Source organism: Vipera berus (genome assembly GCF_964194415.1).
Source record: "Vipera berus genome assembly, chromosome: 2".
In the NCBI taxonomy this organism is placed as follows: Eukaryota; Metazoa; Chordata; class Lepidosauria; order Squamata; family Viperidae; genus Vipera; species Vipera berus.
In genome coordinates this window covers 229,782,492-230,005,864 of record NC_138203.1, presented here as the reverse complement: position 1 = coordinate 230,005,864, position 223,373 = coordinate 229,782,492, and the positions used below count along the sequence as shown (strand labels likewise).

The following is a 223,373-nucleotide window of genomic DNA, read 5'->3' as shown; positions in this document are numbered from 1 at the left end:
TCTGCCACACATGATTCTTAAACTAGAGTGGTTCTTTGATTATGTTTGATCCTTTGCCATTGGCCATCCTGCTTGGAACTAAAGGCAATCTGAATCTATCAGCATCCGGAGAGCCGCAGGCTTCCCATCCATGCGCTTAGTGCCTTCTGGGCCGTGAAATGGAAATCAGGACCAGACCATCCATTCTGCAAGAGACTACTTCCATCACTGGGCACCTGATCATTTCCATTTCTTCCTGTTTCATTATAAAAATGTGTGACTGTGTTGGTAGTCCCCTCCTTTTCTCCATCCCCCTTCCCCCTATTTTATGTCACGTATTTTAGATTGGTTAGTTCTGGGTTGCAGGTCTATCTTGGTTTATTGATGATATGTTAGCTACTCTGAGTGTCTCTTCAGACTGGAATAAGCATGCTTCAAATAAAAAATGGACAGCAGTTAGGAAATCCAGGCAGGGCATATATGTCAGTGGCTATGAGCAATGACCAAGAATTCCACCATTTCTTTTCTTACAGCAGACAACCAGATGACCACAGCCCCATCTCATCTTCGCTCCTTGGTAGCTGGACCACAAGGATATCTTCCCCTAGTTATTCTCTCCAGACAAGATTCCAGAGAATTAGCCTTTCCAAAAAACCTTGTAATGTCCATTGTCCACAAGCATTCCCAAAGTAAGCACAACCATTTGGCTAATTAATATTTAAAACAATTATTGATTTAGGACACTGTTTTTGGCCCTTAATCAATATTCCTAATATATCAGTGGTGTCTGATGAGTACCACTAGCTTTTCAGAAGATCAGATTCTCACTGAGGTGCCTTTTAGCACAGACTGTGTTGGCAGGGAATTTTGGGAGTTGCAGACTTAAAACATGTAGTAGATTTAAAATTGTGGAAACCTGACTCAGAGACAGACCTCATCTTGTTTACGAACTACATGAGGATTGGAACTAGGATCTTGTGCAAGTAAAACAAGAAGGCAGTTTATATATGTGCACATCAAAAAGCAAAGGATAATAGAGCCAACATAAAACCAAGGTTGTAAAGAATTACCATGTTATATTGGAAAGATATAGAAAAATATTGCATTATGACAAAATGAGTACAGTGTAGGCAATAGGCGTGTTTGCCTGAGGGACAATATCACAGATGGGTTACTCTTTTCCTCAAGTTTCTTCTTTCTGCCCAGATATTCCTTGAGAACAGCTCTCATTGATAGCCTTACTAGCAAAGATAAGAGTTGGTTTGGAATTGGGCAGTGCCTAAATCGAATTAAATAAAGAATACAGAATGAAATAAATCAAATAAAGGAACCAACAGGTCTGGGACCCTGTGTTCTTCAACACTTTCATTAGGTGGCTCAAATAAAGAGGTGGAGGGATGTTTATCCAATTGCAGAAGTTGTTAAATTGGGAGGAACAGTAAATACATTAAAAGACCAAAACAAAATGCAAAATAAATGGATAGGTTAGAGAAGTGGCTTGAAAATATCATCATGATAGGAACAAATGCAAAGTTTTTCACTTAGGAAATGGAAACCAAATGTGTGAGTATTCTGCTAGGGCAGAGGTCTTCAAACATGGCCCTTTTATGACTTGCGGACTTCAACTCCCAGAATTCCTCAGCCAGGCATGCTGACTGAGGAATTCTGGGAGTTGAAGTCCACAAGTCATAAAAGGGCCAAGTTTGAAGACCCCTGTGCCAGGGGAATCCTTGCTAGGCAATCTCCCTGACTTCTCTTAACCTCACTTTCATTCCAAGGGACGGAGACACCAAGAGGAAATCCACACCACAGGCCCTTTTTTAGAGACAAAAACAAGGGCAATCAGAATGGAAGAGACATGAAGAGTGGAAAAAACAAAGACACAAGGTACAATCCATATTTGTTGTTCTTAGCTGCGAAGTTGTGTCCGACTCATCGCAACCCTATGGACAACGTTCCTCCAGGCCTTCCTGTCCTCTACCATCTTCTGGAGTCCATTTAAGCTCACGCCTACTGCTTCAGTGACTCCATCCAGCCACCTCATTCTCTGTCGTCCCCTTCTTCTATTGCCCTCAATCTTTCCAGGCATTAGGCTCTTCTCCAGTGAGTCTTTCCTTCTCATTAGGTGGCCAAAGTATTTGAGTTTTAACTTCAGGATCTGGCCTTCTAAAGAGCAGTCAGGGTTGATCTCCTCTAGGACTAACCAGTTTGATCGCCTTGCAGTCTAAGGGACTCGCAGGAGTCTTCTCCAGCACCATAGTTCAAAGGCCTCAATTCTTTGGCGCTCAGCCTTTTTTATGGTCCACCTTTCACTGCCATACATTGCAACTGGGAAGACCATAGCCTTGACTATACGCACTTTTGTTGACAGGGTGATGTCTCTGCTTTTCAGTGTGCTGTCTAGATTTGCCATGGCTTTCCTCCCCAGGAGCAAGCGTGTTTTAATTTCTTGGCTACAGTCCCCATCTGCAGTGATCTTGGAGCCCAGGAAAATAAAATCTGTCACTACCTCCATTTCTTCCCCATCTATTTGCCAGGAATTGAGAGGGCCGGATGCCATGATCTTGGTTTTCTTAATGTTAAGTTTCAACCCAAGTTTTGCACTCTCCTTCTTCACCCGCAGCAAGAGGCTCTTTAGTTCTTCTTCACTTTCTGACATTAGAGTGGTATCATCTGCATATCTTAGGTTGTTGATATTTCTTCTGGCAATCTTAACTCCAACTTTTGATTCCGCTAACCCTGCCTTTCTCATGATGTGCTCTGCATATAAGTTAAATAGGCAGGGCGACAGTATACAGCCTTGCCGGACTCCTTTCCCAATTTTGAACCAATCAGTGGTTCTGTGTCCAGTTCTCACTGTTGCTTCTTGGCCCACATATAGGTTTCTCAAGAGACAAATAAGATGGTCTGGTATGCCCATCTCTTTAAGAACTTGCCACAGTTTGTTATGATCCACACAATCAAAGGCTTTAGCATAGTCAATGAAGCAGAAGTAGATGTTTTTCTGGAACTCCCTAGCTTTCTCCATGATCCAACGTATGTTGGCAATTTGATCTCTAGTTCCTCTGCCTCTTCGAAATGCTGCCTGTACTTCTGGTAGTTCTTGGTCCACATACTGCTGGAGTCTAGCTTGTAGGATTTTAAGCATAACTTTACTAGCATGAGAAATGAGTGCAATGGTGCGGTAGTTTGAACATTCTTTGGCACTGCCTTTCTTTGGAATTGGAATGTAAACTGAACTTTTCCAATCCTGTGGCCACTGTTGAGTTTTCCAACTTTGCTGGCAAATTGAGTGTAACACTTTTACTGCATCGTCTTTTAAGATTTTGAATAGCTCAGCTGGAATACTGTCACCTCCACTAGCTTTGTTGTTGCTCAGCTTTCCTAAGGCCCACTTCACTTCACATTCTAGGATGTCTGGCTCGAGGTCAGTGACCACCTCACTGTGATTATCAGGGACATTAAGCTCATTCTTGTATAGTTCTTCTGTGTAATTTTGCCACCTCTTCTTAATCTCTTCTGCCTCTGTTAGGTCCCTGCCATTTTGGTCCTTTATCATGCCCATTTTTGCATGAAACGTTCCCTTCATCTCTCCAATTTTCTTTTTTTTTTTTATTAAAGAGTTTTACAAAAACAAAATTTTACAATATATCCCCAAATCCCTCCCACCCCAAACCCACCCACTTTCCCCCCCCACTTCCCAGAGCTAAATACAGGATTATAGTTACAATAATCATATTCTAAATAAAAATTATGCATAATATACAATTAACCAAATTCATAATGTGCTTTAACTCCCCTTTGACATAACTACAAACAAAGTACCAATAACAATATCCCACTAAAATCTACTCATAAGCTAAATGGAACTTTTTAGTCCCATATTTGTTCTGAATATAATTTATCCATCTCCTCCAAACTGAAATATATCTTTCCTGTGAATGATCTTTCAAATAAGCAGAAATCTTAGACATTTCTGCAAGATTCGAAACTTTAAACACCCATTCTTCTATAGTGGACAAACTATCCTTCTTCCAATATTGTCCCACCAGTAACCGTGCTGCTGTTATCATATTCAACATCAAATTAGTTTCTTTAACATCACAACTTAAATCATTAGAGGAGTTAAGACAAGAAAATATACCGTATATACTTGAGTATAAGCCGACTCGAGTATAAGCCGAGACCCCCAATTTCACCCCCAAAAACTGGGAAAAGTTGTTGACTCGAGTATAAGCCGATCTGCCGCTCTGCAAGCCTCTGCCGCGAGCAGAGGCTCGATCCGCCATTTTGCAAGCCTGAATACACAGGAATACCCTGTGTGGCCGCGGCTCTTGGGGAAGCCCTGGCTGTCCGCTTCCTCGCTCCACGCTGCCATTGGGGGCCCGTGCGTTCCCCGGGCAAATCGCGGCGCCCAGCAGGCGAGGAAACACGCCCGCTCCAGTCGCCCCCCCTTCCCTCAGGAGACGCGAAGCAAGTGACCGCCCAGAGCTTACCGAGGACTTGCGCGCGGCCGAGGCTTCGGTGCTTCCAGGATCGCGCGCACCTCTCCCAAGCCGCCGCCGTCCGGAGACCTGCCAAAGTTTGGGGAGGTGCGCGCGCACCTCCCCAAACCTCGGCAGGTCTCCGTTCCTCCGCGCAGACCTGCCGACGTTTGGGGAGGTTTGGGCGCCTCCCCAAACCTCCCCAGGTCTCCGTTCCTCCTGCCGACGTTTGGGGAGGTTTGGGCACCTCCCCAAACCTCCCCAGGTCTCCGTTCCTCCGCGCAGACCTGCCGATGTTTGGGGAGGTTTGGGCGCCTCCCCAAACCTCCCCAAACGTCGGCAGGTCTCCGTTCCTCCTGCCGACGTTTGGGGAGGTTTGGGCACCTCCCCAAACCTCCCCAGGTCTCCGTTCCTCCGCACAGACCTGCCGACGTTTGGGGAGGTTTGGGCGCCTCCCCAAACCTCCCCAAACGTCGGCAGGTCTCCGTTCCTCCTGCCGACGTTTGGGGAGGTTTGGGCGCCTCCCCAAACCTCCCCAGGTCTCCGTTCCTCCGCGCAGACCTGCCGACGTTTGGGGAGGTTTGGGCGCCTCCCCAAACCTCCCCAGGTCTCCGTTCCTCTGCGCAGACCTGCCGACGTTTGGGGAGGTTTGGGCGCTTCCCCAAACCTCCCCAGGTCTCCGTTCCTCCGCGCAGACCTGCCGACGTTTGGGGAGGTTTGGGCGCCTCCCCAAACCTCCCCAGGTCTCCGTTCCTCCTGCCGACGTTTGGGGAGGTTTGGGCGCCTCCCCAAACCTCCCCAGGTCTCCGTTCCTCCGCGCAGACCTGCCGACGTTTGGGGAGGTTTGGGCGCCTCCCCAAACCTCCCCAGGTCTCCGTTCCTCCTGCCGACGTTTGGGGAGGTTTGGGCACCTCCCCAAACCTCCCCAGGTCTCCGTTCCTCCGCGCAGACCTGCCGACGTTTGGGGAGGTTTGGGCGCCTCCCCAAACCTCCCCAGGTCTCCGTTCCTCCTGCCGACGTTTGGGGAGGTTTGGGCGCCTCCCCAAACCTCCCCAGGTCTCCGTTCCTCCTGCCGACGTTTGGGGAGGTTTGGGCACCTCCCCAAACCTCCCCAGGTCTCCGTTCCTCCACGCAGACCTGCCGACGTTTGGGGAGGTTTGGGCGCCTCCCCAAACCTCCCCAGGTCTCCGTTCCTCCGCGCAGACCTGCCGACGTTTGGGGAGGTTTGGGCGCCTCCCCAAACCTCCCCAGGTCTCCGTTCCTCCGCGCAGACCTGCCGACGTTTGGGGAGGTTTGGGCGCCTCCCCAAACCTCCCCAGGTCTCCGTTCCTCCGCGCAGACCTGCCGACGTTTGGGGAGGTTTGGGCGCCTCCCCAAACCTCCCCAGGTCTCCGTTCCTCCGCGCAGACCTGCCGATGTTTGGGGAGGTTTGGGCGCCTCCCCAAACCTCCCCAGGTCTCCGTTCCTCCTGCCGACGTTTGGGGAGGTTTGGGCACCTCCCCAAACCTCCCCAGGTCTCCGTTCCTCCGCACAGACCTGCCGACGTTTGGGGAGGCGCCCAAACCTCCCCAAACGTCGGCAGGTCTGCGCGGAGGAACGGAGACCTGGGGAGGTTTGGGGAGGCGCCCAAACCTCCCCAAACGTCGGCAGGTCTGCTTGGAGGAACGGAGACCTGGGGAGGTTTGGGGAGGTGCCCAAACCTCCCCAAACGTCGGCAGGTCTGCGCGGAGGAACGGAGACCTGGGGAGGTTTGGGGAGGTGCCCAAACCTCCCCAAACGTCGGCAGGAGGAACGGAGACCTGGGGAGGTTTGGGGAGGCGCCCAAACCTCCCCAAACGTCGGCAGGTCTGCACGGAGGAACGGAGACCTGGGGAGGTTTGGGGAGGCGCCCAAACCTCCCCAAACGTCGGCAGGAGGAACGGAGACCTGCCGACGTTTGGGGAGGTTTGGGGAGGCGCCCAAAGCTCCCCAAACGTCGGCAGGTCTGCGCGGAGGAACGGAGACCTGGGGAGGTTTGGGGAGGTGCCGAAACCTCCCCAAACGTCGGCAGGAGGAACGGAGACCTGGGGAGGTTTGGGGAGGCGCCCAAACCTCCCCAAACGTCGGCAGGTCTGCGCGGAGGAACGGAGACCTGGGGAGGTTTGGGGAGGCGCCCAAACCTCCCCAAACGTCGGCAGGTCTGTGCGGAGGAACGGAGACCTGGGGAGGTTTGGGGAGGTGCCCAAACCTCCCCAAACGTCGGCAGGAGGAACGGAGACCTGGGGAGGTTTGGGGAGGCGCCCAAACCTCCCCAAACGTCGGCAGGTCTGCGCGGAGGAACAGAGACCTGGGGAGGTTTGGGGAGGCGCCCAAGCCTCCCCAAACGTTGGCAGGAGGAACGGAGACCTGCCGACGTTTGGGGAGGTTTGGGGAGGCGCCCAAACCTCCCCAAACGTCGGCAGGTCTGCGCGGAGGAACGGAGACCTGGGGAGGTTTGGGGAGGTGCCCAAACCTCCCCAAACATCGGCAGGAGGAACGGAGACCTGGGGAGGTTTGGGGAGGCGCCCAAACCTCCCCAAACGTCGGCAGGTCTGCGCGGAGGAACGGAGACCTGGGGAGGTTTGGGGAGGCGCCCAAACCTCCCCAAACGTTGGCAGGAGGAACGGAGACCTGCCGAGGTTTGGGGAGGCGCCCAAACCTCCCCAAACGTCGGCAGGTCTCCGTTCCTCCGCGCCCTGCCTGCCTGCTTCTTTCCGCTGCGGAAAGAAGCAGGCAGGCAGGGCGCGGAGGAACGGAGACCTGCCGTTTGGGGAGGTTTGGGGAGGTGCGCGCGCACCTCCCCAAACCTCCCCAAACTTCGGCAGGTCTCGGACGGCGTTGGCTTGGGAGAGGTGCGCACGATCCCGGAAGCACCAAAGCCTCGGCCGCGCACAAGTCCTCGGTAAGTTTTTTTGTTGACTGGAGTATAAGCCGAAGTGGAATTTTTCAGCCCAAAAAGTGTGCTGAAAAATTCGGCTTATACTCAAGTATATACGGTAAGTTACTCCTGGTTTCAATATACCCAATTGAAAGCTAGGTGGAAGTTAGATCAAAAGGTTGGCATCACAATTACAGATCAAAATTTAGTAAAACAAATTAGAGATTTAAATTGTGCACATATAAAGAGGATATATAATGCTTTAATTGAATTGGATTCGGAAACGGAATTGGTTAAAGACTGTATGATAAAGTGGGCACAAAATATTCAGGAACCAATCTCGTTGGACACCTGGGAGATAATTTGGGTCAGAAATGTTAAATTTACTCAGGCTCAAAACTTAAGAGAAAATTTTTATAAAATGTTTTATAGATGGCATCTGGATCCCAAGAAGTTGTCCAACATGTATCCTAATTTACAGTCTAAATGTTGGAGATGTGGTAGTTCAGAAGCTACCTATTTTCACATGTGGTGGACTTGTAGAAACATAAAAGCTTTTTGGATCAAAATTTGGTGGAACATTCAAAAGATTTTTAAGAGAAAGATAAAGTTTTCTCCGCAATTATTTTTATTGGGTATTGTTGTAGATTGTGATGTTAAAGAAACTAATTTGATGTTGAATATGATCTCTCCAATTTTCTTGAAAAGATCTCTGGTCCTCCCTATTCTATTGTTTTCTTCTATTTCTTTGCACTGTTCATTTAAGAAGTCATTCTTATCTCTTCTAGCTATTCTCTGGAATTCTGCATTCAATTGGGCGTATCTTTCTTTTTCTCCCTTGCCTTTCACTTCCCTCCTTTCCTCAGCTATTTGCAAAGCTTCCTCAGACAGCCATTTTGCTTTCTTGCATTTCTTTTTCTTTGGGATGGTTTTAGTTGCTACTTCTTGTACAATGTTGCGAACCTCTGTCCATAGTTCTTCAGCACCCTGTCTTTCAGATCTAATTCCTTAAATCTATTTGTCACCTCTACTGTATATTCAACAGGGATATGATTTAATTCATACCTGAGTGGCCTAGTGCTTTTTCCTACTTTCTTCAGTTTAAGCCTAAACTTTGCAATGAGAAGCTCATGGTCTGAGCCACAGTGAGCTCCTGGTCTTGTTTTTACTGACTGCATAGAGCTTCTCCATCTTTGGCTGCAGAGCATATAGTCAATCTGATTTCTGTGTTGACCGTCTGGTGATGTCCATACAATCCATATAGATGTGGTCTAATGAAAATATGCTAATATGGTTGGGACCCAGGAGATACTTTTGTTCAGATGTAGCTTATTTCAATGCTTCCAAAGTCATAATCCCAAACGTACAGAGTTACAATATGCTCCTCTCCTTTGCTTCAGGCAAACTTACTGTTGAATTGCACACCCAGAAATATTATTTTTGGGAGAGTGCAGCTGCTGCAGAATAGGATCTACTTCCCAAACAGACCGGATACCCTGCTTTGAGGGAGGAAAAGAAGAAACAAGCGGCACCATTCAGAGAGAGTCCTGCCACAGAGTCTATTGTGCACTGACTTAAAATGGATTGTAGTAACAATGAGCACAAAGAAAAGCTTTGATGGAGGGCTTATCTGATATACTCTGATATTACTGGTCTGATGAAGAGACGGTGGCTTCAGTGAAAGAAAATATCAGCATTTTTTATCTCCTTCTGGGTCAGTGTAGGAGAGCCAAAACTGGATTTTATGAACATAATGGGTGCTTGGAGGGAAAAGGAGAGAAGGAATCCTTGGGAAAGGATATCTCTTTTTTTGCATAATTTTTTATATAACTAACAGTCTAAAATAAACTTAAAAAATTGAAAGCAAGTAAAAATGGTAAAATTATTATTTTTATGAGTTTATATCAGATAATTAATTCAAATAATTGCCAGATATATAACTCAAATAATCGTTTGAAGAAGGAAACTGGTGATTAAGGAAAATTAAATTAAAAATTAAATGCCAAGGGATTGGATCATGCAGCACTACAGTTGTTACCCAACATATAAAAAGCCATCTAAGTTACTCTTTTCCCTTCTCTTGCCTTGCAAATGTCTTTCCTCTTGCATTTGTCTTTGTTTTCCACTAATATTGATAGTGAGCAAATGAAAGTGCTGATCTTTAAAATATTTACATCTCACTTCTCCGCTTTCATTTCTGCAACAACTTGCACAAAAATTCAGAGACCCACATAAGAAATAAAACCAATAATATGCAAATAGCAGGAAAACCTATCAGGAATACTTTGGCCACCTGATGAGAAGGAAGGACTCACTGGAGAGGAGCCTAATGCTGGGAAAAATTGAGGGCAAGAGGAGAAGGGGATGACAGAGAATGAGGTGGCTGGATGGAGTCACTGAAGCAGTAGGCGTGAGCTTAAATGGACTCCAGAAGATGGTAGAGGACAGGAAGGCCTGGAGGAACGTTGTCCATGGGGTCGCGATGGGTCGGACACAACTTTGCAGCTAACAACAACAAGCAGGAAAAACAAATTAACATAAGTAAGAATATAATATAGCAGCTATAAAAACTACCATGCAATAATAAAATAGTGCTTTGTATCTTTTTTTCTCTCTCTCCTTCTCTCATTTTACCTTGGCATTGTGTTCCATGTTAGGATGTCTGCAGAACATGAAGGGAATCTAATGTGGGGGGTCCGCTGACAGATATGTTGGGAAAGGGAGAAAAAAAAACGGAGCCAGTACTGGCTGGCTGGCTGGTCCTGCAATCCCTGTTTCCAGCCTTGTTTGGAAAGGGACATTCAGGAGAATCTGGGGATGAGATGTCATTCAGCTTGAAGTTGAACAGATGGTGCTTTGAGGTGATATTTTGGCTGTGCAAGTACCCGGCCTTACTTAATAGAAAAGGAGGGGGTGGAAAGAGAAAGGCAGATATTTGTTTCTTCAGCCTATTATCCTTATACACTTTTCCCAGGCTGCCTTTTTATAACCTCAAAAAAATCCCTTCAAGGAAGGAAAGAGGGAATGCTGGGGTCCTTCGACTGACAATGCTCAAAGAAGTTTCCATCTGGAAGAATCCAGAGAGTCAAAGAATGGAAAATGTGTAACTGGCATTGACTGAATATGCCTCCTGTTTGGCAATGTGGTGGCATAAGCTGCAATTCTTTGCATGCTGTTTGATTCTTCCATTTTACTCTGTCTGTATATTTTAAAATAAAGCAAGAATTAAAGGATAGCAGATGTGAGAAGAGGGGGGGATTTTGTAAATGTGTTAATATTAATGCATTCAGTACACTGAATTAGCATATTAGCATATGTTAATGTTCGGATCCCAGCCTTTCCATTCTGTTTCTTACCATCTTAAGTTTCACATTTTTCCCTGGTCAGTCAAATATTTGCTGGACATTATTGGCATTTATTTCTCGGAGGCTCTTTGGGGATTTTCCTTTCCTCTTGAGTGTTTTGAAAATGATTCTTTGTACTTTTGCAACTCTCAGGTTCCCTGGGATCTCTATAACCCTCCTGTTGTGCTGCTATTCTGGCTTGCATAAGCAATAACACTCTGAGAACTGATTTGGTCTTAGAAAGTATATGGTATTATTTTTATAGCATCAACAGGGGAGCTATCTGGAATGTGTGTTTATATTTTAAAGGGAGGAGGAAGTTGTTATTCAACATATAAAGAATTGTTTTAAGATCTGTTACTTCTGTTGCAATGGCAGTACGAATATTCTGTTCTTTTCTAGTTATTAATACTAAGAGTATAGATCTCAAACTCAGCAGCCCCAGTTTTCCAACATTATGTATGTGAAAAGCCATCATTCATAGAATGGGGCTGCAAGGTTATATTGGTAATAGGTCCAAGGTCACATGAAAATATTGACCTGGCAATTTGACACAGAGATCTGCCAAGGAGACTATATGAGTGTAAATATTTTTATGTGTAAACTTTCCATAAATTCTAGAAACCCTTTCCTACATGCAATGCTCTTTCGACTAAGGCATGAGCGAAGAAGGCTGATGTTTCTCTAAAATCTAATTATGTTACTAGAAAACCCAGTTTATAGTAGAAATGAGCTTCATTCTTCTGAAAGGTCTGAAGCTTGCTTTCATCTTCCTACACTTTTTTCCTCCTATTGATTTTTAATTTTCATTTTTCTAAAATCTCAGTGCCTTTCCTACTGTTCCCTTTTGGCTTTCATTTTTTTTTAACAAGAGGCTCAGTTAAGCAGAGTGGCGTGCTGAAGCTGGCTCAGAGTGGGTCACAAGAGCCATTTGTTAAATTCTCTGGAATTTTGCAAGCAGATTGAGAGCAGAGCTGAGCCACTGCAGTACACCTAGCAGGCTGATCAGGTTTTCTGCAGTTGGTGGCACAGTGATGGCAATGGGGTCAGCAGAGCCAGGTTTTAAAAAAAATTACCAGAACATGGTTAAGTACTGTCTAGTAGGTATACTGGTTCCCAGTATCTATATGAATCAGTGCTCACTATCTTCATGGTATTAATACCTCATAGATCTTCTAGGGACATTTCAATAACTCTTTGGTCCATCCATCCACTTATATCCATTATCTCCCCTTTCTTCAACTGCCTTCTGTCTTGCCAATCTTTGTCCCTCGTCCTCTTGTTTGAATCTTCAAAGTCTCAACGGTTATGGACTGTTATGAATCACTTCCCCCCCACCCCACCCCGATTTGTATTCATTGTAAAAACTTTCTTGTAAGGAAGACAAGTATTCTGGCAAAATGATTACCCATACTCTGTTTCATACTCTGGCTGATTTTTACAGTCCAAAGCCTTGCTGAAGTCAAAACTCTTTTGTTCTCTCCATTTTCTATTCATGTTGACTGTTTGACCTTGTGTCCTGCAACCTTCTGAAGCCCGCCTTTTGTTTCAGTGTTTCTTGACCCATGGATAGTTTTCTCCTCCTCCCCTCCTCCTCCCTCCCTCCTCCTTCTTGTAAGATCATGAGCCAAATTCTGCTTGTGTAAAGAAGTTACTGGCTTCAGTCCTTTGTCCTATTTCTTGGATCTCTTTTTTTGAGTACATGTATTTACCGTAAGTGCATCTCTCTCTGTGGGTCTGTATACACACATGCATATTGATTCATACACAGTCTTGTTCTCTATTTGTTATTGTCAGGTTACGTTCCACTCCTCCTACAGCTTTAAACAGATCAATGGACACTTCATCCGTGACTGATGCCTTTCTATTTACCAGCTGGTCAGAATGTCAGTCATATAATCCTTTCTAGGAGATTCAGTTTCTGATTACATTATCTTCAATCTCTCACTGCAAATGTTTCTATCATTCTATAATTCTATTTTTAAAGTTTTTGGTATAATTTTTAAACATTTTTAACAACTTTATTTTCCAGAATCTTCCGTGAATATTTTTATTATTTTTATTTAAGTTATAACCTTTTCTCTGATCTTCTTAAAATGATCATGAGACCCATAGAGTGAGATTTATTATAGGGTCCACCTGCATAAGATTACTTCATACAGGTTCTAAGGCTCACTCTACATTAGTTTTTAGATCTGTTTAACAATAGTATTCAAGAGAAAGAGGAGAGGTAAATCTAATCTTTTATGCCAATAGGATTTTGCTTGTTGATATAATCTAGCTGTCTATAACTGGTGTCTGCTTCTCATTGTTTTAGTGCTCCACTAATTTAGTGCTCCATTAATTTAATCTTCCACCTGCTAACAAGCCAATCATTCTTGGTAGCTTCTTCTGGAATTGTTTATTCTTTAAAATGTAAAGGTAAAGGTTCCCCCGCACATGCATGCTAGTCGTTTCTAACTCTAGGGGCCAGTGCTCATCTCCGTTTCAAAGCCGAAGAGCCAGCGCTTGTCCGAGGATGTCTCGGTGGTCATGTGGCCGGCATGACTAGACGCCAAAGGCGCACGGAACGCTGTTACCTTCCCACCGTAGTGGTCCCTATTTTTCTACTTGCATTTTTACGTGCTTTTGAACTGCTAGGTTGGCAGAAGCTGGGACAAGTAACAGGCGCTCACTCTGTTACGCAGCACTCGGGATTCGACCCGCCAAACTGCCGACCTTCTGATTGACAAGCTCAGTGTCTAGAATGAATAATGCTGTGCTAGTACATATATATTAATAAAATATGCATCTGCCTTTATGTGTTTGCTCATACATGTAGATATACCTTGTAAGATGAGGAAAACATATCCCCAATGTTTCTTACAATTGCAGTTCCTGTTTTAATGTGAATAATAAACAAATTAAAGAAAAAGATACACTTTCAAAAGAATAACTCCATAGTTCTTTAGAAATAGGCTACTATATTCCTTAAAAGGAGTTCTACCTTTCTGTACACTAAGCAGCATATTACAGGTTTGTTTGTATTTTAACAATAATCATTAACAGTTTTTATATTAATTCTGAAAAAAATCATTGTACCAAACCAAGGTCAAAATTTTCAGTCAGAAAAGGTAAGCATTACTATCTAAGATTCAGACTGCTGAAGCCATTAGAAATAATATAGGCTAACTTTTATATACAGATAAAAAAGAAGTATATCTGATACTTTATAAAATTCTTTAAAAAGGAAGGGAGGGAAGGAGGGAGGGAGGAAGAAAAAAGTTCAAAGTCAACATTATGCAAATGTTGAATCATATAACCATTACAAATAAATATAAACATAAACCAAATAACCACTCATTTTGAGGATACTGTATCCAGAAGTCAGCAGTTCATAAATCATCTTTATTACAGTCTTAATCTAAATGCACTATTTTGCCATATAAAAATTATATTGCAAGCCTAGAGTAGACTTAACTCATTTTTTTAAAACAAACAAACCCACACCCCACCCCACCCCACCCCAAATCCAACTTCAGTGGCATACATTGCTTCCACTCTGGCCACAGGTTTCCTCAAAAAACCATTAATAGTGACCACCACCCCCTCTCTCTCTGTGGTGTGCATGAGTGTGTGTTTACACCTTTAGGTAAATTTTGACCCTGGTGACTGCCTGGACTAATCTCTGCAGTTTTCTTGGCAAAGTTTGTAGAAGTGGTTTGCCACTGCGTCCTTCCTAGAGCTGAGAGTGAGTGCCTGGCCCAAAGATACCCAGCTTGCTTTGTGCCTAAGATTGGACTAGAACTCACAGTCTCCCAATCTCTAGCCTGATGTCTTAAGTAAGGCTTCTGAACAGCCGAAGGCTTGTTGCCTTCTTGGATACAGTAAATGTAATCTCTTCTGTTCAGTTATAAATTGTATGAGGACCCAGATTGTTGGGGGCCATATGCTGGCTCTGTAAGAGAGTTCTAAAGCACTGTAAAGCACCGTGGAGTGGTATATACATATAAGTGCTACTGCTATCTTTAAAAAAGCTGGTTGAAGAACTCTGGCTGCCCCACTCAGTTCCGTGAAAAGTCCTAAATTTTATGACTTTTCCCCACTGACAGCTAAGCATGGTATCAACCTGACCTGGCAACCTCTTGTCTTCTGCCCTATCCCCATAATGTTGCATTCAGATTCTTCCACCCTACTATACACGAGGAACCCTAAGGTGTCCTGTTTTCCCTGTATTCATATGCCATTCAAGGACAGTCTCAAAATGGACAAAAATCTGCCTGGCTTTTCTTCTATTATCTTGGATGAAAATCAGATGACTGCAGTGACTTGAAACAGAGCCATTAGAAGAATAAGGATCAGCAATAGGCACCACAATTTCACCTGAATTATTTTCTGATGAGTCAGAAGATGGGTGGAAAGCATTTCCACTCAACACATTTGGAAAAGTCCCGAGAAGGTTGGCATGCATAGTTGGCTTTTACCAACCTGCATTTTTGCTTGTTTTTAAAGAGAAAGTTTTCTTTTCCTAATCAACAAAGAATATTTAGTTGCACAAATAAGCTTGGGGGCGGGGGGGGGGAATCTATTCAGAATCAGCGTCAGCTAGCTTTAATCCAATGCAGTACAAGAAGAAAATGAAAACAATGTATTCTATTCTGTAGAAAATAATGTACACATGCTAAATTGGATCGACAATATTGAGAATGAATTAAGAGAAATAAAAAGAGAGTTAAAAATCTTAACTGATGAAAACTGCTAAGCTTGTAAACCGCCCTGAGTCTTCGGAGAAGGGCGGGATATAAATGGAATTAAAATAAATAAAATAAATAAATAAAACTATAGTTTCCATCAAAAGGGGATCATGTGACACCCCCCCCCCCCCGGGATGGTGCAAATGTCATAAATATGAGTCAGTTGCCAAGGTTCTGAATTTTAATCATGTGACCATGGGGATGTTGCAGTGGTTGTGAAAAGTGTGAAAAGTGGTCATAAATCAATTTTTTTTCATTGCCATTGTAACTTTGAAGGGTCAATATAAATGAACTGTTGTAAACCGAGGACTACTTATATACATTTAACCAATACGGGAAGACTGAATTGAAATTTGATTTTAATGACAACAGGCGGGATGGTGGAAAACTTTTTTCTTAAAAGTTCCTAATGTAATACAAATAAACACTATATCCCAACCTTTTCTCCATCTCCTGTCTATTCGTTGATTGATAGCTTCTAATGCACTTTCTCTGCAGCCTACTACTTCATGAGCAGGTGAAACAGCCATCCAAAAGAAGGTTCTTAGATCATTCTTTTTCCATGAAAAACTGAATACTTGGGGAACTTACTTTTCTCCCATCCAACTGGATTCATTTTCCAATTCTAGCTAGCTCAGGATCCAGGGTCATCCAGAACAATGACAATAATAAAACTGAACCAACCATCTTATGACGTCTTCAGGAAAAGGTATCCCTTGTTTTGTCCTAGGTAGAACAGCCAAGTTAAATGACTAAGTTGGTCTTCTTTATCCCACTACCCCAGATGTGGGGAATTTAATGCCCAGAATTCCTGGCAAGCATGTATTTTGACCTTGCTGATTGGGAATCCGATTTGCAGTACATTGGACAAGCACCAGTTTGGCAAAGGGTAGGTTAAATTCTCTGCTACTTCCTGGAAGTCTCTGATGCAACACAGACCTAGCTGTTAGATTAGGGTACTTTCCATGATCACTATTTGCCTCTTTGGCTGCAGATGTTTCTGAACAGTTCCCACAATTGCTTCATCTGTATGCATAGGGTGGTAGAAGCTCATAAATGTATTACTACGTCTGACTATAGAGCAAAATTTTATCTTCTGTTAGAAGGAAATTGAAAGAACATTTTCAATGGTATCACCAAATCAGTGTTTCTCAAATTTAAGATGCATTGAGTTCAAGTCTCAGAATTCCCCAGAGCCTTGCATTTTCCCTTGCTGGCTGGGAAATTCTGAGAGTCGAAGTCCACACATTTTAAAATTGCCAATGTTGAGAAATAGTGACCCAAATAACAAAACTTTGCCCCTCTCTCTCTCTCTCTCTCTGTCTCTCTCTCTCTGTCTCTCTCTCTCTGTCTCTCTCTCTCTCTCTCCCCTCTCCCCTCTTTTCCTCTCCCTCTCCCCTCTCCCCTCTTTCCTTTCCCTTCTCTCTGTGTTTAAATATGACTAACAAAGGTAGTTTCAGAGATTAATTTTTTTACCTCTCAATTAGATGAGATAGAGCACATTCTCAATGGTAAGGCCACAGAACAGTTGCTAAGCTGTTGTTGGCTAGATTGTTAACCAGGCCAGATATCTTGCTTTGTATGTATTTCAAACTAGACCTTTTCATGTTTTTACTGTTTTTAAGGTTTTAAAATGTTTTTAAGGTTTTAATATAAATTTTGAATTGTGAGCCGCCTAGAGTTGTTTGCTGAGATGGGTGGCTGTAGAAAACAAACAAATAAATAAAATAAGCATATTTATTTCATATAGAAAGTCCCATGTTCAATCTTCAGCTTCTCCAGGTAGATCAGGAAATATTCCTGCCTGCCCATGACCTGTGTAGGCTAACAAATGGACAATAAATTGAGTCTATTTAGTAGCCTATGTGGTTGTGTAGAGAGGTCATGTTAGTCTACAGTATTTAGAAATCAAGAGTTTGGTCACATCGCTTCCAAAAAGGCATAAATGTTCATATATATTCACCTCCCACCAAATGGCAAAAATCTACCCATCCCAAATCGTGTATGAGAAATGTAACCCAAAGGTGTTTGCAATCTGCCTCACCTGCATTGTCAAACATTTTTCACACACCCTTAAAAAAGGAAGCATTCTGATGGCAGAACAAAAGGATTCACATAAGCCAGATGAATTGGTTCATTACCTACCACCCTGAAGGCCTTAACACAATTGGAAGTTCTTCGAGGCAATCCTTGCTTAGATGACTTTAGCTTAAACAGGATTGATCTGTATTCATAAAGTGGATTCTCCTTTTATTCTGATGCTCTGAACCTGAGGAGCCCTACATACTTAGCCTGCTGGTTTCATAAGCCAAGAATGCTTTGGCACACACCATTCCCAGTTGTGTCACTTTGCTGCTGACAAGTTATTGTTTTCCTGAATAAACCAGAAAGAATGAACAGAGAAGGTTTGGCCATACATATATAAAGGAATTAAGTCAACAAAGAGAAGAAAGAGGAAAAGTTGCTTCTTTTCTATGCACCCGGATCTCTATTCTATCATGAGCCAAAAGAGAGTTCATATGCCAGTTGGACAAAAGGTAGAAAAGACCATGCAAAATCCATAATAATAAAACCCAGACAAAGGTGGTATTGATTTGGTACATTTGCAGAAGATTCTCAGCAATTATCCACAACTTTTTTTAAAGAGGTAAAAGTGACATACATAAGTCCCCAAGTCCTCATGACAAAGTAAGCCTGAGAATTATTGAGAAATCCGAAAGCTTTAGCTGGAGGATCCTGGATCATTCCCAGTTTTAATCTCACATACTGGTTATAACACCACACTGTCTTTTATCAGCAGTTGTTAGAGCTTTGACAGCCAGGATTCCAAAAAAGAAAGGAAATAATAATTAAATAAAGGTCAGGTTTTAGCTTTTCTGAAATGAATCAATAGAACAATAATAGAATAAATTCTAAGACTACAGATATTACTTATCACTCTGTACTTTTATAATTTTCAATTAAGAAGTCCAAGGATTTTGTTTCCCATTCTGTCTTAAAGAAGTTGACCAACCTGGCAATTGCATCTAACATGGACCCCAGCAATAATCATCATCTTTCACTGTTTGAGGACATCATGCTAACTCAGGGAGTATAGACAGGCTCTCTGGCCCTGCCTATTTCCACAACACTTGCTGTATAAGGAATCCATCTTGTTTTGCCAATGGTACATCCACCCTGGTTCAGAAATGTAATCCAGAATGATATAAATTTACTGAACCAATTGTCCTAAGAACACAGGCTCAAGCTAGGAAACATAACAAGAAGAACAATTGTGAGCTGAAGAGAGGGACCCAAATGCATTCTACAAAGTGTTTTTCTTTTCTGAAAACTTTTGCAAATGTTCTTTCTCTGAAATAAAGTACTGAAAATTAGGATTGGAACAAATCAAGAGGGCAAAGAACCTGAAGATAAAACAATAAATTTAATGGACAACCTGGCTGAAGGTGGACTAGGCTTCTTAAGAGAGTTAAAGATTAGGTATGAAGTGGCAAGTTTTAATATGGGAGAGCATGCCAAGAACAGTTAGAATATTTTTCTCAGAGCTTTGTCCTCTAAAATTTCTAGATTTGTGATGTCCCCTGAGTGTCTTCACTACTACAGACCTTGTCATAGATAGATTTTCTCTCCATCAATCAGTGTTTTCTTAGACTTGTCAATTGCTGAATACAGAAATCAGCAGCAAGCTAGTCTCTCCTCCATTTGCCTTCATTCCTACCTGCAATCCTTTCTGTAGCAAGCTAAAAGCAAGAATAACTGCCCTGTGCAGAGGGAGTAGCAGAATTGTCCCTGGGCCTAAAAGAAGATTTGAGGAGAAGGAGTCACAAGGCACAATGACAACTGGACTTTGGCAAAGAGGGCTGAAGAGTCAGAAGATGAGATGCAATGACTCAGCTCTATGGAAACCTGATTGCTACACAGCTGCAGTGGAAACATTACAATACTACCTTCGCAGTGCTTCCCTGGAGCAGCAGCTGAGTCACAAATTAATTGGATTAGCTGCTGAAGTGCCTTAAAAGACAAATGGCATCATGGGAACAAGGTGTATAGATCAATGTAACCCCTATTTGTAGAAGACCCTGATTCGTACAAATGGTAGCTCACCTTACAGAATTGGTTCCAACCTACTCCTTCAAAGAAAAAGATGTTGAATTTGCTGATCTGTGGCTGAATAAAGATTAATTTGATTTGCCTCAAGTCTTATTTTTTTAAAAAAATCCCTATACGTATATCCCAAATTAGGATCAGAGTTGATCTAGCATCATTTACTTTCATGTACATGTTCTACATCACCAGTGGAGACTCTAGGCCTGGGGTCTTCAAACTTGTCCCTTTTATGACTTGTGGACTTCAACTCCCAGAATTCCTCTGAAGTCCACAAGTCATAAAAGGGACAAGTTTGAAGACCCCCTTCTCTAGGCAGCATTCTGTTTTTCAGTTAAGATTTCAGATTATGATATGGAAATTAATATTTTATGGTAGCACATTTAGTAATTGTGTTTGAAACTGTACTGAAAATTCAACAGAATTATAATATAAAAAGGGAAGATTTTTTTTTAAAAAATAGCTAAAATAAAAATGGAGGTTGGATAATTCAGCTGCCTTCCTGACAGATTGGGATGGGGGTAAGAAAAAAGAATGTGGGGAAAACAGGAAAATTAGAGATGAGAGTTAGTAACATCTGAATCTCCCATAATCATTTCATGAACGAAGCAGGACAATTAAATGATTAAAAGAAATCAGTCATATCTAGAAGTACTGGGAAATGATGGTAGCCCAAAAGGTGAAGTATGTTTCTCATGTAATCCAGTAAATGTACTGATATATATCACATATTCTCATCTAAGCACCATGTTTAATACATGAGGATTAACTACTTAAGCTCAAAAGAAAGGGTAGAAGATTAGAACACACGATTGGGGAAGAAGCTGTGATATTACAGGGAGAGAGATCAGCCACTTTCAAATCAGTGAAAAAGAAAGGAATAAATAAGTATAATGAGACAGAAGAAGAGAAAATAATTGGTAGGTTAATTTACATTGTTTTTCCATGGTTCTGCAGAATTACTCGAAGAAAATTGTAGGGCTCTTGCACTTAGAAACTGTACCAGTTTCTAACACGTTTGACTACAAAGGTGAATGCCAAATGCTAGTGTACTGGCATAATTGGTGCTGCCTCAGTAGGAATGTTCTATTCTGCCTTGGTATGAAGGCTTGTGAGTGGTGCTCTTCTTGCCACGTGTGAAGACAGGGACTGATGGAGGCTTTAGCCAATTTTCAAGTTGCTTGACAGGTTGCCTAGTATGGTACAGCTCCATGGCAGTCACTCCTCCTCACTCAGGCTATGTCTGTTCACATGTCTAGCACTCTTCCATAAGTGCAGGGTCAATTAGGAGACCATCTCATCAGGAACGCTTCCTCCTATTTCATCCTGTGTGCCTCCTCTGCCTCACTCACATGTCAGCCAAGCTATTTTTAGACCTCTTCCAAAATCTAAAGTCCTCAGTTTGTGATCAGAAATAGTCCAAGGGACATTCCAAGCCATGGGAGAGGGGTTGGTTGCGAGGAGCATCTAACTGTACTTATGGCCTGTCGCTTGGACCATATGGAGAAACAGGTAAAACTTTTGTCCATTTTGCCTCAGTTCCACCATATCCCAGAGTAATAAGTGCTACATGGTATGGCAGTTTTGGCAACAACCCATGAGGGAGGCATATTGGCACTGGTGCAAGCAAAATGGATCCTTGCCCCACCCCAAGTTTATAAAACCTATAAAATCTTCAGCTACTAGAAATCTCTTGTCAATAAAGCAGCCCAAAACCTGCAATGCATTCATTTTAGGCATGGCTGATGACACTCCAGCTATTTTTCCCCCATTTTAAATGGAATTGTATGGAGCAGAGAAATGGCTGCTTCTCCAGAGACTGCTGGTCCCTTTTTTACAAAAACATAGGTCTATTGACTTTCTCAGAGGACTAGTTAAAAAAAAAAGGTTTAAAAAAGAGGTCAAGTGCTTGTCTATACAATTGTATGCAAGGGACTAGATCAGTGTGGACTTAAGTCCTGACTGGAAATTCTGGGAAATGAAGTTCGCACACCTTAAAATTTTAAAATTAAAAGTTGTCATACATTTGCCTCTGCAAAGACCAACCATCTGGCTCTTCCAGCACCCAAGCCCAGATGGGGACTTTCCAGTAACTAAAAGGAAGGGACATGCCCACAGCAACCTCTAATTGTCAACTGAATCCAGGTAGTTCCCAGCCCGTTTCAACAGTGTCAGCAACCACGGAAGAGGCATCCAATTGGAGAGAAAAGATTTCTGTCTGGAGGAAAAGCAAAATGCTGCTTAAAAATTGAATGTATAGCGCATGAGTGGGCATGCACATGTCTGCTGCAAACAGAAGTTAACTTTCCCCGATAGCTTTTTCCTAAATGTAATGAATCTTAGTGAGGGGTTCTTGGTTTTTTTTTTTTGGCAAAAATTGTATATTTCAAATTAGAAATACCCTTTAGTGACTAGTTACTAATTAACCTCCTGAGCAAAACAAAAGCAGCTGCATGAAAATAAATAAAGGCAAATAAATGAGAACATTTCACATGGCTGCTTTAAAAATAAACTTCCCTTTAAATAGCTCCCATTTGGAAAGAAGTATAACATTTATTCCTAGGCATTTTTCATTTGTTTTGTATATTCCCTCCACTCTGTGCTTTCAATTGGAGTGGGCAGGCTTCTCTCTGCTGTGATGATCAAAATACACTGACAGCTTATTTGGGGAAAGGATGGATAAAATTACATGTTCCCACAGGAGGCTATTAATAAAACCTTAGTTCTGGTTCCTATGACAGATAAAAATGGCTATTTAATACAAGTAGTCCTCAACTTACGACCACAATTGAACCCAAAATTTCTGTTGTTAAGTGAAACAGTTGGTAAGTGAATTTTGCCCCATTTTAGGAACTTTCTTGCCAGAGTTGTTAAGTGAATCACTGCAGCGATTAAGTTAGAAACACGGTTGTTAAGTGAATGTGGCTTCCCCATTGACTTTGCTTGTCAGAAGGTCGCAACAGGTGATCTCATGAGCCGGGACACTGCAACTGTCCTAAATATAGTTGCTTAGCGTCTGAATTTTGATGAAATGACAATGGGGATGCTGCAATGGTCGTAAGTGTGAAAAATGTCACTTTTCCCAGTGCCGTTGTAACTTTGAATGGTCACTAAATGAACTGTTGTAAGCCGAGGACTACCTGTGTGTAAGAAATTGGTAAAGATGTACATTGTACCTCTCCTTTGCTCATATGGAGTGACAATCAAGTGAAGAGAAAGTGACACGAAAGGCAAAGAGAGGCAGAAGAGAGAAAAGTCAGAAGCAGCTACATGCCTTGGAAATGCTCATTTGTATATCACAAAAGAAAAGCCAATGTATTGTAAAATGAGGACATCAGAGAATACACAGACACCCTAAACTAGCAGTTGCTGATTGTAACATATAAATAAGCATTCGGGTATAATTCTTACAGCTCATCTCGTAGCCGTGGCCGGGTGATCTGTGCAATTGCTCAGTCTGCCATCCAGAGCTGAAATGGAATTTCAAGGCTCTTTCCGCTTCATATGCTTTTCTTTTACCTTTCAAGGGGGCTTGGATTGGACAGCCTTCAAACAGAGGACAGCTCTTGGTAGGTTAGGGCACCTAGAACTATAGTTCTAGGACCATGCCTGAGCAAAGTTAGTGGCACCAGAGATTATATCATTGGTGGTGTCCAATAGGTTATATTATCTTCTCCGGCACATAGGAACAGCATGGAGTTTTTATGTAGGGATGTTTTAATGTCTTATATATCACTGCAGCCCAAGAAGTGAATTCATTGTTCCCTGTTAATTATTAGAGGTGCTATTGCAAAATACCAGAAAATTTAACTTTATTTGAATCAGCAATATTTAACGCTATAAAATATACCACAACATCAAAATCTCTCTCCAACTTCAGTAGCATACATTGCTTCCACTCTGGCCACAGGTTTCCTCAAAAAAACATTAATAGTGATCTCTCTCAATCTCTCTCTCTCTCTCCACATTCAAATTTGGTCTTTATTTGTTAGCGTCATAACAGATAGATCCTAATAGATTATCTTCAACTTTACAAATATCTAGGTAGAAATGCTGAATAATGTTTGACGTTTAACAGTAGAATTATTTTTCTTAAAAGTTACTTATACATTTCTATATATTGCCAGTTTTTTGTTTCCCTTTTCCCTTTGTTTGCCTTTCCTTCTCTCCTCTGCTTTGTTCTGTTTGCCATTCCCAATGACCTGTTGATGCTCCATGTGTTTCAATAAAAAGCTGCTCCCCATCCAATGTACACCCACAAACAGATTTCTGGGAATCCACAGACAATGAAATCAATGCTAATAATTAAAAGGATAAGTTCATGATGAATCATTTCCTGTAGCCTGTAACTATATTAAAATAACTATATTTTTGTTCCTAATTTTTTTTAATACAAAAATTGGCATTATAGCTCAGCACCATTCAGTTCTCTCAGGTTAACAGTTTTGAATTTAAGCAGATTTTAAAAACAAGTTGCAAGCTTGGGAGGAGAAGGATCCTGCTTAGTTAAGAGTAAAATCTGTTTATCTTAACAAGGCTTATCTCTGAGTAAAAATGCATAAAATTAGACTGTGAGTCATTTTTATTGATTGACTGATTATATCCTAGTAAGTCATTTTCTTCTAGTGATCATATAGATAGATTTTCTCTATGACGCTCAGTGCTTTTTTTCTAAAAAAAAAAAAAAGGTGCCGGAACCCTCATCTTGGCAGGCGCAGGAGGCGGGGGGGGGGCGCTGCTGCGGTCACTGGTGCGAGGAGTATTGGTGGCAGGCTGCCCCCCAGGGCTGGAGCTGGCATGGCTGGTGCTGTGGGAGCAGCGGGGCTGCGCAGGGCGGGCGGCGGAGGTAGTGCGGGCCAGGCGATGCAGGGTGGCCACTTAGGCACACAGGGTGAGGCGATGGTGGCACAGGTCCAGCACCAGGTAGGCCACCAGCCTGGCTGACACAGGTGAGCTCAAGGAAGGAGTGCACATGGACTCTGCAGAACCCACCTCCCACTCCTTGTCCTCTCTTACTTACCTAGTTGAGAAGGTGTAGTTGGGCAGCAGGGAGGGGTGCAAAGTTCCTGCCAACTCGCCTTTGCTGCAGACAACTTGCTGGTGCAACGTTTGCTGGCCAGGACTTTTGGCACACTCAGCAGCAATTCCTATTGGCTTTCAAAAGCCAATAGGCTTTTGAAAGCCAATAGAGGAAGTAGCATAACTTGTGCAAAAGCTTTTTTTGTGTGTGTGTGCAAAAAAGGGTGCCGGAATGCCATTCTGAATGTTCTATGAGAAAAAAAGCCCTGCTTTTATGTTTTAATCTTATGATTTTAAAAATATTGTAAGTTGCCCCAAACTTCGCCATGTGGATTGCATACAAATATTATATAATCGGTAAATAAAGGTAGAACATATGTTAAATATACATCAAATGATAATATGCTTCCCTACAAAGTCAATTCTTGCTCAATGACAGACCAAGGAGTTAACTCGGAAAGGCAAGAGGAAAATCTAGAAGAGGTCTGTGCAACTTGTAGAAGGGAAAGGCCCACACTGATAAATTAAAAATCTTTGTGGTCTGCAAAGGAATGCTGGTGGGCTAATCAATGATTTGGTGACTAGAGAAGCATCTACAGTGTTGGAATTCATGGTCATGGTAAGCCATGGAGGCACTAGGCAACATGACTTTCAGGGCAGTGGTGGTGATTTTATTACTTTTTTTTTAAAAAAAAGTCTGTGCTCTGTCCAAGGGTGCTTGGTAGGCTGCATGTACAGGTCTGGTCTAGAATTTATTTTGGAGCATTCAACTATCTAGAGCAGGCATGTCAAATGCATTTTGTTTGAGGCAACTTCTTATAAAAGAATTGCCATTAATTTGTTTTAATAAAATAATTTAAATCAATTTTTCACTTGATTTCAAATTAAATGAATTATATTTGTTGACAATGAGATTTTTTTTAGTACGATTGCCAAATGCAATAAACTGGTTTTAGGTATATGTGTGCACTAATTATTTCAACACCAATACATTTTAACAACATATTCTATTTGTAAATGAATGCAAATGCAAATTATACAATTTTTTGTGCAAAAATAAAACAAAATAACAGATTTAAGAGCTGTTATCATTAGTTATCCTTAGATAAAAAATAATTCCATCATCCAAAACTTTGCTATACTGTATTTAATGAACAGATGCTTTGGGATTAAAAAAAAAAGACAGACTACATTTGATTGTGTATCACCATGGCATTAAAACAAAATTCGAACAGTGTATGAAAAATAAAGGTTTCCTAAACGTCTGCTGGCTATATCTATACATTTTCCTTGATAGCACTCTATTGCCTTCTTTTTAGCCTTTTTTTCAACTTCCCAGCTTAAAAAAGGCAAGGCACCGGGAGCTGAAAGTTACAGAGACTGTTTAAGCAGGTTGCTAAGTAACCTGTTCACACTCAGCCCTTCTTACCCTCCCACTTTTAAATTAGCCTGTACGGATCACATTTCCTTCGATTTGAGCCATCTGAAGGCCTGTCGCTGTGATACATTCTGCTGCTCTGCAACCTGGCTGCCTGAGGAGAATTTGACTCTCCGGAACAGTTTCCTTCAGGGTTTTGTGTGTGTGTGTGTGTGTGTGTGTGTGTGTGTGTGTGTGTGCAAAAACAGGTGCCGGAATGTCGTTCTGAGCATTCTATGGGGAAAAAAGCCCTGGATATATCACATATAATTGAAGATTGTAATTAGTTGTGTGTGCACGTTCAGCAAGTGTGATGTATTTGTGCTGGCATTTCTAGGCCTCTTTCCAACCACATCCAGAAAAATTTGTAACAAACATTGGAATTCTTAGGGCCATGTTTGGTATTTCCCAGCAATCTGTTACTGGAAGGAAAAAGCAATCCCTGCTGCGTTACTCATCCCAGAGAAGCATCTGCATGTATGCAGGTATCCTTAGGGTGCCATAGTTATGAATGAGAAATATTGGTTGCACAGTTGGCATTTCTGGATGTAATATAGACATTTTGGACTTATTTTTGATTCTTTGCATGTTTGATATTTTTAAAAAGGCATATGCTACTGACTACGCTTATGCACATATGAAACATCTTTTGCTAGGATACATGACCACTGCTTTTCCAGAATGTGAAAAGTGAAAGATTATGACTAAACAAAATTTTAATGTACAGATAATACCACCAGAAATTATTTTAGCCTTTTTAATAAATGTTGTTATTGATATTAAGCTCACCACGGAAAACATCATATATTGTTATGTATATACTAGGTTAATTATTTAAAGACTGAAGTGCAACATAACTAGATTCTAAATAATCTATTTTTCAAAACACACAACAGTCCAAACAGTAAAAGTAAAGTCCAAATTAAGAATATTTCATTCTTAAGAATTGTTTAATTTAAAGTGGTTTAGTTGTAATAGATGGTTAGATTGAAAATAGTTTTCAAGAGTATGTACAAAAGATACTATTTTTTTTCTAGCATCAGCTAAATTAGACATATTACATTGAGAAAAATGTTTCTCATTTCTTTCCTGTTACCTTTATTGATTTCATTGCAGAGATGTTAACATAGGAAATAGATTATTTTGTTATCTAATTTTACCTTCCAAATGACAAGGAGATAAAAAATGTGAGGTTCTTTCCTGTTGGCTTTTTTGAATTAGCTGTTTTAGATTCTAAAAGTTTAGTTCCTAAAGAAGTAACTCTGTAAATAATTTTACTGTCCTCTTCAAGTGCAGGCTCTTTTATGACTCAAGGACTTCAACTCCCAGAATTCCTGAGCCAGCATGGCTCAGCTTGGAAACCTCTCCCTTTCCCCTCAGCATGGCTGGCTCAGGATTTCTGGGAGTTGAAGTCCACGAGTCATAAAAAAGGGCCAAGATTGCGTAGCCCTGCAATAGACTTTCAGAGGGAGCTTTTTTTTGCAAAAAAAAAAGGTGCCGGAATGCCGTTCTGAGTGTTCTATGAGAAAAAAAGCCCTGATGACGCTCCATCCCTTACCTGTTCTTTGAAATCTCCCAATAGGGTACTCATCACCACCATGACTCCATCCACTTTGGTGCTGGTCATCCTCTCCTCTTTCCCTCTACTTTCCCCAGCTTTAGAGCTTTAGAAACAATTCATTCACATTGTGAGTCTATAGAAAGGTAATATAATGAAAAGGTATCAAAACTGCAAAGCAAAAGTTGCAAAATGTTTATAAGACATATGGACCTTATTAATTGTATTTAACTTGTATTTCTTATCTGTTCCTTAGCTGTATGAGCAGAAACACCAAAATGTTATGCAGTGACACATTTCTGTATTTTAAAACTGGATGAAGTTGATATTCCTCTCCAGGGGTGTCAAACTGCCGACTTGTGGGCTGGACACATCACAAGGAAACCGCGCCACCCCATTGCCAGCAATGGGGGAAAAGCTCCGATATGTCGCGCAATGTCACGTGACGTCGCGAGTTTGACATGTCTGCAAGTCTAGACTTTTTGTCATGAGAAAGAGTATATAAAACAAAGAGGAGACAAGATTAAAACAGCTCTGCATTTTAGAGATTTTCTTAAAATGCTTCCTTGTCAGCTTGGTCTATATATGATTAATAGGAATGGACAGAATTGGACCAATTAAGTTTAGTGTGGATGAGAACAGCAATCAATAGCTCTAGGAAAGATTCAGTAGGGTCTGAATTTAAACTGTTGCTTGGATCCAGACTTACTGAAGAGAGGAAGATGAAAAATGCTACATTTCCAAATAATTAGTGTCTAAATATTCAAGCCATGTTTCTAAGCATTTAGAATTTTGCTGCATGGCACAGAGTGAGGTGACATTTGCAGTGATACTAATCCTGTGCCAAGCAAATGGATTTTTGTGCAAAGAGAGGAGAGGTCTATAGGAAATCACAATACTTTCTACTAAAGACGAGGGAGCCATGCTACTGCCTTTCCATGTACTCAAGTCTCTGAAAAGATTCTTCATCAAAATCAGAAAGGTTTGATCTACTGCACGAAAGGGAGTTGGAAGTCAATGCCTTTTCTTTCTTTTTTCCCTTCTTCTCCTCACTGTTCCCTTTCCCCTCCCCATTTTTCCTACTATTTTCTTTCGTATTTATTTGGTGTTATAATATAAACTAATAAATCTGTTATACAAAAAATCAGAAAAATTTGGGACCCACTTGCTCCATTTGGGGACAATGATTACCTGTTGTATTATTTTTCAGAATCTGGACCCATGCTGGCTGGGGAATTCTGGGAGTTAAAGTCCACCCATCTAAAAGTTGCTGAAGGTGGCAAACAGTGGTCTAGACCCAGAAACAAAACTCTTTACTGAAAATTCTTTAATGTTTGTGTCAACAGTAGCAGCACTTTCCCCTTCAGACAATGTTCAAAAAGTCAAAATAGCTATAGCACCTTATCAAAAGTTAGAATTCCTAACCCTTTTGTTTTTTCCCCATCAGTTTTGTCCATTCTTTGGGAATATGGAATGTGTGCTTGCTGGTTTCACATGCCAGGAGTTGCCATCCTACTCCTTTGCAGTAATTTCCATGCCACATTTTAAATGTTGGGAATCTCAATGTTGTTACAGCACAGGACTGAATTCATATTTCCCTACACTACAATCATTTCTTTGTTTTTGGTTTGGTGGTGCAATCCATGGGGGCAGTGGTGGGGTTCAGCCGGTTCACACCACTTGGGCAGAACTGGTAGCTAATTCACCCTGCTGATTCTAAAGTGAAGGTCATTAAAATGGCCCCTAGGCCCAAATCAAAAGGAGAGCTACAAGCATTCTTGGGCCTCCTAAACCTCTACCACACATTTCTGCCTCATAAGGCCACACTAGCAGAGCCCCTCCACAGGCGTCTAGATAAGAAAGCTCCATGGAAATGGACTAACTTACATGAAAAAAGTTTCCAGGACTTAAAAGCACTATTGTCAGAAAAGTCCACTGTAACTCACTACAAAGAGTCTAAACCAGTATGTCTTGTATGTGATGCATCTCCCTATGGGGTGGGGGCAGTTTTAAGCCACATAGAAAAAAATGGAACACAGGTTCCTATAGCATTTTACTCAAGGACATTGTCCTCTGCTGAGCGCAACTATGCTCAGATTGACAAAGAGGCCCTAGCCATTGTTGCTGGAATTAAAAAAATCCATGACTATTTATATGGCAGGGACTTCACGGTCTTTACAGACCACAAACCTCTGTTGGGACTTTTCACAACAGACAAACAACCCCCCCATACTTTCTCCAAGAATGCTGAGATGGTCTATTTTTCTATCTGCATACACTTTTAAATTGATTCACAAACCGGGCAAAAAAATGGGCCATGCTGATGACCTCAGCAGACTACCACTGCCACTAATGGAACCAGATTCGGCTCCGGCTGCTAGAATACTGTCCATACAGGACATACCTGAATTTCCCCTCCATGCAGGGGACATTGCTGCTGAAACTGCCACAGATAAAATATTTAGTAGAGTATACATGGGTATACATGGGTATACATGGGCTGGTTGGATAAAAGCCCAGGTTCTGAATTTCAAAACTATTTTGTCAGAAGGCATGAGTTATCTGCCCACAAGGGGTGCATTTTATGGGGAAATAGAGTCATAATTCCCACTTCCCTAAGGGACAGGGTCTTACAGTCATTACATAATGGCCATCCAGGCATTGTCAGAAAGAAAGCTTTAGCTAGAAGCTACCTTTGGTTGCCTGGCCTTGATAAGGACATTGAGGCACAAGTCCATGGTTGTTATACATGCCAGCAGTCTAGGCCTGAAATGCCACAGGCTCCAATTCACAGGTGGGAGGAAACGCACACTCCATGGTCTAGGATTCACATAGACTATGGTGGGCCCTTTCAGGGACAGCTCTTCCTTATAGTAGTGGATAGCCACTCCAAATGGCTGGAAGTAATTCCAGTTCCTAACATGACTACTGCTAGGACCATCCAGGTGCTGAGAAAACTCTTTGCCACACATGGGTTGCCAGATGTCTTAGTTTCAGACAATGGGGCCCAATTCACTGCTGCTGAATTTCAGGCCTTCCTTAGAGCTAATCTCATCAGACGTGCAACGTCTGTGCCTTTTCATCCATCTTCTAATGGTCAAGCTGAACGCATGGTGAGGACAATGAAGGAATCACTCAAGCACATTGTCACAGGTGACTGGCATCACAGATTGGCAGATTTTCTACTCTGCCAGCATTCCACGACCTGCACTGCTACAGGCAAAAGTCCTGCAGAACTATGTTGGGGGAGGTGTTTGATCACTAAACTGGACAGGTTGCATCCAGATAGTGTGGCAGCAGAAGCCTCTCGACCAAAACCCCTGAGGGGACTGCACATGGGTGATTGGGTTTGGGCCAGGAACTATGGTCATGGGAATCTGTGGGTTCCTGATCAAATTACCAAAGCATCCGGACCCCTGTCTTAGCAAGATGTCCAAAACTTGATGACCAAAAAAAAAAAGGAAAAAAGTGATGAAGTACAGGTAGTCCTCGATTTACAACAGTTTGCTTAGTGGTCACTTCTATCCAAAGGAGCAGAATGTTAATTGCACAGCTGCCACTGCCATATTGACTTTTTTTGGTTTCTTACATGGACACCGCTGAATGCTAGTATGACTTAGAATAAGGCTTTTCAACCAATGGTACAGGTACCACCTGTGGTACATTGGCACCTGGCAGGTGGTATGCAACCATCCTAGAAAAGTGGTAGCGGGGGAGGAGAATGAGCTGAACCGGTGGCAGCTCTGCACAAGCCTGAGCAAGATATGGCTTGAGCTGTAGGGCTGTCAGGGCTCAGTGGAAGCACCAGGATCAGCGCCAGGCTCCAGCTGTAGCTCAGCACTGATCCTGGCACTTCTGCTGAGCACAGAAGAAGCACCGACCAGCTGGACTGTTGCAGCATCTCCAGGGTCTTGTGACTTACATTCAGATGCTTGGCAACTGGTTCATATTTATGACGGTCACAGTGTCCCAGGGTCATGTGAAGTGACCAAAACCTGCTGCAACCACCCAGCAGATGGGGGGAATAAAAACTAAACACCCCACCCCACCCCCGCTGCCAATCCTCAACAGAAATGCTCACAACAGTGAAAACCTTGGACAGGAGGAAGAGCGCCACCAGGCAGGCAGGTGTCTTGATCAGCTGTGGCTTGGGTGGCACTTTTTTCAGTGCCATTGTAACTTCAAACAGTCACTAAGCAAACTGTTGTAAATCGAGGACTACCTGTACTTCAACACTTTTTTCCTTTTTTTGTCATCAAGTTTTTGACACTTTGCTAGGTGACTGGTGGTACTCAGATTTTGCCATATCCCAAAAGTGGTACAATGGGTGAAAAGGTTGAAAAGCCCTGACTTAGATAGATGTTCTAAAGGTGTGCATAGTTCATTGGTTATAGTTTATAATTTATTTCTGTTTATAGACCTTGACTAAGCTACTAAATTTTCTTTCTAAGCTAAACTCATAAGCATTCTACAGAGGAACATAACATTACTGAGAAAGAAAGGACTGCCCAGCTAAGAGCAAAAATTGCTTATTAAGATGAAGACCAAGTCACAGGCGGTTCACACAATGCACTTAAAGTCTGTCAGAACTGAAAAGCAAAGAAATAAAAGCAAACAAAGATGGTTTGATTGATTTTAATTTACACTACACAAATACCTCAAATTTCATCTCATTAAAAAGAAGTTTAGAAGACATGGTTAGTAAAGTCTGTGAACCCAGTTTGGTTCCAGCTTTATTATTATTTATGTACAGTAACAGTCCAAATTGCATAATAAATCAAATAATACACCAACAATATTGCCTAACCCCGTTAACAAAAATTATGTTCATATACTAACATATAAAAAAAATAACCAAAGCTTACTAATCATATACAGTACACCACCCTCTGAAGATGGAATTCTTGATTGTCCTGCCTCAACACCCAGAGGAAAAAAGTCAAGTTTTTAAACCTTTCTTGAAGAGTGACAGGTGGCCGATAGCTTTATTAGCATGCATATCTTCTTCACTCTCTCTCTCTTTTTTATGCTGTTCCCTGGAACAAAATCTCTAGATGGATGTATTCTGTATTATCAGAATTCTTTTTTTCCAAACACAAGGAAGACATTGTGGAAGGCTTTATTATAGGTACACTCACAGTAGACAAAAAAAAATGTGGTTTGTCATCCAGATGGTTTTGAATGCAGACAATGTTTTGTTTGTCTTCACAACTGGACACTGGCACTATGTGTGTGCGTGTTGTTCGCTTTTAATAAAGAAAGATGTCAGCAAGCTGGAAAAGCAATACTGACACTGCATACTTTTAGGTAAACATGTTATCTAACCTATCAAAGCATTAAAAAAACAGCATGCCTTTGGTAAAGACATTTCCAGGTTAAAAAAAAAGCAACATTTCAATATACTGCATTTATTGGATAGTAATATTGACTTTCCCAGTATGAGCCTTCTGCATCAGACTCCAGTTCATTTTGATGCAGCAGTAATCAGCCTGATGGAACAAAGAAAAATCCATCTTCGCATCAAAAACAATGCTGTCTATATTTAGAGAAGTGTATTTATCAATTTCTTTATGACAGATGTATTTTTTTTTTATTGAAAAGTTTTAACATACAATTTTTCCCTTAAAAATCCCCCCTCCCCCTCCCTTCTCCCTCCCCCCCTACCTCTCCCCCCTCCCCCCTCCCCCCCCCGACTTCCCAGAGCTAAATACAAGGTATATATATAAAAAAAACAATCATAAACAACCATATACTAACAACCATAAACTCTAAAATCTATCACTCTCTAGCTTATATAGGATAAAACAAACCTTAGTAATATTAAATATATATAAAAAAAACTAGGATAGAAAAAGAAAAAAAGAAAGAAGACTTATTCAAATACTACATGAAACTTCTTAACCCTATACTTATTCTAGATAAACTCAATCCATTTTCTCCCTTCCATAATATAGCGTTCTTGCAAGTAATCTTTCAAATAGGCCGAAATCTTCGCCATTTCAACCAGGTCGGAAACCTTTAAAGTCCACTCTTCTATGGTCGGCAGTTCCTCTTTCTTCCAGTACTGACTTATCAAAAGTCTTGCTGCCGTAATTAAATTCAACATCAACTTAGTGTCCACAACTGTAGCATCTGTAATTATTCCCAACAAAACAAAACAAAAAAAAAGTTGCGGACAAAACTTTAACCTCCGTTTAAAAATCTTCTATATGTTCCACCAGACTTTTATCCAAAAAGCCTTAACCTTTTTACAAGTCCACCATATATGAAAATATATTGCGTCTTCATCACCGCACCTCCAACATTTAGGCTAATAATTCAGATACATACTTAGCTTTTTAAGATCTAAATGCCATCCATAAAACATTTTGTAAAAATTCTCTCTTAGATTTCAAGCTTGTGTAAATTTTACATTCCTCACCCAAATCTTTTCCCACCTCCCACTGCTTGGCTATAAGTACGTTGTGAAAGTTCCATAGACTTCTGCTGATCTTGTTCTTTTATCTTTTTTGATCGTTTTAAAGCAGCACGCGTCACCCTCTGTTCTCTGGGATCATCCAAAGAAGTTGTAACTTGATCTCCTCCAGCACCATTCTCCTCTATCTGTCCATCTTCAGCCTCTTGATGTTCTCCTTCTCCAGATCCCTTTGCAGCTTCCAGAAGTGTTAATGGGGTTGCTTTTAAAACATTGTTGTAAAAATCACGCGCTTGCATCACAGTAACCAGACGGTACCTTTTACCTTCATGCATCACCATCAACCCAGCTGGGATCTCCCATCTGAACCTTATATCTCGTTGCTTGAGCTCTTGCACAAGAAATGTAAAATCCTTCCTTCTCCTTAAAATCTTTGGAGGAATTTCTTTTAGAACCAGAACTTCTTGATCAGCAATCACAACTTTAGTATCATAGGCAGCTTGTATAACTTCATCTCTAATTTCCCTTTTTGCAAAATAAACCACCACATCTCTAGGCAACTTTCTCTGTCTAGCAATCCATGAGTTCACACGAAACACTTTATCCATGCCTCCTTTTATTTCAGATGCTGGCTGATTCAATACCACTTCGAGAGCCTCAGAAACCAGCTGCTTTAGATCTTCCTTAATATTCTCCTTTAAACCTCTGATTCTAATGGCAAACTGCATCTGGAAATATTGAGCAAGACTCAATTCTCTATCCATTTTGTCTCTTAAATCTTCACTCTCCAATACTTTTGCTTCTAATATGGCATTCTTTTGAGTCAAATCTTCCACTTTTTCCTCCAAATCTTCCACACATTCAGCCACTTTATACACTGAAAACAAAATGTCTACCTTCATCACACTGAACTTCTGTTCCATCCTCTCCTCCATTCTCTCCTCCAACTTCTCCAATTTCTCCTCCATCTGTGCAAATTTATCACCCATTGATTCCAAAATTACCTGAGTATGTTTTTCAAGAGCATCTTGTAAATCCTTTGATGTCAATACATCAGGAGGATGCAATGCCTGCAATGATGATTGTTGCACCGGAGAAGTTCCAGCACTCCGAAGAGTTTTAGGGGGAGGTTTAGCCGCCATCTTTTACTTTCAATTGTGACGCACTTTCACTTTAAGTTTAAAAAGTCCGTCAAGCTCGAGAGTAAAATAAAATAATCCTCTTCACCTTTTCCTCTTGTACCGCTCTGCCTGCTCTTTTTATTCCATAGTCCTTCCTTCAGGCAGGGGTGGTCGCAGACGCCTGGCTCTGCTCCAGGAAATCAGGAGCAGAGGCGCTGGCCAGCTGGGAGCGACCCAGGCTACGGGGGTGTTCGATCCTTCAGCCGCCCAAGCTGCAAGCTCAGGCGGCCCCGGAGAACTCGACCCCTACCTGGGGCCTCACCCCCTCCTCTTCTCCCGAGGAGGGGGCTTCAAATTCGCCCGAACAGCTGATCGGCGCTGTTTCGGGCGAAAATCACTCAGCTGAGCCGCGGGCAGCCCGGGAAGGCTGTCTCCGGCGCCGCGCAGCCACCGGAAGTCCTTTATGACAGATGTATTATGTTTAAGCACCTCTCATTCTCTCTCTCTCTCTCTCTCTCTCTCTCTCTCTCTGTGTGTGTGTGTGTGTGTGTGTATGTGCTGGTATGTAATCAACTAGAGAAAATATTTTATACTCTGCAACAAGATTTACTTTTGAAGATCTTTCACTTCTGTTGCTTCTCCCCTCCTTCCAATCCTCTTGGATCTCATTTCTTGCTACAACATTCAAATCTGTCCCAAATGTGAAGGGCAAACACATCCCAAACTGTAGATGTGTTTGCTCTTCAAACAAAAATTTAAATCCCAAGTTATATATACAGTTAGCTGCCCAGGAAGCTCTTGGTTCTGTCAGAGATTTGGGCTGATATTGAACATAAAGCTTGGCTCACTAGCTTGTAATCATAGTGGTGCTAAGATGGTTCTGAAAGGCTGACTTGTAGCTGATAAGCAAACAAGCTATGGTTTAAAGATTTATTGCTTATTTCCTACTTCACTTCTAAATATGTATAGTTTCACTGTGCAATTTTCTTATATTTGCTAATTATAAAATTTCACTGCTAAAATATTTCTCAAGATACTCTGGCAAGCCTAGGATTCCTGACTGAAATGTGATAATTGAGTTTTAAGTGACTGCCAAAAAAATTGTAAAACCTCAGTAATTTCTGGTATGAAGAAAGTTTATTGATTTCAGGGCCTGGTAGACTTAACTGTCTTTCAGGGGCATAATATAGGATTCAAGATTTGCCCATTGAAGAAGACAAAACAGATACTTAGGTGACACAAACTGAATTAATTCATAGCCTTAAGAAGTATTTATGATTCACAGCATTTTTTATACATTAGAATTATAACATTTTATTTTAAAAATCCCATCATGGGAACTTCCAGAGAACAAATGGAAGACTGAAAATGGCTCCACAAAAAGTGGAGCCGACAACTATGATGGAATGAAGAGCCACTGAAGGGACCAGCTGTTTGTAATTCCTCTCCAGACAACGAGAGGACTTGAGATTGCCCACAAGTGCTCCATACATCTGCTCCTCTTGAGGAAGTAGTCTCCAGTGGGTTTAGAGCTCTAGGAGACTAGGGAATAGCCAACTTGCTCAAACCATAGTCAGCCCCTTTGAAGGACACTTAAGTTTGCACACTTCCTTTTAAAATCACTTTTGGAAATAATTCTTGCCAACAGCTCTTGAGTTATTAGGAACCTTTGGATTGACAAGTTTTACAGCACTGGATGAGTTTCCTTCGTTCAATCTTTAGTGAAAGAAGCCTTAACTACAAGTTTAAAAACTTTTTTAAAAAACTAATGAACAACAAAAGGGTGATTAAACCTTTCATTTTAGAAATGGTCTAAGGATTCAAATAAATTTGAAATAAGGTTTTGGAATTAATTATAAAGAATCCCCTCCATGGAAAAATGTTTTAGTTTTGATTTTTTAAAAAAGCATAGTAAGATAAGACTTTAAAAAATGGACACTAGGGGGAAGCAAAAGGAACTAAAGATTATAATTAAAGGAGAAGAACACTCAGATATGATCTGCAATTACAGAATGAAGCAAAATATTTTAACATTGGACATATTGAAGGATATTTTTGAATAATGGACCCAGAAGTTAATTGTAAGAGTGTCTGCCTCTATAGGTAGAATGTGTCTAAAACATGTTATGGAAATGAAACAAATTCTAACTGATGAGATTGAGACTGAATTGAAAGTGGATTTTAAAATGATAGGCTACAAGAGTAACACAGAAATAGATATTATACTGGACATAAAAAAGAAACTGACTGATGTCTTAATAATTAAAAGGAATATATAAGTAACAAATCAAGAGAATGACCTGGATAATTTTCCTATATTGGACTTACAAAAGAGGTTTGTTAAAGGTTTGAAGAATTTTGTGAGAAGGGACAAAGAAAAAGTGAGAATAAATCAAAATAAATAAATCTCATTTGATATTTACACTTTTTTCCCAAGAATTAATTCATACCATCAATATTATTTATACAATTTAAAATCAGCAGACATTTATCATTCAGATCTTTCCTTAATATGCCGGACTTTTGTGTGCAACTACCCCTAAGGTACATTGTTTTATGAATGTAAATTTCACCATTGGTTATTTTTTTAAAAATACTGAATCTTTGGAATTCTCTATTAACTTTTAGTGATAGCCTCATCACGATAGATTCTCGATAAATTTTGAGAATTTGGTAAATACTTTTAAATTTAAACAGCCCTTCATGTTTTTTTTCCAATTTATGGTGTTTTTGCTGGTGTAACAAGTGAAATATATGGCATGAAACTAGGGCATGTTTTTCAAACTCAGCAACTTTAAGATGTGGATACTTCAATACCCATAATTCCCAATCAATACTGCCCTAGGGCATGAAAATGGCTTTCAGAATACATGTGAAGTCCTGTATGTGTTGAATTCTACTAGCTTAACATGAATGTTTAGTCAGAAACAGACTCTACTAAATGTAGAAGTTGCTTTTATACAATTCTGCATAACTCTTTATATTGAAGTGTTGAGATTCAGATACAGACTGAACTCTACCTAAAATTGCATAACTGATGAATAAGCCCACAATATAAGAACACATTTTTGTGTTCAGATAGTGCTCTAACAGTGACACTGCAGCATTTGTTCTTTTACATTAGGAAGCTGAAACTATAGACATATTTTCTACCTTGACAATATTCTAGAAATGGGGCATAAATGCATAAAGCCTGCATTATGTTTGCAGAATATGAGCCTGAACAGATTTTCTTGCTAAACCACCACTCTTGATAGTTGGAGAAAAATCTCTCACTTTTCTTTTTAGTTAGGAACAAGATACAGTAGTATGCAAGTCTGAAATTTTCACCACAAAACTTTTGACATAATTCATGACTGCAATCCAGCCTGTCAGAGGATAACATAACCATTGATTGTTTACTGAGTATACAAGTGATACATATACAAGTGCCGTGACCAGGGGGGCTTTTGCCCAGGTTCGCCTGGTGCGCCAGTTGCGACCCTACCTGGACCGAGATGCCCTACGCACAGTCACTCATGCGCTCGTGACCTCCCATTTAGACTACTGCAACGCTCTCTACATGGGGCTGCCCTTGAGGACCACTCGGAGGCTTCAACTGGTGCAGAATGCGGCCGCACAAGTTGTGATGGGGGCTTCCCGATATTCCCATGTAACACCTCTACTCCGCGAGCTGCATTGGCTTCCGGTTGCCCTCCGGGTGAGATTCAAGGTGCTGGTGATGACCTATAAAGCCCTGAATGGCTTGGGTCCAGGATATTTGAGGGAACACCTGCTGCCAGCATCAAGTTCCTTTTGTCCAGTGCGCTCACACAGGGAGGGTCTCCTCAGGGTGCCGCCGGTAAAAGACTGCCGGCGGATAACACCCAGGGGGAGGACCTTCTCTGTGGGTGCGCCTGCCCTCTGGAACCAGCTGCCCGTGGAGCTTAGGACTGCCCCTGACCTTCGTTCATTCCGCCGGGACCTGAAGACTTGGCTCTTTGAGCTCTCCGGCCCAGGCTGAGAATTTTTAACTGGGGTTTTTATTTTAAGGGATAATTTAATCTTTTTAAATTGTTTTTAACTTTTGTATTTTGTATTGCTGATTTTAAATACCCTGTAAACCGCCCTGAGTCCTTCGGGAAAGGGCAGTATATAAATCTAATAAAATAATAAAAATAATAAATAATAATTTTCCTTTTGTTTTCAGCCCTGTGATTTAATAGTGACAGCTGTTTTTTACACAGATTTAGAAACCCTAATATGTGGCAGCCCCTGAGATATTGGAACACTGCTATCATGTCACCCGCCACAAAGAAGAGGGAGCCAAGCTATTCTCCAAAGCACCTGAAAGCAGGACAAGAAGCAATGGATGGAAACTAGTCAAGGAGAGAAGCAACCAAGAACTAAGGAGAAATTTCCTGACAGTTAGAACAACTAACCAGTGGAACAACCTGCCTCCAGAAGTGGTGAATGCTCCAACACTGGAAGTTTTTAAGAAGAGACTGGACAGCGATTTGTCCGAAATGGCATAGGGTTTCCTGCCTGTGCAGGGGGCTGGACTAGATGACCTCCAAGGTCCCTTCCATCATCATCATCTTATTATTATTATTATTATTATTATTATTATTATTATTATTATTATTATTATTATTATTTCAGACTGCATTAGGAAAATACTATATCCCCAACCAAATTTGTATCACCTGAATTGTATCATGAATCAATGCAGTGATGATTTAATGTTAACAATCCAGAAAACAATTTTAAAAATCTATGCCAGAGAAATAATTTTAAATCAGAATGTTATGTTTTCTTTCTATAATTCTTGTCAAATTTAAATATTATATGAATTAAGTTTTCTTAACTTAATTTTGTTTACTGTTTATGATGATTGGTTGGCCATTCTCGTCTTCTCTTTCTTTTTGCATTTTATCGAATTACAATCTTCTCTAGGGAGCTGAAGTGGCCAAAGTATGATAAGTTATGCCTGGTCATTTGTGTCTCGAGTGAGAACTTTGGGTTGATTTGTTCAATGATCTATTTGTTTATTTGCTTGGCTGTCCATAATATTCTCGGGAAACATCTCAAACAAATTTTGCTTTTAAGAAGCCTCTTTGAGAATTTCATTAATTCATTTACTCATACAATCAGGGCTTTTTTGTCATAGAATGCTCAGAACGGAGTTCTGGCACCTTTTTTGGATGGAGCCTTGTAGGGTCGGCAAGGTGGGTTGTATGACATGTGTAAGTTCCGGCACCTTTTTCTTTTACAAAAAAAGCACTGCATATATCTCCTCTAACCTTTATGCTGTTTTGAATTCTACATCATTGCTCTTAGTTCTTCTCCTATATCATTAATGCCGCATGGCCAAGAAGTCTAGTGCAATACCAGTGTGCCTACAAACACCTTCCTTAGTATCAACCAAGTTTTATTCCCCACCTTATTTTAAGATTCTTTCAGAATCTTAATCAGAAGCTAGCCTGTTAAAAAACAAAGTACTGGTCTCAAGCATATTTATAGTCTTGATTTGTATCTTGTATGCATTCTTAGAATCCATGTATCTGAATTCCTTGTGGGTTACAGCGGTCTCTCCTAAGTGAACAGGAGAAATTACAGAATAATTGGGAAATCCTAGTGGAGACGCAGTTTAGTTCTTTTCACAGTTGTTATGTAACATGTACTAGTTTTTGAAAAAGTTCTTAGTGCTAGGATTATTGCCTTTTTATTTCTATTTTTTTTCAATTATGTCCCATCTTTTCAGTCCTAGGATATTCAAGATAGCGAAATAGTACAATATATCTGTGTTTATGCTTTGAAACTCAGGTTAGAAATGCAAAAGGAAAAGCTAATAATTATTACTAATCCAGTTCAAAAAGCCTTGTTTTTGTTGTTTGGATAGGAAAAAATTGGACCCTTTAAAAAAAAAAGACAGAAATACATGTTGCACAGTTCAGGAACAACGTGTGAAAAAGAGGTTTTGGAAATTGGCATGGTCTTTAACTGTCAACTTTAGTGCTTGGACTTCATGCCAAAGCAAGCAATGCCTGTGGTAGTGAGGCACTAAAATTGCAAGGACTCGAACCAATGTTATGAACTGGATTGGCATCAGTCTGGACAGTATTTTCAGCTCAGGCATAACGTGAATCTTGCAGGGTTTGTGGGTTTGGGTGTTGGTTTTTTTGTTTGCTTTAACTAGGTTTTGGTGCCATTAATTCACTAGAGAAAGTTTTTACGGAGTTGTAAGCAGGGGTTTGTAATTAAGCTTGTAATCAGGGGTTATCACCAGAGCTACCAGGAAACAGAAAATCCTTGAACTCATCTTTGAGTCATGATTAAATATAAAGAGTTAAAGCCTAATTCTTTTCTAAGCCTTGTTATTGGAAGAGTACCAAAACATCATTCTTGCAGAACTTTCCTACTTGGTGAGAGATCTTTGACTGTTCAATCAATTCCAGGGTACAAAGAGTGACATAAACCCTAGCCCCAGAGCAAAGGCACTCTCACTTTTTGACCTAGCTTTTAGTTGTTGCAGTGTGTGTGTGTGTGTGTGTGTGTGTGTGTGTGTGTGTGTGTGCACGTGTGCGGGGGGGGGGGTACATACAGTATAGAAACAGCTGTTAGAACTATTAAGAGCAAATGAAGCCAGTATTTTCCATGTAAGAAATTATACTGAGACAGAAGCAGTAAAATATATCTCGTATTTTAATTAGTTGGGTTTTTTTTCCTGTAGGCTTCCCTGTTATTCTCCACTTTAATTTAAATCTCCATGTTACTTGCTGGGTGAAAATTGCAAATGGAAATAAGGTCTACACAATATGCCTATTATTTTATTTTCCAAATAGAAAATTGCATTTGAGATTTAAATTACTGGATATATCTTGCACGCATTTCATCTCTAAACTAATTACATCCAGCATATCACTACATTTGAAATATTAATCTAAACTCCCATGTGAGAGACTGGAAAATTCAGTCTGTCCTGTGTAAATGATTTAAATAGAAAATCTTAAGCTGATTTCTGGTTGTCAATCCACCTTGCTGCTGGTTGTCCTCTCTTACCTTTCCTTCCAACTTTTCAAGCATTGGAAATCTCTATGGAGTTCTGTCTTTGCATAATATGTCCAAAGTGGATAATTTGAGTCTGGTCATTTGTGCCACGTGGGAGACCCTATATCATTTCAAAGAAATGGCTGTCCAATCTCTTCTTAAATACTCTCAGTGGTGGAGCACTCACAACTTCTGAAGGCAAGCCATTCCACTGATTAAATGTTCTGTGAGTAAATTCCTCCTTATTTCCAGGTTGGTTCTCACCTTAATAGAATAACCGGATAACAGAGTTGGAAGGGACCTTGGAAGTCTTCAAACCAACCCACTGCTCAGGCAGGAGACCATATACCATTTCAGACAAATGGTTGTCCAATCTCTCCTTAAAAATGTCCAGTGTTGGAGCACCCACAACTTCTGGAGGCAAGTCATTCCACTAATTAATTGTTCTAACTGTCAGGAAAATTCTCCTTAGTTGTAGGTTGATTCTCTCCTTGATTAGTTTACATCCATTGCTTCATGTCCTGCCTCGCTTTGGAGAATAGCTTGACTCCTTCTTCTTTGTGGCAACCCCTTAGATATTGGAACACTGCTATCATGTCAACCCTAGTTCTTCTCATTAAACTAGACATTCCCAATTCCTGCAACCGGTCTTCATATATTTTAGCCTCCAGACCCTAATCATCTTTGCTGCTCTTTGCACTCTTTCTAGAGTCTCAACCTCTTTCTTATATCATGGTGTCCAAAATAGGATGCAGTATTCCAAGTGTGGTCTTACCAAGGCATTATAAATTGGTATTAACACTTCATATGATATTGATTCTATCTGTCTGTTAATGCAGCCTAGAACTGAATTGGCTTTTTGGCAGCTGCAGCACACTACTGGTTCATATTTAAGTGATTGTCCACTAGTACTCTTAAGATCCTTCCCATAGTTACTACTATTGAGCCAGGTACCACCTATACTGTACCTGTGCATTTGGTTTTTCTTGCCTAAATGTAGAACCTTACTTTTCTCACCATTGAATTTCATTTTGTTAAATAGCGCCCAGTGTTCAAGTCTGTCAAGATCTTTCTTTATCTTAAGGTATTGACCTAGCATGGGGGCCATACCTACAAATCCAAACAAGAGATGAAAAAGATGTGAAAACAATGGGACTCTATAAAGAACAGACAGAATTCGACCTTATATTGTTAAAAACAGATGAAAAGCTGATTAAAAAAACTGTATAGATTTCTGCTCAGTTTAAAGATGGAAGAAGAACAAGTCAAAGAAAATGATAACATGGGCAAAAAACTTTGGACATTCTATAGAGCTTGAAGAATGGGAAAAACTATGGAATAGAAATATTAGATTAACTAAAGCTGTATCATATAAAGACAATTTGTATAAAATGTTTTATAGATGGCACATGACACCAGTGAGATTAGCAAAAATGTTTAAAAATACTTCAAATGTTTGTTGGAAATGTAATCAAAGACCAGGTACTTATTATCATATTTGGTGGACATGTCCTAAAGCTAAAAGGTTTTGGCTTAAGATACATTTATGGTTGGAGAAGATGATTAAAAAACAAATAGAATTTAGACCAGAATTGTTTTTGTTAGGAATGATAGGTCCCAAGTATGATAAGGAGAGCGGATATTTAATGTTATATGTACTAACAGCAGCGAGAATTGTATTTGCCCAATATTGGAAAAATGAAAACTTACCAACAGAAGAAGTATTAATTAAGAAAATATTTGATTGTGCAGAAATGGATAGACTAACCTTAGAGATTAAAGAGAAAGAGCATTCAGTTTACTATAAAACCTGGAATAAATTTTATCAATGGCTAGAAAAACGAATTAGAGAAAAAGGAATGTGATATGTAATTTTGACTTTAGCTTAGCAAGAAAAATACTATGAAAACTTAACATTGTTTATCATAATTTACTATACTTACTACTGCTATCAGTCATTAGTTTTATTATACTCATTTATATATATCTACCCAGACAATATGCTGTTTGCCAAATATTGAATGTTATTGGGGGAAAACCCAACCCTAACCCTCATCCCAACCTCCCTTGTACCCCAACCCTAATCCCCACCCCACCATTCCTTTCCTAACCCTATAAAACCAATAAAAAGATCTTTCTTTATCTTAAGCCTATCTTCTGGAGTGTTGGCTATTCCTGCCAGCTTGGTGTCATCTGCAAATGTTATGAGTTCCTCATCTATTCCATCATCCAAATCATTGATGAAGACATTGAAGAGTACTGGGCCTAAGACAGAGCCTTGGGGTACCCCACTGCATACTTTCCTCCATGAAGATGCAGTTCCATTGAGGACTACACATTGAGTGTGGTTTGTCAGCCAGTTATGAACCCATCTGCTGATTCTCTCCTTGATTAGTTTCCATCCATTGCTTCTTGTCCTGTCAAGGATGGTTAAAGGAACTGGGTATGTTTAATCTGGAGAAGAAAGGATTGAGAAGAGATATGGGGTTAAGGGTAAGAACTGCCAAGTTGTTTCATGAAATAGTATGTTCCTCTTCACAGGAGGACTTCAATTAGAGTCCAGATGCACATCTGTCAGAGATGCTATAGTGGGTCTTACACAAAGCAGTGGTTTGGATAAAAGACTTCTGAGATATTTTCCAGGACTTGTGATTCTTGATGAGTGAATGGTCTTTCTTTGTATAAAACAGATTCCTGTATCTCTAAATTTAAAGCTAGCATGTTTCTAATAGTGCTTCATTTTTATGAGTTTTATAAATTAAAAGAAGATATAAAGAATGAAAGGACATGACTACATCCGTAAAAAAGCTCATTTAAAGGATCCCTCCCTTTAATTTCATTTCCAATTGTTTTTCCCCATAAATTATGAGAAAAATGAATTCTACTTTTACTAAAATTAAGCTTTAAATCAGGGGTGTTCAACTTTAGCAATTTTACAACTTGTAGACTTCAACTTGCAGAATTCCCAAGCAAGCCATGCTGCAGGGCTGGCTGGGGAATTCTGGGAGTTGAAGTCCACAGGTCTGAAAGTTGCCAAGGTTGGACATCCCTGGTCTAAATTATCAGTTTCAGTCAAATGAAATAAGATATTTTCACAAAGCTTCTTCTAAGTCTTTCTAAAAGAGGCAACACACATAAACACATACCCACGTTACTTCATTAGAGAGAAAATGCTTCCTGTTTCCACAGCAGGTAAAATGGTTTGACAGAAATCCAGGAGTCTTGCTCAGCATGCTTCCCAATTTTATTTTATAAAACAGTGCACCACAACTAACAAGCTGAGTGAAACATCCCTTCTTGTTAGAAATTATATGTTCTCAGAACCTATGAGTGGGCTTTTATTTCCTGGTAGTTTTCCCTCCAGACAATTACTCCTCCTCAATGACATCTTTCAAAATATGTTCTCTGCAGGGCTGAAATATTAACTTTGTTAGTTACAGAATGAACATGTACAAAGCTTTGTAATGACAGCTATCTGATCGTTTCATATAAGCGGTGTGTTTTGCTTCTGCATTTAACAATTTGCACTTCTTTGGGTTCACTCACTGGCTTTTAGGTAACAGCTGCAATGACATTAGAAAGTTTCCGTGACATGAGTTGTCTCTCAGGATCAGCCCAGTTTGTCCATTGAACTTTCGATTAACATTCCTCTGAGCTTAATGAGCTTAGAAGCAGATGGAGCTATAGAGTATAGAGATCCTTACTGAATAATTCAAATGTAAACATTCATGACCTCATCATCAAACATATGTCCCCTTTTAAATCAACCCAAGCTTTATTCAGCAAGTACAGTCAAGGTGAGGAAATAAAAGTGTTTCTGCATGGCAGTTTTGCTATTATATTGAGGGGCCTGAAAATGTAAGAGCTTTGCATTCACAAATGTATTCATATTTATATGTAGAATAGGACTTATACAGAAATGATTCATACCAAGTCAGCCAAATGGTGAGTAATTTCATTGGTATTTTGTGTAACTAAGATCGAAATAACTTATCTTCACTTAAATGTCTGAGTCTTGGTGGAGCAGTGGGCTAATGCCTCGGTAAGTAACACCAGCTGCCTGCAATTATTGCAGGTTCGCATCCCACCAGGCTCAAGGTTGACTCAGCCTTCCATCCTTCCGAGGTAGGTAAAATGAGGACCCAGATTGTTGGGGGCAATAAGCTGACTTTGTAATAATGCCACTTGGGGTGTGTGTGAAAGCCCTAACAAGCAGGCATATACATAGAATGAAGGCTACTGCTAAGCTTGTAAGCCGCCCTGAGTCTTCGGAGAAGGGCGGGATATAAATGTAATTTAAAAAAAATTATTTAAATATTTGCAAATATTTGATAGGCTTTAGCGATGCTTCTGAAAGTTATTATAACTGTAGGTAGCCCACAGAGAATTTCTTTACACTGGGCCTCTCCACATTGGTTTTTAAAATAGATTAACCAAATTATGTTCCTTGTGATTCAAGTGGTTATAAGCAGTTATTTCGATCTTTTATGCCAAGAAATAAAGCCAAAACAATGAGCCTCTTAGTTTAATGTGGCAGTTGATTCAGTTATATAAGAAATGGCAATCAAGGTGCAGATGGACTGAGCCAATGAATTAGTTTAGGATAAGTATATCCTAAGGTTTTTTTTTCCAAGCTAAAGGTTGCATTTGGCTTTTGAATAACGTAACAGAGGCTGTGTGCCAAGAAGTCAGCAAGGCTAGGACAAAGAAATAGATGGGGTCATGGCAGCAATTCAAGTTTCATTAAAAATGAAATGGAATTAATTAAATATAGTTAATATGATTTTCCCTATATATTTAATAATTTTCCCTTTTGTCCAAAGTACCTGCATGAGAAATTGGGTCAAAAACCCATCAGGTTGATGGCAATAACCATGCAGTCCAAGTTTACACCCTTTTCTCATATTAAAAGCTACAGTTCAGCAAACAGAAGAGCCAAGAAGAAATCATTTGAGCTCTGGCAGATCCTCTCAATCAGATAGTTAAAAAAATATTCTTCTTTCATTATCTATATTAACCTTATAGCTGTACTCAGACATTTTAGCAAGAGATTTTTCCCCAAGTGATGGAATACCCTCATTTTAGTAATGGCCCTCACTTATGGAATAGCATATCCTCCAAAATAACTCAGCCTCATTCAGTTGGTTTTTCAAAGGGCTGTTTTTTATTTCATTTTACTGGATTTTTCATTTTGATTTGTATATTTTAGGTTAATTGGAAGTTAGGGATTTTATTGAGAGAATTTGAGGATGAGTATGATATTTTTAAAATTCATGAAATTGCATCTTACTTACTTTGGCCATGTCATTTGGGGGAATTCACTGGAAAAAGCAATTATGTTGGACGAGTTAGCGATAAAAGGAAACCAGGCTGTCAAAGAACATGGTGGTTGGACACTATCAAAGCTGACACCAGCCAAAGCATAGAAAAACTCAAAGAAATAGTGCAAGATGTGGAGAGGCCTGGCCCATAGAATCGCCAAGAGTTGGACTCAGCTGAATGGATAACCTTATCATCAGGATATTTTTATGTTTGCATTTTATCATTGTGAATTGATATGTCTGAATGACAAGCTTTCAGGAATTCCCTAGCATTTTGGTATTTAGCATTGTCAAGGATACTCATAGTTTCCCAGTTGAAACTGTAGTGGGGTCTGTCCATGTATTATGAGCATAAGGAGTTTTCATTGTGTTTTCAGACTGGCTAATTGATGCTCATGAATCTGCTGTGCTAGCCTTCTGTCTATCTTAGATAATATCTGTCACAGTCCTTACTCTGTATGTTATAGATTACTGTTTTTTTTCTTCTTGGGCTACTGTGTCTTTTGGTTTATCAAGCAGCTATCAATCAGCTAGTTTCTCAATCAGCCATCAATAAAATCAATCAGTCATCAATAGATACATAGACAAAACCAAACACACACCCCATACTGGCAGGTAAATAAACAGGAAGCAAACCCCACAATCACTAGCACTTATGATGTTGCCTAGTTGCATAATTAAACATCGGCAAGTGACTAACCAGGCTCAGAGACCATCAAGGAACCCACAGTTCAATCTTAATATTCTTTTCTATATAAACAATCTGGTACTTGTTTATTATTGCCACTTGGCACTCCAAGTTTCACAAACAGTGAAAATCACAAAAATCAATCAAAGGCTTGACTTTGTCATCATAGTCATAAAGAGGAGCTGAACAGAAAGATAGATAATGCTTAAACAGGATTAATTTTCACATGATTTGATTTGAGTTTGTTTATTTCTTTAATGTATGCCCAAATTCATTCCCTGGGCTCCGAAGGGCTACAGAGGCCATTCTTAAATGTGAATAGCTCTGTTCAGTGTGAACTTGAAAGTTTATACAATGAAAAAAGTAGGGATTTGAAGAGAAGACGACAAATGAACTGTGACACTGCACTCTAAAAACAAATGAAACCCTAATATAACACAAGGAACGGCCCCTTAAATCCTTTCAAAGGGCTTCAGTTCTGGCAATTGCCTGCTTACAGGTTGTTTGTTAAGGAAAGCAAGAGGGTGACAGTTTTTCTGAGGCATCACATTGAAGACTGATGGCTCTTTGAAACAAAGCTCCCTACACAGCAGCCAATTCTCTGGCAAAAGCGCGTTTCAATTTGTTTCCTGTGGGTAAAGTATATTTATTAGGCCATGCAACTCTTCAAAAGGGTCCTTGGTCAGTTGTTCAAAAGAAGTGCTGCTTCAAGCAGCCTTGGTGGAGCAGTGGGCTAATGCCTCCCTAAGTAACACCAGCTGCCTGCAATTAGTGCAGGTTTGAGTCCCACCAGGCTCAAGGTTGACTCAGCCTTCCATCCTTCCGAGGTAGGTAAAATGAGGACCCAGATTGTTGGGGGCAATAAGCTGACTTTGTAATAATGCCACTTGGGGTGTGTGTGAAAGCCCTAACAAGCAGGCATATACACAGCTGGCCCTGTTCAAGGACGCCCGACGCAGGAGGCAGTCAATCAGGAGTAAACAGAGGAAGGCAATGGGGCACCTCGGAAGGAGGCAGAGAGAAGCCACGCCCTGAACTGTTTAAAAGGGGAATGTGTGGGAGGGCTGGTTTGCTGAAGGCAACCGTTTGAATAGCTCCTGTTTCATGGTTCGTGTTTGCTCTCTTTGCTCTGTTTGCTGTTTTATGTTAATAAATTTGGCAGGCTTAGTTCCAGCCTCTTGCCTTCTTGTAAAGGGGTTGTCCCTGCCTTTTCTGCAGGGCCGGTAGCAGGCTGGTACAGAACAGCTGGATATTCTTCATAACACAGGATACCAGAGAGAGGACATTAGTTCCATAAGAAATGTTTCTTTTAGTTTTGTTCTATGTTCATATGCTTGTACTTTTGCTCATCTGAAAGTGCAGGCAAAGCTTTTTATGCTTATTATCTCACAATGCCAGTCTTTAAGAAACTCCACTGATTTCTTCCTTTTGTTTTTTAGCCCTGCCCCTGGGCTAGCAGGAAATGAGCCCAACAAATTTCTGTCACTTTTGTGCCATTGAGCTTGCTTCTTTTTCCATAAGAGTTCATGAATCCTAAGTATTTTGAGGCACATTATCTTCCAGTCTTAAAACATCTCGGTAGCTTTATTAATAACTACGTTTTCACATCAGACCACAAGAATATAGGAAGGACCAAGTGGGCTCAGACGTAAAATCCATCTGGTCCAGTGTTTCTCAACCTTAGCAACATTAGGATAAATGGGTTTCAACTCCAAGAATTTCCCAGCCACCCATGCTGGCTGTTGATTTCTTTTTTATACTTTCTAATCCAGCCTACAGTCATAGTGGATTGGGTAGTCTTTCTTCTAGATAGTAATTAAATTTGACCCTGTTTAGGTTTTTGTGATATAATAATAATAATAATAATAATAATAATAATAATAATAATAATAATAATAATAATAATAATAATAATAATAATAATAAGTACCGTAGTAGTAGTAGTAGTAGTAGTTGAAAGGTACCTAGTCCGACCCTCTGCTCAGGCAGGAAACCCTATACCATTTCAGACAAATGGCTGTCCAGTCTCTTCTTAAAAACTTCCAGTGTTGGAGCATTCACCGCTTCTGGAGGCAGGTTGTTCCCCTGGTTAATTGTTTTAACTGTCAGGAAGTTTCTCCTTAGTTCTAGGTTGCTTCTCTCCTTGATTAGTTTCCATCCATTGCTTCTTGTCCTGCCTTTAGGCACTTTGGAAAATAGCTTGACTCCCTCTCCTTTGTGGCAGCCCCTGAGATATTGGAACACTGCTACCATGTCACCCGTAGTCCTTCTCTTCATTAAACTAGACATACCCAATTCCAGCAACCATTCCTTATATGTTTTAGCCTCCAGTCCCCTAATCATCTTTGTTGCTCTTCTCTGTACTCTTTCTAGAGTCTCAACATATTTTTTGCATCGTGGTGACCAAAACTGATGAAGTATTCAAAGTGTGGCTTTACCAAGGCATTGTAAAGTGATATTAATACTTCATGTGATCTTGATTCTATCCCTCTGTTAATGCAGCCTAGCACTATGTTGGCTTTTTTGGCAGCTGCAGCACACTGCTGGCTCATAATTAAGTGATTGTCCACTAGGACTCCAAGATCCCTCTCACAGTTACTGATATTGAGCAAGGTACCCCTTATACCATACCTGTATATTTGATTTTTCTTGCCTAAATGTAGAACCTTACTTTTTTCACCATTGAATTTCATTTTGTTAGATAGCATCCAGTGTTTGAGTCTGTCCATATCCTCCTGTATCTTAAGCCTATCTTCTGGACTGTTGGCTATTCCTGCCAGCTTGGTGTCGTCTGCAAATTTCATGAGTTCCCCATCTATCCCTTCATCCAAATCGTTGATGAAGATGTTGAAGAGCACTGGGCCCAGAACAGAACCCTGGGGCACCCCACTACACACTTTCCTCCATGTAGATGCGGTTGGAGAATATGGCACTTGCCCATCAATAAAATAAAAATCCTCTAATTTTCAATGTGCAGGGAGAGATGGGGGAATTGACAGTTAGCCACAGAGCCATGGTGGTGCGGTGGTTAGAATGTAGTACTGCATGCTAATCCTGCCAACTGCCAGAAGTTCAATTCTAACCTTCTCAAGATTGACTTAACCTTCCATCCTTCCAAGGTCATTAAAATGAGGACCCAGATTGTTGGGGGCAATACACTGGCTCTGTAAACTGCTTCGAAAGGGCTGTAAAGCACTAGGAAGTAATATATAAGGCTAAGTGCTATTGTTATCTAAGTGCTGCTAAGACCCTTCAAGTGCTGCTAGCTGAACCCAAACAAGCAAACAATCAGTTTGGCTGCCCGAAGTTGAGAAGTTATCTGAGACACCATCAACAGATTGGTGTATATGTTCTATGTGGAAGATGACTAAGTAGATACTGAGAAACATGGCCTTCTTGATCTACACACCATCCTAAATCATTTTGTGCCATTCATCAAACTAGTAATACTGAAAAAACAACACTACATTAGAGTCCCAGTAATGTAAGCCCCAGTATTTGCATATAATAATGATACTCACTCCTGTTTATTTTGTGAAGCTTTCCCAATGTCTTTGTTTTTTTATTTGTTTACTGGACCTATGGCCACACTACTGATCTTACTGCCTGCCTTGCAGAAGGCTAAGCACTTGGCACGATTCTCTCTCGAGTTTATTGATCATAAAATATATTGCCCCTCCATTTCATTCTCAAGATAAGGTAGAATATGTGTTCCTTTTCTTTCCTATATCATTGTTCCTTAAATTCTCTCATGGGCTTTTTGAAAACCCCTTTATTCCACTAAAAAGAACTTGAAAAGTAATTATTTTTTCCAAGTGGCTATTCTGTTCTAGCTCTGTTTTCTATCTTTCTCATTTTATATTGTTTCTATCCCATACTTTTTTGGATACAACCTCAAAGTGACCTCACTACAGAACATCAGTTAAAAGTACAATAAAAGAGCAGATAGCAAAATAGTAAAACACGAAAGCAGTATGAAAAACGTAAGTACAAGAGCAAATAAATCCATGTAAAGCTTAACTGAAAACTGCTTGCTTAATAAAACTCTCTTGATGCTCATTTGAACCCAGACAATGTGAGACAGCCAATAGTATCTTTTTGTATAAGTCACTTTCTAATCTACAAGCCTGAACTTTCATTATATTTGTGGCTGATTCAGATAGTAAAAAAACTTCACTAAATAACAATAACAAAATAATGGGGAAAAATTCAAAATACAGGGACTTGCAGATCAAAATTGAAAACGTATGGAGAATGAAATCCACTGTTATGCCAATCATGACTAGAGCCCTTGGAGCCATACCTAAAGGACACCCTTGATGATTGGAAAATTTGAATTTATTGTACAAAAGTGTACAAAAAATACCTCTTGGAACTGTCTATATCCTTAGACACTAAATTATTCTTAAGTCCTTGATTAGGACTTGAATTATTAAGCTTTCATCAGTCTTAGACCATGAATCCAGCCACAGATTAATCATCATCATCATCAAATAAATGTGGACTCTACAAAGCAGCCAAAGAAACAATGGACCACCTAGTTAGCTGTTGCAAAAAGATCGCACAAACTGACTACAGACAACATGATAAAGTGGTATTAATGGTACACTGGAAGATCTGGCAAGACATACCATTTTCCTGCAAGGAAGAACTGCTGGGACTACATCATAGGCAAAGTAATAGAAACCGAAAAAGCCAAAGTGCTCTGGGACTTTGGAATTCAAACAAACAAGCACCTGCCACATAACAGCCCAGAACTAACAACTGTTTATAAGAAATACAAAAAAAAATCTAGATAATGAATATTTTAGTACTTGGAGATAGCAGAAGAGAAGAGGAAAAAAAAAGGTGCCGGAACTCACACACATCATGCAACCCACCTTGCCTACCCTACAAGATTCCATCCAAAAAAGGTGCCGGAACTCCGTTCTGGGTGTTCTATGACAAAAAAAGCCCTGACTATGACAAAAGAAAGCAAAGATAGTACCAATAGATATCTGGACCACCACTGGAACACCATCAGCATTGACAAATTCACCATCAGTCAATTGCGAAAAGCAGCTTTACTTGGAACAGCTGACATCCTGCAACAACACCTCCAACAACATCAAACAACAACATTTACCTGTCTCAAATCTTTAGGAAGACTCGATAGGTGGATGAAAATGTCAAATCCAGTCTAAATATCTGGCTGTGTGACCAACCAAAATAATAATACCCCTACCATAAGCAAGGGGAAGCAATGGATTTACTTTCTATCTATTTACTACAGTCCTTGATGTCATAACCCAAACAGTTTTGGAGCCTTCTAAATCTCAGAACTAGCTGTTTAGTACTGTAATAAGTTGCATCAGGTAAGAGACTTGGAAAAAGGGGATGTTTCCTCTTGATAATATATAATCTTGTACTCCCGAAAGGCTAACTTGGATATATGAGGGAGTTTTCATGAATAAATTCCCTTTGAAAAACTGAAAATGGAAATTCTTCAAGCATTGAAGATGGATCAAATATCAGCATGCTGAGCTATCAAAATGTTGGAGGAGAATGAACAAAGTACCAACGTTGTTTTCCATGTGGTGAAAGCCTAAACACCTAGAAACCATTGGGAGCTTCTCACTCTGAACATAGAAAACTTTAGGCTGCAAGATGACCATTGCTTAGTGTTACTCTGAATAACAGTAAGGTAGTCTGAATAAGGTATTCTAAGTTACCTTATCCTTGTCTAGACTGTAACTTCATCTCAGCGGTATCTATTCTATCTAACAGCTTTTCATTAAGACCTTAAAGGTAAAGGTAAAGGTTCCCCCGCACATGCGTGCTAGTCGTTTCCGACTCTAGGGGCCGGTGCTCATCTCCGTTTCAAAGCCGAAGAGCCAGCGCTTGTCCGAGGACATCTCCGTGGTCATGTGGCCAGCATGACTAGACGCCAAAGGCGCACGGAACGCTGTTACCTTCCCACCGGAGTGGTCCCTATTTTTCTACTTGCATTTTTACGTGCTTTCGAACTGCTAGGTGGGCAGAAGCTGGGACGAGTAACAGGCGCTCACTCTGTTACGCGGCACTCGGGATTTGACCCGCCAAACTGCCGACCTTCTGATCGACAAGCTCAGCGTCCCAACCCACTGAGCCACCGCGTCCCTTATTAAGACCTTAGGCATGGGCTTTTAAAGCATCTGTTTATTTGGATTTGGGAATTTAGGAAATGAATCTATGACTTTCTGCAGACAAAGCACTTGCTTGACTACTCAGATATGGTCCTCCCCCCTCCCCCATGAAATTGATGCTATGATCAAACTTGCCTAAGCAACCAGAAGGAAATCTCTGTTGCCATAGGAACTTTACATATATATATGTAAAGCATTCAACATTTTGTTTATCACAATCTTTCTGGGTTGTAACACATTCTTCCTCTACAATTATTTATACAAGTAATAAACCTATTTTTTTAAAAAAAAGGATGTATTATTCTCTATAGTAATTAAAGTCTAAATGTAAGGGTTGGGGATGGGATTAATTTTGATTTTTAGTAACTTTAGCTGGACACTTAAAAGATGAATGAGAAAAAAAAATGCCCTGGTTGCTAAAACTCCTTGCGTCACAAGGAAATAAACATCCCAGATGCTTTTCTTAGGGTATACACAAAATAGGTTTTGAAGCTCTGAGGAACCCTCATAAACATCTATATTTGGCTTGAGAAAAGATTCAAGCATTTCTAAGCTAATTGATTTATAAAACAGAGTGGAGGAAAAGTTTGCACATCAAAGTTTCTTTCAACTCATTTTCCCAAAACATTTACTTGGAGTTTGATGATATAAAGGTAGAAACTTGGTATAAGGGTATGAATTTTTTTTAATAATAGAATTGGAAGGGACTTTGGAGATTCTAGTCTAACCCCCTGCTCAGGCAGGAAACCCTAGACCATTTCAGAAAAATGGCTGTCCAAGCTCTTAAAAATGTTCAGTGTTGAAGCATTCACAACTTTTGGAGGCAGGTTGTTCCACTGATTAATTGTTCTAACTGTCAGGAAATTTCTCCTTAGTTCTAGGTTGCTTCTCTCTTTGATTAGTTTCCATCCATTGCTTCTTGTCTTGCCTTCAGGTGCTTTGGAGAATAGCTTGACTCCCTCTTCTTTGAGGCAGCTCCTGAGATATTGGAACACTGCTATCACGTCACCCCTCATCCTTCTCTTCATTAAACTAGACATACACAATACCAGCAACCGTTCCTTATATGTTTTAGCCTCCAGTCCCCTAATCATCTTTCTTGCTCTTCTCTGTATTCTTTCTGGAGTCTCAACATCATTTTATTATTATTTATTATTTTTAACAAAACACCCTTTTCCAGGGCATTCATTTCAACAATATCTTCTCTATGATGCTTGTATTCAGGTAAAACAGCTATTTATCCAGTCACCTTTCCTACATCAGGAACCAATCTGGGTTAGTCACCAGGACCAGAGGTTTAGTCTTCTGAGCTTTCAGACTAAGGGAACTCTCACACACATTCTGGTGAGAGAGAGGTTCCCTGAGGATGGACTCCAACACAAGTCTGAAAGCTTGGAAGACTAAATCTCTGGTCCTGGTGACTGGCTCAAAACCTGCAACATTATCCTGGGATGTGTATATTTGCCCTCATTCATTTCTGACTTCAGTTCAGTAAAGAGAATCTGATTCCAAGTGTGCCATGATGATGAACAGAATGGCATATGTTGCTCTTCTTGCTCTCTCCAAAGTCTCATGATTTCACCATCCACCCATACGGCTGTGACTGAGGCAACTGAGGGCGGTCCAATTACAAACCTCCTTTGATTTCTCATCCAATGACAGGCTGAGCCATCCAGTGCTTCCTTAGATTTCTTTCTCCTCATGAAGATGCTTTATGCAAACACACACCAAAGGGCATTAATTTCCTCCTCCTTTTTTGCAGACAACCATCCATTATAAACAGAATGTTGTAGGTTATGAAATAAATGCAGGCTAAGTTAAAGATCTCTCACCTTGAATTATCTATTCTGCACTTACAGTAGGTACAGCCGTAGATACAAATCATCCTAATTTTGGAATCATCCTATGTACTTTTTCTGGTACATGAATTTTATATCCTGTCACCTATCTCTTAAATAATTAAATGTGTTGGCATGCTACACACTGACATTTAAACTTGATTGGTTCCCTCTAGATCCCAGGGTAATATTTTCCAAAGACTTTTTTTTCCTGTTTCAGGAAATTTTATTCTGATATATAGAATCACGAGTCCAAAAACCATGTTAATGAAATCAGAATTCTTTTACGAATGCCTGATAATGCCATTATAATATTTAACAGTAAACTCATAAAACTCAAAGATGACTTTCAGACTACATGCAGGTTGTATATATTGACTGAATACAGTGACAGCTGTTTGTGAAAAGTCAGGAATTACTTCTGCCAAAAGCTATAAGCCCTGTTTCCACAAAAGGGTACAATGGTTTGTCAGTCCAAGGCTCCACTCTGGGAAAGGAGGGGAAATAGAATTCTTAAATAAAACTCAGCAAAAAGGAGTTAACAATTGTAGCAGCAGGTTTTCCATTCAATCTGCCATGAGAAGAAATTAATTCAAAGCCAGACAAAGGAGGAATTTATTTTACTTGCTTCTATATTTAGCACAATGAGTGGGGATAAAGGCAGAGGTAGCCTACCTTTCTGTCAACTGGCCCCGAGTGTGAGGGGAGCCTTGTGAATCTGACATCCGCACCTCATGCCCCCCCCGCCCCGCAACATAAAAGTCACATCTTCAGATACTAACTCAGATAATGAGAGTTTGTGTCCTTCACAAAAGCAATCACTGGAATGGAACATGATCCAAAGTCACCCTTGCTAAATCATCCATTGAATAGCCAACATTTCTTTTTCAAAACTAGAATAATCTAAATTAGCCACTTTCAATCTTCATCTGAGAAAACTGTTTGTTTATTTGATTGATCTGCTGAACGAGAATTGCACCGATCCCTATGTAGGAAGCATTTGTATAACATTGGGGAGGTATATTGACTCATAAACTATACCTTTGAGGGAGACCTTGGAAACTGGAAGTCCTGGGAAGCTGATTTTCTTTGGTTTCTGCATTTAAATTTATTGGGAGGAATGAGCTGTAATTTTGCAGAAGAAAGTAAGAAAGGCAAAGCCAGTACAGTGCCTTGAAGATACTGATGATCAGAAATGGATATTGGATGAACTGGGGCAAAACACGCTGTGCATTTTTAAATACTGTATCATGGCCATTAAGCAAAAGAATTCTTTGTCAGATTATGTCCACATGGACATCATAACCTTTTACCCGACCTGCATTGGAAATCAAAATTAAAAAATAGACTTTAACTTTGGGAGTTAGTTCCCTACAGGAAGTAAGCTTATTGTTGCATTGCACCACATACAGTTCATTTGAGATATACTGACCTATCTTGAGGCCTTTGATCCCTAGTGTAGACTGCACAATAATCAATAATAGGGCCTCTGGTGAAAGAATGAGATATCTAAAGTTTTATGATTCATCCTTCAGACTAAATTAATTTTAACAGGAATATTATTGCCTTTCAATTATTTTTAGCCTCTTACATAAGAGGCTTCCTAGTTCTTGTACAAAACAGAAATATGTCCATTGAGCTTCTGAATCCAAGGCTCAAAACAAGCACTGCCAAACAAACACATTAAAAATAATATGTGTGCAAGAAAGAAGGGTTATAGAACTGCAATCAGGCACAATTCAGCTTTTAGTCTGGTATCTCAGCCAACTTTTTGAAGGTATCCAATTGCAAAAGGCTACTATTGAAAATTTGGGTAATTTTTCAAGAAGATAACGAAAGGTATATTTTTGGAGTGAAAATAAGAAAAAGATGCAATGATACCTATTTGCCTGGAAGTCAATGCCACTGAATTCAATTGAGCACATTATTCATTCTACCAAATTGATTCCTCTTTTTTCCTCTCTCCTCAGATGATCATTGGTGGGATGATCTTTGGAGTGGACCTGGGGACCCATAGGAGAAAATGAAGAGGAGGAGACAAGGGGGAAGTCTCATTGTGAATAGCAATGTACTTTGAATCATTGTTTTCAATAGTTTTCATATGCACAGTTAAAGGAAAGATTTAATAAAGACAAGACGGTAAGTGGAATTGAAAAAAATTCAGATGCTCGGCAACTGGTTCATATTTACTGTATATTTATGACCCTTGCTGTGTCCCAAGGTCATGTGACCACCTTTTGCAACCTTCTGACAAGCTAAGTCAGTGGGGAAGCCAAGTTCAGGTTAATAACTTATCAAATGCAGTGATTCACTTAACAACTGTGACAAAAAGGCCATTAAATGGGGCAAAACTCACTTAACAAGTGTCTCACTTAACAACAGATTTTAGGCTTAATTGTGGTTGTAAGTCGAGGACTACCTGTAGCCTGCATGTTATTCCTGTCTTTTAAGTGATTTTTCAATGCCAGCAATAATTGCCCTGCTCATGTTATAGCTGCAACCATTAGCTTCACAGCCACATAAATCCCTAATTCTGGAGTGTTTAGCAGTCAGAGCCTGCTAAATGGGATTGTTTATGAGAAGACAACAGGAGGGAAATGACAAAAGGAGCATGTGTGAACCCAACCTGTCTTTGTGGCGTTTCAGAACATCAGGTAGATGTTTTCCTCATACAACTTTCCACTAAATAGCGTAACTTTGTCTTTTGGAGTGAGAAGGAAGTTGGGAACCAAGGCCACAAAGAGCAGCCTCAGAATTATCTGGCTGGTGGCTTCTGGGAGAAGAATAAATTAAAAGCTATATCTAGCTATGGCTATATTACTCAGAAGAAATTTACATTTTCTTTTCTGTGTGGTGCTAAGCCTAATTCATGTCTCTGAGATTTATTTTCTTTTACTTTTCTTTAAATTTGTGTTGTTTTTATATGTAAATAAATCTCTTCAATAAGACATTTGTTTTTAACAAAAAGGAAAAATTCCAAATTGCCTCTCAAATTCAAGTGGGTGGAAAAATACGAACTGGTGTCACCTAAGTTGTTATGCGTGTATATGAAAGTAGCAATCCATAGAGTAAAGAAAATTGCGTTTTATATTTGAATGAATTAGAAAAACCAGAGATGAGAAATTTTAAACACTCTGCTAGAGAGAAGTTTCCTTGAAGATGGGCTCTAGCACGAGTCTGAAAAGCTCGGAAGACAAAATCTCTGGGCCCAGTGACTGACCCAGATTGGATCCTAGAAATTTAAACATGTGCAGAGGCCTGTAGAAAAAAAAAGCGGGTGTTATATGATCTGTTGTAAGGAGTAAACTGATTGAAAGAGACCAGTCTTGCTTAGTATTATGTTTCTGTTCACATTGTTCTTTGGAAACGAGCCTTAGTTCTGTCAGGAGAAATGTGGAAGGGACTTTGGAGGTCTTCTAGTCCAGCCCCCTGCTCAAGCTGCAGTAGGCATTTTTATTTTTATTTTTAAAATCATATTTTTATTATTTTTATATATAACTCAAGGCAATGAACATACCCAGTTCTCCTTCCTCTTCCTATTTTCCACACAAGAACAATCCTGTGAGGTGGGTTTGGCTGATTAAGACTGGACTAGAACTCACAGTCACCCGATTTCTAGCCTGGTGCCTTCCACACTAGACCTAATTGGTCTGTTGGATATGTAAGAAGTCTGTGGGTTAGAACAAGGAGATAGAATCAAGAATTGAATGAGTGGTGAATGAAAATGTACTGAGTACAAAAATAAGCATTCAGTATGAAAGAAGTATAAAAGGTGATTTATTCTTATAGAGCAGGGGTGTCAAACTCAATTTCATTGAGGGCCGCATCAGCATTGCGGTTGCCCTCAGGGGGCTGGGTGGGTGTGGCCTGGGTGGGCGTGGCCTACTAGGTGGGCATGGCTAAAGTGCGTATGGCCTACTGGGTGGGCGTGGCCAGCTCTACATCGTTCGCATCAAGGGTGCCTATGGGGGCCTGGGCAGGAGTGGGGCAGATCTGAGGATCTCTGGCAGAAGGAGGGTCTCTGGGCCGGGGCCAAGGCAGTGGGGGCCGTTCCCTCACTGTTTCCAGGATGGCTTCGTGGGCCGCATGAAACCACTTCACGGGCCGGATCTGGCCCCCGGGCCTTGTGTTTGACATGTCTGTTATAGAGATAATAATGTGAACTGAATGGCAAAACAACACGAAGGAAGAGAGAACAGGTTGAGAGTAAAGGAAAGATTCTTCTTGCATGGAGTTGCAGACTTAGGGAAAGAGAGGGACGTGGCAAATTTAAAGGACAAAAGGGAATGCATGACTCTATGTAGGTATGTGGTAGAAACAAAGACGATTGATAAGGAGAGAAAAGTAAGCAAAGGCTGAGTGAATGGCGTTAGCATAACCTTATTTAAGCTCCATCTCAGAATAACAGAACAGCAGAGTTGGAAGCAACCTTAGAGGTCTTCTGGTCCAGGGCTTTTCAACCTTTTCACCAATTGTACCACTTTTAGGATATGGCAATATTCGAGTACCACCTAGCAAGGTGTCAAAAACTTGATGACCAAAAAACAACAACACACCACCCTGTCCAAAGTTGCAATTGCACTGAAATGACTCATGGCCATTTTTCACACTTATGACCTTTGCAGCCTGCCTAGGGTCCTGTGATTTATATTTGGATGCTTGGCAACTGATTCATATTTATGATGGTCACAGTGTCTCAGGGTCATGTGATCCCCTTTTGCAAACCTTTGACAAGCAAAGTCAACGGCAGGGCTGCTGGTGGCCAAGTGCTAAGGCGGGACTTCCGTTCGTCCGTCCCTCCCTCCTTCCCTGCCTCCCTCTTTCTCATGCCCACCCCCCCTTTTTTTCTCTTTTCCATATATTCATCAAACAAGGAAAAGCCTCCAGAGACAGAAAAGACAAGCTGCTGAGTGAACTAGCTTAAAAAGGTACATTCCCCTTTAAGAATTAGCTACTGGTTAGAAAGGAAAGTTAAGGAGTGCAGCGGCACTTAAGGAAGAAAACAAAATGTAGTAAGTATTGGCTGCCTGCTAAGGCAGCCTCCCCAAATGGCTCCATTCATAAGTAAAGGAATGCTACAGGCAAAATCCATTCAGGAGAAAAATACTTCAAAATCCCTTGCAGCACAACTTACAGCTAACAATAGCAGAGCAATAGAAGCTAACTGGAGACATCAGCCATCAGCCAAATAGAAACTGCCAAACACTCCTTAAGAACACAAAGCCCACATTGCACAAATCCCAGAACTTCAAAGTCACAAAAGCACATAAGAATCCTTCCACTCTCCCTCCCTCCCTCCCTCTCCCTCTGTCTCACCTCCAGCTGATGCTGCCTTTCTTCATTGCTACCTTTCTTCATTCCTCATGGAGGGCAACCCCTCCCCTGCTGCATTTCTTGCCTGTTTGTTGCTGCCAGTACAGATGGCTGCCACAGAAGTTGTAGATTGGCTCTTGGCCGGCCTGCCTGATCTCCTCTCCTCTCCTCTCCCCCCCACCCTCCTCCTTCTTATTTCCCTTGGTGCAGCTAGAGCTGACTCCACCTCCCAAGGCTGCTTCTTCTTTTCTCTCCCCCTCTCCTGCCCAAACTGGCTCCTTTTATAGCCTCTCCTGTCTCTGTCCCCCCTCCTCCTTTCTCATGGAGGAGGGTGAGCCAGAAGTGAGCCTGGGGCCTTTGCCTCGCCCCAGCCACTCTGCAGCCCCAGAGGACTCTCTCACAGTAAGCCCTTGCCTGCGCTGGCTCTTTCCCTCCCCCACTACACTTGGCTAGGCAGGGCTGCGTACCACCTGCCACGTGTTAAAATACCACAAGTGGTACGCATACCACCAGTTGAAAAGCCCTGTTCTAGTCTACACCCCCCCCCCTCAAGTAGGAAACCCTATACAATTTCAGACAAATGGTTCCACTGATTAATTGTTCTGTCAGGAAATTTCTCTTTACTTCTAGATTGATTCTCTCCTTGATTAATTTTCAACCACTGCTTCTTGTTCTGCTTTCAGGTGCTTTGGAAAATAAGTTGATCCCCTCTTCTTTTTGGCAGCCCCTTAGATATTAGAACACTGCTATCATGTCACCCCTCGTCCTTCTCTTCATTAAACTAGATATAACCAATTCCTGCAACCATTGATTATATATTTTAGCCTCCAATCCCCTAATCATCTGTTGCTCTTCTCTGCACTTTTTCTCAACATCTTTTTTAGATCGTGGCGACCAAAACTGGATGCAATATTCCAAGTGTGGTCTTACCAAGACTTTATACTGTTATATATCTCCTTTTCTTTTTATCTTTCCTTTCTTTCTTTCTTTCTCTTTCTTTCTTATCTCCTGCCTTTAATTCTTTGCCTTACTGTTTCTTACTCTTTTTCTGCACTCTGCAGCAGGTTCTTTAACCCATAAAAGAATAGTGCGATGGGTATGTAGACATGTAGACACAAGAAAACCTCAAAAAATGTTTGAAAGTTCTCCTTTTGTCAAAACAGAAGCATAAAGCATATTATATGTTATTATTACATGCAAGATGTTATCCAAGCACTGATTTTGTGGGCAGATTTTTTCCTATTCGGAACATTAATGTTAAAAAGGATTGTTCATATGGGAAGGCATTCTTCCTAACTATCAAAAACATTGCAGATGATATCTGGAAAAAGTTTCCTTCTCCATCTCCATCCTCAGAACCCAAACCTGCCATACATGGGAGATCACAGACTATTCCAGGAGGATCTGATAAGTTTTCAGCACCTTGCTTGTTTATTTTTTCATACTATGTGCAGGTATGAAAGTACAGATGAAATGAATGAAAAAAATGAATGAATGAAGAGAATCCAGAGAAGCTGCAGGTGTTTAAAAATATTTAGTTGCGGAGAAAGGTTCTGCAGAGAAAATGTATAAACAAGATTCTGCCCAGCAAACTCCCTGGAGGACAGCCAGCAATTGCTTGCATGGAAACTACGCTCAGCAGTCATAGAGGCCTCCAGAAAGGGGGAAAAACAACCCCCTTCCTTCCTCTCCCTTTCTTACTCTGTTCCCATACGGTAACTCTGATGTGCCTACTGGTTGTAATGGACCACAACTACAATACACACCCAGTACGATCATAGTTGGAGCTGCAATCGGAACATGTTGAGGGACCAGGTCAGAGAAGATTTCTTCTTTCTCTTTGGAGTGTGCATTGCCCTTCGCCTCCAGACAGACACACCTCCTCGTTTTAATATCTTGCCAGGGCTGGTTCCAGCTCCTTCTGTGCATCCTTCATCTCCCAGCATCCCCTGTGCTCCTGTTCCTTCCTAGCTTTTAGCCACAGAAGGATGTGGGCTGCAGCTCCAATGGAGGACGTGCACAACATTTGGCTTCAGCTTGAAGCAAAGCTCTCTCTCTCTCTCACACACACACACACACACACCCTCGACTTACAGAAAGGCAAAGGGGGGAAGGGAGAGCGGGGACGCACTCTTAACAACTGAGAAGGGGGAACCGACTTGGCTCTCTTGGTTCCCTTGCGACGCGGGGCGGATCTAACAAGAGCCACCACCTCCGAGGCCTTCTCATTGGTTGCTCAGAGATTCCCGTACCTCCCGATCGGTCTGTTAAATGGGGCGCCGTTAGAAAAACAAGCCTAGTTTCGGAAAGCGTGGAGGTGAAAAGCGCTGGCCGGCAGGCTAACCTTTGGAAGGGGTTCAACGGGCCACAGGGAGGCGCGCTATTTACGCGACTGGATTCTTCCTTCCCCGGTACTTCACCGACGGCGCCCCCGCTCTTGCCTGGAGGACGGCGGACGTCGCGCGGAGCTCCGCGGGGAAGAGGCACGACTGAAAGGCCGGAGCTAGACGCAGAGGCGCTGGGGAGGCGGGAGCCTGGCCACGGAGGGTGGAGGAGGAAGGCTCCATGATTGGCAAGGACGGCAGAGTTCAGCCGCTGCTTTGCCAGCCCCCGGCCTCCAGCCACCTCCGCCGGCTCTGAAAAATGGCTGGCTCCTCTCCTCCGCGTAAGTAACTGTCGGCGGGGCTGGGGTGGCGCATCTCCTCCCGCCCTTTTGCCGGGCCGCAGGTGAGCGCCTCCATTGTGTGGCCGGACAGCACCTGAACCTGCCGGGCCGGGGCGAGCTGGCCGCAGTGCCCTCCGGTCAACAACTCTTTGGGGGGCGGCGGCGGCTGCGGATCACTCCCGGCGCGCCACTCGGCCGACGCCCGCTCCTCTTTCTCTTTTGCTGCGGGGACGCGGCAGCGCAGCCTCTCGCCTCCGTTGCTGCGGTTGCCGCCTCCCCACTTGCGTGGCTGGCGCTTTATCTAAGGCACGAGATTTCGGAAGGAGAAAAAGGCGCCCCGAACCGGACGGGGCAAAAGATCGCAATTCTTAAGCCCCCGGTTCTGAGCCTTAAACGTTGAGCTTTGGGGCTTGCGTGAGCAAAAGCCGAAGGTGCCCAGTTCGGGCTTTTCTTAGCCATATCCGCCTTCCCGGCTTTCCATCACAATATGGCTTTCCGGCGAGGAGCTGCAGTATGACTGAAGTGGGCAAAAGGGGCGGGGGAGGCGGCCGCCCAGGGTGGCTGGAAGCGGGCCGAGCAGGACCGAGCGCGTGAGCATCGGGGGGCTTTCAGGCGGGGGGGGGGTGCTCTGCGGGAGGGAGGCCGCCGGGGGCGGGAAAACAGGCCGGGGGAACCGGGTTTCCCTGCCTAAAGGACTGGGAGGAAAGGGAGACTTGAGGGATAGCCGGAGAGGGGCGGGGACGCGTTGGAAAGACCCTCGAGAGGCTGGGCTTCTCTGGGGTGAGCCTCGGCGGCCGGTGCCTGGGATTTTTTTTTATTTTTATTTTTGGGTGGGGGGGGAAGGCTCTGAACTAGCCTTAGAAAGGCGGGGCGACCTGCATTTGAGTCGGACAATTCATCCTGGGGGTGGAACTGCAGTCGCTCGGTTTCTCTTGTAGACGCTCGCCGTTCCCTAAGAGGCTGCCTCGCTCTCGGGCTCTCCAACGCTCGCGGAGACCCAGCCGCCGAAGGGCTTGGGTTTTAGCTCTCCGTTCCCCGCGGGGCGGGGCGGGGCGGTTGGAGAGGAGAGGCGGAGAGGGCTTTAGGAGGCAGACGGGACCGGGCAAGAATTCCGTTCCCCGGGGTGGGTTAGCGGGAGGAGCGGGCAGAAGCTCCCGGGCAGGTGACTGCCGCCGCCGCCGCCGCCTTCTTGGCCAGGTGAGTCGGGCAGCAACGTCAGATCCGAGCGCCTTTTCGCTTTTGTTTTGCCTCGCAGCTGCCTGGGCTGAGTTTCCGCCCGAGGATGCACCGTGATGACTGCCACAAAGCGGGGACGGCATCTCGGGAGGCGCGAGCGGCACCATCTTTTCCAGCGGCCGCCGAAAGCTCGCTTGTAATGGAAACTGGGGGCGATGCCAGCGCAGCCCCTTCGCGGAGGGAAGGCAGCGGCGAGTTACCAACTGCTGGTGTAGCAGAAGCCGCCGGCTTCCCAGCGGCCGCCGCTCGCCCACCGGCTCCTGCGGGGGGAAAGGACATGAATATGGATGATGGGCCAGGCAGCGCTAGTCGAGGAGGCGGCGGCGTGGCTCCTGCTGCAGTGCCGAAAGGAGGCAGAGCCGCGGCCCCCGCCCCCTTTCCCCGTGTGCCTTACGCCAAAGATCCCAAAACAGCCCACCAGCGCTTTCTGCGGAGGAGTGTGGTGGATTCCGATCAGGAGGAGCCCCCCTTTGAGCCCGCCGAGCCGGAGCAGCGGCAGCCGCCGCCGCCGAAGAAGGTCCTCTTCCTCTCCAAAACCAGGCGGATAATCGCGGAGAGGGTGAAAGCGGGACAGAGGCCCGTAGTGGTGGAAGAGACGCGGCCGGCAGAGGAGCCGGCCGGCCAGGTGAAGGGGGTGGCCGCCGAGAGGCTCCCGGCAGGTGACCAGGCGAAGGAAGAAGAAGGCGGCGGCAAGGAGGATGCTGGGAAAAAAGAGGTGCCCGAATCTTCCAAAGATCAGAGCAAGTCCAAGAAAGAGGAGGCCGAAGAAGAGGAGGAGGAGGCCGATATGAAAGCGGTGGCCACCTCCCCCGACGGCAGGTTTCTAAAGTTTGATATTGAACTTGGCAGAGGATCTTTCAAAACGGTCTATAAGGGGCTCGACACGGAAACGTGGGTCGAGGTTGCTTGGTGCGAACTTCAGGTAAGCCTTGGTCAAGTGTCTTGTCTGGGCTTAAATGCCGAAGGCGCTGGGGACAAAGTGCATATGTCATCTATGAAAGCTTTGCTGGAACAATCTCCACAGTTTATCCTCCCGGAGCTAACTATAGCTCAGTGTTTTCATTGGTCCCATCCTTCCTCTCTCCCCCCCCCTATGCGTAGATAAACTCCCCCTAGGATTAACCCCTTGTGTTCTGGGCTTTAGAAAGGGCGAGCTACTTGTCTGGGCTACGAATACATAGAATCCTTATTCTGTGTTTGATATCAGCAAATTTTAGGAGGTCTGCCAAATCATAGGGTCTTTGAATAGGCCTTGTTTTATGCTGCCGTTCTGTAGCATTCTGAACTCAACTCTACTAAATTTAGCAGGGCAGCACAGAAAAGTAATTATTTCAGAGAAGTGACACCATTTGCAATGTCATACTGAGATATCTACAATATATGCTACTACAACTCTTGGATCTGTTTATTTGTAACCTTCAGTTGGGAGAAATGGAAGTTTGAGGTAACAATCCCAACTAAAAAGAACAATGTTTGCTAGCACCTTTTTGTCTGTGGCGCAATAAAGGTAGCTATTTTGGAACCAAGGTTGAAATTGGAAATCTCTTAACGGCAGTGGCAATGAGCTAAGGCTGAGGGATCAACTCTGGTGTTTGCTGGTGAGTTGGGCTGGCTGGGGGGCACCAGCAGTCAATGGGTGAGCTCTCTCCCCTTGTAGGGAAGGGCCCTCGGGGACATGCCAGGATGGGGAGTAGGGTATAGTTTTACCTATAGTTCCCTTTGTTCCCCTCACTCCAGCAAAGTTGCAGACAGTTCTGCAGGGCAACTGAGAAGGGAGAGGAGTGATTTTTGATGTTCCCTGCCAGCTTCCCACAAATAATATCAATTTGGAAGCCAGCAGGAAATCAGAAGTCTGTTAACACTGCTCTTTTGCCCACCCATGGCCATTCCATTACTCACCCTCTCCAAGCAAAGTGGCAGGCAGTTCTGCAGGTCAGCCAGGTAGGACAAATGATTTCCAATGGTCCTTGCCAGCTTCCAACAAGCAAAGTTAGTGGGGAAGCCAGTAGGAAATCAGAAATTGCTCCTGATCCCACTGCTTATCTGCTTCCCATGGTCATTTTGTTGCTCCGTTTAGATGAAATATTTCTGAAAGAATGACCCAACAGATCATGGGTTGCCTAGTATTTTCAAAGTGATAAATCCTATTCTTTATACCAGGGGTCTTCAAACTTGGCCCTTTTATGACTTGTGGACTTCAACTCCCAGAATTCCTCAGCCAGGCATGCTGGTTGAGGAATTCTGGGAGTTGAAGTCCACCAGACATAAAAGGGCCACGTTTGAAGACCCTTGCTTTATACAGTAGCAGGCTGTATTACTTTAATTGTAGAATGTGCTACATATAGGATGACAGGCTTGTACATGCTTATTCAGAAGTCCTATGGAGGTGAGTAAGATTACATATTTAAGTGAAAATAATGGAATAATAATGGGGAAAAAATCATTGGTTTGTTTAGACTTGAATGAATTCAGCTTTAAAATAGCCTGAATGAATGAAGAAAATTGAATGTTGATGTTTCTGGAACTAATCATGTATATAAAGGGACTGGTTTATCATTTCTGTTTTAGACATAAGAGTGCCACTTTCTCTTGTTAAAAGCTTCTTTACTTAGTTAGAAAAAGGAATGACTCCTTGTTAAACTTCTACAGAAATGCTGGCTGATGTTTTATTTGCTGAAGTCACAAAGCTGTGGCTAATGCTTATGTTAAATTATATGAAAACATGACCAGGTGATTACTTAAGCATCATTTTTCTTTTTGAAACTCTGATGTGTTAATCTAGACAATATTTTCTTTAGCACGATGAGAATTTGATATACTTTGGTGGCAATATTGCTTGCCAGCTCTGTTTTTCTGTCCCATCTACCTATAATTACGAACTGGTCCCAAGATTACCATGAAAACAGCCTGGATTAATCACATTTCCAAGAGACAGTAAAAGCATCCTTGGGGGGATTGTCTCACAACTGCTGTTTCTTCCAACACAATATGCATCCTTCCTGCCTGATAAATTCCTACCTAAGTAGTAATTGCAAATAAATTTCCTGTCCTTATAGATAATTATTCTTTTTGTGTACTTTTTGTAATTAGAACACTTGAAAAGACCAACTTCAAAACTAATTTGGCTGGCCCCAAAGCTACAAAGCTCAGCCCTTGCATCAGCTGATTTAGAGACGAAGTTTTTGTCTCTAAAGCATCTCCTTTGGAAATCAGATCATGGCCATGCTGTAGATTATCCTTATAATTTTCTGACCCTGTTTGGATGTAATAATAAAACATAGTTTAGTAGTATGAGGAATAACTTGGATAAATTGTGCACCCTGTTGTACTTCACCCTCTTCAACATATCGAGTGAAAAGATTCAGATGCATTTTGTTGATGATAAGGTTAGTATTAGTGCTGGATATCTCATAAACTGCAGTATGAAGATGGGAAGATGGATGAAAAGGAAACATGTGACTTTCCAATTTATTTGGGCTTGTTCTTATATAATTTTGGTTTATATAATTTCTGTAGTTTTTATTGACTATTAGCCATCAAATTGTTTTTGACTCCTAATGACCACATAGATATCTCCATGGGCAATCTATCTCCAATCTGTTCTTTTAGCTCTCCCAGTGATGCATTCATCACTGCTATGAGTCTGCTCACCTTGCTGTTAGTCATCCTCTTCTCTTTCCTTCTACCTTTCCAGGCATTAAAGACCTTTTCAGACAGCCAGAATTTTGTCTAATGTGACTGGCTCTCTATAGTTAGAGCCAGTGAAATATTGCATGTTTATGCAAGCATGTGGGCATATATATATCTATTCACATAAAAGAATGATATAGTTCAATAAACTCAGTAATAATTCCATAGTCGTAGGCTATTGAGTAACATTATTGCAGCACTGAACAATTGAATGTATTTGTCAGTTCCTCTAGCAAGCTGAAATGGGTTCTACCCCTGTAGAAATTATTGCAAAAGAAAGTACCTTTATTTGAAAAAGAAGCAGCCAGTAGATTCTTGACAAGTGATACTTGACAGGACTGCTTGGCCTAGATTACCAGTATTTGTGCTCAAAAACTGAGTCTACCCTTCCCTTAGCCCTCAAGCTAGACTCTGGAAGTACCTGGAAACAATGAAAGTCATTTTTATCCTTAAAAGTGAAGTTTCCAACTTCATTTTAACATACCAGAGAATATTACAAGAGTCACAGGGCCCATCTCTCTACCATCATAAAATATGGGACCCATTTTTCTCTCTGCAGATAACTCAGAAGGACTCTCCATGGTCTTATACATTAGAGGAGGCTTGCAAAACTTAGAGAAGGGCCTCACCGATTAATTAAAAATAATCACGGGGCCAGAAAGGGATACTTGGGATGATAGCTGTTCTGCAGCTAGCAGAACAGTGGCTGTGCTGGAGGAGACTCAGCGGTGAGGCTGGGAGGACTTCAGCAGTATGTCTTTTGGAGTGGAGGTGAATTTATTGTCTTGATAAAACTGCGGAGGATCGTAGAAGTCTGCTTGGCAGACCGCTTGTTGTGCAGACCTGCATTAGAAGCAGGTGGTTGTCAGGAAGTGACTTATGACTAGACACTGACCTCTTACCAATTTCATTGGTAAACTTTTGTTTGTCTTAGGAATACATGGAGCTAACAATATGATACTTTCCTGTGGGTAAGATTTGACTAAGGGAAGAAGATATAATTTTATTGACTTCATCATTGAATTTTGATATCTATGTTGAGTAGGGATAGTGTGTAATAAGCTTCAAATGTGTTGTTATGAATAATCTTTGTATGCATGTAGTCACATTATAATTTTACTGACTTGTACGAAATAGATATTCCCCCCAAAATGTAATGTGTGAAGTTGTGTTTAGATTTCTGTTGCCTAATGAAATATAATTGGTAAAACAATATTGCTACAGTAAATTTGTGTTCTGATTTGAATATATTATGTCTCAATATAGGTTCAGTATTTAGTGTAAAATAAGCAAATATCTAGCAGCTTATATTTAGATTTTGTGTATAGCTAAGATATTAAAAGGGGATGCGGTGGCTCAGTGGGTTAGGACGCTGAGCTTGTTGATCAGAAGATCGGCAGTTTGGTGGGTCGAATCCCGAGTGCCATGTAGCAGAGTGAGCACCTGTTACTCGTCCCAGCTTCTGCCAACCTAGCAGTTCGAAAGCACGTAAAAATGCAAGTAGAAAAATAGGGACCACTACGGTGGGAAGGTAACAGCGTTCCATCATGCCTGCCACATGACCACAGAGACGTCCTTGGACAAACTTTGGCTCTTTGGCTTTGAAACGGAGATGAGCACCGGCCCCTAGAGTTGGAAATGACTAGCACGCATGTGCGGGGGAACCTTTACCTTAAGATATTAAAAATTAAGGGAATGTTCAAGAATATGATTGTAAAAAGAACTATATTCCTTTTCTCTAACTATTCTTTCTTCAGAATAGAACATTTTCACACGCATCTTACATGACTTTTGATGTTTTGGAGAATATTATCTGTTGATAATGTTTGTTAAAAAAATACAAAGCCAATTGCCTTTCATTATAGAGATGTTTGATTGAAGATACTGAAGTTATTTAAGAACAAAGATTTTACCTTATGAAACTATTTATGTGGTTACTGTAAAATGTTATTTTTATAATATACAAAAACTCTTTGAAAGCAAGGTATAATACGTTATTTACCCATTTATCTATTTCATTGTGATTTAATGTATTAACATAATTTCTCTGTCAGTACCTGCTTCTTTTGAGTTCAGGTGATTTTATCTAGCCATAAACATTTCAACCACTCTTTTTAAAAATTATCTTATTTTTTTAGATTGTCATGTCTTCTCCTGATCTTACCTTTGCATTATACAATATGTCCAAGATATTTAACCTTTAGCTTTATTAGTAATACTTCCAGTGATCAATCTGGCTTTACTTCACCAAAAATTGAATGATTTGATTGTGTACTCATTACAATATAAGTAATACTTTCTGAAAATAAGATCCTGTGGTCTTTGGGAAGATACAGTATATTAGGGCTGATAACTTGATCAGAATAATATATTTATCTTTAGGGGGGGGGAAATCTACCATGTCAAACCTTCCTGTTTGCAGGAATGAAATCCTTTGGTGTCCTTCGTGTTTTGAATTTGGAAAGCAAAAAATGTAGCATTGGATAATCACAGTGTAATCTTCTTGTTAGTCCATCAGCTCTGGAGTTAGCTTAATACTGTGGGTGGAGTGAAACAGGAGAGAAATGTGTCCCCCTCCCCCCAAATTAGCACTACTATATCCAGGTTGCAACAAATCAAGATAATCACTAGTTGGTGGGGAGGAAAGCTTTCTGTATCCTTTTGTTTTTAACAACCAGTCATCTGGATGTTTGTAGCCCAAATATGGGTAACCTGAGGAAAAGACTTCCACTCACATTTCCCTTGAATAGTAACATTGTTCTGCCGCTCTTGTAAATACTGCAGGGACACCAGAGAAATCCAAACAGTTATACTTAATGGCATTGCAAAGGGCTAATGTTGAGTAGCAGCAGATATTTAGGACAGGAGGCAAGTAGTCATTGGGCTGGAACACTGATGTCCATATTTAGGAATAAATCAAGCAAAGCATAATGTGGTGCATCTGTTTCTGTCATAAGAAATTGGAACTGTGAGGGATAGTAAGGTCTCAGGTGGTGAGCTTAAAGTGAAATCTTTTAATAAAATAGACATGTCCTGAATACAATCAAAGGATTAGATTGATAAAGAATATAGAGGGATCTTTTTTTTGAAACATGAAATTAAACTCTTTGTAATATTATTTTTGTTGTAAGACGGAAATGACAAATGCATTCCCCAGAGTTTAGGGATCAAATGTTCCCAGCTTTTGAAAGCATAATGTTAATGAAGATGAAAATATTTCAGGTCTGTACCCTATTAATCTACTGTGGCTATTGATCTTCTGCTTTGCTTTATATGTCAGTTTTCCATTCTTCAGGGAGGTTTCTTCATAATATGAAATTTAAATATCCGTATACATTATTGTTTTTCTTTTTAAAAAAATTAAGTACTTGATTCTGTCAAGCTACAGCGATACAATTTTTTTTGTTTTAAAATTTATATTTATAATTTTGCGGATATTACAATAAGGTTAGTTCACTTTTGTTACCTTTGCAATCAAAAGGAAGGAAGCTTTGTTCACTTATAGTGCATTTATTGTACAGAAAGCCCTCTCTCTTCCATTCCTTTGAATTTCCAGGTTAAACTGGAAGGAGCCTCAGCCTGGAATCCTGGAGACCCACTGCCAATCAAAATAATGCAATACTGAGCTAGATAGAACAGTGACCTGATGCAGTGTAAGGTAGCTTCTTTCATCCTATAGAATGGTAAACAACAAATTTGAGCAATTCTGTTTTGCCATTATGGGTGCTATCTATTAACCATCGCAGTCATTTCCATATAGATTTCATGGGATGCCATTATTTTGCACCAATTTTACATTTTACACCAACTTTTGGAAAGTTTTTAAAGACAGCAGCAAGAAGAGTATGCTGAGATTGTCAAGTTAAGGTGCTGACATAGGAATCAGGCTTTCTGATAATGGAAATACTAGTTTTGTACTATCTGTAAAGAAAACAGCTATGGATTTCTTCCTTATGATGCAGCCAGATTGGGTATTATTTTGCAACACAAATTAACATTAGTTCCATCAGTATTCATTATGACATAATTATTGATGCAATCATAATATGTATATGGATATACATATATGTATATAAGTCTCCCCCCCATACCCCAACAACATATGAAAGGTTGTGAGAAGCTAATGAAAGTGCATGGCTATAGATAAGGCTATGTATCAAGAAGCTGCACCAAAATTACAATTCTTTATCTAGAGATAAAAGTAGGTGTATCCAAGGTTCCTATAGCAGTTTCAGCAGTTTTATCGTTGCTTTGTTTTATTTGTACTATCTTTATTTCTATAAGTAACTCAAGGTGGCAAACATACTTAATACTCCTCCTTCCTCATATCTTACCCATGATAGCACAACAGCCTTGTGAGGTAGATTGGGCTGAGAGAGAATGATTGGCCCAAGGTCACCCAACCGTCTTTCCTGCCTAAGGCGGGACTCACAGTTTCCTGCTTTCTAGCCTGATGCCTTAACCGCTAGATCAAACTGGCTCTCTGTTTGCCAAAGATTTATAGAAGAGAGATTAAAACATGGTAAACACGTATTTTTACATTGCAAATCAGAGGTGTTCCTCAATAAAACAATACAGGCATCTCATGCACGTTGCAGAACTGCTCTGAGTTCCAGAGAATATGAGCTTTGAAATATAAAGCTATGTCTATAAATGCATTTTCTCATCAGAGCTGTATTGATTTTACCGCAAAACAATTTAATTAAATTAACTTTAATTGAGTTAAAATGCAAATGGAAAAATTTAAGGGGAGATATGAAGTTGAGAATTGTGGTCTAGATGATATATTTATATATTTTAATGTATTGGCCCTTGCTCAAGGAAAGGATGCCATTTTGGTTTTGCTTTAGGAACAAAAATGTCTTAGGTCAGCACAACTGTGGATTAATACGATAATACATCAAGTGCTTGAATCATTGAAGTAAAATGTTTCTGTCCTAAATGAATAATAGGAAGCCTTAGAAGGAAATACAGAAGTTGCAATTGAATATAAAACATTTTCAAAGGATTCTGTGAGGGTAATGAGAACAGTCTCAGTAGTATAATCCCTGGTTTTGGTTCAACGAATGATTCTTTGTGCAACATTTTTTGCTATGCATAATTTAAATTAGTTTCTTTAGGCAAGGTTTAAAAGTAATTAAAGAAGTAACTTTTATCAAAGACAACTATTTCTGTAAAAGATTTAGGATAAGAGTGAATAGGTTTTAGAAAACAAATGGAGAAAGTCAAAATGTCAGCATTTTCATAATAGGAAAGATATTAAAAAATAATCAGCTTGATAGAGCAGATAGTTAAACAAACATAACCTGCTAATTGGAATGGTTCCCTTTTGAATCACAGCAGAACATGATATAGAATAGCTTCTGTTTTCTGATTTTTAAATTTATTTGCTTAGTAAAAAGCGGTACCTGCTTTTATAGTAATTACTGGCAATTAATTAACATGAATGAACCTTTATTATCAAAGTACAACATGTATACATTGAGATTGGCTGAGCCTCCCTTCATGCCCACCACCACCACAACTCACAGTGACAACAAACCCAATTACCTAATTACTGTTAGTAGTTGCAGTGCTATTTTTTTTAAAAAAGAGCAGGACATAAAGCAGCAGTTTTTCTAGAGGAGAATAATACTTTTGAACACTGTAAATCAGGGGTGTCAAACTGCCAGCCTGCAGGCTGGACGCATCACGAGGAAACTGCACCCACCCCATTGCCGGCAACGGGGAAAAAGTTCCGATACGTCGTGCAGCATCACATGACGTCACGAGTTTGACATGTCTGCTGTAAATTGACTTTGCTTATACAGGTAGTCCTCAACTTACCACAGTTCATTTGGTGACTGTTGAAAGTTACAACATCATTGAAAAAAATGACTTATGACCATTTTTCACACTTACGACCGTTGCAGCATCCCCATGGTCCCATGATCAAAATTCAGATGCTTGGTAATTTATGATGGTTGTGGTGTCCAGGGATCATGTGGTGACCTTTTGTGACCTGACAAGCAAAGTCAATGGGTAATCCAGACTCACTAAACAGCATTGTTATTAACAATTGCAATGATTCACTTAACAAATGTGGCAAGAAAGGTTGTAAAATTGGGCAAAACTCAGTTAACAAATGTCTCATATGTGGTCATATGTTGAGGTCTACCTGCACTAACTGTGCAGTCACAGTTTAATTAATGTGTAATTAGAACTATTTCTTCCTGTCTCCCTGAATTTATCTAAAAATACTTTAAAATATGTCTATTTTTCTGTAAATATTCTTTATTATTTGATTCTGAAGTTTATTTTTCATTGCTTCTTGAGTCTGTCAAGTATCTTTAATTTTCTTTTCTGTTGATTAATATCACAAAAGAATCTGCTTAATTTCTCAAGTTGACTGGATTTGATTATTGTAACTATTGTGATTTGGCTTATGATTTCTCATTTTGAATTCTTGTTTTCTAATTCATTTTTACTGCTACTCATTCTGGCTAATTGTTTCCATTTCTGATATGTCTTATTTCTCTTTCTTCCTTTCCTGCATTTTACTTATTTTTATATCTTAATAGTATTTTACTTCTTGTCACATCTGAAATCTTCTTATTTTCATTTTTTCCTTTACTTCTGTTGATATTCTCTCAGGATTTAGAGTATCCTTAAGATTTGTTTTATGCAAGATTTATGTACTTATAAAATTGCTTTCATGCTATGTCTGTCTTTAGACTTTAAATAACCTACAAGCCTCAAAAAACAAATATGTAATTAAACAATGTTGAAAGCCAATTATAATAATAGAAGCCATGATCCTATATGTCACTAAGTCAGAAATACATCCCATGCACAGGAACTTCTAAAGGCTCCTAAAAAAAGTGTTGAAAACATTTAAAACCTTATTAAACGTTAAAATTGAGAGTGCTCTCTTAGTAGGAGGAGAAAGCTTGCCTCCAAATCATTTTTCATTACACATATGGGGAGTGGGGTCTTTCAGCAAGTGCTCTGTAGTGACATGTCTTGCACAGACAGACTCTTTTTGGAGAAAGCCTCAAATATTAGCCAGTCTTCAAATCATGGAGGGCTTTAAAGCATCTTGAATTGCACCTGGAAACATTAGCAACCAATGCAGCTCCATGGGTTATCATGATTAACATATGGACCACTACATTTTAACTTTGTGGCTTTCAAGGACAGTCCTATGTAGGGCATATTCTAATAGTTTACCTGTGAGATGATGAGCTAATGACAGATTGCTGCCGTACCTTCTGCTGTGGCTGACAGGCGATAAAGTCCTTCTTGGCCATGGCTTTCTGCCAAGTAGTTTCATATAGATACTAGATCAGTGATGGCAAAACTTTTAGAGACCGAGTGCCCAAAAACCACCCTGCTCTGCTCTGCCCACCCACCCCCGCCCTCACCCTGCCCGCCCTCAGGGCCATCCACGGCCTGCCGCAGATCGCCCAGGTGGCCCTGCAGAGCCATAGTGGCCATGCCCTCTGCCTGCGCCCCACAGCATCATCTGCTGCCCAGCTGCCATGTGCTTGGCTGCGCTGCTCTGCGTGGGCCGCACCTGGGGGTGACTCTTCTCTGGCAGGGGCTGCTGGTGAGGAGGGGGCTGTGGGGCGAGGCAGGGCTGGGGCAACAGCATGTGTGCCCATAGCAAGGGCTCCAAGTGCCGCCTCTGGCACTTATGCCATAGGTTCACCACCACTGTACTAGATAAAATGAGGGAGAGGTTGGAGTGGACTTGATTATCTCCTCTCCCATGCAATCAACTGTAACCATCCACTTCAGAAGGAAGCAAACCAGTGAACTGTATCCAATTCTCAACCATCACAGATTATCTGGAATGATACCATGGTTGATGGTATTGAAGGCCACTGAGAAATCTTAGAGGGATTGGTAGGTTACATAGTTAACAAAAGTGATTGTGGACATACAGTAAGTGCTACATAGAATTTGTGACAAGCTGGCTGAAAAACAAAACTCTTATTTATCTGAACTAGAATCAAATCAGATCAACTCTAATTCTGGCCCGAAGTGTATTTAATGTGTTAATAAGAACTTTCATTTTAATGTATTACTTGTAGACAATAAACTATCAGAAGATTATGTGGAAAACATTATGAAGAACATTAAATCCAAAATCTTGTCACATCAGCTAATTACATGGTCTCTTGTGGACAGTCTTGATTGTTAGAGCAGTTTAGTGAAAGAAATTAAAATCTAGTGTCTAGACAAACACAAGATAAAGAGGTAGGTATTTTATTTGGCAAATACTCAAAAGAAAAGTAGGAAATGAGAAGAACATCCAGGAAGTAAGGGAATTTATAAGGCCCAGAGATAGGCAGAGAAAAATAAGTCATGAGTCTGGATAGGAATATTTAGGAATAATCTCAGTAATAACTTTCATATATTACTTTTTGACATATAGTTTATTAAAAAGATGTATGTTAACCTAAGCAGATGATAGCTAGGATGCTTTTTCTGCACAGGGAAAACACCTATCCTTATCCTGTGTTAAGTCTCTGTGCTACATAGAATGGAGTTAGGTGGCTCTTACTCCTGAGGAAGCCTGCATAGGTTTAGTTTAGTAAGAAAGGAAGTGTGCATGTCATCCAGGAGTATTGTTGGTATGTGTGTTAAGATTCCAGTATTTTTTTCAAATTCCTGCATTGGCTTTGTAATCATTAGTTTCTCCCAAACAAAAGGGAAGTTGTAGAAATGAAGAGAGTTAGCACAGGCATCGAATAGAAGGATATATACTACATACAGATTTTAAAAGCTTACACTTATAAAATAATAAATAACTTTTATTTTTAATATATGCCTCTTTTGTGCAATGACCTTTAGATGGCAATATCCATGATTTCATTTCATAAGGTATCAATCTTCTGGGAGATTGATAGTCCTGTCAAAAAAAATAAAAGATTGATATATACCTCTACAAATCCATACCACCCACCAAAATGTATACCTCAATGGGCAGGAAAAGAAACCTGAACTGGAGAACTCCCTGTACCGTTGTGCCTTTTGCTTTGTTTCCTTTTTTTTTCTTCTGATACTTATTTCTTCATGTTTATTTTATTTATTTGTTTATTAAATTTATATGCCATCCATCACAGTAGCAAGTAACTCTGGGTGGCTTACGTTTATCTCAAGTTTCCCCAAATTGTCTGCGTGTAAAGTTTTGTACTGAGAGAAAAATTACATATGCTCCTGGACTGTGTGCTGACAATGAGATGGAGGTGACATTCAGCGGACATGCACTGAAAAAAAGCATTAATGAAATGCCGTGGCAAGCAGGATGCGAAGATGAGTCCTATGTTTGTGAAGTTTGGTATTTCCACCAGATTAATTGGCTGCCATCCCAGAAGGTTAGGTTGGCAGTGCACTCCCATAGTGAGTCATTATTTAGTAAAAATGTTGTTTAGGCAAGAAAGCATAAATGCGTAATTTTAATGAGATGCCCTTAATTTATCTGACCTATCTCCAATCCATTAAACTTGTAGCGTTTTTTTTAAAAAAACTTTTCCTTCTGAAATGTTATTCCATATTTTCATTATTTAGCTATCTTGAGTAGTGCACAAGCACTGCGGTATTTTATGTTTTATATAAATAAAATAATCACTACTTTTTTATAAATATAAAACAGTCATCAGTTTTGTAGCTTAAGTCGTCATTCTGTGAGTCCAGGCCTCCTTTGACCTGTGTAAGCTCTGTTTTCATTCTTTGCAAATATCAGATTCAATAATTGGATTCTGTTTGTGCAAGCTTGTGCCCAAGTGCTGTTTTCTATAATTGTGTTTACACTACTCTGCTGTCTCATCATTGTGAAACCCGTAATGACCCAGTTCTAAAATAAATCCACGTTTACTACTAATATTCTCTAGAATAGAGCTATCTGTATTCAATAGAATGTTTGGAAATATTTTGAGAGAATGTTTAGTAGAATGTTGCCAAAGTATTAGAATTAGATGTATCCCTTTATTTTTTTATTTGCCACAAGTTAGAGTGGGATATTGAGCTTCAGTTGATTTATTGAGATGTCTTGTGAATGGTAGTGTAGGCACTTATAGAACAAAGATGTGAATTTCTGAACTTAGTAAAATAGGTTACATGTGGGCGCTTGAAATGTCAAAAAGAGAATGTAGTTCATTGTGCTTTTTTATTTAGAATGTGAAAATACTCTACTTGGCTGTTGCTTACAGAGAGTAGGATTTATTGTGGATACTATGTTCATTGAACTTTACCAAATAGAATTCTTATATAGATTAGTCTTGATTGTCTTCCATAAAGTTGTGTAGTAAAAAAAAGAAAAGATACTCCTTTTTTCGTTCTTTGCGGTTATCAGGAAAGTGGTGAAGGAAAAAGCTAGGCTACTTAAATGTGATATGAGAGAAACACTACCACAGTTCCATTCTATCCTCAAGCTGTTTTCTTTCCAACAAGTTAGCCAGGAATCATATTTTCATTTGCTGCATTGTCTACTTACTCATTTTTTGTAGATGGTTTTTGGAATAACACATAAAATTGAATGCTGCCCTCATCTACAAGGTACTCATTATGTACTAGAAGCTAAGAGGTTAAACAAAGGTAATAATGAAAGGTTGAATCTGGGTCGGTCACAGGGACCAGAGATTTACTCATCCTAGCTTTCGGATGCTTGCTGGAGCCCATCTTCAGGAAACGTCTCTCTACGGAATATATGCTTTAGGTTATTCTGTGAGCAGTGTTTATGTGGTGCCTTCCCATTGTCTGATTGGTGTGCTGATGGGTGGCAATTGGCTGTTGTTTCCTTGCGCTGATAAGCCCTTGGCTCCTAAGTACCACATAAACATGACTTGCAGAATAGCCCAAAGCACATACTGATGATGGGTTCCAGCACGATCCAAAAGCTTGGAAGACTAAATTTCTGGTCCCAGTGACCGACCCAGATTTGACTTTGCATCATTATCCTGGAACATGTAAATTTGTCTTCATTCGTGACGAGTAATAATCTTCTGAAATAATATCCACCAGTATGACCTTACAAGGTTGCAACAGGATATAAGTGGGGCCAATAGAAACGATTAACAACAATACTGTAACAAAATGTCTGACTAAAGTTCTTAATTCCTACAAGGCAGTTTCGATGAATTTCTGAATTCCAAAACCATCAGAAGATAGATAGCAACTTAGCAGTACTCTAAAAGTATAGAGTATACTACTCTAAAAGAAAAAAAATTCTTTTAAAAGGGAATTGGAAAATATTAAATAGTAGCTGACAGTTTTCCAAGTTTTATATGGAATATTTTGTCTATTTTCAAAACCAGCTATATTTGAATCATAACAATTTGCTCAGATCAGAAAGTGCCTGGTCACTCAAAATGTGCCTTGTATGCCCAGGTTATACCTCTGCTTTGCTAGCTGCACTGGTTGCCAATTTATTTCTGCATTGCATTTCTTAGCAAAATTGCAAACCAGAGATTCTATATATTGCAGAATACTTCTGCTGAAATACCACCAAGACAGTTGAATTAAGCTTGTAATCCTTCATGAAGGAAGAGAGTTGCAGCCCTGCATATGTAGTTCAACAAAGCAATAGTTGAAAAAGTGACTAAGGTAATAGCTTAGTTAGTGAAGAGAGAGCTGTAATACTCCTACATGCTACTTTTTTTTGTTTGCAGTGTTCAACTTGACATGACACTGAAGAGTTAACATTGTCCTTGCACTTGTGAAATGGCTTGGGGTTTTATTTTGTTTTTTTGCATCTGCTCACTGGGCTTTCTGGGATGCCAGGAAGACTGGTTAGCTGATTGGCAAACTTGGCCCCTCCTAGGAAGACTCCTTATCACTAGCTGCAGTAAAGTAATTGGCTGGACAGACCACATTGGCTGTTTGAATTTTTCTGACCAGTGCTCGGAACAACAATCATTGACTTGCTGTTATGTGATGATGTTGACAATTGGACCTCATTGTCTCATCTCTCTGTGAAGAACCCTCTCTCAGTACATTTTATATTTAAGAATGCATATTAAACTAGCCAAGCTTCAAACCATACTCAAGACTGTACATGACCCCTACTTTTGTTCACAGGACCTTCCAAGGTTATAAAGCTCCATTAGTAAAGATGGGGAAAAAAGATCATTCAAGATCTCAAATGCTAAGAAAGTGAATAAAGCCTATATCACCCCAAAAAGAATTCTCATGGTAGAAAGTTTTATGAGTTCTGTTAGTGGCAGAGAGTCCATTATGCCACTCAACTCCTCTCAGTATTTCCCACATACAAAAACAAAGTTGCAATAGTATAAAACTAAAATCAGCAGAATCCCTTAAGCAAATCTGCACAGGATTTTGAAAAAGAACAAAGTACTTCAAGCCACCTGATTCAGTTTCCTGCTTCAAAACAGGTTCCTGCTTCAATTAATCTGTTCCTAATCTGATAGATTATTTAGCTGTCTGAAGTTTGTCTTGAAAGTTTTGTGCAGCCTGAATGACATCGGAATGATTTCTCAAATTTGTAGAATGTTACTCTGATTACCTTGACCTCCAGTAAATTTATCCTGTGCTTGAAGTCAATTAAACATCCCTTGGCTATACAAGCATTGAAGAGGACTCATAGCCCTAAAAATGCCATTGATGGTCCTTGAGATGGGAATAATTTCTGATAAGCTTGTGCCTGCACTGTTTGAAGGACTATTTCAGTAGTGGAGCCTATGGAATTGTGCCTTATCTCTATCACTATTTATTTTGAAAGTTAGGTAGCAGCTTCTGTGAATGAACCCAGACCCATTGTATCTTATCCATGGTTGAGATTGTTACTCCCTGTTAGTGCAAAGCAGTATTACTAAATCTAATCATTTTTAGCCTGTAACTAATTCTTTTGATTTATGTTTATTCATATCTGATAGGAAAGACATACCTGCTATACTGTATTCCCAGATACTGGGGACTGCACAATGTGACTGGAAAAGTGGAGACTTCGCTCATGGTTGATGCAGAAGCATAGATAACTGGACTATTTGACTGATGTTTCATTTACTCTTTTGAAAGGAAGGATATGTAACAAGATCACATATCTAAGGTTATATGTGTACTATTTGTTTGCAATGGGCCACTATGAAAACCAGAAGAATTTTTCTGAATTTTCTGGGACTAATGCCGGAAAAAAGAAAAGGACAGCATATAGGGAGTAGTGAGCCAAGTATTTGTGTTTTAAAAAGTTTGGATAAGACAGGACAATTGGTACATGTATACACACTTGAAAGAGATGCTAATATGCTAATCAGACCAATTATTGGAGAGAGTATAGAAAGAAGGTTGGGGTCCATATACTGGAAATATTGAATGATTCAGATGAATCTTTAGAAACCCAGATTCCCCATGAAGGAAAGTCTATGTCATTTTGAAAATATTTGTAGAAGTGGCACTGTTTATATGGACCCACTTGGTAAGCAGCTGGTTGATGTCTTGAAACATCTGGAAGTCCCAGGATACCTTAAAACATCTGAAAATGAAATTAAGTAATTGTGAAGTACATCTTGGAGTTTTGAGGCATAGCCGTATAATACTCAAGCACCAAGGCATCTGTGATGAAAAGGGGACAGCTTACAGTAGGTTGAATGGCTGCTTTCTTGCTATTCAGTCTTGGTATCGTCACTGCTGTGTGAGGCACAGTGGAGAAAGTGTAACTTCTGGGCTGCTGCTGCTGCTGCATCTACTGTTGCTTTGTCTAATTGTTTGAATCAAGGAGTTTTGTTTTTCTTTCTTCAAGTCTTGGTATGAAAGGAACAGAAGCAATGAGATAGGCTCTTGTTACCTCCTACATGGTGTTGAAGTGAGAGGGAACATACTAAAAACTCTCACTGTGTCCAGGAGAAATGATGGATTTTCTGGGCCTTTAGAAACTGTGGTTATCTCTGTAAGAATGAAGGGAAAAAATAAATGGAGGAGGGCATTAAAAGTCAAGAGTAGAGGTAGCTAGGAGCTTCTGCAGTGGTTGAAAGAAGAACTAGTTATTCTCTGCCATAGCATAGAAAAACTCAAAATAGTGCAAGATTGGAAGATGTGGAGAGATCTGGCCCATAGAAACTCCAAGAGTCGGAGACAACTGAATGGATAACATCATCATCACCACCATCTTGGAGCTCAAAAGAAAAGAAAGAAAATTCTTTCAGTGGTGGCGCAGTGGTTAGAATGCAGTATTGCAGGCTAATTCTGCTGAATGCCAGAGGTTCGATTCTCACCTGATTTCAAGGTTGACTACATCCTTCCGAGGTTGGTAAAATGAGGACCCAGATTGTTGGGGGCAATATGCTGACTCTGTAAAGTGCTTAGAGAGGGCTGAAAAAGCACTGTGAAGTGGTATATATGTCTAAATGCTATTGCTATTGCTCCTACCATTTGGAATAATGAGTGGAACAAATCAGCTAAGGTTCATTTCTAGTCCCAGTATGAAAAAAGATCCATTTTGGTCCTATGATTTTTGTGTATTTATTAATGTAAGTTGCAAAGACCATTTTATGCAGCCATATTTTTATTGCATTTACTCAAAGACATATTTTAATGTTAGTGGAGCCGGCAACTGATACACTAATTAATATCTTTTAGTTTAGAACATTTTTGAAGCATTTATGGCCTTTTATGAAGTGTTAAGATAAGTTGCAATGTTCACGTTTTATCAAACACAGAAAGCAAAACATAAATCCTTTCTATTTTATTGTATTTGATTTTGTAATGTAGCAATGGGTTTTGGAGTTTATGATAGTTGCCCGAAAGGAATAGTTGCTTTGCAGTTCCTAAATTCTATCACTGACATGTTTAGCATACCTGTCATATATCTCTAGATATTATATGCTTTCCTGAAAAATCTTTTTTTTCTTTTTTCAATTTGGGACTGTGTGTCACATATCACGCAACATTTAAAAGCTCTTTGTTGCAATTTATTATATCAAGTTAACCCATTCTTTCCACAGACAAAATATCTAGTGTGTTTCTGAAACAGAGGCACATTTAATATGTGAACATTCATATATAATTTAAACAGGGAAACCATGCCATATCTATTCCTGAACATTTATTTTGACTCTGAATGTTTGAAGCTGATGGCAGTAAGTTGCTATGAAACTTATTTTTCCAAATTTTCACTCACTGAAATCTGTATTAATTTTTTTAAATTTTTGAAAAGCTTAGAAAAATAAGATTTCAGTCCCTATGTTTTCCAATTTATAACAAAAGGAGAGAATTTTTGCTTTTAGCAAATTTGAAGTGTCCTAGTCCTAGCCCATCATCGCTCCCATCAATAAACTGTTGCATTTGACTATCTTTCTCAAGTACTTTAGAAACTATTTAAATCAAGTACTCGGTGTTCTCTTACATAATATTACTGCTCTGAGTTTATTTACTATCCAATTTTCCTCCTAGCTTAATGCACATGCTCAAATCCATCTTTATTAGTCATAGTTCCAAAGTTTTACTGCACCCGTTTATGTAGTGTGAGTAATCTGATTGGCACCTGCCTTGTTTTGTGACTATTTGCAGTTACTACTGTCCTAAAAAAGTAACTTTGTGGCTACTCATTACATTTATGACCTTTGCAGATGTGAAAAGCAAGGAAGCTGAAGTAAGATCACAGTTTCACTCAGCAACCACTTCACTTAACATTCCAGGTGCCAGTCCCAGTTGTGGTCACTAAATGAGGAACATTTCTTCAATAAAATATTGTTATGTAATTGAATGAATTGAATGGAATTTTTGAATTAGACATAAATACGCTGATACTGTTTAACTATACTACAAGTTCTCATTAGAGCCTATGACAAATCTTGATAGTGTCAAAATGTTAGCATGAGCATGATATCATTATCTAAATGTTACATTTATATAATTTTCTTACAGTGTCCAACTGAAACATATAACTCATAGCATTTCCATAATGATGTCACTCATATCATTATCTCTTACTCTATCCCTGATGAATGGCTGCAATCTGCATTTTCTGAATGTAATCATGGAGTGGATGTGAGCTAACATATCATGGCTCAAACCAAACCAAACTAAACTAGACAGATGTAGTAATGGAAACTAATCTGTGATGGGAGATTCAGTAATGGTAATTACTGCAGTGATACAAGCTAAAGGACCAAGTTTGTGGTCTAGGATTAGATATTGCTTTTGGCCTTTGTTCAGCTTTAATTGGTTCTTCTGCTTTATTTTTATAGAGTTACCTGGTTGTAGTGGTACATATTTTGGAGTTTTTTATAACTGCAATGAGTTATGGGTAGGACTGTCCATTAAAAGTGTTTGGAAACTGTTTTGTTAAAACTGTAAATGCCCAGATCTCTAAATACTCTGCAAATTATATTATACCAACTGCATTGATTTCTAATTCATTTGTATTCATGCAAAGTGCTGGTATTTAAATATAAAAGGCTTAAAGCTAAATCATTTAAGATACCTATAAGGACACTTCTCTCATTAACCTGTCCTTAGATTACAGCCACCATTGAAGGGCCTGTTTTTGTTACCATAAATTAGGAAGTTTGGATGAGAACTTCCATCAATTAGGAAGTTTTGGATGAGAAGTTTGGATGAGAACCTAATTACATCATTTCATTTCCAATAACATTTTTATGTTTGATAAAATGCTTCATTTTTTTTAGTATTTGAGAGTACAACAGAATAACAGAGTTGGAAGGGACCTTGGAGGTATTCTAGTCCAACCCGCTGCTCAAGTAGGAAACCCTATACCATTTCAGACAAATAGTTATCCACTCCCTTCTTAAAATGTTCCAGTGTTGGAGCATTCACAACTTCTGGAGGCAAGTCATTCCACTGATTAATTGTTCTAACTGGGAAATTTTTCCTTAGTTCTAGGTTGGTTTTCTCCTTAATTAGTTTTCATCCATGGCTTCTTGTTATGCCTTCAGTTGCTTGGCAGAATAGGATGACTTCCTCTTCATACCCAATTCTTGCAACCATTCTTTGTATATAAACACTACATTTTTATTTTATTTTTTTATTTTAATTCCATTTATATCCCGCCCTTCTCCGAAGACTCAGGGCGGCTTACAAGCTTAGCAGTAGCCTTCATTCTATGTATATGCCTGCTTATTAGGGCTTTCACACACACCCCAAGCAGCATTATTACAAAGTCAGCTTAATTACCCCCAACAATCTGGGTCCTCATTTTACCTACCTCGGAAGGATGGAAGGCTGAGTCAACCTTGAGCCTGGTGGGACTCGAACCTGCACTAATTGCAGGCAGCTGGTATTACTTAAGGAGGCATTAGCCCACTGCTCCACCAAGGCTCTACATGTACAACCAAACTAATATAACTGGTCTAACTTACATATTTTGGCTTATATTGAAGCACAATAAACAGAGTTTATGAAGACATATATGAATTACCTTTTGTAGTGGGCATATTTGAAATTGCTCCCTTTACATATAAGAAGACTTTAATTATTAGAGAGACATACATAGACACATCCATGACCTTTAAAATATATGTGTATTATAGTGTACTCCTGAAGCAGAAAATAAAGCATTTATTATGAAGCTTTTAAAACTAAACACTTTCATATCTTTATGGGGTTCTTAATGTTGAACATCTTTTGAAGGACATGTTTTTACCAAAATTGAACTATTAATATTCATGGTAGATTTGATATTGTTATTACAAATATTGAAGTATCATATCCTAATTATAAAATTCTATCAATTTTTACCAGCATCACCCCTTTCCTCTCGGACATTGTTCACAATGACAATACAGACTAAAATAGTTTAATAGATCTATAGATAAAATTATGTGAAACTTTTCATTATGGAACATAATTAATCAGTGAGAATAATTTATCTAATGTTGCTGCTACTGCACCCAACTTTCTTTTAACAACTAATATAGAATCTTCTAAATTAAAGCTCTGACTTTATATGTCAAAACTAATGGTTTCCATTAAATGAATATGAAGCTTTTGTAGAAGCATGACAAGTTATGCATTCACAATATGCAGCCAATGTTTACAATGCTAAATCTTTCCATTAAAGATTAAAATCTGTCATATTTAGAACAGTAATTTTCCTAATCCCTATTGGTAACCTTGCAGAACAAGAGCAAAACATTGTTTCAGCAGTCCTGTCACTGAAGATCAGACTTGTTCTTTAGGGATTGTTCAAATTTAAGACTAGTACAGCTGCTAGTTAGTAGATAGCTTTAGTTCTGGATGTGCTTTTAATGTAGTTCAAAATGATTGAACCTATTTATACTAAATAGTAATAAATAAAAGAAATAACTACAATGTGTGCAAAGTGTTGGACCATCACTACTTGGAAAATAAATCAATTAAAAATATCCAGAATTGGAATAAGTATTTGCTGGGCAGATGGCAGGCTATCCAAATAGTTTTGAGTATCTTTAAAGGTAAAGGTTCCCCCGCACATGCATGCTAGTCGTTTCCAACTCTAGGGGCTGGTGCTCATCTCCGTTTCAAAGCCGAAGAGCCAGCGCTTGTCCGAGGACGTCTCCGTGGTCATGTGGCCGGCATGACGAGATGCCAAAGGCGCACGGAACGCTGTTACCTTCCCACCGTAGTGGTCCCTATTTTTCTACTTGCATTTTTACGTGCTTTCAAACTGCTAGGTTGGCAGAAGCTGGGAGGAGTAACAGGCGCTCACTCTGTTACGCAGCACTCGGGATTCGACCCGCCAAACTGCCAACCTTCTGATCGACAAGCTCAGCATCCTAACCCACTGAGCCACCGCATCCCTATTATCTTTAGGAGCACGTATGAAATGAAATCTCTGATCTTATAACTTAACAGTTCAGTGTTTACTTTTCTAAACTATTACCTCTAAGCCCAATTTAGAGGCATGATTCTTGGTTTGCAGTGATACAACTTTGTTTCATACATGAATATAACTTTTTTCATAAGTTTCTTGCCTGGAAATTTTAAAGCTCTTGAAGACTTGTTTGTGATTTGAGTTCTCCTAAAGTCACAAGAAATTAAAATTAAAAGACGCTTGCTCCTGGGGAGGAAAGCAATGGCAAATCAAGACAGCACACTAAAAAGCAGAGACATCACCCTGTCAACAAAATTGCATATAGTCAAGGTTATGGTCTTCCCAGTTGCAATGTATGGCAGTGAAAGTTGGACCATAAGAAAAGCTGAGCGCCAAAAAATTGAGGCCTTTGGACTATGGTGCTGGAGAAGACTCCTGCGAGTCCCTTGGACTGCAAGGCGATCAAACCGAGCAGTCCTGACTGCTCTTTAGAAGGCCAGATCCTGAAGCTAAAACTCAAATACTTTGGCCACCTAATGAGAAGGAAGGACTCACTGGAGAAGAGCCTAATGCTGGGAAAGATTGAGGGCAATAGAAGAAGGGGACGACAGAGAATGAGGTGGCTGGATGGAGTCACTGAAGCAGTAGGCGTGAGCTTAAATGGACTGCAGAAGATGGTAGAGGACAGGAAGGCCTGGAGGAACGTTGTCCATGGGGTCGTGAAGGGTCAGACATGACTTCGCAGCTAACAACAACAACAACAACAAAAGTCACAGTATCTGATCTCATTTTCCTTTCTGAAATATAGGTGTGTTCTAATCCAAGCTATTGTTTTATTGGAAGATAAAATAATGTATATTATATACATAATAGATCACAGCTACTCTTAGTTGATAATATAGAGGTCTTAGCATAAATCTTCCATTGGAATGAATGAAATTATATCATAGACCTATTCCAAATGTTACACTACCCCTCCCAAATATTTGAGTGCTAGAGTGTATCTCTTGTCTCATGTTACTTTCCATTTTAAAGAATATTTCATAAAATGCCAGTTCCAAATAAAAGTTTTCATAGTATATTTGACTGTCAAGAGAGGACAAACTTAGATCATTGAACATGAATGTTTCTTTAACCAAAAATGGGCTTTTGTGCCTCTTGCATAATCAAATAATGTTTATGATAATATTTAACAGATATATAAATCATGGCTGCACAAGTTGCACAGCTCTTCACATAACTTACAACATCCTTTTTCATACCTGGCCACCAAAATTGCTTTCTGAACTGATGTAAAGTTTTAGAAACCCAAAGTGGCCAGCCTGTTTGGCAATGTGGCTGCGCTGAAGTGCCTGCAGGAGCCTCCTACCTCTCAAACATTAGATCAGTGGGTGACCTGGAAAACTGTTTGGAACAATGCAAAAAAAAAAAAAGCTTTAGTGAAATCCTCAAAAATTTACGAAGAGCAGGCAGACAAGAAACGGTCTCCTCAGAAGCTGTTTCATGTGGGGGAGAAAGTCTATCTCTCTACAAAGTTTTTAAGACTCAAATTGCCTAGTAAAAAAAATAGGACCAAAATTCCTCGGTTCCTTCCCCATACTTCGAATTATAAACCCCGTTACAGTAGAATTAAAACTCCCTTGTCTGTTGGGAAAAGTCCACCCTGTTTTCCACTGCAGTTTACTAAAACCTGTCAGGGAGTCCTCCTTAAGATCTGTTCCCAAAAAAGCACCTGGTCCCCTTTTGGTAGAGGGAGAGACCCATTATGAAATAAAAGAAATTCTTGATTCTAGGTTGTACAAGGGAAAATTACAGTATTTAGTACAGTGGAAGGGATACCCACTGTCAGAAGCTACTTGGGTAAAAAGTACTGATGTCAAGGCAAATAGGCTAATAGTAGATTTTTTGATAAGCACCCTTATAAGCCTTGGGGAGATTCTAATTCTAACTTTTCTTCATCTGCAGGATTTGTTCTCTCTCTAGGGGATCCGACTGCAACAAACCTGGCTGAAGCCATTTTTTCTTCATTTTCGGTTGCCACAGTACTGGGAAGGGGGAATGAGTGGTTTTAAGGTTAGACTAAACAATAATTTGTCCTGTGGGAACCAAGGTCATTGCTGCCTGAGCTTTGGCAGTCTGAGCCTTCCGTTAGAAAGCCCGCCAAAGTATTCTATTGGGGAACTTGGATAAATATAGTGCTAGGGTGGGAAGTTCAACTTTGTAACATTGTAACATTTGGGAGGGAACTTCAGACTTGGTTTCACTTTTGACTGTGCCGATACTTTGTAGCCAATAAACATGTTCTTTAAGGAAGCCTCTTGCTTTGGAGTTCTGCTTTTAGTGGTCTCATGTATTGGAACCATGACAAGGTTCCTGGCGGGCAATCAGCTCCACTTCTCTAAAATAATTTCTCTGTAGAATAATTTGCTGTCAGCATCAGTTTTTATTTTCTGTGTATCCATGGGAGCAGATAATAGACTTAAGACGAATAAGAGAGTGTTTAGCATTTCCCTTTTTGGTGTACAACAATCTCATAAAGGCATTGTGATGGCATGAAAGGTCTGTTGCAGACATTATGGCCAAACAGGTTACATCAACTGATGTAGGATAGTGCATGCAGGGATGCTACTTTCTCTCACTTCCTATCTGCTAACTCGGAATTGAGGAGTGAACAAGAAATAACAGACTTCTGTTCAGTCAAGAATCTTGGAAAAGGATATATCTGATTGTATGTAAATTTTAAATTAATGTAGATATACTTAGTGAATCTACATTAAAGTAAATATCTGTTTAAAACTCTCACTTTTTTTTCTTTTTTAGTATTACCAGTAATATGGATAGGATCACTATTTTGCAACTTTGCTGAAAGACATAGTATAAAAAGACCTTATATGACAAGTTTATTTTACAGTCGGTCCATGCCAGCTTTATTATTCTACAATGTGTTCTGAAACATTCTACTTTCTATCTTGTCTTGAGTTCTAGTTGTAATTAAAAAAAATGAGATTGTTCATAAAAAGCCATAATGCCATCATTCAGCTAAAAGCAAAGCGAGAGGTCAGTAATCAGAATCTTATGCAATTGTTTAAAACAAAATGGTGCTGAGAGAGGAAGTGTTTAGTATTTTTTCCCCATGATATTTCCCTAATGAATGTCAGGTGATATTTTTCAATTGCCCATATTTCACCATCAGGACAAAAAAGGGGCAATTCCACCCAAAATCTGCATCAATTTTCAAGCAGCTCTATAGCAATAGCAACAGACTTATATATCACTTCACAGTGCTTTACAGCCCTCTCTAAGCAGTTTACAGTGTCAGCATATTACCCCCAACAATCTGGGTCCTCATTTTACTGACCTTGGAAGGATGGAAGGCTGAGTCAACCTTGAGCTGCTCAGAATCAAACTCCTGGAGTGAGCAGTGAGTTAGCCTGTAGTACTGCATTCTGACCACTGCGCCACCACAGCTGTATAAGAGTCTTTTATTAGAATGGTAGGTTAAAGGCTAAACTGATTTACTTTCGGCTCAATTACAGTATAACTGAAATCATCTCTAATGATAAACGTATGGTTTCCTTTCTCTTCTAGAGGGTGCTTTTGCTCTTATGCCTTTAAGGTCCTTTAAGGCAGTGGCCCCCAGGGACTGGTTCCATGGAGAAAGGTTTTTCCGTGGACCGGAAGGGGCGTGGTTTTGCATGCTGCCTGCATCCTGTGAATGGGGCTTCACTTGTCTGCGTGGCCCAGTTTCTGGCATGCTGCAGACCGCTGCTGGTCCACGGATCAGGGGTTGGGGACCCCTGCTTTAAGGAAAGTGCTACCTTGAAGGTTTTGCGGCGCTGCCTTCCCATTCAGTACCTCCTAACCAAAATAAAGAGGGATGAAACTGGTGACATTTTTAATCAGTTTCCTCCCCTTCTTTAGTACCACAGAAAATGTCACTAAAAGCTCCAATAGGTTGTTTTCTTTATGTCTTTTCTATGGAGAGATGGTGGGATGTTTTTGTATGTGTGCTCTAAGAGTAGGTTAGTACTGCATCAGTAGAACTGAACTGTCAAAAACTGCTTGTGACAGTTCAAGGCAGGAAAACAGTGATGGTCTGGCCCAAAGTTACATCAGGTAAATTGCATTAAAAGTAAGAGTTAATTCATTTCCTCTGTCAGCACTATTTCCTTGATCTAATTAGCAGCTTCATTTGACAGACCTTGAGATTTTGATCACAAACCTGTATCACATTTAGTTGTGCCTACAGCCAGTGCTAACACCTTTGCAATATTACTTCCAATGTCTGAACTAAGCATTGTGGAAAATCCTCCCCTGGTCTTTAGGGTGTGCATTTATTCCTCTCACAAAAAAGAAGCTAAAGTCTTTTAGCCATTCATTACTTGAATACTTTTTCAATGTGAAAGTTTTGATGTCCCCTACTTGTTGTTTCACTGTTATCATGTTTCTGATATTCCTGTCAGATTCATCCAACTAGAATCTAGATTATTAGTTATTTACTTGCTGTTTCTGCTCTTTCAAGAAATCAGGGAGAAACTAATTGGTTTTTCATGCACTTTGTTTTAACTTTTGAGAAAGTTGTTTTATATTCAAATGTAGTAATATTTTTTAAAAAATGGTTACAATTGTTACTACTTCATGCATTATGTAATTATATTATTCATGTGTCTCAGAGTAAGCAGTGTGCCTGAAGCATACAAAGTATATTTTTATTTGGGAAAAAGTTCTTTCTTAAATCTGAATTTATGGATGATATTCTCAGTGTTAAATCTGGAGCAGACAATAACATTATTGTGATGACTGGAACTGTCAAATTAGAAAATACAGTTGCACCACATGAGGAACCTAATCCTACAGAAACAATTCCTTGCTATGATTCATGTAAATGGGATGCCATATTTTTTAAAATTTAATCATTTTCATTATATTATACAAATAAAATATTTGATAGTGACCAACTCTAAAATATGAAGGCAATAACTGTTTGCTAGTATATTGTTGTCAGCATATCTTAAATGAAGAACCCCACTGCATAACTAAACTATGAAGTGCAGACAAATACTGCACAGCGAGTCCTCGATTTATGACCACAATTGAGCCCACAATTTCTGTTGCTAAGCGAGACAGTTGTTAAGTGAGTTTTGCCCCACTTTACAACCTTTCTTGCCACAGTTATGTGAATCACTGCAGTTAATAGCACGTTTGTTAAGTGAATCTGGCTCCTCCATTGACTTTGCTTGTCAGAACGTCACAAAAGTTGATCACCTGACCCCGGGACACTGCAGCCGTCATAAATATGAGTCGGGTGCCAAGTGTGTGAATTTTGATCACGTGGCCATGGGGATACTGCAGTGGTCATAAGTATGAAAAACGGTCACAAGTCACCTTTTCCAGTACCATTGTAACTTCGAATGGTCACTAAATGAACTGTTATAAGTCGGGGACTACCTGTAGCTATTTTGTTTCCTCCATTTAGTGGTTACAATTTTCATGGCAGTACTGTAGCTTCAACTATATTTTAAATATGCACTGAGAATATACTACTTACAACTGAATGGAGCAAGGTGAATGTACTGTACTTTTCAAACCTCCAAATTGTTCCCATATTACTTAGGAAAGATTTCATTAGCATGTTCATCTATTTTACATATTATGCAGTATTAATTTATTTTGTACTGCTGAGGTTTTTGAAGGAACTATCCCAGTCTCAGCTATCCAAAGCAAAAATACATTTTATTTTTATGACTATTATATTTGTACATTGACTAACAATGAAGCTCTCTCTATGTAGATCTAAATATCTATATATATCACATAAATACACACACACATATACACATACACATGCATACGTTAATATCAAACAGATCTGGGTATATAATTTTTATTTTATATTTTAATTTAACTGTTAAACATTACTGTAATGTAAACCAGGGCTTTTCAACCAGTGGTACGGGTACCACCTGTGATACATTGGCACCTGGCAGGTGGTACGCGACCATCCTAGAAAAGTGGTAGTGGGGGAGGAGAATTAGCTGAACCGGTGGCAGCACCACACAAGCCTGAGCGAGAGATGGCTGGAGCTGCAGAGCTGTCAGGGCTCAGCGGAAGCGCCAGGATCAGCACCAGGCTCCAGCTGGAGTCGGCGCTGATCCTGGCGCTTCTGCTGAGCTCAGAAGAAGCGCCGATCAGCTGGAATGTTGCAGCATATTTATGACGGTCACAGTGTCCCAGGGTCATGTGAAGTGACCAAAACCTGCTGCAATCACCCAGAAGATGGGGGGAATAAAAACCAAACACCCCCCACCCCACCCCCGCTACCAATCCTCAACAGAAATGCTCACAACAATGAAAACCTCAGACAGGAGGAAGAGTGCCACCGGGCGGGCAAGCAGGTGTCTTGCTCAGCTGTGGCTTGGGGGGCACTTTTTTTCAGTGTCATTGTAACTTTGAACAGTCACTAAACGAACTGTTGTAAGTCAAGGACCACCTGTACTTCATCACTTTTTTCCTCTTTGGGGTCGGGGTCATCAAGTTTTTGACACCTTGCTAGGTCACTGGTGGTACTCGGATGTTGCCATATCCTAAAAGTGGTAGAATGGGTGAAAAAGTTGAAAAGCCCTGAAGGAAACATATGAGGAAATGTTGCAAAACATTAAAAATCAGATGATTTATAATTAACAATGTTTTATGGAAGTTAAACCAATTTATCATTATTCCTTCCTGTGGCTCTACTCATGCAATAGGTCTTCCCCTTCCTCTCTTCCATTCTGCATCCTCTGTACAAATCTGATCCAATCGATCTTCCAGTTTTTTGAAACAGGTTTTGCAGTTGGCCATGGTGAGTTGTCACACAAGTGAGTTGGCTGTGTCAAGTTGGCCCCGGTGACATGGCCATGGCGAGTAGGCCATGTCGGATTGCCCTAGACCTCTTCTGTGGATTCTTTGGTGTTCTCTGAGCTTGTTTGCTTTCTTGAGGACATTCCATCACCAGCTAGGTAACATCGTCATTCATTCATGAAGGTATTACCTAGCTGGGTAATGAAATTTCAACAAGAAAACAACCAAGTTCAGAGAGCACCAAGGAGACCAAAGTTAAACCCTGAGCTACAAATATTCTCTTCTTTTGAGAGGGAATCCTTTCTGCCAACAGGCCGTGTTCATTTATTTCCGATGATTTTGTGTCAGTATAAAAGCACCTCCAAATCTTTGTGATTCCCCAATATTGCTACTTGTTTTACAGGATTAACACTGCACTGGAAAGCTGAGCTTCGTTATTTCAGTCTCAATTAAGATGTATTTGAAATCATAGTAAAAGTAATCCTTCCTTTGAAATGTTGAACTTTTCTTTACCCTGTGGATGATGTCTTGCCCCATTTTTCAGAACTCTTACCTCACCCTGCTGCCAGATTGCTAAGTTTTAGGATTTTCAGACAGAAGGAGACTCCAGTGCTTTTGCATCTTTCTTTTTTTCCAAAGGAACCCCTGGAACTGTTTGGGAGAGGAGTACAGTAGAGTAGACTAATGTACCTAGAATCATTGGGTTAGAAGGAATCTTGGAGGTCTTCTAGTCTCTGACCATCCCAAACAAATGGTCATCTGACCTTTGGTGGAAAACCTCCAGTGATGGAGCCGCACAATTCCAGAAGTCAGGCTGTTCCAAGGGTTAATAGCGTTTTTGATTGGGAAATTTCTTCTTATTTTGAGTGTGGATCTCTGTCTTTTCTTACTCGGGAAGCTATGGAATATAAACAGACATCCTGTTTTCTGTGGCAGCTCTTTATACTGTAAATTTGAAGACAGCTATTATAATCTCCCCTTAGCTTTCTCTTCTTTAGGCTATATAAAGCCTAAATAAAGCCAATTCCTTTGACTATTCTTTATAGGAGTTATCTCCAAGCTCTTCTTTATCTTTACTCTGTTCTCTGCACTTTACTTCAATAACATTCTTATGTTACTGAACTTGACACAGTATCCCAGTGTGGTCTGACCAGTGCAGCATAGAGGATGCTCAGATCCTTCTTACAAGAACAGGCAGTCCTTAACTGATGACTCCAAATTTCCGTTGGTAAGCCCAAAATTTTGTTGCTAAGCAAGACAGTTGTTAAGAGAGTTTTGACCCATTTTATGATTTTTCTTGCCATAGTTGTTAAGTGAATTGCTGCAATTGTTAAGCTAGTAACATAGTAGTTAATTCAATCTGGCTTCCCCATCAACTTTCTTTGTCAGAAGGTTGCAAGAGTCAATCACATGACTCCAGGATATAAATACATGCCAGTTGCCAAGCATCCAAATTTTGATCATCTCACCATGGGCATGCTGCAACACTCATGTGAAACCGGTCATAAGTCACTTTTTAAAGTGCCATTTTAACTTTGAATTGCCACTAAACAAATGATTGTAAGTCAAAGACTACCTGTACTATTGCTGAGCCATGTCCCACCTACCTCCGTGGTGGCGCAGTGGTTAGAATGCAGTACTGCAGGCTAATTCTGCTGACTGCCGATTGTCAGCAGATCAGCGGTTTGATTCTCACTGGCTCAAGGTTGACTCATCCTTACCGTCAACTCTCCAGTAGGCATTTCCAGAAAAAGAAACTGCTGGGACATGATTTTACCAAGGATATAATACTTTACTGAAATCTTACATTGGCACAGAAGAAAGCGAAACCAACTCTGGTTCTGCTGCTCAAAAACTTGTTTAGTTAAACGATAGACTCCCTTACCCCCACTGACCAGGTGTCCACATTGTCCAATAGTAATATTTCTTCTTGTTATGAAACAGTCCACTTCTCCTTCGAGAGCTGGCCTTGGGCTCTCGGTTGCCTAGACACCATTCCTCCCACCCGTGCATTTCATTGTCAAGTTATGAGCAGAAGAGATTCTAGGTGAAAAGATTAATCAGTCTTGACACTTCCATCCTTCCGAGGTCAGTAAAATGAGGACTCAGATAGTTGGGGGCCATATGCTGACTCTGTAAACCGCTTAGAGAGGGCTGTAAAGCACTGTGAAGGAGTGTATAAGTCTAAGGGCTATTGCTATTGCTACCTTGTACTTATGTACTCCTCTTTTTTCTGCATTCTGTTGGATAAAGTCCAGTGTTTAATTTTCAAGATCTTTCTTCACTTTGAGCCTGTCTTCTGATATGTTAGCAATCCTCCCATCCTCCCAGCTTGTAGTGTTGAAATTTGAGTCTATAATAATGGTGATGAGTATTTGCAATTTTAGATTCACAGTTTAGGACTGGTGAAAGCTTAATAATTTAAGTCTTAAGCAAGAATCTAAGAATTATTTATGTTACATCTATTATTTATTACTATTTTAAATTTATCGGCTGCCCAGGTCCAGGGACTCTGGGCAGTGTACAGAACTAGTGAAAACATAGAAACCACTAAAAACATTGACCACCCAGAATAAAATAATCTAACAGGATGCAAAAATAACAAAACAAAACAGGAGCCATTGAGCAAATAATAAACATCAGCCCCAAGCCTAGGACCAAAGTCAAATTTTCAAAACTCTCAAAACTTTTCAGATCCCAGGATAAAGGGCACCATCCTTATCTCTGGAGGTGTTCTTCCAGAAGGTGGGGGCTGCAACAGAGAAGGCATGCTTCCTAGGTCCTAAAAGATGGCAGTATTTAACGGAGAGGATTTGGAATACACCCACTCTGCTGGAATGTACTGGTTGGACAGAAACAGTTGGAGATGAGCAGTCTCTCTGTTATTTGTTACCTATGCCATACAGGCTTAATAGCCAATAACCAGCACTTGAATTGCACTCAGAAGCCAACTGGCAACCAGTGAAGCTTGGCTTGTAGTATTGATACATGGGCACACCAAGAGATGCCCATTACTGTTCACTCTGCTGAATTTTGAACCAGCTGCAGCTTCCAAGTGGCTTTAAAGGTCAGCCTCATGTAGAGCCCATTGCAATAATCCAAGTGTGAGGTGACTAGGGCAATAGTGACTGTTTACAGGTCCTCCTCATCATGAAACTAGCACACAGGATGAACCTATGCAAGATCCCTCTGGCCACAGCTGCTATCTGCTCTTTGAGCAATAGCTACAATCCAGAAGTCTTGTCTGGGGAAGTGCAACCCCATCCAAGACCAAAGATAGTATCATCACCAACCCAGGAGTCCAAAAAGCCACAGCCACTCCATCTTGTTAGGATCGAGCAGAAGTCTGTTATTCCTCATCTGAGAAGAGCCTCCAAACACTGGGGCCAATATATTGACAGTTTCACCTATACTGCTTGAATTAGAGATCCAAAATTGGGTAAATTTCTTGCTGATCTTTGCTACATGTATTCTCATCAAATTCTTTTGATTAATTATCCTTATGGAACATTAGGAAGTTTTGAAGTTTAGTGTTTATTTTAAACCCACTGGCTGGCTGGATTAGTTACAAAAAGCTTTCATTTACTTTGGTGGAAATTATATGGTGTCTGTCCAAGTGCCAAGATTCCATGACCCAGTAAAGATAAAGCTCAAGCTAAAAAAAATAGCTAAAATCTGAGCTGCCTTATAAGGAGAATGAAAAAATGCAGCTGTTTATGTAACATTTGTGTTTATATCAAGGGACATCATAGAAGTTTTTTCTCCCCTTTTTAGAACAGCTGAGTGCAATATGTTAAAGCTATGCAGTGAACTAAATGGTAAAAAGAAAGGTTACGGTAATTTTTCTGGCATTTAGTAAATTACAGTTTGCAGAATAAGTACTTTTTAAGCCCTGGAAGAGCTGGATGTTGCAGTGGATACAAAAAATACAAGACTGCCTTAAGAGTATAAAATTCCTCCACTTTATTTTTTTGAGCATGTTTGCATGACACTTCATTAAATGAATCTTATCATAAAAAGACTAAACAAAATAAACCCATCAATCCATACAAACTACAATAGCATTCCTGATTATTTACTGCAGCCCACCGATTCACAGATGACAACAGTCCTATCGTTTTGCCTTACCAAGGGCTTTCTGGAAAAGCGCATCTTTTATTGCTTTTTTGAAACTACATAAAGAAAGGTCCAATGCAATCTGGCTTTTCAAAACCCAGGGAACTTGTGACCATGAAGGCTTGCTTACAGGCCTGGGCCCTTTGACATCTTAGAGGGCAAATCCACACACCTTCTCCTGGCAGGATATATTGGGTGAACAGATTCTGCCTTGAGCAAGAAGTAGTGAAGCTGTTGAGGCTCAAAGACATGAGGGACAATAAGTAGCTCCTAGGCAATAAGTAGCTCCTTGAATTGAACCCAAAAGCTTTTCAATAGGTTATTCAATTAGCAGTTGGGTGGCTGCATTTTATACCCGCAAGAGCTTCCAATCACCTTAAAGGGTAACCTCATGTAGAGCAAACACAAACACAAGCTGATAAAGATATATGTCAGGTTCTTGGCAATTAACTCAGTTAAACTAATTCTTCCAGAATCTTTCTTAAATACTGTAGATTTCAGAGAGATAGATTACAAGAATTTCAGCAAGTGAATTATTTGCAGTTTAGAACCCATTTATTCTCCCCAAATAAATGAAGCCTGAATCTGTAACACTCACAAAGAATGGTCAATTGTGATATCTAGAAAAAGGAGCTGACTGATTTTTATGCTTGTCCCAATTGTGCAAATAGTTGCTGGTGCAAGTTCCTGTATATAGTTGTGGTGAGCAAATTGGAAGTTTGCGCTGGCATTTTGAAAACATGAAAATGGATGAATTGTGTGACCTTGATGGGACTGTTATCTTCTGTACATTAAATTAAACAAGTACATGCAACTACCTAGGTATGATTTATAAATGGATTGACCCCTCGGTCAGACTTCTATCAGCTGATTGGGAAGGTTACTTAGCAAATCCTATAATCCCGTTCTGGGTGACATTCAGTGTATTTGAATGGATGATGTAATTGCAAAGACATACAGATAGTCCTTGACTGATTACAACCATAATAGGGACTGGAAAATTTTTTGTTAAATTGTTTGATCGTTAAACGAGTCATGTGAGAATGCCAGATTTTATGTTTGTTTTTTGCTGTGGTCATTAAGCAAGACATGGGATCGCCATTTGCGACTTTCCCTCCTGGTTTCCCCTTTGTCTGTCGGAAGCCAAAGGGTGATCATGAGACCCCAGGAGGCTGCAATACATTCCTGTTGTCAAGTGCCCAAAACATGATCATGTGACTGGGGATGCTACAACAGTCGTAAGTGTATCCATAAGTCATTTTTTTTCAGTGCTGTTGTAATTTGAAATGTTGTAATTTCGAATGATTCCTAAATGAATGGTCATAAGTTGAGGACTACCCTAAGAGAAAAAATAAAGAATCCTATGACCCATTGGGACATCCTTTCAGAGGAAGGTGGTGCAATCTGATGTGACCAGTATGAATATTAAATTTTATGCACACCATGTTTTTTTTTTACTCCAATGCTGGGTTGACCTGTGATCATTTAAGGAGAATATATATCATACATAGAAAAATAATTGTAGTGGCAAATGAACTTCAATAATAAGTGAATATTTACTTAAACAGATGCCCATGGGTGGGAAAACAAAAGCAGTGGGAGTGGGGACAGCTTCCAACCTTCTGCCAGTTTCCCCATTCAGTTTGCTTGTTGGAAGCTGACGAGAGTGTCAGAAATCATGGTCATGTAATCATGGGGATGCTGTAAAAACCACAACTGTGGAAGTAAAACGGGTCTGACCATCATGGACATTTCAGTTGCATAGGAGTAATGAATGGGCCCTGGATTTTATACACGTTCTTTAAGTTAGTGGATTTGAGTTACTTTTATTCAAAAATTGTTGTGGTATAATGCAGAATTTGGGCTAACCTGAGGGTACACACAGACACACAATGAGAACTGTAGGTAACTCATGATCGGTTGAGTCATTATCTCAGAGTTATTTCCTTACCTAAACAGAGAAACAGAATGACTATAGGTGAACAAAAAAGCAGTGGGAGCAGGACAGCTTCCAATTTACTACTGACTTTTACATTGACTTTGCTCGTGGGAAGCTGGCAGGGAACACCAGAAAGCACAATTACATGACTGTGGCAGTGCTGCAGTAGCCGCAACTTTGTGAGGAGCAGGACAGCTTCCAATTTACTACTGACTTTTACATTGACTTTGCTCGTGGGAAGCTGGCAGGGAACACCAGAAAGCACAATTACATGACTGTGGCAGTGCTGCAGTAGCCGCAACTTTGTGAATACAACTACTGTGAGGATCCTTGAAATTTAAATCATATCAGAGTGATAGGTACTGAATTTTGAACTTACTCTTTAAGTCAATGCGTTTGAGATACCCAGATTCAAAAATCCTCACCACATCATAGTGCAGCCTCCCCATCCATGTGGCACCTCTTAAACACACCCATGCACCCTCCCCAACTCTCACTTTGCCTCTCATGTAACACTGTACACTTTTGACACAAGTCCCTCATGCACCCACTTGCCCTTATGCACCCACTCTCCATGCACTCTCTGCAATCCACACCTTACTACTGTGCCCCTTCGCCCATGTGGCACCCCTCATGCAGCTCTGTTCATCTTTCATGATCCACACAATGTGTCTTCTGCATCCCCTTGCACCCTCGTGACCCCTCTCTGACATGCATGGTGCCTCCCATACACTCCCTCACCTGGTAGCAGCTACTTACAATGTAGTAGTAATAGGATTAAAAATCTGATAGTAATAGGATTAAAAATCTGGAAATCAGCCATTTCAAAACCAAAATTCAACAACAAACATGGTGATAATTAAATCACGCCTGCCCATTCACATAAGTCACTGAAAACCATAGAAGTCATCCACATAATGCCCAGTTAAATAATACAGATTTCCTTGTCTTGCACAATACCAGTAAAAACAGTGCAAGGCATAGCTCTTCCACTGGAGTGTTCCAAAGTAGATGGGCCACTGCAGAGAAGGACTGACTTCAGGTCTACATTTCCCTGATCTGACTTAGGGACAAGAACACAAGACTTTTTCCATACATGCATATGGGCCAGGCAAATTCCACTTGGACACGATTCGACTGTCAGAAAGTATGCAGCAGTTTTATACTGAAGGCTCTTTGGGCAAATGACATAGCCTGTTCTCCAAACTGAGTCCCACCAGATATTCTGGATTAAAACTCAACGATAGTCAGCAATTTGTCATAGATGATGGGAATGCTGATGTAAAATATTTTGAAGAACTCATGTTGGGGATGCTGTCTTGGTTCTTGATACTGCTGCCTTATTTTGTTCAGTGCCTTTTTCAATATTTATCATGAAAGATTTCCATTGAGAAACAATGAATGAAATATTTTACAAATGTCTTATAAGTTACTGGCTTATGTGCTCAACATTGTTCAATTTAATTCCCCTAACCCCAAGTGGCAGCGTTAAATTCTTTGGGCTACATATATAACATACAACCACCTGATGTACCATAGGACCCATCTTTTCAAGTAGTTCCTTCATGTGGCTGCATGATTTATGAACATCTGTTAAAGTAGCAAAGGTTATAGCTTGTGGTCATGCTGCCTTATTCTTTGTGGTTATTTTGGCTGGTTCTTTGTAGTGAATCTCCTGCATGTTAACCACAACTAGGTGGAGCTGTTTTATGTTACATAGAAGTTAAACTCTTAAGCTTCTCAAGTATGTGTTTTGACCAAACTTTTACAGTCATATTCATCCTTGGAGTGTTTGTGCACCCTTAATATAAGCCTTAGCCAAGGGCACTGAGCTAGAATTGATATATACGCATATGCTTTTTACGCTGGTGAATGAAAAGAAGGGGGGGGGGAAACTTATCTCAGAATACGTTGAGATTTTGTTTTTATGATCATGCATTTCTTAGCCACATTTCAAGTGTTCGTCTTCCCAATTCAAAGAATGTTCCTCAAGACAGTGTACAATAACAAAAAAAACAACCTGAAAATTAAAATCACACAATTGAAACCACAATACAGGTAGTCCTCGACTTACAATCATTTATTTAGTGACAATTTGAAGTTACAATCGTATTGAAAAAAGAGACTTATGGCCAGTTTTCATACTTAAATGACATTTGCAGCATTCCCATGGTCATGTGATCAAAACTCAGGGGCTTGGCAACTGTATTTATGACAGTTGCACTGTTCTGAGGTCATGTGATCACCATTTGTAACCTTCCCAGCTGGCTTCTGACAGGCTAGATTTGTTTACAACTGCAGTGATTTGCTTAATAATTGTGGTAAAAAAGGTTGTAAAAGGGGGAAAACTCACTTAACAATTGCCTTGCTTAGCAACAGCAATTTTTGGCTCAATCATGGTCCTAAATCAAGGACTATTTTTAGTTGATTATCACTTGTGAGAAAATTCCACAGGCTACTTCAGCAACAGTAAGGCTTCCAGAAGCATTTCAACATGTGGACAGGTTCCAAAGGATGATCCTTCGGTTAACCTGAAACTAAGAGTTTAGTTACCACAATTTGGACCCTCTGCAATTTCTGAATCTCTTTCAGAGGCATCATATGTACAGAATATTACAAAATAAAAGTTACAGGTAACTAGCACATGGATCAGAGTAGTTGAATTGGTCCATAATTCAGGAAATTATGTACCCAGTAGAGAAAGTAGACCTAGAAAAAGGTACTTACCACTATGTAGACCTAAGTACTAAAGCAGGGGTCCCCAACCCCCGGTCCGTGGACCAGTACTGGGCCATGGCATGTCAGCAACCAGTCCACACAAAAAAGCAAGGCCACATCCAAGAGATGCAGGCAGCACACAAAACCATGCACTCCGGTCTGCAGACAAACCTCTCTCCATGGAACCGGTTCCTGGTGCCCAAAAGGTTGGGGACCTGTGTACTACAGTTGCAAGAAAAAGTATGTGAACCCTTTGGGATTACGTGGAGTTTTGCATGAATTGGCCATAAAATGCGCTCTAAACGTCATGTAAGTCACAACAATAGAAAAACACAGTCTGCTTAAAATAATAATACACAAACATTAGCTGTTGTCATGTTTTAATTGAACATAAGATGGAAACATTCACAGTGCAGGGTGGAAAAAGTATGTGAACCTTTGGACGTAATAACTGGTTGACCCTCCTTTGGCAGCAATAACCTCAACCAAATGTTTCCTGCGGTTGCAGATCAGACCTGCACAACGATCTGGAGTAATTTTGGACCACTCCTCTGCACAAAACTGTTTCAGTGTAGCAATATTCGTGGGATGTCTGGTGTGAATTGCTCTCTTAAGGTCATGCCACAGCATTTCAATCGGGTTGAGGTCAGGACTCTGACTGGGCCACTCCAGAAGGCGTATTCTGTTCTGTTGAAGCCATTGTTTTGTTGAATTACTTGTATGCTTTGGGTCATTGTCCTGTTGCATCACCCATCCTCTGCGGAGCTTCAGTTGGCGGACAGATGGTCATACGTTTTCGTGCAAAATGTCCTGATAAAGTCTGGAATTCATTTTCCCATCAATGACAACAATCCGTCCAGGCCCTGAGGCAGCAAAGCAGCCCCAAACCATGATGCTCCCTCGCCATGTTTTACAGTGGGGATGAGGTTTTGATGTTGGTGTGCTGTGCCTTTTTTTCTCCACACATAGTGTTGTGTGTTTTTCCCAAACAACTCAATTTTGGTTTCATCTGTCCACAGTATATTTTGCCAGTAGTGCTGTGGAACATCCAGGTGCTCTTTTGCAAACTTCAAACGTGCTGCAATTTTTTTTTGACAGCAATGGCTTCCTCTGTGGTGTCCTCCCATGTACTCCATTCTTGTTTAATGTTTTCCTTATTGTAGATGTGTCAACAAAAATGTTAGCATGTGCCAGAGATTTCTGTAGGTGTTTAGCTGACACTCTAGGATTCTTCTTTACCTCATTAAGCATTATGTGCTGTGCTCTTGCAGTCATTTTTACAGGACGACCACGCCTAGGGAGAGTAGCAACAGTGCTAAACTTTCTCCATTTGTAGACAGTCTGTCTTACCGTGGACACATGAACATCAAGGCTTTTGGAGATACTTTTGTAACCCTTTCCAGCTTCATGCAAGTCAACAATTCTTGATCGTAGGTCTTCTGAGAGCTCTTTTCTGCGAGGCATGGTTCACATCAGACAGTGCTTCTTGAGACCAGTAAACCCAAAACAGGTGTGTGTTTTTAAAGGGCAGGACAGCTGTCAGCAACACATCCAATATCATCACACTGATTGGAGTCAAGGTTGGCTCACTCCTGGCTCCAATTAGCTCTTGGAGAAGTCATTAGGCTAGGGGTTCACATACTTTTTCCACCCTGCACTGTGAATGTTTACATGTTATGTTCAATTAAAACATGACAACAGCTAATGTTTGTGTAGTATTATTTTAAGCAGACTGTGTTTTTCTATTGTTGTGACTTACATGACATTTAGAGTGCATTTTATGGCCAATTCATGCAAAACTCCACGTAATCCCAAAGGGTTCACATACTTTTTCTTGCAACTGTAAAGGATAGACCTAAGTGCTGAAGGCCAATACAGGTCAAAGATAATCACCAAACCATGCACCTTGATTCTTCAATGGAAGAACCTCCCCCATCTACATCAGGAAAGATCTCTTCCAGTTGCTCAAAGCTTCCTGTAAACAGCAGTTTCAGTTTTAGTCAGTTATGCTTAATCCAATCTTAGCCAAGCAGGAATCAACCATAGAGCCCTAGCACATTATTTTATTTTATTTTTATTTATTTTAATCCCATTTATATCCCGCCCTTCTCCGAAGACTCAGGGCGGCTTACACTCTAAGTACAAATCAATGTGCTTAGCAATAGCCTTCATTCTATGTATATGCCTGCTTATTAGGGCTTTTGCCCCCCCCCCAAGCGGCATTATTACAAAGTCAGCTTATTGCCCCCAACAATCTGGGTCCTCATTTTACCTACCTCGGAAGGATGGAAGGCTGAGTCAACCTTGAGCCTGGTGGGATGCGAACCTGCACTAATTGCAGGCAGCTAGTGTTACTTAAGGAGGCATTAGCTCACTGCTCCACCAAGGCACATAGGGATCAGAAGTAAACCTTTATCCTCATGGGCAGTAGTGCCAAGCCTCACAACTTTAACAGTTATTCCCCAATGTAAACCAGCTGTCAGGTTTCCGACGTATGGGCTTTTCAAGTCAAATCCCACATTCACTAGCACTGATTATGTTACCTAATTGGATAAAATATGTGCAAGCAAATAACCAAGGTCAGAGAGCACCAAGGAATCCATGGATCTTAAGTAGCTTTCCTAAAGGCAGGCAGAATTGGAGCTTGTAATTACAGAAAATAAGGGTAAAGAGAGAAAAGGCACACTTCCTACGTCCCATAAGATGACAAGATTTAAAAGAAGAAACGTGGAGATGCTCACTCTGTTGGATCATGCTGTGTGGGCAGATGACCGTGGGAGAAGAAAGCAGTCCTTCAAGTAACCTTCTGAGTGGTCTTCAAGAGCAGCCCAATATAGAGTGCACTGCAATAGATCAAAGGGGATGATCTGCAGAACTATGGAGAAAAAACTATGCAGAAAAGAAAAAAAATATTGTAACCATAATGAAACTCTTCATGATAACTTCATTCTGTTTTGATTGTTGTTGTTTAACCCTTTATGTTTTTATCAACCTAGAATTTTGTAATAATATTTGATATTTACTCTAAAATATTTGCGAAACTGAGTTATTGCTATGGCTTAAATCTAAAGATCCTACTTTATAATAATTCCACTTGCAAGAGAAATACTTTATCTTTCGTTTGAATTCTCCTGCACCCCTGAACCCAACATTTTAACATCCCCTATAAAACAGGGGGAAAAAATATGGCCATCATTTTTATGGCCCTCTTCATTTGAGCTGAAGTGCAGCAGCCCTCTTAATGCAAGGCATGTTCCCAAGCTATCTTCTGACAAGAAATATTTTCTGAACTGCAGGATCGAAAGCTGACAAAAATGGAACGGCAAAGGTTTAAAGAAGAAGCAGAAATGTTGAAGGGTCTTCAGCACCCAAATATTGTTAGGTTTTATGATTTTTGGGAGTCGTGTTTAAAAGGAAAAAAGTGTATTGTGCTGGTAACAGAACTGATGACCTCCGGAACTCTGAAAACGTAAGTACTAGTTATGTCATGATATGGATAATTAGTTAAGTAAAACAACTGCATGGACAAAATTCTTGCTTCATCCCCTAACCCTGTTAAGAATGGAAATCTACCTTCCTTCTTTATAGTAGCTTGCTTGACTGTATTTCCAATTAAGTCAAATTAAGTTTCATTTCTGTTATATTCTCTATTGTTTTCTTGCATTTTCTCTTCCTTTCTTTGTTTTACCTGGGTCATTTTGAACTTCTGGGTTTACATTTCCCAAAATAGATAACATTATTAAGCTATAATCAAATAAGCTTCCACCAATGAGAAGGAAAACACTTGATTCAAATTCATGTGCTTGAATAATTAATCTGAATCATCATGCTTTATTATCTTACTAAATTTAATATTAAAATAACCTTTTTCAATATTTGTAAGAATTCTCTTTTTCCCACTTCATGAGTAATAATAACATGGCTTCAAGTTTCAGATCTGAAGCACTGTTGATCCACTGTAGGCCAATATACATACAGTATCAGTGCATATGTAGAGTTTTGCATAAACAAGGATCTCAGTAGAATTGTAATTCATAGATTTTAACCCAATAGCATTTTAATATATTTATTTCTAATTTACCTTCCAAACTATCTTCCTCTTAAATTAGGAATGTACTTTTTTTTAATTTTATTTTATTTTATTTATATACCGCCCTTCTCCCGAAGGACTCAGGGCGGTGAACAGGGCAAGTATAAAAAATACAAAGTTACAAAAGTTAAAAAAGAGTTAAATATATGCCCACTAAAAACAGTAAATACAAATATTAAAATAACAATAAAAAACCCCACCAATCCCCCATCAGGCCAGGCCGGCTTGTTCAAATAAGAATGTCTTTAGATCGCGACGGAAGGAGCGAAGATCGGGCACCATCCGGAGCTCAACCGGTAACTGATTCCATAGCTCCGGGGCGCCCACAGAGAAGGATCTCCCCTTGGGGGCCACCAATCGACATTCTCTGATCGGTGGCACCCTGAGGAGGCCCTCTCTGTGGGAACGTACAGGTACTTGAATGTACTTGGCTGAAGGCTGAATCAGATAAGTCTAATTGTAAGAGGTAGATCATTTACAAAATGCTCAAACTGACCTGGAAAGTGTCATGCATGTGTCAGGGGTTCATTGTGCTGCAGAAAGGGAGACATTGTTGTCAAGAAGAATCTCAGTGCATCTGTTTTTCTATAAAATAATTTTATTCCCTCTCACATGTTTTTACATTAGCTATTTGAAGAGATTTAAAGTGATGAAACCAAAAGTCCTTCGTAGCTGGTGTCGGCAAATCCTAAAAGGTCTTCTTTTTCTGCACACTCGGACACCACCAATTATTCATAGAGATTTAAAATGTGACAATATTTTTATAACTGGGCCATCTGGATCTGTGAAGATAGGAGATTTGGGTCTGGCAACTCTTAAGAGAACTTCATTTGCCAAAAGTGTCATAGGTAAGCATAACATGACATGACATGATAACAGAATTGGAAGGGACCTTGGAGATCTTCTAGTCCAACCCCTGCTTAAGCAGGAAACCATATACCATTTCAAACAAATGGCTGTTCAGTCTCTTCTTAAAGCTCTCCACATTTCATTTACTTCATGTATCTTCATTGAAAATGGATGAATAGTATAGATCCTCAAAATAATGAACACATATTTTGTTTTCATTGGCAATGTTAAATCCTTGCCTCATACATTTTTCTCAAATTAGTAACATTTCAACAATGTTATTTTTTCTTAATCTGTAATTTTATAATGTATTGACTATTATACATATATAAAGTTTATCCTCTTCCCCTAGGAGTGCACTGTTCCCTTCGCTTTCCCAAGGCAAAGTCTACATTCACACATACCATCTTGAATTCTAGCTTTCACATCACTTATGGAAACCTATAGTTCAGGGATCTGCCACAAAGCATAAATTAGCAATAGGGCATCTGTTAACTTTCAAACTTGGTTTAAAAGTTTAGAAATCTCTCTTGAGATTTCAAATATAAGACTTTGGCATTCTTACATTAGATCATACAAAATATTAAGTGAAATCAACTTCATGGGATATTGGATGAACTTGCCAAATTCGAGATATTTTTTCAAAAGATTTAGAGATTCCTATGCCATCACAGAAAATTGTGCAATAAGTGTGTAGGACCTGAAAATATCTTGAATTCTTAGTCTAGTTGTTTATTGGGCTTCAAAGTACTTCCTTTCAGCAAATTGAACTTTTCTGCATACAGAATGATCCCTTTGGGTTCAATCCAATATTCCATCTAGCTATCTGTTTTACTAATTTCAATTTAAAATACAGAAGTTCATTTGAGTTTTATATTCATGCATAGAATGTTTTAAATTTACTTTTCTCTGGGTTGATGCTCAATGTACAAGTATGTTTTCTAAGATGGAATCCTTTTGTTCTGTTCAGGTACTCCAGAATTTATGGCCCCAGAAATGTATGAAGAACACTATGATGAATCAGTGGATGTATATGCTTTTGGAATGTGTATGTTGGAAATGGCTACCTCAGAATATCCATATTCAGAATGCCAGAATGCTGCTCAAATTTATAGGAAAGTAACCTCTGTAAGTGATATTCTTAATATAATCATTTTGCTCTTTCATATACATTGGTTTTTTTTCTTATTTTAACACTTTAAGCATTGTTACACTATTATATAACACACCATATAATTTTAATAAAAGTATTGTTGAATAATTCTTAAATTCTCAACATCATGATATGTTGAATACCTAAAGTCTTATTTAGGTCTTTATATTTTCTGGCAAGAAGAAATGATTTCTTATTAAGACTAGGGTTGTGGTAATTCTACATAGCCTCTCCTTTGTCATACCCCATCCCAGCCAGTTTCATCAAAATGTAGAAATGACATCAATGTTTTTCACATTTGCTCAGTTTCTCATTTTACTAATAATATGTTTTGTTACTTGTTTCAATATTAATTTATAAAAATTCTACATGCAAGTTGTTTCTACTTCCTTCTTTAATATTTATTTTTGTATATTTTTAAAATTCCTAATTGCATAATAACATTTCTAATAGTTAAGAATGTTTAAGATCAAACATGAGTTGTGGAATCTATATTTTTCAGTCAGTGGAAAACTGAAACTTATGTGAACACAGATTCATACACTAATTAAAGTACAAGCTCTTACAGTTAAGTTCTTTGTTTTTATTGATGCTAAGATTACATTTGTCACAGGTTGCTTATTTATTGTGTCATTTGTTTTTGGATGTTGACATAGCAAAGTGCATGAGAAACTTCTTTCAGAAGCTGGTTGGGACAGAAAATGGCCTCAGTGGAAGGGGTTAAGAACTTCAAAACTTTGTAAAATACAATTATAGCTATTTATTGCTTTTCCTTTTTTAAAAAAAAGGACATCAGGAGACCCTCATAGATGTCTTTCCACAAACACTTAATTGGATCTTTTAGCTTACCCACATCTGAAATAGAGTGATAATAATATTTGTTTGTCATACCAGTCTAATGTAAGGGTTACCAAAGAAATGGATTACTAATTCATTCAGACAAAAATCCATTCAGCATCATTCAGAGGGAATAAAAAAAGGTCAAGATGCATCTAAAACAGGCACAAGGCTTTGAACTCATAATTGCATTAATACTTTTTGGACACCCTTCCCCTTTTCCCCAAGAGGCTCTTATTTATGTGCAGCAGCAGAACACAATCCTCTTCTCTCTAAAGTCCAGGCATAACCTCAACATTGCTTTGCAAATCTGAGGGACCTTGTCAAGGAGATTATAGAGACAAGCTGCAGAACAAGAAGAAAAAGTCTGACTTTGTATGTCCGTTGCAAAAAAAAATTGGCCATTGTCCTTATATTGTAGGAAGAATGCACTACAAACATTCCAAGTATTCTGTTTCTTTTTCAACAAAGTCTTTGTCTAGTTGGTACATTTTGATAATATTTTTTAGTTATGTTTGTGCCTGATTGTTATTTAATTTCCTTTGTAAATAGCCTAGAATGGAACTCTTTCATTAAATGATTAAATCCCCAGGAAACAAATAAGCTTTCCAAGTTTAAAATAACTATCCTATGCATGTCCTTTCAGGCACTAAACTCTTAATCATCAATTCAGAGTTCTTTGGGGAAAGTACTTTTATTTTATTAAAGTCAGTTTATCCAATAAAGTATCATGTGATATGGTACATATTTCCCAAGCTTGATTATCAGAACTGTTCATGCAGGTACATGCTTTGCTTTCCTACAAGGTTAGTAGGGAAAGGCACAAAGCTCCACCTGACCAATAATGCTACATAAGCACAGTTTGCATCAACTATTTTGTAAGAAATTGTGTTAAATCCTGAATGTGTACAAATATTAATTTACATCGTTCATATGTATTACTATACTTGCTTTAAAAAGGTAATCAAGGAGACTAAGAAGATTGGTATAGACCAGCAGTTCCCCTAGAACACTTCTGATATATTCTCTCACCCCTTGCAAAAGTACTAAACTTATTTAAACACATTTTGAATGACGTGAACATAAAAAATAATTTTAAAACTTCTAAACCCAAGTTTTCGCACCCCCTATATACCAGTTGGGAACCCCTGATATAGACAGTTCAGAATGATGAAGTTTTCTGGAAGAGTTTAAGAGTTTTCTGGACTAATTAAAAAGAATTTATGTTTTATCCAATTGATTGATTAAGTTATGGTAATAAATTAATCAATTCATATGCCTCCTAAAGGGCAGTATGAGAGCCAAATAAACCAGGAGACTGTGTGTTCTAGACTCACCTTGGGCACAAAGCCAGCTGGGTGACCTTTTCTCAGCCCTAGAAAAGTGACAATGGCAAACTATTTTGCCAAACTAAAACCTTGCCAAGAAAACTCCAAGGACTTGTCCAGGCAGTTTCTGAGAATCAAACACAATTGAACAGAAGTAAATAAAAAGCTCAATATCGGTGTCTTATTGAGGGGATTTAAAAAATTATAACCACACTGAGCAAAAAGTAAACATTGTTCTTTCCTATTGTAGCAACAGATAGGACTCAAAACGTCCTCCAGAATTGTGAGCTTAATTGTCATTTTTAGTGATGACCTATTACATCTAATTGGCCAACTGATTGTTCAGTTTCTTTATGACATTTGCTCAAATGTACTGTCCGTTGTACTGCCAGAAATACATCAGTGGAAGATACCCTGAAAAACCAAATGCTAATCTCTATCGTCTAATAATAATAATAATAAACCTTTATTGTCAAAGTACAACATGTGTACATTGAGATTAGCTGAGCCTCCTCCCGTGCTCTCTCCCCCCAAGACACAGTGACAACAAACCCTCCATCCTACCACACCATGTGAACCAACTACACCACAAACCGGCCTCCCAAGTCAATTCTGCATAAGTTCAGAGATATTATATCCCATTTAAAAGCCTAACAGCCCACGGATAAAAGCTATTTTTCAGCCTGTTGGTACGGCTGGCTATATTCCTATATCTCCTACCGGATGGTAAGAGAGTAAAAAGATACCGTCCAGGGTGTGAGTCATCCCTGAGAATCTTCCTCACTCTTCCAAGGCAACGAGCCCTGGCGATGTCATCCAGTGGTGTCAGGGGACAGCCCACAATGTCTTGTGCTGTGCTCACTACCCTCTGTAATACTTTCCTGTCCGCGGCTGTCAGACCAGCATACCAAACTACAATACCATACGAGAGGATGCTCTCTATATTAGACCGGTAAAAGAGGGTCATTAGCCATTGTTCTACCCTGTTCTTCCGCAAGACCTTAAGAAAGTGAAGCCTCTGTTGGGCCTTTCTAGCCACCTGGGTTGTGTTAACTTTCCAGGTCAGATCTTCACAGAGGTAGACTCCCAGAAATTTAAAGGAGGAAACTCTCTCCACAGATGGCTTTATCAGTTTATCTAAAATAAATATATCTTCCCACAGTTATTTATGTAGCATGGATTACCTTTTGCTGCTTAACGCTCCATTAAATGAATAATTTGTACAATTCTTTTTCCATTGGTGCTCAGGTTAAAATGGTGCCATAGTTCTTGGCTTGTTTGTTTTTTTAAATCAAGCTGCAATTTAACTTGGCTGAAGGCATAATGAATTGTTCCTCTTTGGTAAAGTAAGATATATTTAACCTAAAATAGTGCAAGGCAGAGACAATCTTTTTGGGCACTATTTCCTGCGATTTTTTCCCCCATGCCTCAATCACTTATACTTCAAGGTATTTTGTGGTACGTATAGACAAGAAATCTTAAGCGTAGATGGCACCAACTCAAGTGATGCCTCAAATAGACCTTGAATAGCAGTCACCTCCAAGCCTGCTTTCTATTTCAATTTCTTTACCTCACTAGAAAAAGGTTCTTTTTTCATATTCTACATACATAAAAATGTTGCCTTAAATATCTATTTCCTCTTGGGATTTTAAATTTGCTATTGAGAATCCTTAAAGTTTACATCTTGTAATTGTCAGCAGGTGAAAATCTTTTTCTAAGACATTCACAAACTTCAATTAGAGGTGTACTCTGAAAAGAAAACTTGGTTACCTTACAGTTTCTTTTCCCTTTTTTGCAGAATATAAATCTGGAAGAATTATCTTTAAATTTGCGGCAAAACCATGAGACATTTTAATTATTTTACAATATCTATTCTTTGTTTTAAAGCGAACTATATACTGGAACAGTATCAAAATATTATAAAAACCTATTAGCTAATTAGGAAAGTTGCTCTGAATACTGGAAAGTTGAGTTATAATTAAAATAAAGAGTTAACTGATAAATTAATTTGTCACAGTTTAAACAAAACATTTTTTTAAAAAGAAAAAGAAAAAACCTTGATATTGATCTTTTAGGTTTCTGGAACAGAATCCCAAAAGCCTAGGGTAGTTCATTTTCCCCCTTCCAATGCCTTTAATATTAAAATTCATAATAAAAGTTAATGCTGAATTTAACAGCGTTCCGTGCGCCTTTGGCATCTAGTCATGCCGGCCACATGACCACAGAGACGTCCTCGGACAAGTGCTGGCTCTTCGGCTTTGAAACGGAGATGAGCACCGGCCCCTAGAGTTGGAAACGACTAGCACGCATGTGCGGGGGAACCTTTACCTTTACCTTTATAGCATATATAATGGTCTATTGTATATTAGATTACACAAGAGTCCTAATTTAAACTCAGAGCTGTGCAGATCCAGAATGAAAATGCCAGCGAAATTCAATTATGGTTTTTTTTCCTCATGCAGGGTGTCAAACCAGCAAGTTTTGATAAAGTTACTGATCCTGAAATTAAGGAGATAATTGGAGAGTGTATTTGCAAAAACAAAGAAGAGAGGTTTGTTTCAAATAGTAAATTTCTGTTGTTTGTGAAACATGTCATAACCCTGAGCACATTTCAAAATAATTTCTTTGGGTGGAGGCAGAAAACGGCCAAGAGCTGGCCAGTACCATTTTAAACTGATAGACCTACTATAATCTAATTACCGGTATGTAGATCTCTTAGGATAGTTGCTAGCCATATAGAAACTAATATGGTTACTATGCGGACATGGATCAGTACCCATTTGGAATCTGGTTAGTGTGACTATATTCCTGTGAATTTTGAGGACTTCTCAGCAAATTTTAATACTTTCAGTCAGAATGTCCTTCTGGACTATATATCTATAACAGAGCACTTTCTTCAAATATTTATTTTTTACTTTTATTCCTATTTATAAAATTTATACAGTGCCCATCTCACCTGAAATCTGGGTGATTCACAAATAAAAGTCATACAAAAAGAGACAGAGTTAGAAGCAAAGTTTTTAAAAAACAGAATCAAAATGAAGAGTAAAAGGCCAAAAAGGCAACGGGGGTTGTTTTCTAGCCACCAACCATCCCCATGGTTGCATATCACCCTTGGAGTACCCTCACTTCTGGGGGCAAGATGTTTCATAGGGCAGGGACAGCAATAAAGAAGACTCTCATTATAGACCCTGCCAGTCAAAATTCTTTAATTGATGGGGTCTGCAACAAACCTTTTCTGCCTGACTCGATAGGACAGGTTGATATTATTGGGACAGGATGCTTCCTCAGGTAACCAGGTCCACACTGTGAAGGGCTTTAAAAGTAATAATAACTTGAATTTGACCAGGAAATAAACTGGCCCCCAACGCAGCTCACATAATAGAGGTGTTGCATGCACAGCCCTAGGGGTGCCCAGAACTGCCTGTGCTGCTGCATCAACTACAGCTTCTAGATACTATTCAAGGATGGCACATTGTACAGCACATTGCAGTAATCCCTACAGAAGGTGACTAAGGCATGAGGGGCCAAAAAGAGATCTTCTCAATCCAGGTAAATTCCAGAAAATGATACATGGAGATTTATATTTGACAAGTAGCTGTTGGATGCAATCTCTCATAAGACTCTGTCTTAATCCTTCTACAGGTTTTAAACCTTACATTTGTTTATTTAATTAAACCTAATGGAAAAAGAAAAAAATATGAAAAAGAAAAATCCCACAAGATTATATATATATATATATATATATATATATATATATATATATATATATATATATATATATATATATATATATATATATATGAATATGATTTCGGAGAGGTTGTAGGAATCCTACGTAAATCAATACTTAGGATTTGTAAAAGATTAAATGAAGACTAACAATTGAAAGCTCAGACTGTATTGACTAAGGGATTGCCTAGTTCAGGGGTAGGCAACCTCGGCTCTTTTATGACTCATGGACTTCAATTCCCAGAATTCCTGAGTCAGCTGACTTAGGAATTCTGGGAGTTGAAGTCCATGAGTCATAAAAGAACCAAGGTTGCCTACCCCTGGCCTAGTCAAATGAAAATATTGCATTACTGACAATTTTGTCTGGAGCGTAACATTTTAAAAGTCAGCCTGGCAGCTCTACAGTTCTTGATTTGACTTTCACCTAAATGTTAGATAATTGCTGCAGCTAGGAGCACACCATCCTGCTGCACATGTTCCCAAAGAAAGCAGATCAGGCAGCAGAGGTGCATGGTTTAGTTATTTTTCATTTGGATTATAGAAGAATTTACATGGGATTCATCTTTAAAAAAAATAGCACAAACTACACCTGACTGGTTTTTGGCTTGTTTATCTATTCTCATTGATGGGTAGAACCAATAAAAAAAGAAATGTATGGTATGTATAAATATACTAAGGGGAAAAATGGAGAAGAGGAAAGTATCTAAAAAGTATAAGTTGGGTCTGATATGGTTCAGATAAATACCTGTTTCAAGGGCATTGTATAAAACAAACACAGAAACTTGAAAAGGTGTAGTAAGTGTTTTAACTCTCTGTTAGCCACAAGTGGCAAATGGGAAGCCATTGAAATTGAAATAAAGAACTAATAAAAATAAACAAATGGTGTGGTGCTTATTATATCACACATTTGGCCATTGCCATAGAAACACTTGTTATTTTGCTACAGTGGTTTAAAAACCTTTGTGTTAAATATTATAGATATTGAAAGCAAATTTTGCTTTCATTAAAACTTAGAAAGACATATAGTGCCAAGGAAGTTCTAATACATATGCTTATGTAATGCATAAAATAACACACAGCTATTTGGTCCTTAAAGTATAGAGGAGTAAAAATGGACTTAAAATGTGTTTGTGTTCTTTTTTCCCCAAGATATGAAATTAAAGATTTATTAAGCCATGCCTTCTTTGCTGAGGATACAGGGGTGAGAGTGGAACTTGCAGAAGAAGATGATGGTAGAAAATTCTCTATTGCCTTAAGACTCTGGGTGGAAGATGCTAAGAAGCTGAAAGGGAAATCCAAAGATAGTGGAGCCATTGAGTTTACTTTTGAACTGGAAAAAGAAACTCCTGATGATGTTGCACAAGAAATGGTAAAATAAAAATTTCCTTTGACTCTCTCTCTCTCTCTCTGTCTCTGTCTCTCTGTGTAACAAATCTCAAATGACATCAGAGGCAAACCTTGAAAATAAAATTTTATTCAAAAGACACTACACGAAGTATCTCCAAACACCATGAATTATCCACAGAAATGAAGCATAGTAATTTAAGTTCCAAACCTTGCTTATGTATACTTTTATATTTTAGTTCCACAATGTCAAAACACATTCTTTCAGAAACTGATACAAATTTTGATTGGCACTCGTTAAATTGGATTTTTTTTGCAAATTATGTTTCCAATATATGTAAGAATCTGGAGTAGCATATGAACCATTTTTCTTTCTTTGTGCAGTAAGATAAGTTAGATATCATATCTGTAGTAAAATAAGTTAAATCCACAAAAGTATTACTTACTTTTAAAAAAGTCATAGAAAAGATGGCTACACAAAGTTTGATACTAATTCTGTGTCATTCTTATGAGATATATTGCCTTTTAACATTTTGCCAGGTTTGCTGCTAAATTTTTATAAAGTGAATAAATGCTTATTAAACTAACATCTTTTTTTTCTTTTCCTTCATCAAACATTTGTGAGAAAAAAGTTTCAGTTTTTAAGATGCAGGAAACCCCCACCCTACCCCCTCATAATTTGTGTTCCATGTCATTCCATTTTGTGGAAATCATTTAGTTTACTGTGTTGTTCTCTTTTGGACCAATTCAACAAACAGCCCTTCTAAAAATGACTACCAAAGCAGATTATATCTTCTTTGTTAAAGTCTTCTGATTGTGGAATTCTCATTCCTTCTTCACTTAGCTTTAAGAGTTTATTACTTTTATCATTGCATGGGTGTACTATTACTCTGCCACCTAACTGACAGAAATAATATTATAATTAAGTCGCTGTTATTTCAAATTTATGTTATGTAGTTTGGATTTGGCTACTAGGATTACTGCCTACAATGGAGATTAATCAGAACATGAAGCAAACTATTTCTCTTTGACATAGAAGTCATTATATTTTACCACAACAGAATAGTGCAAGAGGGCTCTCCATTATTTGGAAGTGAATTGATATCCTGGGTCTTTGATGATATGGCTGACCAGTCTTCTGTGTTTAAAGAACTAGAAAGTTTAGATCATGTTTAAAGATGTAGTTCAAAGAGTTGAGCTATTTCCTAGGCCATTAGGAGCAGTGGTGGGATTCAAATATGTAAACAACTGGTTCTCTCTCTGGATGCTGCTTCCAGAACTCCATTCTGGGCCTGGGCAACAAAAAATTAGCTACCAGTTCTACCGAACTGGTGCGAACTGGCTGAATCCCACCACTGATTGGGAGGCCCTTAAAAATAATAAAATGGACCTATTTGGTAAATAAATCCAATACTACAGATATGGTAGTATAACCATGCATTGGAGGAAGATCTGTGAAGAAATCTAGAGAAAATACAGAACTGCAGCTGGGTCTCTAGGAGTTGCAGTAATCCAGCCAGCTCAGCAAAGGTTGACTCAAAATGCCCTGCTGTTTTGTGGTCATGGCACAGTTGTAGTACTTCTTCCTTTAAGGCAAGAGATACCTATAAACATCCATTGTGCGACAACTGCACTCCCTCCAGTCTTATCTGATTTTTCTCTAGGCAGCATTTCTTCCCCCACCCCATCTCTGAGGGTCATTCTCACATAGCAAGACAACTGTGCACCACTGGCCCAGGTCATCCGAGCACATCACTCTAGGTAGGACACAACTTTACAATAAAAGTACATGCAATTTCTAGTAATAACCCAAAAATCAATGCTTCATAAAAAGTTTTCCAAACAGCCAAGGCATGGGCTCTGTCACATGGGCCCTGGATCAGGGACACAAACAAGATACTGAAGGCATTGAAAAAGGCAAGCCAGATAGATGCCAACCTAATCTCAGGAAGAACGATGTTCCACGGGGCAGGTGTCACGGCATAAAAGGCTCTTCTTTGAGGACTGCCAGCAGGAGTTGAAAGTCCAGAAATACAATTAGATGGTGCACTAAGGCTGGGCCACTTCCTCCACAACCAAAATTGGAAGTTTCTGTGTATCACAGGGGGTGTGGGTGTGGGTGTGTGTCTGGCAGCTAGCCCAGCCAGAGTCAAGAAATTCAGACAGGCAGGTTGCAATGCAGTAGAGAAGCTGGTACAATAGCAACAGATCCAATTGAACCTTACAGCCTAATTAAGAAACAGGATCTTTCATCCAGTAATCTATGGATAGCAATAGCAGATAAACTTATATACCACCCCATAGTGCTTTACAGCCCTCTCTAGGCAGTTCATAGAGTCAGCATATTGCACCCAACAGTCTGGGTCCTCATTTTATCGACCTCTGCAGGATGGAAGTCTGAATCAAACTTGAGCTGATCAGAATCAAACTCCAGGTTGTGGGAAGAATTAGCCTGCAATACTGCCAGGGTATTTGGATTTACCTTACCTATCATTTTGGAAAAGTGAATTTAAATGCTTGAAATATAGTATGGGAGCTTCTTCCTGAAAAATTACTTTTCTCAAATTGCATTGCAAATGGGAAATTTCTTATTTGGTTTATTCATGAAGCAGACAATGAGATTATATGATTTTGATGCCAATTATGGTTGTAAATATTCCCAAAAATACCCGCCTCCCTTTACCATCTGTTACAGTTGGATTAAAAAATATCCCCACTATGAATTTATTTTGTATGAAGTTCTAGGAATATTTATAATAGCTCTAACAGTGATATAGACAATAGCCATTCATAGCCAATAATGACTTATAAAAATATGTCAATTGATCATAGTTTTACAATTGCTTCTCTGCTTTTTTTTAAAAAAAATGTTTCAGATACAACTTGTACTGTTTTTGAAAATTATTTTATGAATGAAAACCTTGGACCTCTACCTATTATATGTAATTCTAAATGAAGTTTCTGCAAACTAATCAGCCACACATATAAAAAACCTCAGACTGGTGATTTAGAATCTTAACACTCTATTCAATTACTAAAAGTGGATGATAAGCAGGGGTGTCAAACTTCCAGCCCATGGGCTGGATGCGTCATGCTGAAACTGCGCTCACCCCAGCTCTGGCAATGGGAAAAAAGTTGTGATACATTGTGACATGTCACGTGACGTGATGAGTTTGACACCCCTGGAATAGGGAGTGGGCATGTGGGGCTCCATGATGTGAAAATATGGATTTGTTGTTGAAAACCTTTTATTTCAGGTTGATGCTGGGTTCTTTCATGAAAGTGATGTCAAAATAATTGCAAAATCAATACGTGACAGAGTAGCCTTAATACAGTGGAGAAGAGAGAGGATATGGCCCATGTTGCATTCAGAAGATCATCGGGATCCTGAAAGCTTAGAAAAAATGAAGGTCACACAAGCACAACCACTTCAGATTACACACATTTCTCATGCTGGTCATCAGATTCCATCAGAACCAGATGAGCCTGAAGTGGACCAGCATCTTTCTCAACAAAATCTGCCCACAAGCATCACTTCACTTGCATGTAAGTTTAGTAGGTGTTCTGTGTTGGTATATAAGGATGTAGTACAAATACCCTGAATGGTTGTCACTGGCCATGTTTGTGCACTGCGGTAAGCCAAAACTCTTCAGAATTCTGGTTTAGCAGGAATAAGTATGTTAACATAGACTCTTTAATAGCTCCTGCTACTCTGGCTGAAGGGGATAATTATCAAACATGAAGTATTCCATACCTAGTTTGCTTAATATGTCATCTGAATTAGCATCTCTGTTTTTATTGGTCTAACCCAGACATGTCAAACACAAGGCCCGGGGGCTGGATCCGGCCCGTGAAGTGGTTTAATGTGGCCCACGAAGCCATCCTGGAAACATTGAGGGAACGGCCCCTACTGCCTTGGCCCTGGCCCAGGGACCCTCCTTCTGCCAGAGACCCTCAGATCTGTCCCACTCCTGCCCAGGCCCCTATAGGCACCCTTGATGCAAACGATGTAGAGCTGGCCACGCCCACCCAGTAGGCCATACGCACTCTAGCCATGCCCACCCAGTAGGCCACGCCCACCCTGGCCATACCCACCCGGCCCCCTGAGGGCAACCGCAATGCTGATGCGGCCCTCAATGAAATTGAGTTTGACACCCCTGGCCTAACCAGTTGAAACTTAACATGCCTAAGCTTCTTCCTACTATGTTAAAATTCTGAAGAATTCTAACTCTGATGGACTGATGAGCCAGGACTTTGGTTGCATGGACTTTGACAAGAACAAATAAATATATGCTAAAAATATGCAAGAACAATAAATATCTACTAAGTTATCAATAAACAGTTTCCATTAAGATTGTACATAATTGAATTTGTATCGTTCAATAAATTTAAAGCAGGGAGGAAGTGAATTCCCCTGGGATTTGAGGGGAAACCTTGTCAGTTTACGAAGTAAAGGCTCTCTCTCCTCCCTTCTTATAGAAACCATGTGATCATACAATGAACACAGAGGAAGTGCCCTCATGTGGTGGTGGTTAATAAAGACCATCAACCATTCTCTGACATGTTAATATAGCCAACCCTTTGAACTGTATTGAATTTACCTTCTAAAACAAGCTCATTATGCCCAGTCTAGTGTTGGTAGGACTGCTTACAGTATGAAAGTGAGCCAACGTGTACTTTGACTTAGGAAATACCGTTCAAGGTTTAGTCAAGATAATAATTACAATTTTCTTACATTACTGAAAATATTTAAAGATTCTGAGACTGCTGCTTGAAGACCTACATATATTTAATTACATTAGATAAGAATTAAAATCTCTCCTTCACAGTACAGAAACATTTTAAAAATAATCTTTTTTTCTGAGTTTCTACTCTCAATTAGTTGTTTCAGTACTGTAAATTATTGGCGTCATATGTTGTGCCAATGCTTGCACAATGTTTTTAAGTCTAAAAGCCCTATAAATAATTTCCTTGATGCTGCTGGTGATATTCAAATACAGCAGAAATGTACATAAATAATTTAGCAATCTGTGTACAACAGATGATAACAGAATCCATGTTTGGCTTCCAACTGCTGCTTCAGCTTTGTAGAGTTGTCTTCATTTTTGTGGTTAGATGATTCCTATAATTAGATTATATTTTCCTATTCTATAAACATCTCTACATTATTAAGTATCCAAAAAAGCTCCATAAACTTAGATAAGTAAAACTGAAAGGAGTTATTGTTTTTTAAATTTGGAAAGATGGGTGAATGTTCATCAGTGAAGGATTGACTGAAAAATCCAGAAATGAGGCTTCCAAACAGACAAAATTAACTGTCCCAATATGTATACAAAACCCATGCACAACACATTTTTAATATTCTTAAATACTAGCAGCAGGAAGCAGTATGCATTTTTGCATACATATTGGGAAAGTTAATTTCATCTGTGTTTGAAAGCCTCGTATTTGGATTTTTCAACCAATCCTTCACTGATGAAAATTCATCTAGTTATATTTTTTTTATGACATCATTTGTTATTATATAGAAACATGTATGTCCAAATTATTTCATTTGGTATAATTTGGGGGATACACTTATAATTTAACCTTACTAGAAGTATACAATATTAACAAAACAGTTTATTTATATACTTCATCAAACTCCGATATTATTGTCTAGTGGCATTTTTTAAAATGTGAGCTATTTCCAGTGGTCCTGTGGTGCTTCATTATTCTCTCTGGAAGGAAAGCAAAAATATACAGAATTTCAAATAATTTATGCTGACTGCCACCCCCTGCCCAAAGGGGTGAATCCTGCTGGAGGTGGTTGAGGGATTAAGGGAAGATCCCACCTCCCTGTCTGAACATCCTTTTCCCTTCTTCCCCATCTTTTTAATTGTAATCTTTACTTTTATTAGAAATATTTTTTTTGTGGATTTATTGACTTTTAATATTCTAAGCCACTCAGAGTAGCTCTCTAGGCAAGATGGGTGGCAAACAAATCTAATAAATAAATAAAATAAATTAATTAATTTAATATAAGTTATTAATAAATTAATAACTCAGATTACTACTGTAATATAAAAAGCTGGCAATATCAGCCTGAACAGCACTTTGAAACTCACTAACAAATATTTGGTAGACATGGGTAGTCCTCGAGTTACAAGTTCAATTGACCCCAGAATTTATGTTGCTAAGCGAGAAATTTGTTAAGTGAGTTTTGCCCCATTCTGTGACTTTTCTTGCCACACTTAAGTGAATCATTGCAGTTGTTAAATTAGTAACACAGTTGTTAAGTGATTCTTGCTCCCCCATTGACTTTGCTTGACAGAAGGTTGCAAAAGGGGATCACATGACCCTGGGATACTGTGGCCGTCATAAGTATGAACCAGTTGCCAAGCATGTGAATTTTAATCACATGACCATGGGGATGCTGTCCCAGTTATAAGTGTAAAAAATGGTCATAAGTCACAGTGCTGTTGCAACTTCAAAAAGTCACTAAACAAGCTGTTGTAAGTCGAGATTACCTGTACAGCAGGGGTCTTCAAACTTGGCCCTTTTATGACTTGTGGACTTCAACTCCCAGAATTCTTCAGCCAGCGTGCCTGGCTGGGGAATTCTGGGAGTTGAAGTCCACAAGTCATAAAAGGGCCAAGTTTGAAGACCCCCACTGTACAGCAATGTTACTTTTTGTGTGTGCATATCTTTGAGTCAGTGTTAACTCCTGGAGACTGTCTGGAGTCTGGACTAATCCCTGCAGTTTTTTGGAAATGGCCTTTGCCTTCTTCCTAAAGTAAGAGAGTGACTGGCTCAAGGTTACCAAGCTGACTGTGTGCCTAAGTGGAACAACAACTCATAGACTTTATCTTCTGGTTTCCAGCCTGCTGCCTTAACCCCTACACCAAGCAGGCTCTCAATATTGCATTTACCTATGAAAATTTATAGACTGTTGGTTAGACTGCAGACTATGACAAATTCTTATAAAAATTTGAATGTTTGTAGAAAGAAATGTAGCCAGCCAATTTTTCAAAATTTCTCCAGTCAGTCATGTCTGCATTTTATATATTCCCCACAGGCTCATGTCCCAATTTAGATATAATTGGGAACAACTCATTTCTACTTTATGGATTTGGTTTAGTTACTTTTGTTTCAACCTTTGAAATTTAACACTTAAAACAGAAAAAAAAATGCTGTGGTTTTAAATCTGGTCAAAAAGTGAAGTGAATCCTCTGCCAGTCCACTCCAAGGGTTGCTAAGTGGTTTCAATTACACAAAATCCCAGTTCCTTCCTGCAGCCATGTTGAAGTGTTATGTAAATCTCTATCAATTTCTAATTTTGATAGTAGAAAAATAAGGGTTCTTTCCCCCCCCCCGGATCATGCATCAGATCTGATTCATTATTGATTCAGATTGACTGACTTCTGAAGTACCCTAAACTTTGCATTGCTATTTCCAAAGCTCCAAATTAAGATCTCGAGTAAGATCAGATAGCCTTTGTACAATACGAACAATACTTTGCTTTCAGTTTATGAAACCATTCAATTTTTAAAAAAATCAATATTAACAATGTTTCAGCTGATAGCACATTTGACAGTGGTCAAGGATCAACTGTGTACTCAGACTCCCAGAGTAGCCAGCAAAGTGTGATCTATTCGTCTATTCCTGATGCAATACCTCCAGCTGTTCAGCGCGTTTATAGCCCGCCTCTCAGTGAGAGCCAGACTTTGCCACATGGTCTTCAGCAGATAGGGCCCTACCAGCAACCCTCAATAGTAAGTATAGTCTTCTTCAATTTTCACATGAATTTTTAAAAATGATTGAATAATTGCATAACCTCAAAAGCCTGTACAGCTAACCATTTTTCTTAGTCATGTTCATACAGTAAATATAAATGGAGTCACATATCCTATCTCCTATGTTTCTTTACTTACTATTTTATTTAATATGAAGCAAAAAGGGTGGAAAATCTATTCCCTGGACATTTTTATTTTAATGGATATTGTCATAGCAATATATCTACTCAGTTAATCTGAATTATTAATATTAATTACTTTATTAAATAGTTTGAACAGCTGTATACTTTCAGAATGATAAGGTAGGCTGTTGAGAGTTTTTATAGACAATAGTTTTCTAAAGTAATGTCTTCCTACCTTCCTTCCCAGCCTGGACTTTCAGTGGTTCAGGGTCCAACTGCTGTTGTGCCTCCGCGGCCACAACTTTATCCAGAACCAGCAATTCCAATTCCATTTCCCACCTCAGTTGCCCCTGTGCAGATGAGACAACCTCAACCTGTATTAATCAGCCAGCAGGTAAGAAATGACATATTCTGCCTTTCTCTTCCCCCTCCCCCTCCATATCTTCAAAATACACTCATGGCAACCATCCTGCAGGAGGGTTTTCAAAACTAGTTTGCCATTACTTCCTTCCTAGGGCTAAGAGAGGGTGTTTAGTCCATGGTCAACTAGAGACTTCATGTCTTAGGCAGGACTAGATTTCACATTCTTCAGGTTTCTAGCCTTTTGCCTTATCTGGCTCTCTTTTTTCCTATTAAGCTTAAAACCATTATGTAACTTGCATTATAGGCTTGATTGTCCATTTTATACTGTAATGGAAGATTTCTTATTAAATTTTAAGTGCAGCAATAGATTAATGAGTAAATTAACAAGTAGGACAGCAGTAGCATCTGTAGTGAAGTATCAAAACAAGAAGGCAGTTGTGGTAGTATAATTGAAGCCCTACTCCTTTTGTGTTTTAATTGACATTACACACATGTACAAAGGGCAGAGCTTTGATTGTGCTGCCACAACCATCAGCAGGACTTTTAAAATCTCCCTATGGATGCTTTTGTAACAAAGAGAGAAAGCTTTAATTTCTTCTTCACCCTATAGCAAACTCAAGATTAATTCTTGACTTCTTTTAAGTTTGTTTCTCAGAGTAGAAGAGATTGACCTCATTATTTGGACTTTTAAAAATGTTATTTCTAATATATATTTTCTTAGCTTGACAATGGACAGCTTTATCATTTTCTTTTGCCACTCTTTCTTTAAACAAACAAATAAATAAAATTTATTGGGCTAATTTCACTAGTAGTTGATCATGAGAAAGGGAGAAGTATCTAGCCATGGATGTATCATTATTTCCAGACAATATTTAGTTTGAGTTTGGGCATACATTTGCATGCGTAAATGTATCCAAATCAGCTTTGGAACAATTTATTTACTTACCGGTATTCATTTATTTGACTTGTATGCCACCCATCTGAGCAGCTTACAAACACACTAAAAGCCAGTAAGACATTAAAATAATACATAACAATAACAAATAATAAACAGTTGGAATATTGGATTGCAATTTGATGTTGACTTGTTTGGCTTTTTTGTGAAGCTGGTAATCATAGTTTGCCAATTCAGAAATGGGAACCATGATTATTATTATACCAAGACATAGTCATCCAAAAGGCATTAAACCTGGAACCAATATCTTTTCAGAATATAGCAGAAAAATAGAATTCCATACATATATTCTACTCTAAAGCCTCTCACCATGGCCATTTTGTAGATTTTCAATCTATTAACTATATTTTTAAAAAGCAGGTTTGTTGTTTGTTTCTTGTTTGCCTATGACTGCTTCTCCAATCTATGCTGATAGCACTTCAAAAACCTATATGATCTTTTTTTTAATTTGATCAGCAATCCATCTCAACCCCAGCTCCTTCACAGCAAATTCTCAGCAACCAGCCCATGTGCTCAGTACAACAACCTGCACCTCACCTGTTGTCCCAGTTTCAAACACCTGGTTCTCACCTGGCAGCTAGCAGTGCACCACTGGCACCTCTACAGGTCCCCCCTGTGCAGTCACTTCCCCCAGTTCCACCTGGTCAAGTAAGTCTGTTGTAGCACTCAATAAGGTTCCTCATTTTGGTGTGAAGACTTCATAGTGCTAGAAACATGGAAGTGTTTTCATGCATCAATTGACTTTTGTTGTAACATTGTATTATTAAAAAAAATCTAGCTATTTATTACCTAGTGCCATAATAAATGAAAAAATAAAATTAAAAAGTTCAGAAAAGTTAAACAATATGCCACTGGCTCAAAGTAGCCCAGCTCTTGGAATTTCTTCAAAATGGACCAATGAGATAAGGAACCAATCAAGAAGCAACTTTCTTGGCCTTCCATAACTTGGCTTTCCATAATGTGGAAGAAAACAGAGAGCAGCTTGCTAGATACCTGTTAGATACATGAGCCCAATCTGCCTCAGTTCTAAGAGGTACATCACAAATGAGGCTCTGAAGACGCTAGCCACAGCTGCTGGCAAAATGTTAGAACAAAATGAAACTCGATCATGACCATTCAGACTGAAAACCTCATCACTCCTTCTTTGATGCCAGCCATGAAGGCCTACGCCAGTATATCATGTATGACTTTCTCATGTTGGCACCAAAAAGACAGCTATATGAATATGAGAACTGTGTCATTTACATAGTATAGTAACTTGATGAACATTTTAAAAAATGAGTAATGGAAAAGAAAAAGAAATTTTAATTTTAAAAGGGGAAAAGAATACGCTCTGCTGACATAAAGTGAACAGATAGCAAATTTCTCTCTGTGTATAATTAGTGCATATATAAAGAAAACATGCATTTTTTAAGATATTGGAAACTTCAGCCTTTGGTTCAAATTATAATTTGAGTACAAAAGCATAATAAGCTCATACAACATACTGTTAAATTGGAAATGAGTGCTCTAGTATTTCATTTGAACTAGATCACAGTTCTTTATTTAGCACTATCATTTACAATTGTTGTCAGAATATTCACACTATTTGCTTGGAGTGTAGTATATTCATTTATTTAGGTGGTTATCACATTTTTTAAAAAACAAATTCTCATGCAATAAAAAATCTATAAGACCATAAAATGTTTTGACCATATTTCCAAAATGCCTCATAGTCTTATGACAACAATTGTTTATGACATATAAATAGCACCTAAAATTCAACTGGATTCAAGCAATAACATACTACAGTAATATTTTTTTTTCATTGAATCATGTCCGATACTCAGAGACTACCAGGTCAAGTCCCTCCAGTTTTCTTGGCAAAGTTTCTCAGAAGTGGCTTGCCATTGCCTCCTTCTTAGGGCTGAGAGAAGGAGAACTGCCCTAAGGTGCCCAGTTGGCTTTGTGCCTAAGGCGGGACTAGAACTCACAATTGCCTGGTTTATAGCCTGGTGCATTAATCATATACCAAACTAGCTGAATAGTAGCAATATTATAATAATAACAATATAATAAAAATATAAGCAGTGTGATGGCCTGATGATGAAGACACTCGCCTCCCACTTGGAAATTTGAGAGTTCAGTCCTAGGTAGCAACAGATGTTTATCTCCTAAGACCCAAAGAAAAAAATATCTGCTGAGAACTCTAACTAGGCATCAGGAAAGGCATCCAGCCAATAAATGCTCAGCTCCATCCAGTCACCCTGACTCTACCCCAGATTAAGGGTATAAGGGTCATAAAAAGGGAAAATTAATAATAAAATAAAAATGACTTCAGCATCAGTATCTTTCTGGATGGCGTTAAGAGTGGCCTTATACCTGCCTTGGAAGATAAGCATATAAGGGGAGCCTCTACAGAGAAATCTACCTTTAAGTCTCTTCCTTTCTTAACTTCTGGTAGGCTGGAATACCCAAGTAGATATTCTCAGACTGCCTAGAGCAGGCAGGCAAATTTTATCAGGAAAAGCTTTCTTTTAAAAATCCAACCCCAAGTCATTAAAGCTAGCATTTTAAATTGCACTCAGAAACATGCTGGTAACCAGTGCAGCAACAATATCCAGTGGCAGTATCAAGACTAATCCACAAGCATTAAAAATGTTGATGTTTTTGTGTGGTCTTAAGAAACAGTCCCATATAAAATAAATTTCAGTAATCTAAAAATTCTAAATGAGATTATTGCATTTTATTACTGCATTCTACTCCGTGCATTTTATGCCAGGTAAGTGTGCAAGTGGAACACCAGCTGAAACTGAGAAAAGGTCATCTTATCCACATCCTCACATGCCCAGACCCCAGGACATAATATCTGGCTCATCCATTTTGCTCAGGTGGAAGATGTGCAACTTTGTGTCATGTTATCCAAACTGATAGATATTTATCTCAGGGGATTTATGTAGATGTTGAACAGCACCCCATAATGAAACAACTGAGAGTCAGAAATTTCCCCATCTATCATCACAATTCTGACATTCATATCCTGCCCAGATGAATCTTGTCCAATATCAAGGCTATTAAAAGCTCTGGGAAAATAATGACAGTTGCATTTGCTCCATCCAAATCCCAACTCAAGTTATCCCTGACGGCAACCAGTTGTTTTTTGTTTCATGCTGAGATTGAATCTGGACTGACATTGCTTCGGACAATTTGTGTTCTCTTTAACTGCAGCCCCATCATTTTCCCCACAACCTTCCCAAAGAAGGAAAAAGAGCTTTCCTTTTAAGGAGTGGATGGATCAGCATCTCTTTAAACAGTGCTGAATTTTCTTCTTCAGTGGCACACGCCTGGTCTGTCCTCTCATCCACAATTAAATCATATACGAGGCTGAATTTATTGTCGGCTGACATTTAGAACAATCAGTATGAGCCCACAATGTCCAGTCATGCATTTGTCTGGCTTGCGTTATGATTTCAGCGTGGAAGTACACATTTCCGATCCCTTTTCTTCTGGGGTGTCTCTTTCCGCACTCCCAATCTTTTATACTTTACCTTGCTTGGTCCTACTGATTTTCTCCCCTATCTCTGTCCCCCTTAGTCAAAGTATCTCAATCTTAGCAACTTTAAGATGCGTGGGCATGCTGGTTAGGGAATTCTGGGAGCTGAAGTCTACACATCTTGAAAGTGCCAAGCTTGAGAAACACAGCTCTCAACTCCTCCTCCAAACACTCAAATTGTGCAAAATAACCATCTCTCCATCATGGGCAATCAAGTACAATAGATGAAAGCTGCACCCAGTGCAATCATGCATTCCCATGCTTTACATTCCCCAGACTCTTCAATCCAGTTCTCTCTCCTTCCATCCTTCCATGGCTCCCCCCTAGCTGGGTCAGGAAGTGATAAACTCGTTACCCCTTTTTCTCATCCTGGAAAGGGGCTCTTTCCCCACCACTTCTTGGACACCCATTTAGAAAACCAGCAATCTTTTCTTTTCTCTTTGGTGGTTCTGTTTGTTTTCCAATATCTCCTCCACTACTTGGTGTAAGGAAATAGAACTCCAGTGGCCCATTTCAGTTGACACAGTTTCCTAAACAACCTTGCCATCTGATGCATTTTGGGGCTTCTTCATGCTTTTATCATTTCTTCAGCCTTCTGTTTTTAATGTATTTTCCTCTACTATTTATTCCAGTTTTAGGTAATTCTACTTCTTTTGTTTTTCAGGAAAAACAATAGCTGGCGGATGAGGCTATAACAGTTTAATTATAGACTTGTAGTGCAATCTGGTATCAGATAAATAATAAGAGATAAAGCATAATGTGTGATTCCTCTTCTTCTGCAATCCCTATTTGCTCAAGTCCTTCCATATAATAAGAAAAACTCAGAGTGACAGTTCCAAGATAACAGAATAACAGAGTTGGAAGGGACCTTGGAGGTCATCTAGTCCAACCCCCTGCTCAGGCTGGAAACCTTATTACCATTTCAGACAAATGTTTGTCCAGTCTCTTATTTAAAATTTCTAGTTGTGGAGCATTCACAACTTCTGGAGGCAGGTGGTTCCACTGATTAGTTGTTCTAACTGTCAGGAAATTTCTCCTTAGTTCAGGTTGCTTCTCTCCTTGATAAGTTTCCATCCATTGCTTCTGGTCCTGCCTTCAGGCGCTTTGGAGAATAGCTTGACTCCCTCTTCTTTCTGGCAGCCCCTGAGATATTGGAAGACTGTTATCATGTCATCCCTAGTCCTGCTTTGCATTAAACTAGACATACCCAATTCCAGCAACTGTTCCTTTATATGTTTTAGCCTTCAGTCCCCTGATCACCCTTGTTGCTCTTCTTTTTTCTAGAGTCTCAACATCTTTTTTACATCCTGATGACCAAAACTTGATGCAGTATTTCTAGTGTGGTCTTACCTAGGCATTATACAAATGATACCATAAAAATATTTTGGAATCAATTATTCCTGCCCCCAGTTCCTGTCATAATTGCCTAAATAGCTCCAAAAGCGAGTCCTGATTAAGGTTTCCAGAATACAATAAAATCAAAATTAATCCAGAGATTAATCCCATCCCCTTTTCTTTCCAGACTTTACCCTTAGCCCAGATGGTTCCTCTCTTAGGGCTAAGAGAGCGGGGGGAACGTTTGTAGCTTGATCTTCTTGTAAGTGTGCAACCACATTTGCCCAAATAAGTCCTCCCTGAAACCTCAAAGAATATGTGATGCTCTTTGTGTTTTTACATCTTACTATAGCTATTAAGCAACTACAGATAGAAAGTGTTGGGGTAGGTACAAGCTTCAACTATGACTGCATTAAACGAAATCAGGTTTTTCACAAGCAAGATGTTTGTTGTAAAATCTGATCACATTCAACATGGACAATTATCGAAGCTTCACTTACCTTCTAAATTACAATCCACATATTTACCCATCTGAGGTCTAAAAGATCTGAGAGGACTGCAGCTTCCAGAAATCCCAATGATATGGTGTAGTTCCAAGAAATGAATTAAGTAAATCTTAATTGGACAAAATTGCTCAGATTCGGGCCGGTCTGGACTCTGACTGGGCAGTATCTGACGAGAGGAAAACAATGAGTTTGGCCGAGAACATTTGGGAAGAGTTTGATCCTGTGACTCCAGATGAAGTGGACAGGATCATGGGGAAATTAAGTGCCGCCACGTGTTTATTGGACCCGTGTCCCTCGTGGCTGGTGTATGCGTCTCGAGAGGTTACACGAGGCTGGATCCTAGCAGTTATCAATGCCTCACTGAGTGAAGGGTACTTCCCTGCCGCCCTGAAAGAGGCGGTAGTAAGGCCCCTCCTTAAGAAACCTGCATTGGATCCAGCTATTTTAAACAACTTTCGTCCTGTCTCCAACTTTCGCTTTCTTGCGAAAGTCGTTGAGAGCGTGGTGGCACGGCAACTCCCTTTGGTCCTGGAGGAAACTGAGTATCTGGATCCGTACCAATCGGGTTTCAGGCCCGGATATAGCACGGAGACGGCATTGGTCGCGCTCGTGAATGATCTCTGGCGGGCCCGAGATAGGGGTTACTCCTCTATCCTGGTCTTATTAGATCTCTCAGCGGCTTTTGATACCATCGACCATGGTATCTTGCTGCGTCGTCTTGAGGGGCTGGGAGTGGGAGGCACTGTTCTACGATGGTTCTCCTCCTACCTCTCGGGCCTTTTGCAGACGGTGTTGGCAGGAGGGCAGAGGTCAACCCCAAGGCCCCTTAGTTGTGGGGTGCCTCAGGGATCGGTGCTCTCGCCCCTCCTGTTCAACATCTATATGAAGCCGCTGGGTGAAATCATTCGTGGTTTTGGGGTGAGGTATCACCAATATGCGGATGATACCCAGTTGTTCATCTCCACCCCAAACCAACCCAGTGATGCCCTCGATGTGATGTCCCGTTGCCTGGAAGCGGTAAAGATTTGGATGGGAAAGAACAGGCTCCGGCTCAACCCAGCCAAAACTGAGTGGCTCTACGTACCGACATCTCGTTTAGTTCAAGAGGTTCCATCTTTGATTATAGGAGGAGAGATATTACCTCCCGTTGATAGAGCATGCAACCTGGGCGTCCTCCTGGATTCACGACTCAGTTTTGAAGATCATATTGGAGTCGTGGCTAGGGGGGCATTTGCCCAGATTCCCCTGGTACACCAGTTGCGCCCCTTTCTAGACCGAGATGCCCTACGTACAGTCACCCATGCACTCGTTACCTCCCGTATAGACTACCGTATAGACTACTCTCTACATGGGGCTGCCCTTGAAGACCACCCGGAGGCGTCAACTGGTGCAGAGTGCAGCTGCACGGGTAGTGATGGGAGCACCCCGATACTCCCATATTACACCCCTCCTGCGTGAGCTGCATTGGCTACCGGTTGCCCTCCGAGTGAGATTTAAGGTGCTGGTTCTTACCTTTAAAGCCCTACATGGCTTAGGCCCAGGATACTTGCAGGACCATCTGCTGCCGGGAACGAATTCCCATCGCCCAGTACGCTCACACAGAGAAGGCCTCCTCAGGGTACCGTCGGCTAGACAATGTCGGCTTGCGACCCCCAGGGGTAGAGCCTTCTCTGTGGGAGCGCCAGCCCTGTGGAACCAGCTCCCCCCTGAGCTTCGGATGGCCCAAGATCTCCAGTCCTTTCACCACGGCCTCAAAACACTCCTTTTCCACCTGGCTGACCTAGACTGACAGGGATTTTAATTATAATTATATTTACAATTCTAACTTTATTCTTTAATTTATTTTAATTTATTTCAAATTTTATTTTTTAATTTACTGTACAGAGAACTTTAAGTTTTGTTGTTGTTAGCCACTCTGAGTCCCTCGGGTGATAGGGCGGGATATAAATCCCATTAATAAATAAATAAGTAAATAAATCTAGTACAAATGCATTTTTAACTATCCCTGAAACTTTATTACAGAATAATCCATTTTTAAATCCAACTTTCTTCATAATTAAAGGTTAGCCTTATTTTTAATGATGAAGTAAAAATGAGTATGCAAATCATTTTGTATAGTTATAATGAGTGAATTTAATACCTCGTATCAAAGCTATAAGATGATATTGATGAATGTATATTAAATAATGGTTTTGTCAAAGTTGCATAATGTTGAACGTTGTTATACTTGCCTATCTGTATTGTGAGTAGCATCATTTACATACAGCTGCTATCCTGCTGTAAATAATTGGAATTATTTTAAATGCTTGTACTTACTTTTTTGATAATATATTCCAGTTTATCATTTTTTAATATGCTCCTCCCAGCCTGAATCTACTTTGTTATGCTTGCTATGGTCATACTTTTTTCTGTTTTGTTCTTACACACATAATACGTTGTCCTTACCCACTCTTGATCCTTGACATACTTGCTTCCTGCAGCGTCATATCCTCTGCATTGGGGAATTTCTTGCACTAATTCAAATGCACACTTAATCTGCATTCTGAATATTGCTGAATTTTACCATTTATTAGTCCACCAATGCATTATTCAAAATCCTCACATGAGTTCAATTTAGGAGGAAGAGACTAAGTTACATGCAATATATGTATATACTAATTAATAGAAACTTGGAAACTATAGCAGTTTTAGTGTAGACAGACAGAGGCTCCCTGTATACCAAATCAGGTACTATCCAAGCGTGCCAGATATTTGCCTAAAATGTTTCTAGACATGCAGTGAGTGATTATTAATAGGTTGCTGCTTGCTTTATCTATTTCCTTTGTATTAATTTTGGATTGGTCTGTTAACATGTAGTTGCTTTGAAAGCCTATCCTGCACTTACTCTAGAACAATTTATGAAATATTCTAGAACAACTCGTGAAAAAATGAATGGAAATCATTTTTCATTTTATTGATTGATACGATTTAGGCGCTACCCCTACTCCAAATACTCTGGGTTGCTTAAAAAGGAGGAATTGTTTTATTAATAAAAAAGCAAATAAATTAATTTAATGTCATCTGGGCTTTTGCAATTTATATAATATTATATTTTCTTCCAGATTCCTCAGTTTCCCGTTATTCCTGCAGTTACCCCTCTGGCAGGACTTGACAGTCATCCTTCAAACCTGTCTGATATACCTGCTGCAAATATGCCCCCCATCCCTGCTCCTTCTCAATATTTTCCTTCAGCTGTGATAGTACCAAGCCTTCCTGTGAACTCAGCTCTGCCACTGTCATCAAATTCCCCTGCCCTCCCCATGCAAGCAGTCAACCTTCCTCACACTACTGTGGCTTCCTTGGTCTTGCCCTGCCAAACAATTGTGCCAAATATGCCAGCTGCTCCAGTACCATTACTTCCTATGCCTCCACCAGGAGTGTCAGCTTTACCAACACATCATGTGGTAGCCCAGCTTTCACAACAACAAATGTACCAGGCTACCCTTCAGCAGATAATACAGAATGAAGCTGTGTCTTCTCCCCTCCACATTCAGAATATGCAAGCTGTTTCACAACAGCAGCAGATGCTGCCTTCACTTCCACAGTCAATTCAGCCAAACATAATTCATCCATCAGAACAGGCTATGTCTGCATCTGGGGCTGGTAATCAGGTAATCTATTTGACACTGGATTTTCGTGGGTTTAAATCATAGGAGTAGTTCCCCAAGTGTCAGCTCTGTAGATAGTTCAAATTTTAAAAGAAATTTGGAGATTAATGCCCATCAGGAAAGGATAAGGAAACCGAATCCTTAAAAATGAATTGATTAGAATGGTGAAACACTAAACATGAAGGACAGCTTGAAGAGGCTGTGTCAGAGGGTAAAGAATGCTTAAGTCACTTCTGTCCCAGGAAGTGACATTATTTCTTCTCAGGAGTGAAAAAAACTCTTAATGTCCAGTTACAGTTAGCGTTTTCCAATCAGACTATAAAATGATAATTTCTTAATGAAACTAAATCACTTATATGAATAGGTTTACAGAATAGCGTATTTTCTTTAGAATAGCTGGTTTCTTTAAAAGTAGATATTTATTTTACAAAGAAGAACTTAAAAATATTTAATTCTTCATTCTCACAATTACAAATTTAAACTGGCTGAAGATACATATTTATCTGTATACCATATTGTATAGTTATATAGAGGTGTGTGAGAGAGAGTGTACATTTTTTTTCAAGTTTAGAAGAAGCTACTAATTTTAAATATTTATAAAATATTATAAGGTAAGGTAATGCAACAGAAAACATGTATGGATTGAGAAGAAAATAGCAAGATTGAAGATTTCTTTAAAACAGGAATGTTACAAGAAATCATAGCATTTTATCATTTGTCACCTACCACCTTAAGGTCCAGAACATTCCATCTCAAACTATTTGTTCTGTACTTCCAATTTTACTGTATTATGCCTTTGTTTTCAGCCATATATTTGGTACATAAAAATTGTTTGTGAAGAATTTGTGTTCACCTGGTCCTAGCCTAACGTCCAATGAATCAATGATACCTATTCTCACTGACTCCAAAATTGTCCTGTCCAATGTACTTCTTTAAGCATTTCAGATATCTTTTACTGATGTACCTGTATCAGTTTTGATTCAGACTGTAAGGTTTATTATCAAATGGGATCTGGAGGCGTTATTGAAAAACTATACACATACTTTATACCTTGCCCCAAAAGATGAAAAATAAGGAAATTCAGGCTGTCTCTATTTCACTTTTAGTGATGATTGCTATTGTAATCGTTCACTTCACATACAACAAAAATCATGGAAATTTGCTGGTATCATATAAAATGATTCAAGACGTTAAATGTTTGTCCTATTTCCCTTACATGGTATAACAACTGATAAATGATAGATAGATAGATAGATAGATAGATAGATAGATAGATAGATAGATAGATAGATAGATGATAGATAGATAGATAGATAGATAGATGATAGATAGATGATAGATAGATGATAGATAGACAGACAGACAGAAAGACAGACAACCAGAAAACATTTATATTGCAGGATATATATAATATCTCACTGCAACCAGAACTGGCTAACTTATAATATATGCACAATAATAATTTATATAGTACTAAAAGAAATTTTCTTTTTCATCTATGATTTCCTTTGCTGCTGTTGCCTTCTTTATTTGTTTCCATATCTCATCTTTTCTTCAGTTTCCTCTTCAGGTAAAGCCTGACTTAGTAACTATAGATTTTTTGAGCAAGAATAAAAATCTCCACTATAATAGAGATAAATGAAAAAAATCTCATTTATCATTTTTATAAAAAAAGTAACCATATCGGTGCTTTGGTATATATAGTTTTTATGGCAAAAAAATTATTGACATGTTCTAAACATATGCAAAAATACTAATACAGATAAGCCTGAAAGATTAGTTTAGTTTGAAGTTTAATTGCATAGATAATACTATGACATAATCCATGATCATAACTGTGAAATAGATGGCATTGGATTGCTGTATTTGGTCTCAGGTAAACATTGGAAATACCCTCAAATAGCTATCTCTTCACATAAAAGCCCCAAATCCAAGGGACAGACTGCTTAAGGGGTTCCCAGCATTCTGTGAAGGTGTGAATGATATCTTAGTCCTTTGGATGTGACAAATCCAGTCACATTTACTCAGTTTGATTTAAATACTACTTCAATTTACTGAAATAACAGCTTGAAATGAAGCTATACTTAACCTGGACTCTCTTGGACAGACAATTTTCTCGGGTATAGCCTTTGTATGAATTATTTATATTCTCTAACAAGTAGTCATTTCAATTTACCCTAATGGATATTTAGGTGTATATTTAAATATACACTCGTGGTTCATAGCTGCCATTTCATATTGTAATCATAACCATCTATGAACGTGATGTGCCAATTCAGTTATGTACATGTTCATTATAAGATACTAACTTACACCAATGAGATAAAAATTTTCAGATCCTAATAATCGGTAGTTGTTGTTGCTCAAATTCAACTTGCTTGCATTTCACACATCCATGAAATCATAAGTTTGTGTATGCAGAGTGATCCTCCCTCCTTCCCTCCCTCCCTTCCTGTTTCATTGCAGCATAACAAGGACCTATTTTAATAATATTGATTTAGCTAGTGAGTCTTTAACAGCATTTAGATTAATTACACATTTGATTTTTTGAACAGATTATTGGACATCCTCAGTATGCTGTGGATATTGGAACCCATATACCTGCATTGCCAGTGCAGGCTTCTGCCGTTATATCACCACCATTGCAATTGCAGCCTGAAGCAATGTTGCCCTGTATTGCTTCAGATGGACTTTCACAAAGCAGTCTTGGCACAACTAATGCAGCGATGCTGGCAGATCATGGAGTGCCCCTTCAGTGTTCTGCTTACCTGCAATCCCAGTCAGACAGTCACCAGCTTCCTGGCCAGCAGGTTCAAACTACATGTCCAGCTGTCCCACTAGCTTCAGAACCTCCTCCAGAGGTGGTATGTGTTTTCAATATATATAACAAAAAAAATCATTAATCAAGTTGAAAGAGCTGTATTCCAACTTCAAGGGTACTGTCAAACTAACGTCCACGCCGGAGAGCGCAAGCCTGAAGAACGACGATGTGGCACGGTTGACTGCAAGAAAACCTTTACTATGAAGAGATTGCATGAAGAGATTGCATTTACTATGCAAATACAAAGTCAGCGTTGGGAGCTACTCGCCCCAACGCGCCTTTTATCCCGTGCCTGTAACTAGGCAGCAGCCCCACCCGTGGGCCCCACCCCTTCCCCGCGCAGACCAGCATCCGCCTGGCCTGCGTAAATACTCCACCCCCCTACTCCGTCGACTCACGCCCAGCTCCTCCCACTGGCGCCGAGATCCCCAGCGTGAAGAAAAGTGTAAGCCCAGCTTCCCCCTAAGGTCCCGGGCGTGCTCCCCACCACCACCGCAATACCCCGCGCCACACCAATGGCCCCCTGGCAGCCCCCAAAGTTCGGGCGCAGCTGTACAGCGCCACGCGTCGCTGCCGGCTTGCATGCAGCTACAGCTTCCGGGGTCGCCCATGTTCACGCACGCCTCCAACACGGCTGCCAGGCCGCCGTCAGCTCCGTGAAGTCCCGTGAGGCCCGCGCGACCACCGGCAGCTGTTCCTGGCTGCCGCTCAGCTGCTCGGGCCGTGCGACCGCCGGCGGCTGTTTCTGGCCGCCTCCCAGCTGATCGATCCACGCGACCGCCGGTAGCCGTTTCCGGCCACCTCCCAGCTGTCCGTGCCGGCGCAGGTTCTCTGTGGCCGCTCGCAGTTGTCTCCGGCCGCCTCTCAGCTGTTGGTGCGGCCGCGGGTCCGGTGTTCGCCCGCCGTACAGCTGGTGAGTGCGGGCGCGGCTGGGCCTTCGGTGCTAAGCGGGTGCTGCTGGTTGTGCTCCCCTGGTTCCCTCTGTGGTGTCGAGCCCGTAGGGCTTGACAGGTACATTCTCCAAGCTCACTTTATTTTCTGTTTACTTCACTATCTCCGAACTTGAGTACTTTGAAATCACTCAATTATTTCATTTATATCTTTGTTTTCTCTCCACATCTTTTCTTGCCCTTTTGTTTACTTAGAGTTTGAGTTTTACCAGAAAGCAATAATACATACACTGCAGTATATGGACACTCATGACAGCCAGTTTGGTCTAGTGGGAGACTTATGAGTTCTAGTCCTGACTGAGGCATGAATCAATCTTCAAAATGTAACAAATTTTGTTTAATTATTTCTTCTTTACAATGTAGGAGCAAGCAATACTAGAGAAACAGCAGTCCTTGTCACAGAGCTGCGAAAGGTACCTTTTCTATTTCTCTATAACCTGGCATAAAGTTCTCAAACCACTTGCAAAATTTACGTCAATATGTAGTAAAAGTAAAGAATCTTAAGTAATTTCTAAAACGCATACTCATTTTGTGATGTCAATTATATCTCTTTTCTTTTAAGCTCAGGTGGTGGTGATGGATAGATTTTTTTCCCTCCAGGATCTGTTTAGCCAGGTCGTTCAGGTCTTTCAACATGGTTTAATGTACCCATCACTGTTATTGCGACCAAGTCAATACCTTTTCAATAATTATTGGTCTTAGTGAACCTTTGTTGTTGTTATTGTTCTCGGCCTTACTTCATCAAGAGTTAATATTTTGAGAACAAATACCATAATGGATATTATTGTCCCTTCTGCTTTCAAACATCATCTCTTTGTTTTTCTCTTTTCTCCTTACAATACTCTATAAAAATATTAGGCTGATGGATACCTAAAATTAGACTGAAGGTTCGCCTGGTGCGCCAGTTGCGGCCCTATCTAGACCGGGATGCCCTGCGTACGGTCACTCATGCGCTCGTGACCTCTTGTTTAGACTACTGCAACGCTCTCTACATGGGGCTGCCCTTGAAGACCACTTGGAGGCTCCAACTGGTACAGAATGCAGCCGCGAGAGTTGTGTTGGGAGTTTCCCAATACTCCCATGTTACACCTCTGCTCCGTGAGCTGCATTGGCTCCCAGTTGTCTTCCAAGTGAGATTCAAGGTACTAGTAATGGTGTTCAAGGCCCTACATGACATGGGTCCGGAGTACCTCGGGGATCACCTGCTGCCAGCATCAACTTCCCTCCGCCCTGTGCGTTCCCACAGAGAGGGCCTCCTCAGGGTGCCACCGGTCAGAGAATGTCGTCTGGTGGCCCCCAGGGGGAGGTCCTTCTCTGTGGGCGCCCCGGATTTATGGAATCGGTTGCCGGTCGAGCTCCGGATGGCGCCCGACCTTCGCTCCTTCCAACGCGATCTGAAGACGCACTTATTCGAACAAGCCGGCCTGGCCTGATGGGGGGATGGGTTTGGGATTTTATTGTTGTTTTTTAATATATGTATTTACTGTTTTAGTTTGGGCATTGTATTTAATTCTTTTTTAACTTTTGTATTTTTGTATTTTTATATACTTGCCCTGTTCACCGCCCTGAGTCCTTCAGGAGAAGGGCGGTATATAAATAAAATTATTATTATTATTATTATTATTATTATTATTATTATTATTATTATTATTATTATTATTATTATTATTATTATTATTATACAGTATGACTATAAGACTGAATACTGTCATTTCCTCTTCAAATTAAGAATATTATGCATTGCATAATTAGCATCCTTCATGGCTGCGTATTCCTTTTTACATGGGAAACAAGAAATAGTAGGGAAGCTGTTTTTCAGACAGCCTGGAAGCCTTCCAAAAAATCCAACGCCATTTTTAAAAGAATGTTTTGGGGCACAGAGACTCATAGCAGAAAGGAAGAATCTATAAACATATGTTCCCCCATTTTGCCAGTTGAATTTCTCAGCTAGATCAAAAATCTCTTGTGGAAAGAAAAGACTTTCTTTCTATGAAAGATTCTAGAAACAGCTGAGTGGGTGAAACTTGGTGGAAACTTTAGGAGAAACATTACAATTTAAGGAAGAGCTTCCCATTGATGGAGCAGGTGGTTGAAACAGAGACTGGGACCAACCTGTTAAGAACATTGAAACTATATTTTGCACAGTAGTTACTTCTAACAACGAAGGGATGGGCCATAACAGGGGTCTTCAAACCTGGCCCTTTTATGACTTGTGGACTTCAACTCCCAGTTGGCTGAGGAATTCTGGGAGTTGAAGTCCACAAGTCATAAAAGGGCCTAGTTTGAAGAGCCCTGGGCTACAACATCTCCACTCATTATTTTTTAGAACACTTTTATGAAAGATAGCAGAGATATTTCATATAGAGAGAAATCATTATTTCCTTTTCTACGGATCTTGAATGCTGAGAAATTGAATCAGTTTCTTTTAGATTCTGAACATTAGAGTTTTCCATAGAAGTTTGATTAAATTTGTGCCCATTACATTTTACTTTATTTTATGTATGTTACTTTACAAAATCCATTATTCCCAGAGTCTTAAATGCATGGAGTAAAATTATACAGGTCAATCTTTGCTGATTAATGTCTGATTAGTTTGTGTTCTTTGTGGACTTTTTAAGTAGGTCTGTATGCTAATAATGCTTTGTGTTTTTTTTAAATTCTTGCTTGTCATCTTGCCACAAAGTTATATGAGTCCTGATGTTGCTTCTGGTAAAGAGATGAGTGACAGTTTTGAAGGAATAAGTGGAGGTGGAAAACAGGAAGGAAAACCTTCAAAGAAACATAAAAAATCAGCACGTGCTCGTTCACGCCAGGAAAAATCCAATAGGCCCAAGCTTACCATTTTAAATGTAAGATTACCTCATTTGTTTAGTTTTTAACCTATGTATTTTATTGGGTGAGATATAACGATTGGCTCTTTTTACAGGTATGCAATACAGGGGATAAGATGGTGGAATGCCAACTAGAAACACACAATCACAAGATGGTCACTTTTAAATTTGATTTAGATGGTGACGCTCCAGAGGAAATTGCTACATATATGGTAGGTTTAAGAATATTAAAATAATATTGACACTTCAGTTTCATAAACTGCACAGATGACAGTAATATTTGTATAGCTACAAAAAATATTTCTAAAATATTTTGGAAATTAGTTGATTGAAATAAAGTTAATTTCTGATTAATACTCCTGTTAGTCTATACAAAGGGGAATTAGTTTAGAATAGCTATTACTTCATTAACAAACAAGTGAACCACTACTTCTTTTTAATCTTTGTTATTTGGAACGTTTGCCATAAAAATGTGTTGTTTCAATTAATTGGCTCTAGTAAGATCAAAACAATTGAATCACCTTCATGATTCAAGAATGTTCTGTGAATGCCTCTTATAAACTGAATCAGTTATTTACTGCTTAATTGAACTAAGTACAAATTTTGTTTTCTACATGTAAAAGTTCATAATATGGGTTTTTTTTAAAGGATAAGCAATCAGGTAAAGGGGCTAGAGAACAAACACAGAAAATAGCAGGTTGTTTTTTAAAAAAAAAATTGTGTATTCATATAGGTTGAAAATGAATTTATACTACCAAATGAGAAAGAGATATTTATTGAGCAACTGAAAGAAATCATTGACAAAGCAGAAGATATGCTTAGTGAAGATACTGAAGGAGAACGAAGTTCTGATCAAGGTGTGAGCCCTCAGCAAGATACTTACAAGCTGGAAATCAATGAGGTATTTTTTTTTAAAAAAAAGAATAAAATAAATGTAATATTTAATGTTTCAGCTACTAAATGTTTCAAACAATAAACATTTCAAACAATAAATGTTTAACATAACTTATTTATCTCCTCCAGAAGTTATGGATTACAACTTCCATCATCTACAGTGAAAGATACCATGCCTGTTTGGTATGGACTAGAATGATGGGACTTGTGGTTCAACACATTACTTCTATTAGCTAGCATGTAAAGAAGTGTTTAATTATTTTTATGCTACAATATTGGTTTTTTGGTGATGAATTTGAGCAGATTCCAAATGGAAGTACTTTGAAACGCTTTAGTAACACCCTTCTTTCATTTTAAATAGGAGAATCGCCAATCCCATGCAAGAATGCCCATCTACCAACAGAATGGTAAAAGTATTTCTTTGAATATGCATGTATGTCACCCAACACTGTAAGGCAGTATATCCTAACCTCAACAACTTTAAAATGTGCGGACTTCAACTCCACAAATTTTCCCAGACAGGAAGTAAATTTCACACATCTTAAAGTTGTTGAAATTGAGAAACACTACTGTAAGTTAATACTTAATTATAGTAATGACATCTTTCAAGATTGTGTCAAAGTCACCCAGCCAGTAATAACTGCACTGAACACATTGATTTTCGTGGCACTGCATTTCTTCAGAGATGCTTTTTCATTGTTCTATGCCAATTGCTGTGATGAGGGCTTTGGCAGAAAATAAAATGTGAAACTTAATTTGGATAAGTCTATGAATAGCTTTATATTTGTCTCTCAAATAGGATTTCAAGTGTTAATCTCCCAGACTGAACTTCGGTCATTAATCTTCATTTGTTGTATTAACAGTCATTATTTTAAAATGTGGTATTACATTATATTACATTATAGTACAGTGTGCAATATTGGACTTTTTGCTAATTGTGGGTACAAATGTTTCTTCATTTTAATATTTTCTGTCTTTAGTTCTACATACTGGGAAACGTTGGTTTATCATTTGTCCCGTTGTGGAAAATCAAGCTGCTGAAGTGCCAGAATTCTCTTCTCATCCTCCTCAAAGTGCAAAGCAGTCTGAAGCCCCAGGTATCGGTGAGCTTTTGATCTTTAAAAAACAACTTTCAAGCTATTTTCATGGGGAAGAAAACAAAGAAAAATAAGTAGAGAACTATTTACTGATTTATGCAAGTATGCATACATGCTTCATTTTGCTTCTCAAGTGGATACTCATACAATTCTGGTCTCAATTGTCATTGTAAGTTGAGGACTACCTGTATGGCTAACCGTGATTAATATGCAATGTATGAATATATATATATATATATATATATATATATATATATATATATATATATATATATATATATATATATATATATATATATATATATATATATATATATATATATATATATATATATATATATATATATATATATATACATATATATATATATATATATACATATATATATATATATATATACATATATATATATATATACATATATATATATATATATATATACATATATATATATATATATATATATATATATATATATATATATATATATATATATATATATATATATATATATATATATATATATATATATATATAGTCAAAACTGAAATTGATCAACAATTAAAAGTCTCATGAAAGATGTTACAGAAAGACTAAGGATAAAATGTGATGCCTGGGACATTTGCAGATAAAGGACCTCTCCTAATTGCCTTGGAAAGGAAATTTCTTTCTTCAGAAAGTTTCTTCTTCAGAAAACTCTGCACAACTCATAATGGGAGAGAGAGAGTTCTTCAGATAATAAAATTTCAAAATTTTAGGATTTTAGAAAGTAACACAATTGCACATAGTATGTTCAACATTCAAATTTGTACTAGTGCAAGGATGATGCGATCCCAAGTTAACACTGCCACTTTTCAGTGTTTCGAGGGCAGCTTCACATGAAGTATACTGCAGGGGTAGAAACAGGACGTAACCAGTGGTGGGATTCAAATATGTGAACAACCGGTTCTCTCTGTGGAGGCTGCTTCCGGAAGTCCATTCTGGGCCTGGGCAACAAAAAATTAGCTACCGGTTCTGCTGAACTGGTGCAAACTAGCTGAATCCCACCACTGGATGTAACTGAAGTGTGAATCTGGCTCAGAAAGGATTGCAGTTGGTGCACCAGCTGCAATTACACGACCACTCTTTTGGCTACAGTTACTATGTATGAGTCATATTGTCAAAATGAAGATAATATGTTTTCAGGATGAATGCAGCTCCACAGAAAAACAAGTTGAATGCAGTTCCCAAGCATAAGAGTTCTTAAACTATGAGTTGAGCAAAAAGTATGTGCACACAAAATTTAACTGCTGTCAGAAATTGCTTCCATTCTACTTAAAGAAATCAATATCTGGCTGGTCCAAGCAACTCTATAGCAAGTTCTAGCAGAGCTCCTTTAAAAAATATCATTATATTGCCACTTAAAGTTCCATTTATTTTTGCAATGATCAGTGCACCACCAAAATAGAAGATCAGGTTGGGAAATAAGATCAGCATGCTAAGATCAGATGCAGAACAGATAAAACAAAAGAAGCTGAGGAACAAGATGACCAAAGAATGCCTGATCAGTTCCAATAGTAATAGGTGCCTTGGGTGCAATTCCAAAATATCTGGAGCATCACCTGAACACCATTAGCATTGACAAAACCACCAACAGTCAATTGCAAAAGGCAATTTTATTTAGAGTAGCCTACATCCTGCAACAATACCATTAATATTATTAAATAACATCTGCCTTCCTTAGTTCCTTGGGAAGGATTTGATAAGTGGAAAAAAATGTCAAATCCAGTCTAATCATCTGTCTTATTGTGTGACCATTCGTAATATAAGGGCCAGCAAGATGGACTGTAAACAAATTTAATAAGCAAACAAATAAATAAAACCGAAGATAGCTAGTACAAATTTAATAAATATATAAATAATATAACTGAAGATAGCTAGTACAAACACAGAAGTATTGAGAACAAAATTAACCTTCGAAAATTTACATCCCAAACACTCTAGTTTAGAAAATACTTTAAAAAAAATACAAGAACACATAACCACATTCCATTAGCTATCAAAGCGATGATGTCATCCTATGTTATGTAATTTATGGAAAAGTCCATTGTATATTCATGAGAAAATGAGAGTAGAAGGCAAATAGACACTATGTTTACTGTGAAATTGGTTAAAAAGGGGCAGTGCATCATTATGGTTAATACCCAATACAGTGCAGTAGAGTTGTATCAGAAAAATCACTAGGATGAGCTGTCAAACTCCATGCAATTAAGCATGTATAATTGTTTCATCTAAAATAATTTAGCTGGGAAAATATTTTATCTTTCTTAATTCTTTGGAAAAAATGTCTAGTGCTCAATGGTTGTTGAAATCTTTGTATAAGTATTTAGATTTTACAAAGTCATTTTCTGAATTCAGAAACTTTTGCTTTTGTTGTTTATAGGTCTGGAGCTGTTGGATGATCAGCAACAGAGCTCTGCAGTGACAGAAAAACAAACAAACATAGCTTATCAACATCTTTCTAATCAACTTAACTCCAATGAATGTCCCAGAGGAACTCCTCCTCCTTCCACTTTAACACAAGTTTCTGTTCCCTCTTCATTAACTTCCCTTTCTCAAGTCCATCCAGAAACATTCACTGCAATTCCTCCAATGTTAGCTTCAACCACACTAGAAAAAGTTGCTGAAAGTACAGGTCAGCTACAATGCCCTTTGCTACAACCAGACTTAGCCAATCAGTGTGACACTCTTGCCCATAGTACAGCTACATCTGAAGAACATTTTGAGGATAAGGTCCTTCTAAATGCCTCACAGCACACACTACAAAAGAAAGATGAGAAAAATTGTTTTCCCAATATAGAAGATGAACACAGCACAGCTGGACTGCCAAAACCATTTCAGTCTGTTCCTGTGCAGACAACAGAAAGTTCTTTCCCTGTCATCTCTGATGCTCCCATTTTGGAACTTGAGTCTTCAACCCAAATCCCTAGTTTGTCAGACAACACTCAGCTTGGCCAGCTATCACATTCTTTTGTAGATCAGATACCTCCCATGTCCACTGTCTCTGAACCTCCAGTTTCAGCAACATCTCAACTTTCAAGTCCTCCTCACCTCTCAACAGCTGTATCCCAGTTGCATATGCCAACCCAGTCCCAGCCGGTTGCATCCACTGGCTCTGCCATGACTGCAGAATCAGATGGTGAAGGACCACCAAGAGTTGATTTTACTGACAACACAATAAAAAGTTTGGATGAGAAACTTCGCAACCTGCTGTATCAAGAGTATATTCCAACATCATCTGCTTCAGCAGCAACACCAGACCAAGTAGATGGTGAATTTAATCTGGCACCTTTGCCTGCACTTGTGTTAGATTTGAAAATTCCTGGAGTTGGCTTGGATGCTCACATGGCTAAAGATCAACCCTCTCCAATTCTGGCAAGTCAAACCATTCATTTAGAAGTCATGCAGATGCATATTAAAACTGCTGTAGTTCTAATAGATATTTTCAAAATTGGTCCTGTTGCTAACTTCTAAGGCAAAGCTATAATTGTTACCTATAACATTTTAGTCATATCCTTTGTATTTAAGTACTGAGGTACTCAAAAAAACAAAATGTAAATCATCTATGTTTCCAAATCAGATGCCCCTTACTAAAATTCATCACATCATAATATCTTGTTTACATGGACACTTCTTTGAACTCGGGGTTATTGAATCAATTTTAATAACTTAAGCTAAAAGATGATTAAGGGCACCATTGCAAAATAGGCAAATAAGGGTGAATCAGGATTCATTGCCTTATTTTATTGGCCTGACTAGAAAATATCTATCATAGCAGAATTTCCCTTTAACTTAAAGTTGGTCTTTTCTCACTCTGGCCTTTATTAATGTTTTTCAAGATATGATGTGGATAGAGTCCAATCATATTGTGTCACATTTAGTAGCCAAATATATGTGATTTTTAACACTGGATTCCAAAATACACTTGATAAAGATGTCCTTCATGAGTAAAAAGCATAAACTTGCTAGAGTTTATACCAGTTGAAATTCATTCATGTTTATTGTATTGACAGAAAGTCTAGGTAACACATTTCATCAGTATCCAAGAAAAGGTATAAGCACTGTAAAGAACACCATCTTCAATTAATTTATTTTAAGTACATTGGTCTCAGAATCCCTTAATTCAGTGAATGGATATATGTCAACATTCATAAATATTTGACACAAGAATACTCCCAAGTTCTGAGTCTTCAGGCAATAAAGAGAGTCTATTCCCTGGAATTGCTCAAGGAACCAGAAGATTTCCCAGTGGTTAGATTACTTATTAAACATCTGGCCCACAGAATTGATCCAGAAACAAAAGCCTTACAAATGCTTTTTGTATTTTCTAGACTTCATGAAAAAACAATAAATTCTTAATAAAGGAAGTGCTTGAGAATGGAAACTATTCAGTCCAATCCTTGCAATTCTGTACTAGGGATACATGCAGATGCACAAACATTCACATACTTTGTTGGATCTTTCAAACATATCTCTGTTATTCTATCTATCCCTTTTTCTAATTATTGTTAAGTTCAGATGCTGGAATTCCTGCCATACTTTGACTGTTTTCAGATTCATGTTAGTATTCAGAATAAGTTCCAATATTCTACAGTTGTAACTTCTTACAAGTTCTTTCAACTTCTTACATGTTTGCAGTAACATGTGCATCTAGGGTATCTTACTTGATTATGTGATTCATCTCATGATCTCAGTATTTGAGATTATATGCTTTCTTTGTGACCTATAGAGTCCTAGGTTTCAAGTTAATTAAAAAAAATCTACAGCTTCTTTCCTAACAGCTGGTACATCTATATAACATATACAAATACGGTAAGCATCACCATTTAAGAAAGGAAGAAAAAAAATCATGCATTTTCATGGCTAGATTCCTAGAAATCATTATTATCAACTTGAGAGATCTAATGTGGGCCCAAATCTGATCTATGTCGCGCCCCGCGGGCTCGACGCCCAGCGGCGCCACGGGCGCGACACTTACCGGCGCCGGCTTCACCTGCTCCTAGCACTGACGTCCTCGGTGGGGCCCGGGCCGAGAGAACACCCCAACGGCTGCGGCAGCAACAACGGCCTCCACACGTGCACGCCGAGCCGGCTGGAGCCCCGACGGTGCGCGCGTGCGTCGTGCAGCCCGGCCCCGCCCTGCCGGCTACGGTGGCCTCGCAGGGACCTGGGCCCAGCTCTGTCCTGCCGGCTACGGTAGCCTCACAGGGTCATGGGCCCAAAACAGCTGTGGAATCGGCCCTTGCGGTGCTGGCGGGCGGGGCCCACGGCAGCGGAGCCCGTTTGCAAAACAAGAGGACTGGGGGCTCGCCAGCCTTGCGAAGGGGGCAAGCGGCAGGGGGAAGCTGTGTTTGCAACAGGAGGAAAGGTGCCGGGACCAGGGACGGAGGTGGGGGTGGTGTCTAGCGGCGACGGGACGAGCGTTCGCGAGGAAACTCACCTGGGAGGTGGAGGGTGCCGGGTGGCGGGACGTGTCACAAAGGGAGGTGTTTGGGAGAAACAGGAGTTAAGTAGGGGATGGGCGGAAGTGGGTGCGGCCGGGTGGAGCGTGGGTGTGTACATGCAATGTGTATTTAACAGCGTTGGATGCGGGTAGCAGCCAACGCTGGCTTTGTTCCGTTTGAAGATCGTTTGCTTTTGCTTATTAAACCGTTTTGGAAACTCAGCTTTCATCTCGGTTGCTTGAATCTCCTGCTCTCCGGACGAGGTTTGAGAGAAAGCCAGCGTTTCTCACCCTTTCATTTTTCCCTTCCGAGCGACAAGTGGGTGAGTTGTATGGCGGAGGGATCGCAGGGGCCCGCCTCGGCGGCTGCTTCGGAGATGGAGGTCGGGCCTGAGATGGGGGCCGGGGCTGGTGTAGCCTCCCCCAGGCCAGTGGATGTGGGAGAGGTCGTGCTCCCGGCGGTTCGGCCTAGGCAGCGGCCATCGTTGCTCGAGGATCGCTTGGTGGAGCCAAGGGAGGCAGGGGCCCAGAGCCACGGCAGAGGGAGGAGGCCGGGTCTTGCCCTGGGCCAAAGAGGATATGAGGAGGCCCACGAACCTCGGCTGAGGGGTCCTTCGTTAGCATGGAGGGAGCGCTGCCTTGTGGAGGACGAGGGGGAGGAGTGGAGTTATTCCACCACCCCTGGTAACCGGACTATGGACATTCTGCGAACCAGGTTCGGGGAGCCTGGTGGCCAGGAACCGGGCCAATGGTCCCCTGCCGGGGCTCCGCCTTTGGATGCGCCATCCCACCTGAACCAACCTGGTCTGGGCATGCCTCGTGAGGGCTCTGCTCCTGTAGGCCTCGGGCGAGGTGCTGCAGGGTTGTGGTCAGGGACGGACGACAGGCCCGGGCAGTCGACAACACGGCTAGTTGGAGCCTCTCCTGTGCTGGGCCCGCAAGTGGCTTCATGGGGACCAGGAGTGGTATGGGGACCTCCACCTTTGTCAGTTACTTATGATGGCCACCCTGACCGCCTGGCGATGTTCCTGGGCCAGGTGATAGGACATATGGACCAGTATGCCCAGGCTTACGTGTCCCAGCGGGCTATGGTGGTGGCAGTAACAGCTTGCCTGCAAGGGGAGGCAGCGGCGTGGGCAGCTGATTTATACAGCGACCACGCTCGGGAGCTCGGGGATGTTGGCCTGTTTTTGGAGTCGTTGCGGGCTCGTTTCGAGGACATTTCCCGGGTGCAGCGGGCCGAAGCCGACATCCTTTCTCTACGGCAGCGAGGTCGATCTGCGCTGGAGTACGTGAGGGAGTTCCGTAAGGTGGCCGGGAAGTTGCGTTCGTGGCCGGAGCGTCTTCTTGTCCACCATTTTAGGGCTGGCATGGACGGGGCTCTCCGTCGAGCTTGTGTGGTCCGCGGCGTTCCAGCACGGCTGCAGGAGTGGTACCGTGTGGCCGTGGAGCTGGACGTGGGTTTGCAGGACGTGCGAGGCCGGTTTGAACCTCCTTCTGGAAGCCGACGGCCGGCCGAGAAGACGAAAGTGGCAGAGCCATCTGTAGCAGCGTCTACACGGCCTTCCTCCCAGCCAGCACGGGCTGCTCTGAGGTGTTTCAGATGTGACCAGCCAGGACACCGGGCAGTCGATTGCCCTCTGCCTCCTGCCCGGCCAGCCCCTGTTTCCCCAGCACGGGGGACCGGGACTCGGAGATCCATGGAGCGGACACGGGCCGCTCACCAACTAGGCGGAGATGTCTCCAGACCAGCTGCTCCTGTTCGGGTGGAGACGCCGGTAGAAACACAGCCTCCTCCGTACGAGAGTCCAGAGGAACAGGATCTAGACGAAGATCCGATGGTAAGTGCTCCGGTTTGTCCTTTTGTATTCCCTGTGGTGCTGGTCAGTCCCCGCACTGGTCAGAGAATGGCATATAAAGCCCTCGTAGACTCAGGTAGCACACGGTGCCTAATGAGCCAAGCGGTGGTAGCAAGGCTGGGAGTCAAGGTGAAGCGACTAACTAGCCCGCTACGCTTTCAACAGGTGGACGGGTCTCTTTTGGGGGGGGCACCTGTTACTCACGTCACTGAGCCGATCCGATTGGAGATGGGCGATCACTGGGAGACTTTACGGTTTATAGTGGTGCCTTCTATGACCGAGGCGGTTATTTTGGGGCTCACATGGTTGGATCGGTGGGGTCCTACGATCTGGTGGGAGGGGGGTAGCCGCCATCTCCGGTTGGGGTTGGGCCCACAACCTCCGCGAGAGCACGCATTCTTGGGACCACTACACACGGAACGGGAGAGGGTCTGTGCGGGTGGGTTAGCGCAAGAGGCTCAAGTACCCCGTGAATACTCCGACCTGTTGGACGTCTTCAATGAACGGGAGTGCGACACGCTACCACCTCATCGCTCCACGGACTGCGCCATTGAGCTGGAAAAGGGTGCTAGGCTACCAAAATCCCGGATGTACGCCATGTCCCCGAAAGAAATGCAGGAACTCCGGCGGTACATCGATAAGAACCTGGAGCGGGGATTCATCCAGCCAGCATGGTCTAGGATGGCGGCGCCCGTGCTGTTTCGCGAGAAAAAGGATGGTGGGCTTAGACTGTGCGTGGACTATCGCGGTGTGAACGCGGTGTGCGTTTAGCACCTTTACCCGCTTCCACTAATGAAAGATCTGTTGGCCCACCTGGCTAAAGGTCGGGTTTTTACCAAACTAGACCTCAGGGAGGCCTATTATCGTGTCCGAATCAAAGCAGGGGACGAATGGAAGACGGCGTTCAACTGTCCTCTGGGTAGTTTCCAGTTTAGGGTGATGCCGTTTGGGCTACAGGGTGCTCCCGCCGTCTTCATGCAATTGATTAACCAGGTCTTGCATGAATTCTTATATCGTGGGGTCTTGGTTTACCTGGACGATATCCTGGTTTACACCGAGACGATGGAGGAGCACGTCGCCTTGGTTAGGCGGGTATTAACGAAATTGCGGGACGCACGGCTCTTTGTGAAACTATCCAAGTGCGAGTTCCACCGGCAGCGACTTGATTATTTGGGGTACAGGATCTCTGCAGGGGGGGTAGAAATGGACCCAAAAAAGGTGGAGGCCATCCAGCAGTGGCAGGCCCCGCGGACACGGCGGCAGTTACAAGCGTTTCTAGGCTTCGTGAACTTTTATCGCCAATTCATACCCTGTTTTGCGGCCATAGCCCTGCCACTTACGGACCTTCTTCGCACACAACTAACCGTACGACCACGTCCTGGATTACGGGTGGGGTGGACTGCAGAGTGCCAACGAGCTTTTGATACGTTAAAAGCTCTTTTTGCTAAAGAACCAATCTTACGACACCCAAACCCTGCCCTGCCTTTCGTGGTCCAAGCCGACGCAAGCGATGTTGCCCTCGGAGCCGTCCTTCTCCAACGAAACAACGACGGGGTGCTTCAACCATGCGCTTATGCGTCTAAAAAATTGTCTCCTGCAGAACGTGCCTGGGCGATATGGGAGAAGGAGGCTTTTGCGGTACGCTGGGCATTAGAACTGTGGCGACATCATTTGGAGGGGGCTGTCCACCCGTTTGAGGTGTGGACGGATCATAAGAATCTGATGGCATTGCAGACACCCCGACGGCTGTCCCCCAAGCATGTACGGTGGGCACTGTACTTCCGTCGGTTCCGCTTCACGTTGATATATGTTCCAGGGGGGAAGAACTTCCTGGCGGATGCGCTGTCACGTATGCCACAGTTTGAAGGGAAGAGGGAGGACGTTGTGCAAGCGCTTGTGCCTACCGGAGGTCCAGACCAGGAGGGGGACACCGCTCTAGCAGCACAGGACGAGTTCTGTGAAGAGCTTCGGAAGGCCCTTCAGGGGGATACCTGGCTACAGGCCCACCCAGAATCCGTTGCTATGCGTGATGGCTTGGCCTGGCATGGGACCCGACTTTATGTACCAGCCCCTTTGAGGGAGCGAGTGCTGTATCGGTGCCACGACACCAAGCAAGCTGGACACTATGGGTTTCTGAAGACCCTGCATTTGGCACGTCGGCAATTTTGGTGGCCGCACATGGCAAAAACGGTGGAGGACTATGTACGGCGATGCCACATTTGTGCCACCACAAAACCTATGGTGGGAAAACCTTTGGGCCTCCTACAGAGGGTAGCTGATCCTACTCGTCCATGGCAGGATATAGCCATGGACTTCATTGTTGAGTTGCCCGACAGTAAGGGCCATAACGTTATTTGGACGGTGGTAGACTTATTTTCTAAGCAGGCCCACTTTATTCCCTGTAAAGGGTTGCCCTCAGCACGTCGATTGGCTTGGCTCTTTGTAACCCACGTCTACCGTTTACATGGAGTGCCACGCCGTATCATTTCGGACAGAGGAGTTCAGTTTACGGCACGTTTCTGGAAGGAATTTGTCAAATTCATCGGGTCAACCCAAGGACTCAGTACGGCGTACCACCCTAGCACCAATGGCGCAGCAGAACGGGCCAATGCTGCCGTCGAGCGATATCTACGTTGCTACGTATCGTACCAGCAAACCAACTGGGTGGATCTTTTAGCGTTTGCGGAAGTAGCGTATAACAACGCTGTACATAGCAGTACGGGGTTTTCCCCTTTCAAAGTGGTTATGGGTAACGATTTTGTCCCCATCCCCGAATGCAGCCTGGGGCACGAGGATCCCTGCCAGCCACAGGAATAGATGAGGCAGATTGAGGGGGCCTGGGGTGCAGTGAAAAAAGCGTTGGAGCGGGCTGCGATAACGAATAAGGAGCAGGCTGATAAAAAGCGAAAAGCGTTCGCAGTCCCGAAGGTGGGGGATTTGGTCTACCTGTCTACCAAGTATCTACGTGGCCATGTCCCCTGTAAAATGTTAGGGCCCAAATACATCGGGCCGTTCCGGGTGGTACAGGTAATTAACCCCGTAACAGTACGGCTACGACTACCAAAGATCCTAGGCAAACTTCACCCAGTGTTCCACAGTAGCCTACTGAAGCCTGCCACCACAGCCTCAACGGCAGTGGGGGAGGGTGGGCCTGGGCCTACTCATGGCGACCATTATGAGGTCCAAGAGATTCTTGACTCCAGGGTTCGTAGGGGGGGTGTCCAGTACCTAGTCAGGTGGAAGGGATATCCTGTGGAGGAAGCGACATGGGTAGGGGACGCAGATGTACGTGCTCCTCGGTTGGTGCGGGCATTTCACCGATTGCACCCTGGGAAGCCAAGGGGAGGTCGGGGGAACACCGCGGACTGGGTGAACGATTGCTTACCTCTTATGTCTTCCCCTGCAGGAGGGGCCCTGGTAGGAGGGGCGGCATGTCGCGCCCCGCGGGCTCGACGCCCAGCGGCGCCACGGGCGTGACACTTACCGGCGCCGGCTTCACCTGCTCCTAGCACTGACGTCCTCGGTGGGGCCCGGGCCGAGAGAACACCCCAACGGCTGCGGCAGCAACAACGGCCTCCACACGTGCACGCCGAGCTGGCTGGAGCCCCGACGGTGCGCGCGTGCGTCGTGCAGCCCAGCCCCGCCCTGCCGGCTACGGTGGCCTCGCAGGGACCTGGGCCCAGCTCTGTCCTGCCGGCTACGGTAGCCTCACAGGGTCATGGGCCCAAAACAGCTGTGGAATCGGCCCTTGCGGTGCTGGCGGGCGGGGCCCACGGCAGCGGAGCCCGTTTGCAAAACAAGAGGACTGGGGGCTCGCCAGCCTTGCGAAGGGGGGCAAGCGGCAGGGGGAAGCTGTGTTTGCAACAGGAGGAAAGGTGCCGGGACCAGGGACGGAGGTGGGGGTGGTGTCTAGCGGCGACGGGACGAGCGTTCGCGAGGAAACTCACCTGGGAGGTGGAGGGTGCCGGGTGGCGGGACGTGTCGCAAAGGGAGGTGTTTGGGAGAAACAGGAGTTAAGTAGGGGATGGGCGGAAGTGGGTGCGGCCGGGTGGGGCGTGGGTGTGTACATGCAATGTGTATTTAACAGCGTTGGATGCGGGTAGCAGCCAACGCTGGCTTTGTTCCGTTTGAAGATCGTTTGCTTTTGCTTATTAAACCGTTTTGGAAACTCAGCTTTCGTCTCGGTTGCTTGAATCTCCTGCTCTCCGGACGAGGTTTGAGAATCTACATCTCCAGTATGTTTTCAGAAACAGATTTACATCTAATAGAGCTTGTTCTATAATATATGATAACTTTCCTGGTCTGTGAATATGCTCAATCATGTACCCTGACGTCGTTCATTTCAAAGCCATACAGTAATAATATCAGATATGAGACTATCAGGTTGGCAGTTAGTGATGGCTAAAAATTACCCAGAAGAAAAATACCCCTTACTATCATCCTTCTGAAGGTCCAGTATTTTCTCCTGACCATCATGCCATATGGCACCAAGCTAAGCAGATGCTATGTGTTGATTCATCCTGTAAAAATGTGCATAGTGTCTTAGCTAGCAAGGGATAAATTCCTCAGACACCTTTTCAAATGTTCAGTGTCCTGTGTTCCTCTATGCAAGTTCTGAAATCTGTCTTGACAAAACATGGAAGCATATGTATTGAAATATGTGTGCATGTATCTGTACATCTGAGTTCAATGTACAATCATTTTTCACAATTAGTTTTGCCATCTATATTTCCTGAATGTTGTAATTTGTCCACCATGCAGTTCTCTCTTACTGCATAAGGCAAGCATGTGGGTGAATAAGATTATTACCCAAATTGTGGGATGGGCAACTGCTTACTACTCTCTCCCTGTAATTCTGGTCTCAATCTGGTTTGTCTTTGAAAATATATTTGTTTTAAAAAAAAGTAGCTGTCCGTGAATAAACAGTGTAAAACGTATTTGATTTCATCCTTAATAAAACCAAATCAGACATGTTTCATTATTTCTTTCTAGAACCAACTGTGAAAAAAATTAAGCTATTACCAAGTAGAATTTAGGTTCTTCTTTAAACAGAGTGTTCCTTCTGCCTGTCATTAATTTCAAAAACCAAATCAAACCTTTATTCTATTAGTTTATTTGATTATTATGTTAACTTCTCAAAACTTCTCAGTTTTTCTGATAAGATACTTCCTATTAATATTTGTTAAGTGTTCCTATCTGTCAGTCTTCTGCTAGGGTTGTGAAGAAGAAAGGTCTTCCAGAAAAGAATTTCAACTTTACCTTCCAGTCCAAAAATGAGACTATTTTGAACACGTGCTGGTCCAAATGCAAAAGTTCTTTAGATATGAATGTATTGCTGAACATTTTGAATAATTTAATGGCCCAGCTAGTGTAATTCATACTTATGATCATTTTCAACATGGCATAGAAAATTCAAACAATAAGGGAAAGGAATTTATCTGAACATTTGGCAAACTGAAATTCTTTAACCAAAGTTGGAACAGCACAGACCTGGTAAAGAGTAACATGGGTAGTCCTTGACTTTCAACCACAACTGAGCCCAAACTTTCTGTTGCTGAGTGAGACATTTAAGTTAAGTGAGTGTTGCCCCATTTTATGACATTTTTTGCCACAGTTGTTAAGTGAATCACTGCAATTCTTAAGTTAGTAAGTAACACAGCTATTAAGTGAATCTGTTTTTCCCATTGACTTGACGTCAGTCACAAAAGGTAATCACACGACCTCGGACATTGCAAACGTCATAAATACGGATCAGTTGCAAAGTGTTTGAATTTTGATCACCTGATCATGGGGGATGAATCAATGGTTTTAAGTGTAAAAGTAATAAGTTATAAGTCATTTTTTCAATACCGTTGTAATTTTGAATGGCCACTAAATGGACTGTTGTAAGTCAAGGGCTCCCTGTATGACTTAGACATCTCAAACACAAAACTTTTTTTCTTAAATAAATCCTGGAGATATGTCAAAAATGAAATCATTACTATGTAAATTAATCCTAGGGCCAAAGTAAATTACGCATAAAAATATGTAAGTGTCTTCACGTGTATATACGTATATTTTTTTGTATTTTGTTTGTAGTTTTTTTTTGTCTATTGCCAAGAGCTATATGGTTGTGGCGCCTTAGAAATCAAATGAACTACTTCCTGTTTTCCCTGAATTTAATGTAACCACATGTGGTACAGTATGTGCTAGGACAGTGATGGCGAACCTTTTAGAGACCGAGTGCCCAAACTGCAACCCAAAACCCACTTATGTATCGTCGGGTGCCAGGTGGGCATGACCCAGTGGGTGGGTGTGGCCAATTGGGTGGGCGTGGCTGCAGTGGTAACGGCACACTGGGTGGGACTAAAAAGTTTTTAGTCCCACCCAGTGGGACTAAAGGTTTTATAAAACCCAGCTGATGGCCTAGGACTGGGGCAATGGTGCACATGCCCACAGAGAGGGCTCTGCGTGCTGCCTGTGGCACCCGTGCCATAGGTTCGCCACCACAGTGCTAGGAACATGTGGAAGAAGTCCATCCCCAAAATAAGAAAAGGGAAGATCGACTCCCTTTCCTTTTGCATAATGTCCCTCTTCTAGAAGACTACTCTGCAGTGCTTTAAAAATAGGGACAACATAATAGCAGATTTTACATATCATTTAGATTGAGGAAAAAATTGTAATATAATATGGATTCTATCAGAAAACAGAAGTTTATATGAAATAGTTAGCATATTTAATATTAATCATGTGGTGTCAGAAGGATATGAAGCCTCCAAACAGTGAAATGCAAATCAGTGACTTAAGAGTGATTTGCTTTAAGATGAAATATAAAAATAATTTTAGAGTTTATATATTTCTATACAGATTAATTTAAATTGTTATACTTTTGCTTACAGGAAACATCCGATGTTACTTGCACCGGGATCCAGCATTCTGAAATAAACAAACTATTATCAAGCAAAGCAGGTAGTAGAGCACAACTCTAATGTCCATTTTTCTTTCTAAACATATGAACAACTAATGTGTGGTAGTTATTAGATATAATTATTAAGAAAACTAGGAATTAGTGAATGCGGGTATCACAATAGCAATGCAGAATGTAGTAATTTCAAAATAAAATGTAATGTGTAATTCTCATGAAAATTTATGAAAATCCATTGTGATAATTTTAATATATGAAATATGTTAAATATGAACTCTATGTAAGTAATCCTTTTACTTCTAGTGGGAAAGCCAAACCATATACCGTATATACTTGAGTATAAGCCGACTCGAGTATAAGCCGAGACCCCCCAATTTCACCCCCAAAAACTGGAAAAAGTTATTGACTCGAGTATAAGCCGATCCGCCGTTCTGCAAGCCTCCGCCGCCGGCGGAGGCTGGATCCGCGCTCTGCAAGCCTCTGCCGCCAGCAGAGGCTCGATCCGCCATTTTGCAAGCCTGAATACACAGGAATACCCTGTGTGGCCGCGGCTCTCGGGGAAGCCCTGGCTGTCCGCTTCCTCACTCCACGCTGCCATTCGGGGCCCGCGCGTTCCCCGGGCAAATCGCGGTGCCCAGCAGGCGAGGAAACACGCCCGCTCCAGTCGCCCCCCCTTCCCTCAGGAGACGCGAAGCAAGTGACCGCCCGGAGCTTACCGAGGACTTGCGCGCGGCCGAGGCTTCGGTGCTTCCAGGATCGCGCGCACCTCTCCCAAGCCGCCGCCGTCCGGAGACCTGCCGACGTTTGGGGAGGTGCCCAAACCTCCCCAAACGTCGGCAGGTCTCCGGACCTCCGCGCCCTGCCTGCCTGCTTCTTTCCGCTGCGGAAAGAAGCAGGCAGGCAGGGCGCGGAGGTCCGGAGACCTGCCGACGTTTGGGGAGGTTTGGGGAGGCGCGCACCTCCCCAAACCTCCCCAAACTTCGGCAGGTCTCCGGACGGCGGTGGCTTGGGAGAGGTGCGCGCGATCCCGGAAGCACCGAAGCCTCGGCCGCGCACAAGTCCTCGGTAAGTTTTTTTGTTGACTGGAGTATAAGCCGAAGTGGAATTTTTCAGCCCAAAAAGTGGGCTGAAAAATTCGGCTTATACTCAAGTATATACGGTAAATTATATGCATATGTTTTTAAACAACATGCTCTATCTTTTGCATATTGTATACATGCATTATTCAAGTAATTCTTTTCCAGAAAAATGCAATGGGCAAATTGGGATCCATGATTTTGTTCCCTATCGTATACGTGGAAAGCGGGGGGACATTTTTTTTTTCGGAACTGATTTTAAGTAGGAAAAAATGAAATGTCACTGTTTTTAATTATGAAGATCACGTATCATTTTTATGTGATGCATATTTGAACATTATTTTACTGAATAATGATTGTAAGAAATAAATATCCTATTTTTCTTTAAGTCTTCTTAATAGAGTATATTAGACATTTCATAGAATGCTCATCTCATTGAAATTATAACCTTAAGTCATGGTGATGTCACGTGTTGGATCTACCACCATGATTTATGTTTAATTCATATATAGCTGACCTATAGTCTTGAATACAACAGTGAAACTAGAGTTGTGGCCTTTGAGGATTTTTTAAATAAGAATTTTTCACATTTAACGTTCATTTTGCACTAAAATTTGCCAATCCAGATATATGCATGTTTTCTTTTTCGTTTGTTTCCAATATATTAAACAGGTCAAGATGCAAATATCAGTTCACCTACTACTATCCTAACATCAGGATACACTCAGGTACTGTGATCTTGTATTGTTTTTTTTCCCTACGTCTTATCCCATTCCTCAGACAATTGCAGCTAACAAAGAGTACTATTAATTTCTATAAAAATAATGTTTAAAGGCAGGTAACATGTTAACCAACTAAGCCAGGGGTGTCAAACTCAATTTCATTGAGGGCCGCATCAACATTGCGGTTGCCCTCAGGGGGCTGGGTGGGTGTGGCCTGGGTGGGCGTGGCCTACTGGGTGGGCGTGGCTAGAGTGCATATGGCCTACTGGGTGGGCGTGGCCAGCTCTACATAATTCACATCAAGGGTGCCTATGGGGGCCTGGGCAGGACTGGGACAGATCTGGGGGTCTCTGGCAGAAGGAGGGTCTCTGGGCCAAGGCCAAGGCAGTGGGGGCCATTCCCTCACTGTTTCCAGGATGGCTTTGCGGGCCACATGAAATCACTTCGCGGGCCGGATCCGGCCCCCGGGCCTTGTGTTTGACATGTCTGAACTAAGCCTTTCTTTCATTTGTTATTTCAGGTTGTTTCTTCTTCACTTACAGCAGAGCAGAAGGACATTGCTTACAGGAATGAAAAGGAAACTGTCAATGAAAAGAAATCTCAAAAAGATGGTTCTATAGACTCCGATGTTAATGTCAAAGAAGCTGAAACACCAGCAAAAACTATAGGCAGATTTTCAGTGATCAGCACTCAGGATGAATTAACTTTATCATCTGTGCATTCCCTGAGGTATTCTGCACCCCCAGATGTTTATCTGGACCATCAGCCTTCTAGCCCTGATACAAAGTCACCTCTGCGTCGTGTGCAGACAGCTTCCTCTTTTGATGTTCTTTATGGAAAGGATTCTAGTGATTCTGGAGATGAATCTCTCCTAGGAAAGCAAGATCCATATCCATCGTCACCTCAGAGCAGTAGACTGGGAAATGACAACATTAAAAAGTCATCTTGTATTCTGCAGAAGTCAATGAAGTCAAGTTCACAGGGCCTTAATTCTCCAAATGGTCATGGATCAAAAATCCCAACTATCAACATAACTTCTTTCCATTCTCAGTCGTCATACGTGAGTAGTGACAATGACTCAGAGTTTGAAGATGCTGACATGAAAAAGGAATTGCAGAATCTAAGAGAAAAGTATGTTTCCATTTTATCCAAATAGAGGGTCTTTTGTGCATATGTGTTTGAGCAGCTTATACAAATACACTTTGACATCTTTTGTCATTTGTTCCTTTCTTTTAAAAGCATTTATCTCAAGTTGTTTTATGTATTTGATGTATAGTATTCTTTCTATGTTTTTGTTCTCATTTTGTTGATAAAAACAACATTCTTTTATGTACATCATGTATTACAAGACAAAAGTGGCTTTATCCACCAAGAGGCATTTTAATTGCCTTCATAACTGCAAAATAAATGGTATTCACATCGAGCAAGGACATCATATACTTAGGAATCTTTTTTTCAATCATTTACCTTTTGGAAGAATCAAATAAAAGATAGTACTACTTGACAATACTTTCAGCAATATAATTTGGTTTGCTAATTGAAATGGGAATAATTTTGTCCCAGATACAGTAAAATTATTTACGACAAACTCTTGGGGCATTCTAAACTGTTAAGAGTAACGTTTTGTGTCTCCTATTGTCTTGCTGTTCTGTGGCTGGAAATTAATCTTCCCTCCACTTAGGCTTATTTGAGAATTTGTTGATTATTGGTAAACTAGTAATTATTGGTAAACTAGTCTCAGTGAAAGAGTCTTTGGACTAGATAATTCCTAGGCTTTTTGTTTTTATTCATTTATTATTAAATTTATACACTGCCCATCTCACTGTCCCACCTGGAAGAAATGTATGGTCTTGGATTTAATTTAATTTAATTTAATTAATTTAATGTAATGTAATTTAATTTAATTTAATTATTTAATTTAATTTAATTAATTTAATGTAATTTAATTTAATTTAATTTAATTATTTAATTTAATTTTGGAACTTATATGCCGCCCTATCTCCCGAAGGACTCAGGGCAGCTAACAACAATAAAAACAACAATAAAAACAATGAATACAAATATTAAAAGAAATTAAATTTTACAAAGCCCCACTAAAACCTGTAAAAATTAAAAACATGATTAAAACCCCAACATCAGTCCAGGTTGGCCAGTTGGAAAAGGTTTGTCTTTAGGTCGCGACGAAAGGACCGGAGATCTGGGGCCATCCGAAGTTCTCGGGGGAGCTGATTCCAAAGGGCAGGCGCCCCAACAGAGAAGGCCCTCCCCCTGGGGGTCGCCAGCCGACATTGTCTGGCCGACGGCACCCTGAGGAGACCCTCTCTGTGTGAGCACACAGGGCAATGGGAAGTCGTTCCTGGCAGCAGACGGTCCTGCAAATATCCCGGACTTAAGCCATGTAGGGCTTTATAAGTAAGAACCAGCACCTTGAACCAGCACCTTGTGGCTTCTCCATCTAAGTCTAGATGATGATGCAGCTTGAGAGAACCACATATAGACAGAACAGGGACCTTGATTTACAGAGAGATGAGTAAATCTCCATATTATTGCAATGGCAACCTCTATATTGAACTTTTCTTTTGTTCAGTCACTTTTCCAACACCTTTTTCATCTCACATCATCTGTTCTGTTGCACTAACCTATGCATCACCAATTGTATTTTGAAGAAATAACATCCTTGTTAATTAAACTTATGGATTGGCTTGAAAGATGAATGCTTTCTTACTGTAAACAGATTTGTCCATAAACAATTTATGGATATTTGTTACACAAATATCTTTATGTGACTCTGGGCTTTACAGAGAAAATATCTGCAGATTGTTTTTCTGCTGTTTCTACATGTTGTTATGCATTTTGTTAATTTCTTGATTTTCTTTTTTTTTCTTATTATGTTAATCTTCTGTTTTGTTTTGTTTTTGATTATGTATCATTTGGTTGGTGTGATCTTTTAGCAACAGCATAGATAGAACTTTGCGATGACCTGTCTTCAGTTTGGCCCCTAAATATCTTATAAAACTGCTACTGTTACAATAGAATCCATCCGCCATGTTCTTGGTTGTTCACTTTACTTCCATCTTTCCCAGCATTATGGACTTCTCAAGACAGCTAAGTCTTTCCATAATGTGCCTTGAGTGAGACTCTACTGATTTTGTTATGATCTGTTGGATTGTTTTTTGACTCACATTCTTAGATGTCTTCTCAAACATGAAAATTAAAAAGTACTCTTTCTGTCTTGTTCTTCGAAATCCTTTTTTTTTTGTTTCCATAGAGTGTCACAAGGAAAATTATTGCCTCCATCATTCTGAATGTTATGGGTACAGGCATATCTTGACATCCAAGTATATTTTGCAAGGCCTTCATTAATACCCTGCCAACTGCCAATCTATGGCATATTTTTTGATTGCTGGTTTCTTTACTGTTAATTGTTGATAGTTGATCCTAAATGGTAAATGCTATCTTTATTGTCAATTTTTAAATTGGTTGCTGGACCTATTGCCATAAGTCTTGACTTGCCTGTTTTTAATTGTAGTCCTGTTTTTTCATTGTGCTCTTCGACTTTCGTTAGTAGAATTTCAGTTCCTTTGTATTTTCAGACATCCAAGCATAGCAAAAGTTTTGATTTACTCAGCTGTACTGTACTGGTAAGGGACGCGGTGGCTCAGTGGGTTAGGACACTGAGCTTGTCAATCAGAAGGTCGGCAGTTTGGTGGATCAAATCCCGAGTGCCGCGTAGCAGAGTGAGCATCCCCTGTTACTCGTCCCAGCTTCTGCCCACCTAGCAGTTCGAAAGCATGTAAAAATGCAAGTAGAAAAATAGGGACCACTACGGTGGGAAGGTAACAGCGTTCCGTGCGCCTTTGGCATCTAGTCATGCCGGCCACATGACCACAGAGACGTCCTCGGACAAACGCTGGCTCTTCGGCTTTGAAACGGAGATGAGCACCGGCCCCTAGAGTCAGAAACGACTAGCACGCATGTGCAGGGGAACCTTTACCTTTACCTTTACTGTACTGCTACTTTAATCTTTCTTAATTTTAATAAATTTTGATTTAATTTAATATTAATAAATTATTACTATTATTTATTGTTTGCCTTTAATGGCAAGGTCTCCTTTGAGTTGAACTGGACTGCTGATGGCACATACAATATGGGCACATGGTTTTCTTAGCAGCAATACAGAAGTGGTTTTCTTTGGAGATGGTAGTATACAAGCCTGGGACTTCACAGTCTAGCTTACAGCCTTCATATTACCTTTGGATTTTTCATCTAAGTACTACCCATTTAGCTTCTGAACCCAATCAAAGTACTGCCTCTTGATGAGAGAACTAATACTTGAAACAAAACCATCAGTATTCTCAGGGCCAAATTCAAAGGTCTCCAGTCTTCTGGTTCTTGTTTCAGTTTTTCAGGCTTCAAACTCTCTTTTCTGAGTTTCTTTATACCTTATTCATTGACCATATTGCATTTGAATGAAGTAGGCATTTCCTTGTAACTATTGCATTTTGTCCTATCCTATTACTACCTTTTTAACAAATAAATTTATAGATAGATTATTCTTCTGGTTCCTCCTGCCAAAAACCTCCCTATACTGTTTGGTTTATTTTATATTCTGAATGGTGCACCCTTCTTTTTTTTAACCTTTTTGCTGTTTCATGCTGGTCCTTTCACTATATTTAGCACTTGGCTGTCAAAACAATTTGCTGTTCTCATTGTTTTGATCATGCAACTTCTTAAAATATATATGCTGGCATCTTCACTGTTCCTGAATGATTCATAAGCTTGCATAAATGTGTCTTTTTCATCATAGAGATGGTTTTCATATTTGGACCATAATCCATGGTGAGAGCCACCAATCTTCATTTTGAAATTTATGTCCTGCACTGTAATTTTTTTAAAAAAAGTATTTGATAATGAATAAAAATGCATATTCTAAGACATTTTCTTAGAAATAGAGATGTCTTAATTTAAGAGTTACTTTCTTTCAGTGTTTTCATGTTTATTCTTCAGACACATGAAGGAAATTGCTGAGTTGCAGTCCAAACAGAAAAAAGAAATAGAATCTTTGTACCTTCGTCTGGGAAAACCACTACCACCCAATGTTGGATTCCTTCATTCTGCTCCACCAAGCGGCCGCCGAAGAAGAACAAGCAAGCACAAATTAAAAACTGGGAAATTGCTAAACCCCGTTATCCAGCAGCTCAAAACATCAAGTACAAGTATGTTTAAAAGTGATTTTTTCCTTTCAACATACATCCAGTGAAAATTTCAAATTGTCGATTATTTTCTTAGGATTTTGTTTTTGTGTTTTGCAGTTGTATTGTTCAATCAAAGGAAAGCGGGTAAAGATCTATAGGTTGGCTTTATTTGTCCTTAGTTTTCATGGGGAAGGGAATTAAATTAGGATGAACCATTAAACACAATTAGCAAAACCATATTAAACGGTTGGTGTAAGTTCCTTTCATTTTTATTTTATATGATTATCCCTCTTTTATTGACATTGTCCGAAACATTGTTAAGAAACAAGGATGGTTCTTGAGATTGGTGCATCACTTTGCAGTATGAAAGCTTTTCCTTTCATTCTTCAAACATTAAAATAATCAAGATAAATAAAATTAGGTGAAGCATGGACTTGATGGAGACCAACATTAGTGTCTCCGAACATCACATTGGAGACATTGATGCTACACTGTGGATAAAAATTGTAAAACTATAGCCATTGTTGATTTTTATATATAATGAGAATTTAACAGAAATGGTTAATTCTCTGAAGCTGGTTTTCTGAGCATGTAACAGCAATGGATTTTGGTCAATTAAAAAATCTTCAGAATATTTTAAGTTTTCTTCAGATAATGATTTCAGATTCTTTTATTGCTTCCAAGCTTAATGATTTTTGCATACATCCTGTTTAGGCAATATATCAGAGCATAAAGACCCTTTGGTTAAGGGAAGCACTAGAGCTCTAACAGACTCTACTGAAGCAACCGGACTGACTGTGTCCACATCAGCCATACTTGAGAGCTCAGTTCAGACTCAGCAACCTTGCTCTGTCAAGGCTTCATTGTCCTCTGACATTTGCTCTGGAGTAGCTTCTGAAGGAGGTGATGTCCGTGGAAATTCTGGCCAAGGTGATTTTATATCTTCAGAGTCATCTTTTATTCAATGCTTAAAACAGTCATTTTTCCACAGGGGAACAAAAATATGTGTTAAAGTGAGAAAAGGAAGTTTAAGGCTTTCTTTTTACTTGCTTTAATGATTAGACTTCTAAACCACCCTTCCTCCAGGACCTCACGGTGGTACATATAGCACTCCCTGTTCCAATTTTTCCTCACAAAAACAACCTGTGAGGTAGGTTTAGCTAGGGAGAACGTCCAGCCCCAACCTCACCAAGAAACATCTGCTCAGCACATTGATTCAAAGCCTGTAGAAAATGATGCTAACGGCGATACAACTAGAAAAGTTACTGATGTAAATCTAATAGCAATTTCACTGACCATGCAAGGGATATATGTCTAACTTGCTAGTGTTCATTTTGAAAATGAGCCATGAGAGGAAAATCAGTAGAGTATAAATACAAAATGCAGTTAATGTTAACCAGTAGAGCAAAGAACACTTTAAAAAAAAGATCAGTAAAATTGTCCTTTGTAGATTGAAATGATTCACAAACAGGGAAGCCAACTCCTGTTTATCTCGTTTCATATTCTTTGGTTCTCTTAAGTCCCCATCCTTTCCTGCATATGCAGAATTTTTTGGGATTAAACTGTATTACTGGCCTGCAAAATGTAATTTAGAAATAATTACTCTTTAATCACATGGCATAAATTTTGGCTTCATTAGAAGATTGCTACATTCAGTAGTAGCACTGTTACCTCTCATGGCCTAGCTTCATTGTGGCGTGGTAGCAGTAGAACCTTACATTGCTGCAAAGGGTCAGGATGATTATAAACGTTCACCTCTGGTTTGCATGCTCTGCCCAACTAATCCTATAAAGTATCTATTTTCTTCTGCTGTTGTTTTCACACCCTTTTGCTTATAGCCCATGAACTTACTCCTCTGGGGCAAGGTTAAAATGGAGGTGTGGATGATTAACTAACAAAGCTGATATGACTGATGGTGACATCTAATCGCAGCTATTTGTACTTTATAAGTGTCTTTGTTTTCTTCCCTTTATATTCATTTGCAGGCTGGACGGTTTTCCATCAAACGTCTGAGAGAGTGACCTATAAATCTAGTAGCAAACCTCGTACCAGATTCCTCAGTGGACCTGTGTCTTTGTCCATCTGTTTGTATTTGTTCTTTTGTATTTTATCACAGCCCATCTTTCTTTTGTCATCTTTTTCAAAACTCATTTTTTATCGATTTATCTAATATGCTTGGCAGGAAGCCCCTTCTTGTAGACAATCACTCCCCCCCTCCCTTTTTTTAAAGTAATCATCTTAATTTAATTTATTTTGTTTCATATGGAAAGCTTTTGAACACTGCTTTTGGCTCATGCCTGGGTATCAAAAGCATGTGTGGAAGATCTCATCAATTTATTCTATGGTCTTATGGTAAATTCTTATCTCGGACATATTTTATGTGATTTTTTGCGTTGACGTAATTTTTAATTTGCAATGTGACAATTATAAATGTCTGCTGTCCTGATTCCGGTGATACCAAATCGAAACCCAGGCTTCTGTAGACGAATGGTCTCTTTCACACATGCTTTGGACTATGAAGACATGCATGTAGCAAGCTGATACTATTCTAGAAGGTCACTGAAGGGTAGAACGTCTGCACAAGGGCTGTATTCAAACAATATACAGTACTGTTTATATCCACTTTGTTGTTGTTGTTGTTATTATTATGTTATTTCTCCTGTCCCTTGCATGTAGAAATGCTGAGAAATGCTCCTGCTAGCTCTTTAACACCATCTTTTCTAGGCAGAATTTTCCCCCACATTATGTACTTTTGGGTTACTTTAAATGAATTTTCTTAAATGTGATCCTTTGGTTATCACAAAGTACAATATGGCTTTTATTAAACATTCATCTAGCTGGAGCACTTTACTCAGTTAATTTTTCTTATGACCTTATGTGACCTCAGAGATGAAGTCAACAAGCAGTTCATCAAAGCACAGAATAAATTAAAATTCCTAATGCCACTCTCAGAATAGTCTATTGATATCCTGTCCAGATGCAACTAAAACTAGACTGTTCTTGATTGTATGATTATACGAATTGGCTATTCAACCAGTTGTCACAAATATTTATTTTTAAGTTTGTTTTTGTGAAACAAATGCTTATTATAAGGCAAAATACTTTGGGATATTTTGGTACAATAAGGCTATATTGTACTAATGAGAAAAATATAAGCCATAGTTACAAGTAAGATAAAGTAGTGCCACTATATAGAGATATTTATATTGAGTTAACATTCAGCAAATTCAGTATTCATTTTCATCAAACTTTTATCATTGGAACTATACATCTCTATCATTATTACAGGGGTACAAATCAAAGGCACAAAGCTACTTAAAATTCATCCTTCTTGCTCTCCATTTTCAATAAAATAATGTCCACATTTTTAGACTTAACAATGAACAAGTGTTTTTAGTATATACAAACATCTTTGTATATAAAAACAATAATATTAAAATTCAGTTATAATTTCAAGATAAAGAAATCTAATATTCTTGGATTATTTGGTAGTTCTGTGTGGTACTACATGCATAATATATATGCAGAAGACTCGAGTTCAGGGTTTGGCAATTGCAAGGAGAACTAGAAAAATTCCTCCCTAGAACCTGGGACAATTAGTGCTAATTGCTATTAACAGTTGGGCATTTATTCACCATCTACCATATTGGCTGAAAGGAGCCAATGATCTGGTTCACTATAAAGCTCTTTCCAGTATAAGTATGCTCAGAATGATATATTCAGTTGGTTTTGACAGCTAAGCTCTACAGAGAGAGCAATTATTAATATTATGCTACCAATGTTATTAATTGCATTGGGTTTGTAGACCAATATGGTCAAAGATAGGTGAGGAACTGTTTTACAGGTAGTCCTCAACTTACAACAGTTCATTTAGTGACCATTTGAAGTTAACAGTGGTACTGAAAAAAAGTGATTTATGACCATTTTTCACACTTATGACCATTGCAGCATCCCCGTGGTCACATAATCAAAATTCAGATGCTTGGCAACCAACTCATATTTATGACAGCTGCAGTGTCCCAGAGTCATGTGACTACTTTTTGCGACCTTCTGATGAGCAGAGTCAATGGGGAAGCCAGACTCACTTAACAGCCATGTTACTAATTTAACAACTGTGACAAGAATAATTGTAAAATGGGACAAAATTCACTTAACAACTGTCTCACTTAACAATAGAAATCTTGGGCTTGTTTATGGTCATACGTTGAGGACTACATGTATTCTATTCATCTTGTAATTCATAGGAGTCTTCCAGTTCTTAGTAAATATCTCACAGATTATAGGAAAATACTCAGAGATTAACTTTTACCGCTAAGCTGTTAAATTATTAATTTGCTTTGTGTGGTACAAAATGATTCACTGAATTTTATTGGGATGGGATACCAATTGACATCTGATGAACCAGCAAAATCATGACAGTATTTTTCTTACACTTTATGGGCACATGTAAAGGGAATATAATTCTGTAGGTTACTTTAGAAAGTTGAAACCAAAATTGCACATAATGCATTGAAATCTCTTAAAATCTGGAAAAATATTTCTAGAAAAAATACTTAATTTATAGTAGCTTGAATAGAAACTGCTCTTTTTTTTAAAAAAAATAGTATTTTAAATCTGTATATAATGCTTGGGAATATTCATTGTAATTATAAACGTAAAATCTAATTATATAGACATCTTGGCTATGTGTTCTCTTAAAACTAAATTGTTATATAGTACTAACTTTAAAGACCATGCAAAGTACAAAGGTAATAGATTGTGTAGATGGTTACTTATTTAATCAATAAGATGGTTAAGGATTTACTATCTTGTATATAAACAAAAACGCATTTGCATATGGTTACTACAAGAAATTCTCAGAAGAGACCACTGAAAAACTAATACATAGGAAAGTATGTTAAATTTAGGCATGGTCTTATCACTCACTCTTTCCAAAAGTGTCCCAACTAAAACCAAAGAGTTTAGTGATATTTATTGGAAGGAAGGAAGGAAAGGATAGGATAGGATAGCATAGCATAGCATAGCATAGCATAGGAAAGGGAAGGGAGGGAGGGAGAGATATAAACTGACCTTTTGAGAGATTACTATGGAGAGAAAGGAATTATATCTAATCATATGTTCATTATGGAAGTATTATTCATGTTATTATTTCTTTACCATATTTTGATTCCCACATGAAGTATAAATAACTAATGTACAATTATTATTTTGGAGCTAGGCCCAATTCATGTGTCATATCAGCAGACATCCATTAATCTATAATCAGATTTTATTGTTCGGGCACTAAAATAATTACTTTGTTGATGTGCACAAACATTATGGAGTCTGCTATTCCTACGTGATTGAGAGTTACCAATAGGGAGATTGAATGTAGACAGTGTAACAAGCCAGCAGCATCTACAGTAAAAGATGACAATGCCAAAAATGACAAAACAGCTGGGAAGATATAACATAAATGCAGCTGATGTGTAGTTGCATCCTGACATTTTAATACTTAGGTCATGGCATTTGTGTGATTGTATCACAATGAAGGTCTCTCCCTTGGCTAAAATTAAAAGAAATATACAGCACAAGGCTTAGGGAGGTGAAACATGTGGTTTTCTTTCTATTTGAAAGATTGGCCCATGTAACACTCAAACTGATCAACGCCATTGGAGTAAATAAGTATAGACATGTACACACATGTATACATGCATTACTGTCAAAGTTTAGAATGATTTGGGTTGCATGAAAAGATAAGTAATCATTCTACCAAATTAGGAACCACCTGATTAATGATGATAGATGGTTGTGAGGTACCAACCTGCACCTAACACTGAATAACCCCCTATGACACCATTGCAATATTATAAAGGAAAAATAGGTAGGTTTAGATAAATAAAGGAAAAAGAAAAATTTAAACCATCTAAAGCTAGACCAATTAATAACCGTCCTGTTGACTTTCTGTCAGAATAAATAGATCTCCTTATTTTGTCTTTTCAGCCTGTTGTTAAGGCGGCATTTGATTCAATTGAGTATTCTTAACTAAGCAATAGGATTTTTCTATCCATCTCATCAAATAATAAAGAATTATAGTAAATGCCATCTCCTATATAGTAGAGCTGTAAGCGTCCAAATGCAGTTTGATGATAAGATCAAGATTAAGCAATTCATTGTCTTGCATTTCAATATATACTTTCAATTTGATGTGCCTTAGTTCTGCAGAACTTGATCTAAAACTTGAAATAGGAAGTTCTTGCTACCAGTCTATTCTTATTTTTATCATTAACTGAGAGAAATCAGAGGTATTCCATTTACTGTGCACACAGAATAGAATCTGATTCAGAAGCAACATTGATTAGAAATACTATTCTATGTAATGAAAATTGTAGGAGCCAATTAAAAATTCTGCAATGTTTTATTTTCATAGCAGTAAATTTCTATAGGCTTTGAGCAGCCCCATTATTTCTTCTTTTACACCTGAACTGCTGACTTTCTGTCTGTTCCTTCTTGCATAATGGTTATTTTTATTGTTTAAAAATACAGAAGACTGTCCATCAGACTCTTTCATTTTTCCCTTTTTAGTCTTACCTAACTCTATATATCTTGTATCATTTTACCTTGTAGGGTCCACCCTGAAACGACTATGTCTAGGCAAAGATCACAGTAGTAGTAACTATCCCTCTCTCTTTTATTTTTGGCTTTTTGGTATTTATTTTTGAGCATGGGCTGCTTTGTTTAAATATAATCTAGTGGTTTATTTAACAGCAGACTGCATTGATGATGGCATTTAAATTATGCTGCTTATGAATTAAACATAGCTTTGCATGTCCGTGCTATTTTTGGGTGCATGCCTGTTGCAAGATCATCATAATTTCAGTATGTACATGTGTATTTTAATAAGATAAAGCCGAGTCATATGCTTGCTAACTAACTCGGCTTCCTTATAATGCTCTTTTGTGGCTGGCTGACTAACTCAGTTCAATAGTTCCTCTCCTCTGTTGAAATGCTTGAAGTACTGAACAGTGACTGAAGTATAAACTGGGGGGGGGAGCACTTTCACTGTCCTTTTTTTCAAGGAGCATAAGAATTCACATTAGTTCAATGCACGAGAAGTTTTAAAGAAAGGCATAAGGTTTTATGTAAATAAAACAAATAGTAATAGTGTTGCTCGTGTTCTCTGGAAATTCGTAATACAGAAATAGTCATTTAGTATGTTAGTGTGTTGGATGTGAGACCGTTTCAGTGCAACTTTGAACTTTTCTGCTTCAAATTTTGGTCATTTTGAAATTAGGATACACGTTTTTGAGATAATTGGAAAAAAATTATTTCAGATTCATCGGTCAATTGTCAATACTGCTTTATTTCACTTTGCTACTTAATTGGTTTTGATGCCTCTATCGCGAAATACTTTGAGTAATGGTTTCAACAATAGTTGTCCCAGTTTCAGGAGATATATATATATAATTAGACTGAATATATTTACTTGCCATGTTTGTAGTCTTTCAAATTATGACCACTTGTGTCATTCATTACTACCATCTCAAAAGTGAATTTTTTTAAACAAGGAAAAGATTAGTAAAATCTTTAAATTGCATTTCATTTCAGAACAGAGGTACTTGTGAATTCTGCAGAAATATAAAATTTTAAATGGCTGCAAAGATAGGTTTTTTAATCCAATTATGTCAGATAAAGGAAAGAAGATATAATTTATCCTGGGCTAAACTAATACTCTGATTAACAAAACTAAAATCCCTCTGAACACATATTTAAATGTGTTTATGCTACTGGAGGACCATTTTTGAAGCAAAAAAATGTTCTGCAGAAGAAGCAACATATAGTAATTTCAGAAACACCACGAATTGTAATAAACATACTCAAAAGAAAAAAAATATGTTTTTTATATATGCATATAATTGATTCTTACCTTTCCATGATATCTTAGGATCCTCAGCAAACAGCCTTGTAGCATATCCAGACCCTCTACCGCAAACAACAATACAGGTTCAGGTACAAGCCAACAACAGTAACAACAAGAAAGGAACCTTCACAGATGATCTCCACAAATTGGTGGATCAGTGGACAAGCAAAACTGTGGGAGCTGTGCAAGCAAAGCCATCCTTAAACCAACTTAAACAGAATCAAAAACGGCAAGACATGGAGCCCAAGGCTAACCCCATGCAGACACAGAATGAGACTTGTGGAGTAAGTGGCACTCCTTGAAGAGCATTACATTTTACTTTGGGTCTGAAAGCCATTGCAAAACTGATGTTTGGAGGAGGACATAAGCTTTAAAAAAAGGCATATTCCATATAAAATCCATTTCAATTCATTGACTGCTAAAAATAACTTAAGAATTTTTTTATAAACTTGGACTTGAGCTTGACAATATATGTATGGTTCAGTATATAACTTTTTGCAAATTGAAAATTGTGGAAATAGTTTATACACAGCAATATGTTCACTGGTAATCAAATATTGCCTGTCTTAAATAATTTCAAACAACGTCAATGAAGTTTATTTTATATATTTTTCCCAAAAAGTATCATTAATTCCATAGTTAGTGTATTGGCAGCGGTTAGTGGGTTTTGCAAGTGACTGCCAATAGTCCAACTTTAGAAGAGTAGTGACAACTGTTAATATGATTCTACATAAATTTATTCAAAAGTAAGTCCCCTTAGTTCAGTGGCTTGATTTTTTTTACTTTGAAGAATGAGTACTTATCAAGTCTGACTGAATACAGTAGGGACTTCTTAACAAAAAGCTTCAGATGTCATTGTAAATGATTGCTTTTGAGTTGAATAAATGCATAACATTTCATTTAAAGAAATATATTTAAATATACCAGAGTGGCTTAAAGTAAAAGATGGGTATAATGTATTCACTTCACCATACTTCCATTATCCATTTTCAGTGCTTTAGCTTATCATTTTCAAACACATCTGTTCCCGAATTCATGTAAAATAAACATATATGCAAAACTAGAGCCATAATATTATGGCTCGAACCAATTATCAACCCCATTCTCTTTCTTTCTGCCTACAGAATTCAAACACAGTTATTGTAAGCCAGGCTGCTCCAATACTTTTTGAAGTTTGGTGGCATTTGAAATAGAATATAAATTAGATCCATCCTCTTTAGTATATAAGAATGGGGCAAGCGCTCTTTACTGGCAGCACTGTAAACATCTGGATTGACCAAGTCATAAATAATGTGCCAGGGCCATTGAATCAGGGCAGTGTATTTATTTATTTATTTGTATTTATGCAGAAATTTGCATATTTTCTGTTCCATGGAGGAGATGCATGAGAGAAGAATCTTAATATATTTGAAAAGGAGGAGAAACTCTAATGAGTGTTGTTTATAAAGTATCAAGTGGTTTGCTTAAGCTACCTTGCTAGAATCTATTCTTTAGTCTTAGATTCCCTTGGCAGATTATTGTTGCTTTTTTTTACTTCCAAGGAATCTAAAAAGCGGTAAATAACTTTTCTGTTAAGTTATAATAACAGAAAACAATGGCACTGGAAGGACAGGGATGTATTCACATTTATCCATGAGGAGCTAGGCGCCTTTCATTAAAACAATTAAATTCATAGGAAACAAGTACACTTAGACATTTCTTTAAATCGTATTTTTAATTAAAAGTTTCATTTGTATAGTAGTGACTTTGCAGACTTCTGAAATTTCATATTAAAGGATATAGATTGTACTCTTGATGGAAAGTAGAAAATAGATGGGGCCAAATGGTAGGGTCTGCCTCAGCAACAAGAAAAGTTCCCAAAAACTTATATATTTTTTCTATCTGGTTACTGCAAATGGTTATCTGAATATGGACAATGCTCTTTTTGAATACTACACAGCTTCCATAACTGAAAGCAAAAAGTACATGGATGACATTATTGTTTTGTTACAACTCTGAAGCAACAATACATACACGTCTAGGAGACTAGTCAGTACAAAAACACTATAATAACACAAAGGTTCTTATAGTTGTGAAGCCCACTAATAGAGAGTTCTCTATATGATTGTTTTTATTCCCTTGTCAGTCAACTAATTAAATGGAAGAAGTAGGCTTGTACTTCCCAAGCCTGGGCCCAACCGAGGGTAACATTTCAGCAACCATAGTTGCAATTGAACCAGTCCCTCACATTTACTCACCTGATACAGTCAGGATTTTGATAAAGTGGTGCCAAGCATTTCCAAAGAATGTCTGTGTATTCTGGTGAGATCTAAGAAAAGTACTGTACTGGAGGGAGACAGAATTTTTATTATCAGGTTTTGTACATTCTTACAATATATATGTATACATAATTGCTGTGCAAGCAAATCTAATCACGAAAGTTGAATGCATGCTGTTTCAGTGCAAATGTACTATTCTTTTCCTTACCATACACTATAAATACTACACGTGTTATTTTTATTCAACAAATGGCTCTGTTCCTTTTAGCATCATCCTTTTCTCTAAGAAAAAAAACTTTGTATATTTTACTTGAAAAAGCCGGTGACTCTTGGATCAGTTTCATAAAATCTTACAAGAATTCTCTTGTCCTGTTTTATTTGATATCCAAAACAATAAAAGCATTATAGCCCACACTTCCTACCCACTCCCCAACCCCATGCCTAAACAGAATTTACTTTTCTTTGCTTGTTTTGCACCAGGAACTCATGCAATAAAGGACATAATTTCTCAACCTGGCTGAAAAGCATGAGCAGCCAACAAAGATGTGCTCTTTTGTTTTTGTCATCAGTCGTGCACCAAGGGGGCTACTGTTCTTTCCATCTAGTGGAATATGTCTAGAATATAATTCATAGCTCATGAGTTCATATGAGGACCTTTCGGTAATACTGCTTAAACTGATAAGTAATACCTGTTGAAACAAAAAGTAAGAGAATAGAACTTTGAGCTACTGGAGGCTATTCCCTTGATTGGTGGATAAATGTAAACAAAATATAACTACATAATACGAGTGTGTACGCACACCCTGAGTGTTGCAAGTCAGTTAAGATACAGACTTCCATGTGACTGAAAGATGGAGAAAAAAATAAATGCAAAGTAAACTACAGGTTTGTAGCAATTCAGTGGTTTGAGTTTACAGGTACCTGTAGTCCACACTTATGAACCATGGGACCAGAAACTCCATTGCTATGTGACAAGGTTGTAAAGTGAAAAGTCGCATGACCACACAGATTTATAACATCAATTCTGGCTGCAGTAATTAAGTGAATCACAATACGTTATTAAGGGCAAAGTCTCAAGACCATGACTTGTGATTTCCTATTGCTTTTGCTTTTGGGAAGCCAGCTGTAAAGATTGCAAATGGCAATCATGACCATGAGATTCTGTGACTCATAAATGTGTGCTGGTTGCCAATTGTCTGAATTGTAATGGGATGGTACAATGCCCGCAACTTTGAGGACCAATCATCAGTCTCCTTGTTCATTGCTAGCCTAATTTTAAATGGTGGGTGAATACTGATCAGTAAGTGGGGACTACCTGTATTATCTTATGAGCAGCATAATATTCAAGTAACATTTAGAATTTTGAATGGGAGCATAGTGTTGAGAATGGACTAAGTGAGCAAAATAAAACTATGAATGGAACGACTTTCCTCCAAAGGTTGTGGGCGCTCCAACACTGGAAGTTTTTAAGAAGAGATTGGACAACCATTTGTCTGAAATGGTAGAGGGTTTCCTGCCTCAGCATAGGGTTGGACTAGAAGACCTCCAAGATCCCTTCCAACTCTGTTATTCTGCATTTTAAGATTTTGAAGTTTTATTTTATGAATGATAAAAGGACACTTTCTTCCAACATAACAACTGGTTGTCCCAAATACAGGTGAATATCCCCTCCACAAAATATTTGCATCAGTCAAGAGCACTGGAGCACGGTGATGTGGACACGTGCACATTAACCATATGAAAAAAATAACTCATGGGTGGAAGTAATAGATCAGAGATAACTTTAGATAGATACTGTAGATACATATATGAATGCAGAAGTCCATATTCAATACCTTTGCAGACCTCGAGTCCTGACCACTGATGGTGGCTACCGAATGTAAGCCAGAACAAACTGAGAATGTTTATGGTCAGCTGATTTCTACAAAATTTAAACACACTGGGTAGCACAATTCTAGTTGTATTAACTCAGGTATAAGTTGAAAAAACAAAGCTCATACATATGCACTTTCCAGCATTTTTATATCATTGTCTTCCTGTACCTGACAGAAGAATCATGATTAATATAAAATCTGGCTACCAAGATCTTTAGGCATAAAGATTCAAAAATTAAAATTCAGGATGCTGTAAAGGCCTTAATTCATTAATTTTTATTTTTCCATACCTGGCTTTCTAGCTCAAGGAGCCAACAATAAAAAAGTAAAACAAAAATAGTGCAAATGTTGGGGAAAACAGTGAAAAGTCCTATTAAAGATAACCCAAATTGATCACAGAAGGATTGGAAGGGATCTTAGAGGGCATTTTTCCAATGTTCTCCCAATACAAGAATCTGCTCCTTTAGCATCCCTAACAGCTAGGCATCCAGCCTCTGTCTAAATACCTGCCCTGAAGGCGTTTGTACCCTTCCAAGGCTGTCTATTTACTATTGAAGAATTAGTTCTTGGCGTTAAAATATTTTTCCTGATGTCCAACCAAAATTTACTTCTTTATCATTTAAACTCTCTTCTTGTCTTGACTGCTGGAAAAGAAAAAAAACAAAACTGAGCAATTCTACCCTTTCACAATAGTTCCTCAGCTGCAATTCTTGAGTCCCTGAGCTGATAAATGTGAAACCCAGATATATTTCATCTTTTCAAGTAGCTATTTTATTTTTCTTAGTCTTCAAACTTTCTTCCTTTGCAGTCCAGTTAAGTATATCTCTCTCTCTCTCTCTCTCTCTCTCTCTCTCTCTCTCTCGTGCCTTTACAACTTTCTGGTTTTTTAAAAATCTCTTATTTCCTCAGACTTCTGTTACCTAGGCCTTTCTACTTTCTTATGATCTAAGAGCTTTTGAGCATTTTTTCTTTATCTTTTTTTAAAATCCAGATCCTTCCTAAATCCTCTGATTTGGCTAATACCTTGCAAAATACTGTTTAGTCACTATATATTTTAGTCTGAAATATTTTATCTTTCAAAGTTTCTCTTTTTCACTTTCCGTATCTGATGAAGACTCTCGTGTTCGGAAATTCCATTATTGTGGATATTAATCATAGATATTGTACAATGGTACTTCATGTGGCTTGCTCATTTATTCAGTTGCTTTACCAGTACAACAAAGCATTGGAAATGTTGGTGGAATTTAATTGGCATTAATCTGCATTTAAAAGCTATGAGTAAAAATGGGAAAACTAATTTCCCTTCCTCCTATGATGTAATGTGTTCTTAAAATGGAGAATCAAACAAATCAGCATGGTTAGTGGCCCAGCAATTGCAAATGAGGAATAATGGCTGAAAATAATCAAAACACAATTTCCCGTTCCATAGATAGTAGTCTCCAATGAAAAGCCACCGACAGTATACTGTGTGATATAAAAATGTGATTGAGTGTCCTAGTGGGTGATGTCATAATGAACCTTGAAGCCAACAAATCTCTCAATGTTTCTTCTTATACTGGATGATTTTTTTCCTCCTAGTATCATAACTTAGTTATATTTTTCTTTAGCTCTGAATTTTCTGGAATAATTCTTTGCAAATCAATCAACAAAGAAGTTCTGAAAAAAATCAAATGAGGTTTCATATAATGTGCATATACAATAACCACATATCATCAAGAATGTGTCAGTTTAGTGCCCAGATATGTGATGGATGGTCACAGTCACATCTTACTCCACAATTGCAGAACTATTTATACGTGTGGTCCTTGCTTAATAACCACTTGTTCAGTGGTCAATCGCAGTATCCCCATGGTCATGTGATTGCCATTTGCAACCTTTGCCAGCTTCAATGGGGAAGCTGTCAGAAGATTGAAAATGGCGACCACATGACATCAAACTTAATGGCATTGGGGGATTTGCCTAATAATGGCAATGGTAAGTGCCCGAATTTTCATTGTTAAGCAACTCGTCACATGAAGGGTTTTATAACTGTTGTTTAGTGACAGAAATTCCAGTCCCAATTTTTGTTAAGAGAGGACTACCTGTATAGAAATAACTTTTGAAATGAATTTTTTACAGATTGAGGCTAATTAACCAAGACTAGACTTTGTTAGAATTTTAAGCAAATGTAAACAGTTGAAGTTTATATATCTAATGGACACTAAAGTTGGGGAAAGACTCATATGAACAATTGTGGTGGCATAAAGGGCACGCCCATCTGCCTAAATGAAGTGTCCTGACCCAAATCCACTCTGCAAAACAACTTTATCTGTCATTAAACAGCTTTTCCAAATATGTTACAAGGCCACAATAATAAATATACTGAAATAGCAGTTATGTTCTGACCATATGTTCATTTCTGTGACACTCCTGTTTTTATACTTTGCTGCAGATCATACATGTTGTTATTCTGCAATATTGAATATTTAATAATGAATATTCCTCAGATAAGAGCTATTGGTATTTCCCTTGGTTAAAGAATCGAGAGAGAAAAACAGCACATTATTCTGCAGATTTGATTAACTTCTTCAACTTAATGTTAATCAGAAACATACATATTTCCTATTCCAGAACCTCTGTCTGGATTATGGAGGATTCTGGAAAAGTAAAAGTTGGCCATGGAACTATAAATTATTTATCTTTGTTCTACTAGCAAGACTTGATATCTTGGGTTGGGACAACTATACTGGAACGGCTTTTTCTTTCTTAGCAACATAAAACCCATTCTTTTCTTGAGCAAATTCTCTTTATTCCCAGAATAAAAATATGCAGTGTTTTAGAAGAAAGACACCAATAAATAAAGTTTTCAGAATAGTATTTCAATATTGCAAGGAATTTGAATTGAGCTTTGGCTTGTCGGTCTGATCTAGGAATCAATTAAGTTAAATGGCTGCTAGCCCGAGAATAATTCTACAGAATACAGTAGGATGTACAGGTAGTCCTCAACTTACAATCATTTGTTTAGTGACCAAAGTTACAACAGCACTGAAAAAAGTGATTTATGACTGGTTTTCACACAACCATTGCAGCATCCCCATGGTCATGTGGTCACTTGCACTGTCCCAGAGGCATGTGATCACCATTTATAACCTTCCCAGATGACTTCTGACAAGCAAAGTCAATGGGGGAAGACAGATTCACTTAAAGATTACACAATTCACTTAACTTCAGTGATGCACTTAGCAACTGTGGCAAACAACAACAACAACCCCGCTTTGCTTAGCAATGGGAATTTTGGGCTCAATTGTGGTTGTAAGTTGAGAACTACCTCTAGAAAATATGCCAAGAATGAAGGCACGTTAACATTCCCTAAGATGTTTTGCTTTTCATCTGTGTACTTGTGTATTTTTTTCCGTTTTAAGAATGGGTGTAATTGTCCATCTGATTTCATACTTATGGACCCTGGGATTTGCCTCAAAGAAAGATTGTTCAGGAGTAGGTGTTAACTTAGTGGAATTACTGTCAAAAGTTGTAAATCATTTATGAAATTAAAACCTGCTAACCAGATCCCGGGGGAACCCAGCAGTCCTTTGGTCTATATTTAACCTCATAGTTCTCAAAATGTCAGCTGCTCTCAGTGATCCAAAATTTCTTTCATCTAGTTTAGCTGTGCCTGGATATGAAACTGACTGAAGAACTCTGTGTCTATATGCAAATGTCTATTCAAGTGGTAGAAACACATCTGGGGGAGAGACTTTAAAGTTATTACAGTTACTTAACAAATGGAGGGAAAGGGTTAACTACTTACTACAATTGGATGCTTTGGAAACATACTTTCCATTTTATAGCATTTTATAGAAGGCTAGTTTTCCAAATTTAGCCATTGGCTCTTTAAAATGTGCATAACAAAAAAGTTCTCTGGCTAATATTGCTGGAGAAATAGCCATAGCTGATGTTGCTTTAAGGAAAGCAGTGACTTGTCACATTCATTTGTTAACTGTTCCTGCTGAGAGAAATGATTATTATTTGGTGGAGGGGGTCTTGCCGTACTTAAAAATCCATTGGATTCAGCTGGAATTCCCGTGGTGTTTATAACATGAGAAGGGCTTGTATTAGAGCCCCACCGTGAGAAGGAGTTGTGCGTTCATCCTCTCGTTGGCCATTTCGGCCACAGGAGGGAGCATGTCCAGCACGTATCCTACAAACAGAGGGTTAAAGAGATGGGTTGACAATGATAATTTCTATGATCTGCTCTGTAAAAGAGGAAACAAGAATTACAACTATGCTTTCTTATGTTTGCTTTTATAGGTTAATGCAGCAAGAACAGGAATGGGGAAAAAGTGTGTTGCTCCAGTGACTTGTCCACTGTCAGCTGCATTAACTTCTGGAGTTCCACCATCCCAGCCAGTGCCTATGCCAGGTACTCTCCTAACTGGCCCAGTCAATCCTTATGTGATGCCTCTTGGTCAGTATGGAGGAGTTCTCCCTACGACCTTCTTTGGAGTGCCCTGGTCGGACTCAACCAACCAGCCGGGGATGAGAGGAGGCCAGAGCATTGCACAGTTTCCAGCTCTTGGCCTCAATAGCTTCCAGTTGTTTCCGGTGCCCCTGCAGAGGCCCTAATTTGGAATGACCTCAGTAGCTGACTTCCAAATGGCAACCGTCCAGTGCTTAGCTCCTAGGCAATCTGTTTCTCCCTGCTGGCCCCGTTCAGGCTCACTAGTTCATTAGCCATGCCCCCCTCAGGCCGGCCTGGTGGAATGCTTTACCACCAATCTATGTGCTCTTCGGCAATCCTTCCTTTTCCTTCGTTGCTGAAGACGATTGATTTTCTTCTCTGGTGTTTGAAACAGCTACGTTCAACACTAACATACTTGAATTGATGGGTAGGAGAACTGTACTGATCTTACAGGAGTATAGTGCCTTGAATTCAAGCTTTTCAGTTCAAACTGTGAAGGTTAAAATAATCACAACAATAACTGAAAGGTATATTTTATTTACAAACTGCTTGGGAAAAGCTTAACTTTTTTATTTGCAAAAAAATATAAAGGTATAAATTTAATGGTGACAGTTTACATCCGAAATTCTAGACCAGTTTTCTCCTGTTAAATGCTTTTAATTTAACCAGTGGCGTGTTTGGTAGTTTAAATCTTTACCCTGCTCTCTGACTCGGGCTCCAGCCCTTTGAGTAAAGGGTAATGAAATGGATCACTTTGTTGTTACTGAAGGAGCCTGAATGTAAGTTGTATCTCTGTGTTCGAGGAAAACAATTGTTATGTGGTCTTTCTGGAAAAGCAGTTGCAAGTGACAACCTCTCTTTTTCTTTCAAACAGCAAATTTGGCAGGCAGATGTTCTTCCCCCTCTGATATTCAACTGTAACATTTTTTTGCTATCTTCTGAACCATCTAATTCAGTTACATTAGAAACCTTGCATGTGTCATGTGTGAAGTATACTTAACCATAATTCTTGACATTAGGACAACAGGCCAAAGTTATTGTAAGATCTTTGTAAGTACGGAAATCTCCTTGCATGTGATCTGCCTGCCCACCAAATGCTTAAAAGTATTCTCCATGAAATGGAATTGGCTTTTGACTTGTGCTTCCTTCCTTCTTAACATTCGCTTTATGTTACCGTATGTAGAATTTGCATCTTCACCTGTCGGTCTTAAAGGCACCCGAGAGCCACTATTTATTTGCAGGTTGGCAAGTCTTTGTTCCCTTGGTGGAAAAGGAGCAAAGAATCCCATCTACGAATATAGTGGCACACTCAAAAGAATCACAGTACTAAAGCTGAAGGCACACTGCTTGCACTTTGCCACTCTCAATATGGCAGCGGTATTTTTAAACTGCCTGCTGAAGGGGTGGAGCTGTTTTGCGCTGCCCATCTGTTATTTGTATGAGTCTACTGTACTTTGAGCATTCAAGAACTGTCTGCAATATTTTGTTGGTACCATTGAATATGATGCCGTCAATTCTGTTAGAATTGAATTTTGTAGAACTTGACGCAGTCTTCTGCCTGGGGAGAATACATCTATAGTAAGAGATTTCTGTTCTCTGTAACATGTATCTTTACATTGTTTGAGACTTTATTTTAGATTCATGTATGTATGCTTTATGAGCATAAACACCGAAAATGTCTTCTCAGTGTCTCCCCCTTTCGCTTGCACTGAAACTTCCCATTTGCCACAACTGCCTGTTGTACAACCTGTTTCAGCCCCTTGTATATGATGGTCAGTGGTATAGCCTCTCACTACCAAGAGACTGTATATATTCAAGAAAAGGGGGGAAAATAAACATTTTTGTGCTTGAAAAAAATGTGTTGCTAAAAGTTTCAGCTATTAAGGAGCTATTCCACAATTCAACTTCATTCCCCCATTATCTGGGACAGGTACATTTTTAAAGCAATCTGTGCAGTCAAATGATAGGTAGGATATCTAGAATTAGAACTGAAACGTTTCATGCCTGTGTTTACAGTGATACCTTGGCCATCAAAATGAGCAACATTTTAGAAGATGGAATCAGCAAATAAGCTCCACTTACAGACAATATTTTTTTCATTAATTCATGGTGGAATAAGGCTTGATCATTATTGATTAGTTTTGTTACCAATATTAACTTCTGTCTATAGCTACAAGTTATTGCAAGTTTAAACAGAAGGTAGCTATGGAAAGATGTTTATTATTTAGCAAAAATCAATACAATAACATTAAAATGTGATCCCTTAAACTTTGACTATACATGTTGCACAAGAGAAAAAAGGTGTAATGGGGAATGAATCAGATGGAGGAGTTAGGCTATTTCAGCATATCAAAAAGATTACTAGCATAACAAATTTTGCATAATTTTAATGCAGTCAGTATAATGCTTTAAATCAGTTGCATATGCCTTGAAGAAAGGTAGATGCCAACATTAAACTTGAAGCCTTCTGTGGAGGGGTTCTCTATTACTGAGTTATAGACCTCATCCTAAAAGTTGTGACCTCTTAAAAGTAACTATTTTGGAAAAGCCTAATTTAGCAGTAGAGTATTTATGTGTCTGTTTATTTCCATTTTAGAGAATTACTTATCATTGTATAAGGCTCACATTTAAGAAATTTTAAAATATGTGAGATTTTACTTCATAAAGTAAAATCTGTCTACATGCAAACTTCGACCCTTTTCTCTACTAGCTGAAGCAGAACTTTCAAAGGGCAGATAGAACAGGATGATCTGGTCACATTTTGAAAAGCAATGGCTTATTGCAGTGTTTCTCAACTTTAAGGTGAATGGACTTAGCTTCCAGAATTCCTTGGCCAGTCATGTTGGCCAAGGAATTCTGGGAGTTGTAGTCCATAAATCTTAAAGCTGAGAAACAGTGGACTGGCTATGGAAAAGTTCCAAAGATAGATTGCTCCTATGACAGGCTGGAAGGCTACTGCCCAAGAATGCTTTCCTGGGTTCCCTGGCTATAAATCCAAACATGATCTCTTTAAGAGGTTGCTCATGGCAGATCTCACATTTTGCCACGTCACACTGAAAGTCTAAAAATATAATTGAATTGAATTAGTTCTTTCTACAGTTGCACTTACAGCAGCAAGCATCTCTTTTCAAATACACAAATGAAACTACACTTGCAATGCATACTACTATAATTTTATTTGGGGGCAGAAAAAGACCTTAACTTTCTACTTGGTTAAACAACCTGTGTGGAAGCAAGGTGATAAAAATAAAATAACACAAATATACAGGAAACAATTATTGGGTGTGTATGTGTGTGAATATATCAGTTTTCTAGACATCTTAGTAGAGTTATATATTCTACAATTTGATTGTAGGGAAGTGACATTACTTGGGCATATGTGGAGTGCAGAGCTACGAGACCTGATTGTAATACTGCATCAAAAAGATCCAATTAGTATTAAGAAGCATCCAATTCATATTCAAAGTGCTTTCATGGCTTTGAAAGAGATGCTACAATTCTGCCTGAGAAAGGCTTTGCAAATCTAGCCCGCATTCTACTCTGTAAATAAGGAGCTCGCTTACAGGAAACATTAGTCACAATAATTTGAAATATATCGAGGCCTTGTTTTTCTCCAGTTCACCCTTGTTATGATTTGGCCTTTCACATAGATTTAGCATGTGGGTATAGTCAGCAAGTTATCTTTAAAATCATGGCCAGGAGTAGAGAGGAAGCATTTCTCATATTACCTGGGGGGAAAAAGAGGCACCCAGATGTACTATCAAAACAATTAATCATTTTGCTAAAAAAAAGGATTCTGAATTAGTTGTAACCTTTAAAGCATCATGAAGGGCACTGGGATCTAGGGCAGTAATAAGCAGCATCATAAACATGGGATTCCTGCTTTGATATGTGGATTTGTGGACAATCATGTTGACAGTTTCATTAACCTTAAGCATCACAAAAGTGTTGACATTAAAGAAAGTTGCCAACAAATATTTCTTGCACACCAGGAGCTTTATCAGCCATTTCTTTTCTTCAGATTCATCTCAAACTGAATTCACCTTCAGTGAGATGATTTGTCCCCTTTTTCTTTCCACCACCAATGAACAAAGAAGCTCTCATAATACAAGTGTTGGTCCATCAAGCAGCATATTTTATTGTACCTACAGTCTTTTTGTATATTGAAATAGAAAAGAAACTAGCCGAAAACCTGCAATCTCGGATCAGGAGGCTGCTGTTTGGCAAATTGAAAATTGAACCAGTCTATTCATTTTCAGTATCTCTGAATGAATGATGGTGAAATGCTGCACAAAGGACTGGTAGATATGATTTAGCTAAGTCTCAGATTGATACAGAAGTATTTGCAACTACATTATGTCTTCACCTGGGATTAAAAAATATGATCATGTCTGAAAATTAATGCCATAACTATAAGTAACTGAAAATTCCTAGATGTGGCCTTATCTTTATTCATAACATGCTCTCACTTCTTTCATTATACACCCACATTTCTACTGAAGGTATGTAAGAATTTCTACTACATTTCATTAACTCTTTTGAAAATAGTTACACTGATGTAGAGGCAAAACCAAAGTATCCAGACGACAGGGCGGGCATGAACAGGAAGCTTCTTGCCTGAGACCAAGAGTCTTTCTAATCCAACATGCAGGTAGTCCTTGACTTACAACCATTCGTTTAGTGCCCAAAGTTACAGTGACACCGAGAAAACTGACGTACGACCATTTTTTACACTTGTGACCATTGCAGCATTCCCATGGTCATGTGATCAAAATTCGGACACTTGAGAACTGGCCTGTATTTATGACAATTGCACTGTCCCAGCAAAGTCAATCGGGAAGCCAGATTCACCTAAGAACTGTGTTAAGTTGTTAAGACCTAGCTTAACAACTGCAGTGATTCACTTAACAATTGTGGCAAGAAAGGTTGTAAAAATGGAGCAAAATTCACTTAACAACTGTCTTGCTTGGCAACAGAAATTTTGGACTCAGTCGTGGTCGTAAGGCAAAGATTAGCTGCAAGAGTGCTTCCGTTCTTTTCCCAGCATTTGCTATTCAGATATATTGCCTTTAAATATGAAGTTTCTATACATCTGTATGAAAAACCCTTGAACAGTAAGCTAGATTCCTCTTAATTGTAAAATATCATCATTTGTTCAAGCAGTAGGCGTGAGCTTAAATAGACTCCAGAAGATGGTAGAGGACAGGAAGGCCTGGAGGAACGTTGTCCATAGGGTCGCGATGGGTTGGACACGACTTCGCAGCTAACAACAACATCATCATTTGTGGTTGATAATGGAACTAATTTCTAAATTTTCCAGATAGACTGATACATTCTAGAAATGTGTGCATTATATTAATTTAGTTTGTCTAGCCTTTATTTTTATTGGAAAAAACCCCCCAGAATGGTGACCTTTATTTTAATTTCATCATCATTGGCATCCTTCAGTCTCGAAAGACTACAGTATTGTGCTCTGGAAAGTTTAAACTGTTAAGATTAAACTAAAGGTGCTTTTTCACAAGGTAACTGGACTTTCTTGTTTGTTTGTTTTTTGAAGACGTTTCACTTCTCATCCAAGAAGCTCCTTCAATTCTGACTGGATGGTGGGGAATGGAAGGATTTATACTCCTTGCAGACAGCTAGTCATTTGCATTCTTTTAGAGAGTTGTTGAGGCCACCTGGAGGTTTATCTGTGTTGTCAGGGTCACCTGAGTGGTGCCAACGGGTGTGGCACCTTCTTGGAACTGCCCACCATCCAGTCAGAGCTGAAAAAAGTTCTTAGATGAGAAGCAAAACATCTTCAAAGAAAAACAAGGAAGTCCAGTTGCCTCCTGAAAAAGTACCTTTGGGACCTGGATGACTGAGAATCTCCATAGGCGTGTCAAGATTAAACCATTCTTTCTCTTTCAATGATGTCTGCAAATTAATTTTTATATACACATGTAAGAAAGATAAAACTAATTTTATTGCAGAGGTTGAAGCAATTTACTTTTTTTTCCACACAAGTCTAATAGATTCCCAAAATATATGGTGAATAGACTAACTTAAAAATTAACTTGATCTCTGAGAAAAACTAATACTTAAAAAATGCACACTTACACATCCACACACACACACAAAAATGTTTTTACTGCTTTCACGTGGTTCCTGATTAGTAGTTAGTGTATACTGCTATTTTGTTTTTGTTTTAAAGATCCTTGCATCCATGGATTCTGAAAGTTGCTGGGATTCTAAAGCTTCAGAAAAGTTTGAATGTGCCATGCATGGAACATTTCAACTGTTAGAGGAGTTTGTAGTCTATATAATATCTTCCACCGAAAATTACTGTTAAAAAGTTGCATATGTTAATTTTTCATTGAAAAAAGCATTATGTAAAGAATGATGTTTTGTATCTTTTGGCTATGGTTAAAACTGGATGGGGGTACAGCATGAATACACCCCTGCATAAACAAGCGCAACTTGTTCCATGTGCTACTTTTTCATAGGAAAAAAAAATTCTATGTCTATTTGCACAGTGTGGGAAAGTGTAAAAAGTAATTCTTTTCATGGTTTCCATGTAACATCTGAAAGGTTTGCATCACTTTGTACCTGATGAAATGCCTGGCCTCTGTTTGCTGTTGACGCCCATTAATCTCACAAAAGGGAGCAGCTGTGAGTTGTATATTTTCTTCTTGTCCAAGAAAGGGATGAAGACTTATTAGACCTGCAATTTAAAAAGTTAGGACATGAATTGGCAACAATGAAAGGGCAGAGTTAAGTACTGTAGGGATCAATTTAAATTCTAAATTAAAACGTGGTTTATTATGGGGCAGGATTTTTTTTTCTGAGTACAGTAAGTGGTGATTTTGTTTGGGGTCCTTAGTGCTCTCTGAGCTTGTTGTTTTCTTGCAGATGTTCATTGCCAAACTAGGTAACTTCATTAGTTCTAGTCTTGTATGTCTACCAGAAGATGCTATTGTGGCCCAAGAAAGAAGTCGACCTTAAGTACTTATTATCCTTAACCTCCAGTATGATGGATGTGTAATGTTTGTGGTAAAAATATTGTCCTACTTTTCAATACCTGTCCACATTATCACTATAAAGATTTTATAGAAAGCTGAGGCTTGAATTTAAGAGTAGTTTTAGTAGTATCCCTCAGGATCTTACTGGCCTCTCATCCTCTTCAGGTTTCTACACCCATGAACAGATCCCCTAGAATGGCTGGAAATGGGACATGGGAGCTGAAACACAAAAGGGAAAATGGAGAATTTGGATGAACCTACCTTGGACCACTGGCAATAATCTTCCCCAAAACCAGACATCTCCACATCCACCCTTAATGGGGCTTTGTAAATGGCATGGATAGCCACATGTTTAATATCCATGCCGATCTGATTTCCAATTTACATCACTATGTCATTGATTTTGGTCAAATGTTTATAATTCTCTTTTGGTTAGGATACTGGACCACACCATTCTCTCTTGCGCATTTACTCAGGTGTCAGATCGTAGGCTTATTCCCCTGGAAGTGAGCATGGAAGCCAGAATCTGTGCTTGTAACTCACTCAGCATGACCGAGCAATGGGAAAACAAGATTGCTTGCTTATGTGCTAATCCATGCTTTGTTTGCAAGTGCATGATGTCAGTCTATTTTGACAAAAACATGGAATGGATGGGTCACTCATGCCATTCTGGGCAATTTGGTAACAATACAAACATGAAAAAAGGGTAGTTAGAATTGATTGGCAAACATTTACACTTTAAAAATAGCTTTCTAGTATACTAGCTTTCCTGAGAAAAAGACCAATGTGTATTTCAGGATGTTAATACCAATTAGTTCTTTAGATCAATTTGTTTTATTGAAATGAAAGAATAATGTCTGTTTAAAACCTTTGAAAGTATTGCATTTCTTCCCTGGAGAACCACATTGTTACTTAACTGGGGAAGCAATTGCCATCTTTAATACTGTGCAGAATATTCCGTATTATTGCCAAAATCCATTAAATTTAGGACTATTGGAACTGGATTACAAGTATCCTGGCAGTTATTAGGTGGAAGCACATATATATATATATATATATATATATATATATATATATATATATATATATATATATATATATATATATATATATATATATATATATATATATATATATATATATATATATATATATATATATATATACACTGTCTAGATCTACTAGCCTAAAATTGGAAATGTTTAGGAGCTGACCTTGACTTTACCTTTTTAAGACTCACAGGTTTTTCCTGATATTGCCTGAGAGCTTATTTAAAAAGTCATTGTGTGAACATACATACCCATCTTGTCATTTCCTTGTAAGTCTCGTTTTGCAAAATGCAGAAAAATAGTATCGGTAACGGATACTAAGCCAAAGACATAAAAAGCTTAAAATAAAAAGGAAACACAGCAAACACTTTATACCATACAAAGTTACCTGAATTCATATTTTGTTTTAGATATTTTCTTGTACACAGAGAAAGACACAGAGAGAGCACTTTTATTTGTTCACTCTTGATTTTGATGCATACATTTTCAAATACTCTTCAGTGCGTCATACAATCTATCCATCACTCACTACAAATCAAGTTCTGAGCCAACAATGTGGCATAATCTGCATACAGCAGCATAGCTATGTTTAAATCTTTAACCAACACACCATTAATAATACCACAAGCATTCCTTACATAGTATCCAAAAGTACATTAACAACCGAGGCACCATCATACATCCTTCCTTCTCAGGGCTGAAACCATTCTCTCCACATTTAAGCTCATGCATAATTTACCTCCATCGTGCACCAACTCTTTACACGGTAATAACTTTCAACTTCATATTCATACAAAAAATACCTCTCTCCATAATTCAATTTATAATATACTTTCTTTTAAAAATTCATAATAATGTTTCTTATATTCATACAATTCTCAATGTCCTGCTGAAATACAAAAAATTATTTTCCAGGCAATTTTCTGAATCCCCATAATTTTGTTAATGGTTGCATCCTCTAATTGTTTTATTCTGCAAAGACCTTCCCAGGCATATTTGACTATTGTACCGCACTGGAGCCTTAATTAAGGAGAACAGTAATAGTATTCTTCCCATTGTCAAAGACAGAGGCAATCTTCACACATTAAATAAACTGCACAGCCACTCACAAACAAACGCATCCATATTTTAAATTTGTTCCCAGTGAACTATCTACACCTATAGCTTTACCATTTTTGAATTCTCATTGTATTAATGACTTCCTTTTCATCATTTGTCTTCAACACTTAATTTTATAGCATTCATATGAAATCTTCTCTTTATATCCCAAAATATTTTCTGTTTTATTTTTAAATTTCATTGGTTCTCCTTACTTAGCCCTTTTCATTCACTTTCTGAAATAAATGTTTATTTTTATCCAGTTCACCCTGTAAAACTAATTTTTTCTCCCTTTACACACTATGGAATATCCCCATTTTTGCAGAAAACTTTCTCTTATATGCAATTTTTATTATCCACAGACTCTTTTACTTCACTGTTCTACCAAACATACTTTTTCATTTTTTCAAATTTCCTATCAGTGTAACACCACACACTTTTGTGGCACTTGATAACATCAGTCTTTTCACTCTATTCAAAGCAGTTTCCACATCCTCCTCCTCTGCATTTACTTTCTACTCTCTAGACAGCATTTGTATTTCTTCCTGCAATCATTTTATTTTCAGCCAAATTACTTTCACTTCATTCTTTTTCTTCCATGTCCATTTTTCTTTAAGATCCACTTTTGATAGTTTCAAGGAGAGGTCTGCCACAAATTCAGAACCTCTCATCTGCCTATCTATGAAGAGATTTATGCTTAATCCATATGGACTATGGATTAATCCATAATCAAAACAAATGTTTTTCTAAGCAGACACTCAGTAAACAGTGGGTCTCCAAATGATCCACATAGTTTGCCATTTCATTTACCCCTTACTGTTACCTAGCAGAATTTTTTTTTTGTGGTCACGTTCATTCAGAATGTTGTGCAGCGTTTTCACAAAACCATAGTTCTTCCATGATCACCATTCCTAATATGCAATATTGCCAACCAATATATCTTACATTCCTACAGACCCAAAACAACCTAGATAACACCATTTCATACTTTCTGACATATATTTTACCCCTCCATTTATAATTAAACCTAAACTTTCATTTTCCTACATGATACATAAACTCCACTTTTCAAGAACAGATTGCCACCATTCTTTTTTTTTAATCCCATTTATATCCCGCCCTTCTCCGAAGACTCAGGGAGGCTTACAATCTAAAGCACAAATCAATGTGCTTAGCAATAGCCTTCATTCTATGTATATGCTTGCTTATTAGGGCTTTTGCCCCCCCCCCACAAGCGGCATTATTACAAAGTCAGCTTAATTGCCCCCAACAATCTGGGTCCTCATTTTACCTACCTCGGAAGGATGGAAGGCTGAGTCAACCTTGAGCCTGGTGGGATGCGAACCTGCACTAATTGCAGGCAGCTGGTGTTACTTAAGGAGGCATTAGCCCACTGCTCCACCAAGGCTTATTGTATCCTTCTTTCCCCTTTCACTTAGTTTTACATACCAATTAATTCATGCCTAATGTAGTGTCTGTGTGGTTCTCACCCTACTTTAGTGCTTATCTTTGGAGGATGGAAACCTAAATGGGAGGTTTCCCCCCCTATGATTTCCCAGAAGCCTCTGCTACCTGCTCTTTCCAAGGAATGGAAATCCTAAGAAATGGAGGCTGTTTGGAGTAAGCAGAAGGCCTGTCAGGAGGTGCTGTGGAGCTGAAGAATCCTGAAAAATTCTATGCTTTTCCCACATGCCCAACCAAGAAATGTTGATTAAAATAACTGGAGGACTTTTTAAACAAACCAATACAAAACAAGATGTCTCTTTAGGCACCAATGTTTTTGGATATACAATATGTGTCTTAGGACTGGTCTACCTAATAGTAAGAAAGATGGTGACCCATGAACTGACCATCTTGTGATTGTTCTTCAGATAAAGAACTGCCCTGTGTAAAAGAGGACACACATTTGGGCAACCAAGCTCAGAAACTGAGGTTCTCCTTTTCATATTATTTATATCATGCCACTGCAACGCTGCACGTTCCATATCTGTTGTCCTAAAAAAATTACAGACCTGTCCAACCTATTTGAAAAGAAAGAAATTGTTCCCTCTGTTGCTTCACAGAGCATTCATATAAGGTCATGTTTAAGTCATTCAGAGATTTTGTTTCATCCTGAGAACTCCGTGGCTGAACCTGGGATTGGTGCAATTAATATTTGATTTCTTTTTATTGCCTTGTTTTCATTTTAAAAATGAAATCAAGCTGTGATTTGCTTTCTACATCTTGTCATGCGCAGCCATTTTTCTCTCCAATTTCTTTGGGATTTCAAGTCCTCCATCCATATTCATAACCAAAGAAAATAAAGTGCATAACGACACTTATGCCTAATGAGCTCATGCTTTGCTTGAATCAGCCAAAGACTTTTTGGGTGAAAAAGGATGACATTTATAGAATTTTCAGCATGGCACAAATGGATGTGCTTCTCATAGCTTGGGTGAAGCTTAATTTTCTTTTTCTGTATGGATGTATATCATCATTGTTAGTAATCTTGTTTGTTTGTTTCTGTTTATCTTTTAGATTCTGAGGAAGAGAATATCACTAAATGACACATGGCTAAGCTCACCAATAAGAAGAAAAACCCACAAGACTTTATTTCATTGAAAGAAGAGGAAAACAAAAACTGGAATTGATGTTGTTTGAGAAAAGTCCTGTATACTATGCTCACCTATTCAATTCAATTTTGTAGCCTCTTTCTAATGTTTTTAAATTCGAATGTGGAAATTCAAACATTATGCAAAAAATAAACTATAATTATTTTGAGGAGAAAGCTTTTATTTGCAAATAATCCATTGTTTCTTTTGATTAAGGTTAATTCACATAGACAGCAATATAATTATTCCACACTGCCAGATTAATAGTTCTGCTTCAAGTCAGAAAACTCTTCAGTTCCATTATAGAAACAAAGAATATTCCTTTTGTGGCAGGACTAACAGCATTCAATTAATGAGAAGAGCAATGCTGTCTTATTGGGGAATTGAGAGGATTTGGCTATCGGGATAATTAACATATGTGTTACCAACAGTTTTTTTTTAAAAAGCAAAGGTTGGTATTCATTATTGCCAATGTGGGAGCAGTAATACTGCTAGTCCAATTCTCTTAGCGTCACAGAAAATCTTCCCTGACATGCCACATTTCCCATCATAACCACTATTGTAATGTCATTTAAAAAAATATGATAATAGAGACTGTTATTGGAATTTTAGAAAAACTGGGAACTAAGTCTCATCCTGCTGGCAGACTACTTGCTAGGTCAGCAAAGTGGCTTCCATGGCAAACCACAGTTAATTCCAAGAAAAATAAACAATTTACTTAAAAGTCTAGTTCCTATAGGCACTTGATTACCTAATAAATCTTAAGATTATACACACCTCAAAACTGATTTGGATTTTGCATGAGTACTGATTGAGCAGTCTGATGTCTAAAGGCTTCGAATAAACCTGGAAAAACAAATGCCTCTGTTTGGAGAAGTCAGCTATTAAAGTTAATGTGAATCTTAAGGCAGCTGCATCAGAATCCTCTTGACCCCCAGGTTCCTGAAAAAAGTTTTTAAAAAAGAAAACAAAAAAAACCCAACAACAGTTGGTCTGTATTAACAAATCATGCAGTTATCTAGATGTGCAGCTCTACTAAATACATGAGATACCCATTGGTGAAGTGCTTAAGTGCAAGGGATCAGAAACCATGAGAGCATGGCTTCTAGCTGATGACTTTGGGCCTCAGGCTCAGAGTAGGCAGAGATCTTAGCCTACCTCTGTCCAATCCTCAACAATCTCTTTACTCTCTGCTCAGTCTCTCTTAGCAAATGTTTGGATTACAATAAGACCAACAAAGGGATTTCCATCACCTTCAAGACTTAGAAGACTATTTTTGCTACAAAAGATGCAAATGGTTGTGGAAGTTGGTGATGGTGTTACCCACCTCAGTCACTACTGTATACCCCAATATGTAAATATACATTCAGAGATCTATTTTAAACAGATACATGGTGAAAATGTTTTAAGACACAGAAGTCACTAGTTGTAACAAAGTGCCAAATGAAGAATGTTATCTAAATCTTCTCACTGGCGTACACCAGTAAAAAATAAAATGACATTGCAGAATTTCCTACTAAATTCACATAGAAGTGCAAAGGTTTTTTAAAAAGTATTTAAGTCCAGTGCAATCAAGATAATATATGGATTTCATTAACATGGAAAGTTAACAGAGATGCCAACAATAATATAGTGTTGTAAAATAAAATGTCAGTATAATGAAATTATACAGTAGTAGGCTGAAATTCTCATCTCAGTATTCCTGGAAAACAGTGTTACTTAATGGAATTCAGTTTGATACAAATCATGGTACCTTCCAATATAAAAAGCATTAATTTCTTATTAAGAACATCTACTTTGCTTTCATGCACTTTCAGGTGAACGAACAAATCTTTAGGTAATTAAATTATTTTTTGCTACTTTGGAGGTGGACTGGGGTGGGGTGGGGGCTTGGTTTATTTTCTAAGTTGTACCAAACTTTGATTTATTGATGTTTTTGCTTTTGTTTCATAACAGCACCATATCACTTTTCTTAAGTTCTTTGTCATGGTGATTCAGACAGGCTTTCTTGTTGTCATGGCTGCAGTGTTCTATTGGAAGCCACAGAGTCTGCAAGCAAGTTTGCTTTCTTATTCATTAGTTGAATGCATTAACTAAGATTAAAAGAAGCAACAGTCTATTTTCAGTTCCCCATTGTTCTAATACCAAATTTGAGTTTCACACTTTCTGAGCATTCAAGAAAAAGGAAAAAAAAATCAAAGAATTTTTTTTCATTGACCGGATAACCCTAACTGATCATGACAGATGAAAAGTTCACCAAGCTTTTAATTGCCCACCAGAAGATATTCCTGGAATGGCAAACACTGACTTTCAAATAAAATGCTCTCTTCTGGAGAGCTGAAAGAGAGACTTGCTTTTGAAACAAGCTGCACCCCTTATCGTTATTCTGCTGGTGGCTGGCACTCAACCAAAATGTTTGGTTTCTGAGTTCATGGAAAAACTGATGCCCATATAATATCTAGAGAACCTATCACAGACGTGCCATTTGGTTAGCCTGATAAGCTGGGAGGAGAAGCAAAGACGTTTTGCTCTCTTGTAAGTGACAAGCATGAACCTGAATCCATTTTAGAAGCACTGGACTACATTTTTAAAATACCTATCATGAGAATGTATTTCGTAGGAAAATGGGAATGCTATGACCTTTCAAATATGAGTAATAGTAAGATGACTAACTTCACAAGAAGTTCCAACTATGTATTTCCTGATCTCTGAGGCATTATTTTCAACAGGATGACATCCAATTGCATCTGTAGATTATCTGAGCAATTACAACAGTATGGTGAGTGTCCCTTTCTCTATGAGCATCCTGTGCTCTTCTGGAGAAATTGGATACTGCAGGTATTAAGCTTCTCCAACTAGGACTCAACAATAAATTACTGATCATAGCTTCATCCGTAGCTCAACTTTTCAGCTTGTCTTGGCAAAAGATTATCAGGCATTACTTGGCTAGGTTAGAATCTTTATTACAGATGAGAATTAAACCAGTGCAAAAATGTGTGGGATTTATATATGTTCTCAAGGGTTTAAATTCAAGTCTTCTTTTTCCCTTTCTGAATTAATGGATACTTGGCACAGGGCTTGGTGATCTTGAAGCCAAGCCATCATTATATGTTTATACAATGGCCATCACTGGTCTGGCAGCTGCTTGTTCCCATTTTCTCTGCTTTAACCTTATAGCAGGAAATGAAAACATCTTGATATGGAGGATGCTTTAGTTATAGAATTTAAGAAGAGGTATTTTTAAAGAAACCAAGTGTTATATTGATCTAAATTTTCCACATAAAATTACAATTATTTCATCTTTAGCTACAATCTAGCGCAGCCTTCCTCAGTCTGGTTCTCTCCAGATTACAATTTAAAGAATTATGACTTCAAATTATGTATCTTTTGGTGATGAGGACTGGGAATTCTGAGATTTTTATTCCAAACACATCTAGAAAGTGCCAGATTTTGGAAACCAACCCTAACTTAATTCTTGCTCCACAAGGGATTCTAAACCAGACCTGCTTGTAACATTAAACCAGGGGTCTTCAAACTTGGCCCTTTTATGACTTGTGGACTTCAACTCCCAGAATTCCTCAGCCAGCGTGCCTGGCTGAGGAATTCTGGGAGTTGAAGTCCACAAGTCATAAAAAGGCCCAGTTTGAAGACCCCTGCATTAAACACTGGGTTATTGCCAGAGGGTCCATTGGTTCACCAAACTTCCTTGTTGTAGTGGAACAAATCAACCGATCATCCATCTCATTTCAGACATTGTCCAAATTATTCTGCTATAAGTAAGAGCCATGGCCTACTGAGAAGAAGCATATTTTTTACTTTGGTGCTTCAATTCTCTATTTTTAAATCAGAGAAGCCATCCACTGAGTCAGGACTGACTTCCAAAGGAACACCTTTGCTTCCAGACTGGGAGCAAGAAATACATTTATTTATTATATAATATGTTTCCTATCACTTTAATTTTCTCTCTAATAAGCTAAGGTAATCTGTGGTTGGCAGATTCCTCTGCAACTGTAAAAGGGGGACATTCCTTCTATTGCCAAAACACAAATGCCTTGCTAGAAAGAGCAATAGAAACATGATCTGTTTTTTTCCTCACTTCCCACCTGGATATAACAGGATCCTTACCAAGCCAGAATGGAAATTGGGGACTTTCATTTCCCAATCTGACATGAAAGGTTTTGCTTGTTCTGAGAATGGTGAGCTGAATGCTTGATCAGACCACGTGTGAATGGCCGAGTGCCACAGAACACTAATCAATTCTGACATCACAAGTTTCAGCAATAGGGTCCTCTGTAAACGATACCACAGCCGCCTTTTAAAACTTCCACAACATTCTGGAATTCCAAATAAGTGTTGCTGCTTAGGTGACTTGGTATAATCCAGAGATGTTTTTGTAAATGAGGATTTTTTAAAGATTCCCCCGCAGGCCCTCAAATAAAGGGATCTGGCCAGAAATCCTTTTTTTTTCTTCTTCCCAGGTATGCATGTTAAATTGCTTCTTGTCAGCTAATGAGTTGCATTTCCCACGCTTTGGTTACTCAAAGATCACAGCAATCTCGATTCAACTCCTTTCGGTCACCCCTGCTCTAATTAGAATTCTTCTTAATAGGACAATGTGCTGCTTTATCTCACTTTTATCATTGCCATTAATCTGTGTTTTCCTTCATCTCCAACGTGGTGGCATCTAATAATGTGGAGCTAGAGTGGAAAAAGGTATGGCGCAATAATTATTTGTTGGTTTAGGCACTGTGGAACTGTGTCTTTTCTATCACAGCTTCACCCTGAAAGTGCAAGCCTAAACATACTGATTCAGAAGTAACCTTTGAGTTTATGAGACTTGAGCCCTTAGTGCAGCACTGTTGATGTGGATATATATAGATCAACGAGTATCAAGGCTGTTAAAAATCTGGTTGTCTTTCAGATTGTTGGATTAAAGCTTCCATTTTTCCTAGCTGGGAAAGGCTCTCTGGGCTTCGGATGTGATAAATAGCAATCAAACACACCTAGAAACATTGGACTGTGAAGGCTATTTGAAAGTGACAATGCTTGGCTAGAAACCAGGAGACTGTGACTTCTAGTTCCACCTTAGGAAGAAAGCCAACTGGATGACCTTGATCCAAGTAGTCTTTTTCAGCCCTAGGAAAGAGACAAGGGCAAACAACTTCTGAAATCTTGCCAGGAAAACTGCATGGATTTGTTCAGACAGTCCTCAGGAGTCAGAATGACTTGAAGCAATCCCCGCCCATGAAAAGGACTTGGGTGGGGGACTCCTGTAGGCTAAAGACAGAAGTTGGGAGAGAAAAAGACAGTAACATAGTATCATATGGCAAACAATTTTCACCCTGCTGCCAAGGAACCTGCAGAAATGCAATCAGTAGACATTGAGATGGACTGATGAGCATCTTTGCCTTCATGTTGCCTTTTCTCTGAAAGCTTACCACTTATCAGTGGAGAAAGACAAGGAGTGCTTCCTTTCATAGGCATACACAAAGTTTTAGAACATGACTGCTGATGCTTTAGCAAGATGCTTTTCTTGTCTGTGGCCAATCCTTAGGTACAGTCCCCCACTTTCGTGACATAGAAATGCCTTCTGGTGGTACTTTTGTGGATGCTGCCACACCTGTGTCCTTATGAGTGATTGGTGAGGAGGTACCAGCTATTATGTTTCATTCTGTTTTACCTCCTGTTCTAAGCAAGATCATACTACTGTGATAGCATCTGTTTATAAGTAGAAATTAGTACCATGGCATTTGGCAGCTATCAAATATAATTTTTATCTAAAAATAGCATCTTTTGAATTACCTATAATTTGCCAACAGCTTTGTCTAATAAAATTTCAACACTAACTTTATCTAGTGCTAATTCAGTTTTGTGGTGAAGAAACAGATGAATTATTCAGGCTGTATGGCCTTCAGCTTAGAAAGCCTTTGAGCCGGTGGTGGGATTCAGCCAGTTCGTACCAGTTCAGCACACCAGTAGTTATTTTTTTGTTGCCCAGGCCCAGAATGGACTTCCGGAAGTGGCATCCACACAGCGAACCGGTTGTTCACATATTTGAATCCCATCACTGCTTTGAGCATAATACTGTTACTCAACTAACACTACCAGCTAGTAGCAGTCTGAACATAACGCATAGGTCTGTTTCATAGCATTAAGACAGGAATCCCAAAGGTGCTTTTTCAGGAAGCAACTGGACTTTCTTGTTTTTCTTTGAAGACATTTCACTTCTCATCCAAGAAGCTTCTTCAGCTCTGAGTGGATGGTGGGGAATGGAAGGATTTATACTCCTTGCAGACAACTGGTTGTTTGCATTTGTTTAGAGAGTTGTGTGCAAATGACGAGCTGAAAAAGCACTTTGGGACAACCTGGATGACTGAGAATCTCCATAGACATTAAGCTAGGAAGTTAGTTGAACAAGCCCTACTGGCCTGGTGTATAATGCAATACATTAGGCAGGATCATTCACTAAAAAAAAGTTCTTTGAATCAAGGTGAACTCTCAGTGATTTCATGGATACATCTGTGTAATTATTTTGTTGCTTCCCTCCTCAAGTATGTTTTCTACCTCATTCTGCTTGAGGTTGGTTTTTTATTTCCCAATCTTGTCTGAAACCTTCGGATTTTCCAGTGGTCTCTCTTTTTTTTAATTAAAGTTTATTATAAGATAAAAATACAAAAAAAAAATCAGAAAGCTAAGAAAGGAAAAAGGAGAAAGGAGAAAGGAAAAAAAGTGACTTTGTTTTTTTCTCTTTTTGGTGCAATAAAATACAAAAAACAAACAAAAAGAATTACAACCTCAACCTTTTGCTTTGCATTTCTCAACTTTTCAAGCCATTTCTAAAACAAGAAAATCATTAGAATCATCAAAACCTAAAATCAGAATTTAATTTTTGTCAGTTTTGAGCAAAAAGTCCAGAAGCTATTTCCAAGTAGAAACAAAACTAAATAAATTCTTCTCTTTAACTGAAGTGGTCAGTTTTGCCATCTCTTCCAATTCCATCACTGTTAGTTACCATCCATTTTTCCATTGTGGGAATTAATGTGTCTTTCCATCTTTATGCACATAAGACTCTCACCGTTGTCGGCATATATAAGAGAAAAATGTTCCAAATTTTCTTTCAAGTTCTTTCTCCTTCAAAATTCCAGTGGTCTCCTATCTGAGTATTAAATCTGATCCAGCTTAGGTTTTCTAGATCAGTCAACATTGAAGATGCTGCCTTTTAACTTGGTAATCACACTAGGCTAAGTCATAAAGAAGCTGACTGCATTTATTTGGGCAAGACTTTAATGTTTCATTTATCTAACTCTAGAAACTGTGCAAATGATTATGACACTGTTGCTGAAGATTCATTGACTTACTGTGGGTGCCCATCCTGAAGAAGCATATATAAACATGGGTTTAAAATTGGTTTAGCTTACTTACCAGTTACTTACTTACCATGTTGCTCTTAGCTATATATACACTTCAGTCCTGGAAACATCTAGGAGAGGTCTAGCTCTAGCAGCAGGTTCAGCAACAGCCAAACATTTTCTCTGTACAAATTACAATTAAAGGGAGATTTGACATGTAAGAGCAGGGAATATTCCTTAGCTTTTACACATGCAAACTACAGCTCTAGGCTCTGATCAATCATCTTGGTATGAAATCTCTCCTTATTTCTATATAAATGTAGGCATTGTCCCCTACAAATGTGCCAATAGAAGTGAAAGTAGGCCTAAGCAGGATTGTGCATACTAAAAATCCTAGCTTCTTTCAGCAATGAGCAGTGCTGATAGTGATAGTATTGTTTTTAGTTCCTACATACACTGAGTAAGGACTTGCCCTGTTCATGTCCTTCACACACACCACACAGTGAAAGCCCATACAGAGCAATAATAACAACGAGAGACTGTCTCCTACTAACACAACTCATTTGTCCTCATACACCATGTGGGAATAGAAAGTGATGATTAAAAAGCAAGTCCATAAGAAAACAGTTCCCTTCTTTGGGGCGTTGATGCTATTTAACATCCCTCTCCTGGTTGTCTAATAAAATAGACAAACCACATTTTCCTCTTGCAGAAAATAGTTCCCATTCTACAAACTCAACCACAAACCAATTTCCAACTAATTTTGCAGCAGTTTTCCTTGGAGCTGACATTTGCTCCAGGTGAAGTATGAGTCTATGAGTTGCTGGACAATTGTAGGCATTTAATCTGACCTGTGAGAGGCCTTATATGTAATGAGTCAAAGACAAAACTGTCAGCTGAATGGGTGTCATTTTGACAGAATATATTTAACAAATAAGATTATGTAGCAAACAATAGCTTCTATAGTTCACTAAGCTTTCTTCATTCAACTTACAACATATGAAAGTTTTATCTTCTTTCAGAGGAGAGCTTCTTGGCTAGAAATACAGGGATGACAAAGAGAATAAATACAGGGATGACATAGAGAATAAATGCACTAGGTATAATAGAAAATATTTGGTATATATTTCCCATGGATATTCAGAAGGGTTGCATTCTAGCTAAAAAATTAAGTACTGGGCTCTGAGCTTGATTGGAAGCCGAGACCATGCCCATGAGTTCCTTGCCAACAGCACTGTAGGAGTCCTCAAGATTACAATACTTACCTGAATAGAATTCAAATGGTTGCAGCAGCTGCATCCTTGATGGGATCTACGATGGCTTTCATTACTTTTCATCTGACTATTGCCCTGCATAGTCTGTCGGTCTTTACAAAGAGTTAGGATTGTCATAGCCAATGCTGCAGCCAGGTTTCTCATAAGAGTGGGATGCAGGGCTCAGATAAGCCTTTACTACCATTGTACTGGCACCCTATTTTGTTTTCCTATGAATAGTTCAAAGTATAGTGTTGTATTTGGTTTCCAATGCCCAAGTTGCTTAGAACCAGGAAACCCAACACATTATCTTCCATGTACTTCAGTTATTTACAAAATAGTTTATTTGATTTTTATTTTTCATATTACCATTTTCTGCAGTGGTCTCCTTGGGAAGATTTATAGCTCTTTTCAACTTGCATTTAAGATAACAATTAAAGCTTTTCTTTGTAATCAGGTTTTGTAGTCAGCTTGCTTTTGGAATTGCTAAAGGTTTGGTATTTACTGTTGTCTGTTACATCTTTCATTTATAATCTAATCTTTTTAGGCAGATGAGAAAGATAGAAGTGATTGGAAAACAAGCACATTTATAGCAAGAAGGCAGCACTCAGGCATAGTAGCTACCATCAGTTTTAAATGACAAGTGATCCAAGTGTCTCACTGCTTTATTTTGCTGAAACGCAACTCAGCATTGTTTTTGTTCAGCCATTCAGTTGCTTCTGATGCTTCACGACTGGATGGACATCTTTTCATCCAGGACTGTCTGCCAGGAACTGCTTCTCATGCTTTTGTTGTTAGTGATAGCATCTTATTTAGCTGCTTTGTCTCCTACTAGCTTCTTTTCTGATTGCCTTTCATTTTTCCAAGCATCAGGGTATTCTCCAAAAACTTTGTGCCATTGTGTTAGGTTCCCTAAAATTAAAATTTTTGCTTTACTGTAAGTGGCATTATTAGATTCAATATTGCTCTTCGCCAAACGCATATAGTATTCAGGGGAACAAAGGGATGACTTTGTTGAGACCCCTTCCCACTCCCACCCGAGATCATTCAAAAGCATGACCAATGCTATCTCCATCCCATGCCCAGATCTGAATCCTGACTGAAAGGGTTCCAGATAATTTCCTTTATCCAAAGCCTGCTGAAGTGACTGCGCAACCACGTTCTCTGCAAACTTCCTAAAAAAGAGAGGTTAGACCCTGGATGAAAATTATCTAACATGGTTGGATCCTGTGATGGCCTTTTGAGGAGGGGATGACCCTCCTTAAGAAGTAATGGAACTACCCACTCTATCAAGGGAGAATTAATCTTTATTAGGCTCCAGCTGCATTGACATCTCCTGGGCATCCTTACTAGCCACGAAAGGCATGGATCTAAGAAACAGGTGGCTAAGCTCACAGTCATTAGGACCTTAGAAACTTCCTAAGGCAGAGGTCTTTGGGGCACCCAGGACTGGTTCTGTGGAGAGAGGTTTTTCTGCAGACTGGAGGGGGCGTGGTTTTGTGTGCTGCCTGCTTTCCATTGCTTGTTTGTGCAGACCAGTTGCTGGCATGTCGTGGCCCGGTACTGGTCCATGGACCGGAGGTTAGAGACCCTTCTCCTAAGGTCCAACAAGATCAAACTGTGCCCAGGCATTTCTACTGGATCTGAATCAAAGTTGGTGTCCAGCCTGGAATGAATGCAAACAATTTTGTCAGACAGATGTTCTGCAAATTCTTCTGCATGGCCTTGAAGATGAACCTCTGAGACCTCTTTTCCCATGAAGACTCACAGTGGTTGTTTTTTTTAAAGTGGAAGAGATTTTGCTTATTGGGGAGGGTGGCAAAATGAGTCTTTGGCCACTTAATTGGATGTTCTGGGGTCATGAAATAGATGTTGAAGGTGATGTCCATTCCTTCTATAGCACTGTCATACATGTTACACTTCACACTTGTCATGGCTAAAGGAGATGCCATGTATTCAAGAAGTAGTGTGTTTTTTTTATTACCCAACCCACATCTTCAGGAGGGAGAGATACTCCCTTTCATGTACAGAAAAGGCTGGAGGGGGTACTTTTGGACTTTTTATTTATTTATTTAGTTGCATTTGTATACCGCCCTTTCCCTGAGGACTCAGGGCGGTTTACAGGGAATTAAAAAAAAAATCCAACATACAAAAGTTAAAACCATATTAAAAATATTAAATTGACCCTGTGCACGATTAAAACCCCAATTAAAAATTTCTCCTCAGCCTGGGCCCGAGAGCTCAAAGAGCCAGGTCTTCAGGCCCCGGCGGAATGATCGGAGGTCGGGGGCAGTTCTCAGCTCCACCGGCAGCTGGTTCCAGAGGGCAGGCGCTCCCACTGAGAAGGCCCTATCCCTGGGTGTCACCCGCCGGCAATCTCTCACCGGCGGAACCCTGAGCAGACCCTCCCTGTGGGAGCGCACTGGGCGAAGGGCGTTTGAAGCCGGCAGCAGGTGTTCCCTCAGACAAAGGACAGAAATTTCTGAACTAAAGACGGCAAAATAGAGTTTACCATCCCTATTCCTGAAGAAATGGGTAATTGTTTAGCCAGCAATCTGTTCTAGGGTTAACTTCTGCATTGGGGTTATTTTTATAGTGTTTAGGCTTAAGTCTTTTCTTCTGTTTCTTGATATCTCTTAGAATTGTGTCTGGATGCTATACTCAGTCTTTCCATTCTTTAACTTGGGCATGAGTATTTTTATGTAGAATGTTTTCTGAACTGTAATAATAAATTGGCAACCTTTTCTATCTTTCTAGAGATTCTGGCAGAAACAAGCGAGTTGTAACAGATCAGCAGGATCTTAAGAGTTTGCCAGCACACTTTATTTTCTAGATTTTCTTTTAAAATCAAGCTGCTTTCATATAACCTGAATACCTCTGCTGCTTATCTCCTTCATGACCAGTTACAATTCTTATTTTAATTTTAGATTTCTTCTCTAGTGATGGAGTGTTTATAATTAGATTTTCAAAAATGGTTTAACATTTGTTTTTATATTTCTACAAAAGGAAAAACTGTGATTCCAAAAGGCATTGGTCTTTATTGAAATAAGGCAAGTCCAATACCGTTTTATTCTTATATTTACACCAGTGGTTTTTTTTCTTACAATAATAAAGAAGCCCATTTCTTGTTCTTGAGATCAATACTTGAATAAATTAAGCATTTAGCACTTGTTTATTTCTTTTTATAACCAAGGATATGCTAGAAAGAGAGAAAGAAAAAAATAAGAGAAAGAAAGAAAGAAAGAAAGAAAGAAAGAAAGAAAGAAAGAAAGAAAGAAAGAAAGAAAGAAAGAAAGAAAGAAGAAAGAAAATTACTGAGTAAGGCCAGAATGCTTTGAATATATTCACCTGGGTCTCCCAAAGATGCTTTTGTAAAAGACAACTGGACTTGTTTTTTTCCTTTGAAAATGTTTCACTTCTCATCTAAGAACTTCTTCAGTTCTGTTTTCTTCAGAACTGAAGAAGCTTCTTGATGAGAAGAGAAATGTTTTCAAGACAAAAAACAAAGAAAGTCCAGTTATGTGTACTTTTGGGACAAACACGACCTGGATGATTAAGAATCTCCATAGATCTTTGTAGAGCAGAATCCACATTTAGTATAGGATTACAACTGATGCTCAGTACAGGTGTGTGTTTTATCAATCAAGGGCTTTTTTCTTTGTGTGAATGCCTTCTACTTAAGAAATTAAACTGAACTAACCTCTGGTGGCTTGATACTAGCAAAATCTAAGATTTACCTCCTAAAATTCTTCATCTCAATTCTCTTCCTATGAAGGAGGGGTACCTCTCCACTCAAATATATAATATGAGACAGGAAGTGAAGGGTACCTGATTATTTAGAGTGGAAGTAGATTGTGGAAGCTAGATTGGTAAACTGGATGAGTCACCTGAAAGTGGGATATTTTCACTTTGCCTTTATTGTCCTTCCATCGATTTAAGCTGATTAGCAAAAAATACGTATGCTAAATCATATCCCATATTATGGTGTTGTAGGAAAAAAAGTCTCCATCATGGTTCCTCCAAGCGGGGAATAAACATGGCAACTGCTTTGGGAAGATGGCTGTAGTTTATTGCAGAGGAAAGGCAGACAGAAATACGGATCCAACAGGAAAAGAAGGGCTGAGCACATGTGGGTAGTGGGTTTTTATACCTCCTGGACTCTATTGTCTGGAGTTATTTCCTGTTTCAAGCTTTGTATTTCCTTTGTCACATATTCTGTCCTGAGCCTAGGTGTGCCACTCTAGGATTCTTGCTGGTTGTCTGTCCCAGCCCACCTCCCTGGGGCAGGGGTATGTAGATTTTAGAAGTCTTCTTAGCTTCAACCTCCCTGAAGGAATTGTTTTGACACAGACCTTCCAGGGTTGGTCCTAAGGTCATTCAGGAAGCTTAAAATTACCAAGTTTGTAAAACACTATGTATAAGGCTTTGTCACACATTACTTTGGAGTATCAGAATAGAGATGACCGGTTTCATGCTGTCAGTCATTTTCTGCTAACTCAAGAATGGGTGGAGAGCCTCCATCACTGCAATGCTTGGTGGAATTCCTTGCAAGTTATGTTCACATTCACAAATGCCTGTTCTTTTTTTGAAGAAAACTAATTGAAAAAGACATGCATATTCCCAGTTAGGGAGTAAGCAAAAATGAAGGTAACATTTCTTATTATTAAGCCTTGATACCTAATTTTTGGAGAGAATATTGCTACACTGTCAACTGGTGTTGTTTTTTTTTTTTTTTGAAGAACTACCTGTAGCAAAATCAGATCAAAATAAACTTATTTTAAAATACTTTTAATGGGGAGATGGATTGGTTGTGGGCTTTCAGCTCCATTGAACATAGGCAATATTTAAGGATGTGACATCTGTTGTCAAGTTCAGTTTCAGATCTACTCTGAAGAAGCCAGCAGCATGTGAGATATGTCAGCACATATTTCTTGTTTCATGTAGCATTACGCAGAAGTCATTTCAGTAAAAAGTGTTAAGTTGTCAATATGTGATGCTTAATATTGAAAAAAATACTGTAAGTTCATTAAATTATTTCTCAGCATACAATTTTGGCTTTCAAAACAAGACACAAAATAACGAGTACCATTAGTATTAAATTTTATAACAGGATCTTTTTCCCGTTTAATGCATCTCAAGTTAAAATATTTGTTGTTTTAAGCAAGTTTCTTCCTGTAGTTTATTTGTGAGTAACTCTAAAAGGTTTAATGTTATTGTAGTATATGTTTCAAATATGTGTTCTCCTTTCCAGTATTTATAAGACTCAACAAATATTGGTTTATTGTTCTTATTTTTCCTAATGGACTTGATCTTTACCATCCAAAGAAAGAGGAAAAACAAAGCATAATAAAGTAATAGTCTAAAGTACATTTTGCAAACTCTCACTCAGTAAGAATCATTCATGCAAACTAAAATACTGTTTTTATTAAATTTAAAGCACTCTTATGCTGGCAGTTCACATACTGAATCTATTAGCAGTTCTAATTTCCATCTCCTTCTATTTACTATAATTCTCAAGATCGTAATAACAAGGCCTCTACTGCACTGTACATAAAAGGTCTGTGATCAAACTTCAGTCATGACCTCACACGGAAACAGCTAGAAAAATAAACATACCTGAGATAGAATGGTGATAAGAAAAGGAGGGCAAAGGGTCCTTGATCTCTACCTCCCTGTTGCCCCAAGCTGACCTTTTCATCTTGTCCATTTCTTCAATTGATTTTGGTTGTTTAAAAGACTGTTATCACTTTCTCCTCCAAAGCACCCTACTCTACACCCATCCATTCATTATTTGTAAGCTAATACCTGAAATTTATTACCAAACCAGTGAATATCCTTTAGCTCAGTTTGCCCTATCACTGCATCCTGCAACAGTTGTAGTTTTCAAATAGCACCAAACGTAAACTATATGAAGTCCGTGCAAAGTACTAAAGGTAAAGGTAAAGGTTCCCCCGCACATGCGTGCTAGTCGTTTCCAACTCTAGGGGCCGGTGCTCATCTCCATTTCAAAGCCGAAGAGCCAGCGCTTGTCCGAGGACGTCTCCGTGGTCATGTGGCCGGCATGACTAGATGCCAAAGGCGCACGGAACGCTGTTACCTTCCCACCGTAGTGGTCCCTATTTTTCTACTTGCATTTTTATGTGCTTTCGAACTGCTAGGTTGGCAGAAGCTGGGACGAGTAACAGGCGCTCACTCTGTTACGCGGCACTCAGGATTCGACCCGCCAAACTGCCGACCTTCTGATCGACAAGCTCAGCGTCTGTTCTTTTTCCTTTCTCTCCCTCACTTTTTCCCCCTTTTTCCTCCCCACTGTGTCCTACTATTTGCTTTTGTATTTTTGTATTTTATTCTATAATCTAATAAAATATTACAAACTGTATGAAAAAAGTAAAAAAATACCAGTTTTAATTTCTTCGGTGGCTGTTCCTTTGCTGAATCACTTTCCCTTTGCACTGACAAATATATGATGGATTTATTTATTTATTTATTTTATTAAATTTCTATACCGCCCTTCTCCTGAAGGACTCAGGACGGTGTACAGGGCAATAAAATGCAACATACAAAAGTTAAAAAAAAAATTAAATTAATTAGCCCTAACAATAAATAGTTAAAATAAACCCAAACCCTTAGTCAGCCTGTTCAAACAACCAAGTCTTCAGGTCACGGCGGAAAGAGCGAAGGTCGGGAGCCGTCCGGAGCTCAACAGGCAGTTGATTCCAAAGGGCTGGCACGCCCACAGAGAATGCTCTCCCCCTGGGGGCCACCAGCCAGCAATCCCTGACCCACGGCACCCTGAGGAGGCCTTGTCTGTGGGAGCGCACAGGACGAAGGGAAGTTCACGCTGGCAGCGGGTGCTCCCGTAAGTAGTCCGGACCCATGTTTATTAATATGCACCACTACTCAGGGGTCTTCAAACTTGGCACTTTTAAGACTTGTGGACTTCAACCCCCAGAATTCCTCAGCCATCATGGCTGGTTGAGGAATTCTGGGAGTTGAAGTCCACAGGTCTTAAAATTGCTAAGTTTGTAGAACCCTGAGCTTGCTGGTCAGCCCTTCTTCCTCTCTCCCTTCTGAGCATTTTCCAGTGTAGTAAGAATGCACACACCCCCGCCCCCCAATCCCTTTCCTGTACCCTTAAAGACACAGGAATCAAGTGCAAAGGAAGAAAGGCTCACAAAATAAAGAAACACATAAGCTCAGTTTTTCTTCTTCTTTAAGCTGCCTCAGGGTGTCACGTGTCACAATGTTGCAATCCGAGACTGAAAGGCTCCAGCAATTGCAAAAAGTTTTATCCTTAAATTAAGCCTTGTTGTTGTTAGTTGCGAAGTCGTGTCAAACCCATCGCGATGCCATGGACAACGTTCCTCCAGGACTTCCTATCCTCTACCATCTTCTGGAGTCCATTTAAGTTCACGCCTACTGCTTCAGTGACTCCATCCAGCCACCTCATTCTCTGTCGTCCACTTCTCTTGCCCTCAACCTTTCCCAGCATTAGGCTCTTCTCCAGTGAGTCCTTCCTTCTTATTAGGTGGCCAAAGTATTTGAGTTTCAACTTCAGGATCTGGACTTCTAAAGAACAGTCAGGGTCGATCTCCTCTAGGACTGACCGGTTTGATCACCTTGCAGTCCAAGGGACTCGCAGGAGTCTTCTCCAGCACCATAGTTCAAAGGCCTCAATTCTTTGGCGCTCAGCCTTTCTTATGGTCCAACTTTCACTGCCATACATTGCAACTGGGAAGACCATATAGCCTTGCCTATATGCACTTTTGTTGGCAGGGTGATGTCTCTGCTTTTTAGTGTGCTGTCTAGATTTGCCATGGCGTTCCTCCCCAGGAGCAAGTGTCTTTTAATTTCTTGGCTGCAGTCCCCATCTGCGGTGATCTTGGAGCCCAGGAAAATAAAATCTGTCACTACCTCCATTTCTTTCTCATCTATTTGCCAGGAATTGAGAGGAATGGATGCCATGATCTTGGTTTTCTTAATGTTAAGTTTTAAGCCAACTTTTGCACTCTCCTTCTTCACTCGCAACAAGAGGCTCTTTAGTTCTTCTTCACTTTCTGCCATTAGAGTGGTATCATCTGCATATCTTAGGTTGTTGATATTTCTTCCGGCAATTCCAATTTTTGATTCATCTAGCCCTGCCTTTCTCATGATGTGCTCTGCATATAAGTTAAATAGGCAGGGTGACAGTATACAGCCTTGCCGGACTCCTTTCCCAATTTTGAACCAATCAGTGGTTCTGTGTCCAATTCTCACTGTTGCTTCTTGGCTCACATATAGGTTTCTCAAGAGACAAATAAGATGGTCTGGTACACCCATCTCTTTAAGAACTTGCCAGAGTTTGTTGTGATCCACACAATCAAATGCTTTAGCATAGTCAATGAAGCAGAAGTAGATGTTTTTCTGGAACTCCCTAGCTTTCTCCATGATCCAGCGTATGTTGGCAATTTGATCTCTAGTTCCTCTGCCTCTTCGAAATCCTGCCTGTACTTCTGGTAGTTCTTGATCCACATACTGCTGGAGTCTAGCTTGTAGGATTTTAAACATAACTTTACTAGCATGTGAAAGGAGTGCAATGGTGTGATAGTTTGAACATTCTTTGGCACTACCTTTCTTTGGAATTGGAATGTAAAATGATCTTTTCCAATCCTGTGACCACTGTTGAGTTTTCCAAATTTGCTGGCAAATTGAGTGTAACACTTTTACTGCATCATTTTTTAAGACTTTGAATAGCTCAGCTGGAATACTGTCACCTCCACTAGCTTTGTTGTTGCTCAGCTTTCCTAAGGCCCACTTCACTTCACATTCTAGGATGTCTGGCTCGAGGTCAGTGACCACCTCATTGTGGTTATCAGGGACGTTAAGCTTGTTCTTGTATAATTCTGTGTAATTTTGCCACCTCTTCTTAATCTCTTCTGCCTCTGTTAGGTCCCTGCCATTTTGGTCCTTTATCAGGCCCATTTTTGCATGAAACATTCCTTTCATTTCTCCAATTTTCTTGAAGAGATCTTTGGTCCTCCCTATTCTATTGTTTTTTTCTGTTTCTTTGCACTGTTCATTTAAGAAGGCATTCTTATCTCTTCTAGCTATTCTCTGGAATTCTGCTTTCAATTGGGTGTATCTTTCTTTTTCTTCCTTGCCTTTCGCTTCCCTCCTTTCCTCAGCTATTTGCAGAGCTTCCTCAGACCTCCGTCCATAGTTCTTCAGGCACTCTGTCTATCAGATCTAATTCCTTAAATCTATTTGTCACCTCTACTGTATATTCATCAGGGATATGATTTAGTTCATACCTAAGTGGCCTAGTGCTTTTCCCTACTTTCTTCAGTTTAAGCCTAAATTTTGCAACGAGAAGCACATGGTCTGAGCCACAGTCAGCTCCTGGTCTTGTTTTTACTGACTGTATAGAGCTTCTCCATCTTTGGCTGCAGAGTACATAGTCAATCTGATTTCTGAGTTGACCGTCTGGTGATGTCCATGTGTAGAGCCGTCTCTTGGGTTGTTAGAAAAGAGTGTTTGCTATGACCATCGTATTCTCTTGACAAAATTCTGTCAGCCTGTGCCCTGCTTCATTTTGTACTCCAAGGCCAAACTTGCCTGTTATTCCAGTTATCTTTTGGCTTCTGACTTTAGCATTCCAATCCCCCATGATGATAAGGACATCATTTTTTGGTGTTAGTTCTATAAGGTGCTGTAGGGCTTCATAGAACGGGTCAATTTCATCCTCTTCAGCGCAGGTGGTTGGGGCATAGACTTGGACTACTGTGATATTGAATGGTTTGCCTTGGATTCAAACTGAGGTCATTCTGTCATTTTGGGGATTGTATCCCAGTATTGCTTTTCCTACTCTTTTATTGGCTATGAAAGCTACTCCATTTCTTCTGAGGGATTCTTGCCCGCAGTAGTATACCTGATGGAAATTAAGCCTGTTTACTTTCAAAGAAAACTTTCTAAAAGCTATAGACAGACTCAAGATAAGGGGGTAAAACTAATTATATATGTTTAAAGGGATTAAACCTACGGAAGTCAACACTTTGGATTCATTGCTAGCCTAAAATACAGACTAAAATATTCCAATAACCAAAGCACACAAACCGAGCCTCTGAATTACAAAATGCTGTAAAAACTGTACAAAAATCCTTATGGTAACCCAATCAAGCTGCCAGTTGATCCAGAACTAAATAAACCCACCTCCTTTCCAACATGCTTGTCTGCAAGCTTTTCATTTCATCAGTGCTGATTGCATTCTCCTGGCTGGAGAAAACGAACCAGGGGAGCTTTTCTTCCAGCAACAGCTGCTGCTTCTTCTCTGTCCCTGTTTCCTCCCTGCCTGCTGAGCTTTCCTTCTCTTTCCCTGTTGCCTTTTTCCCCCCTTTCCCACCGAAACCACCTCTTTTATAGCCTCTACTCCTCCCCCCACTTTTTCTTCAGCTCACCTCCTGGGCTTCTGCCAAGTCCAGACAGTCCTGCAGCTGCAGCTGCCTCTCCCTCAGGCTTGGGTCGCTTCTACTGATTCCCCTCCCCCACTGCACATCTCTAGAATGGTCACATACCACCTGCCACGCAGCAAAGTACCACAGGTGGTATGCGTGCCACCGGTTGAAAAACCCTGTTCTAGGATATTATCTGATGGTACTACTCCATTGAGCCTTGGTAATTGATTTCAAGGGTTGACTATAACTAGTTTATGCATAATCCTATACCTCATATCATCCACTGTGCTCAGTAATGATAAGAGTGGCAGCTTCAGGTGTTGGTTACACATCCAGTTCTTCTTCCAGGTCTTCTTAAGTCCGAGATTGTAATGTGTAGTTGGTCTATCTCAAGTTATAAAAGCAGCCTCCTCTTTACTCTTTCGAAGCATTTGTTAAGTAACTAGCTGTTTCTCAATTAGTGGATGCAGATCTTCTGTCAGTCTATAGTTGCATTATATGTTTCATATATCCCCACAAGGTCAACTACTGTAGTAGCATTGTACCAGTTCCAGAATCTATTGTCTCATCCATGTATGGTTTGCTTCACTAGCCCACTTATCATCAGATTGTCCTGATTTCCCCAGCATCTGCCATGGACCTTGTTAATCCAGGCAATGTCTAAACTGGCATGACTCTCTTAGTTTGTGCCATTCTGATATCCAAGGTAGGCAGGTGAAATATTAAGGTGTCTTTGCTCAAAGATCCCTACTGTATAAGATAGGTACCAACTGGGATTCCTGGTCTCCCATATCAAAGGGCGGTGCTCTGACATTGAGCTAGCCAGATGCTATTTTAGTGTGTGTGTGTACATATACATATACATATACATATGCATATGCATATACATATACATAGTTCTATTTTATTTCTTATTTTCATGCAGGTAGCAACAGTTCGTTTATGTTGTGATTCAGGGTCAGCCTGTGGGTTCGGCAGTTGGGTTGGATGATTCAGAGGAGGAGGAGGAGGAGGGTGTTGGAGAGGTTGCTGAGGGGGTTGGAGAGCTTGCTGATGAGAGCCCTCAGCCAGGCCCCTCCCACCTGGTCACGACGCAGATCCAGCTGTGTGAGCCTGACAGCATGGATGAAGATGACCCACAGCTGGCCCTGTTCAAGGATGCCCGACGCAGGAGGCAGTCAATCAGGAGTAAACAGAAGAAGGCAATGGGGCACCTCGGAAGGAGGCAGAGAGAAGCCACGCCCTGAACTGTATAAAAGGGGAATGCGTGGGAGGGCTGGTTTGCTGAAGGCAACCGCTTGAATAGCTCCTGTTTCATGGTTCGTGTCTTGTTCTGTTTGCTTTTGTATCCATACATTTGGCAGGCTTCGTTCCAGCCTCTTGCCTTCTTGTAAAAGGGGTTGTCCCTGCCTTTTCTGCAGGGCCGGTAGCAGGCTGGTACAGAACAGTTTAGTGATGGTTCAAAGTTACAACAGCACTGAAAAAGTGACTTATGGCCATTTTTCACACTTACAACCATTGCAGCATCCCCCTGGTCATGTGATCAAAATTCAGAAGTTTGGCAACTGACTCATATTTATGACAGTTGCTGTGTCCCAGGATCATGTGATCCACTTTTGTGATCTTCTGACAAGCAAAGTAAATGAGGAAGCTAGGTTTACTTAACAACCATGTTACTAGCTTAACAACTTCGGTGATTCACTTAACAACTATGACAAGAAAGGTTGTAAAATGGGGCAAAATTCAATTAACAAATATTTCGCTTAGCAGCAGAAATTTTAGGCTCATTTGTGGTCGTAAATTGAGGACTACTGTATTTGTTCAAAGTATAAATACCTACAGTCAATCTTGCAAATAATGGTGAAAGAAGGAAGTAAGTCTAACTTCAACATTATAAATACATGAAGTATAGAGGCCGTGCTGGATATGAATGTTAAAGGATTTGAGTAAGGTGGTTTCCAACTGCATGGATTCCTGTGTCATCTCACCTCCAGCTCCTTGACTCTCTTGCAGTTCCCTATGGCTACACAGCCACTACAGACCTCTGTCTCCACACAATCTTAAATTGAGCAGAAACAGGTTTTTCAGCTCATTATCATAACAGTCCTGTTGTTTAAAATCACACTGAATGAACTAAGGGTGAAAACAGACTCAGTTTTCTGCTCCTATATCAGCCCATTGGAGGAACCACCCAGCAGTCTATTCATTCTGTGGATGCTGTGATAAGGATAATCTCAAGTGTGGTGTGTATATGTGCAAAATAATTGCTATATGGAAATTTCTTTTGTCAAGTTTGGGGTTATTCCATGTGATTTCTATAATATTTACTCATAACATTACTTTCAGGATTGTGCTAATTTACATCTGTGTTAGTGTTTAGTGCTCAACCAACAGGTAAAGTATGAATTTATATAAAGAATGTCACGTTCCATCACATTCTCTAAAATCTTCCCCTTCCTCCATTATTTCACAAATCATATCCCTCTAGACAAGAAAATTATTAAGACACAGAACAGTAATAGCTTTGATAATAACTTGTATCTGGGAAAGCTGCCTAACTTTTCACCCCCATTAGATTAACCAATGTACCCCTACATTTTCTAATCACTGCTCATTTAAAATTTTGTTTGATGATGACAAATGCATTGGTTTAATTATCTTCTCTCCAGTATAGCTTAACATTTAATTTTGACAAATCATTAGTCTTTTAGAAAAGCTAGATTTCAAAAGTAAGAAAAATAATTTCTATCAGCTTGAATAAAGTCTTCCATTACTGAACGTCTAAACAGCAGGTGAAGTCATTTCAGTATTTGAATAAAAGCAATCCATTCTAATTCTGCATGCAAAGTATGGTTGGTGCTTCCATAGAGCTCTTTAATAGTAAACTATCATTTTTTTAAAATTCAAAATGGAAAATTGTTGGAAATAAAGGAAAATATTGCTCCCAACTTTGGAATGTCTATGGAGATTCTCAGACATCCAGGTCATGGTTGTCCTAAAGGTGCTTTTTCAAGAGGCAATTGGACTTTCTTTGTTTTTCCTTGAAGATGTTTCGCTTCTCATCCAAGAATTGGATGAGAAGCAAAACATCTTCAAGGAAAAACAAAGAAAGTCCAGTTGCCTCTTGAAAAAGCACCTTTGGCTGAACTTTGGAAATATGTGGGACATCTTTGTGGTTTTGCCTTCAAATATGCATCTGAAATCCATCCTTCAATATAAATTGGTGGCAACAACAATCATACAAGTATTTATTTAAGAGAGTCAATGGAACGAGCCTAATGCAAGGAATTGAAAATAGTAGAAGCATCTGGAGAGTAGTAAAAACATCTGAACAGCAGAAAGTTCCATTTATTTGAGGAGGGAGGGTTTATTCATATTATTGGAATCATTTTAGGAAGCTAGTCAAACAGAAGTATTCTTCTTTCACAGAGAAACGTTTCCAGCTTTATTAACCAAAAATCTGCAAACGTCGGCTGAATTCCCTTGCATGTTTCAACCTGTGCCTCGTTTAGATTTAGAAGAGAAAGCCTCGCTTACTGAGGAAGATACTTTGACTACTTTGGATCTTATTCTCTTGCACAGATTTCATGCTTGTAATTATGAGTTAGCCATACGGCTCAGACTTGCATAAATAGGTACGTAGGAAGTATACCTTCCTGCAACTTTTTTGTTAATTAACCATTGCTACCAAGTAGCTCAAAAGTAAATATCTTGTAAGACTAATTATCAAAAATTATCAGTCTGTTAAAACTGCCTTTCTCTGCAAAGCACCCCAAAATAGAAAACTTATTCAGATGCATAGCATCAAATGTCATATTAATGTTAAGATAATTTTAAAGGCATCACTTCTCTTTTATCATGTGTTAACATTTACTTTTTGTTATAACAAAAACCTGAAAGTATAAATTATGTTACATTATTAACATTAATATATAATATTATATAATAAATTATAAGTGGACAGGCAGTTTGGTGCAGTAGTTAAGATGCTGACCTAGAAACCAGGAGACTGTGAATTCTAGATCCACCTTAGACATGAAAGCCTGCTGAGTCATTTGGGACCATTTACCCTCTTTTAGCCCAATCCACCTCACAGGGTTGTTGTGGGGAAAACAGGAGGAGGAAGGATTGGATAGGCTCACTGTTTCGACTTACTTATAAAATAATAAATATGATATAAAACTGTAATAAATACATAAACTCAAAAAGCAAACTAAAAAAGAAATAACATGCAAATATATGTTATTGCTCTAAATGCAATAAATACTGAATAAAACATACTTTCATTGAAACAAAGAATGATTATGATTGTTCTCATAGCCAGCCAGATGCCTGGAAGGGTTTGGAGCCTGGGTTTGGGGCTGTTAAATCCACCTGTTGAGCCCTTTCCAAGGACCTGGGATAGGCAAATGGTTGATGTTTGAGGGTGTTGAAGTATTGTCGCAAGATGTAAACAGTTCTGAGTAGAGCTGCCTTTTGCCATTGACTGATGTTGATTTTGACGTTCAAGTAGTGCTCCATTTGTTTTGGGATTGCACTCAGGACGCCTATTATTATTGCTACTACTGTTACTTTCTTTTGCTAAAGTCCTTCTGCAGTACTTCTGTTTGCAGGCCTTTGTATTTTGTTATCTTTTCCAGTTCTTTCTTTTCTTTTCTGCTGTCTCCAGGCATTGCCATGTCCACTATCCAGACTTCTTTGTCTTTCTTATTGACAATTGTTAAGTCTGGGGTGTTATGTGGCCAGTACATGTCTGTTTGAATTCTAAAGGCTTAGAGCACTTTAGCTTCTTCATTTTGTATTACTTTGTCTATTTTATGGTCTCACTGGTTCTTTATTACCATTATTACACAGTAAATGTAGCATCAGGCCTTCACTGGTTTTACTTATGTGGAAGCCAAAACAATCAACTGTAGAATTATTGACAAAGGAAACTAGACATATATTTATTCATGAGGATATTAATATTTAAACTCCCTTCACATATAGGTCTAAAATTCCAAACTCATTCATTTGGAACTATGCCCTATCGTCTGCATTTTTATTTTAAGAAACTGTTGGATATTTATTTTATTACCAAGGTGTTTAGATTCAGGCCCAATGGCATGCAGCAACACCTCTGAAAGTGTTATATGGCTTCATAGGAATGCTGCATAAAAATATTTTAATAACTGAATTTTTGAATGTATCAGACTTAAGAGAACTACGCCTTTTTTCTCTGGAATTTAAGATATTTAAAGTATTGTCAAATTTAATGAATGAATAAAACAATCAGCGCTATACAATATAATTCATTTAAACATTTAATAGAACATTTAAACAAAATTTCTGAACAAGCCTTTTTTATGGTCACGTCATATGCAGAAAGTTGTTTACATTGGGGGAGTAGTACTACAAGGTGTGATCTTGGGCTAGGACTCTAGTAGGATTCAATAGATTACTAATCCTGTGTGCAAAACTGCTATGTCTCCTGAATTTCCCACTAAATAGTGGGAAATGATCCTAAATTCTAAAATAGTATGGAACATTCCCACTCCCACACAACTGTACTTGCTTCATGTTCATGTACTATCTGTGCATTTTTTTTTACTGCTAATACTTCAGTATTGCAAGTTTTATTCCAGTTGCTTGTTAAGCTTTCAGTTATTCCTTTACCTATTATTTTAGCTCAATTTAGCTCAATAATATTTACAGTAATGGGAAGTAGTGGCCAGTGGGGCTTGTCATCAAAACAACACACAGGCCTACAAAAAACATAATTTTATAGGTAAACGTATTTAGAACTGATCAAGTAGATTTGCCATGGCCATTGTATGTGAATGTATTTTTATTGGGTTTTTTTTGGAAGGCCCTATTAGTTAAAAAGTCAACAAGTCTTGCTTATCTATTATAACTCTTAACTTTTATTGTACTCTTCCGCTTAAGAAGCTCTGGTCATACCTGAGCATGAACAACAACAAACAAAAAAATGTTGGAAGCTTGTTTTTTTGTGGCAGATGGCATAACATTAGGGGCTCCAATGAACTTGCCAATGTTGCAGCTAGGTGTTATCTGCAGGAAAAAAAACAACCCTATCATTTGTGTACAAAACCTGAAAAAATATTATCTTTTTCAAGTAAAAGACACTATTTATCAAGTTGGAAAAGTTCCCACTTCTTCTCCCCTTTCAAAACATATGAATGTTTGCATTCCTAGGGTTGTATCATGCAGGATTCATTGGTCCCTGCCAGAGCCCTGGATTCCCTTCTCTCTCTCTGTCTCATATGCTCCCCCTGCCTCTCCTCCAATCTGCTCTGGATGAATGAACAGTCCTTTGGAACGGGGTTGCATGTACAGAGAACACAAAAGCGAGGAGCCCTGCTGTGTGAGTTAAAGTCTATTTGCGTTCCATTTGATGTGTAAACTAGTTATAATTCCACAACATCCTTAAGTTCTAGAACATAATTTTTCTGGGAGAGCCATCAAGTGACTCCTCGGTCACATTTCCAACTGAACTGGCAAGAAAAGTTACTGAATCAAATTTACAGTCTTTTAAGGTGTATCAAAAAGGGCTTTTATAAGCCAAGTAAGAGTCAAAAATTAATTCTGTCCTGAGATTGAAAGTGATCTTAAGAGAGTCCCCCACCCCCACCATTCCTTTTTCTAGTAGGTTTATTTTCTTAAAACTAGAGTTAAAAGGCCTGTGAAATGGAAGTTGTCCTGACAGCCATAAATTCATTATATGTGTTTTTAGATAATAGCTCTGGAAAGAAATACAGAATTTTAAAGGAAATGTATGTGCAAAGATGTCATTCTTGGGGATACAGTATGTAAATACAGCATACTTTACTTTCTTTAATCTACTTTGAAAATATACACTGATAAAAAAAGTTTGAAAGTTATGATTTGGGAATACTTCTAAACAAAGATAAATCTTATCAGTTACTTTCTATCAAAAGGTGGAACTTGAATAATAGGTAAATGGATTGGAAAAAGAATATAATTTGTGCAAAAGCATTTCCACTGTCCAAAAGGAAAGTCTCACTTGCTTCTTTCATATAAATCTAGTAAGGAGTTGTTTTTAAGCCTCAGGATACAAATGATTTTGTGTATGGTATTTATGTGTATTCTAGTACTGTAACCTGTTTTAAACTGTCACAGGTTTGCATTTTTTCAGTCAGGAGAGAAAAATACAGTACTGCCTCAAAGAATAATTTAAAAATAAATCCCTTGAAAAACCTTCAAATGTGTCCTTGAAAGTTTATTTGTTATTTCAAAAGTGAAATATGTCCATCTAAAATGTAGCAAGTGAAAAACAGAAATAAAACACAATCATTTTAAGAGATTTTTGAGGCAATTGCAGTGGTGGGATTCAACTGGTTCACACCACTTCGGCAGAACCAGTAGCTAATTTTTTGTTGCCCGGGCCCAATGGACTTCCAGAAGCGGCATCCACACAGAGAACCTGTTGTTCACATATTTGAATCCCACCACTGGGCAGTCGCCCAATCTCTCACAATCTTGTTAGTGGGCAGAGGTTGGAAATGACTAGCTGTAATCTAGTCACATTTTGGTTGCCATTTTAATTACATCATTAGAACTAACTACTAGTATGCACCAGTTATGCACAGACAAGAGGGCTGTTGTTCTTTGGGATCTGTGCTCTGATGGTAAAAACAGTTGAATCCAAATGCTCATGTGTAACACCACTGTAAGGGTTCTCAACCTTTCTGGCTAATGAGACCATTTGAGATTTCAGGAATTCATGGCAATCATTCTTACAAAATGGCTGCTGAGAGTCTTACTCATCACCAAAGGGGCTGTCATGATATTAATAAATTAGAAAACACCACTTCAGCAGAAAGCTATGGATCCCTTCTCTTTAGGACTCACAATACTAGTTTTAGTTTTTAAAGAGGCTGACATACTTAAAAAATGAGCACTGGACAGCAGCTAAAATTGTTTTTTGCTTTCTAAGGAAGCTTTTGGATACTTTTCAAAAATGTAAAACATCCATTTGGATAAGGAAGTTGTCAGGCATTAGGGAACGTACTTGCAGGCATCTAGGGATCTAGTCTCTTCTTTAAACACTGGTTATGCAACAGCAACAGTCTGATGAAAGATACAGTCCAAGGGCAGGTACAGCTCAACGACATTACATATGTGATTTTTAGGGACATATACAACATTCAAAGGAGGAGCTCTACACATAGAAGATTGCAGACACAGCACCAAAATGTTAAGGTCTTTGAGTTGCCAGGTTTGGAGGCCCCCTGATCTAAGATAAGGTAAGATAAGATAACCTTTGTCTTTTTTTTTTTACTGTGGGCACAACGGCACACATCAAAAATGAAATTTAGTTGCCCGCTCTCAAAGTGAAACACATACATGACACACACCTAAACATACTATATACAACATATGTATAGACCCACACCCCTACATATACATAACAAATAAATATTAAATACTGTCCATCTTGAATATATAACGGAAGGAGGAAGCTTGAGAGTTCACAAGGTTAATGCTGTATGGAATGTTCTGCTTTGGATACCACGAAGCCTTCTCCCAGAGGGTAACAAGGAAAACAGGTCGTGAAGAGGTTGTGTAGTGTCCCATATAATCTTACGGACCCTGCTCAAGCAACACTTCTGTGTTATGTCCTGGATGGAGGGGAGGGAACTGCCCATGATCTTTTCGGCAATCCTCACCACTCTCTGCACCACCTTACTGTCTGAAGCAGTGACGCTTCCAGACCAGACTCTATGCATTTTTTGCATGTACCACCCAACCCATCTGTGTTTCTAATACTAATTATGTGCATACAAAAGCTCTCTGGCTCTTGGAGCAGCATCTTCCATGTAAGATTATATGAGTTTACCACTCAAGGATTGGTTCTTCCATCTCATCAAAATGACGTTCTCCTTTCCTAAGCCTTTCTTTTCCTTGACAGCAAAGAAATTGTTGTCCTTAGATTGAGAAGAATGTATCATGTTCTTATTATTTATTTATTTATTTTATTTATTTGTTTTTATATACCGCCCTTCTCCCGAGGGACTCGGGGCGGTGTACAGAGTAAGGTAGGTATACAGTTCAACAATAGTAAAAAACAGTAGTAAAAACAACTGAGACCCCAAGAGCTATCAGGCCAGGCCGGACTGCTGGAACAGGTAAGTTTTTAAATCGCGCCGGAAACTGCGGAGGTCGGGGGCCATCCGGATTTCGGTAGGCAAGCAGTTCCAGAGGGCTGGCGCACCCACTGAGAATGCCCTCCCCCTGGGGGCCACCAGCTGACATTCCTTGAGCGGTGGCACCCTGAGGAGGCCCTCTCTGTGGGAGCGCACAGGACGGAGGGGTGTTGACGTTGGCAGAAGGTGCTCCCGTAGGTAGTCCGGACCCATGCCATGAAGGGCTTTGTATGTCATTGTTAGCACCTTGAATTTCACTCGGAAGGCAACCGGAAGCCAGTGCAGCTCACGGAGGAGAGGTGTGATATGGGAGTATCGGGAGGCCCCCAAAAGTGTCTGTGCAGCTGCACTCTGCACCAGTTGAAGCTTCCGAGTGGCTCTCAAGGGCAGCCCCATGTAGAGAGCGTTACAGTAGTCAAGGCGAGAGGTCACAAGTGCATGGGTGACTGTACGTAAGGCATCCAGGTCCAGATAAGGTCGTAGTTGGCGCACAGGGTCGAACCCGGGAGAAGGCCCCCTTGGTCACAGCTCCTATGTGATCTTCCAAGGATAGCTGTGAGTCTAGGAGGACACCCAGGTTGCGGGCCCTATCAACAGGGGGTAATAACTCATCCCCGATGTTAAGGGATGGAATGTTCTGAGTATCCTGGCTTGCCGGTATGTACAGCCATTCAGTCTTGTCCGGGTTGAGTTGAAGCCTGTTCCTCCCCATCCATTCCCGGACCGCTTTCAGGCAACGGGACATCACGTCGAGGGCATCACTGATGCTGTTTGGAGTTGAGATGAAAAGCTGGGTGTCATCAGCATACTGATGGTACCCTACTCCAAAACCACGAATGATCTCACCCAGCGGTTTCATGTAGATGTTGAACAGGACAGGTGAGAGAACCGACCCCTGAGGGACTCCGCAAACGAGAGGCCTCGGAGTCGATCTCTGCCCCCCTGCCAGCACCGACTGCGAGCGACCCAGGAGAAAGGAGGAGAACCACCGCAGTACCGTGCCTCCCACTCCCAGTCCCCTGAGGCGCCGGAGCAAGATACCATGGTCGATGGTATCGAAAGCCGCCGAAAGGTCTAATAGGACTAGGACAGAGGAATGGCCTCTGTCCCGGGCCCTCCAGAGATCATTCATCAGAGCGACCAATGCCGTCTCCGTGCTGTAGCCCGGCCTGAAGCCCGATTGGCACGGGTCAAGATAAACCGCTTCATCCAGGACCTGAGGAAGTTGATGCGCCACCACACTCTCAACAACCTTCGCAAGGAAGCGAAGGTTGGAGACTGGACGAAAGCTATTCAATGAGGTTGGGTCCAAGGTGGGCTTCTTGAGGAGAGGTCTCACCACCGCCTCCTTCAAGGAGGTGGGGAAGTGACCCTCACTCAGAGAAGCAGAGATGACCGCCTGAAACCAGCCTCGTGTCCCCTCTCGAGCTGCATAAGCCAGCCAGGAAGGGCACGGGTCCAGTAAGCATGTGGAGGAGCTCAACCTCCTCATAATCCTGTCCACTTCCTTTGGAGTCACAGGATCAAATTCCTCCCAGGTGACATCGACAAGACTGTCCATGTCCTATTCCTCCAACTCTGCCCAGTTGGAGTCCAGATCGGTTCGAATCCGAGCGATTTTATCCAACAGATATTGACCAAATTCCTCGGCTCGACCCTGTAAGGGTTCCTCCCTCACCTCTTGGTTCAGTAGGGAGCGAGTCACTCTGAACAAGGCAGCCGGGCGATTATCTGCGGACGCGATGAGGGTGGAAAAGTAGTTGGATTTCGCCACCCTTATCGCTGCGAGATAAGACCTGGTGAGGATTCTTAGTCGCAATCGGTCGGGTTCGGATCGACTGGATCTCCAACGGCTCTCTAGGCCCCGTCTCCGACGCTTCATCTCCCGGAGCTCCGCGGTGAACCATGGGGCTCGCTGGGATCTGCGCCGGGTCAGGGGCCGCAGGGGTACAACTCGGTCCAGAGCCTCCGTGGCTGCCCTTTCCCAGGCTTCCACTAAGGCGTCCACCGAGCTGTGAGCAGGGAGTGCAGGTGGGTTCCCAAGCGCTGCCTGGAACCTGTCAGGGTCCATTAGGCGCCTGGGGCGGTACAATATGGTTGGCACCGTGCACCCACGTCGGGGGGTGGCAAAGGAGAAGTCTAGCCGTAGGAGGTGATGATCGGTCCATGACAGGGGCGTAACGGTCG

The 223,373-nt window shown here is 39.7% G+C and overlaps 1 protein-coding gene across 1 annotated transcript; it reads left to right on the top strand.

The window, feature by feature from the left end:
* Positions 1-65,370: 65,370 nt before the first annotated feature.
* On the top strand, positions 65,371-172,980 carry WNK2 (WNK lysine deficient protein kinase 2; the record flags this gene model as incomplete). The annotated part of the gene is made up of 27 exons (XM_081315527.1): positions 65,371-66,246; positions 106,675-106,847; positions 108,096-108,316; positions 109,288-109,445; positions 114,098-114,186; positions 116,517-116,736; positions 119,969-120,257; positions 124,269-124,465; positions 124,856-125,002; positions 126,383-126,574; positions 134,401-134,949; positions 137,502-137,810; positions 139,081-139,130; positions 141,401-141,566; positions 141,644-141,760; positions 142,282-142,449; positions 142,804-142,849; positions 143,423-143,539; positions 145,963-146,957; positions 157,760-157,829; positions 159,534-159,589; positions 160,104-160,714; positions 164,591-164,799; positions 165,493-165,708; positions 166,764-166,862; positions 171,385-171,429; positions 172,703-172,980. The coding sequence occupies 27 exons, from the start codon at positions 65,371-65,373 to the stop codon at positions 172,978-172,980; spliced, it is 6,663 nt and encodes a 2,220-aa protein (XP_081171653.1).
* Positions 172,981-223,373: the final 50,393 nt, after the last annotated feature.